Below are 288,358 nucleotides of genomic sequence, written 5' to 3' on the forward strand. Positions count from 1 at the left end.
AGAAAAGTTAGTTACCCTGGGATGTGATTTAGTGAGCTTGGTGGAAGGAAAACACAGTATGAGACTGTGGGCAAGTTTCACCTATGTGTCACAGGTAATAATTAGAATGACCCCCCCCCAATTCAGCAAGGGACAGCTTTCCACAGCCTGTGCCATTCAAGATGTTGTTGGGTTACAACTCTAAACATCCCTGACCACTGACCTTGTTTGGGAATTGGAGTCCAACCAGTTCGGGAGAGCACTGGTTGTGGGAGGCTGGCCTAGGACAAAGTACTGAGGGAAGGGTTAAGCTCACCAGCGCTTCTCATGCCCAGCAAGTTAGGTCAGTATTATTGTCTGCATCCCGTGCAATACTAAAAAATGAGGCACAGAGGTGTGTGTGTCATGGGCTGCTTTCAGACACAGCACTATCAGTCCAGGGCCCCTTCTGTGAAGGTTTTGCCAAGGATAGAAAGGTGTGTGGAAGGAGAGCACTGGGACTTGTGAGGAAGCACCTCAAGATCTAGCAAAATGGAAACAAGAAGGGCCCTTGGAACTGAGACCGGGGTGGGTGGGGGAATAAGTAAAGTTGCTTCTCTTCATAGTAATTTTTTAAAAAATATAAAGCGATCTATTTTGGCATCATGTTGCAGTGTTTACTGCCACACACACATATAACCGAACAGAGAAGAGGGAAAAAGCACCTGGGCAGTACAAGTTGAGCTGATATTACAGGATTGCAAATTCTTTACCTATCTGATGACATCACTAGAGCAGTTATCATAGGTTCAGAGCTGGGAGATGCAAGCACAAAAAGTGAATAATCAAATTTCATCTCCCATATAGCACAAAGGATACCTTGCTTACTGGCCATGCAAAGATGAGTGAGACCTATCTAACATAGAGATAACAAACATGGTATCTTAAAGACGTTGCCAGACTACAACTCCCATCAACCCTGATCATTGGTTTAACCGATTTATTAATTAATTCTGGAATACTGATAACTGCTGAATGTTACAAAATACTATAACAGTATACAACAACAAAACAAAAAATAAAATAAAAGTAAAAACACAGTTTTTAAAAAATAAAATACTGCAGTGAACATACAGGTACATAGAGGATACGGTGATGTCTCAGATACCCTGGAACCAGGTTGTTTAGGGCTTTATACGCTTAACAGTAAAATCTTAAATTTGGTCCCGTAAAGCATTTTGCCATCCAGTGCAGTTCCCTCCAGAAGGCAACCCTGGCCATAAGCTGTGACTCCACATTCTGCATCCGTTGCAGCTTCCCAACCAAACACAAGCTCTACACAGAGCACATTGCAGCAATTCCATTGCAAGGGGACCACTGGATGGGCCACTGAAGCTAAGCTATCCCTGTCCGGAAACAGCCATAGCTGGCACACCAGCCAAAACTACCAAGCATTCCAAGGTACTGGAGCCTCCAGTGGCAACAATGGATCAAGCAGCACTCCGACTACATACCTGTCCCTTCAGAGGAAGTGCAACCTCACCTACAGCAGGTAACTGACCTTTATCCTGGACAGTAGGTGCACACACGCACAGGGCCCTGAGTCTTACAAGGATTCAGCTTCAGTTTATCAACCCACCACTGAGTCCAGGCACTGGCTCTGGGCTTGCACACCATACCTGACTCAAATGCCAAAGAGAAAGAGTTGGGTGTCATCAGTTTATCAATGGCAGTTAGCTCCAAATATTCTAATGGCCTCACCCAAAGGCTTCATATAGACATTAAACAGAACTGGGGACAAGCTGGTACCCTTTGGGACCTCTTAACATAACTGCCAGGAAGCTAACAGGCAATCTTCCAGTGCTACTCTCTGAAACAGGCTCTCAAGGTAGGAACGGACCACTGAAGAACATGCCCCCAAGTTCCATCTGTCAGAGCCAGTCCAAGAACACCATAGCGGATGGTATCAAACATCACAGAGATCAAGAAAGGAGTAACATGGTCACACTCCCCCATCCTTCTCTAGACAATGGTATTTTATCAGGGCAACCAAGGCTGATCTGTCTCCAAACCAAGCCAGAATCCAGACTAGAACGGATCTAGATAATTTGCATCCTCAAAAGATGCTTGAAGTTGCTTGAAGCTGGTGATGGGAGTTGTAGCCCAACAACATTTAGGGTACCATGTTGGCTACCGCTGATCTAAGGGATAGACAGAAGAAACACTACAGCACTAAAAGGACAGTACCTGTATCTAAGCTGGGACCAAAGCAACATGCCTTTAGGGAAAATGACATGATGTGAACTTCAAGTGCTGATTTTCAGAAAGCAAAGTTAGGAGATGGACTCCTAAATCCTCCATTTTAAAAAATAACCATTATATAGGAAGATTTATGGCAGTATGCAGATTTAACAAGCCAGCCTTCCCCGAACTGGTACCCTCCAGGTGTCGAGCTGCATGTTCTCACCATCCCTAACCATTAGCCCTACTGGCTGGGGCTCATATGACGGGAATTGTGGTTCAACATCTGGAAGGCACTCAATTGGGGAAGGTTGGCTTAAGTTAAATCTGCATACTACCTGATTAAAGCAGGTAAGTGGGGTTCAGCCCATGGGAGGTCAAACTAGGGAGACTTACACCAATAATACACACATGGGAAGTCACTGACCCTCTCTTTGCCAATGCAAACATGATTATTTATTTTTTTACTGTTAGATCAGCAGTGAATCTATCCAGGTTTATATTTCTGAAAATAAAATCACTGATCCATTGCAGTGATGGTACGGTAAGTTTGAAACATCTAAGACTGAGAGCAGGAGGCTTTTTCACACCCTGGAGATGAATATACATACACATGTATTAAATGAAAGGGGGGCAAAGTACCTGAAGACATATATATTTCCAAATGCACATTTGGTATTTCCTTCTCTGATGCCTCATGACCACTGCTTCAAAATATACATGTGTCGTATTAAGCACAATGTGCTCTGAACCCAGCCCTCCTCTCATGAGAGCCATTTCCATGGCATCACAGAAAACTGCCATGGTCCGTAGTTAAAGAGGCCAGGATCAGACACATGCCTTCCCTCTCAGAGAAGTCAGAACAGCTCACACTGCCCCAATAACTATTGTTTTAGCCTCTCTGCATAACATCCACATTCCCCGCTCTCCACCCTACAAATCAACACATGGGCGAGAAACATGCTTTTTGAAAAGGCTCACACAGGCAAATGGGTAAGGAATAGATAAAATGGGGAGGGGTACAGCAAAACCTCCGTCCCTCGTGAAATCTAGATGTTACTTCCAGGTTGGAAAGCCTTGCAGTATAAATTATTAGCACCCACTGGAGGGCTACCATCCTGGCAGCTGTCATCTACCAGACCTGAGGAATCATGATAGGACAGCACTAGAGATCTACTGGCGTATAGGCGTGAATGCAGCTATGCAATCTGTCCCTGAAGAGGCAGCACTTTGTTCTGCTAGCAATCCTCCTGCCAGGAGGTCTTAGGAGTTATTTGAAACCTTACAGCGGAACAGTATGGATAACCTAATATAATATCTGCTTTATTTACTAAAAGGAGACTATAATACTGGGAGGGGAGCCTATACAAAGAGGTCAGCGCAAGAGACTTCAAAAGAGGCATTAATGTGGGACCTACAGTGGCAGAAGGATTGCTCAAATATGGGGCAAAAGATATACAAGGCTAGAAAGGATCTCTTAGCAGCTACTTGGACAGGCCTTTCCACCTAGGCATATCCCGGAACATCAATTTACTTATTCAGAGGCCTATTAGCATCTGAATAACAGCAAAATGTGGCACATGGAATTTAACAAGGGAACTCAGCACAAACAGCGGCTTTTCAATTTCTCAATTCCATTCATTGGTTAGTGGGACTCACTTCCATTTCCTTACCAAGCTGGAAAAAAAAATAATCTCCCAGGTTTTTACATTCTACCATGTGTGCGTGTGTGCGCAGGCGTTTGGTTTGCTACTGTGTGGTCCAGAACTTGAGAGACAATTTTAAAGAACACTTTTTTTATCAGCCAGCCCTGTGAGGGGCATGTGGACCTAAACCACATGGAGGCTGGGGAAGGGATCAATTGTGTGTGTCTCTCTGTGAATTAACCTATTAAAAAGTATTTAGGGAATGAGCTGCCAAGAGTAGCAACAGTAGCAAAACTACACTAATATGAAGGCCTGTTTCTCTTGCTATTCTTTCTTGGAAATGACACAAGTTGGAATGTATGGTATCCCAGATACTTAAAAAAATAATAATAATAGAGCCAGCCTTATGAAAAACTATAAATAAACTAATTAAATATTTTGATACTAATATGGGGAATGTTGAGCTGCTGCTTAATCTGAAGACAAATGGAGGGGTTTATGGCTTTTTTCTGAGATAATTGGAAGGAATCCAGCCTTCCCAACATGGTGCGCCAGCAAGGACCTTGCAGAACCACCAGCCGCTGCTGTTCTTCTCTCGGACTTCAAACAAGGTCCCTTCTTTAAAGCTGCTGGTTTCTTCATCGCCATCAAAATCTGCCACAGCCACATAGAGGGCTTCTCTGGAGACGTCTGAACTGGTGATGGGGACGGATCCTCTCTCCCTCTCCGCAGGCTTGGGAATTCCCTTTGGGCCTAGGCCGCTTTTCACTTTGGCATCATCTTGGCACGGAGCTGGCAGGAAACCTTTGGCTTTTGGTGGAACCATCATCGGCCTGCCAGGCACAGAGGCAGCTCTCAGTTCAGGCACTTCCCTCTGTGGACCTTTATTTTCTGGAGAGGGGGCAAATGAAGATGCAGGCGATGGTGCGGAGGCTTTCTTGGGAGGAGGCGGCCTCCTGGGTGGTACTATGGGCCGCTGAGGTGGTTCCCTGGAAGCTGGAAAGCTACCCTTGGAATCGGAGCCAAGAGGTACTTTGGATGAAGCAGCCTCCTTGAAGACCTGGCTGTCTGGTCTGGATGGAGGCCTCATCTCCACAGTTGGCCTTTCCTGAGACCGGACGGAAGATTCCACAGGAAGTGCATTGTTACTGAAGGCACTCTCGCTAGCCATGGGGTCCTGATCAGAAGGCTTCTCTTGCGCTTTGGCAGGTCTGAGTTTGCTCCTCAGGTTGCAAATGTCTAGTTTGTCATCTCCCTGAGGGGGATCTGTCCTAGGGGCTGCTGCTGGCTTGGGTCTGACCTGAGGCTTTGATTTCAGGAAAGGGTTGGGGGTCCCGAGGTCAGGCTTGTCCTCCGGGGGCTCAACTTTTGGCTTGGCAGGCTTAACAGTGGGCCGAAGGTTCAGCTTCTTCACCTCTTTGGGAGACACCTTGTGCCCACACTCTAGCCCCATTTCGTTTTTCAGCTGGAACAGTTTCCCCTTCTCTGTTTTGAGCTCCGGCTTCCTGTTGTCCCTTGGAGGGGGGACAGCCTGCTTGGGGGGAATCGCAGGCAAAATCATGCCAGGAGGCTTTGGAGGTGGCCTCTGTTCCAACCGCTGCCTCTCTATCAACTCCTCTTCGGATTTAATTATGGATTCCTTCCTTGGAGGGAGGCTTGGCTTCTCTTCGGCATCCCGGTCACAAATCTCCTCGTACCCCACAGAGAGAGATGCATCACTGATCTCTGGCTGGGAGCCCTTGGAAACCTCCTTCACTTTCCATTTCCCTGCACTGTCTATGTCATTGGGTGGTGCTTCAGGCAGAGGCCTGGACGGCCCAAAGGCTTCTCCATTAGAGCTGCTCTCTGCCATAAGGTCGCCAAGCCGGAGCTGCGCCATTTCATTCGGCAGTGGTGCCAAGAAGTTAGGTCTAGATGCGTTGCTAGTTTTCTTGTACTTGTCAATGAAAGTAGCTGGAGCCCAGCCTTCCTTCTCCTCTATCTGGATGTACCACCAACCACTCAGGTTCTTCTCAATGACCTGCGGAAGGAAAGAGAAACACCATGCCTTAGATCTCTTACCGCACCAGTTGCTTCAACTGCTCACATCAAAGCTGAGGGGGTGACTTAAGAACAGAGGTGGCTAACCCCCAGCCCAAGGATGAAGCCATGCCCCAGCAATTTCTTTTCTGCCTCCCTCCCAATTCTAGGAGCAAAGGTGGTGGTGGAGATTAAGGAAGAGCCTCCACTTTCAAAACCATTTTTTAAAATTGCCATGGAGTCTTTTTTCAGCCTTGAATCTTTTGGCATTTCCTCTTGAAGCTGCAGAAAGCTGTAGCTTCCTTATACAGTGGTACCTCAGGTTACGAACTTAATTCATTCCGGAGGTCCGTTCTTAACCTGAAACTGTTTTTAACCTGAGGTGAGGTACCACTTTAGCTAATGGGGCCTCTTGCTGCCACCGCCATGTGATTTCTGTTCTCATCCTGAAGCAAAGTTCTTAACCCGAGGTACTATTTCTGGGTTAGCGGAGTCTGTAACCTGAAGCATCTGTAACCTGAAGCGTCTGTAACCCGAGGTTCCACTGTATTGCTCTTTAAACTTCTTATATTGTCCTAACCGTGGCCCTTCACTCTGCTTAACAGAATCTTCTGCTATTGAATTTATCTAACTGTCTGAAGGCGAGAATCATTTTTAAGGTCCACAAATAATAACAATAGTTTGGGGATCCCGAGCCATAAGGTGGCTAGATTGGCCTCAGCTAGGCTCAGGGTCTTTTCAGTATTGGCCCCAACTTGGTGGAACGCTCTCTCACAGGATACCAGGGCCCTGCGGGATTTGACATCTTTCCGCAGGGCCTGCAAGACGGAGCTGTTTCGCCTGGCCTTTGGGCTAGACTCAGCCTGACCACTATGTTTTTCCTCCCTTATGGTTTTGATTTGGGGCTGCATTAATTTTTTTTTAAAAAAAATCTGGATTGTATTTTAATCCGCATTTTAATCAATTGTTTTTCTTTCTTTTACGTTTTGTTGTGATCTTGATGTCAGCCGCCCTGAGCCCAGCTCTCGCTGGGGAGGGCGGGGTATAAATAAAATATTGTTGTTGTTGTTGTTATTTATTATTATTATTATTATTATTATTATTATTATTATTATTATCATCATTATTATCTGTTGCAACAGGAGCCACAGAATGGCTGCAACTCCTTGTTGAGTTAACACTCAGTAACACAACTGGGCTTGTCTCAGTATAATGTATGAAATGGCTGAGGCCCTTGTGCAATACAAAATATAATCATGTACTATTAAACAGGAATAACTCTCTTGCACTGGAACATCCACACATGCATATGTATACAGAGAATCAAAAGTAGAAGACCATCTTCCGAGTCAGCTCTCTTCTCCAAGCAAACGTGCACACAGCACAATAATCCAATTGGCCAAGAAAACTACTTGGCCACTAGGTGTCAGCAATGAGCCATAGATGAGGTACCACCAGCAGAAAACTAAACTCCAAATTTTTAAAAGCTGATACAGCTGATTAGTTAGAACTGGATATGGAACAACTGACTGGTTCAAAATTGGGAAAGGAGTACGACAAGGTTGTATATTGTCTCCCTGATTATTTAACTTATATGCAGAATTCATCATGCGAAAGGCTGGACTAGATGAATCCCAAATCGGAATTAAGATTGCCGGAAGAAATATCAACAACCTCAGATATGCAGATGACACAACCTTGATGGCAGAAAGTGAGGAGGAATTAAAGAACCTTTTAATGAGGGTGAAAGAGGAGAGTGCAAAATATGGTCTGAAGCTCAACATCAAAAAAACCAAGATCATGGCTACTGGTTCCATCACCTCCTGGCAAATAGAATGGGAAGAAATGGAGGCAGTGAGAGATTTTACTTTCTTGGACTCCTTGATCACTGCAGATGGTGACAGCAGTCATGAAATTAAAAGACGCCTGCTTCTTGGGAGAAAAGCAATGACAAACCTAGACAGCATCTTAAAAAGCAGAGACATCACCTTGCCAACAAAGGTCCGTATAGTTAAAGCTATGGTTTTCCCAGTAGTGATGTATGGAAGTGAGAGCTGGACCATAAAGAAGGCTGATCGCCGAAGAATTGATGCTTTTGAATTATGGTGCTGGAGGAGACTCTTGAGAGTCTGTTTCAAGTGTATCTGACGAAGTGTGCATGCACACGAAAGCTCATACCAAAATAAAAACTTAGTTGGTCTTTAAGGTGCTACTGAAGGAATTTTTTTATTTTGCTTCGACTCAGACCTACACGGCTACCTACCTGTAACTAGAAGTAGAGTTGTGTATTTGTTTTTATGGTGTGAATCACTTCAAGATTCTTGATTATAGGTTGCATATATAAAATAAATAAAAAATATTTTTAAAATGTGATTTTAATTGGGGATGAGGAAAGAAAAGGTGGGAGAGAAATGCAATAAATAAATAGTAAGTGGCATGCAAATATTTTAAGCAGATAAGGCAAAAATCTGACAAAGAAAAGCGTGAATGTTTGGGGTGAGCAGGCAGCAGGAGGAGATCACTGCCTGCATTACCAGAAGTTGAAAGATGGTTGCAGTTTCAGCACACATTCCATTCATGGTGGAGAAACAGAGAATACCTCCTTTTTATACTTCTACCTTCTCCCAGTGAAATGGGCTGCTATGCATGTGTGGAGGGAGGAGGGAAAGGTGAGCTCTTCTACACACCTTTTAAAATGGAGCATTATTTCCTTACTCACCGATATAAGGACAGAAATTTGACTCTCATCCCCAGTGCTTTTTTCTGGGGGCAAATGCAGGAGTACGCATACCCTTAAACGTGTTGTGAATCTTTGTACTTTTGTCTATTTACTGTAGGCCTTTTTATTTCCCCCGATTTGAACTGTAAAATGGTGATTTTCTTGAGTCAGAATGAGAGTATGCCTAAACATTTTTTAAAGAAAAAAAAGCACTGCTCATCCCTGTCAATCATCAGCATAAAGCAATTGTATCGGACAACTACTGCAAACACAAAGGATTTAGCATGCGGACCCGTGGAAAGCCCCAAAGGGCATGGAGAAGCGCAGGGCGGGATCCAGCCTCACCTCTACTTTCATTCCTGCTTGGAAACTGATGCCGTCCGGGATGGTAGTCTGGAAGTCAGCAATAGTGTAATACTCCTCTTCCACTTGCGGGGGCACAGGAGGCTTAGGCAGGTTAAGGCCACGGGGCTGTTGCAGAAACAACACACATCAGCCTACTTCTGTCCAAAGACGACAAGGGACAATATACCCCACTGCCCTCCAAGATAGCCCACAAGGAAGGTAGTGTTTGGCAGGCAGGTTCATGTGGCTTCACTGATTTTATAGCTACTGCTGAAAAGCTCATCTTTCAAGAGAGGCCACACAGGATTAAAGATGCTGGAGATGTTTAGCAGGTCTGGGCCTAGAAATGAACTTCCAGACGTCATACTGCTTGCTTCAAAGGGGAGGAGAGACTTAGAAGCTCATGAATTCTTGTGCAGCAGCTCAAATTAAAATTCAGATCTGTAGAGAAGTATTCCCAGCTTCAGCCCTGCTTTGTATGGCTGCTCCTGGGAAAACTATTGCTGAAGAAGCAAAAAAAGAAAAACCCTCACTTTTCCCCAAGGGATCTTCTTACCCTAAGAGGTTTTATTTTAAACTCTCTGTAGACTCTTTAATCAGTGAATATAGTCACTTTCTAATACTAGGATATAAAAGGAATGACTTGGAAAATGGGCCAAGTTTGCTTTAAAAAACGAAATCTATTTCAGGAACATCTATACAGAACATATTTCAACTGCTGACCCTACTAGCTGTCTGTGCTCCAGGGCCTCATGGGGAAGGCAATGTTTCCTTGGTCAATCTCTGAACTTGAGGGGAAAGTTGTATGCACAGAGAAACATATGCATGAGGCTTATAAGCAAAGCTTCCCTTAGTCCATGCTCCTACTCTATATGCACGCAGTGTACATTGTCACATATGGGAGGTAAGTAGGCTGATTTCCAGAGCACCTGTGCTATGGAGACTGCCACACCTGAAGTATATTTTGTGGGTGGCTGCAGCTATTTGCTGGTCAAAAACACAATGGAAGAGGCCTGTGCAGCTACTTCAAAACAGAATACAGCGGTACCTCGACATCTGAACGACTCGACTTCTGAAGGTTTCAACTTCTGAAGTCGACAACCCCGGAAGTCTTTTCACCCCGCGCGCGGTCGTCGCATGTGCAGAAGCACAAAATCGCGCTTCGACAACCGAAGACTTCGACTTATGAAGACGGCCGCAGAACGGATCGTCTTCGTAAGTCGAGGTACCACTGTAAGGTAAAGGTAAAGGGACCCCTGACCATTAGGTCCAGTCGTGACCGACTCTGGGGTTGCGCGCTCATCTCACATTATTGGCCGAGGGAGCCGGCGTATAGCTCCCAGGTCATGTGGCCAGCATGACAAAGCCGCTTCTGGCAAACCAGAGCAGCACATGGAAATGCCGTTTACCTTCCCGCTGTAGCGGTTCCTATTTATCTACTTGCATTTTGACGTGCTTTCGAAGGTTGGCAGGAGCTGGGACCAAGCAACGGGAGCTCACCCCGTCACAGGGATTCGAACCGCCGACCTTCTGATCAGCAAGCCCTAGGCTCAGTGGTTTAACCCACAGTGCCACCTGGGTCCCTACCACTGTAGTATATACTAATTCATAAGGCTAGAGTCCCTTGACAAAAGAAAGCATATCCTGGGGGTTTTAAGCCTCACTCCTGCATCAGCTATCTAAGGTAGAGCCACTGCAAATGTGGATCACAAGGAGGAATATTAGGGAGACTTCTCATGGAATGAATTCTGTGCACGGGTTCCGTTGTACAGGGCATGAATGTAGAAAGGACTATTCCCCCTTTAAATAATGGGGCAATGGCCTGATCCTTGCCAGAGCATTATTCTATCACTTCCATATTCATTCATTCTTTTCTTTTCTTTTTTTTAAGAAGCCAGTTACATATACATACGTGTTTGCACATGTCACATCAATGCCAAAATGCAAAATGCGGCAAGTCAAGCCGTGTCCCTTTCTACCGCCGCTGGTCTATCTTTGTTCTATGTATTTAATAATGCACCAGAAATCCCCAGCTTAAAGCAACTGGGGCCAATACTTACTATTGTGAGATCTCGACGAGGAGGGGGTCTCTGTCTCATCTTTGGTGACTCTGCCAAGAAAATATTTCATTGTGATTAAAGGATATAAAAACATGTTTCAAAATGTGATACTTAAGAAGAACTAACAAGACCCCACCAGTCCAGTCTGAGGGGGAAAAGAGCAAGAGGGAAAGAGAGACTGTGTGAGTAGATATATTATAGAGAGGGAGGGGTGGAAGGGTCTTCACACACAAACCTACACTAAAATCCTGAACAGCACGCCCCACTGGATGCATAATGCCCAAACAACTGCCACCAAGTCTGAGAAATGCTTCATTTGGGTAGCAGCGGAAGTAGGATGCAATACAAACATACACTAGAAAGGATTCCAAAATGTAATGGTGTTGTTGCAGCTACTCTTGAGTAAGGACGCCCAAGTCTGTGCTTGTCTTTAAGAGTTTTATTGTGCATAGTATTTACAGTGCAGAGATAGCAGAAAACATGACCTCCCAGTCACTTGCAGAATCCGGGAGTGGACGTTTCCTGTTGCGTGACCAGCATAAGAGTTTGGGCACCCCGAAACGCCTCCTCCCGACCTTACGTTTAGTGGTGTGCCTTAATTCGGGCGCCAGAAGGGGCTGCCTGTTCCCCTCCACCTGTTGGTCAGAGCAGGGGCTCTCCAACATCACTGAGCCTTGCCACCTCCATACCGCTAACTTCCTCATTTCCCCCACCTGACCCACTGCTGCTGCTCTCACTGGGCGAAGATCTGGTCAACAGGATGGGGGGAGGGTCCCTGTAGGAAGGTCCCCTGACACAAAATTTACTGTCAGCTTTCCTGACCCGACCCAAATAACCCCAATTCTTCCCATTATAATTTTCAAGAAGCCACAAAACTCAAGAGCCATGAAGACCTTCCTGCACCGCACCAGGCTAGAACTGCCTACAAAGAACCCCAAACTTTTGTTCATTGCACACAACTTACTTCGCCTAAAGTCCACATTTGGCAATGGGCGACCCTCAAACCTTCCATCTCTTTGGTTGTTCGGCCCATCCTTGTCTCGGCCTGTCGAGTTCTGCTGCCGGGAGATTCCGTCCAGGTCTAGTGCATAGGAGTGGGCAGAAGTGGCAGATCCCAGTTTTGGAGCAAGCATGTCACCGCTCCCCTTTTTCAGGTATGATGCTGGGGCCCAGCCCTCCTGACCCTGATACCTGCAGCAATATGAACAGTCAAATTATTTAGACTTCTGTCTTGTTCTTATCACAGCTACAAATTCTCAGGCACAGCCAGCCTGATTCATAGCAGTTCTTGAGAGGCACAGAAAGGGTTCTAAATCAACATTCTGAGAAAGCAGACTGATCAATACAGATCCTCCCCCCCCCCATTTCATTCTTCCATTATCTGAGAGATACACTCTTGAGTATCTTTCAAGACCCCATACCTTCACAATTATGAATGTTTGCTTATTGTTGATTAAGCTGGTTTATCTCCCATCTTTCCATACAGATGCCCAAGGTGGCTGTACCTCATGGGGGGGGGAGGGTTATATACTGGCAGTATGCTGTGTTGTAATAACCAGTCTCCAGATGTGGAATAGATTATGGCATACAGGGACAGCAAGACTAATCTGGAACACAGGAGTCTCCAACCCATTATGGGGTACATCACGGGCACAGAGGAAGACCCTCTGATCATTTGTTACCTGTGAATTACCTGCCTTCTAGAAATGCATTGGAGTATTCCAATGTAGCGAGTCCAGAATCCTTTCTGCTTACTTTGAAGCAGCATGACAAATGTCACAGAGTCTAGTGGGCCTGCCTAAGGGCCACATCACATATTGCAAAATCGACAGGTACATATTTGTAGACCATAACGTATCAGCTGTGTCCCTCAAATGCAAGGATGAGGGAACCTGTGGCCCTCCAGATGTTGCTAGCCTACAATTCCCATAATCCTTGACCACTGGCCATGAGGCTGGTGGGAGATGGATGTTAAGAGCATCTGGAGGGACCAAGGCTGCCCCACTTCTGCTATATTGTGTAGAGGCAAACTGTGTACTCTCACCACCCGGGGGTGGGTGGAATTTTTTCAGCCTACACCCCCCTTCTGGGAAACCACAGGCAAAAGCAGCCAGAGCAGCAAATGCAAAATTTGCTGTTTGTACATTAGATTAGTTTTTACACACTCACACATCCCTTTCCATCCAGGCACATTCTAGCCAGGCAAAAAACACTCAAGGAGGGTGCAAAGCAGGACTGCTGAGGGCTGTGTGACCTTGGGAAAACCCTGAGGGCCAGATAGGCCTAGAGGCGAGGGCCTCATTTGGCCCCTGGACCTGAGGTTCCTCATCCCTAATGCATACACTGTATATACATAGAGATCTAGGGCCAATCACATCTCTCTGTGGCACATAAGCACAATGTAAAAAAGAAGGTATAACAGGAAACAACACCGGGGCATGGGGTAATAACAGGTGCATCTACTTTTCTGTCACATGCAAAGCAATTCAACTCTTGGTGTTTTCAGTTCTTATACAAAGGTCACCACTTTTCCAGTGTGCCGTTTGTCTTTTTTTTCTTACATCAAAACCATTAAAAGAAAAAGAAAAACCCAAAACAAAACAATAGTCCTAAACTTTAACCGTGACTCAGAAACCACATCCACCAAGGACATCTGCCAGAGAGGAGGGACTGGTGCCAGCCACAGGGAAATGCCACCTTAGTGGCCAGAGGCAAAGATGCTAGGATCAGATGACGCCAGCTGCTGCGCCTTTAATAGACTCGAGATTCTTTGAAGCAAATTTCCTCAGTTTAAAATGTCAACACACATTCTTTTTTCCTGGTGTAGTGGTTGCCAATGCTGCAGGTTCATTGGAAGGTTACGAAAATCAAAGCCTGTTTTCTGCTTTACCTCGACACACACTTTGTCAGTGTCAGCCCAGCCTCAAGACTTACAACTAATGTAGTCAGAAGAGATCTCTAGCTGACCAACCAAGGGTTAGATCATAGTCATCAAGGCATCCTTTTTTTGTGCTTAGTTTGCCCATTATTTCTGCTTGAGTTGTGTTATGGCCCTGATCAATATGGCTGTAGCTGCCTTGTAAACAGGATGTTGTATTTTTGCCCCATCTGAAGAACACATACATTTTCAATTGCAAATGTGAACCATATTTTAGCTGTCCCGTTACAAGGCTGGTGGATACAGTTGATTCTCAAGTGGTGAACAAAGCTGTACTAAATACTTCAAAAATCTATAGCCAGAAATGTTTATTATTAGAGAAAAACAAACCAAAACCAAACAGCAGCCTCTTTAGGCAACACAGATGCAAAAATCTGATGGATGGTTGACTTGTTCAACAGCAGAGTGGACAATTGAGAGAGATGCTTTGATTTAGGAGCAAGAAATATACCAGGCAAAAGGGAGAGAAAGATGGGAGACCTTCCCCCTTAATTTAGGGGTAGCTGGAGGATTTCACTCATCACTGCAGTTTCATTATGTTGGAGTCAGAAGTGTAGAAATGAGTCTCTTACGAAAAGTAGGCACTAAAATAATGCACATTTTTTTGCATCTAATGAACCAACCTGTGCACCATCCAGCACTTTCAACTGCAGTCATTGTGTCAGTGCTGTGTGTGTTGGTTTGGTTTAAAGCAGAGACTGTGTGATAAACACATTTTACCACTAAAAGGAAGTAAGTGCCCTTAACTGCAAAGACAACTGCAGCAGCATGCAGTTTAAGACAAAAAAGGAGCATGATTCAGGGCATTCTCTACAACCCCTTCCCCCAACTCAACCGTTCGAGTACCTTTTCCCCCTATGCATTACAGCATCTTTTAAGGTGAGGTTTTTTTTAAATAGCCAAAGAACCCACCTCTTTGCACCCACCATTTTGTGATATGAAAATGTAGCTTCAGTGGCACATCATGCCTTGTTACTTTTTGGATGGTTTCCTTCACATGTTTCCGAAACCCTCAAATATGTTAGCGGGACCACCTTATGTACCAGAATGTGTCAATGAGATTCTCAGGGCATCTCATTGTCCCATTTGCCGAGGCAACATGCCATCTGTTCATAAGTTAAAGTATTGCCCCTGTGTGTCCACTCCTCTTCCTCAAAGAGCTTGTGTTACCGAATTTTTATCTCCCAGAAACAGAGCAAAATGCCACAAAATGCGTTCCTCTACATCAGTCATTGTTGGCGCTTTGTGTGTCTTAACCTGATCTTTCCTTCTGTCCCTTCCTGGATGGAAGCTACCCTCTCCTAAGGGTACTTTGCAAGAGACAGAGATAAACATCATTGGGTTTTAGTACACAAGACTGCAGTAATTTAAAAAAAGTAGCTTGCCCCTTATATTTGGGCACGCCTGCCTTCCATTGATTCTTCTTCATTAACCCTGAATGAAAGGTACCTGATCTTCCACCATCCTTCCAGATTTTTCTGGATCACCTCCACAATAGCCCCTTTGTCCAGGTTCATTTCATCTTGGTCCCGAGCAGTGTAGGGGTAAATGACCATATACTTCTCCTCTGTTGGGAGCAAAAGAGAAGAGAAGAAAACAAAACTTGTTAGGAGTCCCTGTTTTGAAAACTCTTCAAACTTTATTTAAGTCTAGCACTCTGAACTGGATTGCATGGCATAGGAAGGTCGGTGATCGGGTTTATCACACACCGGGGTCGAGAGCCTATCCACCTGACACAAGCTTCCAAAAATCTAGTCACATCACTTGTAATACCCTCCCCGCAAGTCTAATGAACCCTATCTGCCCTTGCCTGGTGCTTGACAACCTCTCTGTTTTTCCAATCGAAGACAGGCAGCCGTCATAGGTAGTCAGTGGAAATGAGGTGGGCTGCGTATGCCAGGCTTGTCAGGGGTGGGGTGTGGGGTGTTGCACAGTCCTGTTCTAAAAAGAATCTGCTTTTCCATTAGCCCTAAGTGTCCAATACCAAACACCTTAAGCATCAGTTCCGATGTTGTTTCAGCAGCTTTGTCTGGGTGCACAAGTGTTCATTTGAGTGCTCCACTCACATGAGCACTGTAACATCAGAGACTCACAGGTAGCTTCTCCTGTGCAATTAAAGAGACCATGCTCCTCCCATGTTATAGCACTCAAGGAACCACGCCACTCCAATAAGCAGCTATTTCACAGCTCCTGCAAAAACTCCACTGGTTCCAAGATTGCATCCCATTCGCATCCTCTGTTTCTCCTCGCCTGGGGCCATGCTGCCACTGTCAAGTTCTCTTGTAAAAACAATGGGCTTACTTGATTTCTGCCCCTGTTACCATGACAACCATTCCCTATCTCTTATATCAGAGATAACCAAGGTGGTAGCTTCCAAAGGTTGTCAGACTGCAGCAACTCTCATATTCTCTAACCATTGGTCATGCTGGCTAAGCCCAAGGCTACAGGTTAGCTGCCACTGCCTTACATCCTCCCTAATACCAGACTGTGGGTAAAGTTACAGGGGTGTGTGCATTATGCCAACACCAGAGCCATAAGACTGTTAATCAATTTCCAGTGAAATCAATTTCCAGGGAAAGGAAGCAGCAGCTAGCTAAGACTAGGCAGAAGAACCTGATATAACTAAAATCATAACTGTGACAACTCTACAGAAAGCAAGAAATCCAAACACACACACACAGCCTGCATTACCGACAGATAACAACAATGCTTTTGTTGCTTGCTTTCCCTATGCCCAAGTGATGTCCGCTAGTCTGCCTCAGCAAGACTGCCATTGGCATTCAATACTCATCTGCAGCCTATACTGTGTCTCCATTTCTAGAAATGCCTCGTGCAGAGCCAGGAATCAGTTTCACAGCTAGTTTAATGATATCTCTGGCAAGAAGAGCTGATACAACATGCACAGTCCTTTCGACTTACAGAACTGCAGTATATGAGCTCATCCACACTTCAGTTTGCGCTGCCACTTTCTCCAGGAAAAGCCACTCTTTACTGCTGATTCAGAGCAGGTTTTTCATGGACTGATGTTTCCTCCGAATCAGTTGCGAAGTGCAGCTTTCCCAGGGGAAGTGGTGGGGCAAGCGGTAAACCACTCAGACCCATGCTTTCTGGGCATGGGACAAGCAAAGTGCAGACAAGCACTTGGTTAGACTAACATAACCTTGAACTGCCAACTTCACGATGAGGTACATCAGTGGATGTATGTGTCCACTTGAAATGCCTGAGCACACAACCAACATGCTCCACACTGTAAAGGTAAAGGTACCCCTGACCATTAGGTCCAGTCGCGAACAACTCTGGGGTTGCAGCACTCGTCTCGTTCTATAGGCTGAGGGAACGAGCGTTTGTCCGTAGAAGTTTCCGGGTCATGTGGCCAGCATGACTAAGCCACTTCTGGTGAAACCAGAGCAACGCAAGGAAACACCATTTACTTTCCCGCCGGAGCGGTACCTATTTATCTACTTGCACTTTGACGTGCTTTCGAACTGCTAGGTTGGCAGGAGCTGGAACCGAACAACGGGAGCTCACCCCGTCGCGGGGATTCGAACTGCCGACCTTCTGATCGGCAAGCGCTGTGGTCTAAACCACAGATCACCCGTGTCCCTGCTCCACACTGTACTTCCTGACAAATCAGAAGCACATCAGCAGAGCATCAAACAGATGTCATGGCATCAGGATGCAACAGGAATTATAAGGAACACAGCCAAAGCACAAAAACTCTCTGAGATGTGGCCGATTACATCCAGCAGGTCTGTGCCAGTCTTTGTTTTCCTCCTAGATCAGGGGGAGGCAACCTAAGGGCCGTGGGCCGAATGTGGCCCAATCGCCTTCTCAATCCGGCCCGTGGACGGTCCGGGAATCTGCATGTTTTTACATGAGTAGAATGTGTCCTTTTATTTAAAATGCATCTCTGGGTTATCTGTGGGGCATAGGAATCCGTTCATCCCCCCAAAAAATAATAGTTTGGCCCACCACGTGGTCTGAGGGATGGTAGCCCGGCCCATGGCTGAAAAAGGTTGCTGACCCCTGTTCTAGATTTAAGATAAGCTAGAAACACAGTGCAAGAAGCAAATGTCTGAATCAACTAAGGGCAACCAGACAAGACATAAAATGTATCTTCATATTTAACATGCTAGTGTGTGTTTATTAATTGCATCAGCCGGACGTGTGTGTGTGTGTGTGTGTGTGTGTGTGTGTGTGTGTGTGTGAGAGAGAGAGAGAGAGAGAGAGAGAGAGAGAGAGAGAGAGAGAGAGAGAATTTATAGGCTCACAGCATGGAGGAAGAATTTAGACCTTGCATACACATACCCTTGCAGTCTTGAGGAAAATCCTCTTTTGAAAGGTGGTATTTGCTTTGGGAGAGAAATGTCTCCGAGAACAAATACTGACTTCTGAGGTTTTCCTCAAGACCATAACAGGGGGAACAAAGAGAAAAATTCTCTCACCATGCCAGCTGTGAGCCCAGTAATTATCATCCCACCCAATGCAATTTGCATTTTTTAGCACTTGCAAGTTGAATGTAAAGGAGCATTTAACATCCTCTCTAGTCTGGCTGCGAGCAATGCACAGAAGAGTAGAACTTCTAAATCATGAGGCATTGACACATTAAGTATCAGAAGCAGGAGAAAGAGGGGCGGGTGGGGGGTTAACATATATGACCAGCAAAGCACACAAGGAAATATGAAGGGTGGATTCCCAGTGAATAAGTAATATATTACATGCAACAAGGCATGCAAACACCACAATGGGTAGCACATGCAGAAACGGGGAGGAGACAAATGTCCAAAGCACAAATGGAGGTCAATAAAAGCAATCTCCACAGCATCCACCTTGACCCCATCCACTGGTGTACAAGTCCCCAAGAGTCCGACGGCGGCCCACGTGCCTGGGAAGAGACCAGTATCTCCATGGGACTGGGAGGAGCATGTTGGGGAAGCAGGAGAGGGACAAAACAGGGTGTAAGGAGGCAGCTCTTCACTCCTTGGAAGTATCAGCCTTGTTTAATAGAGCAGACAATTCCACAACCAGACAATGCACCTTGATCCCTCCACAGCTCATATGAAAGACTTTGATGCTTTGCTTAACAAAGGCGTCATATTAAAAATGAGAAGTATCTGCACCTTCTAAAAAAGAAAGGAACGAAGAAATTACAACAAACTCAAGAAGTTCCTCAAAAAAGTGTGGTGCACTTTTGACACTTAAGACCCGTTTTGTTGATGTCTGTCTCTGTATTTCTCATTCCATCACAAGAAGCCACGACGGGGAGGACCAAGCAAGTGTCACAGGAGCACCTGCTGTGATAGCATTGCTGAAAATAAGTGGATGTGAACTTGAGCAGTAATGGGAAGAGAAACCACCGTGGGGTCCATGTAAACCACTTGGGACTTTCCAGTGTGGACAGCCGTATCAAATATTACTCAGGTGCAATGCAATAGGATAACAGCAGCTGTCATTAAAAAAATATTTCCCAACAAAGCACCCATTTAGGGGTCTTAATTCAGAATGTGTGCTCTTCATATCAAAGGCTGGTGTGGCTTGTGGCTCAAAGATGGAGGAAAAACTGGATACTGAAGGCTGGGAAAGGCTCAAGCGAGCTCATTAGCACCACCTTCTCTGTCAGTGATATCCAGCTCAGCCTTCATGGGAGCTTGATAAAGATGGGAGAAACTAGGACTCTTTAAAATGCAAACCCAGCTGGAGTTTTTGCTCCCTGGACAGCAGCCTGAAAACTTTAGTTGGACTAGAGCAGTCCAAATAATAAACCCAGGAATTATTGGGAAGCTTCTCTCAAGCCATTTTCTCACCTTCTTCAGGTTGCATTGAAAATTCATCCTGGGCTCCATCCTGAACTTCTAAGCATGTAGCTGGGACCCATCCTTGTTCATCTGATGTGCTCACAAACCACCAGCCTAAAGGGAAAGAAAAATAGCATTAGCTGAAAAGCCACATTGAGTTCTCGCTTTGGAGCTGAAGCCATTCCATCCGTTCCAGCTGTGGAGAAACAGCTGGGTGGGAAAAGAGAAGGTGAACACCTTCTCAGTGGCTGGACCAAGATAATGTATTACCTTATACTGTGAAGTGCAATTGTCTCCCTCCTTCACTGCTTTCCACTAGTTACTGAATATCTTTTTATTCTGTGTTTTATTTCACAAAGCAATGATTTTTTTATTTTTTAAGAACTTGCTATTTTGGAAATGTTTTCCTAAAATTGAACCTTCATTTGTTGTAAGGCCCTGGAATGCTGTATTTATACTAAAATACATGTTCTAACCCACAAATAAATAAAACCAACCTCCAAGGAATTGACTCTTCTTTTATTTTAGGCTATGGGAGAAAACGTCCTCAGAGTTATCACATCTCAGCTGCTCCCACACTACAGACACATAATTTTTTAGAAGCTCACACAGTGTTTGATTTTTTAAAAAATTAAAATTATCTCTTTTTTAAAAAGGCAATTGACATAATCATAGCTATACCCTATACTGCTTCCCAATTTCAAATGTTACACCAAATTGTCAGGTTGTCCTTAAATGCTAAATCACTTGGTCTATATATTTTTCAGAATTCTATAAAAAGAGCTCAGTTCTTCTGCAAAGTCTCCAATAAGCTTATAAAGTTTCATGTCACCTGCTAGAAAGTTGCAGTAGATCAGCACTGGAAGTGCCTTCAGAAAGGGGAGAAGGGATATTCTTTAGCCTGTCAGGAGCAGAGGAGATTGGCATTATTTTGCCTCCTCCACAACATTGTCTTCAGGTAGTAGTTTTTGTCATATGAAAATGGAAGCCATTTGTTTTCAGGGGTGAAGAGACGCCAGCTAAACCTGCTGCTGATTCTGGAGTGTAAAACAGTCAACAACCCTCTCAACTAGGTCCTAGACAGCAGCCCATAACGTTCCACAGAACCCAAGGGAAGCTGCAGAGAAACGAGCAAGACTGTGTTTGCATAGCTCTGCCTTAAGACTTTCTTAGTCACACTAGGCATAACACAATGTTTGGGCAGAATGACAACGTTGGGAGCTGACTTTTACACATAGATAATTTTATTTCTTTATCATTCTCTTTATGTTGTTGAGCTCAGACAATAAACCCAGCTTAATTAATACAGTAATTCAATTTATTGTGCACTTGTCTTTTTATGCGAATTCAGAATTCATTAAAAAAACCTGTACTGAATGGTAACACAAGGTACTCAGGGAATAACTATGAAATGATTTGACCTATATATGACATCGAAGCAAATCAAGATGGTAATTTATAGAAAGCTATTCAATAAGAGAATAATGTGAAGTTTAAAATTATCCATAAAAATTCAGCACAGTGTGCTTTGAAACAGCAACAACATTGGTGTCACTGCTTCACAATGGATGGCTGGTAGATAGAAATTGAGGAGCATTGTGCTGAAAAAAATTAATCGCCTACTAGTATAATCCTGTAGTGGAAGTTCCTCTGTTGTCAAAATGCATGCCCAAAGCTATTTTTCAAGGCTACTTCTTATATTACTTAAATAAGAAGGCAAATATATTGTATATATTATTTCCTTGGGTGGGGAAAGAAAGATTAATTTAATTCTAAGCATAGTTCCTTCTACAATGGGTCAAGTTACTAAATAAATTAGGATAATTGTAAGAAGGTGGGCACATTACATTCCCATCAAAAAAGCTGGACTGACAACTAAGAATGGCAGGGTCCTTTTATTAATGTAATATGGTGACTCTGAAATGGGAGATTTGTGCCTGTGTAACTTGTTGCCAAGGACAATACCACCTAAAGCATATAGCTGAGTGATTTGTATATTAGAGGCTAAAATAGAAGCCCTTAAACCTTGGCATTTATTGCATGCAGATGTTAGTCATCACAAGCTGATACTTGCATGACCCTCCTATATAGATAGATGCCTGCCTGCTTAAATGTCCCCTCCACCTCCACAAAACAGGCACTAGGCTTCAGATCTCATTTGAAACCTACAAGGAACAGGAGATCCTGTTTACAAGCTCTTTTCACAGAATCATAGAATTGTAGATTTGGGACCCCGAAAGTCACCTAGTCCAACCCCTTGCAAAGCAGGGATCTCAACTAGATTGTATATGATGGGTAAGGGTAAAAGGAAGGATGCGGATGGCGCTGTGGTCTAAACCACTGAACCTCTTGGTCTTGCTGATCGGAAGGTCGGCAGTTCAAATCCACGTGACGGGGTGAGCTCCCGTTGCTCTGTCCCAGCTTCTGCCAACCTAGCAGTTCGAAAGCACACCAGTGCAAGTAGATAAATAGGTACTGCTGCAGCGGGAAGGTAAACTGTGTTTCCATGCACTCTGGCTTCCGTCACGGTGTCCTGTTGTGCCAGAAGTGGTTTAATTATGCTGGCCATATGACCCGGAAAGCTGACTGTGGACAAATGCCAGCTCCCTCAGCCTGAAAGCGGAGATGAGTGCCACACCCCACAGTCAAATTCAACTGGACTTAACCGTTTAGGGGTCCTTTACCTTTTTACCTTTACATGACAGATGGCCACCCAACCTCTGCTTAAAAACCTCCAATGAAGAAGAGTCCTCCACCTCCCGAGGAGTCAGTGAACCAGCTACAATTCCACCTAACAATTATCTTGTCCAGTACACATTTTACCAGTTTCTCCGCATTGAAATCTCAAGGCATGTATCTAATTTAAAGCTTCCAGTGAGTTCTCCTTACCAGATTCGTTCTTCTCAATTATGTCCACCACTTGGCCAGCACACAAGCTAATCTCAGAGCTCTCTTGCTTCTGGTAATCTGCCACCACCACATACTGCTCCAGGAACATGGGATCCGCAGATGCCAAATCTCCACCTGTGTCATAGGGAACAAGACAAACACTTGGTCTCCACATGTGCCACAAACTATAATGTGCTTTTCTCGTGATCATGGCAACATTTTAAGAGCCCAATGTGAGCTTTAAGAGGCTACGTGATGGAGAGATGGAAACAGGTGACAATTGAGATTGGTGCAGATAGGTCCTTCTTGATACTTACTTGATACCATTGCTGCATGCTCTGAGCTATAAAGCAATTACTTTACCAAATATACCCCCCCTCCCCACCGTATGAATGTCTAGTAAACTTAAAATGTGACGGCACCAGGCATACCCTCTGGGGAAAGTGTTCCATAAATAGGGAGCCGCCACTGAGAAGACTCATTCTCATGCCACCACCCTCCACATCCTCCCTCAGAGGAGAGCATAGAGATGGGTATCAGATGCTCATGTTGATTCATATGAGGAGAAGTGGTCCTTGTGCTATTTGGGTACAAACCTCACAATACTTTATAGACCAAAACCAGCACTTTGAATTGGAAACTAATTGGTAACCAGTGCAGTCACACCAGGGCATGCAGGGAAAGTGACTGTATTTATTTTGACTGTAGTCAAAATAAGATGTAGGAAGAATTACTTTGAGAGCAGAGTCCTGAGCAAAGTCTTCAGCAAAAAGTCCACAAAATCAAAACTTTGCAGGATTAGGCTACAGTATATGGTTGTTGGGGCAAAAATCTGATTAAGCTCATAAACTTGCAAAACCTCACTCTTAACTTGGTTGTTAAAAAAAGATGAAATGTTTAAGGAGGAGGGTGATAATTCAAAAGCCTTTTTCAAATCTATGTTACAATTAAGATATTTCCAATTAAGCCATAGCTGCCAAGTTATCCCTTTTTTACAGGGATTTTCCCTTATGCTGAATAGGCTTCCTCGCGAGAAAAGCAAAAACTTGGCAGCTATGAATTAAGCACAGCTAGCCTATCTAGAGAGCTTAATTTCAACAGGTGGTGGTGGTGGGGAAATCTACATTTATTGCAAGGGAGAGTAATCTCCCCTTACATTAGGGTATTGCATGGCTCTTTGCCAAAGATGACTATCTGGAGTCATTTCCTGTGGTCACTCCATCTGGCCCAGCAAGAACTCAAGCTTTGTACTTCCGGAGGATGTGGTTTTGGGCTACAAGGACCACAGACCTCAAGAATTCAGCTGCTCTTTGCAGTTTAACACATGGCTCTTCCTTTGTATTCCAGATCATCATCCTGGCTGGTGTTTGTAGGGCAGATGCAGAGGAGATAAAGGAAAGGAAAAGAAATGAAAAAAGGAAAACCTGTAAGGCCCAGAAAATGTTTTCAGCTTATCCATGCAAAGAAAGAAGCTACAGGAAAATAAACTCTTTAAGAAATCTGTGGTTTGCTTAAAAATAAAAAATAAAATAAATTCAGAGCCACTAAGGGGCAGTAGTTTACTCACAAAGATATATGCACCCGAAACTGAATGTTAAGAGGGAGCAGAGAGAGAGAGGGAGGGAGAGAGGGAGAGAGTGCAACGAAACATGCTCCCTTAGAGGACCATTTCTTATGGCCATCAAACCCCTTCTGTTTCTGTGCAACGTCACATGCACCAAGGCAGAACTTTAATCCCATACACTCTACGTAACAGCCCAATTTTATGCATGTTTCTTTAGAAGTAAATCCCACTGAGTTCAAGGGGACTTGCTGTCTCATAAAAGTACCCAAGACTGCAGTCTCAGGGGCAGTGCTATTCTTGGCTGCAAAGACCACAAGTCACTTTTGCTTTTAACATGTTCCAGCACCATTCCTTTCACCTATGAAATACTTCTGTTTGGAAGACACAAAGTAAACTGATCAAACACTGATTCTTGTTCTTATGTGTTTTATTTTACACCACATTTACTATCTGGTTAACCTACATGCACTCAAATTCTTTTTTAAGTTTGACCCCCATCTTAACAGAAAAGGGAAGGGAGGAAAACATTTAATTAGATGGTGCTTGAGGGTGGGAGAATTAGAAATCACCTTTTCTTCTAAACCTTTGATCTCTTTTCATAGTTTGGGTGCATTTCCTATATAACTTGTCCACCTCTTAACAGATGTTTTGCTGTTAAAGGTGAGCTGCAAAAGTTTCTTCCCCCCTCTATACTTTAGGCCAGTGATGGCCAAACTTGGCCCTCCAGCTGTTTTGGGACTACAACTCCCACCATCCCTAGCTAACAGGACCAGTGGTCAGGGATGATGGGAATTGTAGTCCCAAAACAGCTGGAGGGCCATGTTTGGCCATTACTGCTTTAGGCAAAAGAAAGGTATGATCAGTACCAGAACCAAGCTCACATGTCCTTTCACACAAAAATCCATTCTCGATTCCCCCCCTTTCCTTTAGCAACCTAATCTAGGTGAAAGATTCTTAGTTGTTGCTACTGTAAAGCAACTGGGAGTCTGAAACTTTGCAGTTCTACAGTAAGTCACTCAGAGACCTGCATGCAAATCCCAATCAAGCTCTGGACTTATGACCCAGAACCCTGATACTGTACTTCTTTGGCTTGTAGACCAAAGATTTAAAGGCAACACTTAAAAGCTATCATTTAGAAAACCAAGACTTCCATAATTAGTTCCGACTTGCACCTTCATCACAGAGGAAATTTGAGGTGAGTATTTAAAAACCCATGTTGATTGAAGCAGAGCTTTCGCATGGAACACTTTTTCTTGGTTCTCTGCGCTCCTGAAGATCGCAAAGCACTCTCATGTAATAAAAGCCGGACAACCAGGAAAACCAGAGAGCCCAAAGCCCTCAGAAGTTTCTGAAATGACCTAAAGGGGGCCTCAACCATTTCTAGGGTTAAAGAAAACTGAGCAACAGGGATCCTGTAGGGCAGTGAAAATAGTCAAGGTTCCTCAAATGAGGGCAACAAAGCAAGTTTTAGCAAAATGGACTGGTTTGACTGGAGAAAACAGACGGGAAACTCCACAGTGAAAACTGCAGCAGAGAAAGACATGGCAGCCTTGCAGAAAGAACAGCACTGTGTGGCACAGCCAAAGGATCAAAGGATTTTGGCAAGGTTGTAGCAGCTTTTAGTTTATTGGATTCTAAGCTTGCCAAACAATTCAATTTCTAGGAAAGTCAGTTTTGTATGAGACTTTTAAAAAAGAAGAAAAAAATAACAGGCCCACTGTAAGGAATAAAAGGGCATTTTCTACTATGTTATATCCAAACCAACTTCCCTCAGCATTCCAGGTGAGCAATGCAAAGCCCTACTTACTACTAATTAGAGCTCCCAATACAGTGATGTGTATTGGAATATGTTGCCTAGGATGAAACAAATATAAGTCTGAGAAAATAATGCCTGCACTGTAGGACTGTAGGTCCCATCTCCTGTCTGAGGCCAACTACCACTCTGACTAGACCAGAGCATGGAGCAACTTGGCCATAGTAGAAAAACAACCACAGGATGAAGAGAAAGGAACCCTTTTCCGAACCCCAACCCCCCTATATAATTACTCATAGTGTTCCTGGGCTATTTGCAGCTTCAACAGGCAGCTCTGGCACCTCCAAACTACCTATTAAAACAGCAACACAATGCAGTAAACAGCACTGAGCGGAAAAGGTGAGGATTATTTTCAGCAGTTCCCTCTCAGGACAATTATTCTCAACCACTAAGCTGTGAGGCTGCGTTAACAGGAAAAAGTGGCCCTCCTTGGGACAAACATGAGCTCTTAAAAGTAGCACTGCTTTTTTTAACCTCCTGAGAGAAGGTAACAGGAGCCAGGATTGCCGTTTGATCACAATTCACAACAGATGGGACTTTCATATCACCCAACAACCTCTGTAATGACAGATCACACTTATGGTTGGAAATCACCAAAGGATTACCGTAGATACCAAGCAATGAACATGCCTGTGTGAAGTAGACTCAACGTGACCAAGAAACAAATGGATTCTGTGAACGAATACTGTACTGGACTTGAGACTGCTATATGGATCTGTGAATTGGAGACCTTTTACCAGAAGAGACATAAATACAGCATATTTTGCTCTGCAAGAGCCTCACGACTAAGGCATGGTTACAGCTAGAGAATGGACCTACTTAAAATCACAAATCTAGGTTCTGATTTTCCTCACATTAGCCTTGTTTGTAAGATTGCCTACTAAGTCATGGATCCAGACCAATTTCTCATCTACTCCAAAGACAACAACAAAGTTATAGGTCACTTAAGATTCCTTAATATGCTCAGTTATTTGATCTCATGCTCTGCAGAAGGCTGAGCTGTAGGCTGGGCAAAAATTTATGCCCTCTTTTGAATTCTGAAACCGGCTTTGATCTCCCCTCACACAAACACTCACACATCCTTTCATACCCAAAGAACAAGACAAGTTATGAATGATCATAGAATCCTATGAGACTTCCACTGCAGCTCACATTTATTGATAAGCTTGGTCAGACTGTGGAGATGTACTTTAACTCTTGTTGATCAATACATAATCACCTGGCATGTCCATTTAGGCCAAGTGCGCTGCCAAGAACAATTACCCAGCAGAACAAGATTTAAAAAACAGCCTTCCAATTATTCACAAAGAGCTTAAAAAAATAATAATAAATTAATAGCCACCCCAGAACATGCATACTAGCGAAATTAAGGACAAGTATATATGCACAATGAGCTGGATGGGTGAGTGTGGAATTGTCACTTAAAATTTAGATGCCAACACAACCTTTCACAACTAAGCACCTAAACTTTCCCTTCAAAGCGGCAAATCTAGATACTGTAGAGTTTTGGAAGATTCCAGATCCCATTAAAAAGAGGACAAAGGGTAGGATTGACACATCTTTTAAGTATCAGTATTTGCATCTAAATGTCGATCAATGGCAATTTGCATATATTTAAATGAACATGCAAATGTGCAAAAGCTGTTCATTTATGTCAGATGTGGCAATGCTCCAAATCACTCAGCAACTCCAGTTTTTCCCCATTAAGACCACAGTGTAATTTAGTCCCATCTATCACCCAAACCTTGAAACCACCACCAGCAAAGCAGTAGAGTTGCCATGTAGCAGGCTGCAAACCATCCTAGTTGGGTTTCATTTGCTTATCCTCAGTGCTATTCAATGGATATTTTTAAATGAACATCCCCTACCCACCCCAGCACTTCCCTACCCAATGGGAAGCAGCAACCTGAGAAAGCAGTGGCAAGAGAGAGGAACCTAGACTGCCCAAGAGGAACAGCATGTGTTGCCCAGCAGGGAGGAAACGTGAAAGCAAGGCCCAAGCAACAAGTTGCTGTTACTACCTCTCAGAAGGAAAGAAGCCGTTCTCTGGATAAGTCCTGATGGAGGAACAAAAATGGTGGAGAAAGGCAATGAGGACACAAAAAAGAATATAAACACACAGATGTAAAGGTAATGAAAGATTAACAACCATGTGTTGTCTCCATTCGTCAAGATGAGGCAAGATAATCATAATACTAATAATGAACTCCTACTGCAAGTGTAGATCTTCATGTAGTCAAAAGGCACCACACAGATACACACACACACACACACACACACACACACACACACACACACACAGAGCAGTTTGGGGAGAACTCGAGGTTTGCAGAAGTAAAAACCAAGAACAAACTTGAGCAAGCAGTAGTCCCTCGGCAGATCACAGCAACATAGAATATGTGCCTAATCTTCTTGAGCAACATGTGACTACCTGAATAGGCTCCAATATCTCTACCTTCCTTTAATGTTGTATGTGGGTGTATTTATAAACTACATATGTTCCGTGGGATTAAGTTACTCAGGTTTGCAGAAACAAAGCTGACTGGTATTTCTGCACTGGGAATTTCATGCTGGCAAAAATTTCATGCTGTGTTTTCAGAATTTCATGCTGTGTTTTCATGCTGGCAAAATTCAGAAGTTAACATAGTACTCCACTAAGGAAGCTGAAGGAAGCAGGCAGGTGTTTAGTTGCCCTGCAGGGTGGGGTTCCTTGTTTGCTGGTGTTTGGGAGTGCAATCAGCTAGCACTGAGTTGCAGAGCCAATGCAGAAGCATTTGCATGTTCAAGCACAAGCTGCTACAGGCAAGCAGGTATGTATGTATGTGACTGTTATGCTCCTTTGACTAAAACGGAAGGATGAATCCATTGTAAATTATTGTTGGGGATGTTGAAGGTCCTCTGTTTGCAGCAATCAGCTCCAGGCACCAAACAGTAAGCAGGAAAGGAAATTGGTCTTCTTTGACAAATGCAATAAAGAATACAAGAGAAAACAGAACAGCTCAGAACAAAGCCTTCCACTGATGTTTACAACGATGCATGCCCAAGTTTCTGCTCAAAGCATTTTCTGAACTCAAAGGAAGAGCCCTCTAAGAACACGTTTCACACATCTTGCTTCTAAACAGGTTACTATTTTCCCCTTTCTTTCATTTCTACTGTGTAAACTCTGCAGCCTCTCCTATTATTTACTGCCTACCTCAACTATCATTCAGCATACTGTACAGGCAAACTATACGTAGTGTAAACTGCAACTAGACTAGGTGTTGCAGTGAAAGATGGCAGACATGCACGGACAGGAGTAATAATCAGCTGTGCTGGGGAACAAGATGGGAGTGATGCAGCAGCATAGAATATAGCTGCTCCAAATGCCAACTTAGTAAACAAGACTACTGATCACTCCTACTGGTAGCTATTAGTATATAATTGTACATAACCACTACACTTCATGTGCCATGTTTAACCTGCCTTCATTGACCAAAGCCAACTTCAAAAATGGACAATGACATTTTGGCTAAACAACAATCCTAGCCACAAACAGAACAGAGGGCTATGGTGCCAATTTGCTCTCATACACTGCTACCCTATAGCACAGGGTGGGGAACCTTTTAGGATTCCTGGACCAGATCTGTAATGGGATCACCCTCACAGAAGTAGAAACAAAAGAGAGGATGACAGAAGGGCAAAAGTCAAAGAGAAACAGCACTTCTGTGACAGATTCGACCAATCTCTTCCACCTCATCAAAGAGAAGTACTGTAGTATAATACAAGTGGCACGTGGAAGTACGTGGTTCAGTCCAGCTGTCAATTGGTCACTGGCTGTGGTCAAATTCCATTAGCTTTATAAAAGATCAAGAACGGGAATAAAACATATAATTGCCTTACCAGATCTCTTCTTTCCAATCGGTTCCCTGAGAAAGAGAAAAGAAACTTGATTAACAAGACAACGTAACAAGCCCCGTCTATATGGCTCTATATAAATTATTAGCATGAAGAAGAGTCCAAACGTTGGATACTTCTTGGTCCAGAATCTGCAACTATATTTATCTTTGTTTTATACCACTTTATATTTTGAGAAATCCCTAAGCAGTTTACACATCTCAACAAAAATAACTATAATATGATATAAATTCCACATTCAAGTTGCTGCTAATGGTTTGTTTATTTTTTATAATTTGTTTCCTAAAATTTACACACCACTTGATTGTAAATAAAAACCTCAAAACAGTTCCTGCAAATACAGTGTCTGTCCCTGAATCACCCCATTGTTCCAAGAAATGAAAGCTGTGACAAAGATACCAGCCTTTCACCCAGCCAACATGTGCTTTTAATTTGAAAAACGTGCAGCATTGACCTGATGCATGTGTACACACACAAACTGACATAGGAGCTCTCGATATTCTACTTTGACCCAGGGTTTGAAGGCACACTCACAACACCAGCTAAAATGATAGCTGTCACAACTAAGATCCCCACCCCCCACCCCTTTTAACAAACTTCTCAGTAAAAGCCTAACTGCATTCACTTGATAGAGAGGCCTCATATTGATGTGGCTGATCTAGCCATGACAGCTACCGTATTTCACACAAGCTGCTCTGTAGTGGTTGCAATTTCCACACAAGATATTGGGACCACAAAAACAGCTCTAAGAACATGTAGTGCACTAAGATCAATCTTTTATTTTGTTACTATAGGGAGATTTACCTCCCAGTAAAAACCACCTGAAAACAAGCCATGTAAGATGGTTTATTATATACCTGGTTGTCACAGTGGCCGGAGGGGACTACTTCAGAGTAACGACGCTACGCAGCTCTGCATTTTATTCTTTTATTGGTGCTGCGTATTTACAGTGCTGAAGTCATTGCTATTTACACGGAGTGATGTGGTCAGTCGGTTTCAGAACCTCCTAATGGCTTCTGGCGCGTCTTTCTCCAACACAAAAGCTTTGGCAGACCCATCCTCTTTCCCCTCCTCTTTCTGCGTAATTCCGGAGTTGGGGGGATGGGTCTCCCCCCCCTTATTCGCCCCTTCCTGTCCCACCTGGGACCCTGGCTCCTCTACCTTGCCTGAGCCTCGGCCCCGACTTCCTGCTTCCCCACTGGCATCGGAACTCTCTCTGCTTTCCCCTGTGCTCGGGGATGGGCTTGAACTCAGGAGGGGAGGGACTTCGCGATATCCCCTGTCCCTCACATCCACCCCCCTCCCAAGCTCTCCTTCACCCCTCCCCAGGTCCCCCCCAGGTGTCGGTGACGACTGGAAGCCTAAGAACTCAGTACCTTCCGAGCCCGTTGGTGTGAACACCTCCCCCCAGTCCTGCGAGCCCCCCCCTTCCGCCTGGGAGGACGGGAATCCCAAAAAGTCCGTGGCGTCAGAGCTGGTAGGGGTAAAAATGTTCTGCCAATCTGCTCCTTCCTCTGACTGGGTGGATCTCGGTGACACCCATACCTCATCCTCTGGTTCCTCAAACTCCGCTTCCCAGCGCCATGGTGAACTGCTCTCCCGTGCTTCCTCCCCCTCCCCCTCCCTTTCCATGTGCCAGGGCTTGGGTCTATGGGGAAAGAGGGCGTGAAATTCTTCTACCAGGAATTCCTCCTGTATCTGAGTGGCTGGGACCCATTCATTCTGCGACGGTGGAGCATCCTCCCATGCCATGAGGTACTCCAGGCCCCCCACCCCCCACCTTGAGTCCAGGATGGCCGTGGCCTCATTGAGTTGCTCCCTGCCTTCCCTCTCCCCCCCTCCCTCAGGGGTTTGTTCGCTGCCTCGGAGCCTGCTGCTTTCCCTGTACGGCGACAGCAGCGATCTATGAAACACTGGGTGCACCCTCATGTCCTCTGGCAGTGCCAGCCTGTATGCCACCGGGTTGACCTGTTGCGTGACCGTGAAGGGGCCCAACCTTCTGGGCGCCAGCTTTTTGCACCTCCCTCTGATGGGAAGGCCCTCCGAGGATAACCAAACTTTGTCCCCCACCCTAATGACCTCCCCCGGTCGCCTGTGGCGATCTGCCCCCTTCTTGTACGCTTCCTTGGCTCTCTCCAAGTGTTCTCTGAGCTGCTGGTGCACCGTCTCCAGTTCCTCTGCCCAATCCTCAGCCTGTGGGCCCTCCTCCTCCTCCTCCCCCTCCCTCTCTGGGAAAGATCTGAGGTCGCGCCCGTAATTGGCCTTAAAGGGCGACACCCCTGTGGAGACGTGCACCGCATTGTTGTAGGCAAATTCTGCCAGTGGCAGGCGATCCACCCAGTCCGTTTGCCGCTGGCTGACGTAGCATCTCAGGTACTGCTGCAGAATGGCGTTGACCCTCTCCGCCTGTCCATTGGTCTGCGGGTGCCGAGCCGTAGACAAGCTGACCTCCACCTGCAGGAGGTTCATGAGCCGCCGCCAGAACCTGGAAACAAATTGGCGGCCACGATCCGAAATAACCCTTAAAGGTAATCCATGCAGTCGGAATACGTGGTCAACAAACAGTTTGGCTGTCTCTTCTGCAGAGACCGCCCTGGCACACGGTATAAAGTGGCACATTTTGGACATGAGGTCCACCACCACCAACACTGCGGTCTTGCCCCTGGAAGAAGGCAGATCTGTGATGAAGTCCATGGACACCACTTCCCACGGCCTGTGTGGTGTGGCTAAGGGCTCCAGCAATCCTGCTGGCGCTGCTCTGACCACCTTTGCCCGCTGGCAGGTGTCACAGCCCCGTACATAGTCTCGAACATCTTCCCGCACCCCTGGCCACCAGAAGTGTCTCATGACTAGGTGAGCGGTTTTGTCCCTCCCAAAATGACCCGCCGTTGGGTTGTCGTGCATCTGCTTGAGGACCGTACGTCTAAGCTGGGTGGTGGGCAGGTACAGTGCACCCTTGTAGAAAAGCAGCCCCCTGCGTTCTGCAAAGTCCTTTGCCTGCTCCCCCCCCCTCTCAGTTCTCTGAAGATGCGGTTGGCAAATTCATCCGCTGCCGTCAGTGCTGTGAGTTCTGCCTCGCTCACCACTGCTGCTCCGCAGGACCATGCTGACGGGGGGGAAATGTGCCTGGGTGCCGGTGGCGCCTCCTCCTCCATGTACTCTGGCTTGCGGGAGAGGGCATCCGCCCTGACATTCTGCTCTCCCGGGATGTAGTGTATGGAGAAGTTGAAGTTCGCGAAGAACTCTGCCCACCGTATCTGCCGCTGGTTGAGCACCCTGGCAGTTCTCCAGAACTCCAGGTTTTTGTGGTCCGTGCACACCTGGATGGGGTGCTTGGCGCCCACCAGGAAGTGTCTCCAGTGCTGGAACGCAGCGTGGATCGCAAGAAGTTCCCGATCAAACACCGTGTAGTTTCGCTCTGGCTGGGTCAACTTCCTGGAGAAGAAGGCACAGGGTCTCCACTCTCTGTTGGCGTCCAGTTGCAACAAAATGGCGCCCACAGCTTTATCAGAAGCATCTGTCTCCACGCGTAGGGGCGCGTCCTGAACCACGTGGAACAGGTTCTGGTCTGAGGCGAACACCCTCTTGAGGCTTTCGAACGCTGCTTGCGCCTCTGGTGTCCACCTGAACTTCTGCTTGCCTCTCAGGCAGTCAGTGATGGGAGCCGTAACGCGAGAGAAGTTCTTGATGAACTTCCTGTAGAAGTTGGCGAAGCCTAGTAGGCGTTGGGCATCTTTGCGCGTCCTGGGGCTGTGCCAGTCCAGGATGGCCTGCACCTTGTCCTTGTCCATCGCCAGCCCCTTGTCTGACAGCTTGTAGCCCAGGAAGTCCACCTCCTTGGTGTGAAACTTGCACTTCTCCAGCTTCACATACAGGTGGTTCTCCTTCAGGCGCTGCAACACCTCCCTGACATCTTTCACATGCTGCACTGGGTCATCGGAATAGATAAGGATGTCATCCAGGAAGACCAAGCATTTCCTGAAGAGGAGGGACCCCAGGACGTGGTGCATGAAGGCCTGGAAGCACGCTGAGCCCCCTTGCAACCCGAAGGGCATCACCAGATATTCAAAAGAGCCCAGAGGCGTGAACATCGTGGTTTTCCATTCATCGCCTTCCCGGATCCTGATCAAGTTGTACGCCCCCCTCAGGTCTAGCTTGGTGAAAATCTTGCCCCTGCGTGCCGCTGTCAGGAGATCATCCACTCTGGGCATGGGGAAAGCCACTGGCTCTGTCACTGAATTCAGCCGTCTAAAATCCACCACAAGACGGCGCTGTTGCGTGTCTTTCTTGTCCACCCAGAAGACCGGGCTGCCCCCTGCTGCCTTGCTTTCTCTGATGAACCCCCGCTTGAGGTTCTTGTCGATGAAAGCGCGCAGATCCTCCAGTTCCTGGTCCGACATGGCGTACAGCTTGGCTGGGGGTATAGTTGCCCCTGGCACCAGGTTGATCTGGCAGTCAAAAGGCCTGTGCGGGGGTAGGTGGTCGGACTCCGCTTCGCTGAAGACCTCCTGCAGGTCCCAGTACGGCTTGGGTATCGCCTCACCCCCTTTGACGTGCATGGTGGCCACCGTGGCTACTGGAGGCCCCTCCCCTGGTTGGTGCTGCATGCAATGTTCCAGACAAAAGTCCGACCCAAACGTGATGCATCTCTGGTGCCAACTGATGGAGGGGTCGTGGCGCGCCAGCCAGCTCATGCCCAAGACGATGGGGGGGTCTGAGATGGTGGTGACGTTGAATGCCAGTGTCTCTGAGTGCCTTCCCACCGTCATTCTCATGGGGGGGGGTTGATGAGTGATGGCCCCTCCCAGCAGCTCTCTGCCGTCAATGGTTGCCACGTGCAGAGGAAAATCCAGCTGCAGAAGCTGGATCTGGTGCTCTTCTGCAAAGTTTCTCGAGAAGAAGTTGGCTGAGGCACCACTGTCAATTAGGGCGAGGACCGTCAGGGGATAGCCATTTGGGAGCGTGAGCGTCACTTCTAGAACCACTCCTGCTCTGGGAGGGGTGGGCTGGCTCTGCTCCTCTCTGTGCGGGTGGGTGGGCTGGGGCTGTTGTCTGCTGACTGTGCCTGGCTGCTGCCCCTTGTCTCCTGCAGCCAGGCTTTCCCGTTTCCCTGCTGTGGTGCTGCGTCAGTGGGGGAGGGCACAACCGTTCCCGCCTTTCCTTGCCACTCCCTGCGATGTGGGCAGTCTCTGACGAGATGCTGGGGGGAGTTGCAGAGAAAGCAATTCCCACCCCTTCCCTCCTTGCGTCTTGGCGCCGCTGGGGTTTGAAAAGCCCGCGCGCGCGCGCGCTATCAATCTGCATGGGTTCCTGGTCCTGGCTGGCCCCAGGCGTGGCTTGAAAGGGTTGTTGGGGGAGTGGCTTCTCCTGCGACCGTGGGAACCAAGCCCGCTTTGCGCGCGTTGCTTGCTTGTCGCTCCACCGGGATTCCTGTCTCACCCCCACCGCCAGAGCCGCTTTGCTCAGCTGATCCATATTACTGGGCTTTGGACCTCTCGAGAGCTCATCCTTCACCTCCTCATGCAACCCCAAGTAGAACGCCGCTTGCATTGGGGGTGACTCTAGTTCCCACCCCAATCTGTGCACCAGCATGGTGAATTTCGCCCAATACGCGCGAACTGTCATATTTCCTTGGCGTAAATTATGAAGTTCCTCCTTAGTCTGGTCCATATGACTATCGGACGAATACATCGTTTTCAAACCTTCTAGAAAAAGTTTGACATTCTTCATGCAAGGATTCTTTGTTGCGATTAACGGTCTTAGCCACTCCCTGGCTGCCCCGGTAAGGTGCTCCACAATAAACGCTACCCGGTGCTCATCATCAGGGAACTCATCGTGGTGCAGCTCAAGAGCATACACAATCTCAGTCTCAAAGCCCTGATATTCCCTCGGGTCTCCATTGAACTTGCTTACTAGGGTCCCGGCTCTCCTTCCTGGCAGCACTTGGACTTGGGGTGCCCCTCCCGCCTTGTTTTTCTCTGCATCCAGCTTGTTTTGGAGGTCTACCGCCACCGCCCTTAATTCCTGCTCTCTTTCCTGTAGCGCTCTCACCTGTTCCGCAAGTTGTAGCCGGTCGTCCTGGACCTTCTTAGTCTCTTCTTTAGCTGCCTTCAATTCCCCCTGCGCCTGCAGCGACAGCTGCTGCAGTTCTTGCTGGGCTTGCTCCGAGATCTGCCGCCATCTCTCCGCCTCTGACACGCTCATCCCGGCAACTCCAAAGTAGCCCAAAAAAGGATTAGGAGGTTGCTGTCACAGTGGCCGGAGGGGACTACTTCAGAGTAACGACGCTACGCAGCTCTGCATTTTATTCTTTTATTGGTGCTGCGTATTTACAGTGCTGAAGTCATTGCTATTTACACGGAGTGATGTGGTCAGTCGGTTTCAGAACCTCCTAATGGCTTTTGGCGCGTCTTTCTCCAACACAAAAGCTTTGGCAGACCCATCCTCTTTCCCCTCCTCTTTCTGCGTAATTCCGGAGTTGGGGGGATGGGTCTCCCCCCCTTATTCGCCCCTTCCTGTCCCACCTGGGACCCTGGCTCCTCTACCTTGCCTGAGCCTCGGCCCCGACTTCCTGCTTCCCCACTGGCATCGGAACTCTCTCTGCTTTCCCCTGTGCTCGGGGATGGGCTTGAACTCAGGAGGGGAGGGACTTCGCGATATCCCCTGTCCCTCACACTGGTATCAACAGAAGTGTGTCTAATGAAAAGTTTCCTTTCATTAGACTCATTTCATCATCCTTGACCACTGGTCCTGTTAGCTAGGGATCATGAGAATTAGGCCAAAACATCTGGAGGGCTGCCTGTCATAGACTTGTAGAGGTGGAAGGGACGCAACACATCATCTAGTCCAACCACATGCAATGCAGGAATCACATTTGTGTAATCCTAAACCAGGTTTAGCATTAAATTTGAACACGGGCAATGCATCTGCACCAAATCACAGAAAGCATTTTTCTTATGCAAAATTATGTTAAGACCACTGAAAACTGTGACCGTTCACAGGATGTGCTGCAGACTGCATTCCTCTTTCCAGGGATGCCAGCAACAGACGCTGGCGAGAAACAGCTGCCGCTCTCATAGCCTTAGAAACCAGACATAGGGGCCAAAGAGCAACTCAATAAAACATATGGATTCAAGTAAATGTTCTGGGTCTGAGGATTCTCCAATACAGACAGCAGCTCAGACAAGATGTAATAATGCTCAACCACAGCTTGATCAGCAAACATGATATGAAAGGCAGAAGCCTAAAGGATAGCCAATCATATGGAATCCACAGTATTACATACACAAGCAGGCATGAGCCTGGTTCCTAAGCATGTGAGCAAACTAAGGTTTACACAGTTTGTCATTTTGCCAGAATCTGGCCATGTACGTTTGCTAAGAACCAAAAGAAAGGGGGGGGGTTGGACTCATGGTATGGGTTGTAGACATTAGAGGCTCAGGCTTGTTTGTACATATAACACCAAATTAGTTTGGCCTTACATCTAAACCCCATCAGAATCTCATGAAACAGACAATCAGCAGAGTGGCAATAATAATCAAGACAGTATCAGCCTTAAGCATTTTCTTTGCTTGTTGGGCACCAGGGGAGACAGAGATTCCAATGGGGACCCAACTGAGTTCTTCCTGTCTAGCGTACAACTGCAGTGCCTTGAAAATTGTTGCTTTTTATTCTTGTCTGCTAAATGTATTAAGTGTAACACATCACTTTCCATCTCTATTCTGCTATCCCTCCTGTCTGGATGAGGAGGGGGAAGGGAGCCTGCACTTTTATTTTCTTGCCAGGACCTTCTCGGGCTGATCAGATACACCTCTGAGAGCAGTCACTCAAGACAAGTCAGGAAATAGCAGTAAGCTTGCAGCAACCTGCAGCTTCCTCCCTGAGAGCCAGTGTGGTGTACTGGTTAAAAGTAGTGGACTCGTAATCTGGTAAACCAGGTTCGATTCCCTGCTCCTCCACATGCAGCTGCTGGGTGACCTGGGGCTAGTCACACTTATCTGAAGTCTCTCAGCCTTGCTCACCTCACAGAGTGTTTGTTGTGGGGGAGGAAGGGAAAGGAGAATGTTAGCTGCTTTGAGACTCCTTAGGGTAGCGATAAAGCGGGATATCAAATCCAAACTCTAATGCCTTCCTCTTGTGCATAAATGGTGTCATTTTGGCTAAGTATGCTATACAATAGCAAATTCATTCTATGAAATGTGGCTCTTTTTATAGCCAAAATGACACCATTTATGCACAAGAGGAAGGCATTAGACTCAGCAGACTTTTCGTTGGGGAGGGAGGGGGTTAACAAAAAATCTGAAGGGGTGGGGGGACCTGCAAAACAGCCACCAATAAGGACTGAGCCTGGTTCAGCAGGCAAATAAGGTCAGCTGACTCTGTATGTGTTTGTGTGTTTATTATTTATTTTAAAAATCAATACTCCCACTTTTCACCATCCAGGGCTCAAAATGTCTTGTAACTATAAAAATAAACAAGCACTGGTGTACGGTGTGAACATTGGTGTTCCATAGAATCAGGGAAGGGAAGCACAAAAGCCACCCTGGAGTGACTCAAACATAAACATAGAGGCAGCCTTGAAGAAAGATGGCAGAAAGAGGATTTTTAAAATGTATTGCTTACTTGCAAGCAATAGCCAAAAGGATTAAGACAAAGGAATCTGAGAGTTTTAGATTGCTACCTTAATTAAAGCGTGCTACTACAACAACCAGTTCTTCTAGGGCAGAAACTAAATAAAGATTAGGTCAAGGAAGGTGGTTAAAGAACAAGCTATGGTTTAAACCAGGTATGAAGGAGAATAACTCAATCCTTTGAAGAGAGTTCAAGAAAGATGTTGACTTTGTGAAGCAGCTGTGAAAAAGGCGAATTCCATGTTGGAACACTGTGTCCCGTTCTGGTCGCCTCGCCTCCAAAAGGATATTGTACAGCTGGAGAGGTTGAGAAAAGGGCAACCAAAAATGCTCAAGGAGATGGATCAACTCCCCTATGTAGAAAGACTAGTTAACTATGGAATTCACCCTTCCTGCAAGACTTAGTGATGACCACCAGCTTGAATAGCTTTATCAAAGGGACTAGACAAATTAGTTCACTGTGTATCTTTTGAGTTTAAATGCTGTGGATGTTTGAAATTCTGAACATCCATTCCAGAGGCAAGGCTCTGATGGTGTGTAATCAAAGTGCAGGCTTTATGTACAACCCCCAGAGGCCTCCTATTCAGCAATCCTGCAGATCTATAGATAAGGCACCAAAAATTAGATAAGCCACTAGAAATGTCTGTCAAGCACATTCCACCACAGATCTGTAGCTGCAGACAAAGACCTCACATCTCCTTCTCCCTGCCATGGTGTAACTCACAGTGTATTATATTTATAGTGTTCCTTTTAAGAGGAATGGGTCAGCCCTTGTTAACAATACTGGAACACAGATGACAAGGATGTAAGCAGGTCTCCAAGACAAGTTACTGGGAAGAACAAGAAGCCAAAAAAGAGACTAATCTGTCCTGTCTGTTGCTTCTCTCTGGTAGAGCACAGCAGATTGTTCTTAATAGCCACTTAGGAGTCTGTGCGTGGAAGGCTCAAGGCTCTCAGCATGAGGACTGTTAGCAGCTGAATCCCTTGACTCAGCAATGGCTTTTTTGTCGCACACATCAGACTTTCACAGCTTCACTGTTGGGCTCCTTTTTGCCACTAGTGGGGAAAGAGGGAAGCCTATTTCAACATGAGAAATGGAAAGAATACAAAGAGGCTTTCAGTTCCTGCGTGTCCTGGGACTTTCACAGATCCATCCAAGCAGCCTTACTTCTTTGTCCATGCAACCTTGGACCCAATCAGATGAGACCAATCTTAACCAACATGGCTAATGGCAAAGGATGATGATGAGAGCTGGAGTCTATCGTCATCATCAGGAGTCCTATGGGTTCCCCATCCCTGCTCTAGCCCACAAAGGCTTACACAACTATAAATGTTTGCCTAAAGCACTAACTGGAATCTTCTTTTACTTTTCTTTTTTTGAACAACAGTCTCTGACTAGGTTCACAAGTTATACCAAGCCAAACCATGGTTTGGCACTAATGCACAAGCATGTAAGTTCTTGGAGAGAAGAGGTATGTTCTTGATTTACAGCCCATGGTTTGTATAGAGAAGACAAACCATGGTTTAGTTCCAAGTAGGACAGAAGCAGCACACACAATGCAGAACTGCAGCGCCAGCTATGAGAATCTGTTCAGGAACATGTGCATTCCTGGTAAGCAATGGTTTTGACTTAGTGTTATGTGAACACTGAGCCTGTACAAGTAATCCTCTGGATCTAATGTAATTGGAAACTAGCCAAAAAGTTGAATGAAATCAGGCTACGATCCTAAATGCATAAATGAAGCAGGAAGAATAATCTGTTAGGTGGAGGAGTTTTTAATATGAACAAACCATTATCAGAAAAATTGCTATATTTGGCTTTCAACATGATAATGTGTGCTTCACCTCACCACATATTTGCTACTTTATGATAAGGCATATTCGTTTTATTGCAAGACCTGGCTCCAATTCAAGGTCCCAAAGAAAGTGTTTGTTTATCTCGTGGTGCAGCACTGGGAGAACTGTTCATACCAGTCCCTCCAGAGGAGACAGTCAAGGACTTTTATTAATTAACTTTTTGAATTGTAGCTAATAAATATCCATCGAGTATTCCAGCTGGGCCATGAAACACAACAGAGATGTCCTTGAGACACAACAGCAGCTTGCTGTTGGCAGCCGAGCGGAATCTATTAAGCCACTCAGAACGGCAATTCCTCTTTCTTATTATCCTTCTAGCAAAAGGCCAAAGGAAACAGCAAAAGGCTCACTCCATTCAGAGAATCACTACACAAGGATGCATAAATTAAGCTTCACTCTAATGTAATTATCAGGCACAAGAACAGAAATATTGTTGTTTATTATATTTATCCATCCTAGCTTCTCAGATGTATAAAAGATTTATCTGTGAATGTGTGACAAGTTTTCTGTGAGTACCAATTAGCTTATCTTAAATTTAATATTATTACAGCAAAAGGATAAGACAAAGAAGGAGGTACAATTACCTCTCCCCCCCAAAAATAAATAAATTGTGCCTAAGTTTGTAATTCAGGCAACATTTTCCATTCCATCTATAAAGGTGAACACCTTTCCCCCAAATAAGCAAAAGGGATATTTTCTTTTAAAAATCTACTCATTCCAACCACCTCAAGCCCCACCCCCAAACTTTTGCAAAAGAACTATTTGATTTCTACTTCATTGTAGTTCAGCTTCCTGGTCAATTTCAGAAGAAATTCCACATAGGAGAATTGAATGGGCTTTGAAGTGTTTCAATAAGGAGGACTACTTGGAGGGTTTTCTGCTGAAGGGAGAGGTGGTCTTGGTTTTCCCCACACAAGGACATTCCAAGTTGCAGCAACACCTCTGAATATTGGACTTGTAGATTTTTTGCATATTGTTAGTATTACAATGGAATGAATAAGACAGCATATAGTAAGGCAGGTCATATGGAATCAAAGAGTAGGTTAATGAAGGAAGGTTCAAAGATCCAGTCCCCAAATATGAGTAGGTAGACAGATGTCAGAAAACTGTGAAGGAAGGAACAACTTGGGCTAGTGCAAGTATTTATCTGCATGTGGGATCTAAAAGAAATTCCACATACAGTAGAGAGAAATCTAGCACATACAAACTCCAGGAGCAAGATACTTGAGGCTTGGTCTTGTTCGTGCAGTAAAAATGAAGTCTGGGCAGGCTCTGAACAAACGCCTCTTCAAAATCTAACCCCTCCTGTCTACAGTATAGAGCACTGGGGTTCGATAAAGGTCTTAACAAAAGCCCATAGCATACAGCCACTTCCAGAATGATGCAGAAGCTATGCATGATGCAGGCCTGTCTTCAACTTATGTCGTTCATTGCATTAGTTGATGAATTAGCAAAGGGACATAGGGTTAATGGGCAAAGACATCTTAAATGCAGGATGGATGGAAACACAGGCTGACAGCATGTTATTAGATAATGGGTAGTAAGCCCTTGCACCAATCTAATCAACTAACTGGGAGTCATAAAAGAAACTATGACAAGCCAAGACGTCAAGAGAAATCAAAGAGGAAAAGCAATAACAATATGCACTCAAAGGCATATGGAAACATAAAGCCTGCCTGTATTGAAAGAGAACAACCCTTTGCAGCCAACTTGAGTGTTGAAAGACTCCATGTTCTAACGCAGATAATGACAGAACTCTTTCTTCTCATTCCTCTGAAATACACATTTCTCCATGTCAACTTGCACAATATCTTTGCATAAATACGTGCTCCACTGACATACAAAGACAGAAATGAGATAGTGGTTGGTGTCTTATACTTATGCTCTGAATCCTCAACAAGAGAGCTTCTGGCCTCAAGCAGCTCATAGTCACAAGACCGTGTTGCATCATGCAAGGAAAAAAAGAGACAGATTGCCGATGTTCCTTGTTTTGGGTGGAAAACAAACATGTGGTTACTGTTTGTCAGAATAAATTGCTCAAGAAACTGGAAACAGGAAAACAGATTTTGCTTGGGGTTGCTCCTAATTTTTTTAAAAAAAACCACTACAGGCTGTTAGGCAACCTCCATTGCTCTGGGTGGAAAAAGGCATCTCTGACAGTTTGCTGTGCATTTCTGTAAAGTTATGTGGTTGTGTGTAATTAAGTCCTATCAGGTGAAATAAGTCACATCAGTCATATGGCTCTACTCTGAGAATGACTCAGATAGATATATCCTATGATGTTTACTATCCTACTATGAAAGATCAAAGGCCAGTGATACTGAACAGAACAGCTACAGATAATCCTTTGTATGCCCGTAAAAATCAGTTTTCTTTATTCTTAGCAGCTAAAATTATCTAGGCAAGTGGCCAGCATGTATTCTATTCTGCATTTTATTTTGTTGTAAACCTGTTGAATCTAGGATTATAGGTGATTCACAAATATTTTACATAAATAATAAATAATAAGGATGTTGAAACTGACACAAATGATTACGGTGAGGGAAGGTAGGCAGCAAGATAATCAGATTATTGAATAAGGGAATCTGCCCTTTATTGGGCTGAAGTGCAGGACTCAATTAAATTCATTTTGGTACGGGGGAATATAGAAGGAATGCATCTTGGCTCACACAACTTTGTTAATAATTATAACAGAATTTGGTTTCTAGCACACAGCAGTTTCACTATCATATTATGTGTCAAAAGTTTCCAGTTGCACTTAAAAAATTTCTAGGCAAGCTCTTAAAAGTTCCAGCTATGCTTTAAATTGCATTTAATCATGATAGTTACAATCCATATACATTGGTTGTGTGCACATAACCACATCTTATGACTTTGTATTCATATTTCATAGTAAAAGTTCATTTTTAAAAAATGTGGCAAGTAAATGAAGGGAGCACACCTCCCCCATGTATTGCAGAAATTGACCTCACAGATATAAAAGATCAGATTTCAAAGTGGCAGTGACTTCTCTCTTTAATGAAGCTGCCTTTATTTTGATCGGCGGTGGGGAACTGGATCTCGCCAGCAGGTCAGATTTTTACCTCCCCCACCCCTCACAGGCCAAGTATTGACAGGGGGCTGGAGCTACATGTCAATCACCTGATCTCACCATTATGCCAGGTGGCACTTTTGCTTGCATGGATCTTGTGGATCACTTCTCAATGGGCTCAGCAGGATTGGGCAATCAGCTGACCATTGGGTCTTGCAAAGCCTTACGCACAGTGTTTTGCATACAGCTTTGCAAGTGACCCTGATTGGCAGATTGCCAGTGCCAATAAACCCCTCAGCTCAGCCAGGTCTTAACCTGCTCTATACATGACACCATATATTATGTCAGGTGTAGTTCAGGTTTCCATGGCTTGGCTGAAACAGCCTGGAAGGCCAAATGGGGAGTGCTGGCAAGTCTAGGCTCACGTGTTGGAGGTTCCCCACCCCTGAATTTGGTAACTTAAACACTGGATAGCTCACTTGGTTAGAGTTGGATGCTGATAATGCCAAGGTTGCAAGTTTGATACCCATATGGTATCTGCATATTGCTGTATTGCAGGGGCTGGACTAGAGGATTCTCAAGGTCTCTTCCCACTATGATTCTATAAGTTTTGTTTTCTTAAACTTCAGTATACAACATAGGCTGCATGTTTCTTTGATCTTCTAGTTTTCCCATTTTTTCATTATTAACTTATCTTTGAGCTGTTTCATTCATTCTTTAATAGTGTTTTTTAATCTGATATCTGTACTACCAGTATATGTTCATTGATGTTATGTGACCGCATACCTGATGTGTGAGGTTTTTGTACTCTGGGAAATATGAAACACAAATACTGCTGTCTTTTTTTTAAAGGAACAGGGTTGTTCATTGGCTACATATGTCTCTCTCTCTCTCTCTCTCTCTCTCTCTCTCTCTCTCTCTCTCTCTCTCAACATTTCTGAAATGCAGCTGTGTAAGCTACTTATAACAAACTTACTCTTTGGGGGGATTTAAGTCTTCTGGTCTTGTCTCAAAGAACTGAAGAACTTCATCGCACTGAGAGATATATGGTGGCAGCTGAATCAGAGCCTGAAAAACAAAACAAGACACACATTTGGAAAATGAAGAGCTGGTCTGCCAATTGTTAAGTGTGTGAACATGAGACAATCTGTGCCTAGTTCAGCTAGAAAATCCAGGCACATTCTCTATCCACTGTGATACTCCATAGCAAAAGTTTTCCTGGAACTTTAATTTCCAAGTACAGATTCTGATTTTATTATTATTATTAAATAAGTAAATCACTACAATCCCTGTTTACAGCCATTCAACAGATGTAAAAAAAGAAAAGAAAAGCCAGCAGCAGTGTCCTAGCACTTTTTGCAACTAAAGCACTGGATTTCATGTGTAATTTTTTTTGAGCACAATAAATCTACATTTCTCATGCATTGCTTAGAGCCTGCACTTCTATTTATATAGAGTTACTGCATTTACCAAGCAAAGTTCTTTGTGATCACAATTACTATTGCACATACTGTGAAGAGCCTTGTGGTGTAAGTTTTATGGACCACTGCTGGATATTTTAGTGATGGGATGAAGGAGAAGTGGCATAACTCTAATATTTCCCAATCCTGAACTATGAAAAATTATTTAGAGATTGCATGCTTTTTAATACCACAACTGATACTCATGTAACTGATGTACAGGGCTTAAGAATGTTTAAGGCATTTTGCAACCATGATCTTGTAGCCCATCCTTACTGACCTGCTTTACAGGATTCTTGTGTTGTGTCCCTGTTTCTGAGATGAGGGGCAGGGGCCGAGGATGGCCCACCTAAGGCCCCAGCAGAGGCGAGATTCAAACTTTCTCAGTTTGATCCAGAGCTCAGTCAATTCCTGAACTAAGCTGCTTAATTTATTTTAACACTGTTTGGAGATTGTGGCCTTTCTACCATCCCACTGTTCTTGAGTGCAAAGCCAACCAGTTAGATGGGGAACTGATCACACTGTTGTTTACCCTACCTTAAACACCACCACCTATCACTTGGCATCTTGATGGCATGAAGAGACCTTGAGTGGCCCATAATGCTACAGAAACTGATCAGTTTCTATCAGCCTTCCCACATCTGGTGCCCTCCAGATGCTGTTGGACTGCAAGCTCCATCCTCCTTGACCACTAGTCATGCTGGTTGGGACTGATGGGAGTTGGGGGACCCACCATTTCTGGAGAGCTACAGGTTGCAGAAGGCTGGTTTATATTGTCTGCAATGCCATTAACTGCTTGCTAAAAATCAGAGGGCCATTTACAGAGCATCAAACAAACAAACAAACAAACAGTGTATCAGTGCCTCAAAATTAATTTCAATGCTTTGGAAGGAAGCTAGTGTGTCATCTTAATGTTCCTAAATATCCCAAGGGTCCACCACCAAGCCTCTGTCACATCCAACTGAAATCCAGACCTCTTCAGAGCTTCCACAAACAGCATGTCAATCCTGTTGAATGACATTGGCCTCTCACTCTCTGCCATTTCCCCATCTTCCAAGAAGTAGGTCTGGTTTTCAAAACTGGATGTTAGCAGCATAATTCCAGGGTTTATATGGTCACTTTTTTCCTAAGCCAAATTTTGAAAATCTAGGTAAGGGGGAGTGGCTTTAATAAAACACACTATGGGAATAATATGATTCTTGTTAGAGACACATGCCAGTCACAGCAGAAGTGCCCCTGTTCATTTACTACTCACAACAGCACATTGCTTTCGTAACAGAAGAGGGGCTTCACACTCAGAAAAACCTTTCCCAATTTTTGTGTGGCATAAGACACAATTTGGAAAGCAGTTGTTACCTAGATTAATGTAACCAGGTTTTTGTTTTTTTTCAATGACTCCGGGGACACTTTTCAACTTCCTACTAAATAGATGGATTTTGTCAGGGGACTGATTCGTAAATCCGGGGACTGTCCCCGGGCAATGGGGAAGTCTGGTAACCTTAACCTAGATGCACCTTTTATTTTCCCCTACACTCAGAAAAGGTTCCTGCAGCCTAACTGATTCTGGAGGTGAGATTTCAGCTAAAAACCAATAACCTAATTGTCTCTGCAGTAACTTGAGGGGACAGTACTTGGAATATCAGTGTTTCTTTTGGACCAGAGCCCAGAACACTTACTTTCCCCCTTCTGTCTACAGGTGTTGGATAAATCAGGGAAATGATGCAGAGCAAGATCTGCAAAATGTTTAAGGACGGCATTCAACCTAAGAGTTTGCTGACTGAAATTAGAGAACTGAAGGTTTTACTATAATCAACATTATCTCTGTGGGTTTTTTTCAAAATGAAGTTCCTCAGCATTTCACCATTCTTCATCAGCAGCAGGTGACAAAATAACCCTCTGCTTATTATTCACCACAAGTTGAGTTATTTCTGCTTTGACACAAATTATTCCCATGTCTGGCAGTCTATCAACAAACTGATCCATTTTTTGTGTCTTGATATACTATCCTCCTCAATACTTCATCTCTCATTCCTCAATCTATGCTCCCCAAGAAAAAGTGACCTACTAAGTACCAAGGGTTCATAAGAATCCTGACAAACAGCAACTACTTTTTATATTGTGATCATTTGGGCTGCACAGTATTTTCATTCACATAATATTGTATTCTCTTCCTCTAATGGCGCAAGAGAGGAGTCAGAGAATTGCCTGATATTCACATTTAAAGTGTTTCACATCTAACATGCTTACATAACCACGCTGCAAACCATTGTTAAAATTACCGTACTTTTTACAAATCCAACCTGCCTCTCTTATCAATAAATGTGATGTGAAGCAGTAAGATAATTTAGAATAAAACATTTTGCTTAATCTTCACCAGACTCCACAAATACTTGTGATTTTAAAACTCTGAAATCAGTTCTTTGATCTCAAGAAATATCTGCTCTCCCAAATTTATCAACAACTCCTCATGTAAGGAAGGGCTCAGTTCAAGTAAAGCTTTGGGAAATGTGAAATGGCTACTCTCTTCTTGCTTTGCAAGGTTATAGATCAAGAGTCCAAGCCAAGATGGTTACCTCATAAGGAGCAGGCTAATTAAACGTCTTCCCAAAGTTGTGACGTATCTAAAACTGCTGTGGCCTTTTGGGGGTGGCATGCACCCCTCCTTGGGCTTCAACATTTACCACTTAAGAAATACTGATGAAACTGGGGCTGGTTTGTAAAAATATCCATAATTTATTGTTTGGGCAGGACTCCAAAACCACAGTATCTAATGTGATCAGTATTATAGCAACAGGTAGGTAGCCGTGTTGGTCTGTCGTAGTTGAACAAAATAAAAAAAATCCTTCCAGTAGCACCTTAGAGACCAACTAAGTTTGTTATTGGTATGAGCTTTCGTGTGCATGCACACTTCTTCAGATACCAGTACTGTATTATAGCAGTTTATTATGTCAGTTTGTAGTAGCTTCTGTTCACTGCAGAATGTAATGCACAGTTTGCATTCATATCATAGCTACTATGACTATTTGTACTTTTTTGTTAGCTTAAACCAAAAGGTTAGCATGGATCAGTACCCCTTAGTTATGGGGCTAACAAATTTAGGCAGGGCTATTATGGTGTCTATTTCCTTTTCTCCTATGAGATCATACAATATCTGGCAAAGTAAAGGAAGGGGCATACAATGCTGGGAAAGAAGAAGAACAGGCAGGAGTTGGGATACATGTCTATTCCTCTTCTATGTTTGACTAAAGCCTTCCAAGGCATGAATTTTGTACAATGAACAGAAACGACAGTAGATGTTCATGTCACTGATGTGGGAGTTCGGCTGCCGCTCCCTAAATTCCTCAGAACCTACTCAGAAGATTGATGATTTGGGAAGTGTCACGACTTTTGTGATGTGTGTGGTAAGAGACCCAAACATTTTGTTCCTTATGAGGTAATTACTTCAGCAAAGAATCCTGGACTATGATCCTGTGGCCCAACTGGAAGAAAGTCTTTTACTGGCCTTCCTGCCCCACACTTGCCTTTTTAAGGATTTTATTGGGTTGGTGTATATCACCAACACTTTATCTGTATGCCACTATACTGCAGTTAAAACCATGCTCCAGGCAGCTTACAATATTAAAAGGTTTACAAAATTACAAATGTAACAAAAGTAGTCATGAATAATAAGTAAAAGGTACACAACCAAACTGAACAATTGCCACATGAATCATGAATCATAATAAGATCTAAAAATGAAGATACAAAACAGCAGCAGCAGCAACAACAAAATCCCACCAACAAAAATATGCAGCTGCATTAGTTTTAGTCACCGGATTTCATTCTTATTGGAACAAATGTTGTTTGCAGTTTTGATACTGCTAGTTCTCTTTGTTTAGTGAAGTTATTTTTGTGTGTTTTATGTATTTCAATTTAGTACTCATTATATATTGTGGATCCACATGTTAGAAATCATCGTGAGAGCATGGAAGTGCAGTGGACTAGTGTCTTAACAGGTGGGAATTGCTTCCTATAAAACAGGCTGGTGTACCAGGAAAAAGGACTGAGGAATGAGCTTCCATTTTTCTGCAGCCAGCATGCAAAACAAACAGGCTGGTGGAGGAGAAAGAAAGAGAAAGCCATCCATTCTCAACCAGCCCACTCACACATACCTCCATAGAACTCCTGGTCATAGCTGACCTGTTAAGAGGTGTGTGCCCGCCCGCCCCACCCACGAGACGATTTTGTGTGTGAGTGTACCGGTATTTAAAAAACAAAGCAAGTGTCCTGATCACCTGAACCCATGTTTTGCTCCGGAGGCTAGGACACAAACCAATGGATTCAAGTTACAAGAAAGGAGATTCTAACTAAACACCAGGAATAACTTTTTGAAAATAAGAGTTGTTCAACGGACTCCCAAGAGAGGTGCTGAACTCTTCTCCCTTGGAGGTTTGTAAGCAGAGATTGAATAGCTATCTGTCATGTATAATCTAACTGAGATTCCTGCACTGCAGGGGTTGGACTTGATGACCCTCAGGGTCCTGCGCAACTCTACATTTCTATGATTCTGAAAGGTTGTACTGGGAAATGATGCTTTCCCCTCCTTTCCCAAGCAAGCAAAGAAGAGAAGTGGAATGATTGTTGCTTATGCAGCTTCTGAAAAGGATGTGGTCGCAATTAATTCTTGTAACGCTCAGCATTTGCTGTATATCCACAAACCACAGTCATCTCTGTGATTTATTTATCTGTGCTCAGTTGGAATACAATTTTCCTCCCCGTGGTGGTTTCCCTTATGAAAAGCATGGAAAAACAGCAGCAGATAAGTTGTACTGCTAGAGTGGTGTCCATATCATGGCAAGCCAGGCTTCCTTGTGTGAGCCTACTCCACACCCACCCTTCCCTATTAGCAAATACAAAGTTAAGTGTCAGCTGTTGGAAGGCTAAGAGTGCAGTCTTTGTTACCTGGTTATCATTAACTAAAAGAAAGAAATACTAAGGCGTTTAGATCACATCTACAACATTATAGATGATATAAAGTCAAATGGATTTGTTAAATTTAATGTGATCAATAGCATTGTTTTGTAGGAGCCAGCTGCTGCCTCATCACCTATGGACTTCCTCTTTAAAATCAAATGTGTGTGTACACAGGTGTCCCTATTTGGGTATATTTTAACCTATTCCGTGACAAGAGGAACAAGCCTATCAGAAGCTGAATGAATGAAAAGTGTATATACACATACATGTATTTCACACACATTTTACTACAAAGAGCAACCTCAACACAAAAAAAACACATATGATAAAACAAAACAAGCATACACACACACACACAATGTCAAAGAGACATCCCCAGATTTTAGAAGCGAAAAAGGGAAGATAATGATATCCTAATTACTTAATGCATTTCTAACTTCAAAAGGTTAAAAACCTAGAGAATTCAATATAAGAAACAGTTGTAATATAATTTTTATTAGTGATATTATATAAATTGAACGACCACTGGGGTATATTCCCCAGAAATATGGGGCAATGCACACTGTGCTTTTTTCTGGCATAAGCATCCCTATGACCACTTCCCTTCTGCAGAATCCAATGCAGACTTTTGACTTTTCCATCCCATCAGCCCCTAGTATCAAAAACAAATTGCTTTTTATACATGGCAAGCCCTACCAATTCCATCCCTGCAGAACTGTGCCATTTCTTTGTGTTTTAATTTAAAACATTTATATGTGTTCCTGCACTAGCCACACGTGCACACCCCTGTCCCATAGGTGCTTCTTATTTCCTTCTGACACAAAGAGGTAGCTATACTAAACTGAGAAGCATCTCTTTTCTAATGGCTAGTATAATGGGATTGAAGGAGGCAGTCTGAATAATTTTCAAGTGAGATTCCATTTGAACTAAGCTATTTCTAAAGGAGAGTAGGCCAATCCAGCGTTTCTCAACCGCTGTTCCACGGCACACTAGTGTGCCGCGAGACGCTGGCTGGTGTGCCGCGACGTGCCGCGACGAGAAGGGCGATTTGCATTGTCACGTGCCTGGCGGCCGCCAATTAACAACACTTACCCGCCAGAAAGGAAGCCGGCCGGGTCACGGCGCGGGGCGAGCGCAGTTCTCAACAGCCACCACCACGGGAGGGTGGTTTTAGACAAACTTAAAGAAGCTGGCTGGATGAGCTCAACCTGAAACTTGCTGAGCAAAGGATTGTGCTGGCAGAGAAATCAGCGGCTTGTGAAGCCTTATTACAGGAGATTGCAACCAACACAGCAATTGGCAAGTGTTTCTTACAGTCATAATTATATAGTCAATATAGGGCGGCACAGAGTTAAATTTTTTAACTTTTTTAATGGTGGTGTGCCTCGTGATTTTTTTCATGGAACAAGTGTGCCTTGGCCCAAAAAAGGTTGAGAAACACTGGGCTAATCTAACACACCAATTTTCACTTTGAAACCATTAAAGGCGGTTGCTTTCATTTGACGGAGGGAGGCTGTTTACTAACAAAGCCATCATCTTCAAGCAACAACGAGAGCAGTTGACACTTGGCATGAAAAGGAATTTTTCCAAATAACAAAAAATGGCAACATTTATTAATCTTAGTAAGCGCTACTTTTTTTCTGATGGGACTCAATGGTACGCAGGAGGGCAGGAAGCTGGGTGGATTTGAAGAGCAGACAGGGCAAGGTGGGGGGGGAGGTTAAAGAAGTGAGAGGGGGGCACAAAGTGGGGCTTCAATTAATTGAGGGGGGACAGGAGAGTGTGAGGGAGAGAAAAAGGGGGGATCATGGTGAGTACCAGCATATTCTTTTCCTAGAAAAGAGCACTGTTATTAAGCATTTGTGTAGTGCACTGTAAATGTCCAAAGTGCTTCATTATGTCAGCAAAGCTACTCTGTGGGTAAGTCTGCAGAGTAAGAGACATTTAAGGTCATCGTTGCTGAGTTCTTACTCAAGTGAAAATGCATTAACACAAGCTATGGTAGCATATAATAAGACAAAACAGAAAAGGTGACTTACTGTGTAGCCTGGTGCCCTCCAGATGTTTGGGACTACAGCACCCCAACAGCCCCAGCCAGCATGACCACGAGTATGATGGAAATTGTAGTCCAAAACACCTGGAGGTTACTAGAGCAGGGAAGGCTGCTGCACTGGAACCAGCTGCAAACAATGTACGGTAACTCAACAATCAGCACAAAACTTGGAAGAAAACGCCACTCACCTTGCAGTACTCATCAATGGGTATAAGACGCTTGATGGCAACGTCACGGATGTGGCTTCGGCGGAAGAGGATCTTGCCTACGGAAGGAGAGACAAGAACAATGCCAGTCACTGCTTGTTTGGGTAATCCTCTAGCTCATTAGAACCTCACTTCTCAAAGAACTCCTTGATTGCTATCTTTATTCAGCGGCTCAAGCACAGACATATCCCATAAGGGCATTCAGACACATGGCAATGCAAATGTTACACTGGGAGACGCAAATCACGTTAACATAATCCCATGAAAATAATTTCATTCACAGCTGTGATTTTAGATTGCTGGCCATTCATTCTATCAGGGATTGTGGATACAGTATTCTAAAATATAAATCACAGTAGTCCTTTTTTCAAGTTCACAGTGTTCTTTGTTGAATGCTTCTTCCCTGTTGGAACATTGCCCTGTTGATTTCAACAGAAATTAGTTACGACCAAGGTGGAACAGGGTGTGTGTGTGTGCATTATCAGATAGGATAGAAATGCAAACCGATGAATTATTATTTTTTGACAAAACCTTTTCAACCACACATTTTAAAAATAATAATAATACTATTAATGCTCAAAAACTAGCAATTAAAACAAACACAATAATAAACAAAACAGCAGTTAGCAGCAATTAAGATAAACAAACGAAAAAAAAGAGAAGGGAAGGAAGCCTAATCTGTTGACTCATACTACAGAGCAATCCTGTTTGCAGCAGGTACACCAGAGTTATATTGGAGTTTCCTGCAGCAAACCCAAGGTGAAAACCACAGCTATGTACCCTTAAAATACCCCTGTAGATATGTGTGGAAGCCTTGATTGTAAGTAAGTGTGTCAGTGATTTACACTTTTTGCCACAGATAAACCAAGATGCTCCCTGCAACATGTGCACCTGTCCCTCATAATGAGTAAAACTGCTTTGTCTGGAAGTTCCTGCTGGAACAAAAAGGCAATGGTGATTCCAGTCCATAAATGCTTGTTCCATTTTCTTTTTTGCCTTTTTGGATAGGTGACCACAAAACAGTCATGTTTGTAAGGTGATAATGCATACACTTTAAGATGGAAGCAAGATGGGAGCTGTTCCTCCAGTTTGAGTGAAATTGAACCAAGAAACGAACACTCCCTTTCATGTACATATGCACTGTATGTTCTCCAAAGGAGAGGAACAACAGAAACATTTAAAGATGCTTACTATAGACAGGTCTGGCCCTAAAATGAGGCAGAGTGAGGCAGCTGTCTCAGGAGGACAGAGCTAGGAGTGCCATGTGGCCTGCTGTGTACCCCTACACTAGCCTGCTGTCTTCAGCTGCAGTAGAAGAAACTGTCCTTTCATCAGTATTGGAATTCCACCAGTCCAGCTGGCTTCTGTATGTGCCTTGGGGAAGGGTGCCATATTGTCCTTCACCTCAGGCAGCAAAGTATCTTAAGCCAGCCCTGGCTGAAATAACTCTGTCCTTCCATTTGAGCTCATGTTTATGTCAAACTCTTGACTAGTGGAGGGGCAGGCGGCTAGCCTAGAATCTATTTGCCCAATGAGCTAGTTTTGCAAATTCAAAGAAGAAATTATGATAGTCAAGTGTTTTCAAATTAATGATCATCTGTTTGCATGGCACCATGCAGAACTGCACCCCAATTGGATTTTATGACTCCTGAATGTTTGAACCACCCCAGGGAGGGAAGAATCTTTGTACAGAGCATGAATGACCAACTGCACAGGAGTTCAGCAAAGGAGTAACTTTTCAAAGAATATGATGTAGTAGAAAAGGCGTTCACAACTTTTTCTTCCAAGTTCAACAGCCCATATGAAGTTTCCCACCATCGTAGCTGCAGTTCTCAAGCAAGGAACATGGAAATTTGAATCAATCTGTCAGCAAGTCAAGCAAGATTGTGAAGAAGTCCTTTATGGAAAAGTTTAAGGTGTTGGCTCCTTTCTTATATCCACAATGGAACAAATTTCATTATCGTGGCCCTTGTTTTATTGACAAAATTTTTGGTCCAAATTCTCTGTGGCCACGAATTATAAAATGTAATGTGCCACTACATCAACTAAAATCATCATGGAATTTTCATTATATTTTCCCAGTTGGTAGAAACTGGATATTCCAGTAACTAGGGTCAGCAGTGCTTCTTTCTATATTTAGAACTCAGACAGAAATTGGGTTGGCGTCTCTCCAAGATTCACTCAGTCACCAGAGTTGAAAGAAAATTTATAACTCACATTTTCTTATTGATGTGCACATAAAGCATGCAAGCAATCAGAGTAAATGGCCAGTTAATCTGTCTAGCCATTTGCACAAGCAATCACAGTAATGCATGTTCATTTCTTCAACACATCCATGAACATTACAGCTTTTCTATTTGATCCAGAGATATTGCATTCTTTTAAACTTTTGTGGGGTTTTTTAAAGCAGCGGACAATAGAGTAGGAAAAGCACAAGTGCTCTATGAGGACTCGTAGAAAGCAGAACACAGCTCTCACATTTTCAGCTGGTGAAAGACACACCGCTATGCTTCCTGTACCAATTAATCTGGGCTGATACAGTTTAAACAACATTAGTGCCACATTTTTATTACTGTATCTGGGGCTAATTAATGAGAACAGATCCTGACAAGACAAAGATCTTGTGGTTGAGTGGTCCCCAGGTACAGGACCTGGGCTAGTCATCTGTTCTGGATGGAGTTCCACTCTCTCTGGAGAAAGAGGCATGCACTTTGGGTGTGCTCCTGGAACCATCTCAGTCATTAAGAGGCCCAGATGATGATATCTGTGGCTCATAACGCCTACTACCAGCTTCAGCTGCCACAACAAATATTCCCTTTCCCGTATAGTACCAGGTGCACAACCTGCAGCCCTCCAGATATTTCTGGACTACAACTTCCATCAGGCCCAGCCAGCATAGCTAGTGATCAGGGATAATGGGAGGTGTGGTCCAACATCATCTGGAGGCCGCAGGTTGTGCACCCCTGCTGTATAGGAATAGTTTGCCTATTGTGGCCTGTGCACTGGCAACCTCACAATTAGGCTACGGCAATGCATTACATGTGGGGCATTCATTGCACCTGCTCCAGAGGTTGCAGCCAGTGCAAAATTCAGCACTAGAGTGCTGAGTGAGGCAACTTACTGTACACATGTGTCATTTGCGTTAAAAAAAAGAGAGAAAAGCACCAGCTGCCAGTTAGCTACCAAATCATTTTCAAGGTATTGTTACTGGCGTTTAAAGCCAAAACAATTTAGGACTACCTTCCCTTGTGTACAGATCCAGACAAACTGTACACCCTTTAGAGAAGGCTCTGATGGCCAGACCATTATAGTGTCACAATGTGATAGAACAAAAGCAGGTTATTTCAGAATCTAGAACACTATTTGGGAAGCTTCCACTGTGGTAGGCTTTAAATGCCTATGAAAAACATGCTCATTTCTTCAGGCTTTCTGTGTCTCTATTTTCTAATCACACGGCTGGAATATTTCTGTAGTAATTTTTCACAAAATATTTTACCGAGTTACTAATGCATTTTAATATTATGTATTTATTTATTTATTAATTGCTCATAATACCGTACTTTATGCAAACAGTTTAGAGATTGTGTTGTATTAAGTGGCATACAAGTCAAATAAACAAGGGATTTCCAGCAACGTCAAGATTTGTTTATAGTTTAGTTACAAGCAAGCCTTTAATATAGCCTTGCAAATATGAATATTACTAATTTCCTAGAAATAGTTAAAAGCATTCTAATCAATTTATCCCCTTCGTGGATCACTGCAATATGCAGATGACACAACCTTGATGGCAGAAAGTGAGGAGGAATTAAAGAACCTTTTAATGAGGGTGAAAGAGGAGAGCGCAAAATATGGTCTGAAGATCAACATAAAAAAAACCAAGATCATGGCCACTGGTCCCATCACCTCCTGGCAAATAGAAGGGGAAGAAATGGAGACAGTGAAAGATTTTACTTTCCTGGGCTCCTTGATCACTGCAGATGGTGACAGCAGTCACGAAATTAAAAGACGCCTGCTTCTTGGGAGAAAAGCAATGACAAACCTAGACAACATCTTTAAAAGCAGAGACACCACCTTGCCAACAAAGGTCCGGATAGTTAAAGCTATGGTTTTCCCAGTAGTGATGTATGGAAGTGAGAGCTGGACCATAAAGAAGGCTGATCGCCGAAGAATTGATGCTTTTGAATTTTGGTGCTGGAGGAGACTCTTGAGAGTCCCATGGACTGCAAGATCAAACCTATCCATTCTGAAGGAAATCATCCCCGAGTGCTCACTGGAAGGACAGATCCTGAAGCTGAAGCTCCAATACTTTGGCCACCTCATGAGAAGAGAAGACTCCCTGGAAAAGACCCTGATATTGGGAAAGATGGAGGGCACTAGGAGAAGGGGACGACAGAGGACGAGATGGCTGGACAATGTTCTTGAAGCTACAAACATGAGCTTGACCAAACTGCAGGAGGCAGTGGAAGACAGGAGTGCCTGGCGTGCTCTGGTCCATGGGGTCACGAAGAGTCAGACACGACTAAACGACGACAACAACCACAACTATCAATTTATGTATATGGAGAGCAGTTGCTATATAAAGGTATATAGCAGAGTTAGTAAGAAGCCAGCTAGTCATAAATATGTAGAAAATTTCTCCTTTCCTTGACTGCCAGAGGAAGTGACAGATACAGGAACTCTGCCAGCATCTTAAGATGTAGAAATGCTACTGCTCCTTCTCCCTCCATTCCAAGGAGCAGACATTTTATTTATATACAATGCCCTGCCCTGTTCTGAAATCTCAGGGCAGTTGCACTTTAAAAAAATCACCACAGTAGCCTTCTTCCCTTTGCAGCGGTTTCCTTTGCAAAGGCAACCATTAATGTCCCACACACAAAACCTTCCAAGAGACATAAATATTAAAGGAGCAATCTTGAAAGAGGCAGGCACCCTCCAATTATTCAGGCCACATTTTTATAACATGAACTGACCCCATGCTTTTTTTAAAAAAAAGAATGTATTTCTGCACAATTTAGCCATTTACTTTCAGCACAACTCTGCAAAAAAGAAAACCATGAAACAGAAACATCAGCACTGTGTTTAGGAAAGAGTTCAAAGCCAAGTCCTTTAAAAGATACTCATCCTTCCTTATTCCTAATGAGATTTGACTTGTTCTCAATTTTACATTAGACATCTGCAACTTCAAGTACTGTATAACAGCTTCAGGTATAAAATGTTGTCTTTTCTTTATTTCTAAAGTGGGCAATGCCAATGTGTGGAAACGTTGCTATTTAGGTTTGTGCTGTTCTGAAAATGGATTATAAGCACTTGCATTCCCACAACAGAAGATTTCCAAGACAGCAATCCTGGTCAGTTGAAAAGAGCTGGACTAAGCATCCAAGCTTTGAGTGAAGGATAGCACAGCAATGGTGAGGTTTGTAAATCTACCACAAATTGCATCATATGCCATATGTGAAGAACTTCTACATTAGAACAAACAACTTCAGTTTCTAGAGACAGACAAACCAGATTGCACTCACAACTCCTTTAATCATTTAGCCATTTATATTCACTTCCTTGGATGGTTCCATGTACCAAAATGCCTGCTCAAAAGAGGCTTCTTATCTGAGCATTCAAAGGGCAGGGATAGAAAACTCTCTCTCAATCACAAAATAACATATAGCTGTTTTAAAAGTCCGCTCCTTACAAAGTCAAGTCTTAAAAGATTTAAAGTTTGGCACCTTAAGATACTGCAAGTTAGCCGCTTCCCAAAAGGCAATCATTTCAATTAGCTAAGGTGATTCAGTAGCCAATATGGGAAAGTTTGCTTCAGGTTAAATATGCTTCAGGTTAAGTACTTCCGGAACCAATTGTGTTTGTAAACCGAGGTACCACTGTAATGGGAAATAGAATCCAACAATATCTGGAAGGTCCCCCATCAGTACTGTGATTTAAAGGGTAGCCAAAGTACCAACACTCACATTTTTTTTTTAGTATTTAAAGCTCAAAGTATACATGGGTCTGACTGCAAAACTATTTCTGACAATTATAACCAAAATATCTGGGGTCACTTTAGACATTAAATAGGTTGCATGCTACATGAAGGAAACCAGCAAAGCTATGTATGTACAGTATGGGTACAATTCCCAATGAAGAGGTAAGGCTTCACATCCCAAGTGGGGAATGTCAAAGACACCACAAAAATCTGCACAGGAATATCCAATTACATTAATCTCCTTGCTTACATCAATTCATTTGGTTCTTGTTTTTTTAACATCTGAGAGTATTAGAGAAAATCCTACAAGGCAACAATATAAGGTTAAACTCTAGAACAGGCATCCCCAAACTCGGCCCTCCAGGTGTTTTGGGAGTACAGTTCCCACCATCCTTGACCACTGGTCCTGGTAGCTAGGGATGATGGGAGTTTAGTCCCAAACCATCTGGAGGGCCGAGTTTGGGGATGCCCGCTCTAGAACCAGAGAAAGAAGCTCAGCTGAAAAGAGTAAAGACAGCCTTTCTGCAAGGTGATTATCGAGCTGTTTTCAAACTCATGTGACTGGCAAAATTGCTAAATCAGTTCTTGTCCCGTCACAGAGGAGTGAAGGCTGCTAACCTACTAACATACAGAAAGAGCTATGTACATAAATATATATTCACCTTAGAGATAGTTGCCTGATAAAAATTAACTGTAACAAGCATTGTACTAAGTCATACTGGCCGGCCTGAAATTTTTATTTTGCTGTATATCAAGCAATTTTATGAAACAACTCATTTTCAAGGATAAAGGGAAAACTTTCTACCCCACATCACTGGGGTTACTGTCAAATGTTGGATGGTGAGTCCCATCCCTCTTTGTTCCTGTAGCACTCAGGGTGGGAAGTGATTCAGTTGGCTACATCTTTTTTAGGACACAAGGTTATCTTTTGGCGGAAGCGTGACCCACGTCCAGGCAGTGGCTGCATTCTATGCAGAAAATGCACCCGCCATACCTTTGAAGGTAATTGCCTACTGTGACTGTATTTCCTCACCATTCTCTCCCCCCAACCCACTTTTACTCTTTTGAAAGAAATACACTTTTCATCACCTCTCAAATTACACCCTGTCTGGCTTGGCCTCCAGTTCACTTTTAAACATATGGACATCATCTCTCTCCAGGAGGAAAAATTAGTTGCCTGGAATGGGCAGATATTCAATGCGGCTACAGCTTCAAAGAGTGCTTGCCACAAGAGTGGCACAGCAGCCTACTGTCAACATCAAATTAAATGGCCTTGTGAGCGCTGGTTACAGAGACACATCCTTCCAAGAGAATGTAATACAATTTTAAATGTATGCCAGGGGCTGCATGGTTGTGACACAGCATAAGGTGGAAAGGCAAACAAAATCAAAGTTAATTGGGTCCAGACTGTCCAAGCAGCAAACGAAAGGCTGTACTAATAATTCTACTCACTATACTATTATGCTGAGGTGGTGTATTGCAGTGGCTAAGAGACAGCACTATGTACCAAAAAGTCCAAAGATTGAAACTCGTGTCATGCACACACAAGGTGGCTTTAGGCAAGCCGCTCTCTCTGTTTCAGGTCCCCATCTGCAATATGGGGGCGATACCCAACATAGGAATTTAGGATACAGAGTCAGACCACTAGTCCATTTAGCTCAGTATTATCTACATTGTCAGGGAGCAGCTCTCTAGGAAATGAGACTGGGTAGAATGGATAGCAACAGAAAAGGGTCATTCCACACCAAAGCACCTGGTGCTATGTGCTCTCACGATTCACATTTTCATTAAAAAATATGTGTGTATAAAACACTTCTGCAATGATATGGTCAAAGCTATTTTGTTTCCCATACATACAATGTGGTCAATGGTGCTGTTTTGGCCACTGTATGCAATATGACATTTCTGAATCAGCAAGGGGAAAAAATTGTATTGTGTTATTTATTTATTTATTTATTCTCTTTCTTTCTTTCTTTCTTTCGGATAAAAAACATCTAACAAGTTTCTTGTAAATGAAACGAAAGGACTTAGGAAATAAGTCTACATGAGTGTACCCGTCTTTAACAGGAAAACAACAGCAACTTGCATTGGAATCCTGTAGTAGCCTCCCACCTTATTCCTTTGACCAAACAGAAGTGTTTTACACAATAAAATGAACAAGGGTTCCGAGACGTATTTTGTTTTTATTAAATAATAAAACTATTTTTTAAAAAAATATTTTTATTACCACCAAAAACACCCTTCTAATTTTTAAAACATAACAAGTTCAAGGTTAGCCCATTCTACAAAAAAGTATGATACATGTGTTAGTTGTGGTTTGCGTGCTATGGCTTATTGAACCTACCAAGGTACAAAGTGACTAAAATTCACTTTGAATGGTCGGTGACCCTTTTCTGTGGCACTTAATACCATTTTTATACCTTATTTTGAAAGAGACCAAAATTAGCTTTATTTTGATCCCAAAATAAGTGAAAAATAAGTGAAACAGGAGGGGTTTTTTTCTAAACTGACACAGAAATTGCATTCGCCTAAATCATGCCAAATCATGCCAAATTCAAAATTTCTCCTGCACCCAATTTTGGACCAAAAAACCTTTAAAAATTATTTTGAGGTTATCTCATAGGTATCTACACATAAAAAACTTTTTGAAGAAAATCTGAGTCATGAGAGCACGGTCGAGTATTAAAATCAGGTGATTTGGCGTGGAATGACCCCCAAACAACCTTAATATGAGGGTTAAGTGCCTCTCTCTGACAGCAATGGTTCAGATTCAACTTTTCACTGGTCTTGGGAGGGGGGGTGCATCTAAACTCTACTTGAAGCTTTGCCTGAGCAAAATAAGAATGCAAGCACCACGTTGCCATGATTCTACAGGGAGTGTTCAAGAAATCTGACCGGGGGGGGGGGAGCTAACAGGATCTCAAGCAGCGCAGCATGGGAGGGAGGCAGAAGGCAGATAACAATCTAACTTCAACATTTTTATCCTGTTAAATCTTCTTCTTTGGAAGTCCGCCATGGTCTTCAGCTTAAGCTTCCACAAAAGCAATTTCACAGCCAAAGTTAAAAACTTTGGCTTTGGGCAAAGTTTTGTTTCCATACAGTTCTATCCAGCCCCTTCAGGGAAACACTGGTGGGAACAGCCTCTAGATCACCATGGATATAGGGAGTTTGGAAAACTTAGTTCTGCTTATAAAAGCTGCTTCCTGAAAGATTTGGCAGCCACTACACATAGCTAATCTAGAGGAGCTCATTTCTTGTTTCAGCTCTTTTTCTTTCTTGGGGTCTCCGTCTTTCAATTTCCCCGCCAACCCACCTTTCATCTGTGGAGCACAGTTGCTTGGACATTCAGAAGAGGGCATAGCCTCTTATTCTACCACAGCTTGTGAGCAGAGTTATGTATTTTGCAAGTTCATGATGTAAAAATGAACTATACCTACCTACGGCCATTTTAGGCTGAAGTAGGTTTGAGAGGTCCTGGTTAGGAAACAAATGTTGAACTAAAAAAAATTCCTTCAGTAGCACCTTAAAGACCAACTAAGTTATTATTTTGGTATGAGCTTTCGTGTGCATGCACACTTCTTCAGATACAGTGAAACAGTTTTCACTGTATCTGAAGAAGTGTGCATGCACACGAAAGCTCATACCAAAATAAAAACTTTGTTGTTGTTGTTTAGTCGTTTAGTCGTGTCCGACTCTTCGTGACCCCATGGACCATAGCACGCCAGGCACTCCTGTCTTGCACTGCCTCCCGCAGTTTGGTCAAACTCATGTTCGTAGCTTCGAGAACACTGTCCAACCATCTTGTCCTCTGTCGTCCCCTTCTCCTAGTGCCCTCAATCTTTCCCAACATCAGGGTCTTTTCCAAGGATTCTTCTCTTCTCATGAGGTGGCCAAAGTATTGGAGCCTCAGCTTCACGATCCGTCCTTCCAGGGAGCACTCAGGGCTGATTTCCTTAAGAATGGATAGGTTTGATCTTCTTGCAGTCCATGGGACTCTCAAGAGTCTCCTCCAGCACCATAATTCAAAAGCATCAATTCTTCGGCGATCAGCCTTCTTTATGGTCCAACTCTCACTTCCATACATCACTACTGGGAAAACCATAGCTTTAACTATACGGACCTTTGTCGGCAAGGTGATGTCTCTGCTTTTTAAGATGCTGTCTAGGTTTGTCATTGCTTTTCTCCCAAGAAGCAGGCGTCTTTTAATTTCGTGACTGCTGTCACCATCTGCAGTGATCAAGGAGCCCAAGAAAGTAAAATCTCTCACTGCCTCCATTTCTTCCCCTTCTATTTGCCAGGAGGTGATGGGACCAGTGGCCATGATCTTGGTTTTTTTGATGTTGAGCTTCAGACCATATTTTGCGCTCTCCTCTTTCACCCTCATTAAAAGGTTCTTTAATTCCTCCTCGCTTTCTGCCATCAAGGTTGTGTCATCTGCATATCTGAGGTTGTTGATATTTCTTCCAGCAATCTTAATTCCGGCTTGGGATTCATCTAGTCCAGCCTTTCGCATGATGAATTCTGCATATAAGTTAAATAAGCAGGGAGACAATATACAACCTTGTCGTACTCCTTTCCCAATTTTGAACCACTCAGTTGTTCCATATCCAGTTCTAACTGTAGCTTCTTGTCCCACATAGAGATTTCTCAGGAGACAGATGAGGTGATCAGGCACTCCCATTTCTTTAAGAACTTGCCATAGTTTGCTGTGGTCGACACAGTCAAAGGCTTTTGCATAGTCAATGAAGCAGAAGTAGACGTTTTTCTGGAACTCTCTAGCTTTCTCCATAATCCAGCGCATGTTTGCTATTTGGTCTCTGGTTCCTCTGCCCTTTCGAAATCCAGCTTGCACTTCTGGGAGTTCTCGGTCCACATACTGCCTAAGCCTGCCTTGTAGAATTTTAAGCATAACCTTGCTAGCGTGTGAAATGAGCGCAATTGTGCGGTAGTTGGAGCATTCTTTGGCACTGCCCTTCTTTGGAATTGGGATGTAGACTGATCTTCTCCAATCCTCTGGCCATTGCTGAGTTTTCCAAACTTGCTGGCATATTGGGTGTAGCACCTTAAATAAAAACTTAGTTGGTCTTTAAGGTGCTACTGAAGGAATTTTTTTTTATTTTACTTCGATCCAGACCAACACGGCTACCTACCTGTAACCAGAAATGTTAAACTACAACTGTTGTTTAATTAAACCAGGATGTAAGTACCAAGAATGGGAAGAATCACAGGGAAAGGCAAGGAGGGAGTACATGGTCTCGTCCCTCATCCCCAGAAAGCCAGAAAATGAGCATCTGAATCAGGACAAATGCTAATTAAAAATAAATCTACAGCTTGATATAATTTGTCCTTCCTGTGTGGGCACCTTGCAAAGCCCTTTAGGAGCCACTTCAAACCTCTGAAATCAGGGCACCTTAGCAAGTCTGCTCACTTTGGTTGCATGTGCCTTCCAGGGAGAGAGAAATAAGCCTTTTTCAAACCCCTGAACGGAGCTTCGCAAAACACCACACAAGGGATTTTGACAAATGCATGAGACAACCTACCTGTCAATCATGTGATACCATGAAAGTATCATGAGATTGATGAGGTCAAACCTGATAAAGGTTGCCACCCCTGCCTTACATGAGCAATATCCTATCACATCATCATAATGTATTGGTCTGTGAAGTTTCCTGGTACTGTTAGGATGGATGTTAGCTCATTTTGTGACCTCCAGGTCTGCTGGAAATGTCAAATGATACTCACCATCATTTCAAAAGGCTTGTCTACTATTTAATTGAACTTTGCTTAGCCCTAAAGCAGAGTGTAAATGGAGTGAGAATAATGATGCAAAAACTTCAGGGTATTTTACCTTGATTCATGTTTCCATGGATTTTTCAAGTAGTTTGCATTCTGGGCATCTAAGAGCTCCGGGCAATAAATGGCATTAGATTGGTCAAAGGCTTGAAATACTACCTTCTGCATTTCCAAACAATGCCAGAGCCATCTGGGTATTAAAAACAAACACCTGTGGCATTAGAAAACATAACCCTCCAATTCCAATATTCCTAAAGAACTAAATCTTGTTGAATGCCAACTGCGCAAGATACAATCTTTCATACCAAGTATTTCCAACTTTCCTCCAATCAGAGGAGGCTGCCTTGGATCTACAGACTACAGAGCCACCTCTGGAAGTAGCTAGAGGAAAACTCTATACAGTGGTACCTCGGTTTACAAACTTAATCCATTCCGGAAGTCCATTCTTAAACAGAAACCGTTCTTAAACTGGGGGCCGCTTTCCCTAATGAGGCCTCCCACCCCCGGTGCCCTTCCACTGTTCGGATTCCGTTCTTAGACCGAGGTAAAGTTCACAAACCAAGACACTACTTCCGGTTTTGCAGAGTTCGTAAACTGAATCGTTCATAACCAGGACTGTTCTTAAACCAAAGTACCACTGTACTCTTGCAACTTCAAGAAGATTTTGTAGCGCACTTCTGAACAAGGTCAAGCCCACTCTCTGATAAACTCCATTATTATAGAAATGGTGAAACACCACACAAGAGAAGTCCCTGTTTATATCAATGTTTATGGCACAGACCCCTGCTATGCGCTGCTGGCTAAATAATAGTAGTGTCCTCATTCTCATAATGGTTGCTGAATCTTTTAAAAAATGCACATCTATAACATGAGCAATGAGGAAAGGAACAGGGAATGATTTCCATTACAGAAACAGTTTTCTGGTAGCATTTAGAGAACTTTTTTCAAATCTGAATACCAAAGTATTTCCTAATGGTTTCAGAGGTAATCCCACACAAAAACCTAAAACTTCACTTTAAAAAAAGGGGGGAGTAGAACTGATTGGGTGTTGCTATAAGAAACAAAACTTTGTTCCCCACAAAAAAATATTTTGCGTGCTGAATCAAAAATGCTTCTTTGGTTCCTATCAAAGGCCTCAAGTCTGAATGTGTTATAGTTTTGTGAAGAATGCTAGAGGCAGCTGGATGGGGAGGATCACTGGAAACATTTTTTTTTCAGGCGACAGAAACCACAATGTATAATGTTACCAATCAGGGCTTCCCAGAAAGCAGCATATTTGAAACAGAAAGCAGGAGCCAAATACCCACACTGGTAATGAAATTCAAGCGCTAGTATGCTATTGTGTGTGGGGTGCAGAAAAAGGAATTATAAGAGTGTGGGCATGTGGGTGTGACCATTTTAAAAAAGGTGGAACACAGATAGGACTAATTTCTCCGTAATATTAACCATTGGGCTACATGCTTAATATGCTACTCCTCTGAGCCAGATGTCGCCCACCCAGCTCCCAAGCTTCTTATTTGGGGAGAGTTGGAAGGGCATCCAACACAAACATTTCTGCTGTACATAAGCAATTCTGTTTCTCCCTCCTCTCTTGAATTTCCAATCCATTTGGTCTTGGAAACACAGGAGGGTTGCTCCAATGGCTTGCATAAGGAGAGATTTAGAATGCTGCAGGGACATGGCCATTGACGGTGGCTGGGATTTTGCTCCACCTCAGGGTTTGCTCCTGCCAGAGCAGCCAGGACAATCTTGGAGAGTTGTGCAGAGTCTGCAAGCCTGAGTTGGGCTTACTGATTTGGTAGGCACAGATTGGGGTGCCTGATCTTCCCATGCCAAAGGCTGTGCCTGGCCAGGAAATATGTCCAACTCGGTGGCGCAAAGCATTTGTGAGCCCGGGAAGCTGGTAAAACTTATCCAGCTCGGATTAAAATCCAAGCTAGAGAATGATTCAGGGTCTTGTACAGCTTCCATTCCCTTTGGAACAGACTTTTAAAAGCTCCTCTGAGTTCAGCTTCAGATAACTTTGCCATCATCCCTGCTTTCCAGTGTAAAAATATTTCATAAAAAGAAAGAAACGGGAAGGCATTTACCGTAGCAGGCAAAACACACCAGTCAGGGCAACTTTTCTGGAAGTGAGCCTTCCTCTGCTTTTCAAAAATAGGTTGCAATGCTTCAGAAACAGAATGAAGCAGAAATGTAATTCCTGTTTTTCCAAGTCTTGGATGCTGTAAGTTGGGCCTGATGCTGTGCTCCCCCCACCCCCAATCCCATTCTGCTGGCATGAAACATTGCACAGCAAACTTTTTTTCTTTGCATCCAAGCCAGAGTTAGGCTTGTTTTGCTGATACCACAACTTATGGAACAGCTGGAACCAGAATGCACCTCCTGGAAGTAGCCATGATGGTTGCTAAATTGCAATTACACCCACATATACAAAAGGCACTCAGGTGCAAAATCGAATCTTTTAGAGGCCTTGTGGCGTTCACACAGAGCCCCCAGTCGTTCCACGGACTATTGACCCTGTGCCACATCTAATCTCTTCCACTGCGACCAACCAGGTTTCCCCAGTAATATATTCAGGCTTAGTAGGTTGTAACGTATTAACAAATTTCCAGTTTATTGTGAATGCAAACAAGTTTTAAATACATTGAAACACTGTAATCCAATTCACTCTCTCTGTCTCTAACCCACTCTGACTCCTATGCCTCCCACCCACAAGAAACCAACCGAACTGTCTCTCTATTTCCAACTGTCTTCCCAACTGTCTAAACCTCTGGCTAGGCAGGTAGGCTCTGCCTCTGGGATTTTCTATTGGTCTACCTATTAACCCTTTATCTTCCCCCTGTACAGACATTTCCAAAGGAACGGGCAAACGCCACATTTCTCCCCCCTTAAAGAAGTTTGATTCAGGAGGGATAACTAAACAGAGTTACACTCCTGATCAAACTGCACACAAAGGAACCTAATAAGATTTACACAACACATTATTGTTAACCCATTGCCTATTACAGACTTCTTGTTGTTTAGTCGTTTAGTTGTGTCCGACTCTTCGTGTCCCCATGGACCAGAGCACGCCAGGCACTCCTGTCTTCCACTGCCTCCCGCAGTTTGGTCAGACTCATGTTGGTGGCTTCGATAACACTGTCCAACCATCTTGTCCTCTGTCGTCCCCTTCTCCTTGTGCCCTCAATCTTTCCCAGCATGAGGGTCTTTTCCAGGGAGTCTTCTCTTCTCATGAGGTGGCCAAATTATTGGAATTACAGACTTACCGTATGCCTATTTAAACAACTCTTTCACCTGCTAAAAAAATGTTATCATAACCAGTCTGGTTTATTTGTCTCCTCAAGCAGTTCTTGTCCACGGTTATCCATCCTTTTTCCTCTGGTCTTCGTGAAAGAGCATCTGCTACAATGTTTAGTTTGCTATTGGTTCTCATTGTCCTTAACCAAAGCAAGGGTGAATGATCGGTGCACAGTATAAATTTTCGGTCCCAGATGTATGGCCTCAACTTCTGTAGGACCAGACGATAGCAAAACATTCCTTTTCTATCGTGGAAAAGTGTTTTTCTCTGGGTAGCAATTTCTTGCTGATCAGATGCAGGTTGTCTTCCTCTCCCGGTTGACACAGCACAGTTCCAATCCTGGCATTCAATGCATCTGTTACTTTCTCAGTTTCGATATTTCTTAATGGGGTCGCTTCTGGATATTGGGTTGCAAAATCTATGATGGTCAGGATATATTTATTTCCCTGCTTGATGGCTCTGGGCAATGGCCCTACTAGATCAAGCCCCAACCTTTGAAATGGGGTAGAAATCACAGGTAAAGGACACAGTTTGGCCTTGGTCTTGTCCTGCCCTGTACCTCGTCTTTGGCAAATATCACATGCCTGGCAATATAGCTTGATTCACACACACCCCAAGCCTGACCAGTAGAAGTTCTGTGCAATCCTTCATTTAGTCAACTCATAGCCGCGGACATGCCTTGGACTTGGTGTTTACCTCTATGGATGTTGGTGATCTGACATTAAGTAAAAGCGAAACAAAAGAAGTGCCATGGTCAGATCACTTTCTGGTGCAACTGGACTTCTCCGCAACCCTTCCCCTCTGCAGGGAGGTGGGACCGATTCGGATGGTCCGCCCCCGCTACTTAATGGATCCAATTGGCTTCCAGAGAGTGGTAGGGGATGTTTTATCCCATGTCGATGGCCTTTCAGCTGATTCCCTGGTGGCCCGCTGGAATGCAGAGTTAACCAGCGCTATTGACTGTCTGGCTTCGAAGCGCCCTCTCAGACTGCATGGAGCCCGGACAGCCCCGTGGTTTTCCCCGGCGCTGAGGGCAATGAAACAGTCGTTGAGACGGCTAGAGCGCCGGTGGCGGAAAACTCATTTTGAATCAGACCGGACACGGGCTAGAGCTCAACTTCGAGCCTACCAAGTGGCAATGGCGACGGCGAAGAGGACCTTCTTCACCGTCTCCATCGCATCTGCAGAAAACAGCAGCAGGAGACTCTTCCAGGTGGTTCGCAATTTAGCGGAACCACCTGCTCCATCCGGGCCCAGTACGGGCCACATGATCTCCTGCAATGATTTTGCAAAGTTTTTTGCAGATAAAGTCGCTCAGATTCGGGAAGAGGTAGACTCCACCGTGGGAGCAGGGCCGGGGCAGGGGAGTGCTAGAGTCCTGTCTAGTCAAGTTTTGTGGGATCAATTTCAATCTGTCCGAGGATGTGGACAGGCTGCTTAGACGAATGAAACCAACCACCTGTCTCCTTGATCCTTGCCCATCCTGGCTTATAAAAGCTAGCCAGGAAGGGCTGGGCAATGGGCTTCGCGGGTTGGTAAATGCTTCTCTCCATGAGGGAGCCTTCCCAGACCCGCTGAAAGAGGCGGTTATTAAACCGCTTCTCAAAAAACCATCTTTAGATCCGGCCAATATGGCCAACTATCGCCCAGTCTCAAATCTTCCATTCTTGGGCAAGGTGATTGAGCGAGTGGTTGCGGAACAACTCCAGGCACGCCTGGAAGAAGCGGACCATTTGGATCCCTTCCAGTCAGTATTCAGGCCTCATCATGGGACTGAAACTGCCTTGGTCGCACTGGTCGATGATCTCCGGCGGGCTAGGGACAAAGGTAAGAGCTGTTTCCTTGTTCTGCTGGATCTCTCAGCGGCTTTTGACACCATCGACCATAACATCCTTCTGGACCGTCTAGAGGGCTTGGGAGCTGGGGGCACTGTCATGCAGTGGTTCCGCTCCTTCCTCCTGGGCCATGTTCAGAAAGTGGTGGTGGGGGATGAGTGTTCAGACCCCTGGGCTCTCACTTGTGGGGTGCCTCAGGGTTCTGTCCTCTCCCCCATGCTTTTTAACATCTATATGCAGCCGCTGGGAGAGATCATCAGGGGGTTTGGGCTGGGTGTCCATCAGTATGCTGATGATACCCAGCTCTACCTCTCTTTTAAATCAGAACCAGTGAAGGCGGTGAAGGTCCTGTGTGAGTGCTTGGAGGCGGTTGGAGGATGGATGGCGGCTAACAGATTGAGATTGAATCCTGACAAGACAGAAGTACTGTTTGTGGGGGACAGGAGGCGGGCGGCTGTGGAGGACTCTCTGGTCCTGAATGGGGTAACTGTGCCCCTGAAAGACCAGGTGCGCAGCCTGGGAGTCATTTTAGACTCACAGCTGTCCATGGAGGCACAGGTCAACTCCGTGTCCAGGGCAGCTGTTTATCAGCTCCATCTGGTACGCAGGCTGAGTCCCTACCTGCCCACTGACTGTCTCTCCAGAGTGGTGCATGCTCTAGTTATCTCTCGCTTGGACTACTGCAATGCGCTCTACGTGGGGCTACCTTTGAAGGTGACCCGGAAACTACAACTAATCCAGAATGCAGCAGCTAGACTGGTGACTGGGAGCGGCCGCCGAGATCACATAACACCGGTCCTAAAAGACCTACATTGGCTCCCAGTACGTTTCCGAGCACAATTCAAAGTGTTGGTGTTGACCTTTAAAGCCCTAAACGGCTTCGGTCCGGTATACCTGAAGGAGCGTCTCCACCCCCATTGTTCTGCCCGGACACTGAGGTCCAGCTCCGAGTGCCTTCTGGCGGTTCCCTCATTACGAGAAGCCAAGTTACAGGGAACCAGGCAGAGGGCCTTCTCGGTAGTGGCACCCTCCCTGTGGAATGCCCTCCCACTAGAGGTCAAAGAGAACAATTACCAGACCTTTAGAAGGCATCTCAAGGCAGCCCTGATTAGGGAAGCTTTTAATGTTTGATGGATTTCTGTATTTTAGAATTTCTGTTTTTTTGGAAGCCGCCCAGAGTGGCTGGGGGAACCCGGCCAGATGGGCGGGGTATAAATAATAAATTATTATTATTATTATTATTAGTGCATGTTATTCCCATGTGTGCGCCAAAAATGCTATTATGGGCTTGTTGCAAAATCTTTTCTCTATATGTATGAGGGAGTACCAGTTGTTTATGGGTTCCCTCCCATAGGGTGTGGCAAGGACTTCCCTATACAAAAGCCCGTTGTCGACGCAGAATCTTTCTGGGCAGTCAGAGGTTAAAGGAACGGCAGATTTTGTTGCCTCAAAACAACTGCTTAACCTAACATCGTCTTTTTGCTCCTGAGCAAACTAGCCTTATGTGTGTTTTTAAAAGGAACTATAACGGCTTTGGTTTCTGCCTCACTCAAACTCTCTGATGGAGGTTCTTTCGCACTGCCTTCACTGACAACTGTTTCATTTCCCCCAGTATCGGGTGATTGTTGGCCCCCCTTTGAGCCACAAATGCACTCTTGACATGCTCTAAAGCAGGTAGGCTCCATCTCTGAGCTTTTCTATTGGCCTACCAATTAACCCTTTCTCTCCCCCTGTACAGACATTTCCAAAAGAATGGGCAAACGCCACAGGTCTTTACCAGACATAACAGCCGAAAAGACTTCCTCTGCCTTAAGCAGCAGAAAAATGGTTGAAATTTGTGGTGCTGTAATGAAATCAGGAAGTGGCAATTTTGGGGTTCCCATTCACTTGCTCTCTCCTAAACCTAAACCCCTCACTGTGACCAACTCTTAAAAAGCTTCTGTGTTTTCAGCGCCAGATGTAGCAAAATTTCCTTTGCTGACCTTCTGGCTAAATCCTCTCCAGTGTCAGCAAGGAAGAGGACAGGTAAGGGGAATCAGAGGATATGGGTATTGCAAGAAATGAGTTAGGAAACTGCGATTGGGAATGCAGAAAACTGTAACTTATGTATGTATTTAAGGAATTTTTTACACTGCTTTTCAGAGCAAAGTTTTGCAAAAGCAACTTACAAAGGTGACTGTGAGCATAATGAAATTTAAACACATAAGTAAGAATACTCCAGTGTCAAACTCAGAACAGCTATTTTAAAAACCCAGCATCAACATCTCAGTAACAGGTGAACTAAAACATCCATTTTAAAAAAACACAGAGCTATTCATACCATTTCCAGGGGAAAGCTCCAAATATGTGGGGCCACTACTCAGAAGACCCTCACCATGACAATGAACCTGAGAGCAGGTCCTCTGGCACTGATGTAATGTGCCAAACAATTAGGATTTCAAAAGGTCAGTGCTTTAAGCCGAGTCCATAAATGAATAGGCTATTGTTGCTAATATTGCATCAGCATAAGCAGATGCATTCTGAAGCATCTTTGAAGACAGCCCTTTGTGAAGCAGTCTAGTATGGCTAACTGAAGCCTGTACAACTCAGGCAAGATCTGCTTTTCCAAGATCTAGTCGGCCAGATGCAAAACTCCAGCTAGCAAAAGGCTAGCCACCAGTAGCACCTGTGCTTTCATATATGGTCTGGGTCAAGACCTTTCAAGAGCATGAAGCCGTCTAAATTATTGCATACCTCCATGCAGAACAGCATGCTTCCTAACCCACATAATTTCTTCCGAATCTGGATTTAGCTTCTGCCTTCAGACACCTATATGTTCAGCATTTCCACAGCTTCCCTTGGGATGAGCAGGTGGAAAGAGTAGCATGCCATTTGCAAACCAACAGCACTGCAGCCCAACTCCTTGGATTATTATTATTATCATTATTTGAATTTATATACCACTGTATACCCTGGAGCTCTCAGGGCGGTTCACAGAACAAAACCAAAACCATCATCTCCCAACATCTGATGCACAGATTTTATATAGATAGATAGATAGATAGATAGATAGGGAGGATGAATCCTTTCAGCCCCTTGGTGTAGTAGTCTGAAGTTGTACAGCCCAGCCATAGGCTTATTTTTTTATAATGCTCCCAATACATAATTTCAAGGCAACGTCACAATTTCAGCAATGCAACATTAAAAGCAATGAAACATGCAACATTTAAAATCTTTTACTATCCGTGAGAACTAGGCTTAAGATGTGCATCAGAAAAAAGGCTGTGAAGCAAAGAGGGGTTTACACCAAAACAGCCTCCCTTCGCTGAGCCTATCAGCAGTCACTTAAACACACACACATCCTCTCTGCATTAATGGGAAGGCTCCATTTTGCATGACAGATGCAGAACAGCACCCACCAGCCTGCTAAAATGTGCACTTTTTCTGGGTAAAAAAAAGTGTGTTACTCTTCTACATCTTTTAGGAGTGGGGAAAAATGAGGCGGCAGCTTTGCTACTGGGTGCAGCCATGCCCGGCTTTGGGATGACTTTTTATCCTGTAGGTTAAACACATGGCTGTGTGATTCTTGTGCTAGCTACTTCAGATTTATGCTCCTGCTGCCCATCCACAAGCCTTGGGTGACATTCTAGTGGTTACACACAGATGTTAAAAGCATATGGGGAATAAGATGGTACCTCTGCAGCATTCTAAAGGCCATGAGATGGAAGTCCCACAACACCACCTTCTGAACTTGTCCCTCAAGAAAGAATCAAAGCCACCATAACACTGAATCTCCAAGTCTCAACTGAGAGAGATGGACCAAAATGATATAATGGTAATGAAAATTGCTGAGAACTCCAGGAGAACCAACAAGGGTCAACTCCCCATCTACTATTCCCTGATTCAAGTCACCCAACAGTATGACCAAAGTTGTTTCAACCCCAAGACCACACCAGAGACTGAAGCAGATGCAAGCGATCAGTATCATCCAAGACTTTTAAAGATCTGTAAGGCACAAGTGCTGCACTGGAAAAGAGCTGTTAATCTCCAAAGGGGAAATGCCAGAGCTAATTTTCTTCTCCCCCACCCCCAAGCATACATATTAAAAATAGCTAGTCAAAGTGATTCCACTGAATGAAATACAGTGTGAAGCCTTTAGCTAAAGGAGTAGAATGGAGGAGCTATTGCTGTTTTTAAAAATAAAAAAGGTATGGACATGAGAAGTGTGTATCTCTCAAACGTTGAGCTAGTAGCAGGCACTAGGCAAATATGTCCTTTGCACACTCACAATTACATTGCAGGCTGAACTTAGAACAATTGGCTAAATTGGCAGGGGCAGGAGGGGTAAGCAACAGCAAACTGCAATTTGGATTGAGGGGAAAGAAACAGATCCACAACAGAAGTGACATATTCATAAAATATCTGAATCCACAGCAAAAAGTCCTAATGATACAAAAAACACTGTGTATAACCTACACACAAAATGAAACAAATAAATTGCAGGAGAGGTCCAAAAGGAAAGGCTATCCTCCCAACAGTAATCACCTCGGGTGATTTTAAAACTGCAGCAATCAGCTACTCTAACTTATCCTCAGTTCCTTTGCCAGCAATTGGCTATAGCATTTGACATGTCAGCTCTAGGGCTCCCCTCCGTACTTCTCCAGGCATTTTCAGAGACCACATTAGCGTTCAGATTCCAAAAAGCCGTAGAACAAGGTATTAAAGAAAAGCCCACATGTGTGCCACTATTCCTTTAAGATGATTATGGTGATGACAACGATGATGATGATCATCGTCCGATACCCATCTGAGTGGATTGCCCAGCCACTCTGGACAGCTTCCAACAAAATATTAAAAACACAATAAAATACCAACCATTAAAAACTTCCCTGAACTGTGGGTGCTGAACACATAGTACCATATTTTCCGGCGTATAAGACTGGGTGTATAAGACGACCCCCAACTTTTCCAGTTAAAATATAGAGTTTGGGATATACTCACCGTATAAATAAGATGACCCCTGACTTTTGAGAAGATTTTCCTGGGTTAAAAAGTAGTCTTATACGCAGGAAAATACAGTATATGTTTGAACTATATTGTTAGTGTCTTGAGGTTTCCTGTTATACAAAGGGTAGAAGGGGCAGCAAAGAAGAGGCAACATCCCAACGGATAGATCTGTATTGTTCACCTTACAAACCTGGCAGAAAGGGTATGATTCTTTGCTTAGGGTCCTTCTGTCCTCCTTCCATTGGGAATTTGTCCAACATTTGCATCTTTAAAAAAAGGGGGGAGAGAGAAAATTAAAAGAACAGTAACAAATGCAAAAAAATTAAAAATCCCACTTTTTTAAAAAGAGAGAGAGAGAGAGCGCGCAATTAGGGAAAGTACACGCAATATAATTTAACATTGACTATCATTATTTGACAATGACAGCCAGGGAAGAAAGCCAAGCATGAGATTGGGGAGGGAGGAGATTCCACAAGAGGGCAGAATAATGTTGCTGTTTTGGTAAAGTTTTGGAGTTGATAACAAGCTCCCCCATGATGTCGGTAATGTGGGTTACTTTTCTTTGATTTCACAAAGGGTTCAACAAACATGCTCCCTTGAGTAGCCATAATGACTAGTTTGCTGGCTTCAGAGAGTAAGACTAGCCCAAGGCTTCCTCATCACAGTAACACTAGAAAGTGGGAGGGATGGTTCTCCTACCACTGCTTTAAAGATGACCAGAAGCCTGCTATTTGTTAAGCTCTGCACGATGGGTGCCAGAAGAGCATCAAAACAAACCTTCACCTGTCCTCTTCAGCTCCAAGGTGAAGAAAGAAGGCAGATAACTATTTGACATGCCTGCTGGGTGGCAGCTGTGGGGTTCAGGCTGCTCAAGAGGGGGCAGAGACACAGCAAGGTGGGCATGCCTCTACTTCTGACTGTTTCAGCAGTACTTCAGTTTGTCTCTTGACTTCAGTGTTTAATGGGTATGACACAAGGTTTGAGACCCCACCCACTGCGTTGAGGGCATGTCCTGGAGACCACACATTTCTGGCTTGCCACCAAGATTACCCAGAATTTCTCAACCCCTGATCTCACACAACAATCAATTCAAATTTGCAAGATTCTTATCTGCATCTCCTGATGTGTATGTCAACGGAATCAAATCCTTCAAAACTTTTCAGAGTTATACATCCCAGGAGATTCAAGTTTTCAACATGAGGGTGGGGTGGGGGTGGGCATGGCTCAATGGCAAAGCACATGTTCTGTATGCAAAAGGTCCCAGGCTCCGTCCCCAGTATTTCTGCATAACAGAACTGGGAGAGGCAGAAATGCTGGATAGTCTGTGTCAGCCAGTGGACAACACTTAGCTAGACAGACTGGTGATCTGATTCAATTATTAAGCAAGTTTTATTTCCAAACTGTTATGAGATGGCACCACAGTGAATCATCAAGCAAACTTGTAGTACAGTCAATACATCATGTTCTGAGAGGAGTAGAAGCAGAACACTAAACAAAGATAATAAGAATATGGCTCGTCAGGAGTTCACTTTGAACCTTTGGGAGACAGGCAGACACATCCAAAGAACTCTGACCAAGACAAGACTCTTCTCATCTCAGACTCTGCCCTCCAATATAACTTCACATACTTGGCAGGGTCTATGTTTGACAGATGCCAAATTTTCAGGGTCTCTATTCACACACATCATTACTGAAATGTCTACTGTCTATGTGTATTCATACTGCCCACAGGATAGGTTTCTAAGCATTTCACAAAAACAAGTTCTCAACAACAGAACTTCATATATCAATAAAATCATGATGCATCACATGAAAGGCAAGAGTTGGGGTGGGGGTGGGGGGACACACACCTCAAATTAAGAAAGTTTCCAGTTTCAGCCAAATCCATGAAACAACGATCACTACTTGCTTTCTAGAGCTCATTGGGGAAGATACTAGGTCAATCTTCCAGGGCACGGAGTCCACAAGAAGCACATCATCATTGTTCTTTAAGTCCCTGCAATTTTCAGCATGGCACCACTTCGTTTACAATGCATATTCACATATGTGCGTCAAAAATACGGTGAACAATAGGCCACAGGTATGTTTTGTATGTAAAATATGTAATGTAATATTAAGTATATATTGTTTTGTGATATATTGATATTTATAATAAAATGATAAAAAAAGAACACAGGTAGCCAAGAAGCTGGATTCCAATGGCCATCATGCCCAGCCACTATGGGCAATGGTCAGGGATGTTCCAGTTGTGGTCCAGCAATATCTGGGGGGGTGGCATTTTTACTATCCTTGCACAAGAGCCATTGCTCAAATTGTCAAATCTGGTCACGCTCCTCTCATAGAATCATAGAATTAGAGTTGGAAGAGACCACAAGGGCCATTCAGTCCAACCCCCTGCCAAGCAGGAAACACCATCAAAGCATTCCTGGCATATGGCTGTCAAGCCTCCGCTTAAAGACCTCCAAAGAAGGAGCCTCCACCACACTCCTTGGCAGCAAATTCCACTACCAAACAGCTCTTACTGTCAGGAAGTTCTTCCTAATGTTTAGGTGGGATCTTCTTTCCTTTCCTTCCTCCAGTGCTGGGGCGGTAAACAAATCTTTCAACGGGTTAATCCAAAAGCTTTAATTCGTTGCAGAACTGTAGCTTTCTTTCATCCACAGTACACTGAAGCAAGCAGTGATTACCTCATTAATATCATTCACTTCCTGGAAATCACCCAGACTGGTGACTTAACAGATGCTTGCCTCTGTCAATAATAAAATATGAATCACTGGCTGGACACTGAGGGAACTGCTGCCACCAGAAAGTGGCAGTGCCACAAGTCCACCCTTGCAACTTCAAATATTTGCTGACCCTCCATTCACTGTTACAACAGTATGAACACTTTACAAAAAGCAAATTCCACCAAATCAATTCCCCTTAAAGTCATTCCTGCACCCAGTATTCCTCTGCTTCCCCTTCCTAAAGAAAGAAACCCTCTTTTCCAACTCTTTACACTTGGTAAACAACCCAGGCAGGTCAGCTCCTTCTGCCTCTGCCCCTTCAGCCCCGTTCTCATTAAAGTTGCCTTGGGATGAATCAAGAAGACTGAAGTTGGGTTTCCAGAAGAGGTAGAAGCTTTGCCTGTTTTTAAACTACCATCGAGGGGGCAGCAGCAAAGTGCTGGTGCTTCAGAAGGAACATGCAGGGAATAAGCCAGCATCTCATAGCCTTAAATTACAGCTGCCATCTTGAGGGCAAATATCCAAAAAACAGAATCCACACTTATTTTTAGTATGTTTTCCCTCCTGCTCTCAAGATGGCAGTGCAACGTGCCATGTAAACTGATGCATCTAACAGGTTACACTGGCCATGCCTGGATTATTCTGAAGCACTGCAAGACAGCGTGCATGAAATGCTGGATAAGACATTCAGTTTTAATTTTAAGACACCATAGGGCTCCAAACAAAGACACCAATAGCATAACAAAAGTGGAAGGGCTCTAGTGCATTCTCCACAGGAATATATTTGAAACAGACATACAAAGTATTTGTTTGCTTGCTTTTCTGATTAAAGAAGCTACCACCTAAACATTAAACATGCCATTTTCTAAAGACAATATACTCTCCCTGCTAGCTGTAGTTACTGCACTAGGGTTTTGGTGCTTGTAGCAATCCCCTGTTGCTCAATTTTCCTGTAGAATTAAAGGATTATGCAACATTATCATCTGCTTACATTAAAATTGTGCTGTGCCATTTTATGGAGAAAGGATGTAAATGACTAACACACTTCCTGTATGGAAAGGACATTAACATTTACAGCAGACACTGGGTGAGTGATGAACTATCACTCATCGCCACACTGCTCCCTTTGCGTAGGGCAGAAAGGAGACATTAACATATCTCTTGAAGTGAAGGGGCGACAAGTCAATTCTGTTCATGATTACATAACCACCACCGAGCTTTTCACCATATATGACAATTTTCCTTCTTTTTGAACTGTGTTCCTTGCAACAGAAGATGGATAACAGACATTGGCTGCTGTGAATGACAGACCATCAACATGTAGCGGCACGGAGCTGGCTTTCTAAATTGGTGGTCCTGGCAGCTGCATTTGGTCCTTACAAGGGACTTTTGGCCATTTTGATTCATCAGCACTTAGGAATTCCAATGCAGAAACAATCACATACTTGGTGATGGGTTGCACTGACTCTTTGCCTATGTAGACCATGACCACATGCCCATCACATGAAACGGGTAACCGTTAACAACAAGCAACAGCCATAAAAACATAGTGATAAGACAACTCAGGTTCATATATGCTGAAGAATAAGATCAGGGATCTTAAAAACTGGAGAACATTTCGGGCCCTTTGCAGCAAAACAAAATGTCCCTACATTTCCACAAGAAGCTAAGAAATAGTTTTGACTCAAGAGGCGTTTTCCATTTTCTAGTCTTCTAACATCTGACCTAGTAACCGAGGGAAAAGCAAAATCCGCTCTTGCCAGCCGTTCATTTAGTTGTTTCTTTTCCCTTAACATAATTTCAAATCCTCCATTTCATTTTCAGAACTGCAAGACTGTGTCATCAAGGACAACCAAACAATATGTGACCAAATGCCTGGAAACCTCCAGACATCCAGCCTTGTGTCTTTATAACACAAAACACCTGTGGCGGCTATAGACAGCTGAGATACTGTTTTGCTTGGAGTGGATTATTAGCTTTTCTTCAGCCACAAGCTTATGTTTTAAATTGCTGAATGGGAAGAATGCTGCTCTCCCTACCCCCACCCACCTACCCGGTCCTGTGTGATGTGGCAGCCCACTGCCGGGACGCAGGCAGAGTTGACTCCATGTGGTCTGTCTGATTTACTCACATGCTCACTCATTCTTCAAATAGCAGGGCAGGGGGAGGTCAGGGACCTTTTAAAGTTCTCTGCTGATTATTCTTATGTCCTTGGGTTACTTAATGCAAATAAGATTATTCACTAAATAAAAGTCCTCAAGCTTGTTATAATGATACTTTAAGGTGTAAGGTGATGTACTTGCTATCAAAGTGGCAGCTCTTTAGTTGGCAATGATCACGCCCAAGGTTTTGCAACAGTTTGCCCCCTGATGGTGCATTCACATGGCAAAATTTGCCTGAGTTTGAGCACTGAGAGCATGTGTGGACGTAGGAAATTTAAGAAATTATTTTAAAATTGGGGCTTCAGGTGTCAGTTAGCGACAAGTTGCGAATAAGCATTGAGGAAGAAGGGTGTGCTGGGACGAGACTGAATTTTATGAAAGCATACTTTCAATGTTCGTCTTCTATCAAAACTTTAGGACAAAGAAAGCTTAGAGCCAGCATTATACAGCTTTAGAAATTTACAGTAGTTCCATCAGCAGACCAAGTGCAACTATGGAGCCAAGATCAAAGATAAAAGAAAGTCCTCCTACCCACTAGTCATAACGCAACAGGGAATGTGCCAGAGTCATAAATCAGAGTGATCACTATTTGAAAGGGTGCGTGGTCCGGCTTTGCAAGTAGCAGTAAAATGACAGGAAACCCTTTGTACAACAATCTATACCTTTCAGAGAGTAAGAAAGCAGAAATCTGGTGTTAAGTATGAGTGTGGGATGCAAGCAGGTTCTCTTCAACCTTTCCCAAAATTAGTTGCTTAGATCCCTCAAAGGAGGAATGATAGGAGTTAGAGATCAACATCAGCTGCAGGGCAAAGTGTTCCCTGATCCTGCTTTATAGATGCTGGTCACACACAAGCCTGTTTATTGAACTTTCATCTCTATTTGCTTGCAGTAAGGTTATTTGACATTGAATAAAGCAACTGCTATCCCACACTTTTCTGTGCAAAGCCAAATCACTTTCCTAAAAAAATAATAAAAACAAAACATAAAAATCAACAACTTTTGGAAGTCGAAGGTCCTGCAGTCAATCAGAAGCCGTGCTTTGGAAGTTGAACGGACTTCCGGAACGGATTCTGTTCGACTTCCAAAGTATGACTATATAGGAAAGCCTTTGTAGACCTAAAAGGCAACATAGAGGAAAGGTATAAGAATATACTGGACGGGCAATTTTCCAACTAACTACATGTTCCATGTTTTTGAAATTATATGTCTGTTATATTCTATGTATTTGTCTATATACAGTTATTATTTATTTATTTATTGTAGCAAAAAGTACTCAGAATTTTCCAAAACTGCTGCTGAAGGGTAAGAAGTATGATTTAAAAAACCAAAACAGAACCAGAAATCAAATGCTAGCTGGAATCTTAAAGAATAGCAAACCAATTCACTAGTTCAAATAAAATGTAGGGGTTTTTTTCTCCCCAGATTCATTTTTATACATAAACAATACACATAAAAGGATTGTTAAAACCATGCACAAGGATATTGCTAATTGCTTCAGCCACCTAAAAGGCAATTGATAACCCTATGCACTTACCTGGGAGTAAGCACTACTTAACCAGTAGGATTTACATTTAAGTAAATATGCATAGGATTGCACTGTCAATGACTATACTGGTAGGAGCCTATAGGAGAACACGGAGCATCTCGTACATAGATGAACAGTAGGTAAAACAAGTCAAAAATAGAAGCTATAAAGGATGGCAACAGCATGAACACCGTAAGGAATTTCCTATGAAGTCACTGGAAACCTTATACATATAGCTATAAACTGCTCTAACTAGCTTAAGCATAAGAAAAATGTACACAGACTGCAGCTGGAAACAGCAAAAAATAAATAGCATAAAGGCTGCCCCCAGAAACGCACTGGCAACACATTAAAGCTAACTTCAACTACTATACTGCACTGACCTCAGCTCTGACACCCACCCAATTAAATCTAATGAAAAGAGAAGTAAATCAGCCTGAAGCTGTTACAGTCCACAGTGGGGGTGGATGAGCAGTTGTGGTACAGCTCGGGTGAGGCTGCCTATTCCAACATGCAGAAAGCAAATGGCCTTGCAATGTCTCCTCTTCAGCACTCTCCTGCTCAAAAAAAGGCCTTTTGTCTTTTGCCATTGCTTGCCATTACTCCCCTTGTCATGCCTACCATGGATTCACCAACAGCAAGAAGTTGGGGCTCATCCACAACTTTGCTCCGAGCTTTGGTCCAAGCACCATGTCCAAGCACTTTTTCTTTCTTACTTTCTTTTTGCCCCGGCACTTGCCCTGCAAAACCCCCGCACTTTAGCATTGAATCGGAACAAAAGGCAATTCTGGTTTTCCGCGAGTTCCCCAACCATGCCACTAGTTGAAGCCATGCAAATACAATGAGGCCTGTCTGGTGGCACAGTAAAGGAGCAGCCACCATTGCAAACTTTAGTTTGAAAGTATATGTATATCAAATTTATATTGTAAACCCACGCTACAAAGTTCTAACAGAAATGGAAGAAAATAAGCTGGGAAGAGAGTTTCATCCTAATGAATGAAACCTCTAGTGTGCTGAGAAAAACAGTTCTGCTTTCTGTCACCTTTACTATTCTAACAAGTCCTTGGGAATTCATTTGAAACCCAGTTTATAGTTGCTTTGTGCTCTGAATAGGCTTATGATCCTTCTGCAGACTGCTATGGATGCCTCTCTCCCCTGGCTCTTACCATTCCCTGCCTTTGTTACCTGGGCAGAGAATGAGAATGTCAGGTGGGGGACTGCATAAAGTAGGCCACAGGCACTACTCCCAGGAATGCTTAAGTCACTGGCTTGGGAAGCCTTGCTGGTTTAAAGAAAAAGGGTGGTGGGGTGGGTGGGGAGGAAGCTGTTCCCTTTGCCAACTATGAATGTGCAAAAAGAATGAAGTAAGGGCTTGTTTTCAGGGGGCAGAGAGTAGATTGTTAACACATCTCACCTACTCCTACCCCTACCATGAAGAGAATTCATGACTATTAATTAAGCTGCCCTGGGTTTTTTTTAAAATACTATATTAATTAGTAAAATAAACTCCCCAGTTAAGCTAACGGGAAAAGAGAAAAAAGAAGATTCAGGATGTAATCCTATAAACATCTTCCTACAATGAAGTCCCCCTGAGTTCAGTGGGGCAGACAGATTATAAACCATGGGTAAGCAAACTAAAGCCCAGGGGCTGGATCCGGCCCAATCGTCTTCTAAATCTGGCCTGCGGACAGTCCGGGAATCAGCGTGTTTTTACATGAGTAGAATGTGCCCTTTTATTTAAAATGCATCTCTGGGTTATTTGTGGGGCATATGAATTTGTTCATCCCCCCCAAAAAAAAATAGTCAGGCCCCCCACAAGGTCTGAGGGATAGTGGACCAGCCCCCTGCCGAAAATGTTTGCTGACCCCTGTATAAATGTTTCAATCTGTCTGCCCAAAATTCCAATACTGGATTTTTTAGACATATGTAATGTATAGTAAATAATTTCTAGAATATAGGATTGTATCCAATTAAGTTGTCTTGCTAGTGCAAAGATGCCTGTACAATGGGGCATCTTCTCCCTGAACCTTCCCAAATTCATTCTGGGGGCTTCCCAACCCTCCATAGCAGATGGGGGGGGGTTTCATAAGAAGAGGAAGTCCCATTGAGCTGATGGAAGTCCTTGTGCTAATGCGGTGACTTCATTGGCCACAGCCCCCTGTATATAGTTCTCACCACGTAGAATTACAATTAAGTGGTGTACAAATCTGTAACATAAAAGAAAGAAGTTACTAAAAAAATTAGAAGTTTTAGAATATTAATTGTCATTTATTTATCAGCAATAACAAATGTTGGCTTATAAGTATAATTTAAATTTTATCGGTTTTTAAATGAGTGGCTTTGTCACATCAACTGAAATTCTGTAGGCCTGTTAAGTACTAGCTTCATACAGTACTTGAAATGCTAAAGCTGAAACAGGAAAAAAGTTAGACATGCCCCTCTCCCCATCCCCCTCAGCAAATCGAGACTTTTTTCTTTACAGCCAAGAGCAGACATGCAGTTAGTTTCTGTTTTATGGAACTGGAGAGGAGACAGACAGGTTTTTTTGTTTTTAAAGACAATTTCTTTAGCAGAATCATCAAAAATGTCTGACTCCTTCAACTATACACCAGTATATAAAAGCCAGAGATAAAAGAGCAGCATTGTACAGATGGCAATTGCCAGAAGTATCCCAGACTTGCCACAAAAGGATATTAGGAGCAGTTCGACTGAGGCAAGATGCCATTATTAGCAGACTGAAGTCTTGTAAGAAGGCAGGAATACCTCAAGTTATTTCTCAATGGGGACCCAAACTGCCAGATGCACACAAAGAATCATTGCAACCATTTTTATGTTGACCAACTAAACTCAAAACAGGGATGGGCCAACAAAAAAAAGGCAATATGTAACCATTCTTTATAACAAAACAAAAGCTCCCATACATTTTAGGCAGACCCAGGTGGCGCTGTGGTTAAATCACTGAGCCTAGGGCTTGCTGATCAGAAGGTCGGCGGTTCGAATCCCTGTGACGGGGTGAGCTCCCGTTGCTTGGTCCCAGCTCCTGCCAACCTAGCAGTTCGAAAGCACGTCAAAATGCAAGTAGATAAATAGGAACCGCTATAGCGGGAAGGTAAACGGCGTTTCCATGTGCTGCTCTAGTTTGCCAGAAGCGGCTTTGTCATGCTGGCCACATGACCTGGAAGCTATACGCCGGCTCCCTTGGCCAATAATGCGAGATGAGCGCGCAACCCCAGAGTCGGTCACGACTGGACCTAATGGTCAGGGGTCCCTTTACCTTTACCTTTACATAGCTGATAATGAGTGTTGCCTTTCCCTGTAGCTCGACAGTAAGAGACACAGCTGGGGACCAATTTAATGTAAGTAATAATTATATCTGAAAACACAAAATAACATGCTACTTGTTTCTAATAAACTGGTACCTACCTGTGTGTGTGTGTGTGTGTGTGTGTGTGTGTGTGTGTGTATACACTACCCCAATATAGTACTCTACTTCCTCAAAAAAAAAAAGCCCCTGAACCCAGGGAGAGAGCACATGGACTGTGTTAGGGTCCAAGCAAATGAAATAAAAAGGCATGTACCTCCAATTATAACCCCTGGTACTCACATCATATTCTACCTGTTGCAGTTCATAACTCACTCATGTTATCCAACTCTGAGCAGGCTCATGAAAAGCAGCTAAAACCGCCAGAAAACGCTCCTGTGCAGTTCCTACTTGTAGAGCTATCTAACACGGTTAGAACAATTCCTATGTGAGTGCAGGGATCATGGAAGTGACCAACAAGGTAAGAGGAGCCCTGCTGGATCAGATCAAAGTCCACCGGTGACCAGCCAGATGCCACTGGAAAGCCCACAAGTAGGACATGAAAGCAGATCCAAGGTGGATCCTGTTCCCAGATTGGTCTGCTGACTAGACTAGACCTACGCACCTGAAGCTACCATTCCACAAATACCATTCGTTCTACAAATTCCCAACTGGCAACTGATGTTATCCAGATAGTATGACAAAATTTGAAGGGAGTTTGAAGGATATTATGCTATACCAATATTGCCTAAATCAGTCCCTCTGTGGGCCGGAGCAGTGTGCAGGGACTCACCAAGTGAGCGGCTTGGTTCAGGGGCGGCTCATGGGCCGGTTAAACGACCCCCATGGGCCGCTTGTGGCCCATGGGCCTTGGGTTGCTGACCCTTGATATAGAGATCTGATTTCAGGTGTGTACGACATGTCCCCTTCTATACCTGCAAAAAGTGATGCTCTTCTAATCAACATGCAGTGTCTGGAACACCTTCCAGATGCAAATGAGCATGCGAGTTGAAGTCTATAGAATGGGTAACAAATGCAAACACAAAGCGGGGCAGTTACCAGGCACTTAAAACATCATACACAGGAAAAATAATCAATATGCCCTGCATAATTAATCACAGCAGACTAACAGGGGTAAATTACTCTCTCTGGAAGAAAAACTGACAGAACGACAAATGAAACAAAGAAGATAAATAATCTTCCAGTCTCACATGCTTCCTTTCCACAATCCGACTATAATCAATGAACCTTTTCTCACAAGGCTGAGCCCTATAGTCACGAATACCTAAACTAGAAAACTCTGCACTTCTTCAACTGTGTCCCTGTTCAGTTGAGCAGAACCCAAAAGAATGAGGTTTCCAGAACTAGTCAACTTCTTAGGCATGTAGACTGCTTTTATCCTGGAAGTTTCTTTCTCAACACTAGTTGCTCCCCCAAAATTTTTTTGGGCCGCTTCATACATGCACAATTCACACAATTATTTGATTGTTCAATAACATATGACTCACAGCTGAATGTGTAAACAGACCCCAATATAAAACACTGTGTGACTACTGTGGTATTTGATCTGTGATATATCTGTGAATAAGCCAAGTTCTCATTGCAGTCCTCAACGTGATAAAACATGCACGAGTGAACCAACTTTTTATCGTCTCACCACCCCACCTCTGTCAAATTACCATTCCTTCCTCATTTTCTAATTATTACACTGATTCTTAGAGGCTCAGTTACAACAGGGATAGAGGACCTCTGGTGTTCAGATGTTTGACTTCCAACTCCCTTCCTCCCCGGCCAGTACTACCAATTGTCAGAGATTAGGAAAGCTGTAATCTGGCAAATCTGGAGGTCTGCATATTTCCCACCCGTTCTAGGCTCTTATCTCCCAAAGGTCTAAGTAAGTGAAGAACTACCATGTTGGCCTGAATATAAGCCTCACCCTTTTTCTTTTTCTTTCAAATTCTGACCGTGAAAAGTTGAAGTGCGTCTTAAATTCGCGACCTTACAAAAATTGGCTATTATGATATCGCTGCTGAAACAGACATACGGTAAAACAGAACGGGTGTGAGTGCCTGCAGAATTTTAAGGGAGCAGCTTATATTAGGGTATCGTCTCTCTCCCCCCCCCCCGAATTTTAGAGGTGCGACTTATATTCGGGTGCGGCTTATATTCGGGCCAATACGGTGATCCTCTTTGGTAGATTTTCTAGCAGCAGTGCTTCATGAGCAAGTTTATAAGGAAGCTTTCAGATGTTTTGTCAGTTGGACCAAACCAGTGGTGTTTGTGCCCATGGGAAGTGCCACTTCAAACACACTCATATAGAATAGGATGCCACTTATTTTACCTCACAATTCTTTTTTCCAGAAAGTCCCCCTTGGTTACTCTTTCCACACATTAAACACCCTGCCTCTGTGGCAACAACAGAAGCGTGCGAGTGTGCGTGGCAAAACCAACTTTAAAGCAGCATCCTTATTCATTTGTTCCAAAAAGGGAACTTGCCCCATTCCTGGACTGATTGAACCCATCAGGAAGAATCTTGGGTGTTGCTTATTTTCAATATTTTGCTCAATGGGTATTTGAGCTTTGTCAGTTAAATCAGTCATCCAGGAAGAGACAGAGAACATGATCTCTAGAGCAAATTGTTACTTCCCACTTTTTCCCCCAGCAAAAGATATTAAGTACTTTTTCATCAGTCTAGCACCCGCCTGGGTGGGTGGTCAGAACTGCCACAATTTGAACTTTGTTTTGCCGAAAAGGTGGGTTAAGGAAAAAGAAAAAGTGCCTGGCTAAGCAGGCCAACAGTTCAGCCATTCTCTGCTTAAACCACAAAGACTCAGCTCTGTCACACGTCTTTGGTTCCTCATGGAGGCTCTCTGCCAAAATCCTTAACTAGCCAAGCAGACAGATGCTGGATTGAAAATTACTCCATGCAGCAGCAAATCTTTTGAACATGCAAGGGTCATGGGAAACAAATCACGGTATGAATCCAAAAATTGTAGGAAAGCTATTAAAAAAAGGGGGGATGGTTGAAAAACAGGAGAATATCAGTAAACCGTCTGTTCCTAACTGATAATGGCCATGGATTCAGCTAGCACACTTAAGCATGTATTTTTTTTAATTTATATACCATTCTACCATTTACATGCTCAAGATGTCCAACAAAATTACACATACCACGAAAAGTTATTCCATCATATGAAAAACAAAAAGGATCACATTGTGACATGCCATATTAACCCAACATAAAAACTGATCATGGGTGTTCTGCTAAGGCCAAAAGTAGCTTTGCCCCTCACATCATAGCCCCCACCTTGCAACCTTCATTTTATCATCAGGTCAGGAAACTTGACAACTTTCGAGTACAACAGCAAGGAGAAGATAAATGTGTTGAAGTTTAGGAACAAACAGGGGAGAGTTAGTGTGTGTATTGTAGTCAGTAGCACCCTTTGCATTCATCAGTGCTACCTTCTCATTTCATGGAGCCTAGTGTCCTAAGCAAACTCCACATTTTACCCAGGAATTGGGGTCATGAAGTGGAATTAGATGCTGAATCTGGGCCCTTTAAACCATTGCTGCCACTGCTTCATTTCAACTAACTCCTGAAGAAGCAGAAGGTACCTGGCAACCAAGTGTTTACTCTGGGACAAAAGAGGACCATTTCTCCCTTTGGCAGCCATCTCTCCCCATTCCTCTTTAATTATCTTCACTCTACAGTAGTTTAAATAAAGTGGAATGGCAACTACAGGGTCAGCAACGTATTTGAAAATGATCCAGAGCAGATACCTATGAAAACATTTCAAAGTGTGTAATAAGCCACAGGAATTCAAACTGAGCCTGTGGAGAGGAACAAAGCTCTATGTTTTCTCTAATTTATTTCCCATTGATCTATGGCCTCAATAAAAGACGGTTATTACCTTTGGCATCACCAGGTAGCACAAAGAGTATCATGCTCTGTTACTAACGGTAGAATACAAACACTATTAGTTGTCAAATAAGCATCCCATATATCACAGTATTACAGCCACTGCCATTTACTGTTAGTGATGAAAAGGAGTTTTAAAAATGTTGTGCGCATATAAATCTTCTAATTCAAGCCTAGTAAATTAGTAGCATTTAACTTGTATATATTTAAAGCAATTCCAATATGCAGATTATTAATATGCTCTCGTGCATCTTCCTAAGAACCACAGCATTCTTGTGCCTGAGAATTAAATTTGTACACTTAAGCAATGCTGTAAAAGACTTGATGCAGTTCTAGAAATGGGAAGGGCAGCTTGCTGGAACCAATTTGATGGAAACTCATCATGTTTTCCTTTCTCCAACATGTTTATTTAGCTGCCCCCATACTACCAAGTCACTGGAACGCATGAATCAGAAGCATCATGCACAATACGGTGTCCCCATATTTCTTAAAAGATTCACAGTCAATGCAAGGCTGTATTTCAGAAGAGGCCATCATTTGCACGAACTTGAATAAACCAAAGAAAAGCAGGCAAGCCACATTGATGGAGGTTCGAAGTACCCGAAGAAGACATATGATTAAGCATGTGCACTAACCAGATTCTGCAACCTAAGGCTCATCAGTGCTAAGCCCATGAGAAGGATGCAAAAGGAAGGCTACTAGAATATAGTGGTACAGTGGTACCTCGGGTTAAGAACTTAATTCGTTCTGGAGGTCCGTTCTTAACCTGAGGTACCACTTTAGCTAATGGGGCCTCCCGCTGCCGCGTGATTTCTGTTCTCATCCTGAGGTAAAGTTCTTAACCAAGGTACTATTTCTGGGTTAGCAGAGTCTGTAACCTGAAGTGTTTGTAACCCGAGGTACCATGGTAATACACAACTCCCCAGATAAGACGAAACGGGATCTAGTTTCCAGTTTTAAACAGACTGGGTTTCCCTGGAATCAAGGTGAAGACCAAATGTTAAAAGTTCTGTTTTAGATTTAGCACAGGCTTAGCAAGCATTGTATATTACAGTACAGTGGTACCTCGGTTTATGAACACAATTGGTTCCGGAAGTCTGTTCATAAACTGAAGCGTTCATAAACTGAAGCGAACTTTCCCATTGAAAGTAATGGAAAGTGAATTAATCCGTTCCAGACGGTCCGCGGAGTAAGCGTTCATAAACTGAAGCAAACTTTCCCATTGAAAGTAATGGAAAGTGGATTAATCCGTTCCAGACGGGTCCACGGAGTACTTAAACTGAAGCGTTCATAAACTGAAGCATGGGTGTAATTGGTTCCGGAAGTCTGTTCATAAACTGAAGCGTTCATAAACTGAAGCAAACTTTCCCATTGAAAGTAATGGAAAATGAATTAATCCGTTCCAGATGGGTCCGCGGCGTTCATAAACCGAAAATTCATAAACCGAGGTGTTCATAAACCGAGGTTCCACTGTATTGCATGCTACTTGGAAAACAGTGATACAACTGTGCATGTGTGTGTTTGTTTATCACATCAAACTTGAAGTACAATTTCAAGTTTTCTGTTCTGCCACAGGAACGGGGGGGGGGGTACCCCTCTGCATCCCCTTCATGAGCTTAGTGGAGATAAATCTACAACATTATAGGAGCTTGTTAGCAAAAGGTATTCTCTGTTACAATCTACCGTATTTCTTTTAGATTATCCGCTTTGTAAACTCTATTCAGAAAAAAACCACCTTTCTGTGTAAGGTCTCACAACATCGCCAGGTTCTCCCAACAATCTCGGGCCATAGCAGTTACTCACACTTCACAGAGAAAAGACAGAAGCTTTGTTTTGTTGCCCTAGCATTCAGTCAACCACAGGTTCTTTTCACCTCCAAACACCATGTGCACAAACATACCCCTTCACAGGGAAGTCTTAGTTTGATTTTACACCTCCAATGTTCTGCCATGCTAAGAAAAAATACAGGGAGAATATTGCTCATCTCAAATATTCTGTAATATTTGTGTAAATATAACAGTATTATCTTCCACTGTGCACAGGTCACACATTTCTAGTGATCTTCACGCATTCAGAGTAATTCCCTTAGGTGCACCAGACAACTTTAAACTTTTTACAAAAAGGCCCATTAATTGGTTAAATATTCCCGTTTGGGTATGTTATAACGGATTTCACTAACAGTAAGTCCTTGGCTAACAAAAGCCGTGTCTTTTTCCTTCTTTCAAGTTCCTGGCACAGCGCTGAACCCACACGACACACCACACAAAACTTCAATTCTGGCATCAGTGCACAGAATAAATGGGTTGCTAGAATCAGCAAAAAATGAGCACTGCAGAGTGCATGAGGCAATTAATAATTTCCCTGAAAGCCTCACATTTTTCAATCCATATAGATCCAGTCGTAAGACATGTCATGGGAGCTAAGAGAGATATTCATATTCCTTTTATTTAGACACTGAATCATAGAATTGTAGAGTTGGAAGGGAGCCTTCGGGTCATCTAGTCCAACTCCTTGCAATGCAGTAATCTCAACTAGATTGTACATGACAGATGGCCATCCAACCTCTGCTTAAAAGCCTCCAAAAAAATATATGTTTTTTAATGAAGCCACACTGATTCTTTAGAGTCCTCCCATTTTCTTTCTTGTTGGAATAGTCTGCATTTTGCCTTCAATGTGTCACCTTTAAGAAACTACCATCCACCTTGGATTCCCTTCTCTTTGAGTATTTCTGACCATGTGATCTCATCCAGCACCTACTTAAGCTTTTTGAAATCAGCCTTCTTAAAGTCCAGAGTGCATGTCCAACTACACTCAGATTTCCCTTGCCTCTCAATCATTAAACCAAGGAGGACACAATCACCTGCTTCCAATATTCCCATGGTTAATATACCTACTGAGATCATTTAAAAAGTTTTTTATTGCACATTCCCTTGAAACAACTGTAACTCTGTAAGTATTTATGTGCTATTTACTCTCACAGAACAGGTGAGCTAAGAAAATGAAATGCAGCAGCTATTTCTATTGTCCTTCCATCACTGTGCACACAAAAGAATTGAGCTTGCTACTAAAATAGGTGCTGTAGAGATTTTAGTACTTAATATTTAATGGTACTTGTTTCAACAGGTCACAATTCACACATGTGCACAGGGCCTAAAACAAATTAAACTTTTCATTTGATAGCTGATAAGGATAAAGCCTGTCTTTGTCCATGGAGTTTTCTTGGCAAAATACTGGAGTGGTTTGCCAGTTCCTTCTCCAGGTGGATCACATTTAGTTGAAACTCTCAGCTATGACCTGTCCGTCTTGGGTGGCCCTGCACAGCAGAGCTCATAGCTTCTCTGAGTTATTCAAGGCACTGATCCATGAAGGAGTGATCCATCCAATACTTTGGCCACCTCATGAGAAGAGAAGACTCCCTGGAAAAGACCCTGATGCTGGGAAAGATGGAGGGCACTAGGAGAAGGGGACGACAGAGGACGAGATGGTTGGACAGTGTTCTCGAAGCTACCAACATGAGTCTGACCAAACTGCAGGAGGCAGTGGAAGACAGGAGTGGCTGATCGTGCTCTGGTCCATGGGGTCACGAAGAGTCGGACACGACTAAATGACTAAACAACAACAAAGATAAAGCATGAAAGAAGAAAAAAATAATTCCCAATAATGTTAATGTTTAATGTAACTAACTGTGTTTTGGAACTGAACAAAATTGACAAAGATAAAAGACCATTACAGTATATCAAACAAAACAATAAACATGGCTGGTGCTACATTTAAAGAAGGATGTGCTTAACTTGGCACCTTTCAAAAACTTAAGCAAATCTTTTTAGAATCCAGTGTTAAACAAGGAAGTGTGTGTGTGTGTTTCTGTCTCTCTCTCTGTGTGTGTGTGTGTCTATCATGTTAGCTTGCCATTGCTATTTCTGTAATTTGTGTTTAAAATTATTGACCATTCTCTTCTTTGACACAATATTCTGAAAATATTTGATTAAGACAATGCAAAATTATATATAACAAAAAGTAGTTTCAATTGTGTGTACTATTTTGTTTATGTGCTCTGTTATGTTTGATAAATAGTTTCTTTTCCTTGCATTTTGTTTTTGTTTCAGTACCTCTAGCCTGTTTTGTTTGCTCTGCTTAGTTTTTGAGAAGGATAATTGGTCTGATTAGTCAATAAAGTCAGCAAAGAATCTCAGATTTACTTTTAAAACCCCAGTCCCTTTTGCAAGTGGCATTTAGAATACAACCAGGTAGCCACCCTCAAGCACAAATTGTAGCATAACAGCATATGGTTCAGCCACAAGTTTTGAACCAGACTGTGGTGAGAAGAGAGACAGACTCTTTGGGAAATTATGGTAAGTCAAATAAACCAAGCTACACCTCCAGACCCAGCCAATCCCTGCCCATGGTTAATGAACCTGCAGTAGGTAAGGGATGATGTGACATTGGGGTCTCTTATCTTGGTCTGAGACAGCAACTATAGAACATGAGACAGGATTTTGCTGTCATACTCCACTAGCAGTAGACTAGCTGGACTTCTTTGCTGTAGCTTTTAATTAAGTGGCTGTGGGGGTTTAGAACATTAGCTCACACTTCAAGCTTCTTCAACTTAGAACCAGGGAGGGACAATTATATTTTACTGTAGCAGTGTAGTTCAGAGAGTGAGGGAGGTGAGGAAATACTATCTCACTCTTGAAAGCCAAAAGCCTACTGTATTTTTTAAAAGTTCTCCTATCTTCAGGTTCACAGCACATGTGTTTCAAAATAAGTATTTTTTTCAGTGCACACCCACCTTAGGTGATGGTGAGCTTCCACCACATCACTCTCAGAAATGGGAAACAAACAAACAGGCAGGCAGGCAGACACCACCTCCCCTTGGATATGTTCACAAAAGACTACTTAGTCAATGAAGTCACACACATAGAGAGACATTATGGTGCATTTTCTTTTAAAGGACAATTGGAAACCAAAACTACATATTCAGAATTGTCATGAATATGAGCTTCCTGGCACTCGGAAATTGCACTTTTTGACTTCTGTCCACATAAAAATAAATAAATCTACATACAAAAACAAGGGAGGAACCTTCTAACCAAGACTTCTCCCTGACATGTTAGCATTAAAAAGATGCAGAGACTTGTTTTTGTATGGGATTGTCCAAACAGGCAGTCCACACCAGCATTTGGAAGATGCTGCTGCAGATGTTAAGGCTCTGGAGTCCTGCCCGCATGCTAAGTGTTTTGCTACTGATTATCTCCAACCAAGGCAATAAACATGTTCATTTTGAGCCTACCCCTCCAAATGGTTTGGGCTCAAGGTTTGGGAACCCCTAGGGTTCAGCTGTCTTTTGCACAAATAATACACACCCATGCCCACTGAACTGCTCTCCCTCTTTCAAATGTTTGCCCTATAAATGCTGGTGCAATTATACAACAACGTGTTCCCGTTTTCTGAACAGGAACTTACGTTATGATGAATGCAAAAAGGGTACCAGTGACTAAGACTACAGGTTGTAGACATTCAGTGGGCCTACTCTGAGTAAGACTTGGTTGGCTACAACTCTATATTCCCACCATTAGGTCCGCCACCAGTGCTTTTTTCTGAGATAATAGGTGCCAGTACGCACCATGAAATTGTTACAGAAGTGTGGCACTTACTGTAACAACAACAAAGAGGTGCCAATACTGTGTACCCTTGAGTACCCCCTGGGGGGGGAAGCACTGCCCACCACACATTTTACACAAACACAGACAATCCATGCCCAGCAATGTGTTGAAAGCTGGATCACTGCTTCCTTTAAATCTTCAGTTTAGGTAGTAGTAAATTGTGTAGTAGTAATTGAGCTGTTATGATCTTGGATTTTAAAAGAAGTTCCCCAAAGCTATGTACTTCTGATGTGTTTCTCTTATGTGCAAATTGCTTAGTGCTGCTTTAGCAGCCTGGCAAAGTTTTCTTATGGAGGTATTTCTCAAATAATTTCCAAAAGTAAGAATCAGATGGGATACCATTCACAGCAGTATATACAAGCAGCAGATATAGTTAGTGTGTCTGTATGTTTAAGCCAATTCCAAACCTGGCTGGCCTACTTTGGCACTAGAGCATTTGGTAGAATAAGCTTTCTGCTAGCTGCCAATGCAGGAAAGCTATTAATGGATCAAGACCAAGGAGCCAGCTTTCACGTAGAGTGTAATACATCATTATTATGTATTAGGGAGAATTCAGGGGAAAGATTTTTAAGATACTGCAGCTCCAAAGTGACTGGAATAAGCATATTTATGACTATTCCCCCTGCCCCTTTAAGATTTCTTATTTAGAAGATTACCTGCTTTATACGGTAGAACTTGCATTGCTACCATACTGGGAAGTAAATTACTAATATTGGGGTTCATCTACTTCACTACTGCCTTTAAGCATCATGCATCCTCTTAAAATCTGAATAAATAAGTAACAAAACAGCATTTATAAATGAGGCACAGATACTGCTAGCAATACCACAACAAGATAATATCCCTACTGCAAATGGATTTTTTTAATGACTTCTTAAATAATTAGTATTACATACTATCAAGCATTTGAGCGACTTATCAAAATGATAACAGTAAACTCTTAGGCTAGAATAGCAAGTGTCGAGTCTACAAGAGACCCAATGTGAAAGGTTTTTTATTGTTTTGTGTGTGTGGGGGGGGGGTGCTATATTATTTTGTTTATATGCTGAAAACAATGAGGTCACAGGGGCCTCATAGCCAAACTATGGTTACCATAAACAAGCAAGAATGCTGGTTCCCAGAAAGACATTCGTGACTATTTTACTGCTCCCCTAGTCCCGCTGCTGCTGTGTTGGGAGGTAAGCTTAGTGTTTTGACCCCCACATCTGCTCTGGAGGGTTCACCCAACTCTCAAGAGCAGGTTTTTGGTATGTGAGGGCACTGCGGGGGCAGGTGAGAGGATAAAAAGGGGACAGTGTGGGGTAAATCTGTTCCACAAGCAGGCAGACTCTGCTGGAAATCATCCCTGGCATTTATACTGAGGGGCAGTATAAACAGATGAGAAAAAGGTGAATTGTGCTCATAAACCTTCCCAATGGGTGGAGGCAAACTGAGAGCGTCTCCCAACCAGAATCAAATGGGAGTTTATACTGAGCAGTGGGAAGTTAGAGAGATAAGGAGGGGCAGAGACATCTCACTGCATCCCACCCCAGTGTCAATACTATGGTCATTGGAAGGGACGCATGCCTACAGTCAAAGAGAGAAGGATCAATTATGGGGCCTTCCTCTAGTTATTTCAGGTGGTATACCAACAGCAATGGCTGTAGTGAATATTATACAAGTAAATTTAAACTGTTAGGGCATGTCTATATAGTCTCACATGAAATAAGGCTTACTTGTCAGGATGTAACTCAAGGTGTGGACAAGGAGGTAAGAGCACGAATAATCTAGACCTACGTCCATTATGGTTTTCCTTTTCCAAAATAAAAAAATAAAAATAAAAATACCACCCACAACAAAGCAGTGAACTAATTCAACTTGTGGGTGCATGACCAAAGGAAACCTTCGGCATAATGGGAGGCAGGCAGCCTCTTCGTGCACATTACAATTTACTCTCATGCCATGTATAAAGTTTCCACCATATCTGCCAAATAGATCAGTGGCCAAAATAACTTTGGCACATTGCATGCCCAACCCCATTTTGATGGCAAAAGCACTTTGCTTCCAGGGTGGTGACACCTACATCGTATCGCCTGGCACAGCACAACATGAGCTAATAGGAAAAAGGTCTGTTCTATGAGAACCATTCCACCATCTGAAACAACCTAGGAGAGAATACCAAGTCCAGGATTTACACCATGTTGATCCAGATTTTTTCCCCTAAAACAAGAAATTATGGCTCACTAATATAAGGCAGTATGAAATTGGGGGGGGGGTGTGAAAAGAAGAAAGAGGCCAGAAACCAAAAGAGCAAATACAGAGCAAACAGGACTCAAGAAAGTACAAGTATAATAAAAATATGATTTTTATTTTCATTGGAATTAGATTACAATTCAGCAAGTTTGTTCCATTCAGGCCACTGATTACAATCTCAGCTACTTATCAAGTCTTCAGTGACCACAAGGCAGCATTCATTGTCCCACCCCATTTTATTTTAACAAGAACAAAAGTGTGAGGTAAGTTAGGCTGAGAGATAGTGACTAGATCAGGCATCCCCAAACTGCGGCCCTCCAGATGTTTTGGCCTACAACTCCCATGATCCCTAGCTAACAGGACCAGTGGTCAGGGATGATGGGAATTGTAGTCCAAAACATCTGGAGGGCCGAAGTTTGGGGGTGCCTGGACTAGATCAAAGTCACTCAGTGAGCATGATAATTGACACCAGGAATCACAAGACAGAGAAACCAGTAGGAGAACACTTCAGTCTCCCAGGAGATCATTCTATACAAGATCTCAAAGTAGCTGTCTTATTACAAAATAATTTCAGAAATAGACTGGAAAGTGAAATTGCTGAATTGCGACTTATTACCAAACTTAAAACCATGGAGAGACCTGGTCTGAATAGAGACATTGGATTCTTATCACATTATACATGATAAAGCTATTTTTAGCCACCTCACCCCTTGCTTTTTCCTGTGAGACCAATTGCAGTAGTTAACAGTCATCAACAGGTTTACCACACCTATCAGCCAATCACCCATTCCCACCACCCTTCTGAGTAATACCCCTCCACACCCTCTCACTATATATAAGCATCTGGTGACTTCTGTTTCAGTGTATCTGAAGAAGTGTGCATGCACACGAAAGCTCATACCAATAACAAACTTAGTTGGTCTCTAAGGTGCTACTGGGAGGATTTTTTTAATTTTGTTTCGACTATGGCAGACCAACATGGCTACCTACCTGCAACATGATAATTGAGGATTTGAACGTGGTCTCCTGACGCCTAGTCTAACACACTAGCCACTATACCTCTCTAATGCCTATGAGTCAAGTGCTTTGAAACTTAATTGTGTTTAAGAGATCTGAAAGTGCTCTCTGTGGTGTAATTGCTGGTGGTCTATTCATATTACTGTACATCAAACAATGAAGAAACCACAGATAACAATTGCAGCACCTATCTGTTCTATTATTATAGGTAAACAAAATTAAATGGCTGATGATGATCTCGCAAGTACACCTTCTCTCCTCCACCCAGTCCCAAAGGATCTTGAGTCATCCAATAGATTTTTAGCCTCTGAACAGTTGTATTTCATCAGTTTTTTGAACCACCTTTGCAGACTCCAGGTGAAAAAAAAAGTTGTTGCAAGGCACTCAAATCAAGAAACCAGTCCTTAGGTTTGGGACTTGCTGTAATGCCCAGATTCAGATCATGAGTGTATGGAAGCAATTGTAACAGGTGCTCACTTTCTGAATTTTCCTCTCCTCTAGGCAGCCGAGTGTGTGTTCTGGCTCATAAAGCACAGCTAGTGCCCTTGGCTCATCTCCCTTTGGAAAACACACTTTTCATCTTATGTCCAGAACTAGATAGGAATATTCTGTATGGCTTTTGCCACCAACTTTCAGATCAAATCAGACCTTCCATTAGGCCTAGGTGATATATCCATACTAGCTGTACCCGGCCACGCGTTGCTGTGGCTCAGTCTGTTAAATGGAAAAGAAAGAAAAGAGAAAGCGCACATTTCTAATATGTTTAATTTCACAAAGCTTGTGGGTATACAATATTTTTTGTTGTTCCATTGTCTGTGTAGATATAGAGAATGTCTGGTTGCCGACTCTAGAACACGCAACATATAATTGTCCATGTAAGAAGCAGTCCATGTCTAGATCTAAACCGCATAATTCTAAAGATTGGCCCTGAGCTTTGTTGATAGATAAGACACACATGCCAGGCTTCCATTGAAAGCAGAGCGCCCCCTCCCCCCCAAAAAAAGACTCTCCCACCCACGCATATTCTGGAAAATCCCCCCACCCCACCCACCCCCAAAATAAACCATGGGCAAACCCCACCCCGCCCCATTCATTCTCCACAAAGCCACACCCCTCCTCCACTCAGCTCCCCCGTTCCCCACCCCAGCCGCATGATGTCACGACACCCCTTTCTCTGGTCTCCCTGTCGTGTGATGTCATCTTCCTCCCGCCTGACACCAGCTGCCACCCCAACCCCTCTCTCTCCACCCCTTGTATAACCCATGGTCATCTTGGGGAGGGCCTGGCCGCTTCCCCTGGCAGGTCCCGGCAGACGAGGGGGCAGGTGACCCAGCTGCAGTTGTTTCTCCAAGGCGGACATGGCGAGGGCGGTGGGGAGAGGCAAGGCGGCGGTGTAGGGGCAGGATCCGGCACCCATCCTCCCAGAAGGAGCCGCCGGCCAGCCACTCCCAGCAGCCTCTGCGCGCTCGCGCTGGAAGGACACCGCCCCAAGGCGTCCTGAGAGTAAAATATTAAGTATAGCGTGTGTTGCTTTGATGTCCAACAGATGGTGGTGTTTTTCAAGAAAACATGTTTTTACCTGTCACAGGTGTGACATCTATATAATATTGGTATATAAAAACACGCTCTTATTCAAATGCAACGTCAAATCAATCAGTGAAGAACTTTCAGAGATTTAAGATTTTGAACAAACGAACATTTACATTTTTATTTATACAGAGAAGATATCGCCCAGGACCAGTATGAGGAGTAGACCGCGATGTTGGCTTCACTCAGAGGTATATTGCTGGTGAAACCGCCACAGCTCCTGAGTCCCTCTGCCAGTGACTTCCCCCAGCGAGCATTACTAGCAGAGCTACTCAGGAGCAATGGCGGTTTCACCAGCGATATATCGCTAAGTGAAGCCGCCATCCCACTCTGCCCTCATACTGCGGAGAGGGTCAAAAAATCTGCATCAGTGAGGCCCCAATACAGCTTGTTCCTTCCTCTTCATTTTTAAACTACTCGGGTGAGGAGTGTGCAGTTGCCATTCCCCTCAGCTGAGCAGTTAAAGGATCCCCCAGCCTGGCACTGGCTCCCACGCAAGCAGGGGGAGCACTGGGGATGGCTTGGCTAAGGATCAGGAGCCCTCCCATGCCCCAGCTGAGCCATACAAACAAGCTGTGTTGTCCCAGCCTGCTAGGCACTGAGGTGAAACCGCCTCAGCTCCCGCAGTGAGACCTGTGGCAATTTCACCTGGTGCCTCGCAGGCTGATGCCAATGCAGCTTGTTTTTTCAACATTGTGGTATATCGCCAGACCGCGATGTTTGGCTGGTGATATACCGCAATGCTGAAATGCTGATATCGCCCAGCCCTAACTTCCATTGTGGTTTTGTCTACCCTTAGCAGCATCCGATCCACCCTTCTCGAAAATTAACTTACTACATATGAAAATAACAAAACCACTGGGCAAAAGTATGAGAGAGAGAAAGTTATACATTAAAATTGGAACTGGGTATCACATTTGTGCTGCAGAAAAAACAAGCAAACTCTGTAATATAATGTATTCTCTTTCCAGAAACCTGCAATGCATTATGCTGCCAATAATGCTGTGCAATGAATTAATTCTCTCTCTACATTCCATGGTGTGCATTACTGGCAAAATAATTCATTAGGGTCATTGTTCACAGAGAAACTGGAGAAAGGAGCTGAATGAAGGGGCTTGTATCAAAATAGGAATCCTAACCGCTGGATACTAAACCCACCAGACTCACAAAAACTTTGTGACCACCAGATTACCAGAAACGGATTCCATTCACAATGAGGAGCTAAATGAAATGTCACTTAAAAAGATGGACCCAAACACACAGACTGCATGTTCCAAGTAACCACATCAGACTACGGGCCTGAAACATTTGGTAGCAACAAACTCCCTAATTCAGCACGTTAAGCATTTAGACACTATTAAGCTAATATCCAAACTCTGAAGCACCAGAAATAAAGCATCACCGATTCAACATGATTTTGGGAAAAATAAATTCCTCATCCTACAATCATTCAAGGCAGCAAAGCAACATCTGAAGCAGTAGTGGGTATGAAAACATGGCAAGTGGGGCAAAGTCTACTAGCCACCTTCCTTGTTTATCAAACACAGCTCCATCCCTGTCTTAACTGTTAGAGGCAAGTAACTTCACTGGACACAGAAGGCCCATGGAATGCATGAAGGAGAGACTGAGGGAATCCAGACTACATCTACCGGTAGGTTTCCTTAGGAGCAGGACAAATTGCACCAGTTGTGACCCTGCACGTGAATCTTATGCCCAACCCATGTAATTAAGCACTTGGGCTTAATTTAGGGTTTATACGAAGCTTTAGAGAAAGCAAGTTCTCCTCCGCAATGAAGCAGTTGGTGTTTTAAAGGCCACATTCACATGCTGAGCATGGAAGACCCAGAGCAACTCTGGCAAAGTTGTGAAGTAGCTTCTTTGCTGCTGCTTCTCTCATTTATTTCCTACACGTCTAATCTCCTTTTTAGACAAATTGACTTTCAAAGCAGCTGGCAACATTAAAATCAATCCATAATACCAAGTAAAATATCCAATAAAGGCAGCAGTCAAAAATAAAACTCAAACACACAAAAAGGAAACAGGAGCAATAAAACATAACCCGGTTCCAGTAAAACTTTGAAGTCAAATATCTGCAGTGAACATCAAAACATGTCCTTAAAAAGAATTTCTGAAGAGGACGATCTTAACTTTAGTTATCTGGCAGTCTCCATGCATTAGGGAACATTCCCCCCCACCCCCAAGCTCGCCCTCTTCTGTACTCAGGAGGTGTAGACTCTCCTTTCATCATGGATGCTTTAACTGAGATTCCTGAGTTGCAGGGGGTTGAACAATTCTATACTACTATCCTGCTCCAGCATGTCTGGAACCAAGAGGATGGTCCTCAGAAAGAAGGAAAGGTGTTAAATGGATCATCATTAATGCTGGCACTTCCAATAAGCATGGAAAACCATAGGAGACGAACCAGCCGCAGGACTTCACAATCCATTCAGGGCAGCTGTCATGTAAAAGTATAAAACTGTCACCTGACCAAAATACTCTGTGCCATCCCAAATGTAGGTCAGATAATAGGTTATAGCCCTCCAGAACAGGAACCCCAGAATAAGGCAAAAACACAGCAGTAATCTTACCTGCAGGTCAAAGAACTTGCTGTACCGTCGATAAATTGATTCAGTGGCGCCATTGGACCAGGTGACTTTGATAATGTATACCTGTGGGGAAGAATGAAGACACTTTAGGGAACTCAGATCACATCAAAATGCTGTTTCGATGCTTCCATAGTTCATTAAAGAGATACTTTAATTAATCCTTAGAAGATTATCATTGTCTGGGCAGCTATTCAGAAAGGGCAGTAGCTGTGGGTGGTTTCTTTGTATCATTTACATGCTAACTTTTTTTGTATTGAAAGGGGCCGCTTTAATGAAAATCCTTTTTATTCACCTTTCTTGCCCTTTTTAAAGATTTATCTGTAATCCCCATAGCTGTGATTTTCAAAAGAAAATCACAAGAAGCCCAAGTGAGGTCAAAAGCATTAACTGTCATTCACACATTCCTCACATGTAGAGCTGCTGTGTTTTAACTGAGGACCAGGACCACACTTTTAACTTTGCTTCCTAAAACAACCATGCATTGTCTACAATAGTCTGTAAGTGAAAACTCAGTGCATGAGCTGCTCCATGCATGAAGCTGCTCGGCACAATCAGGCCACGCAGCTGCGCAGGTGTCCCAGCTGCAGGGAGCCCCTCTAAAAGCAAGCAGAACCTTGCAGGTTTCTTGTTTCTTTCCAGACAACTGCACACAATGCAATTTTGTTCCAGGAAAATAGATGTGCTCTCAGGGACAGGGCTAAAAGACACAGCCCCACTTTATAGTCAATGCACAATTGGCGCACAATTGTGTGAACAGGGCTTCCAGCTTGGCTGTATAATGATGCAATAGAACAAATAAGAGCCAGCTATGTGATAACATCTGTAACAGCTAGGGAAACACTTCCTGGCTTCACTGGGGACTGAGTTTTTTTTTTAAAAAAAATGTTGCTCAGCAGCAACTGCAGGGAGTACAATCATTGCTATAGGGTGGAGTGGGGCAAACGCTTCATCCACGCTCCCCTGGAACCTTCAGGGTTGTACTGCTGGGAAACATTTTGGTTTGATCTTCTGAATGGCTGCTCAAGGTAAATGAAACCCCACAATGAAGAACCCTCATGCAGGCAAAATTAATGTATCTTACGTTATTTTGTTTGTTTGCCTGTTTAACACATTTCTATACCGCTTTGGCCACCTCATGAGAAGAGAAAACTCCCTGGAAAAGACCCTGATGTTGGGAAAGATTGAGGGCACAAGGAGAAGGGGACGACAGAGGACGAGATGGTTGGACAGTGTTCTCGAAGCCACCAACGTGAGTCTGACCAAACTGCGGGAGGCAGTGCAAGAAAGGAGTGCCTGGTGTGCTCTGGTCCATGGGGTCACGAAGAGTCGGACACGACTAAACAACAACAAATACCGCTTAATCATTCCCATTTCAGAGCAGTTGCTTTCATCAATATCTATGACTAGCAGTTTGATATCCTTCATACAGATTGTCTGTAGCCACAAATTTGAGTCTTGGAAAGGGACAAGAGTGTGCCTCGCTTCATTAGCATCTAAATTTGGCTTCCAGTCCCTCAACACACTTGAGTAAATTTATCACCAACACTACAATCCCAAAGGCCTGAGTGCAATGGCGGCACAGAGCAGACATGGATTAAAAGCATCAGGAATACGCTCCCTGTGAATGTTCTTCAGAGTTAGGTAATTTCCCACCCACTTGCAGAATTTACTGCCCTGAGAAAACTGGTAAATATTTAGAGATCGCAGGCTGTTAGTCTTGGCTGTTGGCCATGCCACACAACAGCCATATCTCCTCCTGGGGTTCTGCTGCTGTCATTGCTTTCCTCTGTTTGCTCAGCTCTTGGGAAAAAGAGCATCTTGCATCCAATATTTGTTGTGTCTAAGAATCTGAAACCACTTTACCCAGCCTTGCTAGCTATTTAGGGGTGGACTGACTTGGGGCAACAAAGTTTTCCCCACAGTACAATGAATTCACATCCCTGAGAAATAAAAAGTTCCAGTGCCACAAGGCTTGGTTTCCCAGGCATGAGAGCGCCTTAAAACAAACACTATAAAAGGCACCTTATTTTATATATAGAAGCAGAATATAAGTTGAGAGTAAGCAAGGGCCTCAGCAATACAGACTCATAAGACAGTAATGGGGAGCCTCAAACCCTCCAGAATATGTTGTTGCACTACAACTCCCATAAGCCCTAATCATTGGCCATGCTGGCTGGGACTGATGGGAACTGTAGTCTAATCTTTAGGGCCACAGGTTCCCCAGCCCTGATCTGAAGAGAAACATGGACAGCCCATCCTCAAGGCTATCCCCACTTTCTGCTAGCTCCTGCCAGAAACTTTCCTTTCTCCATCTCTTCCAAACCACAAACAGCAGCTTCTCCTCCTCTCCAAACACACACACACAGCTGTCATCCACTCCCTTCAGTTAACAAGAACTCACTCTCTCCAAGCCCTGATGGGCACAGGGAAGTTCCTGATGATCAGGAAGCCATCTCCTAACTATTAGCCCCCATGGCAACAAAGAAACATCAACAGTTCATCCTGGACAGTTCATCCTGGACCAGCATTCTGACCAACAGAAGCATGTACCAATATGTTTCTCTCTGATAAAGCTTCTCTGTATATTTTGTGAAAATACATTATTAAATGTTAACTTTATTCTGTTTCAAAGCTTTCGTCACTGGTTGAGCTTACCTATGCAGGTCACTCCCACCTCAGGCAAGGTCACAAAAATGGAACCTCTACTGGGAGCCTGTGGTTTATTTCATTCTTTCCTTTTGCTCTCCTCCCCCTGAAGCTGCAATAACAATTCTGGAGTGACTCCCTTGTGCAGAAGGACCTCCATCTCCTTGGAAGTGGGACCTATAAACACTTGGTTACATACTTCTCTATGGCTGGTATTCCAGTTCAGTTATAGCTCAACCACTTTTGCTAACTTCTCCACAAATCCCTGAAACATCTCCCCCCCCCCCCAAATGTACACACAACCTTCTGTTTCTGGAGAGCATCTATTCTATCTCCCAGGCTACCCCCATCTCCTCCACTCCTTTCTCTGTTGCACTTCCACATTTGATATTTGTCCTGTTGTAATCAAGTCCCTCTCTATAACTTTCTTCTCCTGCTCTCCATTCTTTGCCTTCAATGGCCAGAATCACATACAAAGCACCCCTTAGCAACAGGTACCAGATGCTTCATGATGTATATTGCTGAATTCCATGTCTGTGTGTACGCAACATAAAGAGACTAGGGATGCATCAATTCCCATTTGAAGGAAAAGAACACCCCTGAAGAATTGGTCCACCTTAGCCCCAGTCCTTTACAACCCTAGCAAAGATACCATTTCAAAAACCTCAAGTAGGAAGTCAAAATTATCGCTTTTGCAAGATGGATGTGGATTTCTCTCTCACACACACACTTTCCTCTCCCCCACCCCCGAGTATTGTATTGCAATCTCTTACTTTCCCAGGTTTTGCTTAACTACTCTGAGCTTTAAATAAAATCAGTCCCTTGTAAGTAGTTTCCACAAATCTGATTAAAGTCTCATGAGAATAGGCTTGAAATACAGGCAGCATAAAGGGAAAGTAACAAAGATATACAGGCTTTTCCAGCCCCAGTAGAAGGCTCTCCCCCCCTCTCTCCCTCTCTAGGCAGGCTGCCAAAAGTGATCCATTACTGAAATGCTATAGAATGCTTAGCGAGCCAGAACTTCTGGGGGCCAAAGACCTAAATGATGTCATGCTGGCTGCTTTGCGGCAAGCCCTTTTGGTGAACCAAGTGCATCTTGGGAGTCCTCTAGAGGAAATGGAATACTTTATTAGGTGGAGATAGCCTCTGCATGCTTGATCATACTGCAGAAGGGGACTGTGTGTCTGATTTCCACATCCCAGGAAGACGTTAAGAAGGGGAGCTTTCCCAGCAACCTTTGAACCAACCATTCTGTGATCAGTATGACTCACGCACACTGAAATCATGGATTGGCCCACACACTCACCATTCTGATAATTTCATATGCATAGTGGGACACTGGAGCCGAGTGAGGTAACTAGCCACCTGCTCAAAGCAGCATCCACTGCACAACAAGAACACACATACTGCACACCACAAATTTCACCATATTCATGTCCTGCTTACGGGCTTCCCATAAGCATTTCACTGGTTAATGTGGAAGCAGAAGGCTGAACTAGACAGGGTCTTCTTACATCTAAACGAAGGCTCCCCTGTTGAAAACCCAATGTCCTAACTTCAGATCACTGTACTAGCTAATGTGTGGACTGGCCCTATGACTTCTAGGTAGAAGGAAAAATCAACTGGCTAATTTGTAGGGCTTGCTTATCAGTAAGAATTGGAAATTTGGTAAAAACTACTTTTTTCCTGCTTTTTGGGTCAAGTATCCACTATAGAGATGAGTATTCTCGTCACAAAACATTCTCCTTTCTAACCACACCCATTTATATGGATGGGAAAATGCTGAGGAAGTGACCATAGCAAAAGATCAAAATAAAACAAAGAACTGTCAACCTAGCAGTTCGAAAGCATGTCAAAGTGCAAGTAGATAAATAGGTACCACTCCGGCGGGAAGGTAAATGGTGTTTCCGTGCGCTGCTTTGGTTTCGCCAGAAGCGGCTTAGTCATGCTGGCCACATGACCTGGGAAAACTGTCTGCGGACAAACGTCGGCTCCCTTGGCCAGTAAAGCAAGATTAGCGCCGCAACCCCAGAGTCATTCACAACTGGACTTAACTGTCAGGGGTCCTTTACCTTTACCCCAAAAGGTTTTCTTCAAATGGACAACTTAAGTCTGAGCTTTACCAAATACTGACCTGTGATCCAAAGAACTGGGCAACAAGTTCTGCAGGCCTAAGGGAGCTTCAGGGCCCCATTTCCTTAAGGGCAGTCTCCTGTCCCATGTTGCATGGCAGTTGGCTTTTTTAAATGGAGGGGAGCATTAAGGTATGGATTAAACAAGTGCATTTTACTGGGTACAGGTGATCCCTGGGAGACACTCTGAAGTAGCCCGTCAGATCCCAGTCACCACCTATTCTTAAACAGCTTTATATAGAGCTTGGGTTGGTGTAGTAGTAGTAATAATAATAATAATAATTTATTTCATACCCTGTGGACAAATGTTTCTGACTCCCAAATGTTGACCAATGCTAAGAACAAAATAATTTACCACCACCACCAATTATGCCACTGAAAAAATTGGGGAGAAAATAAACAGGGCTGGATTTTGTGCATGGAAGTTCTAGACTTCAAAAGAAAGTCCTGGGCTCATCATTCTTTATCTCTTGAACCTAGTTGGTGGATACTGATATTGTAGTAGAAAGCAAAGTAGATCCTACAAACCTGAACTCTACCCACCTGTGCCCTAAATGGCTTGGGAACACATTACCTCATAAACTGCTCCTATGATAATCTGCCTGGAACTTGGAGGCCCTGCTCTTACACTGGTGCCTCATGTGAATAATATGAAAATTCTCCATGTAAGTTCTCCATGTATATTTAAAGGGGGGGAATCACTTTCATCAACATAAAATGCTACCGGTACTAGGACTGATCTCCAACATAGATGGGAGGTGCTGTCTCTTGCTAATTATGTGTTTGATTTGTGGTTTTATATATAAAATATGCCTGTGTGTTATGTTACAAACTTTAAGAACACGATGGGCATTTAACCAAGTTGGATTTTAAAAAGTCTTTGTATGGTCAAACTTAACCCCTGACTAATTAAAACCTTGCTGCATATGGAGAAGGAAAATATCCTTCTGGGTGATAAGTCCTGGCTCAAAAGAATATTGTTCCTCACAGATACCTCCTTGCATGATCTCATCTATATAATACAATTCCCTCCCAATCCTCCATGTCCCTTCACAAACTGTAGCAACCACATATTGAAGGAAACGGGACTGGGGAAAAATAGCCAAAAGGAAAACTGCCAAGAGTGACAAGCTGCTAGAGAAATGCAAATGGTATCTGTCCAACTGTAACAGAGCTGTCAGAGAGGGGGGGGGAACCCTCAAAGCAACTGAATAGGGAGAAATAAAACCCAGCGAGTCACAACCCCCATCTCCACACTTGAATCCACAGGATTCTTTCAATATGAACTTACACCAGAAGTCAGGGGGAAATTACCAAGTTCATCAGATGTGGCATCACTTAGCATTATCACCAGGGGAACCAAGTGCCAGAACCTTTTAGCAAGAGCAGAGCCGGTGGTAAATTTGACTTTATCAGTGACTGCGGGATAAATGCAGGGCAAGCCATGCAAATCGTGGATCAGGGATCCCATGTTTCATTTGGAAGACAACACCTCCATTTCCTGCCTATTTAGAGATTGGAAAGCCAGAAGAGAAATGTTGCATATGTACTTGCATTTCTGAATTTTCATGGTAGCAGCTTTGCGGCATGTTCCAGGACCAGATGCAAGTTTACACAGTGCCAGTACTGTTAGATAAGGCACCAGGCCACATCTCATACCTTCCTATACTTCCAAATGATAATCCGATGCTTGGCACAGCTCAGCACTGTGAACAACTGCCTAAATCACCCAAAGTCAACATTACAAAGCACTTACGGGGGGGGGGGGGTGTCTTCAACTCACCTTATAGTCATCGACCTAAACAAAAGAGGATATCATATCAGCAATTTCTGCACATGCACCAATTCATGAGCCAATATGCCTTCAGATGAGTGCTAACACACAAGTCCAGCCACTTGTAATTCATATAGTGCAGTGGCTTAGTTGTACGTTGCAGGAAATACCAATGTATTTCACTGTAATAGAATCAGCAATGTTGTGCTGGACCAGTCACTGCCCCCAACTAAAAAGCTGCAGCTTGGAGTAGTGCATGCATAATCTTACAAAAGGAGGGCTTTATCTGTCCTCATATTTTAAAAACAAAGATTTCAATCACTTAGTTTTCTCATCCATCATTCATTACTGGTCTGGCATCACTAGCAAACTCCATTACTAAGACATCCATCAAGACCTTATTTCCGATGCATTCATCTACTTGCTAGCATTATTAGAAGAAAAACTGTTAACAGCTACAAAAAGATGTAACCCCTTGTCAGCTGTAGAAGACAAAAAGGTTCTCAAAAATTCTCAATAACACTGGAAGTCTAGCACTGCCAATCTTCTAGTCCAACCACACCAACATATGTCATTTCACACGGGCTCCTACCGGTAGCTCATCTTTAAATTCAGAGCCATATTAGCATCTCCATTTTGTAAGTTGTGGAGCAGTATGTTGTGCTATCTATACTTCTTTTAATTGTATTCCTGAACCCTGGCCCCATGTAAGGGTTCCTATAGAAAAGGAACCAGCTTAATGATATTTTTGTAAAGAAGAAAGTGTCTTGTGCTTTGATTTACTGTGTTTGAGAGGATTAAGGGCACAGGCATAGGACAACAGGCCTTGTACTCTGAACACACACCCTTTTCCATTCAAGTCTCAGCAGTTGCATGCACAGTGCAAACAAGTGCAACAGTCCTCTTTTTGAGGTTGCCACTGAGAAATCCAGGGATTAATCTAGATCAGTTGGAGCCATGATACTAATTGAGGAGTGGGGAACATTTGGCTCTCCAGATGTTTCTAAACTGCAACTGTCATCAGTGCTGGCAAGCATGGCCAATGGCCAGGGATTATAAGAGTTGTCATTCGGCAACATCTAGAGGACCAAATGTTCCCCACACCTGTACTAAATAGTTCATTTTTGCTGCCCTCCTCCTCCACACTTACACTCCTCCCAGACTCAATCAATATCTGTCTTCAGACTGTTTAGGCCAGTGTTTCTCAACCAGTGTGCCTCCAGATGTTTTGGGACTACAACTCCCATCATTCCTGGCCACTGGTCTTGCTAGCTAGGGATGATGGGAGTTGTAGTCCAAAAACAGCTGGAGGCACACTGGTTGAGAAACACTGGTTTAGGCAACCCAAGGCAAAAGTTCAGATCCCTGAACACAAAGCTGACCCATTGCCCAAACAGGTGTTGACACATTCATCAACCATGAGATGAGAGAAAAGGTCAAGTTCATTATGAAACACAGATGTGATACCACGACTCCACTAACTATAGGCAACAAGTTCATCTGAAGCAGGTTTCTCCAAAGCTGAGGAGATGTGGCGAGGAGGAAGAAACAAAAGTTATATGCAAGTTTAACTCTGCACTCTGTTACAGCCACCACAGAATAAATGAGGACAGAAGCAGATCCTCAAACATCAGATCTTCCGAGCACTCAGTACAGTGGTACCTCTACTTACAAATAACTCTACTTATGAATTTTTCTACTTACAAATGGAGCTCCGTCCGCTATCTTGGATGCGGTTTAGATAGGATTTTTTCTACTTACGAATTTTTAGATAGGGTTGCTTCGACTTACGAATTTTTTCTCCCAATGCATTCCTATGGGATTCGACTTACAAATTTTTTCGACTTACAAATGTGTGTTCGGAACACATTAAATTCGTAAGTAGAGGTACCACTGTAAATGAGTAGCAAAAGTTACTCAAGGCCACATCTTCCTCAGTCTTTTCTCAGAGAACCAGTCTCCCCATTACTGCCCCACAGCTGAAAACACAACTTTCCATAGAATTAAGTTAAGGGCAACTGTCTGTCTGTCCGGGGGTGGGGGAAATGCACAGGTCATTTCTAGGTCAGACTATGACACTCTGAAAGTTGGGAGTTTCCCAAACTCATGAATGCTAAGAAACTGCCTTCAGGGGAGAGAAAGGCAGGTCCGTGCTCAAAGTAGTTGAGAAAGCCTAACAGGCCTATTTACGGTTGGATCCAACCTCACAGAAAGAGCCTTGTAGGTAGCCAACAGCAAGATGACTCAGCCTCTCCACTTATTGTGTAAAAATAGGTTTGGAGTGTATATAATTAACTGTCTTTGGGAATCTGTCTTGTTCTTATATATAGGGGCAAACACTGTTCTCTTTCACTTTAACGTTAATCTAGTTCACAGGGTTTCAGAAATAAAAAACATGGTTTTCTTTAAAATGTGTTTATTCCTCCAACGAATTGAAGGCAGCAGCTTACACCATATGTCCTCCTACCACTTTTTAGCCAAGCAACTCCCCAGTGTGGTAGTTTAGGCTGAGAGACAGTGTGCCTGGCAATGGCCACACAGTGAGCTTCATGGCCAAAAGGTAGTGCAACTACATTGTCCAACTGTACTTTTTTTACACCTGGGCTATCTATGTGAATAAACTGGTCTACCATTCTCCATGTGGTCGCTGCATGTATGTACTGTACAACTGTCCATTATCAAAAGGGGTGGGGGAGATAGAATGGCCTTGTGATTCTTTCCCATTCCAAGCTTTCTCTGGACAATTCTAATTATTTTTCCACAACTAATGTTGGAGTGGGGTACTTGTGCTCTGGAATCACTGGAATGTCACCAGTGAAGAAACAGTGCATGTACCAAAGTAGGAAGATCTCATTGCAGGTGACCTCTTAATTTACAGACAAAGCCTCTTAGATAAGAATATGTTTGGAGATGTCTTCTATCTGCAGGTAGATGGTATAATCACATCAATTTAAATGTGTGTGGTGTGTGTGTGTGAGAAGGCTTCAAAGTCTCAGAAACAAAACACCATAGGATTCCAGAGACAAAAGAAGACTCCTAAATTGCCCTTTATTTTCACACCTGCCCTTCAAAAGATGGAAATACATGGCAAGCTGAACTATGGATTCAAAGGAAATCTCATCCTGTATTTTCACCCACTGGGATGAGTGGAAAGCATATGTGAACATTTAAAAATAGGGTGAAAGACCCCCTAGCTCAGGTAGAAGATAAAGAACAAAGGTCTATTATTGGTGTGTAAAGGTCAGCAGCAGCCAATTTCAAATCAACCACAACACAGATATTCCTGCAAAGGATGTCACAGCTGAATTACAGAATCATAAGTTCATTCTCTTTTCAAGAGCTAAAGCCTTTTAACTGTTAAAGAATCATAAGGAATCAAATGAGACCAAACATATTTGTGGTGGATATTTTCATTGCTGGAAGAAGAGGAAGGCTCACAGTTGCCAAGAGGGAAGGCAGCCTTTAATCCTTCACTTAGAGCAGTACTGTAATTTGAAGAGGAATTATGACATCACCAACCATTTTCATGCTACTCCAAAAGGGAGAAGTCAGTATTTTTTCCATCATAAATAACTGGAGGAAGGGCAAGACAAAAAAAGAAAAAGAAAAAGATCTGTTTAAATAACAATGAGCCTCAGGCCTAGTTCACACAATATATTCTTGCTCCGTGCAAACAGTCCCAGGTATGCAGTCAAAGAGCTGAATTTGTCTGAAGGAACTCATTGGATACGGTATATATATGGCCAGCAGAAATCTTTGGAGAGATCTACATGCTATAAAATAAATATGGGCTCTAGAGCCACCGTATCATTATTATCCTTATTTGCCTTGTAATACTATTTTTTTGGGGGGGGGGTATCTGTAGGTGAGAACCAGCACAGAAAGATGCTTAACCCTTTCTAACCCTTTCCCTGTTCATCAGTTCTCCCCCGCAAATGGTTCTCTCTCTCTCTCCACACACTCTCTCTCTCTCTCTCTCTCTCTCTCACACACACACACACACTTTTAGTACATTGCCCCTCCCCCCAAGCAGGGCTGTCCAATTGGAATCAACACATATATATATATATATATATATATATATATATATATATATATATATATATATATATATAAAACTGAGGATAAATTTACAGGGAAGAATTCCTATTCCCACCCCAATTTTCCCATCGCAAGTGCTGTTTGAGAACACACATTGGCTAGCATGAAGTGTAGTTCCCATCTTAACGTTTGCTTCTAAAATCCAAAATCACCATTAACCACGCTGAGGCATCTGGTGAGCAGCTGGAAACCAAATGCTTGACTAGATGGATATTTTGGTCTGATCCAAGAGGGCAGTTTGGGTGCAAGCTGATTTTTCATAACACACGATCCCAGTATGAAGGTTGCACACAGTAAGATGTATGCAAATGCACTCAGTGGAGACCCACAAATTTGATTTGGCCTTGGTAGTCAAGCGATGACTGGTTGTCAGGACCTTCCCCTTAAGAACAATCCGGTGCATTTTCGCACAGTCCTATTGTGCTCACTGGTGCTTACTCCCAGGTAAGCGTGCATAGGGGATTGCAACACAAGTTCCTGACCTCACAGAGCATCTCACTTGGAGGTTGGGTACAAGCCCCTTTTCCTCCTCCACCTCCAAAACTTTCAGAGCTGGAAAAGGGGACCGAGAAACTAATCTACTCAAAGGAAGGAGGGAGTGCAAATTACAGAGCTGGTTTCTGCAGTAACCACCATGGCATTTGAATTGACCAAGATGCAAACAACTGCCCAACCCTACAGTCAGCTAGAAAGCAGGACTGCCTCATCTAAACAGCAACAGGTCATTAGGGTATGACAGTGTTTTTCAACCAGTGTGCTGTGGCACCCTGGGGTGCCTTGAATGATGGTCAGGGGTGCCGTGGGCAACACTGGCCTCCACGCCCTTTCCTTCCCTCCCTGCTCCGATGCCCTCTCTTGTCTCTGCCTCCCAAAGGCTTGCACAGCTGTTTGTTGCGGCAGCCCTAGCTAGAAGCTACACAGGCGAATGGTGCCTCTGGGAGGCACCTCTCTTTGGGGCGGGGCAGCTGCCCCAGAACTCCCAAGGAAAGGGGAAAGAAGAGGCTGAGGGAACTCTCCACAAGGGAGGGTGTTCAAAAAAGGGTGAGAGGCTGCCAGCTCTGCAGGCAAGGGGTGACATAACTGGGCTCCTGAGCCCCACAGGGGTGCCGCAGATAGAATGTAATTGGTTAAAGGAGCCGTGGACTCAAAAAGGTTGAAAACCTCTGGGGTATGATAATCAAATCTTATGTCTATCTGAACTGAAGAGCTATACCAAACTGATTCACTTCGCCTATCCATTACAGTGGTGCCTCGCTTAACGAATGCCCTGCTTAACGAAATTTCCGCTTAACGAAAGGTTTTTTCTAGCGGAGGTTGCCTCGCTAGACGAATTCATTTTATGAAAAATTCGTCTAGCGAATCGTGGTTTCCCATAGGAATGCATTGAAATTCAATTAATGCATTCCTATGGGCAAAAAAAAAAATTCAATGCATTCCTATGGGATTCGCTAGACGAATTTTTCGTTATAAGAAAAGACCTGTGGAATGAATTAAATTCGTCTAGCGAGGCACCACTGTACAGGCAACAATATCTTGTTGATTTTCCTTCTCATTTAAAGGATTGTCTTTTCCCAAATGACTCACTTTTTCTCTTATGTGTAAGAGCCTACCATCTTTCTCCCCCCTTGATTATGCATTTTCTCCATACTATGATGTCCCAGACAGAACTATAACACAGTTAAGAACATCTCTATCTGTAGTCACTGGCAAATCCTTCCAAAGATAAAGAAAACCCTACTCCAGTCAACTCAGGAGTGTATTTCAAAGGATGAATGTGGCCAGCACTATAGCATCATTTGGTGCAAAGGCAGCATTCAGTTTTGAGAAACCAAAGGAATTATCCATAGTGAAGAGTAAAAGCAAGACCTAACTCTGCCCCAGTCTAATAAGATACATAAGGAAATGTCATGTTATAAGCAAGGTATTTTAAAAAGCAAGCATTATAAAAAAGCAGCAGCAATCTAGTAGAAGAGGCTTTTAAATGTGTTTGTGGAAGGGGGTATTGCTTTGTTGTTTTTATTTACTGGTGTTTATACCTTGTATTTTTATCCTGTGAACCACCTTGAGATCTTGTGAGGAAGGGTGGTATATAAATCTAATTAATCATAACCATAATAATCAATATTTGTAAGTAAGTAGAACCTCATCTCCAACTGCAGCCAGTTCTAAAGCACATGTCTGCAACTGAATTTTGGCTGAAATCATAAACATACTGTATTTAACAAGAAGCTCTACTGGACACAATAGAGTTTATTGGCATAGGGTTGTACTGTAGATCATCCCCACTATTTGTTTCCTTTATCTTCCTCTCCCCACCCGCTTCCCTGTGTTGCCTTCTCCACTATCAAAATTTGGCAGATCGTCGCCGTGGTGCAGTGGTTAGAGCAGCCCTCCCCAACCCGGTGCCCTCCAAAGGTTTTTGGACTGCAAATCCCCATCACTCCTGACTACTGGCTATGCTGGCTAGCACTAATGGGAGTTGGGAGTCAAACAACATCTGGCGAGAACCAAGTTGGAGCACAGAGACCAGGTCCAAATTCTTTCTCAGTAGCTGATTGAATGGCCTCTGCCAAGTCCATCTCTCTCTCTCTCTCTCTCTGTGTGTGTGTGTGTGTGTGTGTGTGTGTGTGTAGCCTAACTCACAGTTATATTGTTGTGATAAAAATGGGGAACCCTGTACGCCACTTTATGCTCCATTGGAGAAAAGTGGGATATAAATGCAATAAAATAAAAGGTCAGATTGTTATGACATTCTAAAGCAAAGCCTATACTGGTGACAATTGTTGCTTAGAACAGTATAAATATATGAAAAGAAAACTATCACAGTCTCATAGCTTTTTATCTCAAAATAGCAGGGGAGGTATCATTACACCATTAGAAGTACCGTAGGTATAGTGAAAGATTGCTGCACCAATTTGTACAGTATGAGAGGATATAGAATTAAAAGACCGGCATAATCTACTCGTGTTTCATCCTATGCTACCATTCACTCCTTGTTCTCCTCTGCATCCTCCTGGCTGCCTCTTACGGTACTTAACTCCCTTTTTCATTATTCTCAGAAACAATCAGGTTCCCATACATGAAGCACAACCTTCCATCTCTGATGTATCTATTTGCACAGTCTCACCCCTCCAGCTCCTTGGTTGTGTGTGTGTGTGTATTGTGAATGAATTAAACATTGCCATGGATTCTTTAACAGAGTTAAAGTTGCCAGTCAACTCTTTGGATAGAGACTGTGTTCCCTCGCAATCTATAATGCATGAAATATTTGTGTTAAGGATTCAGCCCAGAACAGGCAGGATATTAAAAGTGGGATAACATATCCTGAAAGAAGGGGAGGTGTGTGCTATTCAGCAGGCATACCCCAGTGTAGTGGAAATGACAAGCTGCAGCACCCAACCTGCCAGTCACCAGCCCCAACGGATACACACTCCAAACAGAATCTGACAGTTCTGACACATTGCAGCCAGGTTCTCACAGCCTTACAATGCCTGAAAAGCACAGCAAGCACAAAAGCAGGGAGTACCAGAGGTCTTCTTGCCTGGGGTAGATCGAAATCTGAGCAAACTTCTCACACACCCTACAGATGCACTTCTAGGCTGTTGAACACAAATCTGGAAGGAAAGCCACTACTTTCCTTTCTGAGAAAGAAGAAACCCATGTAGATTTCTCTGCCAGGAGAGCAGCTGCTCTCCAGATCCCCTCCAGCAGTTTAAATTTCCAAGCAACCATTAAAAGCAAACGCCAAGGGAGACATAAGCTTGCCCATCCCACGATGGGACCCGTCCAGAGCATTGGCCAGATATTTAAAGTGACGGGCTGGTCAACATGCACAATCCTGCCTTTGTAATGTCAACGCTGGTGAAAGAAAAGAAAGAGCCAGGCGGCAAGAACTTCCTGCCTGGCTTGCTAGGAAGTTGCAGTGTGTGCACAGACAATTCCAGCTACAACATGCACTCACAGTGGATACAGGAGGGAATGGAAGAGACCGCACAGAAGCGGCTGCGGGAAGGCGACCCCATCGCCTCTCAGCTAGCTAGGTAGCTGCAGCCAACGCGCCCCCCCCCAAGAAAAACACGCAGGGGGAAGACGCCCGTGCGAAATCCCAGCAAAGCAGCTGTATCAAGAGCAGCAGATATGTCCCAGCATGTGAGGAAAATGAACGGCTAGAGGATTTTTTTCAAAACGCTCTCAGCAATTCTCCCCACCCGACCGCGGGTTACACTTACACACACATGCCACGCTCACTCACATAGTGTTTGTTGGGAATTCGCCGCTTCTGCACGTCCAGCACCTTCACCTCCAAGATACTCTTCCGGGGCATAGCGCTGGTCCTCTGCAACCCGAACCCCAGAAGCAAGTAACAAAATAAAGCGGGAGGGGGGAGGGAAGGAGTGTAAATCTTGGAGAGGGGGTAGAGGGGAAGATAAGACTGAAAAACCCCTCCTCCGGGAGGGTCGTCGCAGACAACGCTCCTGACCCAAAGCGCAGAAAACTTTTAAACGCAGCGGTTGCAGAGATTGTGCTGCTAAGGAATAGGCGAGCCTGAGCCCCACAGCACCCTCGGCGCCTGCCTGTGTCCCCCCTTCCCCTTTCTTGCTTCTGCTTCCTCTTCCTCCTCCTCCTCCCCCCAGTTCTACCCCCTTCGCTTTTTCCCTGGCCAGAGTTTGTAGATGCAGGAGGGCTCCTCCCAGCCCATCCCTGCCAAAGCAGCCTATCCCACTCAGGCGCAGGCGGTGTGGTTATGGCGCTCTCTGATCCAGCCCCGCTCCCCGGGCTTCTTAAAGGGCCACGAGCACCGCGCGGCTCGCCAGCGCTTTCAGGCCAAACACGCAGAAGCGCCGAGCCAGCTCGGCTGCCCCCTCTCCGCGCCATGCGTTTGGCTTGTGCCGCTGAGGGGTGGGGGGGTGGGGGCGGATTGGGGGGGGGTTGGAAGCAAAGGCGCAACTTTTCAGCTGTGGCCGGAACACGGGTGGGATTCGGAAGTTGGAGTTGGTTGGCAAATCCACACGTTCCTGCCCACTGCGAGCAACACAACCAACCAGCGCACGATCCTTGCCTTTCTTTCACGTCACCCATAAGCAAGATCAGCAAGGGGGAAATAGAGTGACTAGATTAATATGAGAAGCGAGTCTTTTCCACACACTCCCAAGTACTGTAGCATTTTAACCTCCATTTGACCCCCCCAACTCGCCCGCCTCTCTCTCTCTCTCTCTAGTGAAGGAAGAGAGCTCGAAAGCAGCCGAGGTTAAATGCAGGCGTCGCCTTTCTCTCAGAAGAGGAAAGGGCACCAATTAATCCTCGTCTGAACCTGGAATTACCACACTTTGAAACGTTCCTTGTCGCGGCAGGAGGCGGCGCAATTGGTTTCCGAGGGAGGCCGAAGCGAAGGTCGCCTTTCCAGCCGTCGTCGCATAAAGCGCTCCTTTTCCACAACTCTCCCTCCTGTCCCTCCTATGGAGTAAATAGCCCCTTGCAAAACGTCGCCCCCTCTCCTGTTCCCCGCGGCGTCAACTTTACACGCTTGTCCTGCCCCAATAAAGGGAGCGGGTGGGTCTTGAGGGGTGGATTCAGCAATCCCACCCGCCATTGTATCGTGTTGGGATCTGTAGGGAGAGGGTGCGTGAGGCCACCTTGGAGATTAAAAAACATGGCCCCGAAACATAAGCCAGCTCCCTCAGCTGCTGTGCAATACAAGAGGACAACGACTGGTTCCAACGCTGGATCTAGACACATTTTTTTTTTAAAAAAGCGTTTCAGTTTAAAGCGGCATAAATGTAAACGGGAAAACGGGTAGAGAAAAACGGGACTTTGCGTCGCCATCTGGTGGCACAATGTTATATCACACATACAACGCATATAACTGAAGGTAATGAGCCAGGAGCCTGACAAGATTTTGGTGAAGACCGATAAGGCAATAAACTTACTGCTTGAAGATATGAACTGTAAATGCATGCCTATTGATGGCTTCACTTTGTGACAGAAGGCTCTTGGCCTCTAGAAATTCTCCCAGCCTTTAGCTGAGGATGGGCAGCCTGGGAAGGCATTCAAAGCCAGCCCCACTTGGCTTCAAAGCTTTAAGATCCACTTCGACCTGGAAAATGTGCACACAACTGATGCTGCTGCACTTGCAAAGAGGAACAGTGTACAGAAGACAAAGATGAGGATGATGACAGGATATGCCAGCAAGTTGGAATCTGCATCAGTTTGCTTTCCCAAGCACATGAAAACACATGAATTGATTGCTGACTTTCATCCTTCTATTGAACAAAGCCTCAAAATTGCACGTGACTTTACAGACACTTTGAGACCTTATCCAGAAATGCTCCAGCTGTGAGACAACAATGGCAGTTGCCAATCACCATGTTTCTCACAACAAAAACCACCAGCAGCAAATCAGTTCACACAATCAACTTCTGAAGCTTAACTAAGGCCAACCATGTCATCTGCAAATCAGTTTTTGTGTGGCGTTTTCTGTTTTTCAGAGGTTTGTTTTGACTACACACAATTTTGGCTTTATGCACTATCCCTGGAACATCATCCCCAAATAAATTGCAGGTTGCCTGTACCCTCCACTGAGGGACACAGCTGGGAACTAAAAATTCCCCTCATCCCCACCCCTTGAAGCCTGCAACAAATAATAGGAGTCTGTATCTACACAGTTCCTTCATATACAGTATTATAGATTAAGAGTATAAAAAAAATTCCTTCAGTAGCACCTTAAAGACCAACTAAGTTTTTATTTTGGTATGAGCTTTCGTGTGCATGCACACTTCATCAGATACACTGAAAAAGATTAACAGTGTTCACCACATAGTGTATGAGGCAGCTGCTTGTATCTTTCATGCAAGTTGTAAACTCACTAGGGACCACAGTGCTTCTTCACCACAGGCCAAATGAAGTAATATACAGGGCCATGGAGGGGTGACTGGCCGCCCCCAGAATATTCCAGGACCTCCGTCTGAACAGTCTGTTTCCATTAAAAGGTCTGTGGGCCTGTGACTTTAAAAATTCAGTATTAAGCACAGCTGAAACCAAATAGGGTGGGTCCTGAAAAAAATGCACCTCAGGTGTCAAAAGGCTGGGGTAAAGAAGTGCATCTTTAGCATTCCCTAAAAGCTATCCAATGAAGGTCCCAGACACACCCCTGTAGGGAGGAGTGTTGTGGGAATGCTTAGTTACATTTTAAAGTGAATTCAGATTTAGTGCTGGCACATCACTGACTTTCAGATTAATTGTATTCTCTTATAAACATCTCATCTGTGTCCTTGGCAGCAACTGAAATACATCCCACTTTCTTCAGCAGCAACAGCACAGTGCAAAACAGTATAATTTAATATACAGCAAGGCATATCTCTATAACTTCTTTAGTTGCAGAGACTTAGTTCTGTTAGCATCCATTGGCACCAAGTAGTGTAATTGCTACTACCTCTTTGAAACAAAATAAAAATATTCCTTCCAGCAGCACCTTAGAGACCAACTAAGTTTGTTAATGGTATGAGCTTTGGTGTCCAGGCACACTTCGTCAGATACACGAAAGCTCATACCATTAACAAACTTAGTTGGTCTCTAAGGTGCTACTGGAAGGAATATTTTTATTTTGTTATGACTATGGCAGACCAACACGGCTACCTACCTGTAACTACTAGCTCTATGAGTTGCTTTTGTACCAGTTGGGGCCCTTAGAAGGACTTGTGATTCAAGTGGTTTTTTTAAGAGCATTTGCAAATTACATTCCTCCAAAGGGTCTGGTACTACTTGTATGGCATGACAGTGTTAGGAAAGCCTTTGGTCATAACTTTGCACAGCCTCCAATAACACATGAACAAAAATGGAGGAAGCAGCAATTGCATTGTTTGGGGGACCAAGTAAAGACCACTGCACATCTGCATTGTAACAGGTTGGAAAGGAGGGTGGGAAAAGAGCCGTGTGGTGTGGTGTAGTATGAGGCACCGTGGCTGCATCATCTCTTAATGCCCTAGATCAGGCATCCCCAAACTGCGCCCCTCCAGATTTTTTGGCCTACAACTCCCATGATCCCTAGCTAACAAGACCAGTGGTTGGGGAAGATGGGAACTGTAGTCCAAAACATCTGGAGGGCCGAAGTTTGTGGGTGCCTGCCCTAGATGATTTTACAAAGTATGAGCAATGCAATAAACTTGACTTGACATGTCCTTGAACTGTAACATTTGCACACACACACACACACACACACACACACACACACACACCTTATCAAGGTGGGGCTCTGGGGATTTACAAAAAAACTAGGCCTCGGTTTTTGTGTTCAGACTACCTGATGGCTGAATAGGAGACAAATAGCCTACTCTTGAGACCTGGAGAGGTGAGAGAAGCTAATCAGAGCACCTTGTACTTTCTGAAATGGCCTCAGCTGGGCATAGAGAACCTGGTGCCCCTCCACAGGCTGTTGGGCCGCAGCTCCCATCAGCTCCAGTCCACATGGGCAATTGTACCGGGGATTATGGAAATTTAGTCCAGCAATATCTGGAAGCCCAGAGTCCTCACCCTGGCCTAAAACAACACTGCAATCAGTACAGTACTTTTATTCCAATGCAAATGCAAGGGAATTTAACAGCAGGCCCCCTGAGCATGTTTACTCAGAGGTAAAACCCATGGATTTCAATGAGATTTACTTCTTAGTAAGTGTGCATAAGATTGCAGCATAAATGAAGCAAAAAGGAAGAGAATCTATTCTACAGTCATCATCATCTCCAGATGAGAACCTGGCAATTCTATCAGCCGATAATGCTGTACCATAAATTCCTGTGTCCTACACAACTCTTTCTGCAGGACACGGGAGACCTAACAAAGGAAAAATATGGTTTCACTAAAATCTGGAAGACAACCATTTGGACTTTCATTCTCACCGGCTTAGCTAAGAATTAAGGGTGTTAACAGTATGCAGTACTTTGTTCTTATGAAACAAAATATTTTGTTCAATGCATTTTTAATTAATTTTCCCAACTTTCATACCACCTGCACACTCATCCATAACTATATCCTTTCAACGCAGGGTATTCATTAATTAATTAAACGAACATGTTAATTGCACCTAGATAAAAGCTTCTGAAGTGTAAAATAACTGATTATAGACACTGGGTTTTTAGTCGTGTTTCTGCCATTATGAAGAAATCACTGTTTTTAACATTTGTTTCTATGAAACCTGACCAGTTTTGCAACAGCTTTTGGAGAATCCACAACACCTTTAGGCAGCTTATTCCAGTAGGGAATAAGCATTAAGAACAAAAGCGTAAGATCACTCTACCTCTCTCTCTATAGACACAAACTCACTCACACACCCCTCTAGCCTTCTTTTGGTGACCAACATGTAGTCAGCAGTCCCTTGGTTTATTTTAATATTAATTGAGATTAATAATGTTTATCCTCGCAGCAGCTTGTTAAAATAAATTCCCCTTGCATATCTCCGTCCTCCATCACAAAGCCACTCCAGTGCACCACTTACAAGAAAACTGGCGTGAGGCCAAGATAAAGCCAAAGATCAATGGGAAAGCACTTAAGCATCAGAATGCCTCACAGTGCTGATTAATCTGGATGAGATTTTATTTGTTAGGAGGACTGTCTTCCAACAGGGGTGGAAAGCATCCATGTGTATCAGTACCATCATATGCCTCCAGTATTTATGTTAACAAGCACCTAGACTCCAGGGTATATGGTACAGGAATTAGGATGTTCCCACTGCCTGTCAAAATTCATGTGCATTTATTTTTTGTTTTGCACGAAATTGCTTAATACTAATGTACTGTTGTTGTATGGGCAGGGGAGGGGGCATAAACATAGCTCTTTCAAAAAGGTTTTTGGTATAATCTTTTGTTTTATGGCTTGCTCAATGCTGCTCCAGTTTTGATTGCTGCTGTCGCTATTCTTATATAGTAATCTTGGGCGTTTTATGACTGTTAGCAAAAGTAGGTGAGATACGTTGCTTTTAAATATAGTATGTTTTCAGCTTTGTTTGCTGCCCTGGAAAATAAGGTGGGAGATAAGCAAATAAATAAAAAATCCACTTTATTGCCTATTACTGTATTGATAATCAATAATTTCTCAAGATGCTTCTACAGTCATCCCTCGGTTTAAGTATGCCTATTTTCAGTTTAAGTACTCCGCGGACCCATCTGGAACAGATTAATCCACTTTCCATTACTTTCAATGGGAAAGTTCGCTTCAGGTTAAGTACGCTTCAGGTTAAGTACAGACTTCCATAACCAATTGTTTGTAAACCGGTGTACCACTGTATCACTGTTGAAAGAAAAGTGCTCAAGGATGACTGTAATTTCATAAAGAACAAGGCCACAGGGGCCACAGAATGATGACCCTTTGCAGTAAGCAAGGTACTGTGCCCAACCATAACCCCAACCCAGGATTTTATACCTGAGAAAAAGCTAGTTTAAGATAACAACTTGTGAGACTGGCTTCAACATACGGTAGTACTCAAGTTGTCATAAAATCTCAGCTTATGTTATCTAGTCAGAGGCTTCCAAGACACTTGAAAACAAAAACAAACATTTGATGCTTTTCCATTAAAGTGCCCTCAAAGGCAAGTGATTGTAAAAGCCTGTCACAGGGACTACTCTTCAGCTACACGTGTACCTTGTACTTTTCTGGTAACATCAGTTGGTCTCTCTCTTTAGCATTATTCCGCATCCTACCCCCTCAAAGACAGAAAAAACTCTGGCCCTCCTGTTCTTGTTGGGCTGCTGTTGCCAACTGTCCCAACCACCATGGGGACTGGCTAAGCATGATGGGAGCTTTTGTCGAATGAAATCCAGTGGGTCACAGGTTCCCCAGCTCTGCCCCACCGAGCAAAACAGGCCGATGGAGATAGTTCTTTTCCACCAGCCCTCAAGGAGAGAATAGTATGAGAAATGGGGAAAGGGCATCAATTATCATTTCTGAAGGGAAGCAAAGCTGAGTTTTGAATCACCTCATATCACCTCATAGTTATCATTCAGGAAATTCTCACATTAGGAGCTAAATTCTAAAGTCAGAATATACATTCCAGTTTCTTAGGAAGACAAACCTAGTCATTTCTGCCATCTGCTGTTTTTTTACACACACAAACTCCTGTATAGGGTTGCTGGTGTTTTTTCTCTCTTCATAACCGGGTTAACAACAAAGTAAAGCTTAAACTTACTTAAGTCTCAATGGGCTTGCTTGAATTCTTTTCTTCACCAAGTCCTTTGGAATAATCCTCATTTCTATTTCCCCTCACCTTTATTTTTCCCTTGTTCCTTTTGGGTGTCCACTGTCGGCTTAAATACCAGCTCTGTATGGCTGCTACTCCACCACTGGGCTGGTATTCCACCACTGGGAATCTTTCCAAAATCTTTAAACTGGAAAGCTGCAATGCCCTTGCTGCTGACTTCATAATGCTGGCCTTTGAGGGAATGGGGTGATGTCATAGTTAAAGCGCTAGGATACCAACATTTAACATTCCTGCAGCAGCACAACTGGTCAGTCCTTTTGCCAGTCCGTACTCATATCTTCACATCAAACTGCCCTATCTCAACAACTTCCTCAAAAGATTAAAAAACAACAAACCCTAATAACACACCATTTATTGATGACGTTTAAGTATGTCAGATTATGCAGGAACATCTCTCAAAACTTTAAGACCAATGTTTTAATGTGGTGCCCTCTAATGGACACATTGAAGAAATGCGTATTATATGGCCGCAGGAATTTAAATAATTCGGTAAAGGCGAACACTGAAGGGGGTAGAACTGGTCTATTAGAATCATAGAATTTTAGTCAGAAGCAACCCTGAGGCTAATCTACTGCAACCCCCTGCAATGCAGGAATCTAGACACTTATTCCTGCATTCTTATTAACAATGCCATAAACGGATGCACAGTTAGAAAGCGCTTTTACATCTTATTTCCAATAGCAGTTAGCAGAGGGCTCAAGGCATTTAAAAATGCAACTTTATACAAAAGGATGAAGAGTGCTCACAACAGCAGAAAATTTAATTTGCATCTCCTATGATGTCTGAAGTCACTGTTATTCTTACACTGTGGATGAAAGTTGGACTGCTTTCAGTGGGGTAGTGGAATGAAGTGCTGCTACTTACTTCACAGCAGAAACAATGGTATTTCCTTGGTGCTATTTACCCATCCCTCCACACGGCGCCCAATAAATAAGCTTTCACCGGAGAGAAACCACCCCATATGCTAAGCAAAGGAAGAGGCAAGCCACCTTAGCATGCATGGCTACGGGTTTAACTGCCTCTTCAATTCTGAGCAATTCCAAAATTATTATCACCACCCAAAATGTCACAAAATAGGGAGCAAGCTTTTGAGTCCAGGGAGTATAGTTATAGGACTAGTCACAAAGGGTGCCTGAACTTCAGCATCGACCATTGCACAAAGGATGGCAACAGAGGGTAATGGAGTGAAAGCTCTTACCGTTTGTTTAATGGTGCATCTCATATTCAGCAAGCCACCAAAGTATGCTTTAATTTCAGAGGCAAAGAGAAGCCACCTCTACCAGCTGATTTGAAAATGGATGCAGGTGTGCTCAGGTTATTTTCCTCAGTGAGATTCTCCATCAGCTGCTCTCACACAGCCCTGGTAATTAAATCAGGTGCTTAACATTCCATTTTGGGGAAACTGGTTTTTTTCGGGGGGGGGGGCACAATATGTGAATCTGTGTCGAACTTCTACACCATGTATTATGTAATGGAAGAAACTGTAATTTACCATTTCCATGTCTTTCAGTACAAGCGTGCATTTTAAGTACCATTTTCTTAAATGTAAGGTCTCCTAGAACAACTGGTTCCTATTTATAATAAATGATGTTTACTAAACTTCAGGGCTAGGCATGACATCTGTGCTTGCCGATCAATTGCAATCTACTTGAGGGCCATGACAACAGCATCTATTGGTTTCTTTGACCTCAAAAGCACGATATTCAACACAATATTCCCTCTGCATGTGCTGTATTTTGTGACATGCAGAATTTGGAAAACAATGTCATGTAATTCCCAGCAACTCCATTGCATTGAGGGAATTGCGGAACCCGTACTCAGCAAAGATGACTGATCCATCAATGGCAATTTCCACATGAAAACATTATCTAGCACATGTATCCTATATAATAATGTCCAAGATGTCCCTGCGTCCAAGCTGTCCCGTGTGTCCCTGGGGTACTGCGCATGTGCCCCAGGGATACAGGGATTGGACAGCAGAGACTGCGCGCGCGCACTCTCCCCCCCCCTCTGCCTCCTCCAACCGCCGCTCCCGCCGGACACTGCCTCACTGCAGGGCACGTCAGGGAAGCGAGGGTGGAGGCCGGCGAAGGCCTCCTCACAACCCTCCCTGGCCCGTGAGAGGAGCGGCGGTTGGAGGTGGGGGGGGGGGAGAGAGTGCACGCGTCCTTCCTGTCGGCGGCTGGGGGAGAGGAAGGAAGGAGGAGAAAGCGCTCCTCCGTTCCTGTCCCCCTGCCGCCGACAGCAAGGACAGGTCCCAGGGTTCGGAGAAGCGCTGCGCAAGCGCTTCTCCGAACCCTGGGAGGTCTCCTTGCTGTCGGCGGCTGCGGGAGAGGAACGGAGGAGGAGAAAGCAGCGCTTTCTCCTCCTCCGTTCCTGTCCCCCTGCCGCCGACAGCAATGACAGGTCCCAGGGTTCGGAGAAGCGCTGCGCAAGCGCTTCTCCGAACCCTGGGAGGTCTCCTTGCTGTCGGCGGCTGCGGGAGAGGAACGGAGGAGGAGAAAGCAGCGCTTTCTCCTCCTCCGTTCCTGTCCCCCTGCCGCCAACAGCAATGACAGGTCCCAGGGTTCGGAGAAGCGCTGCGCAAGCGCATCTCCGAACCCCAGAATTTTCTAGAGCCCGTTATTGAACGGGCTGAAATACACTAGTTATATAATAAATGGCTAGGCGACTATACGGGGCTCTCCATTCCAAGACTTTGCACATGCTTTTACCGGAACTGTAGGTGCTCAATAATTGCTAATATCAAAATAGAAGGGCAGCAGATTCAAAATGGGAGATGATGTGGCGGCTGATAGTGGGTGCAGGTCTCCCTCTTCACCAAACAGTGTCACCCTTTAGCTATTCTTGGAGGTTTAGCAGCAGAAAATTAAAAACAGCTCCCAGCTGGTCACAGCTAGCTTTGAGAATTAATAGCTTTATTACCAACACATTTCAATGCACACATTCTCAAAATGAGACAATACATATTTTAAGAAAAGTTTGGTTCAGAGCCCGAAAGCTGCTGATTGTGGGGTGTTTTGAATCTCAGTAAGCAGGAATCAAATTCCATTATGCTCAAGCCAAGTTTATGTACAAATGCAAGTCAGCACTGCTGACCAAAACCCACAGGCAACAAATACAACAAAGTGTTCAGGACGCAAATGCAGGCGCTCACCGTGGTAATGTTTTTATTAGATTATTTACATCATAGTGGTTTCCCAAAAAAAGAGAAAACCCTTTTGGGTAGAAGAATCAGCCCCCCCCCAATGTAAAAAATATTGTAGTTTTGTGCCAAGGGAGAGAAAGAAAAGGTTGGCTTTGATTGGGTTAGGGAAAGAGAAAAACAAAGAAAAGTGACACTTTCTTGCCGCAAAAGGAGCAGGACATCCTTGCAACACTGCACGAGGTAAATATTGCACTTTTGTAAAAATTACAGCAGCGCTGGGTAGCAGTCAAGACCACACTGGCACACAAAGAAAGATAAGCACACACAAACTTGCAGCAGTATTAAAATTAGCAACTTTTGTTTGATTTCTTGGCCAAGGATGAAGACAATTAGATGACTCTGGCTGACTTATAAGGAGATTGAGCTGCATGTGGGTGTATCCACAACATACATAAGCCTGTGCACAATGCAAACTATCAAAAATTTGCAACATAAAGTTAGAACAGAAATTGGCTGTCAGGTTTGGAGAAAATTAGGATATCTGAATTTTCAGAACACAACCCACTTACAGGCTCTGTTCAAGTTTCTCTCAGTCTCACCCGACAGTATCTCAAAACACAATTATTTAGAACAGGACAGTAACCCCATGGTTTCTGGGTGCACATTTTCTAGCCTCTAAAATATCCAGAATCAGGAGTCTCTTAAACAAGACAGTGAAACTGCAGCCTGGCAGCAGCCAATGACTTTGCTAGACCTCCATTTCCATTCCAGCAAGTTAACTCTGAGAACAGAAATCACATCAACAGCAACATGGCTTTATAGGAAGACAGGGAAAGAAAAGCATTATTTCTTATACAGATCAAGTGCTGGAAAGGTCCTGAGTGATACACAAAACGCCACACTGGAGCATTTTGCCAACTTAAGTGCTTTGAGATGGCACAACGAACTGTGAAGACTTTGTTTGAATGAAGTACCAATGAACTGTGAAGACTTTGTTTGAACGAAGTACCAAATTTAAGCATTTACCACAAACAGCTGACCCAGATGGAGGATTATGTGAATTGCACTGTGCAAAGCATCAAGACTTCAATATAGATTTAATGTCTAGGGAAATGCAAATTGGCCAAACTGATAAAGCCCTGACATTTCCTGAAATATGTATTTTAAAAGTGAAATGGGGAGTGGGCAAGGTGTGAGGGGGGAATAACATATCTTTGGTTTAAAAACAGCCTTTGGAAGACTTAATGATATGCTGATTATATATTCAGCATTTCAAATGTATCACATTCTATTCTGCTATATGGGGCTCCTCTTACCTGGATCATTCTGGCTTGCTACAAACTCAAAAGTAGCAGCAAAGGGATACACAATGGCCAAAATGCTGGTTTTTGCCAACATCATGTTCTCAAATCACAGCACACCCAATAGTTTATACAGTGGACCTTAAAAAACAAAAATGAAAAGCTAGCAATTGATGTCCTATGAAACTCACATGAGTTGATGCAAAACAAGATGCCTTTAACCTTAGGCCAGTTGTAAACTTGCTGCTACAAGGCATTTGCACTGTTCTTCTATTTAATATATTGGAAAGGGCAGCCACTAGCTCTTGCCATAACCTGAGCACAAGCTTTGCCTTCTGGACCAACTGGGCTCGCGAAAGAAATGGAGACAAGAGAGATAGAACTCCCTGCTGATGAACACAGGGAAAAGAAACCCATTGCCTCACAATGGAAGAGGAGGGGAAAGTGAAGAGCAAAGACCAGACCTTTATGTTACCCACCATTTTAGGATCTGAACTGTGTGGGCCTCTGCACAACTTATTAATAGGGGCAGGTGTGCGAAGTTAAACATCCCCAAGCTGGGCAGCAATTTCCACAGGTGCCCATGTATATGCAGCCTTCGCAAGTGTTGAATTGCACTCTAAGTTGGATCATAAGCTTCTCATTGCCTTTTTGGTCAGGCTTTGACTCGGGACTGATTTGATTTAAACACTCCACTTGTATGTTTCAGGCTGTGGTAACTCTTTGAGAAAGGGCAGAAATTGTGTCACACGTTACCAGGGTGGTGTGCTGGGTCACTTCAAAACAAGCTGAGGAATTGATGAGTTTCAATGGGAAGGCCTAGATTCTAGGCCCTAGTAGGAGAGGAGAAGGAGCCCTTTGTTTAACTGACAAAGATGGAGGCCACAATAAAAGCTGACAATTTCTCGTTGTCTTTTGTAAGCTGTGAAGCTGAACTCCTAGTGCTTCAAGGCAGTAAATGGTTAGACCATTAAGACTAAAAGGTTAAGTGAGATCCACTGACAGACATAGAAAGTTGGGCCTAACAGGAAACTAGTTAGAAAATTAAACAGGCAAGTTTATCAGCAGCACTTAACAGCCATCAACAATCTTTTAGGTCACCACATTCATCCCTTCAACAGATGGTTAAGAGATAAAACTGCCCAAGGTCTGGGCAATGGGATCAGCAAGCGATGTGAACTCTGCACATGACCCCATTAGCTCTACTCTCTGAAGCTCACCCACAACTCTCCAAGTGCAACTGGTCAGCACCAGCCAGGGCCACATGAATGGGAAGCTGTCTCATCTCTAGGGGAACAGACCTCAGGCCACATTGGTTGTCTCAGACACAAGAGGAAATCAGAGTTGGCGCAGGAGAAAAGGGAGCCCTGACAGTCCTTTGGGTCAACTTCTCTGTGGACAAAGGCAGGAATTGCCTTTCTGTCCACTAATCCAAGGGTTATGAAGCCTCTGCAGAACTGAATGGGACAAATTTGGCAGGCTTGTTTGGCGACCTTGAGGGCTGACCATCGGTCTCATCACTGAGTTTGAAGAACATTTCTTGCTCTCGCTTCTTCTGATTCAGTTCATCTTCCAAAGCCTGAAATGCGAAGAGAAATGAACTCAGTTGGAGAAATGCTTTAAGCTGTGATCACTTCACTGCTCTCTGCCACCTGGATTCCTGTCAGCTTACATCAGGGGTGGGAAAAAATTTCTGGCCAGGAGGGCTCAGATCTTAATCTCCCAAGACCTGGCAGACGTCATAGTGATGTCACGTGATGTTGCACTTTGACGCCCCTGTTTAATAGCCATTTGCAAACATCCCCATGCTGCTCCTTACATCTCTGAAAATCTGAGGTTTAAAGTACAGGACTGTTTACAAATGGCAATTCAAAAGCCCTTGTCCTCATTATTCCTTAGCCCTCATTACTCCTTAACCTTCTGAAAATAGAGGCTGCCCCATGCTACTCTTTGAATCTCCAATTTGGGGGGGGAGGTTCAAAGAGCAGCATTAGAAGGGAAGAGTTTCCATGGAATGGAAGCCACTTCCCCCTTCTTAAGCAAGGCATGCAGCCATGCACCTATCAGGTATGATGTCAGGTGGAGGGTGGGTGCAGCTTCCCAAAAATGACCTGGCACGCCAAGTTTGGCCCATGGGGTGGAGGTTCCCCAACCCTGGCTTATGTACATGAGTTGTCAAAAATGAAACAAAATTAGATGAAATTAGAGGAGAGAACCAATTCCCCAAACCTAAACTTGCAACATTTCAGAAATAGGTTGTCCTAATTCAACCCTCCTCCAAATCCAAATTGTTTATTTATTTCATTGCTGTTCTGAATAGCTTCTTAGGAAGCTTCTCAGACAATAACAACATATAAAACACTTTCAATTATAAAAACAATTTTAAATCCAATAGAAATACAGACTGGAATAAAAATTACTGCTAGCATTTTAATGAGCACGAAGTATTCCTCCCCCCCCCTGGAGTATTTGATTTGGCAAATTGATCTGAAAGTCAAAAGTTCAATACTGAAACTTTGATTCCCCGCCCGCCCCCCCCCCCAAAAAATTCTAATGGTCTTTGAAGTTTTATTCCAACTTTCTTTAGCTGTCACCTTTTTCCGTGGCCTCAGCTTATCCCGCCAGTCCTTCAAGTTCTGATTGTGGTTTTCATCCAGAGCTTTCAGTTTCTGGGTCTCATGTTCAACCAAGAGATGGCACTTCTCATTCTATACAGATTTAAAACATCAGAAGAAAAACAAATGAGGGAAGCTCTGCAGAGCAAAAAGGTCAGTATCAAATCCAGCATCTCTGCTGACTTGATTTATAAACCCAACATGACTTTCCAAGACCAGGAAAGAACAAGATTAACTTCAAAAGCAACAAAATCCCAACTCATTCTATGCTCATTCCAGAAACCTTTTGCGTCCACTCAATTTGGAGTTAATGAATGTCATGGTTAGAGGCTGCTCAGCCACGAACCCCATTGAGAGGCTTTGGAAAATTCACCCTCTCCATGTCTATCATACCTCACAGGGTTGCTGTGAGGATTATATATACACCATCTTTATGGAGAGATAGGATGTAAAATGTCACGACATGCCAAAAGCAAAAACAAGAAATATTGAAGCACCTTTTCCATTTCTGGGAGGGTTTTGTTGTCAGGTAGGATGAACCAACTTTTCAGAATGGATGGCAGACTTTTCTCTATGAGCCAAACTAGTGGGATGCCACACCCCTCCCAAGCATACCTAAAGCTGAGCCAAAAGATGGTTTTGAGTTACCTGTAACTGTTGGAGTTCATTCACGTTGCTCTCACACTGGGCACTCATATCCTTCGTCTGTATCTCATGTTTCTGCTGCTGCTGCAGTCGCTCAGCTTTCTGCCTTTTTTCCTCCTGCTGTGCAAACTGAAACAGAAGGGAGCAACCCAACATCACCATCATTAACTGTGGTTTTAAATTACCAGGCTATGTTCGCAGGAATTTTAAACATGTCTCCCTACATTTTATATATATATACCAGGAGCTAGAATGCTGCACGTTGAAGACATGGAGGGTCACCAATGTGAGAACAATTTATTTTCAGGGGGAAATGCCCCCTCTCAGCTTCTGCACTAGGAATAAGACCCTCAAATACATGTACTCCTTTGATATCTGTTGGTGTGAGGACAATATGATCTGATTCCATGGCACCTTGTATTAGTTGCACCACAGGTGCCAGAGCAATGCAGGGGGCATAGCTATGACATTCCCACCCTTCCATGAAACCATGTGTTGCAGGAAGGTTTCTTGAGCTACCCACTGTCTGAAACCTTCTAGCAGTATTAACTTGTGCTTTATATAGCACTGGAGCTTAAAATGTCAGTGATATCAGATGGAACTGAGCAAATATCTGTCAACAGCCTGGACCAGTGGCTTCTGGAAGTACGTGCTGTTGAGCAAGGGACCCTCCATGTATAGTCTACAATCCTGCTTTCCAGCCTCACATTGGGCGAAAGATTCCTGAATTGCGGGAAGTTGGACTAGATGATCCTCATCATCCCTTCCAACTCTACAATTTTATGATTAACAGTCCTCGCTTGCAGGAATCCGAATGCAATGTCACTGCCTCTCAGCCTAACCTACCTCACAGGTTTGTTGTGGGGGTTAATGAATGAGTGGGGGGGGGGAATTGTGTGTGCTACCCCATTGGAGAAAAAGGTGTGATATAGATGAATGAATAGATGGATGAATGAGTGAATGCAAGCGCCACAAATCGAATCCTTCCGTCAAGGGTCCTAGTGCTACCCTTCACCTGTTTTATCTTCTCCCTCTGTTCTGAGGCGCTTCCACTGGAGCTGATATGGAGGCTCTTCTTATACATGGCCATGCGGGTCTTCCCTTCGCTCCTCTGAATTTTGGGGAGACGGCCTTTCTCTTGCTGCTGCCGGATTTTCAGCTGCTCCATCATTCGCTGGTTATACCGTTGCATTTGCTCACGCTCCTGGAATAGCAACGGCAGCCCAGGGTTGGGGTGCGGGGTGAGGAGAGGTGAGTCAGTACAATAAATGTTGCAAGTTTACAGTCAAAGCAAATGGTGACATTGGATATTTGACCAGGGTAATATTCAACAGACCACAAAGGGGACAGACAAGTTTAGTTTAAGGAAAACAAAACCACTTCTATGAAGATTCACCATGGCTTACTCCAGGCGCCCAGTCAGATAAAAGCTAATGGAAATGCAACAGGCACTACTATGGCAAGAATACTTTGACATCAGTCCTATTGAAGCACACTTACTCACTCACACAAACTAACCACCTGCATGGGAAAGAGGTTTTGTGCTGGCCTAGGTTGATGAGAGCTGTAGTCAAAAACATTTGGGGGCACCAGAATGGTGAAGGCTGGTGTAAAGTAAGTGGTAGAATCTTGTTCATTGGAGGTTTGTAAGCAGAGGTTGGATTGTCATCTGTCAGGGATTTTTCAGCTGCGATTCCTGCATTGCTGGGAATTGGTCCAGATCAGTGTTTCCCAACCTTGGGTCTTCAGCTGTTTTTGGACTACAACTCCCATCATTCCTAGCTAGCAAGACCAGTGGTCAGGGATTATGGGAACTGTAGTCAGAAAACAGCTGGAGACCCAAGATTGGGCAACACTGATCTAGATGATCCTTTGGGTTCTATCCAACTCTACAATTCTATGAGTCTATGAATCTATAAGCACAAAACTGTACTCCTATAACTGACCATAGTTATTCCCTCTCCGGGCTTACTATGTTTGACTGCACTGACTATGGTTAAATATATGCAGTACTCTCTTACTTGGGCTCTTACCATTACAGTTTCATGTCTTCACCATGTTGCAGCCACACACCCAATGCAAGCAAGCAAGCAACAGGGAGGCCATTTTCTGTAAATCTGCTGAGGTCAATTCTTTTACAGCAACTCCACACCTTGCTCATCCGTAGGAAGCATTAGAGTCATTAAAGAAAATAAAGCAGACTGAAACCCTGCTACCTTCTCGTGTTTCCGGAGCAGTTCATGCCTCTGGAGGAAATACTGGTCTTTCAGCTGTTGCTTAATAAGCTGGTGTTTCTCCTGTAGGTGGTGCTCTTCCAGATCCCAGATTGTAGCTTCCCGATCTGAGAAAAAGGTATAAAATGTCCTATGGCAGGCATAGCCAAACTTGGCCCTCCAGATGTTTTGGGGCTACAACTCCCTAGCTCACAGGACCAGTGGTCAGGGATGATGGGAATTGTAGTTCCAAAACATCTGGAGGGACAAGTTTGCCTTGTCACATGGGGGAGGCCAGCATTTGGTGTGTCCCCCCCCTCCTCAAAGCTGGGAAAGTGCTAGCCAGGTTTTGGGAAGGAGGTGGGAGGATTCCAAGACCCTGCCGGAGCCCTCACATCTCTTTCTCAAAGCCCAGCGCTTCGCTTACCTAGCTTTGGGAAGGCAACGTGAAGGCAGCACGAGGGCTGCCCAAAAAGGCATCGAGGGCAGCATGAGGCCCTTGTTGGACCACCCTGGACTAAATGAAGTCTGACCCCAGGCTCAGTTATTGTCCCTTTACGTCTTTTATACTCCTGCAACCGCTGGTGCTCCCAGGTCCATACTTAAGGGGTGAGATGATAAGAAGGGCAGGAATTTATTTGGGCAGAGGTGCAGAAGGCATGAAAGAAGGATGCGGAAGGGGCAGAAAGGCAGCTAGAGAATCCTTGCAGTTAAGAGAAAAGTGCTATACCCCCTTCCCCCCTTCCAAGGCTGTATTGTGTCTATAAGCTATTGGGGAAAACTGCAACTTGAGACTGCTTGGCTACTCTTTCCAAATTACATTGCTCGTTAATATTACTACTATTGAACGCTTTGACAGGATGTGGCATGCTTTTTGCTATTGTCTTTGGCGCTATCTCACCTGTTCACTTATAGTTATGTCAATAACTCTCTTGAAGGAAACTCACCCCGCCTGGTGTCTTAGATGCTTTGAATCCCATTCCCATCAGCCCTAGCATGCCTGACTAATGGGAGCTGTAGTCCATCAACATCTGGAGGGCACCAAGTTAAGAGAAATACCCTCCCCACTTTTTTGGGGGGGGGGAAGAGACACCCTCTCACCTCTCATAAGCTGTTGTTTTTTGTTGAGGCACTCTCGCTCCTTGTCACAGATCTCCTTCCGATTTTGGGTGGTGATATTCTTCATGGCCTGTTCCAGATCCTCAGCCTGTTTGGCTTCAAACTCTTGCTCCTGGAAGAAAGGAGACAGTAGCAAAAGAGATGCTCTTATTGGTATGATGCCTAAAGCTTTTTTATGAGTGAGAGCAGGATGGGTGGTATGATTCTGCTGCCTTCCTCATCCTGATAACTGGGAGGCAGGGAATCAAATGTGTCCATATGGGTCTTGGCCTCACCATGGACTTAATATCTCTAGAGCTTACCATGACTTGCTTTCTCTGTGCAAACTCCTCCATCTTTGTTTTCATGGTCCCCTTGCGCTGTTGTCGTGGAAGCTTCTCAATGTCACTCTTGAGCTTGAAACGAAAGACACAAGCAAAAGTTCTTACTGGTCCAATTTCCTAATAAGTCTGAGCAAAAGTGATTTATCACATTGGCTGTGTTGCCTGATGGCTGGGCTTTAAATCCACCAGCTTTATGCTGACATTATGCTATCACTTTGATCTGCTTTCATTTCACCCTCACCTATTTTTCTGTTAGTGTTTCTTAAGTCTCTTGTTTCTGGGTGGTGGTGGTGGTGATTACTTTTACATTCTTGCCTGGCAGCATAATTACAGACAAGTGAATTTAGAAAAAAGGTAGGGAACCCTCAGGGCCCAGGGACAGAATGTGACCCTTTGGCTCTACCTGGCCCTCAGGAATCTCTAGGTCACGCCCTGGCTGCACCCCTACCCAGCTCCTCAAGTGCTTTTGCCTGGATGGAATGTGCCCCTGAGCTGTGACAATGGAGGATGGGCAGGTGTCTGTCTGTCTGTGTGCATTTGCATAGCTTGTTTTGCTGCTCCCTGTTCTCTCTCCTACCTTTCTTCAGCACCCCTAAATCTTGGCACTCTGCCCTCAGCTTCCCTTCCCTTGCACAGCTTGTCTGTGACATGAGAACACCTCAGCCAATGACAGCAGGAGGACTGAGAGGGCTTTCGGATAGGCCAGTGCCAACAACTAAACCTAAGATTTCCCTGTGCAAGATTTTGGCCCAGTATTGACTTTCACCTCCTTCTTTTTTTGCTTCAGCTGCTCCTGAAATTTAACAAGATCTCGTTCCTGCTCAGCACGGATACGCTTGGACTCTTCACGGCGGCGCAGCGTGTGGTCCTGCTCCATCTTTTCAATTTGCTGCTTCTGCTGACGTTCCAGATTTTCCAGTTCGGTGTCATAGAATTTCTTCTTTGTCTATACGAGACCAAAGAGGACATTCAGACTTCCTTATACTTAGCTGAGAGTTTTGATTACGTTAGTATTTTTCATTATTTAGTTAATAAAGCAAAGTGCAAAGGCACAACTTAAAATGAATCCACCTTAAAACTTTTTTTGAACATATCCAAATCTTGTTGCATCTCTGAGCATTAGCAGTTCTAAATATTGAAGGCACATTGCCTGGGGATACCGTAGTACATCCTTGGGAGTCTCTCTTCCCATACAAGCACCTCACACATCAACAGGGGGCTTTCCCAGACCTACCTGGAGATGTTGTAGATTGGACATTCTGCATGCAAAGCAAATCCTCTACCACTTGGCTACAGTCTTATTCCCTATATGGGGAGAGACCATGACAGGGCCCTTTCAGTAGTGGCCTCTGTCCTATGGAACTCATAAGCCTAGGGAAGCTTGCCTCACTATTCTGAAACCAGAATAAGAAACCAGAGTTTCTAAACTACTGGTCTACATCTTGTGGGTCGGGTCCCAATAGTGGTTCGTGACCTGACCCAAGGAGGGTTGCAACAGGAACACTGCCACCGTGAAAATATATGGGAAAAGATTAAGAAATGAGTCCCCAAATGCATCTTTGGGGGTTAAATGGTAGGTATGAAAAAGGCTGAAGATACCTGTTCTAAACAATAAGAAAAGGATTAAAAATATGTTTTATGAGGTGGTATTGCGATTTTTAAAAAAAATTAAGCTCATACCCTGAAGGTTTTGTGAATATTACAGTATTCGTAAAAAGGTTAATTTGTGAGAAATGTGAGTTGCTTTAATTGCTTCCATAGTTGATATTGTTTCTTTGCATGCCATGTTTTCAATACATACATACACACACACACACACACACACACTGTATATTCCGGCGTATAAGACGACCCCTAACTTTTCCAGTTAAAATATAGAGTTTGGGATATACTCGCCGTATAAGAAATACGACCCGGCGTATAAGATGACCCCCGACTGTTGAGAAGGTTTTCCTGGTTTAAAAATAGTCTTATACGCAGGAATATACAGTATATATTACTCTGTGTAAGCTACCTCTGACTATCAGAGTGACACAGAAATGGAAGAGAACAGTAAACAAGCTGCAGTAGTCTTCTAGTTCACACACACACACATATGGCAGGGAGCAGACTAGGAGCTTGAAGTGTGTGACAACATTCTCTCCTGCCACACACATGGATCACCTGAGCAGCACTGCCTTCTGACACATTTAGCAGCAGAGATGCCTGGAGGGCATGAGCTGGAGCACTGCAAGCAGATGAGATGGCTGCATCTGCTTACAGGCTGTGGCTGAAGCAGAACAGGAAAGAATGCTCACCCGCCTTTTCCTCATGGGAAGGAGAAAATATCTGCCAGCAGCATGACTGAAACCAGCGCACAGGATTTCGGCAGAGTTTTACAAGAATATCTGGGCTAAACCAACCCAGTGAGAGGAGAGGCTGGCTGAAGAAACACCCAATAATGGAACAGTCTGCATGTGCAAAGAACACTTCCCCACCCCACTTTCCATACTACAGTGCCTGTGTAGCTATTGCACCTCCTCCAAAACCATTCACACCTTCAGAAAGCCTTCTTCCCAAGAGAGATCTTAACTTACATAAGGGTGAGAAATGGAAACATTTTCCAAACATACTGAGGCTTAAGCACAGCAGAGGCCTAATGAAAATGCATTGTGTGGGTCACACATTTAACTGCTGCAGACAGAGCTACTGACATACTGAGCTCCACTTTAAAGGAAGGCTGGGAAGGAACCAAGTCACCCCACTTGTCACTCTAGCTCAGTATTGGCTACATTGACTAGCAGGGTCTCTCTGGGATTTGACAGGGGCCACTGTCTGACGTTCCCTTAAGTGGAGCACAGTGCATGACATTGCTAGAGGCACCTTGTGTGTGGGATTTTGGCAGGGACCCAGCTCAGCCCTGTAAAACATTTACCTGTGGTTTCCTAAGGTCAGTCTCAGTCAATCTACTGCAGGCATCCCCAAGCTTTGGCCCTGCAGATGTTTCGGACTACAATTCCCATCATCCCTGACCGCTAGTCCTGTTAGCTAGGGATCATGGGAGTTGGTAGGCCAAAACATCTGGAGGGCCGCAGGTTGGGGATGCCTGATCTACTGGCACAGATCTTTGAAAGCCTAATAACCTTTTGCAACCCCCGTTGTACACCCCTTGCCATTCTTTTAACTGTATGCTGTGGGGCTGGGAAGGGAAAGGAGGGAGGAGCTAGCTTTAGCAAGACTTAAAATATGGAACAAGCACACATGCTGCAGAAAACTGGGGACTCCAGCCCCCAAATATGTGCTCTCGCTTTTAAGCAGAAATGAAAATGTGGAATAACTTCATGAGAGAGTTCAGAAAATTGTTAGGCATATGAGGATATGGGGAGTGCCACAATAGCTGTGAATGTGTTGTGTTGCAGTTTCAGCAAATGTCTCGTTATTTTTGATTCCGCAAGATTTCCGTAAAATTTGAAGGCATACAGGAACAAGCTGAAACCGTTCCTCAATTAAAAATATGACATTGTCTCCTTATCCTGTCAGGTTTAACACACAGGAAGAAACACACACTTTGAAGCTTCCAGCCTATGCTAAGCTATTCTTTGCAGGAATGCCATAACGTGGCTTCAGAGATGTCACTTTTCTTCTTGGCCAGATTTAAAAACCAACACTGACAGAAAGAAAAAGAACATCACATCAAGAAGTTCTGCTGAAAGGCTCCAGAGGGCTCCAGAATATGTAAAAGTACACATGTATTTATTGGGGGGAGGAATAGCCTGAAAAAAATGTCACAATTTTTATATATATATTTTTTAAAGAGGGGGGTGGAATATATTTGAAACTGAGAAAGATTCACATAGGGTTTTAAGGCCTCTTGTTTTGATTCCACAACATTTCTTTTTGACCCCCTCAAAAGCTGCGCCATTGCAGCAGACCTCTCCAGCATCCTCTTAAGCAGAGGCTTGACAGGCATATGTCAAGAATGCTTTGATGGTGTTTCCTGCTTGGCAGGGGGTTGGACTGGATGGCCCTTGTGGTCTCTTCCAACTCTATGATTCTATGATCCAAGGTGACCACCTTGTCAAACTGCCGCAAAGAAATGGTCTTGTGCCACAAGAGCAGCACCAGAGCACAGCTAATGCCAGACCGGATGGAAATGTCCACTTACAATGGCCCTTCCCCTCGCCACATAGCCCCAGCAAATGGAGGGGAAAGCTAATGATTCCATCAACATGCCTCCAGTTTCATTCCTGGTGGCTAGCGTTCTGCCTAGTCTGGCTAACAGGCTATACAATATATGCCTCGTGAATAGCATGCTTCTCCTCTCCTCTCCGCTTCCCACCAGCATGTGGCCTGATATCTTTGAATAAGAGAGAGGGAAGAGGAATTTGGCTTCTCTTTGCCGCGTACGTGCATTTCCTGCTCAAAGCGCTTCAGCATTTGCTCCAACTGCAGGTGATGCTTGCTGGTCAGCTGGGTCTGGTTCCGGTGCTCCTCTTTCTGAAGCAGACGCAGCTCTCGCAGCTCCTGGCGCCTGTAGGATTAAAGTGGAGAAGAAGTTCAGGAACGGAGGACCAGTTCTCCCTGTACTGCCAGGGCAGGCGGTCTCTGGAAGCTAAAAAAAGGGAGGGGGAGACAAGGAGCACAATCCATACTAAAATAACAAGAGTGGTGTCTGACTGAGTGTTCCTAGTGTCAGAAACGTTGCTTCAAGGAGTTGCTGCCTCCTTGTGTCATAGCTACACTTCTCACCACTTGTCCCTTTCAGGCAGGATATTGAGAAGGGGCTGCTTCCCTGTCCGCTGGCCTTGAATTATTCACCTTCCTTGTACTGACACTTTGAATAAATAGACGTACAATATGACCCCCCACTGAACTATGAGGAAGCATACCTCACTGAATGAAGCCCAGTGGGCTCAGACAAATGCTACAAGCTATAGTCGTGGGTCTCCCCTGATTCTTTTTAAATCGAGGTTTAGAAAGTTGGTGTCACCTGTCAGATTTTGTTTAGGTTGTAGACCTATCAACAAGGTAAGGTTTTCGAAAAGTATGCTTTTGGAGCTCTGTGAAGAGAAGTACCTGAATTTGCTGTTAGACCAGGGGTCCCCCAAACTAAGGCCCGGGGGCCGGATGCGGCCCAACTGCCTTCTAAATCTGGCCCGTGGATGGTCCATGAATCAGCATGTTTTTATATGAGTAGAATGTGTCCTTTTATTTAAAATGCATCTCTGGGTTATTTGTGGAGCATAGGAATTCATTCACATTTTTTTTTTCAAAATATAGTCCGGCCCCCCACAAGGTCTGAGGGACAGTGGACCAGCCCCCTGCTGAAAAAGTTTGCTGACCCCTGTGTTAGACACTTATCAGAAACTGCTGTACTTCTACAGTGAAGTCCCTATTGATCCCCTAGTTCAGTAAAGAGGATGGGAAGGAAGGGAGGGAGGGAGGGAGAGAGAGAGAGAGAGAGAGAGAGAGAGAGAGAGAGAGAGAGAGAGAGAGAGAGAGAGAGAGAGAAAGAAAGAAAGAAAGAAAGAAAGAAAGAAAGAAAGAAAGAAAGAAAGAAAGAATCCTAAACTCATAGGTCAGTATTTATATTGATTTTATGCAAAAAAACAAACAAACCAAGACTAAGTTATGGGCTCTGGACCACAGACCAGAGCAGTTTAAAGGCTGTTCACTGTCTGGCACCAGGCTATATGGCAGTGCTACTGCCAGGTTTTTGGTCCACACCATCCTTGATGAGCACCTTGACTGCTCATGTCCACCATTTGTCATGTCAGAGAGGAAACCTATGAATTTGAAGACAGTCATTTCACTAAGCAGGAGAACCACCAGAAGTGGCACTTAAAAGTAACAGAACAAAAACCGGTCGGGCTTTACAAACACTCCTAACAAGCTGCTATATACACCATATAGCAAAAACCTTGATTTGTGCACTCACAATAGGCTCTGGAAATGGCCATAACTCCCTGTTACTCATAAGGAAATAATGTTTTCACAGATCTGCCGCTTCCTGCCATATTTTTAATTGCTCAAAGTATATAGCTTGATGAATCCCTTGGTTCCATACCACTTCATACAACTCTATGGAGAAAGTGAAAAGCACAGAGAAAACTATATTCTGAGAAAGCCTGGTGTGTCCATATCTCCACCCCACCCAAAAAAATCTCCCTGATTTTCAGCTTGCCTGAGGAATCTCATCTCTTCATCTTTCTTCTCATCCTCACTGATGATTTTTGAGGTAGTGACGCTCACTTCTACTCCATCCACAACAAATCTCCTGGTCCGTTTCAGTGTCATCTTCTGCATTTTTGCATCCTATGTAATCAATCAAATGTTTATTATGGTGAACCAACCATTAAAGAAAATTTTGTTTATATATATATATATATCAGTCTAACAAGAACAAAGGTGACTAAAGTTGGGAACTAACAATCACAGGGGGTCTAGGATATATTACAACATTCAGATTTATTACCACCTGCCCAATAATGGTTTTATCAGACTCTTCAAGGAAGATAACTCAGGAGAGACTTTAAAAAACAGCTATCTCATGTAGGGATAAATTTTGTGTCCTGACACCTTGATAGAATCAACCATTAAAACAAATAAACACACACACAGTTTCAAGCTCTACATGACTGCAAGGACAGCAACAATCTTTGAAGTGAAATTTAGCAAATCTGTGTAGGATCTTGGAGGGTTAAATGCTAACATGTGCTGACAAATGTGCTTTGCTGTATTTAGGTATCACATGCTATTAATTCAGCAAAAGAAACAGAGATAAAGAACAAAAAAGAAAAAATGTTGGATTGGGGAGATTAAGACATAATTTCAGGGCCATCTTAAGCATGCCCGGTGCCGTGGTGCGACAGACCCCTCCGGCACCTCCCCTCCCCGTTTCCCAGCGCGGCGGGCGGGTGCTGCCTGTAGTGCGGCTGCCGCAGGCGCAGCTGCACTGTGCCACCCAGCCTGCGGTAGGGGCAGCCCTGGGCCAGGGGGCGCTGCCCACCCCCTGTTGCGACGCCCCTGCATGCGGCGGAGGCGGCCCCAGGCCCGCACACCTCCGGAGAGCGGCCTGAAGCCGCTGAACAGTGGAGGCACGCCTGGGGCAGCCTCAGCCGCGCCTCTCAGTGGGCGCAGCGATGCCCCGGTGGACTGGCGCCCTGGCACCCCGCGCCGCCGGGGGCAGGCCTGGAGCTGGCCCTGCATAATTTAATGCACACCTGACTATCCTACAGTTATTTTAAAGAAGAGCATCACTATTGTCAGGAGCAGTGGGTTGGTGTGAGAAGAGAACAGAAAGAAGCAAACATTTCTTCCAAAGAGACTCAAATTCTGAGAGGGAACCAAAAGTGCAAATCAGGCTTTCCACAAGTATGCTTCACTTGCATAATCAGAAATATTTACAGCATATTTAAATTTCTGCTAATCTGAAGTAATTTCAGGAATGAGTAGGGGGAGAGTAAAGTTCAGAAAAGAACAGTCTACTGCCAAGTAAGGATGAGATGTTGGCAAGGGACAGGCAAAATGTAGCAGTGGCTAATGGCTAGCCAGTTCTCTAAGCATTCAAACAGAGCTTGAAAACACTCCTGAAATCATGAGTGCTAGAATGCCAACCTCCTCCCCACACCCTCCCAGAAGAAGTAGTAGTCAGGTTCTCACAACATCAGACATGCCTCTGGAGGCCAGAAGTTGTCATGGGCCTTGTGATGCCAGCTGGGATGGGGATGGCAGGATCTGTCAGAGAACTCTGGGATTGAAGGTGGGGAGAGTTCAGGCAGTGATGGGGAAGAAGGCTCCATTCCCAACACCACTGGACATCCCAGCAAGAGAGGAGGGGTTGATTGAGTTAGTACCTTTCTACAAATCAAGGAACAGTATTCACTAACACCCTCCCCCTTAAGTTGCAAAAGATGAATAAGGGAGGAAGTTCGTTGGAGAATGAGTTAAAGAGACATCTTGCTCAAAGTTTTGCTGAGTGAAGCCTGCATGATACACAAATCCCACTTGCTGAGCCCAAATTCTTACCTTAAGAGAGAGGGACCCGCTGCCTCTGTTCAGGGACAGGTCGGTAGACAAGGAGATATTGAGGTCCATGGTCTCTGAGGCACAGGTGCTACCTGAATCAGAGTCCTGCTTTGAGCTGCCATCCTCAAACTGAGAGGAAGAACTCAAACTCCCATTGGGGAGCTTTTCTTCTACCGGCGTCTCAAGGAGGCTGCTCTCTGACCGGCTATCCACATTTGAATCATCTTTGCTTACTGGTTCAGTGTCCTTATTGTTGTAGACAAGACTCCTGTTCTCTGCTGGCTTAACGTTCTTGTTGAGTTGCAGCAACTGGGGGCTGGTGTCTGGCTTTTCTTTGGCACTGGCTTCATCTGTGTAATCCTGAATTCCAGGCAAGTTTGTACTGCTGTTGTTTTTGCCTGGCTTTTCGTCGCTAGCCACTTCCTTTGAAACCTTGTTGCCCTGTCCATTTATAGCTTCAGTGACTTGCTGTAGAGGCAACTTGGGTCCATTGGCCACAAGTGACAAGCCGTTTTCTGGAGACTTCTCTTTTTGCAAACTTAGCTGGCTTGCCACAGAAGAGTCCCTCTTATTAGCATCAAGGGGCTGAGTAAAGAAAAGGGAAAGAGAAAGGTCATAAATTTTGACTTCGTTCTCATTAAAAAACTTAACTGAGAAGTCAAATACAGAACATATGCATTGAGAAATGTACTTTTTTTGTTAAAAAGAAAAAAGAAACAAGACCAAAATGTCCTCTGCCTCCGAATATTTGTAGTGTAAAGAGACCATTGAAACCTTGAACTAGCAGATCTTGTGTCTTCTACTTTTTGTTTCATTTCAAATAATTGATTAAATATATATATATATTCTATACTACCCTTCACCAGAGCAGAACTGATTTCAGAGCAGTTTACATAATTAAAAAGCTAGAAGATAAAAACACACGAATGAAACTGGCAGATAAAACAAGTACCATTAACAAGCTCGAAAAATTTGTCATGGCTGTGTTCTCTTAGGAAACTCTTTCCCACTGGATTCTCTGGGAGCTCTTTAAGCAATGACTGAAGACTCTACTCTCCCCTTTACATCTTGGGGGTTGAGTGGAAGGAGGAGTGAAGAAGATCTGCCCGCAATTCCTGACACAGATGAGGACCCCCTCAGGGACAGCAATTGCGTTGCTCTTCCCACTTTCAAATGTAGTTCCAGAGTTGGGAGGGAGAAGGAAACACACAACCACTCGTCCTCAACGCCCCCACCTCCCTTGAGGAGCCAGGCTTGCATTTCCTAATTGCAGCTTCAGTCAGAGAGAAAGCACTCCTTAACATCTTTCCCAGGACTGGCAGCATGTGCTTGAGTTTAAGGGAACAATAGGTTGGGGTACAGGTGTAGGACACAGAGCAGTGACTCTGCTCCGACAACTAGAGCCTCCATGAGAAGAGTTTTTGGTTTGTTTTCATGAATGTTGGAAAAGCACCTCTCCTGGCGATTTCAACTACCCCCTTGAAATTTTGTCTATTTTCTGTCCAAGTCTTAGACAATCAAAGGAAGTCTGCAAAAACTCCATTGTCAGGCTCCAGGGAATGGCGTTGTGCCTGAAGCAGTTTCATCATTTTCTCCACAGAGAAGTTCCATGTAGGATAAGGAACATGCCCCCTGCATCCCTTGCCCTGGGTCAGAACAGACCTCTTTTAGATTGGAACCCTGGCAGCAGCCATCAGCAACATATTTAATCTTGCCAGTTGTTTCTGAACTGCTTCCATGAATGCGTGCGCACACACACACACACACACACACACACACACACACACACAAATACAATTTCTTCTATAGCTTCCTATCTGCGCAAGCCAAGCCCAATACCAGCCAGCAAGATCCAGGGTGCAGAATACATTTTTAGTCCCAAATGGCACAGGGACATTTTCCTTGGGGCAAAGGAAGCAGCAGACAACATCTTCCCATGTGGCCATTTTAGCCATAGAGCGAGCGCTGCACATGAAGAGACACATTCAGCATTAACTTAGGAGACGTCTCTCACGAGAGGAAAGCGAAGGGGCTGGCTTTCTGCCCATCACATTGTTTCCAGGGCTTGTTGGCTGCTGCATGAAGAGGAATCGCTCCCCAACCAAGGAGGCATTTTTCCTGTCCACCTGCATGGGAAACAACAAAGTGGCTCCTCACCCCCCCTCCCCTGAGCAAAACACAGCCAATGCAGGGGTCAAAGGTGGGCCTCAGTTTACTTTTCTGTATCTAGCTAGCTTTCATTGCGAAAGCTTTTTGAAAAATATAAGCATTTTGTGTATTCCCGCAGGTGTTGGGGTTTGCCTTCCTTCATGCAGCAGGATAGAAAGAATGAAAGACGACAGAAAGAACGAAACTTACAGATGCACATTCTGGTGAGTCATCCTCTTCTCCTTCCTCTCTATTGTCTTCAATTTCCTCCATCACTTCAGCCTTTGCCTCAGCCACAAGCTCACGTAGGGCTCTGTTAGTAGTGACTTTGCTGACAAAAGGATGCTGAAAACCAAAAACATGTTACCGTATTGGAATGAATAATCCTGCAGCCAAAGTCATGATGACTCAAAGTGGACTTCAGGGGCCACTTTCAGCTGCTCCCCCCACCCCTGCCTGAATTCATTCATGCAAGTAGACTCATAAGCAATGTAATCTCTCATACAAGTGCTATGCATAGTGCTATGCATTACATTCATAGTGCAGAGATGTGTGCGCACATCTACTTCCTAGCACTACAGGAGGAGGGTCATCCAACCGAGTAAGCATGCGAACTGGCCCCAAACGTCATTAAGAAATCGTCCCCTGGTTGACAATACAGTACAGTGGTACCTCGGGTTGAGTACCCAATCCGTTCTGGGGTGCCATTCGCACCCCAAAAAGTACTCAACCCGAGTGGCGCTTTAGCACATGCACACAGCATAAACACTTCCTGGTCCGCCGAGTACTTAACTCGAAAATACGCAACCCGCAGCGAACACAACCCGAGGTATGACTGTACTGCTAATTAGAGGACATCTGAAGGCAGCCCTGTTTAGGAAAGCTTTTAATGTTTAATAGATGATTGTATTTTAATATCCTTCTGGAAGCTGCCCAGAGTGGCTGGGGAAACCCAGCCAGATGGGTGGTGTAGAAATAATAATAATAATAATAATAATAATAATAATATATTATTATTATTATTATTATTATTATTATTATTATTATTATCATCATCATCATGCCTCTCTGTTTCATAGAGTCAATACACTCTGAACTCTTCCAACAAGCCACATTAGATGGAGACTCCCTCTCCTCCATCTATTGATTAGACGACTTTTTCCTTTTTAAACAAAGGCTCATAGTAAGGTTAAACCACTGAGCCTAGAGCTTGCTGATCAGAAGGTCGGCGGTTCGAATCCCTGTGACGGGGCGAGCTCCCGTTGCTTGGTCCCAGCTCCTGCCAACCTAGCAGTTCGAAAGCAAGTCAAAATGCAAGTAGATAAATAGGAACCGCTACAGCGGGAAGGTAAACGGCGTTTCCGTGCGCTGCTCTGGTTTGCCAGAAGCGGCTTTGTCATGCTGGCCACATGACCAGGAAGCTATACGCCGGCTCCCTCGGCCAATAATGCGAGATGAGCGCGCAACCCCAGAGTCGGTCACGACTGGACCTAATGGTCAGGAGTCCCTTTACCTTTACCATAGTAAGGCACAACTATTTGGAAAGAAACTGAAAAAATACACACAAATGCTATGCATGGTTCTAAAGTGGCCAAGGAGAATTTTCAAAATTGGGGACGTATCTAGGAATGGCAGCTGCTGTATGAGTGTTGCTAGAAAATTACAGCCACCTTTTTAACACTGGAGTCAAGTAAGAAGAGACAGGTGGGTAGGTGGAAGCAACTGGAAGGCCCAGTAAAAGTGAGGGGAGGCTGGGCAGTCAGCACCGGCAGTCAAATTTGCATTGCTACGCCTCCTAACAGTGGTATAGTTTGTGTCCAGTTCGGAGGCACAATTACAGCAGACAGGCTCAACTTTTCTATGCATCAGCACACCAAAAACAAGTTTGCACTACGTGGGCTACCAACCTGCAAGCAGTTGCTCATGTATGTATCTCTTTCATGCATTTATTGACTGAGGATCCTGCACTTACCTCCAGCAATTGTGCTGCAGTCGGACGTGTCTCGGGGTTCTTATCAAGTGCAGTCTTCAGGAAGTCATTAAATTCTGGAGACCTTTATGCACAAAGAAACAAACAGAATTGGCTAGAACTTCAGAAGGGAGGAAACGGCCCCAAGCACCCCACAGCCCACACCAATTATATTCCCAGTATTATCGCCACAAATTATATTGTTCAGTTAGCTCTAATGGGTTGAAAGGAAGAGCTATTGCGACAAAGCAACATAAACATTATTAAAAACAATGACATTTTCTGAATGCGCAGAAATGTTGCCTGGTTAATTACAGATTTAGCACTTCCCTTTAAAGCTCCGGAGCAACAGCTGTTCAGAAGCAAGTTACATGCTGTCACTCTATTTCTCAATTCATGCCCCAAAGCCCAAATGTTAGCAAGCTCACATGAGGACAATTGTACGCTTGAGCTCGTGTTAATACAAAGCCTTCTGTCAGGCAAGCGATTATAACATCATCCTGCCCCCCCCGCCCCACTTTCCCATCCAATGTTGTCTTCTGTGTAAAGCCAGGACAAAGAACTTGTTGGCAGTTTTACACACAACTGCAGAAACTGTGTCACAAGCAAGTTTATCCATGGAAGCTACCACCCAGTGATTTTCATTGAATGTGATCCTGTATGATTTGAGATGGGGAGCATAGGGGGGGGGAAGCTTTAGGGCTCTTCACTCCTCTCTTTAACAACCAGAAGGTCTGGCTAGATATTTACTCTAATGCAGCATCTACGGTATATGGAGAACGCACAGAAAATACTCTTAAAGGAGTGAAAGGGCAAAGATGTATAGGCTAGATGTGTGTAGAGAATTGAAAGTTGGCCTGTAAGGGGTGGGAGATCGGCCAGATCCAGTTTCACACTGTTGGCCGACTCACGAGTGGTGGCTCCAGGTTGCAACCCAAAACATCAAGGAGGCACCAGGTTGGGGAAGGCTGGTGCTATTATATGCTAAGTTTGTATTGCACCCTTCCTTTGAAGAGTTCAGAGTGGCATACATTGGGTTATCTCCCCACATCCTCATGAAAGCGCTTCATGGAAATAGGGTAGACTGAAAAATTGGTCTTGCCTAAGGTTATTCAGTGAGCACATGGACAAGTGGGGGTTTGTACAGAAGAAATTATTCCTTGTTATTATATTGATCTAGACCAGGCATCCCCAAACTGCGGCCCTCCAGATGTTTTGGCCTACAACTCCCATTATCCCTAGGTAACAGGACCAGTGGTCGGGGAAGATGGGAATTGTAGTCCAAAACATCTGGAGGGCCGAAGTTTGGGGATGCCTGGTCTAGACAAAGGTGACCCACAGTTGTTTGGGTAAACAAACAGAGACTGACCGACCAACAGACAGACTCCGTCTCACAGACCCACAAGTGCAAATGTGCTTTAAAAAAAAGGTCTTCTCACCACTTTGAAGGATAGTTAAGAGTGGGAGGATCAGATTTGGCTATTTTCAGCAGGACCCTCATGGGATTGAGTTCATGATGAGGAGGCTCTATCTGCGCCATTTCTATCAGAGTTATGCCCAAGGACCAGATGTCAGCCTTGTAGTCGTAGGGGGTGTCTTTCATGGTCTCGCACATCACCACTTCAGGAGCCATCCTAAAAAGAAAGTAACAAAGAATAGGGTGTTCTGCTACCAACATATTACCATTGATCAGTGGTTTTGAAGAACACATCCCCCCACCCCAGCTAATCTATATATTTAATCAGTCATTAGCCTAGAGTCAGTTGTAAGCATCATAAACATGACTCTGCAGCTAGTTCTTGAATAAACTGGGGAGAAGCCTCTTCTGCTGCCCTTGGCATGATCTATCCAGAGTTAAGCACTTATAGGCCACACTGATTTTTACTGGAGAGTTGAGCACACACGTAATTCTCCCACTGCAATAAATGGGACGTGGAAATGGTTAAATCTATCAGCTAAAGACAGTATCCAGTTCACCGCGCGCCCCCTCCTGCAACCACCATTCATCTCTCCATTCTCAACAGGCTGCAGGGACAGAAAACCAGCAGGCCAATGACATCTGGCCTGGATGTTGCTTTAGATGGCAAATTAATGCTCACTGATTGCATCCCCTTAGCAACATAGCTGATTTAGAGATTAAATTCCTAGAGTGAATTGCTGCTCTCATACACTTGGAACTGCTTCAAAAAGGACATTCCGCCAAATGGTAGGGAGTAAAAGAGAGGGGCAGGGAAAGAGAATGGCCTAGATTCATCAACATCTCATTCCAGTTACGGGACTTGTAGCATTTTCACTGATGTTACTTAAAAACAATAATTAAAAGCTGCCTTTCATCTAGGTTTGCAGCCTCTTGCATATTTGCATAGACACATAGAATTGGAGAGTTGGAAGGGACCCGAAGAATCATCTAGTCCAACCCCCTGCAATGCAGGACTCTCAACATAGTTTTCCCCCTGTGCAAGTTTGTTGATGTACTCTTTGTGTTCCCCTATGCTTGAAGCACTTTGTAGTGAAGAGGGTCCAGGGAGGAGGCAGGCAGGGCTCAACTCAACAGGAGGGAATCTTGGTGGGCAAAGCTGGGCATGTGCCCCTAGCCAGCCAGCCAGCTGGCCGGTTCCTGCCTTCTGAGCCCAAATGTGGCAGCCACTGGCTCAGCTTGTCTCCCACCAACCTCCAGGGCCAGCAGACACGTGCACTCTTGGACTCACAGTTGTCCATGGAGGCGCAGGTCAATTCTGTGTCCAAGGCAGCTGTTTATTAGCTTCATCTGGTACGCAGGCTGAGACCCTACCTGCCTGCAGACTGTCTTGCCAGAGTGGTGCATGCTCTGGTCATCTCTTGCTTGGACTACTGCAATGCGCTCTACGTGGGGCTACCTTTGAAGGTGACCCGGAAACTACAACTAATCCAGAATGCAGCTAGACTGGTGACTGGGAGCAGCCGCCGAGACCACATAACAAGATATACATTGGCTCCCAGTAAGTTTCTGAGCACAATTCAAAGTGTTGGTGCTCACCTTTAAAGCCCTAAACGGCCTCAGTCCAGTATACCTGAAGGAGCATCTCCACCCCCATAGTTCTGCCCGGACACTGAGGTCCAGCGCCGAGGGCCTTCTGGCGGTTCTCTCGCTGTGAGAAGCCAAGTTACAGGGGACCAGGCAGAGGGCCTTCTCAGTAGTGGCACCCGCCCTGTGGAACGCCCTCCCACCAGATGTCAAAGAGAAAAACATCTGCCAGACTTTTAGAAGACATTTGAAGGCAGCCCTGTTTAGGGAAGCTTTTAATGTTTAACAGACCACATGGGGGGTACAAATAATTTATTATTATTATTATTATTATTATTATTATTATTACTACTACTACTACTATTACTAATACCCGTGTTTCTCATAAAATAAGACACCGTCTTATATTTATTTTACTCAAGAAAATGAGCCTATGGCTTATTTTTGGGGGTGTCTTATTTTTTTAAAATTACCTCCTCTTCCTGCTGTGGCTCGGTGCCCAGAACTGGCTGCTGCTGCTGCTGCGCTGCTGGGCGCTTTGTTGGCGCTTCAGCAGGGTACGCTGCTGGGTCCCGCCGGGTCGGGGTTCCAAGCGGTGTGCGCTGCGGCTCTTGCCGGGTCCCGCTGCTGGGTCATGGCTCGGCAAAGCGTGTGCTGCAGCTCTTGCCGCATCCCGCCGCTGGGTTGGAGCTGGGCAAAGCGCGCGCTGCTGCCTTTGCCGGCTCCCGCTCCGTCGGGGTTCAGCAAAGCGTGCGCTGCTGCCCTTGCCGGGTCCTGCTGGGTCGGGACTTGGCGCGGCGCGCGCTGCGGGTCACGCAGGGTCCTGCTGGGTCGGGGCTCAGCGCGGGGCGTGCTACAGCTTCTGCTGGCTCCCGCTCCATCTAAGCTCCACGTGGCGCACATTGTGCATCCGCTTCCGGCAAGGACAGACATCTTCCTTTTCCTGTTCCTTACGGAAGTGCCATCCGGACCTGCTCCCAGCACGGTATAGTACCGGTACCCCAGCATGTCTTATTTTTGGGGGATGCCTTATATTTTATTGCCTTGAGAAAATCGTGCCATGGCTTATTTTGTAGGCACGTCTTATTTTGTGAGAAACACGGTATTTTATCCAATTCATTAAAATACACACAAAGATGTAATTGAACAGCACTGAGAGTAAAACAGAGATCCTCAACCTTCTTGAGCCCAGGGGCACCTTTGGAAACCTAAGCAACCATTACGAGCACCATAAAATATCCATTTTGCAGAAGAAAGACACGTTATACTCAGACACACACCATTGAAGAGAGGCAGAACACCTACAACGCCCCCACCACCATCAAGTGAAATGCAGGCAAGAAAACAGGCAACAGCCCGCTATGGCAAAAAACATTTCAACTTTTAAAAAAGGTTAGGAGGGGTTGGGGACCTTGGAAAGTGTCTGATGGTGCTGGGGTGCCCACAGGTGCCATTTGGGGGACCCCAGGAGTAAAACATCAAGCACACAACATATACACATGGCCACACATACTCTTACACACACTTCCACTCATGTGGATAGTTTACAATTCAGCCAAGAGGCAGGAAGCACCTTCATTCTTGAGCTGGAATATATATGCCCTTATTTGGTGGTGGCCTCTTCAAGCATCTTGCAAATCTGAATTCATTTACTCACCAGTACGGTGTCCCAATGAAGGAATCCCGTCTTTGCAATGTCTTCATGTTTTTGGCAGAAACTCCAAAATCCGCTGAAAAGAGTTTGATCATGTTAAATCCTCTGATACCGGCTGCAAGGTGCTTGTGTGCCTTAAGCAGCTCAAGCAAAGAGCTACCTTCTGTCACCAAGAGACTCCCTAAAAACAATCAAGATGATCCAAGTGGCCAGGACAAAGCCTAGGCTAAGGTTCTGACACAGTGCAAGGGTTTATCCACACTTCCTCTTGTCTCCCCTGGGAAAGGAGTGGGGCAAGAGGGAAACTGCTCAGACCTGTGCTTCCTAGGCAAGGGAGAAGCAGAAGTGTGGACAAGCTCTAGGACTACTTGTAACTGGACACATTTTTCATCAGCAGATGCAAACTGGAACGTGATTTCAACAAATAGAGGAGTTCTAGGTAACCATGACACATGCATAATAATCACATGGAACAAAATCCATCTCACATCAACAAAAGAGACTGTCCCAATGAGGGTCAGAAGTTTAAATACTGTACCAGATTTTTGCTAACTGTGCCCCACCAAAGCCAAGGTAATAGTATTTATTTATTTTATTCTGCCACAATAACAGGGGATGCTTTCATTTTCCCATCAGGTTAGGGGAGCATTTTGCTTTATCTTAACAGTTAAGTAGTTGGATACCTCAGCAAAATCCTAACAAACCATCAATTGTTTTCTCCTGCTTCCTGCTGTTGTCTGCAGTTCTATTTTGTGTTAAGGGTTATTCTTCCTCCTCTTTCTAGAAAATTTCCACTGAAAAGGTGATGCAGTTCAGGAAACGTCACCCTGTCCTCGCTAATAAACTACACCCTCTCCAGCTTGCACAGAAAACATGCCAATTCCTGTGGCAGACATCAATTTATACACAATCCCATATAAAATGAAAAAAGTTGCACGTATCAGTCTCCCCTTTAAATTCTGCAAATGATGACCCCAGATTTCTTGTTGGTTTTTTGTTTTGTTTTAAGTCTTTCTGGACCCAATACAACCTGTCCCCATTCTGAAGAACATCCATTCTGGTGAGTACTATCATTCAAAGAGGTGGAACCGGCATAATTTTAGCTCAGCAACTCTGAGCAGGAGCCAAACGGAAGGCCAAAGTTCAAAGTATGCTAACATCCCTGTGTAGCTCAGTCAGTAGAGCATGAGTTTCAGCCCCAAGTTGGGTGAAATATTCCTGCATTGCAGGACTCGATGATCCTTGTGGTGGTCACTTCCTACTCCACGATTCTGTGATTCTAATGAAAACCTTCTCAAAAGGGGATCATCACAGCTAGCATCAGCAAAAGAGGCCAACTTCTGATACAGAAACTGAACTTTGCTCCTATGCCAGGAAGATCACTTCAGGCTTCTTGCAGCACCTTAACCAGAGCAAGCAATTGCTTTCTCGATGTCCCTCTGCCTGCCTGCATTAAACTGATTTTGCATGCAGAGGATTTATGTCCACATCCAGAGTTAATCAGCACAATCCTGTTTATAAAAGAGGGCCTTTGAAAAGTGTACCATACAAAGTAACTTCATGACAGTTTCTAGAACCCTACAAATTCTAGGGTGAAGAGAGAAAATATTCTAATTAAGCTTCAAAAAATAACCCTCAGCACCTCTCCATTCACAGATTTAGCTGATGTCAACACTGACCAATTATAGGTTTTAAGTACTGGTACATTTCTGGAAACTCAAAGTTTGCAAAAGTACAAAAATAATAGGAAAACCATCTCTAAGGGGCATCCCTCAAGACAGAAAGAGGAATATGAACAGATATCAAATCCTAACTGGTTATTCTGAGGGTGGGATAAATTGAATGTACTGTAATCGAGTATTTTGAAAGACCACATTGCTAACTGACTGTAGTATAGAATTTGCAGCACGCCACACTGCAAAAATTTTGTTTGAGGCCCCACTGGTATTTCCAGTTAACATTGTTTCTGCTTTTCGTCCTGTCTAATTCTATGCACAGTTACCTGGGAGTAAGTCTCAGTGAATGTAGTGAGACTTACTTCTAAGTAAATATACTGTCTGAAATCTTCTTGAGAGAGGGTTGAAAATCCCTGCTTGGCCAGGAAGCTTACTGGGTAGCTTTCAGTAGGTCTCTGTCTCTCTGCTCAAATGACCCCTCAGGGATGTTGCAAGGCTACAACGTGGCTCCCAGCTGCTCAGAGGAAAAGGGTGGAGAGACAACAAACCTAACAAATGATTATTCTACAGCAGCCAAGCATGCATAATTTTCTCATGTGGTCACACAACAGCTCTTACAGTTGCTGTGTTTAAAATAATAATAATAACAACAACAACAACTCTGCAGCCACTGTTTTCAGCCACTCATCTCACTGTGTGCAGGAAGCAGCTTTGCACCCATCTTACACAAGGGCTAACTAGTTTGCCTCACCAAGCTTGATGTCTCCATCCAGGGTCAGCAGCACGTTGCCTGCCTTCAGGTCTCGATGGATTATCTTCTTGCTGTGGAGGTAATCTAGTGCTTCTAGCATCTGGCGGCAAACCACTTGGATCTGGGGTTCGGTCAAGCCTCGATCCAGTTCTATAAAACAGAGGCAGTCGGAAAAGGCTCCTAAATTTAGCTTCAAGGAACATAGCCACTAGGTTAAGAGTAAAATACAACATACAGTACATATGATATCTCATCTTGCTCTACTAGAACACAGTGAACGTAGATGAGGCGTTTCAAGACAATTGTTTCTGTTCATGAGCAATAAGCCTTTGCTTTGGACATTGGGAGAGCCGTATTTGTTTCAGTTGGTGGTTTCTCTTTCACCTACACTTTTATTAGGGAAATAGTGATTTTAGGCCAGGTAGACCCTGTGACCCTCCAGATTTTGCTGGACCATATGCTAGATGGGGGTGATGAGAGTTTGAGCCCCAAAACACCTGGAGGGCCACTGGTTCCCCATCCCAGATGTAGGGAGACCCTGAGGGAAAAAGAAAATGGGGCTGGCATTCCCTCAGATATATGGGTAGAATTCAATGTACAGTAGTGGTAAGGAGATCATTTTTTCAGGGTAAGCGTTTCTGCTCCTATGCTTCTTCTGAAGGGTGAAATTCAATTAAGTTTTTTTTTAAAAAAATTTTTTTTAAATCTTTATTGGAATTTCAAACAAAACCATACAATTAAAATACATACAAACAATAATTTTAAGCAATAAAATATATAAACAAACCAAACAAATCTTACATACCTCTTTTTACATAGATCTACTAACAGATATCAAAATCGAATATTTAAATCACCTATACTATCTAATGTTAATGGCTTTTATTAATTTATATAAATTCATATTCAGATTGGCTTCCACTCGTCATCCTCCCGGGCTAATAAATTCACTTCTTTTTCGACTGCTTCCTTTTAATTATCCCTTGGGATCTTTACAGAATATTTGATATAAATCCAAGTCTTTTCAAATAATCTCCAAATTTTTCCCAATTATATCTAAGCTTTTGAATGCTACCCCCTCTGATGGAATTTGTTAATTTGGCCAATTCTATATAACTAATCACCTTTTCTTGCCATTCCCTAATACTGGGAATTTGTTTTTTTCCAATACTTGGCGACTAATATTCTTGCCGCTGCTGTTGCGTAGAGGAATGGCAAATTCAATTAAGTTTTACTCAGGGTAGGCCCTTAATTTCAATAGGAGTACTCCATGTAAGACTGCTCTGAGTAAGACAGAGTTGAATACCACTAAATACAGTAGGTTTCCCAAAGATACCAAAAGCTGTCTAAGAGAATTTGCAGGATGCCAATCCTCTGCATCCCAACTGTCTGTGTGGTTAGCTGTGATGGAGGGAAAATCATAACAAATACAAAATGCACACTTTGAATTCATTCACCTCCCCCCCCCCCCAATGACTGGTCATGAATTTAATGTCCCCGCCCTTCTTTCCTGAAAACCACAGGCTGGGAGTTTAGACTTGTGACCTCTGCACCTTGCCTCCTGTAAGAGTACGTAGCTTCATCACCTGCTGCCTGGAGCATAGATGCCAGACATGATCTAGGCCTTTGAAATATAGCTCAGTTCCCCCTCCTGCTCCCCCATTTTCCTCTAAAAGCAAATCCCCAAACCTGGAGGGTACCTGTGAAATGAGATATGATTTGCCTGATCAAATAGGAGACTCAGATCCTGAGAAACTGAAAGGTCCCTTTCTCCCCCGTCCAGGAAGATTGGCAAACTCACACAACCCCCTGCCATAGCTACTGTTCTTGAAAACTCAGCCAGAGCAAATCTAAGCTATGTCCCATCGCTACAAGACAGCCTTCGTGTGGCCTTGCTCTTTTAAAAGCAGTAGCTGCTGTGACCCCTTCTCCTCACCTTCACCCCCAAATACCATAACATGGTCTGGGAAAGCACAGCAGCCACATGCTTGCTTCTTGTGTTGGGTCTGAGTCAAGCCGTGGAAAATAATACATTCCTTGATGGCAGATGTCTTCCCCCTCCCTAATTCCTCATGTGTGCACATGATCAGTTTCAGCCTGTTCACATGCATGTTTTGGACAGAAACCTAATGCTCTGCTTTTCTGCAGGGATGGGAGTGGAGGAATGACCAGAACACATTCAATGTGCTGAAAGACCTCAAAAGGGGCTTCATTGTTAAGATGCGTCATGTTACTTACCCAGCATAGTAGCATCTACTGCTCCACCAGGGCAAAACTCAATCATGATCTGTCAAAAAAAGAAATATTTAAATGGGCAGCTGGAAATTATATTGCAGAGTACAGCTCGTTTGCTATCGGACAGAACAACAACAACAACAAAACCCTCTTCTTGGAACAAACCAGCTTCTTCTTCCTCAAAACTAAGTCACACTCCCAACTATTTTTTTTATTGCTATTGTTATTTTTGGCACAGCAGAGCAACTTGCTGTTGGGCACAGGTCCCTACTTCAAAAATGTTATTGTAAGGTGTTTTAAGTCAAACTCGGAAGCTTGCTGCTTAAGAACAGCATAATAAACAGCACATGAGATCTCACACCAAATCAGGACTGTCTAACTTACAGCTCTTCCAAACAGAAATATTGCTACTGCCACACAATTATAAAGCTCTTTATTCAAATAGTTGTTGCAATAATCATGCAGGGTTGTTCAATATTATTATCCTCACGCTGTAGATGCAGCGAGGTTGAGGCTGAGAAGGGACTACCAAGAAAGTTTTCACCGCAGAGGTGAGGATGGGAACAAGAGACTTCCTGGTTTGCAGCTGATTCTCTTAGCTATTACGTTACTCTGACATCTGCCTAACCCCGAAGAAGAACGCCCATCCGATCATGTCCCTCAAGACCTCCCACAGAGTAAATGGGAGAAAACAAAGCCTTGACTTCAGCCCACAGGAAAGTTTCTTTCATATCACTGCCCTCTTACACAAAATGAAAACAGCCCCCATATGCTCCCTGTACCTGCAGGCCCATCTGAAGCAGCTTCAGTGCTCACGACTCCACTTATGCATTTGTTTACAGGTTTCGATTGCAGCTTGAACAGAGAGGGCTGCTCCAGATACAGGAACTTGCCAACAGGATGAAATAGTTGTCATAGTTGAGAGCTGACGTGGAAACAACAGCTCAGAAGCATCCTAAAACTCAAAATGCTCCTTTTTCTGCTTTAATTTGAAGATGAAGCTTGCAGCTGGTTCTCAGGGGTTTGCCTGTTGTTTTGTAACTGTGCTAAAAATAATGTTTTTTGCCCATCACAACATTCCCTTGAAGCCCCTAAAAGTCACCCCTTGACATCACAACCAATCAGTCTTGAATTTCAATAATTTGTCTTGAACATGTCTATGAAGTAAAAGGGTTAGCTACACTGGAGTCTGAACTAAGGGATCGGGTATTTATACATCACATGCACATACCCCATCATATTTTGCAAGTGGTGATCTATGTTTCTGGCTGCAGCTAAAAGTGCCCCCTATCCCAAATCTCAGTCCAGGGAAGGAGCCAACTCCAAAAACTTCAACACTCTGTTCTATGTGCAGACTGGCTTGCTCTGTGCTGGATTACAAGGAATATATTCAGGAGTACACTTCATGCCCCCTCCTTTGTGACATTGCCCTGTTTCGAGACGTATCTTGTACTTGGAATGACTTAAGATTACATATGTGCCAAATTTCAGCTTTTGAGTGGCCTGGAAGTACCACTGTCTTTTGGGGGAAGGGCTATCCGTTTGGGAACTGAGGCAGCACTGAAGTCGGGGTATCATTTTGGTGACACTAGTATCGAGTTTCAGGGCCCGAACTAAGCAAATTGGTAACCCGTGTAAAGGTAAAGATAAAGGGACCCCTGACCGTTAGGTCCAGTTGCGGACGACTCTGGGGTTGTGGTGCTCATCTCGCTTTACTGGCCGAGGAAGCCGGTGTACAGCTTCCGGGTCATGTGGCCAGCATGACTAAGCTGCTTCTGGTGAACCAGAGCAGTGCAGAGAAACACCATTTACCTTCCTGCCGGAGTGGTAGCTATTTATCTACTTGCACTTCGTGCCTTCGAACTGCTAGGTTGGCAGTAGCAGGGACTGAACAACGGGAGCTCACCCCGTGGCGGGGATTTGAACCGCCGACCTTCTGATCGGCAAGCCCTAGGCTCTGTGGTTTAGGGCATAGGCTGAGGGCAAATGATGCAGCTACCTTGCTAAAACTAAGCCAGTCTCTCTGGTCCATGCTGGGAACCCCAGCATGTTGCCTTGAATATAAATGAACTAAAATGAAATTAAAACCATATATACACACAGAAACACACCCATTCCTTATCCATCAAGTGACTATTCACCTGATTTGAATGATTCCCCACCCCCCATTGGTTTCTCCTACTCTGGAGTGAGAAGTGCATATATTCTGCATATGCATGCTTTTAGCAGCACTCACAGCAACAAATATTTAGTGATCTGCAAATTCTATTATCATCATTGTTATTCTATTATCACTCAGGAATGGCTAATTTTTCTGCGACAGGAGAACCCCAATGGAGTGACCTTTGTTCACTGTCATGTGCCATGGATCTTTGCTTTGTTGCAGTAAACATTTCAACTGTGTCAAGTATTTCCTGACTCATGCACTAATAAATTCCCATGCACTGATCATTCCTGTTAATCTATCTATACAGCATGTTCTGGCACAATCTATAAAGCAGCTTGAGCCAGGTTCTTGTCACAACACCATCAGGATATATATCACCTTGTTAGTGCTGAAGGGCTGACTGTACAGTGAGACCGAAACCACTCTCAGTAATCAGTAACTAAACCCGTGAAAAGTAATTTTACTGTTTGCTGCCCATGTACTTGGAAACACCCCCCCCCAATAAAAACACAGTTATTATAGCATGACAGAAGGTGTTTATTACAGGTAAGTACTTGAAAACGTAATGGGGAAAGTCCTGTTAGCATTATTTAAATGTCATTTCTGACATAGATCATAAGTTTACATCTGTAAAAAAGAAAGAAAAAAAGGAATGCTTTGAAAACTAAGTGCACAGAAAATTCTGGAGTAGCCACTGACTCTTTGATAGCTTATGGCAGAGTCTTGGAGCATCTCAAAGTCTAACAGATTTATTATTGCATGAAGCTGAATGGGTTAGAGTTCACTTCAACAGATACAGAAATCCAGGAGCATTCTTGGGTGAACAGTTTGTTCATATGGGGTGGATGCAAACCATTTGCTCAGAACAAGGGATGAACGAGTGCTTGGGAAGACAACATGACTTCAACGAGACACCTTTGACTCTTGAGAGAGACAAAGAAGAAAAGAGTAATGCCAAAAGCACATTCTTTGCATTTCTGCTTCCTTGTTTAAAAAGCAAGCAATGCTGGTACCTGGCTGTTCTCTGGTCTCCTCCCCCTTCTCCCATGTAATCTCCATCATCTTAAAAAGAATCAAACTGCCCATACCTCAATCTGATTAGTAATTGCTCTCCTAGATTTCAAAACTTCTTGAATGCTGCCTGCCACTTTAGTCTGCAAATCCTGCCCTTTGTCTCACACGGCTCCAAATAATATAAATCGAAGGCAAGTCAAATGTTTGCCAACTAGGTGTGCCGCTTCCTTTGGTGACAGAGGCCCCAGTGCCTTTAGCAACTGCATGACAGGCATTCCAACATTCCTCCCAGAGAAGAAAGCCAAAAGGCATAGCTAAGCCTTGTCCACTTCCGCTTCAGGCTCAGGTCCTGCTCCAGTAGAGGCCTTTGTGGAATGAGCGACACTCAGACTCATTTTGCTGGCTGCTACCAATTGAGCAGTGTGCTCCTTGCATTGTGGCAGCAGGCCCTGTGATCCTAGGAAACTGCCTTAGTCAGACCACTAGGCCCATCTAGTCCAGCACTGTTGACCCTGGTTGACAGCAGCCCGCCAGGCTTCAGGCAGGGTGCAATGCCAGCCTCACTGAACACAGGACCTTCTGCATGCAGAGTATGTGCTCTAACACTGAGCTGTGGTCCTAACTAGCTCAGGATAAGACAGGCGAGCTATATTATAAAATTTGACAGGTTATGTCTTATGCCACCCTCAGGGTTGGTGAAAACAACTAATAAGCCTAGGGCTTTGCTCCCCTTGTAATCCAAGAGGGATCTTCATGGAGAGAAGCAAGTTTCTTTCACCCAGGGAGGGTCAAGGAAACTGGATACTATTGTGGAGTCCAGGTTTAACTGTGTGCCAACATAAACCTATTTCCAACTTGGAGCTTTCAAAAAGTCTCTCTCTCCTCCCTACCTACGCAATTAAGACCAATGTACACTGGAAATCTTGTCCTCAGATATGTAATATATTAATGCCACTGAAATATTTCAAACAAGCCAGTGGGCTTGCTCTGAAATAATCACCCTACTAACCCTAGTTTCCCTCACTGAGACATTTCGCTTCCTTGCGGTTACTTTCTGCTGCCCTAGAATTGCTGAGATGAGAAACTGTAGAGTCAAAACAGTCGCATCAGTTTGGAATGAGTCAACTCAAATAACTTTGAATCTTGCTAATCTGATTACGGTGGCTGCATTCTCTCTCTTTTAGTCTTGTGCTGCATGCATGAAGGTATATTTGTGACTGTAGTTTTCATACTGGGAGAAGTTCATATTTCAGTTACAGATTTCTACTTGCTAGGCACAGCCTTTGTTATTCTCTGTGCTGTGATTTGCTATCTCATCTTTAAATTCGTTTAAATTCAGCTGCCTTCCTTCAGTATTGAGTGGATATAGAATTTTAGGTGGAGCCAGTTTGAGACCAGTTTGTAGAAGATTGGAGAGGACTAACCCCAGCTTAGCTTGGATCAATATTAGCCATGTTACGATATTTACCTAGCCTTATTTGGGTTTGGGACGGGATGGGGAGAAAGGAGTGTGCCAGTCAATTTAGTACAATGAAGTAAGGCATAAAGAGGGTAGAAAAGTCAGTGTATACAGGATGCAGGGGAGGAAGACAGAGAACCTTACATATTAAAAAAAAATCACACAAAACAATTTGCAATTAAGAATAAATATGGGCGGGGACTGTTTGTTTCAAGCTACACAGTCTCCCTACAGCTCAGAAATCCAGTTTAAGTTGCAGTACAAGCTCTAATAGTTCCAAATGTATGAAGTTCTAATAGTTCTTATGTCAAAGTTTGCCTTCTAGCACTAAACAGGATGTTATGTACATTCCACTCTGCAGAACACATAATTAAGCAGTACTTTTCTTTAAAGGTTGTGCCTATCAGCAAAACCTACATGATCAAATTTAACTGGGGAAAGAAACAAGGTCTGGATGGTTTCTGTGCTTCTTCCAAAATGGCACCCAGCTGCATTTTGTGCTGGAGGGCAGACATGGGCGTAGTTAGGATTTATTGGGGGACAGGCTTTATGTTAAGGGGAGCAGAACTGAGTTATCTGTGATGCAATTGGTCAGTTACTTCATTTTTTTATTTACTAGATTTTTTGGGGGGGGCAGCTGCCCCTGCCCCCTCCTGGCTACGCCCTGGCTGCAATAAGGAAAGGGGAGTCAACAGGCTCTAACCAGCCACACTTGGAACAATTGTCATGCTCTCTATTCTAACTCCAGCCTAGAACTGTAGAGTTGGAAGAGAACCCAACAGACTAACTCCCTGCAATGTAGGAATCACAGCTAAAGAATCGCTGATAGATGGCCATCCAACCTCCAAAGTAGGAGAGGCCACCACTTCCCCTGTTGAACGGCTCTTACTGTCAGAAAGTTCTTCCTAATGTTTAGTCAGAATCTCATTTCTTTCTGGTATCAACCATGGTTGATTTCTGGTTCAGGCATGGTAGCGGTAAGTGGAAGGTCACCCCTAAATACCTGTACATCATAATCCATCCCACCATGGAATTCTGAATAAGTTTTCCTTTATTGTTGGGTGGGGCTTTTAAACTGGTCATTATTATATTAGAAGTTAAAATACATGACCTTAAAGAAGAGACTCTCATGGCTCAGCAATCCAAATAATGCCTTTTAAATGGATGCTTGAATTAGCATCTTTTTGAGACAGCCTTGCAACTTCTAACAGGGGAGATAAATTCCACCCATTCAAACCTTTTAACACAACCTCCACTCCTTTCACCAAAGGGGATTTAAACTCTTTGGCATGGCAATTTAACTGCTGAGAAAGCAAAGATTAGTGTTGCAAGCTTGGCACCACCCTTCCTATGTGAAGAATTCATGACCTTTGGTCCCTCCTCTTACAAACTGGCAATTCACTCAACTATTAATCCTGCAGGGGGGAAAACACTGAACAGTAGGCTGTGCGACAGATACCGGTACACACACATATTATTGGGTGTGCTCCCTCTGCTTCTCTGAAACTCTCAGAATTTACAGCCAAATTCTCTGTGAAAACTATTCCAGCCTTCTGAAAGCACTACCCTATATGCAATTCATCTCCGTATAAGAAAGGAATTAAAATTACTGTTTTAAAAGAAATAAATAAAGGTTTTTTAAAAGAAAGAAAGAAAGAAAGAAAGAAAGAAAGAAAGAAATTAAATGCCCTAGTGCAAGAACCGTCTGTAAAATTGACATCTGTTACAGCTAAAATAATGCAGAATCCTACCTCTTTTTGTGGCAAGTGTAAATAAACAGAATTGCTTGTATTTGAACAGCAGCAATCAGTTCTGAGAGGACTGGCCCTAAAGTGGACCTTACTAGATCAGTGATAAAGCACAGATGGGAGAGTCAGTCAACTCCTTTTCTGATCTCTGTAATTTTTAAAATATTGCACAGCAAATACAATTGATCAGTGCAAGTCCCTAGAAATCTTAACTGTGAATAAGGTCTTATATCCTGCTGTACATAATCCCGTTGAATAGCTTCCGCAATATAAACCTCACCTAATCACAAGCAACAGAGGGAGCTCAGGGTTAATAGGTCATATAATGGCCAACACAGGAAGGGCTTGGCCAAAGAACTTGGCCAAACAGCAGCACCTCTTGAACAAGTGGTGGCGCAAGGATTCTGCTCTGGCCAGGAGGAGGAAACCATACACATACTAGGCAAAAGGAGTATTCATGCACCAAGAAGCCAGTATGCTGCATGCGCCAGTAGATAGCACAATAGATAGCACTCCCTGATCCTTATAAAAAAAAGGTCCCAGGTCAAACTTGTTTGCTGATATAAGTATTTAGGAGACCTGCTCTTTATGACTACAGACCAGCTTCACAGCACTACAATCTCTCTCTCTCTCTCTCTCTCTCTCTCTCTCTCTCTCTCTCTCTCTCTCTCTCCAGACCAAAAGCTCCACACAGACTTTCTAGGCACTCACGTGATCTCACAAAGCCATAGCAGATTTCTGGTGATTTCACAGAATACCACAAAACAAACCTCGTTTGGAGGGGGGGGGGAGAGAATTCAAATGTCAACAGCTTGTCTGGCACACAAGTATTCAGTAGGTGGAATTTAAATAACCAGCTCTCTGTAAAACAGATTGCTTCCATTTTGCCATTATTCTCTAACAATACAAGGGTGCTATTCACTAGGGAGCTCAGGCATAATGCTTTATTTTTTCCCCTGAACAAAATAGCCTACAAGGAGAAATATGTGGGAAATTTAGTACTGGGGACGTATTATTGCCCCTCTGACCAGAAGGAAGTGTTGTAGCAACACATGACTCCTTCAATTAGCCCACATCAGAGGGGGAAATGCATGTTCTGGTCATCTATATATTGTTCTTCCCTAGGTAAGAAGCTGCACCACTTACAAAGTGGCCATGGATTTCTTGTGGCTGTCTCCTGCTTCCTGCTCCATGCATAAACCAAAAGCAGCAGCAGCTGCTTGGTCCCCTGGGATTGGAGGAAGAGAAACTATGTCATTCCCATTCATCTTCCTTACACCTGCCTAGCCAGCCCCAACAGCTGCAATCTGGTGCAAGGTGCTCCAAGCACCTTGAGGAGCAGACAGGGCAAACACACTACAGTAGTGACAATGTGGTTGGCATCCCCTGAGAGGATGTACAGTGGATGTCCTCTGCCATCTCACAAATGGTGCTGGTGACTGGACAGCCCAGTTCCATACTGTGGCATTGCACCAATTCTCTCTCCCACCCTCCATGTTCACATTTAACTATTTCTTCCTGTATACGTAATTTCTTGTTAGCAGTAAGGGGGAAGGCTTATAGGGAACAGCCCCCCCCCATCAGGTCGAGTTCCTCGCAGAGCAGTAAGTCCAGCAGCGGATCAGGTTACAGGAGTCAGGAAACAGAAAGGGAGACCCAAGGCTCTGGCAGCCTCAGTCAGCCCCTGCTCCGAGGGGAGGGGGAGAGAGCTGGGGAGGAAGAGACCGGCAAGCAATCAGAAGGAAGACCCTTCCCCCCAATGCCTGAATTGAGACAAACAGCTCCCCGTAGGACCAAGGGGAGGTGCTTTGGGGTTCCCAGGCTGTTATGTTGGGCGCGAAACAGAAAGCAGCCATTGCGAGGTTCTGACTCAAGACTGAGCAGACATGATTTACGGACACTTTGCACTGTAAATAATATGCACAAATAAAAACATATTAAAGACAAGCAGATGTGGAGAGTCGTTACTCAAGAGTAGCCACAACAACCCCTGACATTAGTATTTGTGAAAAGTTATAGGGTAGGGTGGGTGAGATGGTGTGCTGTTTATATAAATGCATGATAATACAAAGCAATACAATTTGCAAATGAATAAAAGAAAAATGCCTACTTTGCCAATAAAACCTACATCTGATAAGGGATGGTCTTGTTTGAGTGATCTCTCTGCAAAACGGATGCCTGGTTAAAATGCAGATATGCTTGCATTTTAATCAACAAAGAGAGCTAAGTCATAATTTTCAAAAGGATACAAGCAAGCCTGTACCAAAACCCAACACTCTAATTTAATCAACTTCCTTTAAAGCACTGCTCTGTATTAATAAAACAACAAGATAAGAGCTTTGCTGATTCATGAACATCTACATGCTGATGCTTGAACTGCAGGCCTGATGCTTCAATTTGACCTTAAAAACATGTTTTTATTGAAGACGTGACAGCTTCCAAAGACCTGCTAAATGCCTTCTTCCTCAGGACATGCCCACACTGGAGTTCCTTGCCTTTCCAACATTATTTCTGCAGGCCACAACCTGAAGTGTTGGGGGAGTTGAATCAGGAAGCACTGCACAGGGTGCAGAGTGTTGTTCTACCCTGGGAGCTCCTGCTAACCACAATGGTGCTACACATCACCCCAAATCTGCCATTTGGAGGATAAGAGACAATTAGCCAGTGTGTGTGTGTGTGTGTGTCACAGCACAGGTGCAGCGCTGCTTGCAAGGACAAGATAAGTGAAAATAGCCTCATGCAGACATGTCTTTATAGACGAGAGCTTAGCTCCAGGCAAATAAACTTCTGCAGGAGATAATGGCACGGCCCTGCTTCACACATTGGGGCAGGGAGGGGAGTGTGATCACAGCTGCTGGCTCTGCTGCCAACCTGTGTGTGATCTTGCATGAAGCCAATCCGTTCAATGAGGAGCTATGCCATGACGACTCCCAACTACGCACCTGAGTAGGACTTGCCCTTATCTTCCACTGAACACACACAGTTTGGGAGTGGGACTCTTAGCAACGCACAGGTTGGCAGCGGGGTCACCTGCCACAATCCTGCTACTTTTCACATGTTGATTGAATGAGCCCCATTGGTATGACACATAAGCCAATCATTGGCTTTGCAAGATCATGCTCATTGCCACTTTGTTCCTCTCTAGTAATTTTTACTGCTGCACCATTCTGAGCTAAGCTTTGGCTTAGGTTTGGCTTACCATGTCGGCCCAACACACTCTGAAGCATTCTCTTAACTTATCATAAGCCAGGGGTCAGCAAACTTTTTCAGCAGGGGGCCGGTCCACTGTCCCTCAGACCTTATGGGGGCCGGACTATATTTTGAAAAAAAATATGAATGAATTCCTATACCCCACAAACAACCCAGAGATGCATTTTAAATAAAAGGACACATTCTACTCATGTAAAAACATGCTGATTCCCGGACCATCCGCGGGCCGGATTTAGAAGGCAATTGGGCCACATCCGGCCCCCGGGCCTTAGTTTGGGGACCCCTGTCATAAGCTGTAACCATGGTTTGTTCTTGGCTCAGCTCAGCACAGCAGTCAAAAGAAACAGAGGAGCGAAAGTGGATATGAGCTGTTACCTGTAAACCAGAACATTCAGGTGGCTTTGCGAAGGCATATTTTGTATTACCGTATCTTGCAAACCAGCTCAGTGTGTGGAGGGGGAACAAGAGGACAGGAATTCAGACACCAGCAGGGAATTGAATCTACCGTTGTGAATGGCAGAAACCTGGGCATGATCTGGTTAAGAGAATCAAACTAAATCATGTACATATTTTAAAAGAAAATTGGACATTAGCTTTTTTTTTAAATGACCTTGAAAAGAAAGCACACCTCACTTGACAAATATACATTCTACTCTCACCGTTACAAATCCGTAGGAACGAGTGAAGGAAACTCTCTTTGGTTTGTAAACATGACCATAAAATCTGTGTGGTCTAGAATATTCACTAAAATGGTTCCTTCCTGATTTGCATCTCATTATAAATAGCACCCACATGCACAGACAAATGGTAGAGAGGCTGAAAAGCATTTTAGGGTTGTGCATGAAAAAGCCATCATGCAAGAGAAAAGGGTCTGAAGAATAAATATAAGAGCCAAAAACTGTAACAGCTTGCAAGTGGGAGTCAGACGCATTTTCTATTGCAAAACTGAGCAAAGCCCTCCAACTGCTAACGTCTTATTTGAAACGTGGAAGCCATTGTTCATAGCTGTTCCTGTATCAGGAGCGATAGGCCACCACAATGAATAAAGCAGGAGCAGGCAAGAGGCTACCTATTCCACCTACATCATCTCCTTTGAGCCATTTTTTTATGCAACTTATCAGTTCAGCATGCCAATCACTTAAAAAAAAAATCTAGATCTTTTACGGCTTTCTAGAAAAGGCTGAATACAGCGATTACATATCTTTAAGCAAGAGTGTCTCCTTCCAAGAAAATGTGATTAGAATCAATGTTCTAGGCAGCTGGGGAGAGGGGCTACCCTGTGAGTCATTCCCCTCCTTGTCCCTGTAGCCTACTCCAATCGCATTGCTTAAATACTTCCTTCCAAAAAGCCCCAATGTGCAACCTCCTGCCCAAACCCAACCACCATCTCTTCACTAATAATTAGGTGAACTTGGGTAATTTCTTCCAATTACATATATTCTGACTGGACAAGGTCCATTTTCTTTATGTAGCTCTTTTGATTTCCACATCGTAAAGCCAGGAATGTTTTGGAAAAGGTTCTCTCCAGGTTTTAGAGCCAATATTTAAAACAATCATCGTTATGCTTTTAATACACACACCCTCTAAAGAAAAGCTCTGAATACTTTCTGCTGTCTTTGCAAGAGGAAATGCATAACATATTGTCCTTTCATAGTGGCTCTAGAAAATGGTCGTATACCTGAAGACAAATTCCTTCCCACCGAATTTTGAAAGCTTTTCCTCACATGAACTTACCTGGACCCTGCAATTGCCATCTAAGGCCTTTCTCCACTTTCCCCCTCCACAGGTTATCTGGAGGGTGGTAACATGAGAACGAGCCTTTTTAGTGATGGCTCCTTACTTTGGGAATGTTCTCCCCAGGAAGGCTCACCTGATAACCTCTTTGTCTAGTTTTATGCACCAGGCAAACCTTTTCCATTTTATCTGGGCTTTTGGCCCTTAGTTTGAGGGATTAAGGATTTGTGCCCTCTGCAAACCTGTGCTCCATCACAGAAAGTTGGAGCAACAGTGTAGCCACAGACGCGGGACACACAATCACCTGATGACTTCTCCTGACAGGCAGATCCAGCTGCTCCTATCGCTTCAAGTCCCTCCTTGAGTGTGGAGGGGATTCCAAGGGCTCTTCAACTTCAGAGACCCACCCCACTCCGCCAGCTCTTTTCCAGCCGCCTCCCTGTTAAGATGGAACGGGTTACTTCTGGGTTCGGTGATTCGCGCATGCGCAGATGCACCGAATGACGTCACGTGCATGTGCAGAAGCACCAAATCGCGCGAGGAGCATGCACAGATTTGGCACTTCAGGTTAAGTACTGCTCTGGATGCATACGGGGCTCCAGAATGGATCCTGTTCGCATCCAGAGGTACCACTGTACTTAGAGCCAACCTATGTTCATTTTCAGGCAATGTCTTATTCTCAAGCTCACAACTTCCTAGCAGCGTTCGGAGGCTATTTTGACGTGAAAGAGAAGAGAGCAATGGAATTTGCTGCCAAGGAGTGTGGTGGAATCTCCGTCTTTGGAGGTCTTTAAGCGGAGGCTTGATGGCCATATGTCAGGAATGCTTTGATGGTGTTTCCTGCTTGGCCCTTGTGGTCTCTTCCAACTCTATGATTCTACGAGTGTATTAATCTTACCCATAGTTTGCCGTCATGATAAAAGGCTCCTAGCAGCTTTACAATGTAAGGGTGGTCACAAGTCGCAAGGATCTCAATCTCCACCGTGTAATCCTCCAGCTCATCTTCACTCTTGGTCTCAATGACTTTGGCAGCAGCTAAGGCACCCGTCTCTCTGTTTTTGGCCTGTATCATAAAAGTAGAGGAAACAGTGTAAGAAAGTATTGCCAACAGCAAAAAGATAGTGACCATGTTCACACCTGACACCAAACCATGGTTTTCAACCAAGTGCATGAGCAAAGCAATGGGCTTATACACACAGAACCTCTCCTCCCGTGAGCCAGAAGGACTTGTGCAGAAGCTACTTTTGCTCTCCCTTAATCTCAGTTTCTTGTGTAACATGAAGCAGAGATCATGGTTTTTACGAGATATACCGATGGATAGCTCAGTCGGTAGAGCAGGAGACTCTTAATTGCAGGGTTGTGGGTTCAAGTCCCACATTGGGCAAAAGATTCCTGCATTGCAGGGGGTTGGACTAGATGACCCTGATGGTCCCTTCCAACTCTGCAATTCCAACTCTGCAATGATTCTATGATGTTTGGTTGAGTAGAAATCAGGCGGTGTTTGTTTCACACAACAAGAAAAGCCAAAATTAAAGCAAAGCAAAACACAGCTCCGCAGAAGTCTTCCTCCTGGCTATGTGGAAAGAGAAGACGAGAACACATACAAACATGAATCTTCACTCATGTTAACTCCAACTCATGCACACAGCACTAAAACATGGTGTAGTGTTACATGAGAACCAGGCTACTGGAACAGCAGTTGCACAACTGTGAACCCTGTACAGAGTGCTATTTCCTTACAGCTGGTAGTATAATTTGTGCTATTGGGTGTTAAGAGTTATGTGCCAAGTAAAATGATGTACTAATAGTCTAATCAAAATGTTAAAATGAAATCATGAATATGGATTGCTACCCAAGATAAGGTGAAGTATTAAGACAATAAATTTCTAAACCATCCCCACTCAAATATGCACAACTGCAGACAAAATGATGAAGGAAAGGCAACTAGAAATGGGGGCAGGTGGGCTCAAACCCAGGCCCCCAACAGGTAGATCTTTAGTGCCTAACCCTCCTGAACTACTAGCACCCTGGTTTGACAGCAATCTAAGCAGATTAAATCTGTGGGTCAAGGGTGCCCCTCTAGACTTCACTTATGGCCTGAATACAGTCATCTGATGCCATAAACCAGTCAAGATCCACCAAGTCCTTTAAAGCCTTAGCACCAGAGTCAGCTCCGCAGTTCAAGGTAAACTGCTCGATGGCATCATCTCACCACCAGCAGCCCAGTCACCTGCTTCTGGCCCCTTTGAACCTTTGGTCCATGTGCACCAGTACCACACCCCCGTTGTAACCTGCCTTCTGAGCTTGGCCAAGACCTAAGAGGCCCCCAAGGAACAAACAATGCAGCTCTTCATCCACTGAGGAATGGCAATGCATATATCGCAGCCCCAGGTGGTGGCATTTCAGAAACCTGCTGGTGGAAATCTCTGAACTCCCAGCTCATCGTATGTTGGGTCAGCGGTCTTTGCCCACCTGCCAACTCTTCTTTACACAATGCAGAGGTGACCACAGGCAAGAGAATGACTATAAGCAGGGTTTGCCAGACCCGGAATATTTAGCACAAGGTGTCCTAAGGAAAATAAAGGCATATTATCTCTCTCGCTCTCTCCCCACCCCAGATCAACAGCTAAAATTAGTAGTAGCCTTATTAGGTAACCTTGACCAATCTGTGTAAATACAGGGCAGTACTAGATCATTATCTAGTACTCGGTACACAATAAATTCTCCAGATGGAGGAGCATATAAAACTTTGTCTCTCCATAGTCAGGATCTTCCAGGCAGAATCTTGCACAACGCACTCATCAGATGGCATGTGTGTGTGTGTTATGTTTCTACTAGAGGAACACTGAGGCCAGTTTTTATCTACATTATTGCTTTCTCTTTTTAGGTCTCTGTTTAGAAAGTCTGTGGAGAGTTTACAAAGGGATTAGTTCCCAGCATAAACACTCAAGGTGTGCTTGAGTCAGGAACATGCTATTGATGGTGGTAACACAGCTGCGATTCTGAGGAAAAAGCCAGCACCGTCTGGATGATGACATTTTGGAGACGGGTGCTGAGAGAGTGCCTTTGCTGGGTGTTGCATGCACATTATTTGCACAGCCCTGTTTCTTTCCAGGAGAAAGAGATATGGCCTATTCCCCTCTCCCTCTTCTTCCATCATTCTTATATGGCTCTTTACAGGAGTGTCATGAACACCAGAAAAAAAGCAGGATGAAAAGTACTTGTAAGTGTGCCCACTTTTCCGTTTAGAACTTAAAACAGAAGGGTCACTGCTTAGCCGCTGCAGGAAAAACTGCAGTCTATTGCTGGGGTCCTTTCTTATTGGGCTTTATTAAAAATCAGAGGACCTCAGACTTCTACATCGCTGCCAGTGACTGACACTCAGTCATCCAAAAAAACCACACAATCCAGAAGCATCTATATTTGAAGATGTGAGACCTGTGTGATGAACCCCTAGAATTTGATGTAGACCAATCAGCATCACCTACAGGACCTGTGACTTGGAGCCCCTGTGGAAAAGTTCTGAAGAGGCCAATATTCTGAGTTTTACAGTGGTACCTCGGTTTAAGTACACAATTGGTTCCAGAAGTCTGTACTTAACCTGAAGCGTACTTAACCTGAAGCGAACTTTCCCATTGAGAGTAATGGAAAGTGGATTAATCCAGACCAGACAGGTCCGCGAAGTACTTAAACTGAAAGTACTCAAACCGAAGCGTACTTAAACTGAAGCCTCCGCTTGCGACCGCTTCGGTTTCCGACCACTGTGGAACCGGAAGTGTTTACATCCGGGTTCCGCGGCGCTCGGATGCGCAGAAGCGCTCTATTGGCGCTTCACGCACGCGCAGAAGCGTGCCTTCAGCAAGCGACCGATTCGGGGAGCGACCGGCTCCGCGGAACGGATTGTGGTCGCAAACCGAGGTACCACTGTACACTTCCCCAATTTAACCCCTTATTAACAGTTGCCAGTGTTGGCTAGTTCTTCTGCAATGGGAGTTCAGAAGCACAGGAAGGTGGAACTGAGCTCTAAGTGAATTCCTGACTGGCTACTTAGACCACTTGCGTCAAGAGGCAGATTTTCCTTTGTCACTGCTACACATGATACTTCGTCTAATGAAAGAGCTCAGCTTTCACTGGTCTCAAATTCCCCTCCAAAATGTGAGACAGTTCCCTGTCTCCTTCAGAATTATGCTGATCAGGAGACCTACTACAATAAATGGATGCTTTCTCAGGCAATCTTGTCCGGAACTCTGCACAATCTCTGGAACCCAAGACCCTACTCAAGCACGCAAAAAGTAACAAGCTAAGTGAAAACAATTTTGCCTTCCTTTCCCCTTCCTAGTCCCCCTCCCCTCCAAATAAGCTTTCTTCATAAATGTTAACATTTGGTCTAATTGATTAAAAAGTTCTCTCTCTGGAAGTTCTTTCTGGAATCTCATGTGCTAAGACCTAATCGTTCTTAAGCTAGCCCTTGTCTTTCCAAGGAGAGTTCACAAGGTTCAGTACAATTTGGAGCCCTCTGGTACAGTAAAATTAAATAACTTTTCTTCTTTATCCTCACGGGAATTGGGCTGGACAGAAGAAGTTTATAGGACTTAGAAACCCCACAAGCTGCTCGACAGTCTAGGGGGCTACCTTTCTGTATAAGGGTAACATTTTATGATTGTTGCTCCGCCCACTTTTGCCTCTGGTCCCACCCACAGCTGGGCCTTGGTCCTCGGAAGGTAGCACAGAAGAAAATATGGGCCTTGTACTGGTCTAGGGTTTGTCAGCAGGCTCAGTCTGAGCAGTCAAATTTTTTCCTTGGAGGGGGGGGGGGAGAACCCTTATGAAAAAGGAAACTGCAACTGGAGAAAGCCCTCCCACCCCAAGTTCTTCATACCTGCAACAAAATGTTGTCGTGTGGAGTGCTCCTGTACAGGATTCCAGCTAGCCAGCCACACCACAACACTCCATTTCATTTCCCCCGCCTCCCAGTTTCTACCCCATCCATCCCCTGCAAACAAGCCCCCTAATTTCCCCTTCTACCCACCCAAAGATTTGAGTTTATTTGCCAAACATGGAATTCCCCTTCCAGTTGAGCCTGCTGATACTTCCCTCTGCTGTGTGGGTGGTGCCATCTTGGATCCATAAGGATCTACACACTTGGAGAATGAGTTCTCTGCAAGAGTCATGGATAAAAATGATGAAGATGATGATGATCAGATAGTGGATGCAAACAGTTATGAGGCGGGGCATTAGGCCTGCTTGTCAGGGTGGGGCATTTCGCCACAAACCGCTTAAGAGAAATGCAGCTGATATCCAGCCACCGCCCACTCCTCTCAGGACCGCTGCTAGAATTCAAGAGCTGACTGTTATTAACAGAGGTTTCACTTGTGAGGAACTGCAAGCCCCTTGCAAGAGCCCTGCCTTTCCTTCCGTGGTTTACACAGCTTGTTTTTAGAGGAGAGCTGCTCGAAGAAGCTTCCTTTTCAATTAAGCTTTTTGGAAGGCGTCCGCAGCATAGCAAATTCCTTCATTTCTGGACTCACACTTGAGGTGTGTGGGAAAGGAAGCCTATGCTGTGGGATAGCTGCACTGGACAGAACAAAAAGAGGCAGTTTGTGTCTGTTTCCTTATAAGAACATAGTAAGAGCCTTGCTAGATCAGGCCTTTGGCCCATCTAGTCCAGCATCCTGCTCTCACAGTGTCCAGCCAGGTGGCTGTGGGAAGCCTGCAAGCAGGACATGAGCCTCTTGCGGTTTCCAGCAACTGGTATTCAGAAGCATTCCTGCCTCTGACTGCAGAGGCAGAGCAGAGCCATTGCAGCTAGTAGCCATTGATAGCCGCCAAAAATTTGTCTAACTCTCTTTTCAAGCCATCCAAGCTGGTGGTCATCTAATGGCACTGCTGCCTACACACACACACACACACACACACACACACACACACACACACACACAATTAGGGATGAGGGAGAAATTTGGTTTGGTTTGGGTTTTGAATATGAATCCACTTAATTACCACTTCTGGAAACAAAACGCAAACCAAAAGGCAAGCTATCCTTCGAAATGCACACCTCTTTGAATTCTGCAATGCAGTTCTGCAGCCTAAAAAAGGTGCACAGAAATGTACCTATCAGGGGAAGTGTGCATGATGAAGCCAATTTTAATGAAAACACGCAGAAATGCATTACAGTTAAAAGCATTATGAAAAGCAGCATTTTGGCACCTGTGCAGAAGAGCATAAAGGTCTGGATTCCACATGGACTGGGGAAGGGGGTGAGAAATAAACTCCAAGCACTATCAAAAAGAGAAGGGGGGAAAAAACCACCCCACCCCCTGCTGCAAAACAAACGGGGCAGAGGAGATGATGAAGCACTGCCTGCTACTAGAGGAACTTGCAAAATCACAGTTCACCGGAAGCCAGCCTGGAGCCAGAGAAACCTTTTGAGCCAGCAGCAGCCAGAGCCAGCCTAGCTGTTTTCATTTCAGAGGAAGCGAAACAATGACTGGGGAGAACAAGCCTGTATTTAGAACACTGCTGCCTTGTAGGACGACAGTGATGCTGCTCTTATGACCACCCAGCACCCCACACACCACACTTGGGGCCTCAAGCACATTCTTCACCTAGGAAGGCTGATATCATGAAACAAGAGAAAAGGTAGGACGGTGAATAGGGAGGTCACTTGGATTGTCCTCTGGTAGAATTGAACTCCTGGGTGTGCCACATACGTGATCTTTGGTTGGGGTGGGTTGGGGGAATCACTCTAGAACTTATTTTCTCATTTGGGACATCCATAACTTGGATCCCCACCTACCATAAACAAACAAAAGCATCTAAGCCACTCACATAACTAAGTTTAGAGTGGTCACGTATTCAAGTCACCCACAGCATTCCAACCTGCAAAATTCTTCCAAGCAATTTTTTTTGGGCTCAGTGCTAAACTTTCATTGGTTCCAATCCAGAGCCAGCAGCACAGTATCTTTATTTCCTAATGAAGGGAAGAGGGGAGATTTGAAGATAGCATTGCTGGAGGGAGATAGCTGCAATAAATATAAAATGCAAGATGCAAGCGGCACACATAAAAGTGGTAGAGGTGAATGGTGAGAGAAGTTGGGTAATTTATCAATGACCTCTTGCATATGATCCAATAAAGCCACATTCCAAACAGGACTCACACACCATGGATGACAGAGTGGGAGGGAACAGAAAATATGGTCAAGAGAGTGGGGCAGAACCCAAGGCCTTTGATGTAGAAAGGGTCAATATGGACTCCTGCCCCAGGTGTTAACATGGAGATACACACACAAAGTGCAGTACCTGCATATTATACTGATACACTATTAAGTGGATCCAATTTGTTGTGGGGGATTTTTTTTGTTTCTAGTTTGAAATGATTCAGAGATGATTTAAATATAAAATATTGTAATGAAAAGCTTCCTCAGAGGCTTAGTAGGGGCAGAAGACCAGGCAGAGTATCACCCTTGCAGCTCTTCACTGGTCCTGTGCTGGCAGCCTAATCCAAAGCACACCTGACCTTAAAGCACAGCTAGGAAAGGGAAAGGGCAAAAAACCACCCCAAACTGGTGAAATCTTTGGATAGTCCTGTATCACTTCCCAAACGGATCAGTCCAGGAATAATTTATTAGCGGGTGGGTAAAAAGCAGGTAAAGTAATTTATCAGCGGGTGGGTATGGAAATGAGTTGTGCCAGTACCAGGGAAATGTCTGTTGTTTTTTTGGGTTTTGTGACACCATTAAATGATTTATTAAATAGCATTTTGTTGTGAAGTGGAGACATGAGTTGCCTGAAGAGCTTTAAATGGGCAGAGAAGAAAAAAGTGGCCTTTGTCACTAAACCGGTTATCCAGTGGTATTTTGGACGACTTAAAATCTCTCTTACTAGTTTTAAAAAGGATAGCTTTGCCTGACAGACACCAAAAAATGCCTCCATAGTGTTCCCCCACTGTTAAAAATAAAGGAGTGATTTATACAGAAGCCCTTTCTTTGCTTCATGCCTTTTGTGAACAACCAGCCAGGAAAAATGCTGACATTCAGATTGGAAGATTAAGCACCATCCCTTTCTCCCTCCCCTTCAGACAGCAAAACTCCCTTCAAAAGATATATTTTTTTAAAAAAATCAGCAATGTTCAAAGACCTAAAATCATACTGAGAACTCAGCAGGTGAGTGCCCGTGTGCCAGAAATATAAGCTGCCCAAAGCCAGCTGGATTATGAACCACAGCAGTTCCATTTTAAGAAAACAGTGCAGCAGTCCAACATACGGTCAGCTTTCAAATGAATGAATATTTAAATCTGAACTGATCTTCTAGAAACCAGTGTGTGTGCACGCTAGCAGCACAGGACTGTAAAAGCAAGAGTGGCATCCCTTCCATGGTCCAAGCAGCACCTACCACACTGAAGCAGCACTTATTGGGACAGTGGTGCTTGTTCTCCACTTATGTTGCTACAAGGTAATGTTGATAACTTTAGGTGATCCTGAGCACCTAAAGCAGTGTGTGTGTGTGTGTGTGTGTGGTGTGTGTGTGTGTGTGTGTGTTTTCTAAGTACCAGAGATGGAAAGCACACAACCTTCTGTGTACAAGGATAAAAATAGAAGTAAATAAGCAAAATGTTCAGGATTAACAAGGCACTTCAGGGTGCACAAATAAGACTTACTTAGTGATTCCTCCCCACAAGTATGTAAATATCTCTTTGTCCTGGTAGAACCAGGGAGCACTCTGTATCAAAGGAGAAATAAAACATCACAGAATGGCACAGGCTCGTGGAACTGCATTGCCTCATTAAGATTACACATCACAGACTGTCGGCGAATCAGAGTTGGAAGGGATCTCAAGAGGCATGTTGTCACTGCAGAAAGGCCACTGCTATAGCATCCCTAGATGGATGGCTGATGGAACAATCGGAAGACTGCAATGTTGCATTCTTTCCTTTGCTTCTGTTGATGCCAACGAGAATCACATTAGTCTTTTTAGGCTATGGCCCCACGCAGTCACTATTGTACTAGGAATACTATCTTTAGTTCAGTTCGGAATTTGGTTGTTAGTTATGAGAGCCATCTGCAAGTATTTGCTGGGAGGAGACACCAGAATCTGGTCCCAAGAGATCTTTATTGGTTGATAATTATTTGTGGCTGCATTCTCCCTTGCTTAGGAATTATTGTAGAGTGGCAAGGAGTGGCTCTACATTATCTAGACAAGTGTATGATGCCTCCTTTCCTTTTATGGACATGATGCACAATGACATTGTGGCTCACAATTGGTTGATTCATGACTGCAAACATTGTGCATGTATTAGTAACAGTGGTGATAGTAACTTCACTTCTTAGATGGGCATGGTTCTCTTTTGTTTTTAATCACCATGGGTCTAAAATGACCATTTCCTTCTAATTGCCATGAATTTGGTTGTTCTAGGTCACACAGCATGTGTTGATTAATGTGTGGCAATCAGAATGCTGCTTTTCTGAGCTTTATAAAGCGTTACTTTGTTATTCCTGAGGCAATGGCGGGTGGTTGTTTATCAATGGTCAGATTTGTGAATTGTTTTATAGGTCACATTTACATGCTGCATTCCTTTGGGGTGCAGCTGACTTTTTTAAAACCTGGAAATTCCCAGCCAAATTGATTGCTCTGAACACAACACTTGCCTTTCTGTAAATTACATTCCCATTTGGAAAAAAAAGGGTTCGGTCAAGTTCAGCAGCCAGCCACTGTGTTTCATTGAGAGTAAAGGAATGAAATGATGATCTCCTTCGGAGTTTGGGCCAACAGCAACTGCTGCCTTTCAGATCATCTCGTCTGATTATTCAAGGGAAATCCACACACACTCCTGAAAATTTCAATTTACATTTTAAGCAGGGGGAATGATTTCAGGGCAAGGGAGCTCTTCTTGGAGTACATTCAGACACGCTCTACAACAAGTGTACATTTATCAGGTTAAAAGGATTATTGGGTGAAAAGGTGCATACGGTAGCATTAGATAACATAGTCATGACTACAGCGTGGCAGCCAAGCTGTTTTGCTTGTAGGGGACCACTTTTCAGACTTTAAAGATTCAAAACCCTGAAGCACAGCTCTCTGTGGTACAAAGCAACACACTCACTGAGCAGAATTTGGAAGACTAATGACAAAAAAACAGAGCTGGAGTGAAAAATAATATTTAGAAATCATTCACCGAACTGCAAACAATGCTTCTGAATCTAAACATCAAGTTCTGATTAAGAGGACACTGTTTCGGGTTCAGTCCTGGAGAGAAATGGCAGCTATTATCCTGTTATTCTCCTAGCACATGAGAGGATACTGTGCTCATGAAATGATATTTTGGTGGTAGAGCATATGCTACTGTTCAGCATACAAATAAGGAATAGAAACTGTCCATTCTTTTCCTTTTTTTGCCGTGTGTGTGTGTGTGTGTGTGTGAAGATGAAGAAACTGCAATCCACCACTATGCCTCCGCCTCAAAATTGCCCAAGGTGAAAGCTTCTCTGGGTTCCAGTAAAGCAAGAAAGCATTTTGAAGAATGCAGAAGTACTGATACTAAATTGCACAAGGTTCCAGGTCAAAGATCAAAATAGATTCCCCCACTTCGCCCCTGCAATTCAGAATCACCACAGAACATATTGTGGGGTCCAGAGGGTAGCAAATCCACTCAAAAGGTTTGTTTCTAAGATGGATTCCATGCCTCATGCCACTCCAGAAATGCTCATGTTCCAAGCAACGCTCCCACAGAGGCTTTGCAAGACCTTCTGTTAACACATACAAGCAAAACAAGACTGGCCCGAGAAGTAACTGTTAAATTGGAGTGCCTATTGAACCAGAGACTCTGCAATGAGGGAGGAATCTGAAACTAGGGGTGCTAACCAAAGCAAGCTGTCAATATGAAGCACCAAACCAAAGCGGTTTTCTTTGGAACAAACAAATCTTTGCACGCTACATGCCCCTGCTCATAATGCATCAAGTAATTGATCCTTCAGATTACCACAGGAGGACACCAAGATGGCTAATTGCTTTCTGATTACCTCAGTGTGACCCTACAGCCAGATCATAAGAGAGCTTGAAATTGGTGCCATGTTAGAGTATCCCAACAATGGGGGTCGCCATGTTTACCTTGCAGTACATTACATTACAGTACAGCAACCAGTAACCAAGAAACATCAACATTCAACTGAATATCTAGAGGGAAACACTTAAATTAGGTGATAACTTAAGAGGTAGCTATTTATTTAAAATGCATACCCCCATTTTTCACCACATTCTGGAATACATACCATTACTTTCCAAGGGATGGCTGTGCTAAAAAAATACCACTGTACGTAAACAAGGCAGGAGAGGTGACTGACTTTGCCAGTACAGTATATACATAAAGAGATAAAGGCACACATGCATACAAAGCAAGACAGAAGAGTTCAAAGCAAGGCTGCACATTCTTAATCATAACTCATGAAGGAGGTTTTAGAGAAGTGGTTTGGGAAAAGGTCACTAAATGAGGACAGGGAGTGGCATTTCCTCAGAGCATCCACAAAACTGAAGCTAAGCTGTGATCAGCATGACACACTGATCTACTCTTGTTTCACAAGAATTTCATCTTCAAAAAGAAAAAGAAAGGTGGGAGAATAAAGTGTCATCTCTCAAACTTTTACTCCTATGCCATGTTGATAAATTCGTTGGAAGTAATGGGTTCTAGCACATTTTATCTGCGTGGTCCAAATAATGGAGTGAGATCTTTAAAAATGCTAGTAACAATTACAGCACCACATAATGAAGTCAACCGCTGACAGCTCTGAAATGAATCATACTTACACATGAGCCAAAGAATGTTCAGAGCCTGGAAAGGAGTTCAGAACTATAGGTAATAATTTACCTGGTGCCAAGAGGGGCAGTGAAGAACTTCAAAGGCATTCTAGTGAATCTGTACCTTTGAGGGGTGAGGGAACCCACAGCACAGCCCTTCTGTGCCTTTCACTTCAGAATGCAGGGGAGAATCCTATCACTGCATGCTCTGCAATGTCTGGGAGTGTTCAATGATTGGCTCCTCCACAGCATTCTAAGGTCAAAGTCACAGAAGAGATGTAACAAACTCCCTTATTGCAAAAAAAAAAAAAATTACTGCTGGAGGCAGCAATGCTTCCCAAATGCCAGTTGCTGGAGACCCCAGGAGGCAAAGAGTGCTCTTGTGCTCAGATGCTGCTTGAGGGTTTCCCACAAGCATCAAGTAGGCACCTGTGAGATCAGGATGCTGGACCAGATGGACCATTGGTCTGATCCAGTATGCTCTTCTAATTGTGGATAAGGGTTGTAGTCTAGCCCTCTCTCCAATGCATTGTCTGAAGGGAGTTTTGTAGCATGAGGAACATTCAAGCTGCACTCCTCTGTACATTAGCCTTGTACATTACAACTGGCAAGTTTGGCCTTGGAGTTCAAAATGAAGCAGGGCATAGGCTAATAGAGTTCTGTCAAGAGAACAAGCTGGTCATCACAAACACTCTCTTCCAACAACACAAGAGACGACTCTACACATGGATATCACCAAATGGGCAGCATCGAAATCAGATTGATTATATTCTCTGCAGCCAAAGATGGAGAAGCTCTATACAATCAGCAAAAACAAGACCTGGAGCTGACTGTAACTCAGATCATCAGCTTCTTATAGCAAAATTCCAGCTTAAACTGAAGAAAGTAGGAAAAACCACTGGGCCAGTAAGATACAATCTGAATCAAATCCCTTATGAATACACAGTGGAAGTGAGGAACAGGTTTAAGGATTTAGATTTGGTGGACAGAGTGCCTGAAGAACTATGGATGGAGGCTCGTAACATTATACAGGAGGCAGCAACGAAAACCATCCCAAGGAAAAGGAAATGCAAGAAAGCAAAATGGCTGTCCAACGAGGCCTTACAAATAGCGGAGGAGAGGAGGCAAGCAAAATGCAAGGGAGAAAGGGAAAGATACAGGAAACTGAATGCAGATTTCCAAAAAACAGCAAGGAGAGACAAGAGGGTCTTCTTAAATGAGCAATGCAAAGAAATAGAGGAAAACAATAGAATGGGGAAAACCAGAGATCTGTTCAAGAAAATTGGAGATGTGAAAGGAACATTTCGTACAAAGATTACCATAATCAAGGACAAAAGTGGTAAGGACCTAACAGAAGCAGAAGACATCAAGAAGAGGTGGCAAGAATACACAGAGGAATTATACCAGAAAGATATGGAGGTCTCGTACACCCCAGGTAGTGTGGTTGCTGACCTTGAGCCAGACATCTTGGAGAGTGAAGTCAAATGGGCCTTAGAAAGCACTGCTAATAACAAGGCCAGTGGAAGTGATGATATTCCAGCTGAACTATTTAAAATTTTAAAAGATGATGCTGTTAAGGTGCTACACCCAATATGCCAGCAAGTTTGGAAAACTCAGCAATGGCCAGAGGATTGGAGAAGATCAGTCTACATCCCAATTCCAAAGAAGGGCAGTGCCAAAGAATGCTCCAACTACCGCACAATTGCGCTCATTTCACACGCTAGCAAAGTTATGCTTAAAATTCTACAAGGCAGGCTTAGGCAGTATGTGGACCAAGAACTCCCAGAAGTGCAAGCTGGATTTCGAAAGGGCAGAGGAACCAGAGACCAAATAGCAAACATGCGCTGGATTATGGAGAAAGCTAGAGAGTTCCAGAAAAACGTCTACTTCTGCTTCATTGACTATGCAAAAGCCTTTGACTGTGTCGACCACAGCAAACTATGGCAAGTTCTTAAAGAAATGGGAGTGCCTGATCACCTCATCTGTCTCCTGAGAAATCTCTATGTGGGACAAGAAGCTACAGTTAGAACTGGATATGGAACAACTGAGTGGTTCAAAATTGGGAAAGGAGTACGACAAGGTTGTATATTGTCTCCCTGCTTATTTAACTTATATGCAGAATTCATCATGCGAAAGGCTGGACTAGATGAATCCCAAGCGGGAATTAAGATTGCCGGAAGAAATATCAACAACCTCAGATATGCAGATGACACAACCTTGATGGCAGAAAGCGAGGAGGAATTAAAGAACCTTTTAATGAGGGTGAAAGAGGAGAGCGCAAAATATGGTCTGAAGCTCAACATCAAAAAAACCAAGATCATGGCCACTGGTCCCATCACCTCCTGGCAAATAGAAGGGGAAGAAATGGAGGCAGTGAGAGATTTTACCTTCTTGGGCTCCTTGATCACTGCAGATGGTGACAGCAGTCACGAAATTAAAAGACGCCTGCTTCTTGGGAGAAAAGCAATGACAAACCTAGACAGCATCTTAAAAAGCAGAGACATCACCTTGCCGACAAAGGTCCGTATAGTTAAAGCTATGGTTTTCCCAGTAGTGATGTATGGAAGTGAGAGCTGGACCATAAAGAAGGCTGATCGCCAAAGAATTGATGCTTTTGAATTATGGTGCTGGAGGAGACTCTTGAGAGTCCCATGGACTGCAAGAAGATCAAACCTATCCATTCTTAAGGAAATCAGCCCTGAGTGCTCCCTGGAAGGACAGATCGTGAAGCTGAGGCTCCAATACTTTGGCCACCTCATGAGAAGAGAAGACTCCCTGGAAAAGACCCTGATGTTGGGAAAGATTGAGGGCACTAGGAGAAGGGGACGTCAGAGGACAAGATGGTTGGACAGTGTTCTCGAGGCTACGAACGTGAGTTTGACCAAACTGCGGGAGGCGGTGCAGGACGGGAGTGCCTGGCGTGCTGTGGTCCATGGGGTCACGAAGAGTCGGACACGACTAAACGACTAAACAACAACAACAACAACAAATATGCTCGTGGGTAGTGAGCAAAGAGCCTATTGACGTCTCAGCTTGGATGAATCGCTAAGCCATAGTTTGGGCTCACCATGTTGTGTTTACCGGCTTGGAGAAGTAGCACAAGGCTGTATGGTGACAGGTAGCGAGCATGCTTAGTTTGTTTTTAATGCATTCCATTCTAGAACAGAGAAAGGGAAAGAAGGAATTGTGTACAAGAGTGAACTGCCATGTAAACGCTCAGTGACCTGCACTTCAACATGCATCCTTCAGCATGCAAACATGTGCTCTACTACTGAGCTGTGTCCCACTACTCTTAGGAGGAAACGTGGCCTGTAGCAGGGTGTGGGGATTAGGAAGAATACTTGATCATAAAGAGGACAATTTCCCATACTTGCTAGATGTTTCCTAGCAACTCATTGCAATTGACTTCTTTGGAACCACATTGCTGAGCAGAGGGTTGCATGGCCAGCATGAGTCAGTATAAGGGAATGGGGTTTAGGCAGCCAATGCTACAGTGAGGTTATGTTTTTGTTTACTCTTTGTCTAACATGCCAGAAATGTGTCAGATTAAGTAGGTCCTTGCGGCAAGATTAGTTCTTCCACTTCTCTTCCTCCAATTATGAGAAATCTTCTCCACCACAGTTCTGATGTGAACTGGTAGTGCCCCCTCCCAAAAGCAGGCCTTCTTCAATGGGTCCCAGGGTGGGAACCACAGCAGTGGAAAGTGGTCATATTTACAAACACAATTCCAAATCAAATTTGGACAACAGTTCAGAGCTTCAGACACACTGCTATATGGGAACTTTCCGCCAGAAACCCTGACCTCATCCCCACTTGTTACCTGTTTCGTCTCTGACTGCTGACCTAACATTTCCCTGCTATTTGCCACTCCAAAAAGTTGGTTATATGCTCAGCTAAGCGGAAGTTCATTTTCCCAATTTCAGTAATCCACCGACCACAGAGGTGAAGTGATGGGTATGCTTGCTGGCTGAAAGTGCATTTGAACAAATATTTAATATTCAGCTGCATACAGGAAAGGAGAATTATCTAGGGGTTGTATGAAAGCAGTCACAATTTTACTGCCTCGAATAGAGAGTGAAAGAAGATACTATACTGTTGCTCTGTAATCATGTAGCTTAAAAACCTGCTTTTATTTATACTGAGTTACAGGGCCGTCTTAAGCATACCTGGCTGCCCGCCCCCTGTTGCAATGCCCCTGCGCGCGGCGGAGGTGGATGCGGCCCCAGGCCCGCGCGCCTCTGGAGAGCGGCTTGAAGCCACTGAACAGCTGAGAGGTGCGCCTGGGGCGGCCTCCGCCGCACCTCTCAGCAGGCGCAGCGGCGCCCCTGGTGGCCTGGCACCCCGCGCCACTGGACCCGGGCCTAGAGACGGCCCTGCTGAGTTAGGTAGGTTTTTGTCACTCAGGTGGGAAGACAGTAAAAGAGGTCTGGAAGAATTGGAGAAGACAACAGAGTGGAGAGATGGATGTTGTTTGAATAAAAGTGGTAACGGGTACATTAAAAAAACCATCAGGTGAAAATGATTTTCATTCCAGCAGGTTTTTGCCAGCTATGCTTACCTTTACCTATTATTTCTGTCATTGTTACTGTATTGTGATTTTGTTGTGTTGCCCTGAGAAGTACAGGCTATCAATTGGTCTCAATTTATGGAATGTCTGGGAAAACCTACTATGTGATGGAAGAACAAAGTTAATGACAGAAACTAAATGGAAAAAAGCAAGATAAGACTTCTTTGAAGAAGGCATTGTAGCATAAAAACCAATATAAAAGAGAAAGGTTAAGAGGTTAAGAGTGTGGATTAACATTGGTACTGAAAGCTGCAGATAACTCAATGAGTCTTCAGTTTTAAGCAGGATGCTTTTAGGAAAACTTCTGGTTGCTGTGCTGGCAGTAGTTTGGATGGGATAGAAATGTCTCTTCACCCTGTCCTGTCTAGTTCTGCTGGAGGGAAGCTCCACCAGCAAGGGATGCCCTAATGTGCCTCCCCAACAGGGGGTGGGCAGCAGCTATTGCTGATGGCATGCCCAAAGGTGGTAGCAAGCAGGAACTGCTGAAATGGGGCGTTTTGAGACTGATCTGCCCCTGCTGGAAGTTGGAATAGAGAAGGGTTGTTGTTTATTTGCCCAGTCCCGTCCCGCCCCCCACCATCTGCCCTCGCTCTATTATGAATGAATGGGATGAAAACCAAATTGAAGAGGGTTGAGGTGGGTGGGGGAAGGATATTGGAAGGTTAAAAAGTACAGTGCATTTTCAGATATAGGTACCCCCCCCCCAAAAAAAAGTGTCAATGGCTTTGTGGAAGGAGATGGCATTTTAGATAGAATGTCTGAAGCAGATTAGAAAGTCAATAGGGGCCACACAGGATTGCTACAAACATGAAGCTACATGAATAAAGCAAAAATTGGAAAGGCTGTGTGGAGTGGCACTATTATTTCTCTAGTCATTGTACCGTAGCTGGATGTTTCAGAAGCAGAGAATGCTAGCCATGGAACAAAGCACCTGTTATATGACACCATTTGTGCAAGAGCTTATCAGAATTGCTTTAAAGCTAACTGGGGCAAGTCAAAACACAGGAGATGCAAATACCTATCGCCTTGCCTGGAGCAGACAGGGAGAACAGCCCATGAATTGAAGACAATAAGTATTTCATCCACATTAGCCTTACATAGCTATTCAGAAAGCCCCAGGGTTTCTGTGTCTTACTGTGAAGGCCAGAAGGCCTCAAGTGGGTAAAAGAATGGGAATGAAGTTCAAGACTGAGAGCTATGCCATGCAAGAAAGACTCTGATTAATTCAGTCAAACATTGCCCTCTAAGAGTTTCAGGTCTCACATAATGCACGCAGGAATCCCTGTAATATTTGAAGCATCTCATTGCCACCAGTGCTATGCTGGCATTTTCCTCTTAGAGAAGTTTGCTGAAGCTTTACCACAAATGTCAGAAATCTCAATTTCTGCTCACTTTCAAACGCAAGCCACTGCATTAAAAGGCCGATATGTCCAGCAGTTACAGCAGAAGTCTGCAGTGTGAAAATTAATGTCAAGGAACTACCACAAACAGCCCTCTCTGTGAACTGGTCCAGATCTCAGATAAGGCATGGAGGCAAGAATCCCCACCTGGGGAGATATTTGGACCACCTCACAATAGAGGTGGCTCTGATCCAAAATGAAGCAGGCTGGCTCATGGGCTTTGGACCTATGAGGAAGCCTGTAGAGCTCATTCACGTAATCAGGAAGAAAGTAACTTATTTCAAAACATAAAAATATATTCACTAGCGGAAAATAACACCGAACTGTAATTGGCACATGCAGAATTTGCCAGAGATATATTTGTACTCGAAATCCAGGAAATGCAGCACTAGGGTAGGGTCAAAATAAATTTCACTCAGCTAGGAAATGACAACATTGCATCTGACAAAATGATTGGGGTGGGGGAGGGAGGGGAGGGGAGAAGGGGATTTGCGGTGTTCAGATCATTCAAGGAGGTGTAGGGGATTCCCCAGCCATTAGATTCTAAAAATAATCACGTCAAATGTTTGAATTACAGCACAATCCTAATCAACATGTGCAGAGAGGGCAACCAAGATAGCAAAGGTCTGAAATCCAAGCCTTATGAGGAACACTTGAGGGAGTTGGGTATGTTTAGCCTGGAGAAGACTGAATATTCGAAGGGCTGTCATAGGGAAGATGGAGCAAGCTTGTTTTCTCCTGCTCCAGAGGATAAGGCCCAAACAAATAGATTCAAGTTAATGAAAGGAGATTCCAGTGAAACATTAGGAAGAACTTGCTGTTTGTAAGAGCTGTTCAACATTGCAAGGTGGTGGACTCTCCTTCATTGGAGGTTTTTAATCACAGGTTGGATGGCCATCTATCAGAGATTCTTCAGGTGGGATTCCTGCACTGCAGGGGGTTGGACTAGATGACCCTTGGGGTACCTTCCGACTCTAGAATTCTATGATTCTATATTTACTCAGAAGTCAGTCCTATTGAATTCACTGGGACTTACTCCTTGGTTAGCACGGTTAGTATTGCAGCCTTTAAAAAAAGGACGATTTTGCACTGAATGGAGGATAAGGAGACAGACGTTTTCGGTGTACTTAAGCAAATGGCTATTTGAAATGGAAAGTGGAGGATTGCTATAGTTAGGGTATATTACAACACCAATAGAACAGAGAACTTCACAAAAACAAAAAACCCAGACCACATTTTCAGCAGGAAGTTACTTCAGTACATTGTTTGCTGTAGAAAAAGGCAGTGTCAAGAGGCCACACTAGCAAAACACATCCTGCCATAGACCAGTTATCAGGGGCGTAGGTGTTCTCATCAGTAGCCTCTGGAACACAGCGATAGCATTTCACAAGAGGCACAGATGCATCCCTGCTATTTTAGCAAGGCGGGCAGCCCTGGTTTGGGACACGCTAAAAAATGCAGATAAACTTTCCTGCTCCAGTATTTGCAGTTGTACAACAACATTCTAGGAAGCTGACCTTCAGCCTGCACGTGTAAAAAGTTTTGGGTTATATTGCTTTGAGCACCCACCACTGTGGAATAGGTCTGTGCATCATACAAGCTGGTCAAGCATTTCAAACAGCCCATTTCAATAACACAACATACCTTTCCTTTGCCTGGTTTACTGCTAACAAAGCCCCACCCACATGACGCTGAGAGTCACGCTCAGCTTCTTGATGCTTCAGGGCATCTGTTTTTACTGTTTGAGGAAAGGAAGTACAAAATGTTGGCAGCAGCAAGGAGCGTCAATCCCTTCTGCTGTAGATTGGCGACTGATATAAATATATACCAATGAGGGATGGGGCCACTGCCAAAAAATGGCATCCCCCATGTCAGGTTCAACTCTTGTCTCTTGATGGGAAGTTCTTTGCACTCAGGAGTGGCAGCCGTTTATGGGGAATTGGGGAGGCGCGGGGTGGTGGTGGTGGTGGTACAGGAAGGCAGAGCAGAATGGAGTCCTGGCAGAGCAAGATGTTAGAGGAACAGGAAGGAACTTGGCCATGGGCTGCCATTTTTAGTAGACAGAGATGGAAAGGATGTACAAGGCATCCCACAGTCTTCAGGGACTCTCTAAATTACAAGGGATTACCTTCTCATACCTAGCAAGCTCAGCTTTCCACTAAGTGTTGCACCTGCCAGTTACATGCCTTGTGCAAAATCTCTCCCAGTGTATCTGCTTCAACCTGTAACACCAATACTTCATTTGATCCCCATGCATATATGCAAGTTAACCAAAAGGTCTGCTTTATTCTGTACTAAAAAGCTTCAATGGTGTAGAAATAAAATTATTTTAAATGTTTTTTTTTTCTTTTTAAGGGCAATGTGCTGACACGATAACATCTGTTGCAGAAAACCAATCAAATTAGTTTTGTTTTGCTGAGAGAGAGACCCATTAAAATGCATCTACACTGCAATGGTGCTGAGCAATGAACCACCACACCACTGACTCCCCCTTACTTCACTTCCCATTTTTTAAACAACAACAAGCATTTCTTTTGAGATGGGAGGTGTGAATTCTTATCCCCTCAACATATGCATGGGTTGGGGAAGATGATGAAAGACAAAGTGAGAGACACTTGTTCTAATCTAAACAAGTTATACATTTTAAAGGCAGCTGATAAGCCTCATTTAAAAAAAGACAGGGCAATATATTTTTCCCATAAACTCATTGCATGCAACCCAAATTCCTCAACGTAAAACATTCAGAGTGCTTATTTGTCAGGTTGTTATTCACCCAACAATTATTTTCTGTGCATTGCTGGCAGACACAGGACATGATGACGAGGGCATGATGAGGAATGCCTTGGGGACAGCCAAACTTACCCTGGTTAAATTGGTAATTAAACTGGGAAAACTGCAGTAATTACAGAGTCATTTGTTGGATGTCATGACATTATTCCAGATTTACTGGGATAATTGTTGCTCAAGACACTGGCTCAGAGCTGTCTATGGCTTGGTACAATGGGTTGTCAGGGGGAACCAGAGCCTAGAGGCACCTAAGCCTCCTGCAACCTGCCTGGAAAGGATTGGACCCTCCTTGCTGCTCCTACTGAATCATCTGGAGGCAGTGCAAGAAGGTCCAATAGGACACAGAGCAAGGGTGGCAACCTTTGACCCTGCATACGTTGTTGGGACTCCCATCAGCCCTAGGCAGAACAGTCACTAGGTCAAGGTTGGTGAGAGTTGCAGCAACCCAGCAATGCCTGGAGAACCATCGGTTTCCCCTGAGGTTCTCAAGCCCACTTTACCCTCCTCTCTCAGCATGGATCAGGCCATCTCAACCATAGTGTGTGGCATCCTATCCCTGTTGAGGAACTGACTTACACAATACACCCATCCCTTCCCCTCCTGAGTTCAGATAAGTTTGTATTGTTCTTTTGCTCCATGGGTAATGGAGAAAGATGTCCACTTGAAAGAAGGGAGACATGGATGGCAGCTCCTTTGTCCTCTTGTCCACTGCTCTCTGGAGAGCAGGAAAGTTACCCACCTGCATGCAGCCTGTGTTTTATTATTATTATTTCACAGGAGCTGCATCAACAAGCGACCTCAACAAAGCGCGAGGCTTGCTAAATACCACTTTCTGAACTACAGTGGTACCTCTACTTACGAAGTTAATGCGTTCCGAACACACATTTGTAAGTCGGAAAAATTTGTAAGTCGAATCCCATAGGAATGCATTGGGAGAAAAAATTCGTAAGTCGAAGCAACCCTATCTAAAAATTCGTAAGTAGAAAAAATCCTATCTAAACCACATCCAAGATGGCGGACGGAGCTCCATTCGTAAGTAGAAACATTTGTAAGTAGAGGTACCACTGTACTGAGTGACCTTGGCCCAATCTCTGCCTTCCACTTGGTGTTTTAAAATGAACGAGGAAGTCCCTGTTCTGGCTGAGAGGAGGTCTCATGGAAAGGTATATAAACTGCATGTGTAGGAAACATATGTATTGATAGGCACTTCTCAAAAGACTTTCCATTCCCCCTCCCTCAAGCTTTTCATTTTCATTTCATAACACAAGGCAAGGCAAAAGTATCCTTAACATGCCAACAAGATGTGAATAAATCACCCAGAGTGGATGGCCAAGAAGCCTCAAATTGTTTGACACAATCATGATTCACCTATGACACCACCGCCAATCATGCAGTCTTTGGTTACCAAAGTTATACACCTCAAATTTATTGAAAAACAAGTGCTATATGATTATTGCTGCGTGTGCGAATTACAGTCCAATCCTAAGCCCCACTGAAGCCAGCAGGATTCACTCCTATGACTGTATGCTATGCATGTTCGTAATAACAACTCTGTAAAAATAGGGAGGATTATCTCTAAATTTGCAGGTGAGCCTGAGCAAAGAACCGTTTGCCCAATTCTTGGCTGAGGTGACATCTGAAGCAGAGGCTTCTCAATACAGGCTGGTTATTAATTCATAGAAAGCCAGTTCAGAGGACCTGAATGATACCTGAAGCTCTCTCTGCCACAGTTCAGTTTAGGGGACCGGTGCTGCTGCAGCTATCCACCACCCAGGCTGCATGAGTCCCATTATATATGGTTTATATTACACAGCATTTAAACAAAATGGATGTTCTTATGCAGCATGTTGCTTATATGCTATGTAGTTCAGATTTCTTAGATTTAAACATCACTCTGTTGGAGTGTTTTACGTACTCCTCACCCCGTCTCCCAATCAACTACTAAGAGAACTGTATGTACAAGAAGTTTGAGGTTCTGGACAAAGGATTCCAAGCTGATAATCTGACAACAAAGCTGCCACCCACGCCATGGCATTTGGAGGGCAGGGAAGGCCCAATCTGCCCTGTTTGTGCAGGCTCAAAGGTTTCTGGGCTGTGGCTCAGCACCAGTGACATCACCGGGCAAACTCTGGAGCCTATGGGCACCCAAGCTTGCCATGCCCTCTTCCCATTCAGTTATACAAGAAGTGAGGTAGGGAAGTCTTCCATCTTACGTTACTTACAGCACAGTCCCATGCACGCTTACTCACAGAAGCCCAACTGTGTTCAGTGAGGCGTACCTATTTCCAAGCAAGTCTGCATAGGATTACACCTTAAAATTGTTCATCTTTGCACAATTAAATTCCCTTCCAACCCAATATTTTTATAAGAAGCTACACATACATCAAGACTGCCCATGACAGCAAGGGGGCATAATCTGGCCCTCCAAAACGCTTAAATTCCACTATTTCAATGGGAAAAACCAAGCACAGGCCTAAAGCCACACTTTCCTGAGAGTTAAGCCCTGCTGAAAGAAGTGGGACAACTTCTGAGTAAGCTTGCAGTGGCAATTGTGCTGCATCTCTCGCACACCGGAGCTCTGCTTGACTTTGTCTGGATTTTTAAAAAGCAAACAGGAAAGGGGGTATAAAGAAGGAGAGAAAGGAGGTGGAGGAAATGGAAAAGTCTGATCAAGTACAAAGAAAGGAGTGGAAGCTGAGCTCATTCCCTGGGTTTTTGTTTGAACAATGAAGCCCTTGCCCAAAGAAAAAGTCATGTTTAAAAGACCATGAAGAGAAATCATGCTTAAACGATTATGAAGTAAGGAGAAGGAATTCATACTGGGTATGAATGGTACAAACAGGAGTTTGACCAAACTGCGGGAGGCAGTGGAAGTTAGGAGTGCCTGGCGTGCTATGGTCCATGGGGTCTCGAAGAGTCGGACATGACTAAACGACCAAACAACAACAATATGAATGGTACAATGATGGGGTTGAGGAGTGGTACACTCAATCAGAATTATTCCAGGGAGGCAACCATATCTGTTAGTTTAGCTGCAATCTTATGCCAATTTATAAGAAGCAAGCCCCACTGAACCAAATGTACAAGATTGTGGTGTCTTAAAAGTTAAGCTTTTGTGGGCCAGAACCCAAAACTACTGGGGAGATGGACAGTCTTGGCAGCAGACATATATGGAACAAAGGGAAGGGGTCAGGAAGGCTGTTCGGGGGTTAGTAGTGATAATTAAGGTAGTGAAATAACCAGAGCATGGCCTTTAGACACACTTGAAAAGATCCATTTAAATAGATGTTAATTTCCAAATAAATGCTTTTTAACAGTGAGTTATAGTATTCCCAGAGTGACACATTCCTCCAGCTGGTATCACAGACTGGGTACTTCTCCCATTCCCTGTTTCTTTCTCTTTTAAAAACAAAACAGAACAGAACAGGGACAACTAGCTGAAAATAAAATTATCCACACCATAATGCCACCATCCAAATTTATGATACGACTGCTTTGGAATACTGTGTACTGTCCTGACCATATCACATCAAAAAAGATATTATGGAGTTCAGAAATGTTCAGAAAAGGGTGCCTGACATGGAGCAACAGGATGGAGCAAATCCCCTATGATAGGTAGGCATTTGCTCCCACAGGAGACAGTGGTGGCCACCAACTTGGGTGGTTTTAAAGGAGGATTAGACAATTTACCTTTTTAGACAAATTCATGGAGGATATGGCTACCCAATGGCTACTAACCCCGAAAACTATGTTCTACCTTCACTGTTGAAGGCAATATGCTTTTGAGCAGGCATCCCCAAACTGCGACCCTCCAGATGTTTTGGCCTACAACTCCCATGATCCCTGACTATGCTTTAAATAGTTTACCACAATGGATTCTTGACAGCCATTATTGTGTGTAGTCAACAGACTTGTCAAAGAACCTACTGTAGACTGAAGTGCAGTCAGATGAGCCATTATCAGCCCTCTTCAAGCCTAGTACCCTTGCATATTGCTTAAGCCAGCTTTAGCCAACCTTCTGCCCTACAGGTGTTTTGGACTACAACTCACCTCAGCCCCAATTAGCATGCTGGGTATCAGGTTGGCCAAGTGTGCCTTGTGCAATTTTGGCAGTGTTATCTGTTGCAACCACTGAAAAACAGGTCATTTTTTTATTCTTACTGCCACAGAAAGGGAGCTGCAGTCCCTGCACTATACAAGCCATTTCAGTAATGCAGTCATCAACCTTGTACTGTACTTACCAAGGGCAGGGATCCAAGCCAGTTCCCTTCATCTCTAAAGTCTAATGTATGGCCAGACTCCATCACTAACTCACCTTACAGTACCACCTCTATTTGCCCAAGCCCCAGTCAGACTCTTGCTAACCTTGTTTCCCAGAAATTGGCTTCAATCTAGCAGCATTCATACCCGCCCTGCAAATGAGCCCAGCTGGCCTCTCATTAGCTTCTAGTCACTATTACTAACAAGATTTGCCAAGTCAATCCAGGCTTCCCAAAAGGATTTGTCTGGTAAAGTTGAAGACAGCTCTAGATTCAACACCTGAAGACACTCAAATGGGGGAAGTGGGGGCGGGGGAGGAAAGCGGTCTGAACAAGAAGCTATATATTTTTATATATGTATATATAAAGCACTAAGACCAACATCTGGAACAGCAAGTGATCTGTAGAGCATCTCCCTGACATTTTATAAATAAAGCTGCCCATTATCATGAATTGGACCCAATTAGTTGACTCAGCTGAGAGAATCTATGTGGCAGAGAGCAACCTTCCCCAACCTGAAGTTCTTCAGATGTTTTTGACTATAACTCGGTCTCCCATCATCCCCAACCTGCTGCCCTCTAGTTGTTATGAACTACAGCTGTTCTCAACATGCTGACAACAGCTGTAGATCATAACACCTAGGGTGCCAGGTTGGGGAAGACTGTTGAACAGTATTGTCAAAGCATCCATCTAGAAATACCTACTAACAGTACTGTATGTGCCTTGCTGAAACATACTGGGGCTGAGCTTCTAGGGTTCCTGCTCAGAGGAGCTTACAATCTAAAAGAGATAGGTGTTAGATCAGGGGCAGGGAAAATAGGACAACGAAATGCAGGGCATCCCTAAATCTGCACTACCTCTTTAATCCAAGATTACTCCACACCTCTCCTGAAGGAACAGTGTCTATATGATTTACAGACTTCTGGCAAGACATGTGCTCCTGCAGGGGGGGAAACCCCCACTACATGGACATACAGAAAGAGGACACTTGATCCCCAACTCCATCCCCACCTGTTGCCATGAATGTCACTCTCATAAGAAGCAAGGATAAATTAAAAATTCTCTCGCAGAATATTTTCTTTCATCCCCCATTGCCCAACACCATTCCTACATGAAACAAAACCCAGTAAGAATTTGCTATTAACCAAATGGAAGAAGGATTTAACCTCCTCTCAAGGCTTTGCAGGCTACATGAATGTGATAGCAGCTATGGGAAGGCTACTAGCTGTGATCACTTTCCAGGGTCAGAGGCAGCATGCCTATGAAGACCACTTGGTGGGGGAAATCAGCAGAAGAGGGCAACTGCACTCATATCCTGCTCAGGCACAGGCCCTACCATTGGCCAGCTGTGTTTGGGTGCCATGGTGGGGAATCAAATTATTAAGTTATTTAGTTTAATATTTATTGTACTTTTACTGTTGGGGAAGAGGAAAATTGTTGCGGAGCTTTCTTCCTTAAGTGCCAGAATAACTTGGCTGTACTTTAGAACTTTAATTGATTCAAGCAGCAAAGGATTTAGGGCCGGCCCTTGGAGCTTCTGGTTGGCCACTGGCCTGGCCTATGCTGGACCAGAGAGGCCTATGGTTGGATCTAGCAGGTCTCTGGCTATTTCTCCTTGCAATACTTAATGCCTTTCAATCGCTGAACTGTATTATTCACACTGGTAGGAACAACATTTCTTTATCCAGGATGGTTTGCATGGACTTGCCATGTGTACAAGGAGTAAAGTTATCCAAACAAAATCTGTATGCACACAGCTCTGGGGTTTGCAGGATTCCCCAACCCACTAAAAAGCCGGGGGGGGGGGTAATTGGGAAAAGCAGTTATCATTCTGATCTATCCACGTGTGTTCCCCATGCAAAAGTTACCTCACGCCGCAGGATACAGATAAGTTTCACATTTATAAATGCCCAAATCCAGCTTCACTGAGGAGTTGAAGCAGAGAAGGAGAGAACGAAAGGCACTTCTTCAAAGAGGACGAGTTATTTGTTAAAGTGACATGCTACAAGATAATTCCCCCCCCCCTTCCCGGAGTACAGCAACAGAAGTATAACAACTTATCCTGTAGGTATGAAACGAAACCCCGAAGTGTTTGGGGAGAACTCCACGTGACTTTTGTGAAAATGAACTCTCAGCTCCTCTGAAGAAATAAGTCTTGTGTCACGGCTCGCCACCCTACGAACTGCATACTGTGCATTGCTACCTAACGCGGTTTGCAATGTGTTCTTGCGAACGCGAGAGAGACTCGAGAGATCCCATGCGCCAGCCTTTCCTCCTTCGTTTCGTGAAATTGCCGGTTCGTTTACCTTTTTACCTTATCCCACCAAGCAAACCCCACACGCCGACAAGGCGGTGCGAACTCGAACTCGCTCCCGCCACCGCATCTTCTTGCTCACCTTGTACACTTTGCCGAAGGCGCCGTCGCCCAGCTCTCCGACGATCTCCCACACCTCGTTGGGATCCAGGTCCCGGCAAACGTGCTCATACTCCTTGGATCGGCGCTTCTCGAAGGCAGAGAGGCGCAGGATGCGGCGGAAATTGGCGAACGCCATGGCACTGCCCCGGGCTGGCCCTCGATGGTCCGACCATAAACCGAGAGGGCAGAAGGGAAACGCGTCCGGCGAGCCCCGGGAAGCAAGCAGGCGCTGCGGTCGGCTACTCCGCGAGAGGCAAGTGGCAGCAGGCACCGGCTGGTTGGGCGGCAGCTCTCGAACCCAGAGCCGCTCTGGAGAAGAGCGCACAGCGGGCAAGGACTCCTGCCCGGCAGACGCACCGTTTCGGTGCCTCGGCTGGGAAAGCGAAAGGATCGGCTCTGCCTGCTCGGCTGTCTCTCTGCGCTCCCGCGGCCACGCGTGGCGCGCCTCCTCGCAGGAGAGCGTAGGAGCCGGCGCTCCGCAGCGACCACCCCGGGGCCGCTCCGGCCCGGCCGGGGAAGAGAGCGCGTGGAGTGGCCACGCAGCGTCGCTTCACCTGCTCGGACTTGGGCGCGTACGGTATCTCTGTCCCCGCCCAGTCCTGGCCACACCGGGAGCCCTCAGGGTCCCGCTCGCCCCGCCTCCTCCTCTTTGAGCCGCCACTTGCGTGTATTTCCTGGCCCCGCCCCGGAGCCGTGGGTCGTGTGAGCCCGCCCCCTGCTCGGCCAAGCAGCCCTCCGCCGCTTTCACAGCGTCCCTCCTTCGCAAACACCCCTCGCAAGGGGACAAGGGAATTGTAGTTTCCGTTTCCGATTCCTTTGCCCCTGTTGGGGATCGGGAAGAAGAGGAGTCTCTCCAGGAAGGGAAGCCACCTGGCGAGCAAGGGAGCGGTCCCGGCTGGCGCTCATGTGGCTTCGTGGCTAAAACGTGCAACGGAGCTCCAGTCTGCCCCGCGAGGAGGCTTAAGCTGAAAGCGGGATGTTATCTCGTGCGCCGCCGGCACACACTTTCTAACTCTGGGAAACCGGCGAGGATTAAATCACTTCTCTGGAAATGGTCGGGAGCTAAGAATGTGGGTGTCCGGGAAAGTGTCCTTAGGGAACTACGGTACGAGAAGAGATCTAGCAATCCCGCTTACCTGAGTGGAACAGGAGTTTCCTTTGAGCAGACATGGCTCAGATGGTGGAGCTGTAAATGTCGATTCTTGAGCAGCGAGTCTTTTATTCAGATAACGATTTGTAAATTGTACCGTAGCTCTGCATTGATTAGCAACACTAGCTTCTCCTGAAGGGTAGAAGCGGAATTTGAATGGGTGTCTTTGTAAACAACCAATATTTGTATGGAATTAATAATACTACCACCAGTACCCATGGTTTGGTGGCTGTGGCTTACAGTCACCTAACTCAGAATACTGTAATTGAAGCCGCTCCACCCATGAGGCTGGGTGAAGCGCTCGCCTCAGGCGGCGGAAGTGCAAGAGGTGGCACTCTGCTCACTCCACTACTCCGTCACCACCAGAATGCCACCCTCTTGCTGGCCACATGGAGGCGTTATGGTGCGCGGTGCTGCTAATCATCTTACTCACCCCAAGGCAGAGGAGCCAAGCAGAAAAACTTTGTGGAACCCCCTGGCTTTTGCTGAACTTGGTGGAAGCTGGGGTGTTGAAGTTGTGGCGGCGTAGCATGGCAGGAGCAGTGGGGGGAGAGCACAAGGTGGCAATTCCCTTTTTGCCTCAGGTGGCAGAACAAGCCAGGGTGGGCCACCCCTGATTGTAATATAAAATTATTCAGAATAGCATGTCTTTAGTGGGCTTCGTACAACATAACACACACACACACACACACCTATAAGTCATGCCAAATTTATCTTGCAAAAATATCAAGGAGTAAGTTAGACAGGGTTGCAGCAAGCAAATATGAGCCAATTACAGCTGTAATCAATGGCTGTTTGCTGAACCTGTCTTCTGAGGGCCCTGCTATCTCCTTTGGCTTCTTCTAAGCTCATTTCTGTAGTTTCCGAGGCCTCTGTACGATCTTTCCAGCTTCAGGATTGCCTGATTTGCTCTGATGACCTTTGTTACTCTGGCACGTAGCTTGCAACTCCACTATGACCTCACAAAGACTTAGAGTACAGTATCACATCCCTTTAGCTGCCATTGGCTTAGTACCTCTCATCTCACAATGGGGTTTTGCAAGGATATTATCCGGTAGCTGAACTGATAGGATGTTAGAGAAACCTGTTTTGAGATCCATAAACCAGTTTTACTAAATGAAACATATACTTTGACTTAATTAGATCTTGAACAATTCTACTAGATTGGTACGGTAGTCTTGGCAGAAACAGACCACTTCTGCTGCTCATACCAATACATACAGTACAGTACAGTACAGTACTAACAAATGTAAATGAATAGGGACATCTAGAGGAACTGCTTGGAATTACAGAATTTGGAAATGACAGGACTTGCTATGTGGTAAATCTTCACTAGCGTTGCCAGTTGTCATTTTGGCTGTGCATCTTGTGACCCACCAAACTGAATCATCTCCAGCTAGGGTGGGAAAAGCTTCTTGTCTGAAACCCCAGCATCGCTGCCAAGTTATCCCTTTTTAAGGGAAATTCCCTTATGCTGAATAGGCTTACTCGCGAGAAAAGGGAAAACTTGGCAGTTATGAACCCCAGAGTTCTGCTTTTCCACCCAGGGGCCACATTCCCTCCTGACCACCCTTCCAAGGGCCATTTTCTACACACGTTCATACATCCTCTTCTATTCTCCATCCATGTAAGCAAGAGGCATTGTTAAAGGACACATTCGTGTCTGGCAAAAAAACACCCAATGAGGTGTGAAGCCAGGCCACGGCCTGGGGAGAGAACCGAAGACAAGAAAGAGAGGCCTAGATAGCAGCATTTGACCCCCAGGCCTGAGGTTCCTCCTTAGATGATATGGTCTAAATCAGGCTTCCTCAAACTCAGCCCTCCAGATGTTTTTGGCCTACAATTCCCATGATCCCTAGCTAACATGACCAGTGGTCAGGGATGATGGGAATTGTAGTCTCAAAACATCTGGAGGGCCGAGAATGAGGAAGCCTGGTCTAAATGGACCGAAGGTCTGACTCTGTTTCAGATTTCTAAGCACATTAGAATTAGATAGCAACTCACAGTCTCTCAATCCCTCCTACCTATCTGGATCATTGTGGGCTAACAGACCACTCCAGAGGGCCCTGGGTGAAGGATGATGTTACCCGGAAACGTAAGATGTTCTCATGACATTTCCTTAGACAAGAAGACCCTTCCAAGTACACAATACTAGAGGGCAGTCCATGCAAAGTTTACATCAGGATTGTGGAAAAGACTCAGAATTTATAGTTTAATGTCTGGTAGTAAGGTGGTGGTAGTAAGGTGGTCAGGTGAAAAAAAAATAAGATGAGGCTCCTGCACCTTTAAGAGCTGTGTAGAGGGAGGAATAGGTGCAGGTGTTGCTTGCATTGCTAGTTACACATGCTGAAATTGTCCCTTCTTCACAATTATTAAAGGTGCAGGATCCCTGCCTGCTGTTTTCAACTGACTGGGCACACAAGCTATGGAGTCCAAACCTGTGCAGTGCACTTTCTGCCCCTATCCCTTTTCTGTTTCTACCTTCACCTTGAAGATTGCAATTTGAGGGAAAGTAAAATGCACAGATCAATGCTTAATCCAAGGAGCAGGAACATGTTCAGCCAGTGGACTCCAAATCATCCCGCCATCACCAATGGCCAACGATTATGGGAGTTGTAGCCTGGATACACCCAGTTTCCCCCTCCCAGCCTTAATCCAACTGATTTCAATGTGAAGCCCTGCCCCCCCCCCATTTTCTGTGGACTGCTCCAAAAGTATTAATATTTGATCATTTCCTATTTCGGTCATGCATTGCCCCTGAGTCCCTTATGGCAGAGAGCATCCATTTTGAACATGGTAGAAGTGGGGGGAGGGTTGTTCTTTTCACCCTCTTGTTCTGGTTCCAAGGTGGAATTCTTTGATTGTGATGCAGGAGTCTCCATGAATACCTGCCAGCGTTCTGCAGGTGTACGGTTTTCATTGTCGGCAAAATGAAGCTGAAACCCAAATGCTTCCTGCATTTTTTGTGTTTGGATAAAATCTACTGTTTGTTATCTGTCAGAAATGCAAGGGCACTGGCGTCCTACTTTCAACTGCTCGATGTTCACAAAAATAATTCTCTGAATGGTAAGTTTCGCACAGCACCTAAAGTTAGGCCACAAAGGTGTGAACTGAAACTCCCAGCATCATCTCACTTTGCCTTCAAGCAGTTGCTGCCCATCAGATCAGCTAGAAAGAGGGACTTCACGCGCTAAATGATTGGAAGAGGGAGGTGGGGATCAGAGCAGAGTGTTGGAAGAGGGAGGTGGGGATCAGAGCAGAGTGCAGGAACTCTGAAGGATGTCTTCAGAAACGAAGCCTGTGGTCTTTCATTCTTAAGGGGTTTGGCCACAAGCCAGATTATAAAAAGAACCATGCCAGACTGGACCAAATATCTGGGAGGGTACACTGTTTGCACTGCTGTGTGGGCAAGGTACCCTTGGGACGTTTACACACAAAGTGTGGAGGCATAAACTTTCCCTTTGTTGTCCCTAGTATCTGGAATTCAGAGGGCAAAACTAGGTTTAACAGCAGCAGCCCAACATGCAGAACTGGGTCTGACAATAAATTCCTATAACTCAACAGGGTGTGGTTTGGAGATTTAAGTGTAGGGTGGCTGTGGAGAGCAGAACTCTTTCCTTTGCCTTGCACCTACTGAAAATATATAATTTTTTTTTAAAAAAAACCTACATACCGGTAGTTTTTTTTAAAAAAAAATGTAAGAAACCCACACTGGAAGGAAAAATGGCTTATTAAAAAGCTATTTTGAGTGACAAAGCATGGCTGCAGGAGGGTTCAGCCTCCTGCTGGCATACTGTGATTTGAAGGGTCATTGTTGCATCTAGTTGCTCCTCAATGTTGTAGCTCAGAATTCATCTGCTCATAATCCATTCCTGGGGCAAACGTAGGAGTGGGTGTTTTCTGAATATCGCTTCTCCTAACTTATGCTTTGAATATAAGCACATTTTGATGAGTATGTGTTTTCAAGTAAAACCATCTTCAACTGATAGCTGTTTAATGGGCACCAGTGCTAGTTCTGCGACCACTTTTAGACCTCAGATTGCATTGCCCATACACTTTGAGGATTACGTGAGGCCAATGAAATGGTACGTCTCTTTCCAACTAATGCATGCCAAACATTTTGTGCCAATCAACCCAAAGAGGGAAGGTGATTTTCATGTTGTGGGATCATTTATTGCTAGGGGAGTGTGTTACCAAGATGCTCAGTATAACTGGAATTTTGCACATGCCTCAAGACCGTGTGCATTTTGACTTTGCTCTTGAGCAATGTGATATGGCCTAAATTGCCCCTGCCCCTCGGCCATATCTATTGCAAGCAGGTGCTCTCACTGAGTCTTAAAGTAATGGAGGCAACCTGCACCAGTCACCTTCTCCTGTAGTCCGATGGCGTAAACTGACATTTCCTGGGAAAGTGCTTACTCCTTTCTTGTAGATAAAGTTGAATATTAAGAGCATCCTCTGATTGACAAGACAGTAATAAGAGGTCTCCTGGTCACTCTGTTGTGGGGAAACCACATTGTATTCTGAGATGAGTATGTAATTAAAGATGTATTTAAGGACATATTTAAAACACACATTTTTATGTGGATTTCCCCCAGATATTCAGTTTTACAACTTTCTCCACTATGTAACTGACCTGAGCAAGGCTCAGATCATGCTGGTGTTTGACCTACTGGACTGGGATGGCAAAGGGGAGGTCAACTTTGATGAATTCTACATGTTGGTGTGCATCATAATGTCCCATGAGGTAAAGTTAATTTAGCAATTCCAGGCTGGGCTGGGGTAAGGGAGATGCTTCTGGCAGCAGAATAGGTAGTAATGTTCAGTACAGTATATTCTGAATTCTATTTAGCTGAATAGGTGGCATTAAATGTAATATGGAGCTAGAGAGAATACACGCCCACCAAGCACTAAGAAACAAACAATCAAACCTTAGTTCTGGTATCACTAATGTGGTATTCATTGGTTTCACTACACTCCCAGACACCTGCCATGGTGCTTGTCAATGCCCCCTGCAGCTCCTACCCCCCTTTTAAAAGTGCATTTGCTTGCCTTGGGGAGGGGTAGCTTGTTCCCACATTTTATTTATTCTTCTGTAAAATGGGTATTTTGTAGTGTCTATGACGGTTTTAGATTTCCAGATGTGTGCCTGGGCCACAAAAGATTGTGAGCTCATGCCTTTGTTCATCCTAATGCAGTGTCGGCCAAACTTGGGTCTCCAGCTATTTTGGGACTAAAAGGTAAAGGTAAAGGGGCCCGTGACCATCAGGTCCAGTCGTGTCCGACTCTGGGGTTGCAGCGCTCATCTTGCTCTATAGGCCAAGGGAGCCGGCGTTTGTCCGCAGACAGCTTCTGGGTCATGTGGCCAGCATGACAAAGCTGCTTCTGGCGTATCAGAGCAGCACACAGAAACGCCGTTTACCTTCCCGCCAGAGCGGTCCCTATTTATCTACTTGCACTTTGATGTGCTTTCGAACTGTTAGGTGGGCAGGAGCTGGGACCGAGCAACGGGAGCTCACCCCGTTGCAGGGATTCGAACCACCGACCTTCTGATCAGCCAGCCCTAGACTCTGTGGTTTAACCCACAGCGCCACCTGGGACTACAATTCCCATAATCCCTAACCACCGGTCCTGTTAGCTAGGGATGATTGGAGTTGTAGTCCAAAAACAGCTGGAGACACAAGTTTGGCCAACACCGTTCTAATGAGTTGGTTCAGGCATGATCGTGGTTGAGGAAGCTGGGAATTGTCAGGCCTGCACACTGTTCCCCTTCTCTTTCCCTCGCACCCACCCACTTACCCCACCCTGCCCATCTGATTTAATGGTGGCTTACTAAGCTGGATCAGATTGTGGTTTAAGATCCCAGTTAGTAAACCACTATTTAAATCAGATCTCTACCTTGAAGCTGGCATCTGAAGAAGGATTAGGATCTCTGCACTGAAGCCAACACATGAGGAAGTGGGGGGAGGGACACACACCACCAAGAGGAGGCAACATACTGTGCAGGATTCTCAATGCATTGCCAGTTCCAAAGTTCTTGGACATTGCAACCTCAATTTCATCTTTCATTAAATTGATCTGGACAAAACTAGTGCTTCAGTTCCTACAGGAACCACTGCACTTTGGAGACTACAAATTCTGTTCTCGTCAGCGAGGTTTACACTAGTTTCACCATTTGAGACAATGGTCCCATTGCTCTTAATAGCAACCTCAAAACAAAACACAAAGATTGGAATGTGCAGATGAGGAATGTTAAAGTCATATCCCCCCCCCCCATAACATCAGAGTAACATACATGCCAATGCTTGGGTTTTATACTGCTGGAATATTTTTTTTAAAAATAAAAAAACCTTAATTTCTACTCTAACCTCTCTTTCTGAGATCAGAACCACCTTGAAAAGCAGTTCATGTATCGTCATTGTCAGCCAGTTTTTGAGCTGCTGGACATCGATGGAGGGCACACAGTTGGCCCAGCAGAGTTCCAATCCACTCGCTTCCTCTTTAATATTAAAAAGACCGAGCTGAGTCAGATATTCAAAGACTTTGACATCTCTGGTGATGAGGTAACATTGTGTGTGCCTGTTGGTAGGTGAGGGTGAGAGAACAAATGCATGGGGATATGTGGGTTCAGGGGCATAGCCAAGGGGGGCAGGGAGGGGCAGCAAAACAATAAAAATGCTTAACTGCCCAATCATGTTGGTTCTGCCCCCCTAACAAAAGTCCTGCCCCCCAACAAAGCCCTGCCACCCCCCAAAATCCTGTCTATGCCCATGTGTGGGCCCCTCCTCTCCCCACCTATATTGTCCCATCTTAATAAGTCTTCAACTTTCATTAGGCTGAAGAAGCCTCATCTAAGACTGCCACACGCACTATTGTTCTCTGTGATGTCATGTGATTGACAGGTGGGTGGCAGTCCTGCCCACCCATCAAAATTGGCATGATGGGATGGTTGTTGTTGTTTTTTAAAAAAAATAAAAATAAAAAATCCAGTCGCCAGCCACATCCAGTTCCACACCCCCATTTTATAACCCCATTCAGAAGTCCATGGTAGGATTAGCTTATGTTCACAAGAATACCGTGCACAATCCTGAGCTCCCTTGAGCCTACCATTTTATCAACTTGACAGCATCTCATGAAGCTGCTAGTTCCTCTGTGTGCAGGATCCATAACACACACATGCTAGCCTTAGACTTGCTTACCCATCTAAGGTTCAGAGGTAATTATAGCAGATGTTACAGAAACACATGTAAGAAATTCCACTTGTCCATTTGATAATGCAAGCCATAATGCCTACAAAAAGTTCTTGACTAGAGAGATCTGAGGTTTACCTTCAAGAAGACCACCTCAGAAGGGCAGAGGGAAGACTTAAAGGGAAGGATGGAAGAAGCCACGTTCCTCCCATAGAATACTTGCTTATGAACTAGCCATTGATATTTCACTAAACTGCAATATTACCTTTTCCTTTCCATCACCAGCAACTGAACTACAAGGAGTTCAGGATGTTCACTATCTTCTGCATTGACAGACAACAGAGGAAGGCAAGAGAGAAACTGAGGAAACAGATGGCTAAGGCTGCAGCTGCAGCGGCAGAAGCAGAATCATTATCTGAATTTTCTTTCAGTGACCTTTAATTACATATGGAATAAAAGAGTGTTGTTTCCCCAGCAGCCAGAAATTTTGAAAACGAAACAACCCGTCTCCACACCACATGAAGCAGAACACACGATAAACACTCATTAAAAACAATTTGCAGGCTGTTTACAAAGATCAGAAGAGAACAGTGAGAATAAAATGTGTTGCGCTATATAAACACAATAACTTTCTAAATAAATAAATAAAGGTTAGTTTTTCAAAAAAGAGCCATCCATGATAGAATGTTTACTCTTACTGCAAGAAGACCCACACTGACTCCCCCCCCCCTCTTTCTGCCCCCTACCCCCAATAGCCTGCTCTGGAGGATAGAGAGGGAACTCTCCAAAACACGGCATGGGGGGTGGGGCTGGCAGCAGGGGAAGAGAAGAAATCTCATTGTGTAGTCAGACGTCCTTGCGCTAATGGGACAATTCCATTGACAAAACCCCAAGTGAGAATCTGTAGCCACGTCTCTCTCCCCCCCTCTCCTGCCACAAATGCACATCCTGTTTTTCTCAATGCAGCACTAGGAGGAATGTTGTATCAGTGCAGGGATTTATCTGGGCACAAAAGAACATTTCCCTCCTCTCCTCTCCTCCCCCCAAACTGCTCTGTGGAGTTTCCCAACCTTCTAGAACAAATTTGGAGAAGGTGCAGGATATGCATGGGGAGTGGACAAGTCCCACTGAGCTAGCACAAACATTTAGCACAAACATTTAGCTGAATATCGTCTATTATTCTATTGTAATACATTGGTATGCTGCAAGAGTTTAAAGTGTCACCTAAAGACAAAGTGGTAAACCCAAGAGCTCTTAAGAGAGTTTAAAAACAGCAGCAGAATATAACCAAGGAGGCTTTTGCAGACAGCAGTGGGACCCAAAGGAGAGCACTCGATGCAGAACAAAGGTTGGACCATGGATTGTATGACAGCATCATGATTATCAGCAGTTTTTATTTTCAATTCCTTTCCTAATGATCCCCAGCATGGGATTTCCCTTTTTCACAGTAGTCACACACTTATGTTCACATCTTCATCGAGCTATCCACTACGACCTCAAGGACTTGTTCAGTCATGGCCAGTTCAGACCCTCAACGCTTGCCAAATACCTGGGGAAACAAAAATATCCTTGCCTGGTGCTGAAGCAATTGCAGGCAGCCCTTCCTGGGTAAAATGGGCAGGCCTTCCTGGGTAAAATGAGAAAAGGCCTTGTCTCGAGTTGCCATTCTTTGGAACTCCCTTGAACATAGAATGACAGGAAGAGCTTCAGATGTTGATCTCAAGGGATGGGCAAGTTTTAGGTCTTTTAGGTATAGTGGTGATCAAAAACAATCAGATATCTGGGCACCACAAGAACATAATTTCAGAGGACAACTATGCCATCCCCCAGACCATGAGAATGCAGGGAGGGACTAGGAAATGTTTTAACTTACAAGATGTTCATTTAGATCAACAGAAATAACAACTTTTTATTAAGGTTAGCCAAGTGGAAACCCCCCCCCCTTACATTCAGATAACTCACAGTTTGAAAGAAAGCATAACCTGTGTGGCAAAAAATTAAAAGGAAATAGAGAAGAACCAAATTCTGAAGGGGTCACTGCAATGTTAGGTGTCCTACCAAAGGTTACTTAGTGAATGAACTGCTGCAGCAAGGGGTAAACCAGGATCTTCCAATCCTGTACTCTCAGTTGTCGTGCTATACCTGCTTAAATTCTACTCTTACCAGAGATGAAGCGATATTAGCAAAATAATCACCATCTCTGGTTGGCAAGAATTAACCTCTGGGTTTTTCTCCAAGGCAGTTGGTGTCTGTTTGCTTACTCTCTCCCCACCTCCCTAAGGGGTCCTGCATTTAAGGCAATTATCTAGGTATTAACATGGCTATAATTTAAATATATTCAGCAGCTCATTTGAACTTCCTAACAAGGATGATTCAAATCAGATTGCATGGTTTGGATCAAATTTATACTAAGCCATGTTTAGTTTATGCTCACATGCATGGCTAGCTGTTTTAGAAATTAAAAACTAAACCCAGAATGATATAAAGGGTTAATTGCTGGCCTGTGATTGGATTGCCAGTGACTGTCATTACTAAGATCTTTTTAGAAAGCCTTATATTTTTCCAGCTGGGTATACCAAAGCATTTCTGTAATGATACAGACCCTTCACTGACCTAAGGACTCCAATAAGACAGAAGAGACACAAGAGGCATTTTGCAGCTATGTTGCGTTAAGAGAAAAAGGACACAAAGTTTGTATTTTAAGGCAAGGCATCTCCAGTACCAATTTTATTTTTAAAAGCCAAAAAAAAAAATATAACCAGGTTTTCTTGTTGTTTTTCCTTTCTGTTTAATACAGAGTACTATACAGCATATTCCTGACTTTTAGGAAATCATGGGGCTACACTGATTTACTTCATTTAATTGGTCAAAAAAGAACCTATTTGTGCTTTGCTATAGAACTTTAAAGGTGTGCACATACTACTGCAATGTAAGCACAACATAGGTACAGTATAAATATATAGTGCACCTTGAAAAGGCTAACCCAAATGTTAACTGCATTTCCAGACATTTCACCTTTGGGCTGAAGGAGACTGTAAGAAACGTTTTGCACATCCTGCCATGTACAAAGCTAACAGATTTAGTTTTATAAAAGTTGCATGGAGGAGGGGTGGGGAAGTGCCACATCATAGGAATTCCCCTAATCAGACTTCCCCTTTTAGCTACTGAAAACTGTGTTTCTCTGTATTGGTACCCAATTGCCAACCACCTATGTAACACAAATGCTTCTTTTGATACATGGCACACAACAAACACTGTACAAAAAAAGATTTACCAGAAAAGAGAAGATTTTTATTCAAGAAATACAAATTGATGGTACCAGCCATCTTTGGAAGCCACTACCAAGAGGCAAATAGGACATAATCCAAGTAATTTGCTTGTAACACATTAGAGAAGAATGTCTTTACACACCTCCAGCTGCCTAGTACACAATTTCGGGCATTGCTCAAAAGGCGATCTCCAGTTTCTAGACGTTCCCAGGACATGGAGAGGAGAGGCACTGGTAAGATCCTTGACAGAAGACCATTTCACTGTTTTTGAGTTTAAGACCCAGCAATTTTTTTATTTAAAAAAAAAAACCTTTCCTATCTTTGGCTAGACTCAATTGCCAGAAAAAGAGGGATTAAAAGTGTCAGGTGAATTTTATATATCCCTAATGAAAATGACCATGCTTGCATTTTTTTTTAATTGACAACATGGTTCTGATCCAGAGATAATGTGCACTGTATTAAGCAGTATCTAATACATAGTGTCCTCGGCCAAAGGACATGAATCTATTTCATCACAGACTGCCATTCTGAGCAATGGGGTTCCAACCTCCTTAGGAAAGCAACCGTGTTTAAACAAACAAAAACCAAACCATTAAGCCACCTTCATACTCTTAGTACTGTACTTAAATAAGCTGCTTGCTGGCATGCAGCACAGTACACTCCTCTTTCAAAAGGGGAGTCACAGCCCTGGAGTTAAGGCTTCCTATAAATGGGACCAGAGTCTACATAGAAAGAAAAGCGAAGAGACAGGAAGGAAATAAAAATAAACAGCTGAATTAAATTAAGAATACTTCTTGGACACAGAGATATTTTAAAACCAGCTACACTAGTCTTGGATACATGGCTATTAGGCATAAGAATCAGTAATGTCACAAGTGTTGCATTTTCATATTTTCCTGCTTTAGAATGCAGGATGTTGAAAAGGGAGGTTTGCCTCTAAATTCAGTTCTATAACTCCCATATAGGCTATTGTATTTCTTTACACCATTTACATACTGTTAGGTACAAAATGTGTGTGTGTTGTTTTTTTTTTTAAAAAAACCAACACTCAGGAAAAAGGTTGTCAGTGAAGTAAACTGAAAGTGGAATAATATTGCAGATAGCTGAAGAAATGCACCCCCCAAAAGCTCCATATAATCTTAAGCAAACACAACCTAGCCAGGGACAATCATGTAAAGAAGACCAAAGTAACTGCTCAGGGGCGTCTTAGCCATAGAGGCTACTGGCGCAAGGCACCACGGCGCCAAGTTCTGGAGGCGCTTTGGAGGGCGCCTCTGCCGCGCTGTGCCCGGAGCCTCCTCCCTGCCGGAGGAGCAGCTCTCAAGCCCCGCCGGCAGCGCCGCCCTCGCCCGCCTCTTCTCGGGCTGCGGGCGCCGTTGCAGGGAAGCCGGCCGCGAGCCTCCTGTCGGCGCTGCAGCCAGGGCTGCCTGGACGGCAGCACTGCACAGCCGCTTTGGCCGAGGCGGATCACAGCTGGCAGCGCCCCCGCCCATTAGGCTGCCCCCTCAGGTGGCCTGCCATGCCTGGCCCTGCCTGGCGGAGCGTGAGTCTGGTGTCGCCGTTGCTGGTCCTGCTCGCGATGGGCGAAAAGCAGAAGCCATGGCATGGCAGTGTCGGTGCGGGGGGAGTGGCGCCTCAGAGGTTTTCTGGCTGGGAAAGGGGGGGCAAGGATCCGGAGGGATCTCTGAACCACGGCGCTGGATAGGCTTAAGACGGCCCTGTAACGGCTGTTAGAAAACCATATAGTTTCAGACATCCGATATGCATAACTAACACACTGAGACAAATCAAGAGATATGTCAATGACTGCAATCCTAAAATGATTTTCAAAAACAGCACAAAATTGTATTAACCTACCAGATATGGTTTTGTTTTATTTTCTCCCTAAGGATCAATGCACTAAACATGAAGGCCCATTTCCCCATCTTGCAAGCAACACTTAAAATCTTGTTTTATCAAAATGCATTGTGCCACAGCTGAATATATTGCTCTCATCACATCAATCTGAATCCCGATTATGTTTGTAAAATGAATAATGAAACTACAGTATTGAAAAAAGAGATATTATTTCTGTCCATCAAAATCCTCTCAAAACCCAGTTTATTATACTGTAATTTCACACTACACCGTTTCCCAAATACCTCCTTAGTCTCTCTAAAGTTTAGAGATCAAGGGAATTACAATCATGGCTTTTAATGTGATCATTTTCTTAATCTCATCTCGTGGTAGAATTTTGTGTAATGCCAATGCAACTAATGTACTAAGCCAAAGCTCTAGTCACATGTTTTGTTTTCAGAATAGGATGGAGCACAGTAAGCAGTATGTGTCTCCTATGCATTCATCCTCCTCGCAACCCGCTTTTTTACATAATGCAGTATCAACAGCGCTACTGTCCTTTTGCCTTTCAAGCTCATCCAAGACAGATTACAGAGAGTCCATTACTTCTGGGTCATGTACTAGTCACACATCTGCAATAACAAGCATGAAAACCAAAGCTCTGTGCTAAACAAACCTGCCACCACCATATGTCTGTAGATATAATTCACTAGCAGAGGGGAGAAGGTAAATCAGAAATGGCGTATAAATGTGTTAAACTGTAAAGAACAATATTGCAACTGTTTGCTTGTTTGCTTGCCCTTGGTAGCTCTATGCCAAGTGTTCTGTCTTTACAATGTATGTGAGTGTGTGCATGTATGTCTGCAGAAGAGGCAAAGCTTCGACTCCAAGGATGGGAATGAGCTGGCACAGGCCAGAATCCAATCTGCATGCTTATAAAACGTTAAATGCATGCAACAGTGCTTACTTGAATTAGTCTTCCGTTAAAAGTAATAAATGAAATTGCTCGGCCTTGGAGATGAAAAACAATGAAAATCCAGTTGCCTCGCTTATTCTAACTGCTGGGTGAAGATGAGCAACATTAGGTGAAAGGGATACTCATGACTTATAATCAAGTTTACCCTAAAAAACCAGTTCTTTCTAGAGCAGGAAAGAGTAAGAGTAAGCAAGAAACTAAGACTCCTACTTGGTTAACAGATGCATGCAATTTCCACTCCAAGTAAAAACTATTCACGATACCTGAGGAGTTACTTTTGTTTAGAGCGCGAGAGATGGCTAAGTCACCACTATGCTTATGAAAGGCAAGCAATCCTTGAGTGCCTGCTATCAATACAAAAGGGAGGTATATTGATTTATTGTGCACATATGTGGGTGCACAAGTTCCAATATGGTCCTTCATCACAGTTTGGAGGAATTTCACTACCATTCCAACTATAGGGATAATGACCTTTTCCTTTAAAGCTGTTCCATTCTAACTGCAGAAGTGGGAGTGCAGCTCCCATTTTTCAGTGCAGCATCTTCTGAAAATTTACATGTTATCAGCTTAAAAAGTGTCATGCACAGGTTTTATTTCTTCACACACATGCACACACACACCAAAGTGAAAATATTTGTCGGAGAAGGTGACTGCATTTTTAAAGAACTGTAGAGCTGCATTCATAGAAGCTAACTTGTGGCAGAGGTAAGTGGAGCTAACTTGTTCCCTAAGAAAAGTCTGACTACCACAGAGCATTCTACAGCTGGGAACTCATACATGCTGAATACCTGAATGCATGTTGGGAACCTATCGTCATCAAGCATGGCCGATGCCATGGGTCAGCATCCTTAAGCAGCTGCCATGGGCCCATCATTATCACCTGACCCACAACACTGGCCACTGAAGAACAGCAGAAACCATAACTGATGCCCGCCCCCTTTGTCAAAGATGATTGGCAAACCTCCACCCACTGCACAGATAAGTAAGTGGCAATAGTGGCTGAGAACAACAGTGACTGCTGCTTGCTCACTTGCTCTGTCAATGGCAGCAAGCAGCAGCTACTACTGCCTTCCTCCAGGCATCAGAAGTATGAGAAGTGACCCACTGGAAGGCATCTGGCCCACATCACAAACCTGGAGCTGGCCCAGCCATCAAGCAACGTGGTTTGAAAACATTTCAAGTAATCCTGAACACATTCCAAAAAGGGTAGAAGTAGTCACAGAAGTTATCAGCCTATTTTCAGCTTGATTCAATTTTAATATCTATAAATTATTTTTGTCCCTTTCTTTAACTTGGGAAAAATGAGACCACTAGACACATACTTTTATTTTGCAAGGTATACTTTTTCTGATATGTAATGGCTGTGGTGTGCACCAAATAAGTTTATTACTTGGAAATTACAAAGAAACTAACTGGTACCAACTAAATGGATCAACACCTAGGACATCTTTCCAAATATCAGCATTTTGAGTTTTTATGCAGCAGTTTAGCATTCCTTTTCACTTCAATATATGTGGAATGACTTCAGAAAGAATCACAACGAGATCAGATTTTGCCTTATGGTAAATATTTTAGCTTTTTAGTCAATTGTTTAGCATGCACCCTTAGTGACAAATGCAGGATCTGCATCCTTCTGAACTTCTAAAATAAAGTGTTTGCTCCTAATCACAAGTGAACAGGGTATCTGAGAAAGTGGGGGAACTTAATAAATCCCTAGAAGACAGATACCCTTTTGCTGTATGCTGCTGCCATCTGGCCAAAACTACATTGAAAGACCCTGCAGTATTCGACTATGCCCATAAGAATGCTGTGGTTGTGACACACAATGATACATTCATATGGCAAGTGGTTCCAAGTCTGAACTGATTTCCAAAAAAAAGAAACCTCATTTGAGAAACTCTGCAACCTACCCTACACTGAAAATGCTATATAATTTTAAATTTTTATGTTTCATTGTTCTAGTTTCTAGTTATCACAGCAAGATAACCCGAGTAAGGCTAGGTTAGTTATAGGACACTTGAGTATTGTAGCTCTCCTCACTCCCGAGAGGAAGAGGTCCACACTAGATTGTTCCATTGGTGGACCAACGAACATGCTTGTTCAGAGATAAAAATAACTGTAAAGTAGATTCAGTGCTTAGCAAGAAGAATATTAATGAGTTCTGTTTGAAAAATGATTAATAATAGTGGTGCTTACAGGGACATGACCACACCAAAAGAACAGAACCAATGATCAAGTATATATGTAATATTAAGCTGCACCATAGCTTAGTGCAAACAAGCAGCGCCCCCCCCCCCCGAGAAAATCACTGTCACTTTGCTCCCCTTCCAGTCCTGCTGCTGCTGCACTGCTGTGAGCTAAGCTATGGTTTGGCTGAGCATTCTGTCTGAACCCAAGTTCATGGTTTCTCTTGCTCCAGATAAACCACAAGCTGTAACCAAGGGGAGGAGGAGAAAAGCAGTCACAATCTTTTCTCTGGGAACCCATGTTTGCTCTTATTCCAACAAGCCCATGGTTTGGCTTCGTGTCATGTGTGAACCAGGTCAGGGACAACAAAAAGCACAGAGAATCTAAACAAAAGAGTTATGCATACTTATTTTCAAAAGATGCACATTGCTAGGACTGATTTGTTCAGTATTACTCAACAGAATTTAACTGGACTGCTATCAATCTTGCCCAAAGCCCTCTGAAAAGGGTATACCTCTTACTCTAAAAAATGGCTTGCTTTCACATTCTGAAGGGAAAATGCTGTCACTGTATGATATTGCTAAGGTTACTCTGATCGTTTCAGATAAATCTGCCAAGTAGAAAAACTGGCCCATCAATCTGACATACATGCACTGCATATACACTGTCATATGCATGAGTGTGAATAAGTGTAACTGAAGCCATGGCAGGGAAGATAAAGGATGCTTGAAATATGCACAGTGCTTTTCACAAACCAATAATCCACTTCCTTTTGTAAGCTACCCATCACCAGCAAGACACAAAAGTATTTAGGTCAAGAGCAACTAAGTGGTGGCCCTCCAGATGCTGCTGGACTCCAACTCCCATCATGCCTGATCGTTGGCCATGTTGACTGGGGCTGATTGGAACTGGGGTCCTACAATTTCTGGAGGCCCACTGGTAAGCCACCCCTGATATAAGGATTTGTGAAATAGTAATACAAATATTCTTGCAATATACTACTCCCCCCCAAATATTTAAAGATCTAATGGTGTAAAGGAAAAATTGGATGATTTAACAATCTACAATATCTTCCTAATTTTTGATCATTATTCCCATCTCTTCCCACAAGGTCAAGTGCCTGTGTAATCATTTAGCAGAATAAGATGATGCATCTGAGTCCCAGTTATGCCAAGCAACATAAAGATCAGTGGGGAGATATATGATACTGTCAAGCAAGTTGCACACCCTTACCTTACAGAAGTATATGACAGGGCTTCCTGTGCTTTTCTTCTGTAGTATGTTAATAGCTATTGCTGTGAATAAAGGGGGTTTAAAATCACTATATTGGGCCTAAACATTCTTTTGTTTTTGTTTCTCAAGCTGGTGAACCTCAAACAATAAGCTTTTTAATTAGATACAGAAGTATACGGTAACTGCAATTCAATGTAACAACATTATATATTTACTAAACGATAGCCTAATTTTTTAAAGAGCAATTTTTAGCACATACTGAAGCCAACAATGGCAAATCACTATTGCTTGCTATTTCAGTATATAGCAAAAAACTTGCCCCAGAATCCTTCACCATCCCATTTAAATATTAGCCTTGTTGAGCTAATGTGAAACTAGAATAGACACAATCCCTACAATTATCACAGCATACTAGATTTACCAGAGCAGCTACACTGATTGGCTAAACTGTAAGTGATGCTGATTTCACAAAATACTTCAGTTTGGTTTAATCCTTTTAAAAAATGCCTTTTCCCTTTCATGGATCAGTACTTCACTTATAGTTCAAACCACTTTTTAAGCATCATCCTCTGTAAATGTCAGGATCTCTTTCAAACACATGTTCCAGATTTACTTTGTTAAGAACGTCTTACTGTGGTGTCAATAATTCCTAAATTGGGCAAAGTCTCCAGGGGCAGTTTAGGAACATGTGTGTGCTTGCTTGTGTGTGTGTGTGTGTTTCCCCCCTAAAGCTCCATCACAGATGGAATTTTTGCTGGTCATTGTTTAGAACCAACCCACTAGTCGGAGAGAACAAAAATAGTGAAAAAGTTCCCACATGGTAAGAAGAGCAGAAAAGGAAAAGAGAAACATACAGGCAAAGTCAGTTCTCCACCGGGGTGGGGTTTGTTAAGGGCAGGCTCACAATGACTTGCACCACATAGTCCCTTGGTATTTTCAACTCCTCCAGTTTCATTTTGTCTGCCAGGGGCCTGCCTGAAAAAAACCACCGCTGGCTGCTGGGCTCCACACCCTCTGCTGTGTGCAGTCTTCTCTTCATGTGATAGACAGTGTCCATACTGCGGACCACAAGTTTGAGGTCTTTGCCTGTTGAGAGGCGTAAACGAAGCTGACATTCATGACCGGAGTTAGGTGGTGGATCGGGAATATCCAGAGTCTCTAAATCACCCTTCTCTTCTATCATGTTGATGGGCGGGGCCAGACAGTAGACAGGAAGCTGGTATCGGTTTCCCAGTTCGTCATAGCACTCGGTAAGAGCACCTTCAGAAGAGATGAAAAAGAAACAGGGTTAAGTGAAAAAGGTTTAAATAAAATCAACATTACACTCCTTGAGATGTTCTTTGATTCTAGTACTGTTTATGCTTAAACTCCTGAACAGTGTGTAATGACCACCTCCTTCCCCCAGCTCCAGAGGTTTAAGTATTATTACTGAGAAGCTAAACCACAGTGAGTGCTTTTTCTTCCTTGTGAATATTGATTTTCTTTTTTTTTAAAAAAAGGGTCAAAAATGAAACACAGAGTAGATGTAACTTACCAACCCAACAAGTTATGAGTGATCAATATAAAGGAAGTGCAACACATTTCACTTTCTTACCTATGGTACGTTTTTCTGCTTAAAGAATGCAAGCAAAATTTGGGCTTATGCTACAATTTCATCTTAGGCCCTGCATAGAAAATGGTAGTTTGGGATATTTGCATTTTCTTATTGAGTCATGTAAGAGAGTTTATGCCATTAAAAGAATGTTCAGAGGAGAGCTAAAAAAGCAGATAGCTATGGACAATAGTAAAAGCATGTAAAAACAGATTAAAAGCAAGCCTATAAATATCTAGATGGCTTCCCATATGCATTAGAACCTTGGAATGTTCACATTTCTAATTCTAATTCATGTCAACAAGCCAACATTTCCCATTCTATGATAGTCCACAGCACAGGCAAGTGCAGGAGGTGTGCTAGGTGTGTCCAGGCACATCCTAATGTTTTTAAAAAATGGGGAACAAGGGAAGCAGGGGGAGAGGGATACAAGTAGAATAAAAAGGCTGGAAAGGATCTGCAATGGATCTGCAATTTCTGCCTGCAACTGTTTCTGGAAACAGCAGTGGGGTGACTGGCTCCAGTGGTGGCAGCAAGGGAGGAAGAACTCCCTCCTCAGGCAGAAGCTGCAGATCCATTCCAGTCTTTTTCTTTTGTATACATGCATCTCTGTCCCATGGCCGTGCCTCCACCCAAGCTTTCCTGGCCACCTTTTGTGAAGATAAGATCTGTGGGGGTGAGGGGCTATTTTTGTGATACACAAGCAAAGAGGATGCCCTCAGCCATCCAGATCTGCCCAGAACCTGTCCAGCTTAGCACAGGTCTTTTTCTCCGCAGGAAAAATCTGTTTTGGTTTCTTGGCTACTTGTGTTGCACTTGTTAGATTTTTATTTCTGTATCTCCTCCTCGCCTTATCATTCCCTCCTCTTCTTCCTTCACTGAAATAATCGAATAATAATAATTGAATGCACACCCTAATGAATTGTGCTGTGGTTGCCTATGGCAAAGTCCACAGCAATCCAGAGTGGGCGGGGGAAGAGAGGACTGAAGGCAGAAGAACTATCAAACCCATGCCTTTGGCTGGACTTCTGTTGGCAGGCCAGAAGGGAGCATTTTTTCCTTTCTGGGCGTGTCTTTTGTTGGCTTTAAAAAAAGCTTTCCTTCCCATTGGCCACAATGGAAAGGAAATCAGCACACCAGCTGGCAGCTCTCGGTGGGTGGGGAGTGGGGTTTGAAGGAACAGGAGGATTTGGCACACAGCAGATTGTTTTTGCCATCTCTGTTTTGCCTCCTCTGCCATCAGAGCACTGATGATGAAGAACAACCGCAGATATTACCATAGCTGCAATGAGGAGGTCTCCATGGGTAGACCTGCTGCTCTTCCTATGTACCCTCCTCTCTGTGTTCTGATATGTAAAAATCCTCTGGCTCTGCCAGGAACCTAACACCTGTTTCAGCATTCACAAGGTCAGGGTTTGCGTCATGCCTTCCACTTACTGTGTGAGGAACAAGGAAGAGAGTGGACAGTTTCACCACAGGCAGAATAATGGCAGCCAAGTGAGGAAATGATGCAAATCTGCATATTCCAGTTTCTTGAACAAGTTAATTTCATGTCTTACAATTCTTTGCATGAGTATATGAAAAGGGATGCATACAGTACTCTGAGCTGCTGATACACAAGAATCTATAAACTAGAGACTAGCGTACTCATGCTTTAATCCTCCTAACCACATTACTGCATTAGTATCCACTCTCTGATTCACCAGGGCTGAGCTCTAATATGTATTAGCAGAGCAGCTTTCATGGGCAAAAAGCATTGCAGCTGGATACAAGACAATGATAACAAAGTATCATTGCACTATTCAGCTTTGCATTTCTCTAAAATTATCTGCCATACTTACACACATTTCTCAAAAGGCATTTCAATAATTTCCATGGAAGCAGTTTGCTATTTACATTTGGAGGTCAACATATTATTGCCCTTTAAAGCAAGTATCTAAGAATGCACATAATTTTCTGCGTGAGCTGCTTAGCCAAACAGCAATAGAATTTGATGAATTGTGGAAGCTGGGCACTTTAGTTTTAAAGAAAACAGAGACAGACATTATTAAGACTTGTGCTTGAAGGCACAAGAGCTAAAGTGACCAGCTGTAAAAACCAGTCAGGGACAGGATAGGAAAGAAAAATTGGATAGTTCTTACCAGTGAGGAGCAAGGAGCAGCATTGAAAGTGGAGACACACAAAAAACCCCACAGCTTTGTGAGCAATGCTCCATTTAAAAAGCCCCTACTAAGATAATGTGTGCCTCCTCCTTGCTTCTAATTCAATTCTGAAACACATTTTAAATGGGCTCAGCAGATAAGAGATGTTGTGGAAGTTGCAATGATGTTTAAAAATAATCCTTGAATACTGGGGAGCATCAATCACAAACTGAGGGTGGTACACTTCACATTTTGCCTGCTTCTTGTCTGAATGACAAAGCCATTAAAAAGAACTTTACTTTCTTCATAGCTATGGCCGAGAACATTCTTTGATGTTCCTGCTTTGGCAGCAGTCAAAAGAGAACTGAGCAGCAAGACATTCATCTGCATCTTGAGCAATGTTTGAAACTCCCATTGTTCTAAGTGCGTTTTGCAACGGGGAATTTCATTAAGGCGAGCAGCTTCTGAGCTCTGGGTGCAGTTACTGAGCCTAAGAATTCAGATTAAAACTGCCACTGCTGGAAGAAAAGGAGGACCTTTTTCTGCCTCCCCACTTCCAGCCACTCTGATGACTGGAGAAAGGACCCTCATAAGAATATTGGGGGGCGGGGCGGACAGGGGAAGTATGACTTTGTTTTTTGCAGTCTTCAGATGAAGACTAGACCATGTCAAAAATGAACATAAGATATTAGCTGTGATTCATTGATTTTCAGCTTTGTACTCTTGTTATAAAAAGCATGCCAAGACACTCCATTGTGGCGCCCATAACCTAGGTTTAAGGTGCTATTAGCTCCTAGCTTTCCTATCTCAGTTTCTAATACTGCTCTTGATACAAACATCTACTTTGGGGGCTTCTCCCTAAAGGGAAGCAGCTTGAATACCTACTTGTGCCAATTTAGCTCCAGACATTTCTAAGTTGTTACTCCACACAGTGTAAATCTTGTGTGTGGCTGCACAAGACCACAGAAAACTGCCTAATTTTACGTATTCAAATGAACATTAACTACTCTCAAGAGAATTTAAGAACAAACTTCAACATATTACAGGAAATATAGGGCAGTATTCAACACAACAGTTATGTTAGCACAATGGTTTTAAGCTACACAACTTAACTGGCCTCTCCTCTGCCCCAAATATGTGTCAACAGACGACGCATTACTCATAGAAAAAAAGCTCTTTGCCTATCTTCTGTTATGCATGGCATGGAAAATGTAGTTAGATAAAAAGCTTTTTCTTCCTCTTTCATAACAGTAGAACTCAACAAGAACCCTCTGACAGCATATGAATCAATATGGCTAACTTGACCCAACACCCCCCATCCCCATGCAAACAAAACTCACTGCAGTCAATTGCAGGCAACCAACCATGCCCTGGGCACCCCAACTTCTTTCAATGCCAATGAAAACTAATAAATGAGTAGAAAGAGAACCTATCCACGTGATGATGACACAATAACCTTGCACATATATTATGTAAAAGAATGAAAGTTTACTACTCTCCTTCTCTCCCGACTGTATACAACATTAAAGTCTCACATCAAAAATAACTGACCTGTAGAAAGGACTTTATGATCTGAAAATAGAGATGACGTATGTACTTTTGTAACCCCAGAAAATCTTTCACAAAAACAATAAAAATAACAGTAGAACTCATGGACATCCAATGAAGCTAAATGTTGGAAGCACGCCTTCAGTCCTGATATCCAATGAAATGTGGGCATATTTATGGGGACATGTTTCATATAGCAGAGGCTAAGCCAGTACAAATAGGAACTGAGTAGGAAGGGCAAGCAGCCTTTGTCTTGTGGATTTTTGAGAGTGGGTACACTGGCACTTGCAGACACCATGCTGGCAATCCCTGAGTTAAGAGCTAGTTCTTGGAAACAGCAAATCTGTTGAAGGTATACAATTTAACACTCATATATTACTGTTTGTGTGCAACAACAGTACAGAATGAAAGCTGCCCCCCATTCAATTAGTAGCAGTTGAAGGTGGATTTCTATAATGTTGGAGGGAGATAGGGGAGGAAAAGAGGTCTGCAGTATGCTAAATAGTTCTTGACCGTATTTTTCATTCTAGCTGTCATGCTCACAAACATGATTATATTGAATTCTAGCCACCATCCTCATTAAGGTTTGTTTGTGCAAATGTGGCACTCAGAATGAAGACCCTAGAGCACATTTTTAAAAGGACAAAACCAACAAGTAAACAAGCATAAATTCAAGAAAGCACTAGCAACATCCCTCATTAAGCTAGCTTCAAACAAAACCCATATGAATATCACTGACTGTTTCAGTAAACTGGGCATTCATACAATTTGTTTTATTCTCATAGTAACTTTCTTTAAAATTGTGACAGCTAAGGGAAACAGCAAGTACTAAATAGGAGCATTAACTAATCTCAAAGTATTGCAAAGATGCGTCATCTTTCTGTCTGAAGCCCATATTACTAGTTTTAAGCCAGCTAATGAGCTGCCAACCAGGAACACGTTCCTGCCTGATTCACACAGCTACTGTTATACTGCACTATGCTGCCAAAATTCTTCACCTATCTCAACCCACTGATTAATTCCTCCTTAAATTCTTATAGTGGTTTCCTGTTCACCCTCTTCATTTCAGCTTCAAAGCCCTACCTTGCCTTCACCCTCACTTTTCTCCCAATGTATCCCTGACCAAGACAGTCGGGTTTCCTGTGACATCTACTGTAATGACTTCATCCTGTCACCCTTCCTGCCTCTTATGCTTTGAACTGCCTCCCAAATCACCTGCATGGTCCCACTGCAGTTCCTTCAATTCCCATCTCAAAAGCTCTTTCCCGTGAAGTTATTGGCACAATCCCCTGGAAACCATACCCTATTGTATTTAAATCTAAGTACAGTACAAGAAACTGAAACTGATTGTTATTTCCTTCTTCAACCCTGCCTCCATTTCTCTCTCCTGTGTTGAGCCAGCTGAATGTAAGCCCTCTAGGCATGACCTGTCCTCTTGTACTCCATAAACCATTATTCATACCAATGGGAAAACAACAAATACTACTCTTGGGGCTAATTTTCAATCTGTGCCAATATACTTTTTGAAACTGCTGTTTTAAACTTGGTCACCAAAGCATTCCTTCATAGATCAGGATAATGATTCAGTGGGTCACTACAAAAAATTGTTCACTATTTTCGCTGAAAATGTAAATCTGGTTTTGGGCTCAGAGTGGCTACTTCAAGGGAGGCACAATGAACCTGCACCTATGAGAAGTCAATAGAGGTAATAACTGAACAGATGTTGTACAGCTGTGCGCACATGCTCTTTTTCTTTTGCTCATTCACATTTTCTCTACTCCCCCTCCAAATCTCCTTTGCCTTCTATCAGTTTAGGGTCACTTCATACATTACTTTGCATTTTTGTTCTCCAAGAATATCTTATTCACATAAGAAGTATACTATACAAGCTCGAAGTAGCAGGGCCATTGGAAGGCACTGCAACAAACTCAATGAGTTCCTCATTTATGCTGAACAGGTGTGGGAGGCAGCCCAGAAGAGAGAGGTCGACATTCAATATCTTGTGGAACTGAAGTTGTTGTGCAGAACCCCAACTTTTATGTAGCCCATAAGGCACAAAGAATAATCTTTGTGACAGGTACTTGGTTGGTGGCAACAAAGACTGTAGATTCTAGCTATCTTCCTGAAGTACCTCCCAGCATTTTGGGAAACCTTCCAGGAATGTATATGGTAAAAACAAGGAGAGTCCTGTTTTGTCAGTACTATTATTAAGCGTAATTTGACAATATCAATAGGGCTTGTTAGCTTTCATAATACCGTAGATGCTACACAGGGCCTAGGATTTGATAAATATAGCCTAGCTTTTCCTGTTTTGATGAATACAGCCCAGAAATAAAATAAATATAAACACTTTGAGATAAATACAGAGATATTAGAGATGCATTAAATATTAATGAACTGCCCAAAACGTTTCAGAACTTTGCTAAGGCCTAATAGTAAACCACCAAGTCAGTTTAGGAATGTCCCCTTCCTGAAATCCTGGACAGCCACGGGCAGTCAGTGTAGATGACACTGAGTTAGATGGACAAATGGTCAGGCTCAGTATAAGGCAGCTTCATATGTTCCTACATCTGCTCTGGGCAACAACTTGCCTAGTGAAGAGAACTTGAAAGTTTCCACAATCACAAGTAATTAAAACCTTAATATTAAATAACTTGTATGCATGCACCTATAAAACAGTGACTTTGGGCACTTAGTATGCTGAATACCAAGCACAAATGCAGAGAGGTTTGTTTTACATTTCAAGCTAGTGAACATTTGTTGAAAAATGCTATTCAATTTGTAATATAGTTGAATAGTATGAGCTGAAAAATGTGTGTTCTGAACCAGGTAATAACAAACTTTGGTGACACTGCCAAAAATAATTACTTTTGGTGCCATGTCATCTTGTATCCAGGGCACCATAAAATTATTTAAAAGCTGTATTGGTCCACAGGAAAAATAATCCACTGTTCATTCTCATAAAGGAGTTAAAAGCGAGGAAGGAACTGAAGGAAATATTCTTATTTAAGCAGGAGTAATAACTACTTGTTAAAGTGAAACACTGCTTGAATAAGCCTAGACTGGCCATTGACCTGACCCAGGAGGTCTCTTGTGTTTATGCAAGATGTAAAGTGGCATATATATCAAGTTGAGGCCAATATGAACTTACTTTGCAAGTGGTTTTGCTTGGACAGAGATGCTGACCCAGTATTCCTTGCTTCACTGGATGGTGACACTGGCCAGAGCATGCATAACAAATATATTATTGATCCTGGCTGTGGGTCCCTTTAAGTCAAGCACTGGAGAACCTCTAGCCCAGTGTTTCTCAACCAGTGTGCCTCCAGATGTTTTGGGACTACAACTCCCATCATTCCTGACCACTGGTCTTGCTAGCTAGGGATGATTGGAGTTGTAGTCCCAAAACATCTGGAGGCACACTGGTTGAGAAACACAGCTCTAGCCCATGAGCCAGCTCCAGCTCACCAAGGCCCCTCCCTGAAGTCCCACCCCTCAGCAAACACAACAGGAGCCCAACTAAGTGGCTCCTTCTTTGTCACTGCTCAGCTCTTTCCTGAACAGCTGAGCACTATCTTCTTTACAAACTCCCCCTCCCACTGTTCAACTGTTCAGAAAACAGCTGTGCATCAACAAAGAGAGGAGATGCTCCAGGGGTTCTCTAAAGGATTCCTCTTTTTGCACGGAGAAAAGTGTGTACAGAGAGAAGCTGCTAGGAGCTACTATCCTGCAAGAGCAGCTTGCAGCATTTCCTCTTTGTGCACTGAGAAACAGGAGTCGCTTTCTCTGTGCACAGGACTGGAGGATGGAGAAATAGACAGAGCATCTGTGTTAAGGGTCTGTGTGTGACTGCACTGTCAGGCCCAGGCTAATTTGGGGTTGGCCCCACCCATGTCTGGAATGCAGCCCCTAACAGCTTTCCACTGGGTAACGTAGCCGTCAGTCCAAAAAAGGTTTCTCACCCCTGCTTTAGATACTTCCCACCAGCTCTTAATTCCTTTTACCTCAAACAGAGTCCCCAAGCAGTTCATTCCTTGTAGGATGAAAAGCTGCTAGAATACACACATATAAATCTTAATTTAAACTATAATGGTGACTTTATTAAGATATAAGGGTGTGAAGAAATGCTATGTATATGCCCATTCATGGTTTGCACTTTGAAAACGATTTCTGTGATGTCAGAACTGTTGATGTCGGAGTTGCAGGCATTCTGTTGCAGGCATATTTCAAGGTACAGTCAAACCTCGGTTGTAATCCGTTCCGGAAGCCCGTTCGGCTTCCAAAATATGATCGAAAACCAGAGCAATTACTTCCCGGGTTTTCAGTGTTCGGGTAGCTGCTGGGTAACAGGTTCTGAAAGCTGGAGGGTGACACAAGCGCTTCTAATTTTTACAGACAAGGCCAGGATAAGGTAAATTCATCTTAATTGGGTCTGGGAAACAACAGATTCTGATTTCCTGGTGGTTCTAGTCCATGATGAATGGGCTTGTCAATTGTCAGTTGGAAGTTATCTTTCGGTAGGAAAAAATCAGCTGAGGTATGAGGCAAAGAACAGAGAAAGCAGAAGTGAAAGAGGACAGTTGAGACCTGACTAAGCAACTATTCATCCCCAGTGTGTTAACAGTACTTTGCTGGTGAAGATCACAAAAAGGGAGTTGGTGGCTGGGCTATGCTAAGAGGCTGCCTAGAAGGAGGTTATAAAAGCGGGCTTTTAGAAAGTGGAGTATAGATGTTCATATTGACCGATGGTTTCAAATAATTATATTTTCTTTAAGTATGAGACCAGCAGGCGGAAAATCGGAATACCCTCTTTTGTAATTTTTGCTAATGTTTCTCAGTTTTTGCTTTCTTTGTTTTTTCCCCTTTCTCTCTTTTCTCTATCTGCACTGTCCCTTTCTCTTTCTCTTCTTTTTCTTGTTTTATATCTTAGGTAGCTGTAATCTTAATGTATTACAGGGAAATCTCAATTAAAATCTTATTGGGGAAAAATAGGTTTTTAAAATCAGGTAATCTATCTAAGCAGTCAGAAGTATAGTGGGATAGTTTTGGAATCAGATTGCCCCCAGAATTGGACCAGGACGTGAGTGAATATAGCTGGGGGTGAAGGTTGATGGAATTTGGCCTGAGGTAAAGGGTGCTTAGAAGCTGGTGTCAGCAATAGTGTCTCTTGAGTCTTTAGAAACTGTCATCAGGCACATTTAAGACCCTAATGTAAGTATCAATACCCCCTTTAAGTACATATCTCTTTAGGATCATTCCACACAAAATCACCTGATTTTAATAGTCGACTCTGCTCTCATGACGCAGATTTTCTTAAAAAATATTTATGTGTAGATAACCTCAAATTAATTTTTAAAGGTTTTTTGGTCCAAATTGGGTGCAGGAGAATTTTTTTTTAAATTTCGATCTTTGCGCGATTTAGGCTAATGCAATTTTTACGTCAGTTTAGGGAAAAAAACCTCCTGTTTCACTTATTTTTCAACCAATTGGGCTTATTTTGGTATCAAAATAAAGCTAATTGTGGTCTCTTTCAAAATCAGGTATAAAAATGGTATAAATGCCACAGATAAGGGTCATCGACCATTCAAAGTGAATTTTTGTAATTTTATTCCTGGTGGGTTCGATAAGCCATAGTGCGCAAACCACAACTAACACATGTATCATACTTTTTTTTGTAGAATAGGCTAACCATGTACTTGTTATGTTTTAAAAATAAGGAGGGTGATTTTGGAGTAAAAATTTTTTACAAACTTTTTTTTTATTTTGTACAAGTTTAAGGTCTCTTTGTGCCTATTCAGCAGAGCCATGTTCTACCTGAGTACACCGCATGACAGTCGAGTGCAAGAAACTGTGAACTGTGGTGAATCTTTCCATGAGCTTACAAGACAGGGCAAAGGAAAGAGATGATAAAGCAAGAATGTGAACCAAACCCTGCTCTTTAGAGGAGCAGAACAAAAAACACACATGTCCATTTCTCCTTACAGCATAAAAGTTGGTAACAATCCAACAGTTACAAGCAAAAAAGGAACAATTGCTTAAATGACTGCTTTTAGAGGGTTACCAGGAACTTCTACTGTTGCCAAAAAGGATTTCTAGTGATCCGTCATGCCAGTTTCCCCCAGATCTTTCTCTTGCTTCAAAGAAAAGAGGTACTGTCTCTCAAACTGAGTACAGTCATATGTTGGTTTTCGAGCAGCCTAGTTCTGGAACGTTTTGGCTCCCGAATGCTGCAAACTCGGAAGTGACTGTTCCGTTTTGCGAACTATTTTTGGAAGCGAAACTTCCGACGGGGCTTCCAATTGGTTGCAGGAGCTTCCTGCAGCCAATCCAAAGCCATGCTTTGGTTTCCAAACATTTTGGAAGTCGAAAGGACTTCCGGAACGAATTCCGTTCAACTTCCAAAGTACAGTGGTACCTCAGGTTACAGATGCTTCAGGTTACAGGCGCTTCAGGTTACAGACTCCACTAACCCGGAAATAATACCTCGGGTTAAGAACTTTACTTCAGGATGAGGTACCTCAGGTTAAGAACAGTTTCAGGGTAAGAACGGACCTCCAGAACGAATTACGTTATTTACCCGAGGTACCACTGTACGATTGTATGACAATGGAGTAGTAGAACACAAATTGTTATTTGATACTAATCACTTTGTGCATTTGTGGAGCTGTGGTGTATATTGTACACACAATTTTAACCCTGGCTGATGAGGTCAGAGAGGAAACATACCCAACTCTAAAGAGGAAACTCACAATCTGTTCCTCATGGTTGTATCGGAAGATGGGGGATGTGTAAACTTGAAGGTTACTAAGGCGCCTTTGTCATAATGCTAAACTTTTCTATATAATTAACACCAAAAAGCAGTCATTATATTCATTTACATGTGGACCTAGTCATTTGGAAAGCATGACTTCAGGAAAGTTGTCTAAGTGAAATTATTTTCTACTCACTGCTGCTAAAGTCCATCCATTATGGGGATACTTACCATGAGGTAATGTTATGTTTGCACCATCAATGATTGCTTGTGCAAGTTCATGATCATTGTTCTCAAATGCATGTGCTGCAGCCTTCAAGGCATCCCAGATTTCCTTGCGGCCTTCAAAAGCAGGTGCGGTGTCCCAAAATTCATCTCTCTTGCTGCGCAGTTGTCCATCTGTCATCGGATAATCACTTTTCCATTTTGGTTTTTCCTTTTTCAAGGGCTGATTACGACCTAGTGCAACTGGGGGTGGGGGAGAAGAGAAGAAATCAGGCACTGTGTTGCTCCTTTTCTCTGGTTGAGAGCTGTTCAAACTGAGTAACAACTTTTGGTTATCCCCTCCCCAGCTCAAATGCCTTTTCAACAGTACTCCATTCTGATCTTCCACGGTGTTTTTTTTTGTTTCTTCACTTTTTGTGACATCTGTTACAGTCTGATTAATCATTTGTAACAAAAAAAGTTTCAGAATGCTATTGCCCCAAGTGCCAACTATTAAGTAAGACCATCTCGCCACAGAAGGCAAAAATACATTTCACTCTTCCATTTCTGAGTTACCAGATATGATCAAAATACGCTGAATTGTTCATCATTAAATGCAAGAGTTTTATATAAGGAGTGGATTTCCACTGGAGTCTGTCTCCCATTGCTGTATGCTTTGGGTCTTTTAAACTGGTGATCTTTGAAACATACTGTACATGAGTGTGAAAGGTAGATGCACATTCCAAAACACGTAGTGTTTCACACCCAGAATACATACACACATTTCCTCACTGTGTTCTTATCACCAAACACATTTCCTTCACATTTTACCCCTTTGCTGCATAGAACACTCATGTAGTTACTACAAGCAGGATAGTGAATAAAATGCAAAAATATCTGTCAATACTATAGTGGTCATTTCATAATTTTGAATGTTTGAGGATAAGATGACTCTTATTCACCAGCCGTGACTGAAAGAGGAGACAAATATTTGCCTAATCTTTTGCTGATCATGTTTGTGCAAACAGAAATATACAAATTGTCAGTAGTTCTTCAGTGTTGAGAAAGTTACAAGATTTCAATGTTTAGTAGTTGATTATTGAAGTTAGGAAAACTAAGCAACAATTATCTGACTCTTTTTGCTACAAATGCCAAATTCTCCAAAGAATATCTAAAATGAAACTTGCACTCAAGTGAGCTGTAGGAATCTTCGAAGAATATGTCTCACACAAATACTTTGTGTTTCTGAGTAGCCAGAGCTAGAAACAACAACATAAATGGGGGAAAATAAATAAAAATGGAAACTCTTCCAACACTGGTACTGTATAAGCAAGTCACATTGGCTCCATTTAAGCGGCTACCAAAAATCCAACAGGATATATTCTAGAAGACTAATATGTCTCCACAGGAGCTGCACAAACATCAATTATCTCTCTTTTTGAAAAGTGTAACAGACACCCCTAGTTTACAGCTAGCAGATTATATAGCCCTTGTGGATGGCCCTTGTGGTCTCTTCCAACTCTATGATTCTATGATATAGTTTAACTTCATTCATCCAATAAGATACGTTTTATGTTTACCAATTCAATACGGTATAGTGCTCAGCAGGTTGTGAAATCATTAAAATATATAAGAGAATAATGGTCCCAAAGCAAAGGAAAATCAAGGTGAACTATCTAAGGTTGAGAGTGCTGCCAGAAAATGCAAGTAATGAAGCATCTAAAAAGTAAAGTTGGTCCCATTCATATTTTGTGTGCCTTCTATGTTGTGGTGTAGTGGCTAGTTGGACGTAGGTCGGAGACCCAGGTTTAAATCCTTGCTCTGTCATAAAACACTTATTGTCTGACCTAGGGCCAATGACGGCATCTCAAAATAAGCTACAACCTGATTATGATGCTTAAAATGGGGGTAGTTGTGTATGTTGGTAGGATTGTAGGGTAATAATAGTCTTTTCTTTAGATACTTGACCATGCAAATCTGCTTCTTCTTTATGTTTTATGCAACTAGAACAAGTTGCCTTTTGTGCTGACCATCTATAAAATCCAGAACAGTAGATGTAACTGTTTCACAAAACAACCAGCTTGTTGGCAGGCCTCAAATATACAAGAACTGTAGTCACACACTGAATTTAGAGGAAATTTATAGGTTGGGTGCAAATCTGGCAGACTCCAAACTATTATGGACAAGTGTATGAAAGCTTTTCAAACTCCCTCCCTTTATACACTTTAAAGCAGCGTTTCTCAACCACTGTTCCGCGGCACACTAGTGTGCCGCGAGACGCTGGCTGGTGTGCCGTGACGTGTGGCGACGAGAAGGGCGATTTGCATTGTCACGTGCCTGGCGGCCGCCAATAATCAACACTGACCCACCGGAAAGCAATATTTCTCCTCCTCTTTCCCAAAGCTCAGTGCAAACGAGCCTGGTGGCCGCCAATACGCAACACTGACCCGCCGGACGGCTTGTGAAGCCTTCTTACAGGAGATTACAACCAACACAGCAATTGGCAAGTGTTTCTTACAGTCATAATTATAGTCAATATAGGGCAGCACAGAGTTAAATTTTTTAAACTTTTTTAATGGTGGTGTGCCTCGTGATTTTTTTCACGGAACAAGTGTGCCGTGGCCCAAAAAAGGTTGAGAAACACTGCTTTAAAGAACAATTAAATGGAACATTTTGAATCCCACTAGTATGTCATCAGATTCGAAAAAGCAAGTCCATCTACTTCAGTAAGTAAGTATTTTAGTAACAGCTAGCCTCATCTTTGAACACAAACACAATGAATGTAAACGTATACCAAATGATTTTTTATTTTTACTTTGCTTCCCCCAAACATTAATTATAGAAATGGCTTACAGGCAATTCCAACATTCTTGCTGTTTCTCAACACCTTTTTTCTTCTCCCCAGGTATCTATCTTGCTGAGAAGCTTACCCTGCATGCTGTCAGGATACTAATTTTTGTCATAAGTCCTCTTCTATTTACAGCTTGATTATGCTCTCTTCCTTCACTATAGTGAATGAGAGAATATATTGTTTTGGACTGGGTTAAGTGTAAGGTAGAACATCAAAAGTACAATCTCTGCAACAAACATATGTAATAGACAAATGACTAAGGATTAGATTGCTTAGAGTTCAGATCATCTAACAAAACAGCTGAAGCACTTTCAGAATAAAGGGGATTTTGCCTATTCACTATGAGTCACAACAAATCTCCAACTCCTTTCATATAGTTTAAAATGGGACTTCTGCTGGTGTACACTGAACCCTCTCTGATCTGACAGAAGTGATATCAGGATTGGTATCAAGAGCACATTTTATTATCGTACAAATAAGAATAACTGAAGGCAGCCCTGTTTAGGGAAGTTTTTAATGTTTGAAGTTTTAGTCTGTTTTTAATGTTCAGCTGAAAGAGGCCCAGTGTGGCTGGGGAAACCCAGCCAGATGGGTGGGGTAGAAATAATAAATTATTATCATTATTATTATATTACTAGTTTGGAAGATATGAGATGCAACCATTCTATCCAGGTTTGTTGGGCAAACACACAATGCTAGCAGGAAACCTGGTGAAAATCTATTGTAAGTCTACCACCATTAAGCCTAAATTGGAGATTGAGTGCCCAGCAGCCACAACTGAGACACAAATCTTCTCAGCTAGTAGCATCACTTAAGAGTCATGAAAGACTGAGAGATCATTAAGCATCATTCTTTTCTCTAGAAGGGATGATCCACAAGCTACTTCCCAGCTCAGCTAAGATCTACTGGTTTTAGTTAACAGTACATTAGCAGTTTGTCCCACTGTGACATTTATTGGTAGGATCACATTAGCCAATTAACTAAATGCCATTAATAGCTCTCTTCAGCTATTTGAGCTCATCACTTAATTAGAAGATTGACATAAGCTTGAAGCGGAAATGTTAGCTGACAAACTCACTAGCAATGATTAAGTTTATAGCTGCTCGGGAAACACACACACTCAAGTTGTCATGTTAAAGAGATCTATGGTACATTCCTATCAGCAAAGCACTGTCACTGTTTTGCCTTATTTCAAAAGCCACTATTTCCACAGGATTTTATTTCACGGTCAGTTAAACTGCCAACAGAATACTTCACATAACTTTCAACTCACTCCATTTTTAAAAATTCTAGTGACGTACAACATAGTGTTTCAATTTTGGTTAGAATCATGTCACTGTAATTTCTTAAAACACCTCTGTCATTGGAAGATCAGCACAGGAACTCTGCATGCCTGCAACCATGCTGACCACCTGCAGTTGCAAAAAGACTGCATACTGAATGTATAATGAGAGGATAACATTCTCTGGGCTCCTCAAATGTCAGGTTGCTTCTCTCACACTCAACTACAAACAGCTGGAGGTTCAGTTCTCAAATCATTCCCATCCCACCCCCATTCACCTCGGCACAGTAATTTAAGAGGCAAAATTCGCCATTCACAGGTCAATGGGCTACAGTAAAAGACTTGCTGTAGCACACGAGTGCCTGTCGTGCTCTGGTCCATGGGGTCACGAAGAGTCGGACACGATTAAATGACTAAACAACAGCAGCAGCAGCAGCAGCACAGAATTATCACTAAAACAAGGGCAGCTGAAGACCTACCATAAAGGAGAAGTATCCACCCCTGCAGGGCAAAATTTCACTAACATCAGATCCACACCATACATTTAAAGTGCATTCAACACACAGTTAAAGTACATTCCCAGTACCTGGGAGAATGCCGCTCAATGAAGATCTTAAGACCCAGGCTGGTATATACGGGAGGAGAATACGCTTCAGGTATCCTGTTCCAAAGCCATTTAGGGCTTTAAAAGGTAACAATTAGCACTCTGTATTGGGCTCAGAACCAAACTGAGAGCTGTGACTATCAAACTGTGCATATTTCCTTTACATTCTCTCATTTTTAATTATTTTATTTTTTACTACAAACTTTACTGGAAACCTTTAAAACAATTTCCAAGGATAAAGTGTCTTCCAGGACAAATACATATCCACATGCCATCAAAACAAACTTGGAAAATATCTTAATGCTTGAGATCAGGGGTTCCCAATTTGTGGTCCATGAACTCCAGGGGTCTGTGTAACCCACTCAGGGGGTCCGTGACACCATTCACATAACAAAAACTACACTAGAAAAATCAAAATTTTCCAAAGTAGGGGGTCCATGGCTTGGCTTTTTAAAAATGAGGGGTCCGCAGTAATTAGCTAATTGGAAACCACTCCTCTGGATTGAAGTATACCCTGAGCTTAATGTAAAATAATTTCTTTATAGTGACTGCTGTGACTGAGATGGAAGGGAGATTACTGTATTTATTACTGTACAGTAATAAACAATCGAAATTGAGACCATACAAAGTCAAATCCACCTTTTTTTGTTATTCCTCTTATCACCCTCCAATGTGAATTAAGTGCTCCGTAAGTGCTATATTCCACACATTTTGGGTCCAAGTTTGTTTGGTGGTGTGAAGGGGTGCTTTTATTTGTCTCGATGATGTTATAAGAAAGAAGACCAACTCTTTATGCTCAACATTTGGATGGGTATCTCATATACAGAGAAGTTAATTATGTATCAGAATTCTGTTCACTCCACATGTTAACTGACCCATTTCACACGTTTTGGAAGAATACACAGATTAGGATATAATCATGCTTCAGATATACTGGTAGTTTTTGGCTCATAAAAGTACCCAAGAACGTAAAAATACCGTATATTCTGGCGCATAAGACGACTGGGCGTATAAGACAACGCCCAACTTTTCCAGTTAAAATATAGAGTTTGGGATATACTCGCCGTATAAGAAATACGACCCAGCATATAAGACAAACCCCGACTTTTGAGAAGATTTTCCTGGGTTTAAAAGTAGTCTTATATGCAGGAATATACAGTACATGAACTAGAATAAAATACATTGTATTAGAAATGCATACAATATGCTTTATTCTAGTTCATGTATTAGAAATGCATACAATGAGATATAATATGTATGTACGTATTTTGTGATAAACATGCATTTAAATACAAACTTTTTAAAATTACAAAATATTTTTTTAATTACAGATCAAGGTGAAAATGAAAACACTTATCAATACATATAAAATTGACATGCACCAGGATCAATCCATTCCATATTACATACATACACACAGTTTTTTAAAAAGCCTATGTGTATTTACTGAAGCAATTTAATTACAACTTTGAACAGCCCAACTGTATTGCATCCATTCACTATTGTTACCCTTCAAAATTACTAATACATTTTATAATACAATACATTTTTAGAAATGGAAAATTATGCAGAAGCGTATAACACTGGAATTTTTCCACTCCATATTAGTGAAGCGCAACATGCTTAGGAAGATTAGTATTTGGCTTGAATCCCAAGAAATGCAGGAAGGAGGGACTTTCTGACCCACTCTTCTCCCTGAAGCCCTCCAGATATATGTGGTCAGAAATAACGTGCTTGCTATCAAATCCCAAATAACGGCTTGTGCTTATTAATTAATTTTGGCAGCAGTGAGAAGAACAAGATGAAGAAACAAGGGCATTTAGGAAATTTCCGACATTACACCTGTAAGTTTATAAAGAGCTGGAATAAACTTGCTTGGGGTGGGGATGCAAATGCAGTAATGAACACAAACAACAAAAATTTCACTATGTTCCAGTTCCCAGTATCTCTTCGGAATTCTGGGAGTGTGGGAGAACCGATCCAGGGAAAGGGAAAATATGGCTTGCCATGAAACGTTTTGGCAATATTTAGGGTTGCTGCTGTAGTATGGTGGATGAGCTGCAAATCCAGTGGCTGCAGCATAATTTTTAAAGTAAATCCAATTATGTTATAGACTCTAATGTGGGTAAGGCATATACCATAACAATATCAACCATTTACAGCTTCTCTCTGTGGGCCCATCTTCTTTCAAAGGAGGCATATATTACTTTATTCTGACTCTATTCTAATTATCTATTGTGCTGCTTTTGATTTTTGGCTTTTAATGGTCTTAATTGTTTTCATGTTCTACCGTGTTCTAAATTAGCATGGAGGGCTACTTTGGCAAGTGGAAAGGCAAAACATAAATACATGACATGGTAAAGAATTAAAGACTTGAAAAGTAGCCCCTTCAAAATGAAACAAGACAGATTGCCAGAACTCTTGTAGACAGCTTTATTCCAATTATTATTACAATGGGCAGAAAAGTCTGAAAAGTGGGTTGCAGAAACTGGAAAGAATAGCTGAGGGCAAAAATAATGATCACAGGTAACGTGTTGTGAGACAGGACTCTTCTTTTGCATTAAAAATGTTTTCCTCCTCAACATGTCATGGGATTTTGCATACAATTGACTACCCAGATTATGTGAGATATGGTATTTTGATATGAAATATCAAATATCATAGCACTGCTATGATAAAAAAAATTCTGTAACATGTTTTGATAATCCATCTGCCATATGAACCAGTGGAAAACAACCGACACTTCAATAGGTAGGTGCAACAATTTCTTTGTAGCTGAACCTAAAAAATATATTTAAAAAATCACTCCTGAATTTGTGCTGCACAGTCTTGAACAAGAGGAAAAGTTTTATTATTAGGTACAGAATGAACATCAGTTTAGACAGTCAAGCCAAGATATATCTTCCCAGACTTGGCAGATATGATAACCTCACTGGCAGGCTAGCAGAAGGGGATAAATTTCAAAGAGGGTATTGCTTAGGTTTTCAGCATACACAATTTACTCCCTGAGCCTTGTTTTTCTAAAGGGATTGCAGAGTTTAATAAGGCTTAAACGATAAAAAGCAGTAGTTATTATAATTAGTGCCAGAAACTCTAATTAATCCATCTCAGATTAGAAGGCCATACCACTTTACACTCACATTTGTGCATCATTACTGCCTTGTAATGTGATGACAAGAACTACTGGTACATTAAGGAAATGAGAGAAATCAGGATAGAACTTTCTTAGCAGGGAAATGTTGGGGCATGGTTTAATTGCTTGCTCTTGCTCGCCAGGTTAATTTGACTGCTTCGAAAGAGGGGTAAGGAAAAAAATGTGTTTAATTTACATTAATTAAAATAATATGTAACACTTTCAAAGAACAATCTAATAAAATTTGTTTGGGTCAAATTTTAATGGCTGGTTGTAGTTTGGGGTTTTTGTATTTGATATTTATTAATGGCTGGTTTAAAGCACAGGAATGTCAATTTAAATTTCTATATTTTACATATGATCTGAATGTTATATTTTTCTTAAACTAGAACAAAGTGCTAAATGCTGATGCCCATCAAGGAATATGACAGAGGTCACTCATTATGTCACCACTAAATCTTTAGCACCTCTCAAGATCTGAGATACAGAAATGATTGTACCAAGCACACAGTACCCCCTTTTAACCGGACGATAAGTTAAGTCTCAAGGAACAGCCTGTGTTTGATTCTGAATATTAATCTTTTTTTTACATAAACAGCAGAAAAAAACTTGCATAAATACATGAATATCATTTACCATGTTGCCTAGTCATTTTGCTGAAAAATACAGCTTTGAAATTTGAGTCCTAGGCCTCTTCAGCACTGAAGGAGACTGCTGATATTACTACTTCTTAGAAATCATATTTTGCTCTATTGAGCAGTTTACAGCATTGGTGACTTATATAATGAAAGGGGAGTAAAATCAAGGTTGGTTTTGTTTTTTTTGAAAATGCACCTTCAGAAGGACCATGGAATGCTCTTATGTGTGCCTTTAAGAGCTCTAGTGTTACTTTTTAAAGCCTCACCACATGATTTCTGCCACTTCAGAGAGTACTACAAAAGAACTGCATGCAAGTTGGATAATATATTTTCCTTATTAAAAAAAGGTATGGCCCAAATAACTGGGAAATATTGGATTATTATGTGGCAGGGAAACAAATACAGATTATTCTGTCACCACAGAAGCTATCATCGGAGAATGCACTGACAGTACGATGAAGTGTTTTGGTGATTTTTTTTAAAAGTCCACAGAATTTAGTGGCATCTCTTTAATCCTCTAAGCAGCCTAATAAAAAACACAATTATTCTAGGACTCTAGTCAAAAGATTAGGGAAAAAATCCAACAATATCATGTTTAGCTCAGATTTGACTGCTGCCAATATTAAGCATTAATTACTCTGCCCAGCCAAAGCAGTATTTAGCAATCGGCTAGTGATGAAATCATTTGAATGGGGAGAATGGATTCACTCCTTTCATCAAAGTACTGTAGTAAATGTTTTAAAGTTAGTAACATATTCACAAGCCAGGATTTTGAATGCCTTATCTTTTCTGCAAATAGAACTACAGCAGATAAGGTATCTCACAGAAAATGCAAGCAAATGTAAATTAAATTTACAACTTTCTTTAGGAAAATAACTTTATCAATTTCAGTAGCCTTGGATGATATTTAAAAATATTTAACAATATCACAAACACCTCAATTTTCAGTGGAGATGGGAAACAACTTCAGCTCCTTTTACAAGGCAGTCAGTTTGATTAATGAGAACTCTACATTGCCAAATTTCAAGACCTCATCATTAACACAAATAAAAGCCAATAGGTTACTCAAAAGATGCTGGCAGTGGCAATTAAATATAACAACACATCTTTGCATCAATGTTACTTTGTTAAAACCTTGATGGAAAAAGAATACATAGGAAGACTGCCAAAGAAATTCATGGTATGTAAGAGACATCTGGAATGGCGGAAGTTGATCCAAACAATTCAAGCTTCCAACTGAATTTGCATTGCAAGAAAAAAAATCTCTGTGCTGTAGTTGCAAAGTTTGTAAAAGCTAGTCAAAAGCTTTATCAGGCACAAAATGGTGTCCTATCATTGTGCATTCATTGCCGTAAACTAAAGCAGGGAATTGATAAAACCCTGAACTAAATCTGACCGAGTGGTACCATTCTGGCTCCCAAGTTGTCAACCCCTGACTTCCAGGCTCAGAACTACTGAGGGGGAGCATATGCTTATTTGCACACTCATCTCCCTGCTTCTCACAATACTTCCTAGTCAGGGCTGGCTCTGACATGTGACAGGCACTTCAGGTGGCAAATTCTGAGGGTATGTATGGAGTGGGCAGATATGTGTGACTTGTCCTGCAATGCAGGGCCGTCTTAAACGCCCCTGCCGCTGTGGTGCGCCGGATCTCTCCGGCGCCCTCCCGCCCCGTTTCCCAGCGCGGTGGGCGGGTGGGCGCAGTGGCGGGTGGGCAGGCAAGGCGCGATCTCTCCGGCGCCCTCCCGCCCCGTCCCCCAGCGCGGTGGGCGGGTGGGCGCAGCGCGGCTCCCACAGGCGCAGCTGTGCGGTGGACCGGCGGATTGGCTGGCGAGCGGGCAGGCACAGCCCGCGGCGCCTTTCTGGCGGGCCGGCGCCATGGTGCCCTGCGCCACCGGGGGTCTACCTAGAGCCGGGCCTGCTGCAATGCCTAAGATTGCATCCTTCACTGCACCTGAAGACAATCGGCTATCTCATAGCTGAGATTCAACTGCTGGTCTGGGCAGCTTTGGTACATGGGATGGGGAGAGGAGCTAAATATGCTCTGTAAGCAGGTTACATGCATACTGGCCCCCACCCACACTGGCCCCTACATGCCAGGCATAGTTAGAAGCCTCAGAGCAATACTGCAAGGTTCCTAGTACTGTCGAGACTTTTAACTGCATTCTGCTGAATATGGTTAGAAACGCCCTTCAGATTTTTGTGCTGAACACATGACAGTCAGAAGTGGTGTTGGGGTATCTAGTAACCACATGTTGGGATTGGTGAATACACACTTGGCTTCCTATACAAATTTAACCCGCATGTGATCAAGCAGAACAGAGCTACTATAGTAGAAACAATACTGCCATGGAGCTTGTCACTTGAAATAGCAAACTAGGATACCTACGAATTGATCAACTTGTGGAAAAGAAGTGTTTTAGCTTTGGATATTAAATATTTAACTGCTGATTTCATTAATTTCACTTTTTTAAAAAAATGTTTGCATTTACTGACCATCTAAATGTTTATCTTACATTCTTTGTAAACCACTTGGAGGTTCTATTTACAGTTAAGCAGTATATGAATTTTATGGGGGTGGGAATAAAAAATAAAAAATAGTAGAAGGTTATGACCCCCTTTCTTTGTTGTGGGAGTTCAACAGCAATCATTCTGATCTAGGCTGAAATTCTAAATATTCTACTGAAATGTGTTTTGCTTTGGTCTATGACCATGGACATGGTCACAATATGTCTTGCTGAGATGGATCGTAGGTACAGATCTAGGTATCCCATAAACAGCCTCAGAATACTTTGTTTACAGAAAATCAGAATGTACATATTTTCATAACACTGAACCTTTTCTCACATCCACATATAGAACAAGTCCAAACATATTTTATTCACCCAAAGCCTTACCTTAAACTTCAGTAAAATTAGGCCTTCCCTCCCATTTGTGTCTCATTAGAAGAGATCATGTTTCTTATGCCACTGCTCCAGGAAAGGAGCCAAGCATTCTTACACCAATCTTGATATATGCAGGAGGGAATGTATAATTGCCTTTTACATACGGGGTAAGAAAATTTAAAATTACAGTACTGAATACTGTTAAAATATTTGAAAGTTAATCCTTTATTTCACTTGATCAATATACCAGGTCAAAGGTCTTCAGGCTTCTTGTTGTTCTTAAAAAATAGATACTATCATACTAACTCTTGAGACAGTAAAACATTTTCACTTTTCATGGATGCCCTTCCAACAGCTCTGAGCAGGAATTACTTTAGCCTGTTGTTATTGGGAGGAAGGAAAGCTGACCTCAAGAGTATTAAAGTGGATCTTACAGCTCCCCAAGCTCCAACCAATTCCATGCAGAGATAATAATCACAGTCTTGCTTCAGAGCAGGAGGTTGGACTGGATTGATAAGATCTCTTCCAACCCCAAATCGTATGATTTCTAAAATATTCATTAATACAGAGAGACAATTAACTGTTAATCAATCTTTGTTAATCAATCATATACCTGCAAAAGTAAAGGTAAAGGACCCTGACAGTTAAGTCCAGTCGCAGACGACTCTGGGGTTGCGGCCCTCATCTCGCTCATCTCGAGGGAGCCAGCGTTTGTCCGCAGATGGTTTTTCCGGATCGTGTGGCTAGCATGACTAAGCCGCTTCTGGCGCAATGGAACACCGAAACCAGATCAGCGCACAGAAACGCCGTTTACCTTCCCGCTGGAGCAGTACCTATTTATCTACTTGCACTTTTGGGCGTGCTTTCGAACTGTTAGGTTGGCAGGGGCTGGGACTGAGTAACGGGAGCTCACCCCGTCGCAGGGATTTGAACCGCCGACCTTCCGTTCGGCAGTGGTTTAGACCACAGCACCACCCGCGTCCCTTAATCAATCATATAGCTCACTTTTTTAAAAAAGATATAAACCCACTACTGTATCTATTTATTAAAACACTTCAGCTATAACCTCATGTGTTCAAAGAGAAGACTGCATTAAAATTAGACACACAGCTGGAGTTGCATGAAGTTCAACTTTAGTGTTTCCACACACTCATATTTTGGTATACCTTTCCTGCTCCTTCAACAATGCATTAGTGATTCTACTGCTAAGGTGGCTGTCTGCATTCACTCTGTAGCTTGAAGGTGCTTTTTTGTCAGAGGGAGACAGACTTGCTTCCAGATACTATACCTGAGTTGACTGCATTATACATCAAATACATTTGATGGTGCTGCAAAGTCTCCCTACTTCTACTGGGCTTTTTAAAGTCTAGAAAATTTTCCATTTAGAGCACACTGTGGGCAACTGACCAACATAATAAAGGTTTAATATTTGGAATGTACTGAACAATGAAGCAGAAGAATTATAGTCAATTTTAAATTCAGGTAGGTAGCCGTGTTGGTCTGATGTAGTCGAAATAAATAAAAAAATAAGAAAATTGTCCAGTAACACCTTAGAGACCAACTAAGTTTGTTTTGGGTATAAGCTTTCGTGTGCATGCTTAGTTGGTCTCTAAGGTGCTACTGGACATTTTTTTTAGTCAATTTTAAATTTGTCTTTGAAAAATACATTGAAAATGGCAATAGCATTAGGTTTATTTTGAGGGATTCTCTTCAACTGCATGGCTGGCTTGAATATTCAACAAGCTGAATATACAGTAGATATGAATGACTCCTCTACTTTCTAAACAATCAGGATTTTTACAAAATACCTCTCTAAAAAGGAAAACAAAATCTTTCAGGCAAGCTCTGAGGCAAAATGCTCCTGGACTCAACAACAGATCCCATTTCTATTTTATATACACACAGTATTGGCATCCTTCATGCTACTCTCTATATGTCCATAGACAGCTTTTGTACAGGACACCCCTGAGTTGCCAGTGAATTAACAACAATCTCCTCACAGCCAGTTAATTTCACCAACATTTGCAATTCTGCAAAGGGAAAAACAGTTAAAAGCTTTTTCACCCTAAGCCTAGGAATTCCTGATCAGGCCCCTGAGAAGATAAACCAATCTGATAAAGATAAATTAGGCACAATATGTGTGTGATGCGTATGTACATAAAACTGCATCTTTGTTGCTACCTAGTAGTTAATGGGTTTGATTCTGGGACAACTGATAATAAAACTGCTCTGCTTCAGTAGGTTAAAAGTAGATACCAGTACGAGTGGCTGCGTAGCAGTTAATGTAAAATATAAACCTGTGATGAAACACTGTATGATACAATGCTGGGCCATACTAATGGTCCACTTAATTAAGACTGTCCCTTCGAAAAGTGGCTAGTCAGATAGCATTGGGACTGCTAACAGGCAGGATGCAGAACAGCTCAGAGTGTTTTGCACGGTTGGAGTACAGTTATGCAGGACATGGAGCCTGCGTGGTTTTGGGCTAAGACTGGGGAGACCAGGCTCTAATTCTCACTCTGCCACTCAAGTTCACTGGGTGACCTTAGTCCAATCACTTTCTCTCTGCCTTGCAGGTTGGTTGTGGGGATGCAGATAGGGAGATTTTGTATGCCATCTTGAGCTCCTTTGAGGAAAGATGGGATTTACCTTCAATGTAGTGTGTGTGTGTTTGTGAGAGAGAGGGGGGGCACACATGCATTTATTTTGGCAAGTCACCATGTATTTATATATATCAAAAATAGTACTGTATTGTATACCTATGAAGAAGTCTTGTACAGTATTGACAAACAAGTTCTGATGAATCAGACAAGTAGTTCGTGAAAGTTATCAAATGTATGGTTTAATCAATTCTCAATCTTAAAAGAAAGAGGTCAGTATTTAACCAACCATCTTCCCAATTATTTGTTATGTGTATGGTTACAGTCATGAGAAAAAGAAAGTGCACCCTCTTTGAATTATCTGGTTTCACATATCAGGACATACAGTGGTACCTCTGGATACGTACCTGATCCCCTTCTGTGCATGTGCGAAGCACCGAGCGCTTCTGTGCATGCGCGCATGGAGGAACCTGGAAGTAAACACTTCCGGGTCCGCCACATTCTTAACTTGAAAGTACGCAACCCACAGTGTACGCAACCCGAGGTATGACTGTAATAGCAACCATTTGTTCCTTAGCGGCAGTGGTGTAGTAATAGGGGGAGGCGGGGGTTGCGCTGCCCTGGGCAGCAGGCTGGGCGGGGCTGACCACCTCCAACAGCCACGGCCATGGAGAAGCCCCGAGTGCCTCACTCCGCAGCTTGCTCGGGGGGGGGGGGTTGCCGCGGTGCATGCCCCCTGTGTGCGCATGTGCCACAACGTATTCGTTCTGCGTCATGGCGCATGTGTTGTTGCGCGCAGCAGGGTGCCTTCGGATTTGCCGCCCCGAGCAGCCCGGCGGCTAGCTACACTGCTGCTTAGCGGGTCTTAAAATTAGGTAAACATAAACTCAGATGAACAAGAACACATGACATATTACACAATGTCATGATTTTTTTAACAGAAATAAAGCCAAAGTGCAGAAATCATGCAAGAAGAAGAAATCATGCAAGAAGCCTAGTTACAGGGAACCAGGCAGAGGGCCTTCTCGGTAGTGGCACCCGCCCTGTAGAACGCCCTCCAAGCATATGTCAAAGAGAACAGCAACTACCAGACTTTTAGAAGACATCTGAAGGCAGCTCTGCTAAGGGAAGCTTTTAATGTTTGATGGATTACTGTATTTTAATATTTTGTTGGAAGCCGCCCAGAGTGGCTGGGGAAGCCCAGCCAGATGGGCGGGGTATAAAGAATAAATTATTATTATTATTATTATTATTATTATTATTATTATTATTATTAACCTACATAAGATGCAAATGTTTTAACCTCTGGCAAGACTACCGTACCTCTCAATGAAAGGAAGTCCATTTTTAAAAAACCCTGTCATCTTATGTTTTCCTCATGTATATTTGATAAACTACTTTCCATTCTACATTTTAAGCTACAGGAAATCCATAATGTAGAAAGAAATCCAATAATTTGAGAACAAGGTAGACCAGAAAATATCAATGAGAATCATCTCATTGCCTAGACAGGCCATTTCCTGGTTCACGTTAAGAAGCCACTTTTAAATTTATCCCAGGGCAGCCCATAGGAATCAATGTGTGTGTGTGGAGGGGGGGAAACAACATGATTGTAATTGGCCAACAAAATGTCTATGCTAAACAAATGGTAACCACACAAGGGAGGAATAAGAATGGGTCTTATTTTGTGTAAACAAATGTATGTTATGTCTTTTAAGTTTTTTTAGTAATAAAACAGTAATCCTGGCAATGCAAATGCAAATCATATTGCAGATTGTGTTTTGAGTGCAAAAGTTATAATAAATTCAAAATGGTACATTCTTTACATGGTTTCCTGCATTTTTCTTCTTGCTATATCACCAGATGAAGACATTTCTTTGTCACAGTTTCAAAATGTGTTTCAAAAAATTTCGTCTGCTCATCTCCAAAGAATTTTCTTGTGTTGTTGCACTCATTTTTGTTTAACAGGCAATTTGTAATCTCTGCAAAATCTCTATTGTGCCAGGATTTTTCGGTCATATTACAGCAAATCACAGATGTTTCAAAGTATGTTGAATTAACTCTAAGAGACCTCACAACATCATTTCAGCAAAAATGAATGAGTTATAAAGTTTAACTGTCACAGTGAGGAAAAAGATGTATTGGAAAAGTGTTTTGCTATTTTAATATTTTTAATGTATTATTCTGCAGGGCATACCTCAGTAGTCAGGCGGTTACTTGTACACTAGATAGTTGCCTATAAATGCCATGTTGTAACTGTGACCATATGGAGAGCTGTCTGCCTACAGAATCCAGCAAGGTAAAATTTAGCACAACTCAAAAACCAGTCAGAAATGTCAGGTTGCAGATATAATGTATGTTCCGTATGGCTGGGATGTTATTGACAGCTACCAGCTCATGTTGCAAATTTAGGTGGTTACCACACCACAAAGCACTACTGAATCCAGTAGCAGAAGTAAACAAATAAATGCACACATTATCCCAAAAGGAATAACTAATAATGTTGCCACCTTCAGAATTTCCTGTATTGCAGGAAACTGAATAGCCATCCTACTAAATTATTTAGAATACTGAGGGATCCCTGTTCTTTAGGCATATATTCTGCCTTACCTGTAACAATTTAGAAACAAAAAATTACAAGCAAAGCTAAGGAAACTGACAGAAATATAAAATGCAAGATGCAGCTTCCACATTGTTGTAAGAAAGATATACTCAAGTCTGTATAGATCACCAACCTTTGTCAGAAGAAATGAGGAAAACAAAAAGCATTCAAACTGAAACTCTAAAAGAGTCAAATACAATTGCGGGTGAGTAGGAGAGATTAAAATCCAGAGGTGTTCAGTTGTGCAAACATACTCACTGTAGTTATTGACATTTTAAAGCAGATAACTAGACATTCTCAGCAGACTGGTGGTTATGCCCAGCAGCATGATAACTGATTTCAAGAAAATGGGGCAAAGAAGACTGTGGCGGGAATCTATACAGGAAAAGTAAGTTCCAAAGGCAGTCCAATTAATTCCATTCTAGCTGTCTCAGGGTACAGGCTAGAAAATTGGAGAGAGACCACCACATTTCTCAATGACTCCACCAAGTTCATGACAATACAGTGAAATAATAAAACAATGTGCTTTTTGCATAATATTACCATGGAAGTACAAGTTGCTTAACTCAGAATAGACCCATTAAATTAATATGCATGGTCTACTCTGAGTAAACCTAGGTTGAGTAAACCACCCAAAACTGTATAACGTTCAAAGTTAAAACACACATTTTTAACATTGGCAACTTTAAAGTTTTGGAATTTACAACAAACCGCAGTAATCATAGGAAGAGACAATGTGTAATTATTTTACTCTTCCACCACCTAAAATAAAATAAAAGGCTTGTTCACAATTCGTAATTAACTCAGAGAATCCTCAATTTCTCTACGGTGGTCAAATGCTACATTTATGGTAATTTATGGTTGAAATTAATTTAAGGAACAAGTCTGTGGTTATAATAGAATGAACTAAAACCATTAGCTCCTGTAAATTATGAATAATGTGAATGTTAGTTACGGTACCACTCAAAAAGCACCAAGAAATATGTAAGCATCAGTTAAAATTTAACATTTAAAACTTATTCTAAGATTCTTGCTTGCTTCATGTGATGGATTACTGAAAAACTTTTCACTTAAAAAGTGGGGTAAATATGAAGGCTGCTGGTACCTAAAGCTGAACTTTATGGAATGACAAACCTTTTTAATCTTACAAATTGTGCACCTGCAACCTTACTAATCAAACCAAGTGGAGTCATAATCTAGGCTTTGGAAAATGTTGGTCACAAATGTTCATAGTTTTGTACCAGTAATATATGCAAAATGGTTAGCATCAAGTTGGAAACTCATGACCTCAATATAAGACATACTACATTCAAAACACCAAGCTCTAAGAAAGAAGATGAAATCTTAACTGTCAATAACTTATGTCTATTAAATCAAAATATTTTCACCTCACTATTTGGAAAACATTTCCAAACTATCCATCCATAGTTTCAATGGGCTTATTTCCGCTTATTCAACACCACAGAATTTCTTCACTGCAAATACATACACAGTTCTTGAAATGTTTTACTTTTCTGTAAGGGGTCCACAACTACCTATTTTGCTAGGACAGTTACACAGATCTTGGGTCAGCAACGCTTTCTGATTATTTCTAAGAAACAACGGTGATTCTTGGGCTACAAACAAATGCACACCACCACCAACACAATATGGTTTCATTCTACAGTGGTGCCTCGCTTAACGAATGCCCTGCTTAACGAAATTTCCGCTTAACGAAAGGTTTTTTCTAGCGTTTTATGAAAAATTCGTCTAGCGAATCGCGTTTTCCCATAGGAATGCATTGAAATTCAATTAATGCGTTCCTATGGGCAAAAAAAAATAATCCAAAAAAAATATCAATGCATTCCTATGGGATTCACTAGAAGAATTTTTCTTTATAAGAAAAGACCCATGGAATGAATTTAATTCGTCTAGCGAGGCACCACTGTATATATTTTTGTGTTTGTTTTTGTTTGAATATTACTGCATTTTTCCGTGTATAACACGACCCCATTTATAAGACGACCCCTATTTTTGGGAGCCCCTCAACAGTTGTTGAGCTTCTTTTGTAAGTTTGCTGAGCTGTTGAGCAGCTTTTCGACGATCCCCAGCTCTGTCTGACGCAACTGGTGCAGTAATACACTGCATACTGACACTCACCAAATAAGCTCCTAAGCTGGGAAGAGCGGGTAAGCAGCCTCCTCCCTGTCGTTTCCCTACTACCACCGCAGCACCAGTCTTTGCTTACTCAGCATATTAACCCGTGTATAAGACGACCCTCAATTTATCACAAAAATTCTGAAAAAAGGTTGTCATGTGTGGAAAAATATGGTATTTTATTGAGTTTCAGAACAAACTAATGCACACCAACCAATGGGACTAGCCGTTGAACACTTGTGTTCTACTTCTGAGTAAGCATACATAGGATTGCTCTGTCAATGTTACAGTAATTTCTCTGATATACATTTATTCCCCCCCCCCCTTCAAATGAATGATCTTCAGGGTGGCTTATGGTTGTAATAATACCCCACCCCCAAACCTGCACAACTGAGTAGCCCTTAGAACCCCTAGTCAATGTATATGGCCAGAACATACCTCCCTTCAGTTCTGTGGTCTCACAGCAACTTGCCGCTGAAGTAATGTGGGGTCTTCTTTTTGGCAGGGAGGTTGGAATAAAGCTCCCTGAGGCAGTTCCTTTTCTGGCCAAGGTATGGGGCCACTTTAATCTCCTCTTTGCCATGTTGTTCCTGGGAAGGACCTCCTAATGGTCCCTGGCTGATGGCAAATAGCTTCCCAGTTCTGAGGCAAGAATATTGCTATTATACATATAGAAGGCTGACTTACACTAAGCCAGACCACTGCACTGGTTTTCCTAGGGTTTCAGAAAAGGAAATACTTCAAGCCCTACCTGGAGAGGCTCTCCTACTGAGCTAGTCTTTCATAGATATAAACACACATACACATCCTCTAACAGTCCAGTTCAAGAACAGAAGAGTTTTAAGCAATGACACTGCTTTTATAATCATCTTAAAACTTTAGATCACAGTGACAGCATTATATCTGCATAACAGTGAAGGGAAACCCCCACCAGAGCTTTAAAGCCCATTTGCTTCTCTTGTTCTAAAGAGAAAATGAAGACAGAATCTACGGGAGTTGCTGGAAACCTCGCTGGGGTGGAGTACACAGACAACAGAGAAATAGTACTTTTTAACCAGTTAAGTTTCCTTGCAATAGTATAAATGCATGGCCTACATTTACTGAAATAATAATACAGTGGTACCTCTGGTTAAGAACTTAATTCGTTCCGGAGGTCCGTTCTTAACCTGAAACTGTTCTTAACCTGAAGCATCACTTTAGCTAATGGGGCCTCCTACTGCCGCCGCACCACCGGAGCACAATTTCTGTTCGCATCGTGAAGCAAAGTTCTTAACCTGAGGTACTATTTCTGGGTTAGCGGAGTTTGTAACCTGAAGCGTTTGTAACCCGAGGTACCACTGTACTAGTTCATGAAAAGAGCAGTTTGAGAGAACGAGCAGAAACCATGTTATCGGACAATTAGCACCCAGAAGTTAAAATAATACTGGCATGTAATGTTAAACTATGGAAAGTTTATATTACAATAAATAATGCACAACTGTTATAATACATATATGTAGAAGGCCAGTCAAAAGATAGGCAATGCTAATTGTAAATGGAAACTTAGGAGAAATGAAGTTATTTAGACACTATCCAGTTGCAACATATTTTGTTAAGAGATTTCTAGTGCAACTGACCTGCATCCAGTCAGGCAATGGGGCAGTGATCACCAATTCTTCTCCACTTACATTAGCACACTACTCATTCATGCATACATTGTATTAAACCCCTTGCTACACAACCGCACCATCACTAAGGGTACAGTCCACTCCCATAGCCTTAGAATGCAACTTTAGAGGCCTTGGGAATATGACTGTCAGACTTCCATTACTCCATGTATAATCTTGCTCATTACAATTCCCAAAGCTAAATTCAAGTTGAGAGAGTTTGCCTGCACAGTTCCAAATTGCTTTGGCTCTATTTATACATGGGTATGACGGAATGCAGGTGGCGCTGTGGGTTAAACCACATAGCCTAGGGCTTGCCGATCAGAAGGTCGGCGGTTCGAATCCCTGCGATGGGGTGAGCTCCCGTTGTTCGGTCCCAGCTCCTGCCCACCTAGCAGTTCGAAAGCACGTCAAAGTGCAAGTAGATAAATAGGTACCGCTACAGCAGGAAGGTAAACGGTGTTTCCATGAGCTGCTCTGGTTCGCCAGAAGAGGCTTAAGTCATGCTGGCCACATGACCTGGAAGCTTTCTGTGGACGAACACCGGCTCCCTCGGCCTATAGAGTGAGATGAGCGCCGCAACCCCAGAGTCATCCGTCACTGGACCTAACGGTCAGGGTACCTTTACCTTTACCTTTATACATGGGTACATCTTAATAAAATCTCAAAAGAATTTCAAAGAGTGGCTGGGGCAACTCAGTCTGATGGGCAGCAAATAAATAAATAAATAAATAAATAAATAAATAAATAAATAAATAAATAAATAATGCATTTCTGATATTTATAGTGCATTTCTAACAATGTGTTGATACTGCACTGATCTCCCACTCCCTCATGGATTAAGTTCCCTAGAAAAGGAACTTAATCCAGGCTTAGCTTTGCTTGTCAAGTTTGTAGGACCAGTCCCCCACTAACAAAATGGTAAAAAAGGTATACATTTTGTATCTCTTCCACATTGGCGGCGGGGGGAGGGGGGAAGACTAGTTTCATCCCATGCAGTATCAGCATTTCCCTCAATCCATTATTTCAAGGGTGGGCCGCCTCTACCTTAACTGTGAAATGGCCCAATAAACCTTCTGGGAATAGGGGAGGGACAATTACTATGATAAATGAAAGAGAATGGGGCATCAGAATACAGCACAGTGGAGGCAGGGTTCCTTAAAAGAATTGTTGCTGTGGCAATCCCCTTTTCTATTCACTCCAGTTTCTGCAGGAGGGAGCACCAACCTCCCATCACAATCCCAAATTCTTATTAGCAGAGGTTCAAAAGCTCCTCACAAATGGATTAGAAAAACTAAGACATGAGGCTTTCATTAAACAAATAATTTGGCTTCTTTCTTTGATAGGAAGAAGAACCGCAAGCAATGAGCTAAAACTGGTCATGTCAAAAATTCAGAACTCACAAGCATTCTAATGCCACCCTCGAAAAAGTAGAATCGGCATTACCGAAATTTAATATATTGACACACACACAACAGTATACCACACTTGGAGCAAGGTTAGAAACAAGACTGATTTCACTCTTCTTTTTTAGCAGGAGGCAAAACCACCAAGGCTTCAAGTTTTTATGGAAGAGCAAGCAACCACACAACCAGTTTGGGAAAAAGTATTGGGGGTGGAATCATCACCCTAGGGCTTATCTATCCTGATTTTCAGAAAATAGACTTCCAAGGACAGATAGCAGCAAGACAATCATAGATCTGATACAGTGTGAAGAGACTGAAAATGAAAGCAGTCTTTAAATGCAAACTTGCCCTTCCAACTCATCAGACATTTCAAACATGCTCAGTACTACTGAATAAGTCTCCTACTTTTGCTCTGAATTTATGTAAGGATTTTCTTTTCAACAGTACAGTCCAAGGGCTATATTTGGCACTATAGTTAAGGCTTTACACATAGTGGTTTTTTTAAAACATGTCACCAGTGTGTGCAATTATGTGATTCTTACTGGTAGTCACTGGTCATCTTAGGATACTTCAGAAGACAGGATGGTAACAAATCAATGAAGCTGAACTGTTAGCGAGCTTCATACCGTGAACAGGCAAGGCATGTGTCAGAAAAAACAGCTGCAGACCACAGGTTTAAATCTGTAATGGTTTACAAGGCCCATATTTCAAATATGGATCTCTTCTCTTTGTTCTGTACAAGCAACAGAAGGCCTTGCCGAACTTTGAAAAAAGAAAACAAACATTCACAATTTCTAATGAGATATATCCTTAACAGAGTGAGTTGAATAATAAAGAGTTTATCAACAAAAACTCCAATGGGAAAAATTAAGCTGCAAAGCCTGTAACTGCCCATTTCAGTAGAGAGAATATATTTAATCAATGTGGGACTAAACTGAACCGATTCTGAATTAGGCACACAAATGAAATCTAAACCACTGCAGCACAAGATTAGTCCAAATGATGTTCAGTCAGGTTTGCCATTCGTCCAGGAAAACCTGAACATCTCCATTTGGGGGGGGGCCAACATGGCCATCTGGGCAGATGTTTACATTTTAAAGGAAGTGTTTGGGTTTGGGAGATTTTGGGGTTGGGTTGGGCACATCCATGCTTGGGACGGCGCTGTGCTGCGGAAGAGGAAGTGCCACAACGAAATGAGGCCATTGCAGCGAACATCAGGTAGGAGCTGGGGTCCTATATCTGCTTAGGCTGGCAGTGGCTTGGGCTGTTCTGCATGTCACAGAGGCGTGCTAATGCAGTGGGCCCCCACACCCATTTTTCCAGCTCAGGCTGGCAGTGGCTTGGGCTGTCCTTTATTTTGCTCTTCAATATATGGCAACCCTACTTCAGTAAAGCCGAGATAACTTCAAAATGTCATAGCAATCAGTTTGATCTGATGCAGCCTAGTGATCTGATCGCATGTATATATCAGCTTCATTAGGATGGGATGTAAATTTACGTATTTTTATGTTGCAAACTACCCTGTAACCCTCAGACGAGGAGTGATATAGAAATTTAATAAATACAGGTAATAATATCAAACACAGACTGCTTGCTAACAAACAGCAACCCAGCAGAGTACCTTCAGTTGAGGCTCCTCCTCATGCAGCCAAAGTGAGATAGAAAACCCCTTGAAAACAAAAATGATTCCTAAGAAGCAACTCATGAATGAAAAAATAAATAAAGAGCCACCCAATACTATTTTTTTGCCTCAATACCATATCTCATTTATATTGGACAAATTACTTCCCCATAAAGCAGGTAGGTGGGGACCTGTGGCTTTACTATAGTCCCCATCATCACTGAATGAACACTGACCATAGTGGTTTAGGCTGATGAGAGAAGGGAGTCTGCCAACATCTGGAAGGCACAGGTTTTCCCACCCCATTATAGAAGTCTAATTGCACTGATGTTTATTATGGAAAACTGCAAAGAGAGATCAAAATGATACCAAAGTGGTTGAAAAGATATATCCTGACATTTTATTTCACATGCAGACCCATGTACTTAACATACACATTACGACATCCAGCGAATTTTAATGTCTTTCAAAGTCTACAGTATATTGCGTATTTGATGGAAGTAATAAGAGAGAAAGGGGTTATTACAGGAACTTCATTGATCAGTGGTGACTTATGAACAGTAATAACTTCTTATTACCTCTGGACTCTGCGTAATTTCACAAGTTATATCTGCTTCTGGTTTGAGATTTGCCTCTAAAATGTTTTCCTACAGCACAAGATCTCATCGTAATAATTTGCAGGAGCCTGTAAATTGATATTCTGTGACCTAGCACTGCAAGTGAAATTAGAGACAGGAGTGACCTAGTGGGCTAGCAAGCCAAGCCTCAAACGCAGAAAGGCTGTTCCAAAACTTGTGCTCTAGTGTTCTCAGAAATCCACTTGAACTTCAAAACAGAATTTCCCTTGAGAGACTTTTAGTCAAATTGTACACTTACCACAATCACATATTTAAGAAAGGTTTTACCTTTTGAGAAGAGAAAGGTGTACTTTGACATCTTGATTGGTAGATTACAGCACATTAATTTTTAATAGAATGGCTCAATCATATATATTATTTTTAGGAAATAAAACCTTACATAGGTTACGCACATGCATACACAACACATAGACATTGTAGAAACTTTCGTGCATTTAAGAATCAGGCCTGGAAGCCACATAATTGAAGTGGAATCATACTAGATCTCGTTTTAGTGAAATAGCTTTAAATGTATTTATCCTTTGATCCTCAAGCTTGCACTCTAGTATATGATCACAGATGGACATCCTAGAAAATCCAGCTGGTGTAGCATGAATAGTAGGCTCTTTGCACCAAAATATAGCAATCTATAATGTGTATGTAAGATATTCACAAAACCTTATTAGGGAAATCTTGATAAGAAGCAGCCACAATTCCATTGAATCATTTATCTTATAAATTTATATTAAGATATATTATACCCTGCGTTGAAAAAAAAACTACCATACTTTGCTGATCAGAAGGATAACATAGAAAAGCCAGGAAGTTCATGGTTTACAGGTGTATCTTCTATGACCTTGCATTGCCTCATAATACTTAGCCAGTGTGGTAGTTTCTTAATAATGGGTGACATTACATAGGCACAGTGAATTATCTAGATCCAGTTCATGGTTTCAGCTACATCACAGCTTCCACTTTAAGCCTAGTTAATTTTACATTATACCCCATTGTCCTTGGTTTTGTTAACTTATTAAGCAGGTCTTTTCAATTTTTACAAGTTACTGAGGATATAGGTACCGGAATCCAATCTCCTCTAATGGGAGTTCTATAGCTAAATGCCATACAACCTAGACAATTCAGAAATTCATCCCATACAAACATTTCCCCTGAATGTCAATTGTAATATAAAGTAGGTTTGTGAACCATAACACTCTGGCATTTAAAAATGCATCTAACAGCACAAAGTCCCAAGATATTAACACAAATCCATAAGCAAGAATATGCTATAGAGAGCAATACTGTAATGATATGGTGACTGAAATAACCATCTGTTAAATAAAGGAGAATGGAAATATGGTGTTGCCGCACGATTTGCCCTTTTAAATACATGTGCAGTTAAGAAAAATTGGCAGATAGTATTTAAAGTTATTTAAATTGGGGGAGATGTATCAACATTTAACTAGAAGAAAAGTGGATACAGAACCCTAAAATGGCAGGTATGTGATCTTCAGGTGACAGAGTAGAACCATTTCAGAGAGAAAACTCCATCATCATCATCACCATCAGTTTGATCAACATATAAATCTTTGCTAAGCTGAATAACAGGCAGATATGAATTACACAAACCTACAACTTTTGAGTTCAGTCCACTTTAAGAAAGATGATTATTTCCAGTAAGAGTTCCATCCTCTGGTACAATACACGTTTATCTGCAAAGTATGTGCAAGGGAGGTTCAAGAAAAGCCATACTGACAAGAAGAAAGCCACTTTCTCAACATGTACATTTGAATAAGCAAAGTCAAGAGAAGGGAGGCGGTGGCCCACATAATTTATGAAGAGACTTCTATACCCCACTTTTCAACTTCTCAATACACACCCCAAAGGACAGGGTGTACCATAAAAACAAACAATATACTTTCAATAATAATAATAATAACGAAGCTTAAAACAGTTAAAAGTATTCAGAAGAGAAAGAGGATTGTTAAGTTGCCTTTCTCAAGGTGTGGGTGGTGGAGACTCTGGCAACTGGAGTACAGAAGGGAAACAATTCCTTTCCATACCTGGGCGACGGGAGATAAAAGAGGTGTGTGTGAGGGGGAACTATCCCACCTTGTCCACCTCGCCCCCTGCAGGTCAGGGCCCTGCCCCTCACGCCCACCCGGGCCCAGAAATACCCCTAGGCGAGCGCCTGGAGACCCTTTTTAGTTGAGGAAAGTTGAAAGGAAGACACTCCCCCCCTTCCGCTGGGAAGGGGCGAAGGGGGAAGCGAAGCGCTCCCTCTTGTGGGGTGGGGGGAAGAGAGAGAGCGAGGAAGGCGAAGGATGTCGACAGAGAAGCCGCGGGAGGGCGTGTGGGCCCCTCCCGGCTTCTCTCCCCATTGTGGAGGAGCAGCAGCTGCCTCTGCGCGCTCCCCTTCCCCGCCTCGGCCGAGCGAAGCCCCAGCCCCTTGGCTCCGCCGCCGCCGCCGCCTCCTCTCACCTCCGGTGCCGTCCGAGTTCTCGTTGAGGCTGCCCGAGGAGTCGTGGTGGGAGCCCACACACCCGCCCATGGGGCCCGGCCGCCCCGGCCCGGAGACCCGCCTCCTCCTCGCCCGAGCTCCTTCGTCCCCGTCGCTCTCGCCGCCGGTCGGGCAGGCGCGCTGGCTCCGGAGCCGCCGCCCCCTTCCTTCTCCTCGTTGCGCTCGCCCCGGCCCCGCCTCAGCGCCCGCCTCCCGCGCTCAGGCGCCCGCCCCGGCGCTGGCGAGCGGGGATCCCGCCGCCGCCGCCGCCGCTGCGGCCTCTATGAAGGCAGGCAGGCCCGCCACAATAGCGGCAGCAGAAGGAGCTCTGGCGGCGAGGAGGGGGCGGCGGCAGCAGCAGCAGCAAAGGCAGTCCTGGGGTCTTTCGTGGGGCTGCCCGGCCATGCCGCCGCCTCCGCCTCTCGGGGAGGAGCTCCTCTTTCTTTTCAGCGCTGAGGGAAATACGAGCCTTTCCACTTCCCGGAGCGCAGAGCCTGGCGGTGGGTTAGCACCCGAGCCCCGACTGCCTCGTCGAAGCTGGAGACCCGCAGGAGCCTCACTTTTCCTCCCCAGCAGGGCTTCACAGTCGCTTGGCTCCTTTACTGACACGGGAAAGAGTTCCAAGAGGGCCGAGGGGGCATTATTAAGGGGCTGAATTGTCAAGCCTTCCGCCCTCTTCCCAAGCCACCACTGGGGAAGGCCTGGGACTTGCCCTCTCCACAGTCACGTCGTTGCCTCAACTTGCCAACCACCCCGGAAAGAGGAATGGTCTCTGGAAGAAGACCCTGGCTCCACAACCTGAGCAGATAACCGGCCTTTATCCCTTCCATCTCTCCGCTCCTCCTCCTCCACACAATCTGGAGTTAATCTTTGCTGTCAGCATCAGAGCCCTTATGTCCCCAGCATCATGCATGAGCTGCTACTCTCTCTTCCTCCTGCCCACATCCAGTGGTTGGAAGGGAGAGAGTTTCTGAGCATAACTTGAGTGCCTTTCTCTCACCAGTGTGTAGTCCTTATACATGTAGACTAGATGCTTTGATCTGAGCCTCACCTCCATGATTTCAGTTAAGTGTTGTGTCCAGTGCTTTTCCCCTAAACATTTTGTGAATCTAAGTTTGGCTTCATTGAGGGGCAGTATTTCAATATGAGTAGGAAAATGAGAGTACTGTACCCCTAAACATTTTTTTAAAGAAAAAAACCACTGGTTGTGTAGCAATATACTAGAATGACATGGGGCATGCACTGGATTAATTCATCAATTAGGATGTTCCTCAAAATGCATTAGTTGAGTTTTCTTGGTTTCCTACCTAATAAATTCACTAAAACATTGATTTGTGTGCTGCTGCTTCTGCTGCTGCTGCTGGTTTTTAAAAAAATATCTTATATTTTCCTTATATGGCACTGGAACAGCATCAAAAATGCAAGCATACAAGATAGATCACCATGAACCCCTAGAGATGTGCACAAGATTGTAAACAACTGTAGCCATATGTGACAACAGCAATGCCCAATTTGCAGATTTTTATTTCACACTCCCACATGGCAAGGTTTTCCCCCTAAAATAGTACTATTTGTAGCACATTGATTCCCAAGGGGGTTCCCTGGAGACATAAAAGGTGTGTTGGCATGTCCTGAACAGCAACTGTCATCAAACCCATTCTGATGTTAAAGTGAATGCCCGTGAGTGAACTATGGTATTTGTTGGTGTTGATGTGCTCTTCTTTGTAGATATGAATCCAACACTTAAGTACAGTGGTACCTTAAGAGCCAGTGTGGTGTAGTGGTTAAGAGCGGTAGACTTGTAATCTGGGGAACCAGGTTCGCGTCTCCGCTCCTCGACATGCAGCTGCTGGGTAACCTTGGGCTAGTCACACTTCTCTGAAGTCTCTCAGCCCCACCCACCTCACAGGGTGTCTGTTGTGGGGGAGGAAGGGAAAGGAGAATGTTAGCTGCTTTGAGACTCCTTCGGGTAGTGATAAAGCAGCGGGATATCAAATCCAAACTCTTCTTCTTCTACCTTGGTTCTCGAATGGCTTAGTTGTTGAAAAAATCAGTTCCCAAACACCACAAACCTGGGAGTAAGTGTTCTGCTTTGTGAACGTTTTTCGGAAGCTGAACGTCCAACATACCGGTAGTTTCTGTCTTGGTTTTTAATGGTTTCGGGAGTCGAACGGATTCCCAGCATGGATTAAGTTTGAGAACCAAGGTACCGCTCTCCTGAAACCTGGACCTTTTGATATACTTTCCTCCCAAGTTTTCACTTTCCCCTGCAATTAGTCACATATCATTCTTGGACTGAGTGCAAAGAGAAACAGGAATGGTTTTTGAAAAGACACAAGATACTTGATTAGATCTGAGTAGACAGGGGATACCATCATAGACCAACAGCCATGAAAAAAGTTTTGATTGTGTACAGTAAGCAAGTGCTAAGCAACACACAAACCACATTGTGGGCACATTATTTTGTTAGCAGACCTTGCTTACAGATCCTCTAAAGTCAGGCATGTCCATGGTCCTTCAAATGATTGCAGCAATATTCATGTTTCAGTACTCATGTCAAAGAATTGCTTTCCTGACATTTGGAGAAGCAGTCCTCAGGTGATCTGGCCGCATCCAGAAGTATTCTGTGCTGAAAAAAGAAAGTTTTCAGATGCATGCCACTAAAGTGACAAATAAGGTGGTAAAATCAATCATTCTATTAGTTTCTGTCATTTGAAAATCTCTGAACATCAGCTTTTAAAACAAACCCTCCACAACCATCTTGACCTTACTACTTAAATCCTCAGAGCACTGGTAAATGCTGAAGAACAGAAAAAAACACAGTAATCCATTCAGAGGCATTTCCCATTTAATACAGTGTACAACTATGTGAATGACCATATAAACCCACTGACCACAAGGTATATCTATTATCCAGTGTATCCAGGTAGATACCGTAGGACTCATCAACCTGGGAAGGGAGCCCAACTAGGAGAAGGAAAAGTCTAATTCTAAACCTGTACTGCTTTGCAGGATATCTTCAGGAGAAGAAAAGGCTCAGGAGCAGACCCTACACATATCTGGAATGGAGTCCCTAAGATGATTGGATGATTGGTATGCCTCTTTCTGGCAACTCCTGCAGCCAATCTGGTGCCAAATGTATTGCTCTGCTTTCCTTTGGACCACAGCGAGGCCGAGAGAAAGGTCTTCTTGTCTGGACAGCCCAAGACCTCCATAATACTGCCCAGGCTTGCGCCCTAGGGAGGTCACTTCAATGCTGCTAATAGAGCGGTTTGACTTCACCCCCAGAAGTGCACTCCATTGTCTTTTGAGACAGATGGATGCCAACAACATCCTTCTCTCATTAGCCCCAGCCAGCATTACCGGTGGTCAAGGATGATGGGAGTTGGGGGTCTAGCAACATCAAAGGGCCACATGTTGCTGACTGCAATCTAGAACATTGCATAAAATGTCCTTAATTTGGTTTCTTGCTTACAACTGCAGGCCCACTCCATTCGTGTCATGCACAGAAACTTCTCCTCAAGTCATGGCTTGGTGATTCACCTGAAGCCCCAGATCAAATGATTGCCTCTATCATACAACTGGGCTACTTTCCTGGCTGTGGTGCCTCTCTGGTCCAGCTCTCTCCTTGTCCCCCCCCCCCCTCCTTTCTCCAGTAGTTAATGTCAGCACAAGCCCAGCTGCCTTCTGCTTCAGTTCTCCCCCTCCAGGTTTCCCCACTCCTGGGAGTTTGAGTCCGTTCTCTTGGCTTTCCCTTCTTCCGGTCTCTTTGTCCATGCACTCTCTTGCCCTCTCATCCCCCAGCTTTCCTTTCTCTCTGTACCTTGCTGGAGGGTTGATTCCACCCTAGTGTGGTGTGGCTGTTTCCCAAGTCCACAGCCTTATGGCCTTGCTGGCATTTGTCTCTTCCAGCAGATGCATCCTGTCACCTTGCTCCAACAGCTCTTGATTCCTATATTCAAGCTTTCCCATCCAATGCTTCCCGCCCAGGACAGGTGATCACCGTAGATCCTGCCAAGTCCCGCTCTCACAGCTCATTGCTTTTGGATTTTGACCTGCTTTTCCATAGGATGGCCCTATTTTCATTGGAGGAATGTTGGAGGGTACGAGAGCCTATCCCAGGGGTCAGCAGCCTTTTTCAGCCATGGGCCGGTCCACCGTCTCTCAGACCATGTGGGGGGGCCGGACTATATTTTGAAAAATAAATAAATGAATGAATGAATGAATTCCTATGCCCCACAAATAACCCAGAGACGCAGTTTAAATAAAAGCACACATTCTACTCATGTAGAAACACCAGGCAGGCCCCACAAATAACTGAGAGATGCATTTTAAATAAAAGGACACATTCTACTCATGTAAAAACATGCTGATTCCCAAACCGTCCGTGGGCCGGATTTAGAAGGCAATTGGGCCGCATCCAGCCCACGGGCCTTAGGTTGCCTGCCCCTGGCCTATCCCTTGCACTGCAAGATCCCAGGCTGTTCTGCAGATCACAATCTCCTTGAGGTGCTTATCCCACAGCTGGAAGAAAAAAAATTGATTCTCTGCTTCCCTCTAGTGGTGAATGTGTTGTCCTGTATACTGCACAGCAAATACAACACTTCTCTTTTGGTACTTGCAGTAATTTGATGCAATATGACTTGTTTTACAGTGTTTGGTGACCATTTAAAATGTCTGAAATTTTAAATCCAGGACCCTAAATAAATAAAGATATCACATTTTATATTACCCTGCAAGCAGGCCTCAATATTTTATTTCCTAAAACAGGAATCAATCCATTAAGTTTAATCAGAAAGGTGTGTCAGCTGGTATTAATTTCTGAAATAAAGCACTTAGTGCCATCATGGGGGCAGCATCTTCAGAGCACCAGCTGTAGGTCAGGAGATGGGAAAAACAGGAGAGAGTAGCCAGGGCTGAAGGCAGCTGTGAATGCCAACAGAACGCCAAACCATTGCAAGCAAAAAGTTCAGGGCTATATTTGACCTCACGCTGCTCTCAGCTTCCAGTTCAGCCTTCCTGTAGGTATTCAGCCCTGAGAAGCCTGATCTTGTAGTCCACCAGTGTTTTATAGCTACTTATTGGTGTAGTGCAGTGTTTCCCCCCCTAAAAATGTTTAGGGGTACTCTCATTTTCCTACTCATATTGAAATACTGCCCCTCAATGAGGCCAAACTTAGATTCACAAAATGTTTAGGGGTATGCGTACCCCTGCGTCCCCTCAGAAAAAAAGCACTGGTGTAGTATAACCATGATCATCTGCCCTCTCAGCAGCAAAGTTGATAGGAGAAAAAGGGGGGGGGGAATCAGTAGCACTCACAGATGACCCACATCATCCATAGCCGAAACAAAATAAAAAAATTCCTTCCAGCAGCGTCTTCTCAGGACTATTGCTCATCTTCTAACATTGTGTATGCCATCAAATGCCAACAGTGCCCTTCAGCTCTCTATATTGGACAAACAGGCCAAACCCTACGCCAAAGGATAAATGGACATAAATCTGACATCAGGAATCACAAGACAGAGAAACCAGTAGGAGAACACTTCAATCTCCCAGGACATTCTATACAAGATCTCAAAGTAGCTGTCTTATTACAAAAGAATTTCAGAAACAGACTGGAAAGAGAAGTTGCTGAACTGCAACTTATTACCAAGCTTAAAACCATGGAGAGACCTGGTCTGAATAAAGACATTGTATTCTTATCTCATTATACATGATAAAGCTTTCTTTAGCCACCTGACCCCTTGCTTTTCCTGTAAGACCAATTGCAGTTGTTAACAGTTGTCAATAGCTATCAGTCAGTTAATCAATCACCCATTCCCACCACCCTTCTGAGTAATACCCCTCCCCACCCTCTCACTATATATAAGTGTCTGGTGACTTCTGTTTCAGTGTATCTGAAGAAGTGTGCATGCACACGAAAGCTCGTACCAATGACAAACTTAGTTGGTCTCTAAGGTGCTGCTGGAAGGAATTTTTTTATTTTGTTTCGACTGCGTCAGACCAACACGGCTACCTACCTGTAACTAGAATCGTCCATAGCAACATTGCCCACACTCCCCAGCAATGGTGCAGTGCTCTGGTGACATCCCATCCACCCACAGTGATGATTCAACATCTCCATGACATCACTCAAACCCACATGTACACTGCAGAAACTGGCAGAAGCAAAGATGCCACAGAACCCTCACACAGGTGAACTCACTGTAATATTGCCAGCATGATTCCACAGTGATTCTGTAGCTGGGATGGGAGTTTGAATTCCTCGTATACCACAAACCATATCTTCAAACACTTTGAAGGCAAAATGTGATACTTATTTATACATTTCAGGTTTATACTTTTCATTAATTTTACAATCATTTTAACATTTCAAAGCTTGACTTCCTTCCCCCTCTTTCTGCGGTTCCTTAAATTTATTTGATAATATCTTCTGCATATCCAAATTCATTTAATTTGCTCATTTAATTATCTACTTTAAATATGTACTCTTATGAAATTGCAGGTTATTACAATAATCCTGCCAATGTCCTTATCTGCTTTCAATTTATTTGTACATATTCAATAAACCATTTCCATTCTTTTATAAAATGTTTATTATCTTGATTTCTTATTGTTCCGGTGTTGTTTCACCATTTCTGCACGTTCCATAAGTTTTTGTATCCGTTCTTCCTTTGCTGGGATTTCTGCCTCAAAGAGAAAAGCAGTTGACAAGCTGTTATTTATTATATGGAAAAGTCGGTTTAAAAAGAAGTTCCAGAAATAACAGATAGCCACTGTCACCCCTCAAAAACATGTACGTTTCCCCTAAGTATTCCAAGCACTTTGCAAATGTTAATTTCAATTATATTTGCAATAACTCTGTAAGGTTATTGCCTGTGTAGTAATGATTTATCTCTCTGTTATAGATAAGGAGGTCATGGCTGAAGTGCTCTTTGAATTTGGGATTTAACAGTTCTCAGTCTGTGGTGCAATGGGCTGTTAACATATGGTTACCAGATTTTTTTCAATGAATCCTGGGACACTTTTTTTTTTTATTAAGCTGAGTAGCAACAGGGAGTCAGTAGTGGGGATGGTGAGGCAAAAGATCCTGGGCCCAAGCACACATGCATATTGTATAAAGGTGCAAAGCCCTTCTTTCGCATCCTGTGAAACATAAATGTACAGAGTTGTTTAAAAACTGGGCAATGGTGTGCTGCCCGTCCGTGACTCCTGAGCCTTCCCCGATGATCTGCCCACTTCCTCCTTTGTTTTGACTGATCGGGGGAGGCTCGGGAGTCATTGGTGGACGGCGGTTGCCCCCCCCCTTTTTAAAACTCTACATTTATGTTTCACAGGGTGGGAAAGAAGGACTTTGCACCTTGCCTGGCAGAAAAACCACGTGTCTTGCACCCCTCCTGGGCAGCGCCCACCCGCCCGTGACTCCCGAGCCTCCCCCAATCTGACAAAACAAAGGGGGCAGGGAGCAGGAGATCTGTACCGCCAGACGTCCTTGGTTCCTCTTTGGCAGCGGCGGCAGCAGTGAGCAGCTCCTGAAGCCAGCCGGAGCCAACTGCGCTACCAGGCTGGCTCTGGGCTGCTGAGGCTGCCGCTGCCACGTTTCCCAGGGACAGATTTGCAAATCCGGGGACTGTCCCCGGGAACCAGGGATGTCTGGTAACCCTACATTAACCAGAAGCTTGGTGGTCTGAGCCAATGTTGTGTAGTGGTTCGCTTCCCTGCTCCTCCACATGCAGCTGCTGGGTGACCTTGGGCTAGTCACACTTCTCTGAAGTCTCTCAGCCACACTCACCTCACAGAGTGTTTGTTGTGGGGGAGGAAGGGAAAGGAGAATGTTAGCCACTTTGAAACTCCTCAGGGTAGTGATAAAGTGGGATATCAAATCCAAACTCCTCCTCCTCCTCCTCCTCCTCCTCCTCCTCCTCCTCCTCCTCCTCCTCCTCCTCGAGACCACCCAGGGATGTCTGTGGGCAGGATTCCTGCATTGTAGGAGGTTGGACTAAATGACCCTCCGGGGTCCTTCCTACTCTACAAATTCTGCCTTCTAATGCAGAGGTAGTGTCAGGGGACCTTCCTACAGGGAACCTCCCCCCATTCTGCTTACGAGCACTTCGCCCAGTGAGAGCAGCAGCAGTGGGTCAGGTGGGAGGAATGAGGAAGTTAGTGGGATGGAGGAGGCAAGGCTCAGTGATGTGGGCGAAGCGGTGGATGGGATCAGGCAGCCCCTTCCGGCGCCCGAATTAAGGCACATCACTAAACGTAAGGTCGAGAGGAGGCGTTTCGGGGTGCCCAAGCTCTTATGCTGGTCACACAACAGGAAACGTCCACTCCCGGATTCTGCAAGTGACTGGGAGGTCATGTTTTCTGCTATCTCTGTACTGTAAATATTATGCACAATAAAACCGTTAAAGACAAGCATGAACTCGGGCATCTTTACTCAAGACGTAATTACAGGTAGTCAACATGGTGCCCTCCAGAAGTTGTGACTCCATTTCCTATCAGCCCCAGACAGCATGGCCAATAGTCAGGGATAATGGGAGTTGTGGTCCAGCAGCATCTGGAGGGCATCATATTGAACCCCCGCTGCACTAGTTGTTAGTTAGGGAGCTATGCTTTGCCACCCGAAGCTAAAATGCTACCTTGTGTTAATTTATAAAAGGACCTGCCAGCAGGGCACATTATCTTTTTTTCAAAGCAGAATGTTGGTTAAAAAGGAAAGAGGCCATTCAAACCAATGGAGCAACAGCGTCTGTAGGCTGCTGATATCCTTGTTTAAAACTGATGTCGTGCAGATCTCTTGGGCTACTGGTCTGTAGGTGGCAGCAAACTTCTAAAAACCGACATTTTATGAAGCAGAGTTTGTCAGTGAAAAAAAAAAGTAGGAAGCTTCAGGCTTGCCAGTTTCCGTGTTTTATGTAGGGTTACTTATCCCACTGTCCCCAGCTTGATTTTGCTGTAGAACTATTTTAGCTCACCTGATCAAAGCAGCAGATTGGATTGGTTGTGTACACTAATAAATCTTTGTTATGGTTGAGAGAAGGAAGCTGATACATATTCCCAGTGGCGGATTTATGTATAAGCTAAACAAGTTATAGTTTAGGGCTCCACTCTCTTGGGGGTCCCCCAAAAATTTAAAGGAAAAAACAAATAAAATAAAATAAAACCTACATTCAGCAACAGTGTTTTGTGTGGTGTAGGCTCCTATGATGTAAGTAATGGGCCCCACTTATAGCATATATTCAGCACAAAAAACAGTGACAATTTGTTGTTGACAAAGAACAGCTGGACATATAAAGGGCCCCATTACCTTCAGTAGCTTAGGGCCTCATCAAACCTAAATCTGGCCCTGTATATCCACATTCCCACACAGCCATGAAGCTCATTGGGCGGACCTTGGACCACCTGCTTGCTGCCAACCCCACCTACCTTGCAGGGCTGTTGTAAGGATAAAATATAAGGGGAGTGTGTTGCCTTGAGCTGTTGGGAGTAAAGGTAGGATAAAAATGCAATAAATAGGTAAACAAATAATTAGATCATTTCCCTACACTACACAATCCTATACATGATTATTCTGAAGTAGGTTTGATGGAGTTCTGGGGCCCTTATTCCCTTGTAAATCTGCAGCCACAGTTGTTCAAATTCATTGCTGATAGCATGTGATAAAGCTTATCCAAGAGTCAAGATTTCCTGCTATATTTATGTTTGTTTTCTTGTAATTCATGGTGACAACAGAACTAGTCCGTGGTGGATATATACATGATGCATTTGATTTATTAAGAAAAAGAGAGCTGTAGCACCTTAATAGCTAACAAATTTATTATGGCATTTTGTTTTGCACCTTGTTAGTATTTTAAGGTGCCACCGGGCTATTGCAGCCACCCCTCTGGAATCTGATTGATGGAATCTGTACACTGGAGTGAGTAAAGCCACTGGCTATTTTAGGGTCATTTTAGAACAAATGACTTGAAGATCACAGCTATATATTATGTGAAGAGTACCCTTTAGCTCACTCACTCATTCATAGGAATAACTTAAAGCTCAAGGAATGTATTGTATTTTTCTATATTATACATTGGATGAGTCTATCACTTCTTTATACAGGCTATTTAAACAACACACAAATGTTTATTATTCCAATGTTATTTTTAGGACACTTCCACATGGAGCCTGTGTCGCAAACAAGCCCTTGCCATTTATATCCGGTTTCTCTGTGAACATGGTTGGCATGGAACCATACATGTGCTCTATTTTAATCGCATAGGTATTCAGCTGCTTCCTGTCGACACCAATGGGTGCTCCTTGATGGAATATTTGCATGCTGTGTTTCTCTCAATCACTACTCCCCCACCTACCTCCATTACCTTTTCCAATTTGGGGCATACACAAAGGGAAATTCTGCACCTGGGCAAAGACATGTTTTTTTCTCCTTCTCTCGGAATGATATGCAAATACTGGAAAGCGGCATTGGACAAGAGCTCTACTAACACACACACACACACACACACACGTCCCAACATGTATGCTGCTATTACAGTCTTGAAGGTAATCCCGCCTGAGATCTTGAGAGAAAAGCTTCTCTGAGCTGGGTTGTTGAATTTTTGGCTTGCCTTCAGAATGTGGCAATCAGCTGATGTACTGTAGGTATGCTTGTATCAAAGGAACACACCCTGTCCTCACTGGCCCCTTGAAGCAGAATGAATAGGTTGTGCTCAGGGCGATGGAAATTTGGGTGTGGCCATTAGGGACCAGCCACTGAAACATCACTACACATGTGACAACCCCCCCCCCAGCCGCCCAAAGCACTAATTAGCTTCCACATCGGTGGTGACTATGGGTGTATGGGCTATTTTTACTCGACAGATTTTCTGTGGTAAGAGGAAATCCGGATTCAATGTCATAAAAGTGCAGGATGGCATTTTGAAGACAGCAACATCATGTGGGCGGTGCAAAAAACTTGCATGTAGGAGCACACCGAATGCACAAAAAAGCGCCATCTAGAAGCACACCTTCTCAATTGTATGTTGACGCTTGTTGAGCGAAGAACAGTGTAAAAATTGTTAAGACAAATAAACACTTTTTTGTCTTGTTGAGTACATATTTATGATTCTATCATTGTGTTTTGCAAGTGCTTGACTTCAGCACCTTCATCCAAGGACAATAGGAAGAGTTAGTAATTCAGGATATAAGCAGCTAAAGGAAGAACAATCACATGGAAGTGTTGATGACTCATCCTTTTGGCAGAGGTGGGTGGGTCAGTTGCTCTTGAAGAATGCGCCAATTATTCCCTCTCCAAGTCAACAGCACTCTATAGCCCAGTTTGAAACATTTATATACTGTATGCCACCCCAGAAGAATAGAACAGTTAAGGGAATGTGTAATTTCATAAACAGAGTTCCGAAAATATTCTTCTTCAAACCAAGGCCAACTCTGTGCGGCTTTTATCGACCTTAAGGCTGCATTTGACAGCATCCTCAGAAGGTTACTCTGGGAAAAGTTGGTTCGATGGGGAATTGATAGAAGACTTCTGTGGCTAATAACTCAGCTGCATGAGGGGTCGGCTGCTAGGATGAGAATAACCCCAGCCGGCGATCTCACAAACTCTGTGTCCATCAACAGAGGAGTCCGTCAAGGTTGTATCCTAGCTCCTTTTCTTTTCAATTTATTTATTAGTGACATGAGGATACCATTGGCTGAATCTCAGACAACCATTCATGCCCCCCGTTTTGCAAACTATCGATGCCCATTACTACTTTATGCTGATGATGCAGTAATTTTGTCCTTTTCAAGAATTGGCCTTAGGAGAGCACTTAAAATCTTTGTTTCATTCTGTAAAACCAATTCCCTTACTATAAGTCAATCTAAATCAAAAGTACTAATTTTCTCAAAAAGTCGAAAATCCTATAAGTGGCAATTAGATGGAAAACCTATTGAACAGGTTTATAAATTTCAATATTTGGGAGTTTTTCTCCAATACAATCTGGGTTGGAAGGTGCATATTGCATATATTTCAAATAAGGCTAAAGCCCTTTCTTTTGCGCTTTTGCGCTTTTTCTTTTCCGATGGGGCTCTTCATGTGCCATCCGCCCTGAAGGTATTTAAAGCCAAAGTGATCGCGACACTGGCATATGCTGTCCCTTTATGGGGGACCGCAGTCAATTTGATGCCCTTGGAGGTAATTCAAAACCAATTCCTAAGACGGCTGTTAAAACTCCCTCAGTGTGTTAGCAACGCGGCTATTCGCTTAGAATTAAAAACTACATCTTTAGAAAATACTCTTTGGAGGCGCAGCCTTTGCTATTGGTTGTCCTTATGGCATAGGCTCCCGAATCTGTACCTGATTCAATGTCTTTGGAGGGATGATTTTCCCAGCCCATGGGCAAGAGAGATCCATTCTAAAGTAGTGACCTATGGATTGTCCCCATCAGAACTATTAGAACTGGACCTAGCCATGGCTAAAAGAACCCTCATTCAAAAACTTGAGGAGATTGACCTCCAACAAAACACCATTCTGGGTAGTGGCACTTGCTCACCACTAAATCTTGGCATAGTGCCTTCCCAGCAGATACCATCTTATTTGACTTCCTTGTCTGTAGCGGTCCACAGATACGCCTTTATTAAGGCAAGATTTAATGCCTTTCCTTCTAATGTTATGAACAATAGATTTTCCAAAGGTCAGATTTCAGCTGTGTGTGTATGTGATAATAGATCTATCGAATCCTTACAACATATACTATTTTGCTGTCCACTGCATTCAGTTTCTCGGACCAGATTTTTTGTCCCCTTTATTATTGGAAACCTCGGGTGACTCCTTGGAAACACAGTTAACACATTTACTGCAAGATTCTGATCCCAGTAGGTCCCTTTTTGTTGCCAGGTTTCTGATTACAGTCTTAGCTTATAAGAGGAAAAATGGATTACTTTATGATTATTGATCTCGCTTAAATAATACTGATTTATAGTGATAATCTGATATTTTAAGTGCTGTATTGCTCTTATTTCAATGGAATTTAGAAATTTATGATTTTAGATATGTATTTTAATTTTATTAATTTTATTTTGTCATATTTGCTTTGTTGTACAATGTATATTGGTATTGAATATGGGCCTATGGCCGTAATAAACTATCTATCTAAACGGAGTTCCGATTTTCCAAAAGATTCATCTTGCATTTGGTTTAACAGTACGTATTTAATATGGGGGAAACGGTGAACCTGTTCAGTGAAATTCTTTATGATCTTTCATTGTAGTGCCATATGGGGCAGGTTGACCCTGTGTATTTAAACTGTATTAAAAGTATTTACACAGACTTATCATGAAGCCTGCTGTGACGCCTTCTAGTTCCTCTACCTGCATTAATGCAAATACCCACCCCACAAAGTAAATCAACAACAGCAGCAGCAGCAGCAGCTCCTGTCACCTTGTCATTTTTGCCCTGGACAACTGTAGGTAACATGGCAGTAAAGAACTTGGCATGTTGCTAAAATGATAACTAGTATGTTATAGATTATTACCTTGCATTAGCTAGAGCAGGCATGGCCGAACTTGACCCTCCAGATGTTTTGGGACTACAACTCCCTTCATCCCTAGCTAACAGGACCAGTGGTAAGGGATGATGGGAATTGTGGTCCCAAACTATCTGGAGGGCCAAGTTTGGGCATGCCTGAGTGCTTAAAGAGTATTCTCATTGATGATCCAAACTGTGCTACCATATTTCAAAAAGTGAAAATCTGGACACAAAAGTTGTTGAGTTTTGACAATATAAATATATATATGAGAGAAGATCTGAGCTATTTCTAAGGAAATTCGCCAGAAATTCTACACTTCCAACATTGGTTGCCATATGTCCAGATTTCCCTGGACATTTCAGCACTGTTTATGTATGGCAGGCCTAAAAGGTAATAGTGCTTGTGGGGGTGGGGGGTGTCCTTTGGGGGAAGGGCCATGGTTAAGTGACAGAGTTTCTGCTTTGCATGAATTCCCAAGATCAGCACCCATTATTTCCAAGTAGGGCTGACAGAGACTGCATCCAGAGCCAGCCCACCCATGATGCAGGGTAAAATTCCAACCTCAGGTGGGGAAAGTGCAAGAGGCAGCACTCTGCCTCCTCCACAACTTCCACTGCTGAGAGGGAGCCATTCCAGAGTGTGGCATTACCACTCGTCTTCTCCACCCACAGGAGGAGAAACCAAGTGAGCAGCAATGCTTTGAGGAGCGCCCCAGCTCCTGCCAAGCCAGAGCATGGCAGGGTGGGCATGGCATGGGACCAGGAGGCAGCAATCCCCATTTTGCTTCAGGGGTGGCCCATCCTATTTTTGCCTCACCGGGATGGGCCTGTCCCTGTCTGAAATCTGAGAGAAATCCACACTGCCAGTCAGTGTCGACAATACTAAACTAGATGAACCACAAGAACATCAGAAGAGCCTGCTAGATCAGGACAATGGCCCATCTAGTTCAGCATCCAGTGGCCAAACAGGTGCTTGTGGGAAACCAGCAAGCAGGGTTCAAGCCCTAGTGCACTCTCCCCTCCGGTGGCTTCCAGCAACACCAGTTGAGGCAGAGCAATGAGGCAGACTAGTAGGCAATGTTCTGGCTCAGTATATGGCAGCTTCCTATGTTCCTAGCCAATCTTCTTGCCCATGCTGTGGAACTGCCAATGGTTTGCTGGTACGCAAATGGTACAGTCAGTACAGAGGGGATAGAATAAGTGGCAAAAAATTATCACCCTGCCAACTAGAAGTGGATGCGGGCTTCCTATGAAGCGGTGCCCTCTGAAAGGAAGCCTGGAGGAAAAACAAATGTGAATCCATAAAATACAGAACTGCTCTCATGATAAGAAAACTGCTCAGGAACACAGATGCTCATCTACTTATTCGTATCACTTTCTAAGGATGCAGGGGAAGATGGAGGCAATAAATTGCATCCTTCTACCTGGCTCAGGGCTGTTTTGTGTGATTTGCAATCCTTTTGTGGGCAGAGCCGTGAAGTCTGTTTATTTCAGTCCCACTGCAGAGTGACTCACCTTATGGCACGGGTTCTGTCAACAGTTTGACACAGGAGAATACTTTAGCATGTGTTTCTGGAGAGGGAGAGGCTGTTTTGTTATTGTTTTCTTTTAAATAAGTTAAGTCCTCTTGAAACAGCTTGGAACTGCCTGCCAATTTCTTGTGTGCAAGCGTTGCTGGCTAAACAAACACTCCTCCTCATGCGAAGAGCAGGGCACCATGGAAGAGCTCAATGAGCAGAAAAGGGCCATAGAATTCTTCCTTGAATTAGCTTGTATCATTACCAGTCGCGTAGCGACAAATTCAGAAGCACAGGGACCTTTCATGATAGTCACAAGAATGTCCCCTCACTACTGATGGTATTTAACTCCAACAAGACTTGCGAAAATGTATAAGAAAATGTCCAAGATGTGTTGGAAATGCAAGGATAATGATTTTATCGCATGTGGTGGACCTGTAAATTAGCAAAAGCCTTCTGGGAAATCATTTATGATGAGTTTTCAAAATGTTTAAAATAACTGTTGTTAAAAAACCCAGAGGCTTTTCTATTAGGTATAATAGGAGAAGAATTGCCAAAGGAGAAGAAGGTCTTATTTATGTATGTGACGACAGTGGTAAGAATGTTGTATGCCCAGGGATGGAAGGAAGAAAGAACCCCATCGAAAGAAGAATGGATTTTGAAATTGATGGATTATGCCAAAGTGGTGAAATTGACCAGGAAGATTAGACATCAAGAGGACAATAAAATTTTAAAAACAATGGATTAATTTTGTAGAATATATGAAGGAGCAATGCAAACACTTTAAAATGGTAGCAGGATTGGACTGGCACTTGTAATATAATCTGACAAAAGATATTAGCAAGAAAATTTAATAGTCTGGATAAACTCTTGGGGCCGAGGTCCCTTCCCCCCCCATAAAATATTTGAGGGTGTCAAGCCCCCCCCCCAAGTGTTGATGGGTATTGCCATTCAAATGGTTTGTGCATGCCACATCATGTGATTGATTATTCAGGGTGGGACTTGCCTCCCCCATATTTTATTTGTCAGCCCCCATGATGTATTGCTTTCAGCTGTTGTTGTTTAGTCGTTTAGTCGTGTCCAACTCTTCGTGACCCCATGGACCATAGCACGCCAGGCACTCCTGTCTTCCACTGCCTCCCGCAGTTTGGTCAGACTCGTGTTCGTAGCTTTGAGAACACTGTCCAACCATCTTGTCCTCTGTCGTCCCCTTCTCCTTGTGCCCTCCATCTTTCCCAACATCAGGGTCTTTTCCAGGGAGTCTTCTCTTCTCATGAGGTAGCCAAAGTACTGGAGCCTCAGCTTCACGATCTGTCCTTCCAGTGAGCACTCAGGGCTGATTTCCTTCAGAATGGATAGGTTTGATCTTCTTGCAATCCATGGGACTCTCAAGAGTCTCCTCCAGCACCAAAATTCAAAAGTATCAATTCTTCGGCGAATTTCAGCTAGACCTAATATTTTCTGTGCCCATACATGGGGAAATGATTTGGAGCATTACAATATCTCTATTTGGAATGACTTAAGTTGTGTTTTCTGAGAAGCTCCATTGTATGTAATGAAACTTGCACACCATTCACTTGAAGCTGTACTGAAAGTACTGAACTGTACTTTCTGTGTTCCTAAATGCTGAGCTCCCCTTTCATGCTGATGGGACAGCTCTAGGATGTGGGAAACAGGGACCCTGCAGAGACCCTGCTGCAGAAATAATAATGGATCTTCAACCCCCAGTGACCCTGGATACACCGCACCACTGATCACTAACCACAATGATTCATGAACACATGAACTTGAAGCCCTGAAGCTAGTGGCATTCTCTCAGTACAGGTTGAACCTCAGCAAGAGGTGTGAGAGCCACTGCCCCTGTCATTGGTCCCATCTCATGAAGGTGGCTTACAAAAATCCCACTCATGTGGTTTGAGTGGCTTGTGGGATGCGCCTACCCACAGAAACACTCAAATCTGGCTTAGACCAGGTCTGACTATATGTCCATCTAGCCCAGAAGTCTGCTACCTGCTGCTGTTTTTAGCTGAAGATGCTGGGGATTGTACCAGAGCCCCGAAGGGCAGGAGACTCACCAAATATTCTTATGAGTTTGCTAACACAGCTGTTGTAAATGTAGCTGTGGCTAGTAGCTCAAAACAGGTTTCAGAACCTGAGCTCTTGCAAGGGGTACAGGGTTTGTCCTCAAAGGCCGCGAAACCACGCCCAAAGGCCGCAAGGGCCAACACTGTTTCCTCAGACAGGAACAGAGCCTAAGGCTCTAGTCCCATGGAAGGCAGGTAACCAGAGGTGCAAGGAGGTCAAACACAAGACCAATCCAGTTGCAGGGAGTTCCAAAGGTGGAACAGGTGCTACAGGGGTATACTATGTGTATGACAACTGTATGTTTACTTCACTTACTGCTACGTTATCCTATGCAGCATTGGTTACCTGAAATGGGGGAGGGTGTTAGCAACTTCACTCCTCCGAGGCTGAATTTTGTGATTACAACTGGTGGGGCTCCACTGGCAGAGCCCTGGTGAGTTGCAGGGTCAATGGAAGCTTAAGCACTGCTTTCAGCTGCACATGCAATGCCATTCTTGGGAGGATGCTAGTCAACCATTGGGGAGAGATGAGCAGCTGGAAAAGAATATCCCCAGTGTTAAGCATTTATCACTACTGTACTTGAAGCTTAGATAGATAATTGAGCTTACCCTTTAAGAAACTAGGAGTAGGAGTTGTTAAAGGATTTGTAAAATCCAATACATTGTCAATGATTTAGCAACTAAAGCTGGAACCTGAAGCATCATGACTAAGAATGGTCTTAGCAATGGGTAGCCTATATCTGTTACAGACTCAAACAATGATATACAGTAGCATCTTGAAATATGCACCATGTCTTTATTATTGGCTTGATCCTGTCCACTGAATGGAAGATAGTAGGATCCCAGAGGATGTGCTCTACAGGCAGCAACAGGCCTATTGGCAGACCAACTCTGTGTTACAAAGATGTAGGCAGATGTGACATGAAGGCTGCCAAGCATTAACCCTGCTGTGTGGGAATCCCTTGCCTATGACCACAGTGCCTGTAGACAGTCAGTCAGGATGTACAGCAGTGACCAGAGGAGGAATGACCACTGGGAAGAGCATAGAAAGAAGAACGCCATGGTAAATTCGCATCGGCACAACCAGAAGCCTTTATCTGCCCCAGCTTCAACTAAACATGTCTCTTTCGTATCAGTTTCTACAGCCACAGCAGGCCCTGTAACTCTCTAATGGTTTGACTTCACCCATGAAGGCACACTCTTCCTTTGTTGAGTTGACAGATGAATGCAAACCAACTTTATTACTGCAATTTCAGGCTTGCTGCAAATTGTTTAGAGCCGAATTGCTGCAAAGAGTTTCAAACTAGTCACACTAGCGAAGCAGCAGCATCAACAAAACCAAACAAGTTCTTTTTGCTTACTTTCTGAGTTTCCATCTACAAAAGAAAATTTACAAATGAGATTTTGCCAACAATTATGGAAAAGACCAATTGTTTACAGCTAAAATAAACAGATCCCATTCTTGTGCTGCTTTAAAGGCTTCAGAATAGCTAATTTTACAGACATTTAATTGGGAATCTGTGACTTGTAAAATATGAGTAAAGGAACATGAAACCAGGCATTTAGAACAGGTGTTTATATATGACAAAAGGCTAATCTGCCCTGAAGGAGTAATCATAGCTGCCAAGTTATCCCTTTTTTAAAGGGATTTTCCCTTATGCTGAATAGGCTTCCTCGCGAGAAAAGGGAAAACTTGGCAGCTATGGAGTAATATATATACACAAATAAGTCGGATGTCAAGAAGGAATGTAGGGATTCCACTGAATCCTGCTGCTAGAGGTGGCACTTAGCAAAGTTTGTCTAAGAATCCGATGACTAATCCAACTCTTAGTTGCCTTTATGGTGTGCTTGGTTCCTAGGCTCGAACAAAATGCAGAACTTGCTACCCTGTTTTCCCGAAAATAAGACATACCCATAAAATAAGCCGTAGCAGGGGCTTCCGGGTTCAGCGCCAGCGTCGATCGGCGGGGTTTCGTCTCGTCTCCGAGACGGCCCGTCTCTGCTAGGAGTGGGGAGGGCAGCGAGAGCAACGCTGCGCCCCTTAGAACCTCGGGAAGGGCGTCCCGAGGGCAATTTGCTCGGCACAGACCCAATCCGGACTCCCCAACTCTTCGGTTAGCTCTAATAAGAGCTCCGGAGCGAGGAGGGTAGAAGTCGCGGGGGCCATTTTGAGCGGCAACGTTATTCTAGCAGGGAGAAGCTTCAAGCCGAAGGCGGAGAGCGCTGGATTCTTCCGAAAATAAAACGATTGGAAAAGACTGTAAGTAACCTCACGATTTGGATTATAAAACAATTTGGTCTGGGAGAGAGGGGAGAAAAGAGGAAGCCACCCCCCCCCACGGCAACAAAGAGACAGTAAATAGAAACCCGAAGCCATAAACAGAAGATTTGTAATTCAAAAGGATCCCTCAAAGGCATCAAAGAGAATATCCCCTTTGATGCAGGGTGAAAAGGGGAGAGAGACTGTGGTTTATGACTGCCCTGCAGCAATGAGGTAAAGCCTAAGAAAAACCTTTCTTTCCCTCGGGAGCCGGCAGCCCAGGCAATCCAGTGAGTTGATCAGGATTTATAAGTCAATTTTTTACTTCACTTTGTATTTCTGGACTTTGTGGAATTTCTTTTTTGGCTTAAGTGCTTGTGAAATGTGAGTTCGAACTTTATTGTTAACAAGACTTGAAGAATGCAGCCAGCTTGTTAAAATGGAGTCGAGAAAATAAACTGTGATCATATTCCACCCCACGTGATAAGTTTTGACCTTGGCAGGACTGAAATATGTCAACAAAAAAGTGTTCCCCTGAGTTCCAGCGGTCTGTTTTGACCTTAATGTGGGAAACAAGAATAGAGTTATGTCAAGAGGAGACACGACGACAGGAGTTACAGCAGAAATTTCAGGAGGTGATGGCGGAATATGATTTTCTAGGAGATGAAGCTTTTGACACTGAAAAAGAGCAATGTGAGAATGACAATGATGGGGAAGGAAAAGATGAAGATGAGGACTGTGATGATTCAACACAAAATGAAACACACCATGAAAAAAATGATGACTCTACTCTACAAAAAGTTGGATGGAGTGCCCTGCCTTTGAGGGGGGCACGATTGGTATTATTGGAACTCCAGAACGCCCACAGGGAAGAAGGAAAAAATATGCAGAGAAGAGAAGAAATTCAGGGGTCCTGTATGGTGACCTGGATGGCAAGAGACTGTAAACAGGGGGTGGGGTGAAGGGAAAGTGATGTTGTGATTATAAGGATGGATTAACAGGTTTATAACTGGTCTGCTGATTTTGGAATTTGCTGGATTGGGGGGGGTGGAGCCGGTAATCGGGGATGTAAGGTTAAATTGAGAATAGTTATAGTTTTAAAAGTGAATGGATTTTGGAAAATGTGAAAATATGGAGGCTTATAGAGGGAGAAAAAAAAATTAGGCACGGGAAGAGAAAATGGGAGTTTGAATTTTCAGTGATTTGAATATTAGATGAAAATGTTAACAATTGATTTATAAGTTGTATAAGATACAAAGGTGTATTTTTATAAAGTAAGAAACTGTTGCAGATGATAAAAAAGGGATGAAAACCGGGGAAGGGGGGGAGGGGAAGCCCATAAAATATGGTTTTTCAACTATGAATGCAAGAAAAATTTTTCTGTTTTGTATTGTTTTTTTCTTTTTCTTTTTTTTCTTCGCCCTTTCTTTTCCCCCTTTTTTTCCTATTTCTATTTTTCTCTTTTTTTGGTATAACAATAGATGGTTGGATGGATGTCCTCCTGCGTACTGCCCTGGTTTGCTGGAGCTCCCTGGTGGCAGGGGGGGGCTTTGGGGTCAGGGGAGGGGGAGGAGGACAGAAATCCAAGCATAAAATGGACCATTTCTGACTGTTCACAAACATGGGATACTTCTGTGGCAGGGGAGGACCCATGTGGGTGGGTAGGAAGGAGGTGGAAAAGGGGTTTAAGTATGTACCGTTTTTTTGTTTTTTTGTATTTTGTAAAATTAATAAAAAGTATGTTAAAAAAAAAAAAAGCCGTAGCAGGATTTCTATGGTGGCTTTGGTCAAATCCCAAATCCCAAACCAAACTGGGCAGATTCTGGTTCATCTAGGATTTGCCTGGGAGTGGGTCAAGGCAGACCCATTTAACCCTGGGTTGGATCCACTGGGAGCAATCCAGGGCTGTCAAAAAGAGTGGTTGCGATCAGGTGAATGCATATTTAACCAGGGTTTCAAACCCTAAATAAACATAGTCAGTGGAGAGGAGGGGAGAATAAGGAGATGCAGGCAGACACTCCCGCCTAGCCTTTACCCTCCCATCACCACTGACTGCATGTTTAATTAGGGTTTAAAACTCTGATTAAATATGCAGCTGGGTGGGGAGATGGAGACACAGGCAAGAGCCTCTGCCTGTATCTCCACACCCTCCACACCCCCGCAACAAACCCCTGTGTGTTTAATTACAGTTTACATTTAGGGCTGTGCAAGGTCCTCGGTTTGGTTTGGGACCATTTTGGAACTGGTCCATGTAATCCCAGGTCAGATCAACCCTGATCTCAGGTGCAAAAACCAACCCCCAAACTATATGTGTGTGTGGGGCGGGGAACTTGCCACAGGAATCCTAATAGACACTTATCCATCTGGCTATCATTGTCCTCCTCTTCACAAAGGTTTTATAAGTTGCTACATATGAAAAAATGCTTTGACTGAATAAGCCTCTGAATAAACCTTTAGAGTTAGTGGGACAGCCCTGCAGTGCATTCTTTCTCTGTCTGTCTGTCTGTCTGTCTGTCTGGAAAACCCTCTTTTAAAGAAGAGCAGGACAACCCCATTGGAGACCCTTAATATGCCAGCAAAATTAAAGGGGTGTGGGATATTGCAGTTACTTAGGTAAGGTCTATAAGCAGCCTAGCCATTACCACATGGGAACATATTTTCTTTCCCTCGGTGCAGCCACTCTAATGCTCAATTCATTGCTCGTTAAATGCATTGGACATTTTGTCCTAAAGCACCCAGTGTAGCCACAGTTTCAAGCTATAATGTGTCATCAGTGTATTTTTCGACAACAAAAAAGGACACCGTTTTAAAGGGTGCTTGAAGAAGCATTGCAGTGTTTAAATTTGTTCCCTGCTTGCTTGGCATTCATTAGGCAGAGCAGTTTTATTTAGCTAGGGAAATAAATGCCTACTTCCCATCCTGTCGGCAAATGCTCACAGTCCTGAAATGAAGAGCTTAATCACATTAGGAGTAATATATATATATATATATTCACTGAGCAAGGATGGGCTCAATTAGTCACCAGCACTGGCTTGCACCAAAGATGCTTTTGACCCACTAAACTATAACGAGACCTTATTTGCATGCAGATCAAGGAGTATGATTAGATCAGGACAACCAGTTTTCAAAGCACCGGCTGATCTACCAGATTTTCTCTCCAGTGGCTGGGAAATGTGGAGACTTCATCACTTCCTCATTGCAGGGTAGCAGAATGTACCAAGTACCCACCAAGATTGCAACAGGCATACAGTCTGCCAAAGCTAATAGGCAGTCCCCCTGGACGCATCCTCTGAGTAAACACAGAGTGCAACAAAATAAACAAGGCCGGCAGGGATAAAGGAATCCATTGACTCCAAACAAACCGCCGCTCTGCTGGAAGGGCAAGGAGATGAACTTGAATCAAAGTATTATTATCTTCCCCATGGATTAGACAAGCACTATGGATCAAACAGCAACCAGCAGGCTGCACATCAGGTCGCTTTCAGATTTTCATTTAAAAGTCTTAAAGGAGGGGCTGACTGCAGGATGAAAGGAAAACAACCCTAGTTCCAAAATGTATTAAGAAAGAAAGGAATACATTGAAAGCTGTACATGAGGAGGATACCATATTAACATTTAGCAAGAAAGAAATGGTTCCCCCATGCATTAAGCACTGTGTCCCATAAAGGTAAAGAGACCCCTGACCATTAGGTCCAGTCGTGACCGACTCTGGGGTTGCGGCGCTCATCTCGCTTTACTGGCCGGGGGAACCGGCGTACAGCTTCCAGGTCATGTGGCCAGCATGACAAAGCCGCTTCTGGCGAACCAGAGCAGCACACGGAAATGCCGTTTACCTTCCCGCTGTAGCGGTACCTATTTATCTACTTGCACTTTGACGTGCTTTCAAACTGCTAGGTTGCTCTGCTAATCAGTTATGGATGTAAACTCAGACTGGCTTTCCTATGGCCCTCCAGAGACTGCTGGACTGTGACTCTCATCACCCCTGACCATGCAGGCTAAGGTTGATGGGGATTTATTTTTTATTTATGATTTTCAGTTATATGCATTTCAATAGTTCTACAGTCATTTTAACATTTCAAAACTCAACTTCCTTCCTCCTCTTTCTGCTGTTCCTTAAATTTATTTTTCATCATTTCCTGCATATTCTAAATTACCGTAGCTTATTCTTTTATTCATCTACTTGAATTATTTACTCTTCTGAAGCTGCAGGTTATCAAAATAATCCTGAAATAAACGATAAATTGCAAGAATTCAGGCCAAAAGAAGATGGATTTCAAAAAAATCTTCACAAGGTTTTATTGATGTGATGCGGAGTTTAAATGGGAATCAATCCCAATGTTGAAGGCAAATAAAGATAAATTCCAGTAAAAATCAGGACAAGGCCCTGTTTCGACTATTCTTCGTCAGCAAAGATTCACAGGTCAAAGTGTACCAAGTATGTTTGCCTTGCTTATTCTTTTATTCATCTACTTGAATTATTTACTCTTCTGAAACTGCAGGTTATCAAAATAATCCTGCCAATATCCTTATCTGTTTACAGTTTATTTGTACATATTCAATAAACAATTTCCATTCTTTTATAAAAGGTTTATTGTCTTGATGTCTTATTTTTTTTCTGGTAAGTTTCACCATTTCTGCATAGTCCATGAGTTTTTGTATCCATTCTTCTTTCGTCAGGACTTCTTTTTTCCATTTTGGGGCAAATAACATTCTTTGCCACTGTAGTCACATACATGAATACATTTCTATACTGTTTAGGTAGTTCTACCCCATAATTCCCTTTTGTGGGTTGACAGGAATTTAGGCCTGCCATACGATTGGGATTTACCGGATGTTACCAGGATTTCAAAGGTGGAAGTGACGCCTAGGCGGAAATGACGTCTGAGGTTTGCCCTGGATCTTTGGCAAGTAAACTGAGAAATCACATTTTGGGGGGCATTTCTGTAAAGGAAAACTCAATAACTTTGGGGTTTGTCTAAAAAAAGCCCAACAATTTTGGGTGTGTCCGGATGGCAAGGCTGAGTGGCGCAGGGTGCCAGGGCGCCCGCGGCAGCCGAGTGGCGGGCGCTGGGAAACGGGGTGGTGGTGGTGGGGGTGCCGGAGGGATCTTCGCACCACGGCGCCAGGGCGCCAGATATGCTTAAGACGGTCCTGACCCTATATTGGAATCCAAGAACATCTGAAGGGCTGCAGGTTCCTCACCTCTGCATGATGAAATATGAGAGTTGCCTTGAGTCAAAACACTTCTTATCTAAGGTCCAATATGCATGCAAAAATCATCATCATTTATTTACAATTTTCATCTAACCATAGCTCATGGAAATGATTGTCTGGGAACATCCTGGCTGCATCTACTTAAGAAAGAGTCCTAGAAGGCATAATAAGAAAACACAATTCAGACTGCAGTCTGGTATCTATTTACGTACACATGATACAAGCAACATATAAACCACCAAATGGAATTCAGTGGGACTTACATGCTGAGTCGACAGATACAGGATTGTCCTGCAAGTTCTGTGTTCCGATTACTAATCTTGGAACAATGCTCTGTGTACAGCAAGGCAATCTAGTTAGTGTCTCACATAAAATGGGGTGCAAAAACTGATACACTTTCTTTATTGTCTGTTGTATGGAAGAATCAGTAAACATAGTGTAAACTGCTGCAAAATAAATGATTGCTAAGGCTTGTATTTTTTATTTAATGTTTGTATTAAATGATTTTCATAGTTAGCAAGGGTACATACTGTGGAATGTTTGTTTTCAATTAATGGAGTCCTTTCTACCCAGGTGGCGCTGTGGGTTAAAGCACTGAGCCTAGGGCTTGCTGATCAGAAGGTCGGCGGTTCGAATCCCTGTGACGGGGTGAGCTCCCGTTGCTTGGTCCCAGCTCCTGCCAACCTAGCAGTTCGAAAGCACGTCAAAATGCAAGTAGATAAATAGGAACCGCTACAGCGGGAAGGTAAACGCCGTTTCCATGTGCTGCTCTGGTTTGCCAGAAGCGGCTTTGTCATGCTGGCCACATGACCTGGAAGCTATACGCCGGCTCCATCGGCCAATAATGCGAGATGAGCGCGCAACCCCAGAGTCGGTCACGACTGGACCTAATGGTCAGGGGTCCCTTTACCTTACCTTTACCTTCTACAGGTCAGTTACATTCGGCGTGAGACACAGCTGTCATAGAAACTGTGAGGTTGGGGGCGGGGTGGAGAGAAGAATCAGGAAGAGGGGAAAAAAGAAGGGGGTGGTGATCTTTCATTCTTTTGTTTGGTGGATGTGCAGAGTTTTTGTGTCAGTGTTGTGAGGATAAGGTCTTTGGTATAGTTTGTTTTTGCATTTGGCTTATGTACCGTAATTGTTCACTGTTGGCCAATATAGAATGGCCAAGCATTGGCTGGACCAAAGGATTTCCAGGATGTGTATGTTTTAAAGTTACAGGTAGGCAGCCGTGTTGGTCTGACGTAGTCGAAACAAAATAAAAAAAATTCCTTCCAGTAGCACCTTAGAGACCAACTAATACCAATGACAAACTTAGTTAGTCTCTAAGGTGCTACTGGAAGGTATGTTTTAAAGGGCTGTGGGGTCCTTTGTTCAAGCTGTTCTGAAATGGCACTGATTGCATGATTAGAGTAACTGGGAAATTTCCCTGGAGCAGTTTAGGGTACTTTAGTTTGTATGAGCAGCACTTAGTGATTTGCTGCCTGCATCAATAAAAGAGGGGAGACAAAGCAATAAAGCTTAACAAGTAATTAAGTTTTCTGCCCTTCCAAAATGTGTTCTGAGCACAGTAAGGGACTGTAGCCTTGTCAGCTAAACACTTCGCCACCCAAAAGTAGCCTGCCAGAACCTGACATCAGAATTATTCAGAAAGAGGTTGTTGTTTTTTGGTTTTAAGAAGCTCCCCCCCGCCCCCCCAACTTATACTTGTGTAGATACATCTCCAAGCATTGCTTTCTGCATTGTTTGGTTTTGTAAGATTTTGTTGAATGGATTTATGCTTTTATATTCTTGATAGGTAAATCAAAGACTATAAAAAAGCAGTCTGTAACTTTTGTTATGACCAAGTACAGAATGTCAGAGCTGAAGTAACCTTGTAATTTTATCCAACCTCTTCATACGTTCCTTTTGGATGCCTTCGGTCTGCCATGAGGCCTTCCTTGGAAAACAACTGCCACCCATTTCCTTTGAAGTCTGCCATTAAGCTGCCACAGCGTTTCATTGCCTTTTTTATTATTATTATCGAACACAGATGCAATAGATAGAAAATGAGATGCACTTAGGCTCTAGGGAAACTGATGGATTGTATGTGCCTCATTCCTTCCAGTTTCAATGGGAGTACAGTAAACAGCTTCTACGATTGTGCCCTAACATCAGTTCCACCATGGGATTGACGCTTCTGTCACTTATAGTTGACTTATTGGAATATAAGGGGGCATTTCCTCTTTAGGCTGCAATCACCAGAGGGTGACTTAATTGCAAAAAATTGAACTTCTGTCATTCGATCTGTCGAGGGATGATAGAAGCTATTGTCACGCTCATTATGTTGTGTAAGATAAGGTGAAGTGGGGAGACGCACACCAACATGGCCCTGAAGCAACAGGAAGCTAAATGCAGCAGCCTAGATAAGGCCTCCAGCACCTTTGCTGTGAGCTGAGTGAATTAAGCCTCCTCAGATGCACTTAGCTTTTCTTTTTTTAATCAGCCTTTCCTTACTGTATTTGTTTAACTAATAGATTCCAGCAGCTCACCCTCTCTCTTACACACAGCCACATCTGCTGTGTTAATACCTGTGTGACCCTTTCCTTCCGGTGTCAGCAAATGGTACCTGGAGAGAAAGTGTCTCCTCTTGATGACATTGAAGTCCCAACTTCCTGGCATGGGAAGAGCGAACTCCCTGTAAAGCTTCTTTCCCCTTCCTAACTAGTAAGTTGATTGAAGTATTTGGAATGGGAGCAGGTTCTCGGCAAAAAAAAGAAAAAGAAAAAGGAAAGCTCTCTCCAAATGGGTTTCTGGCGATATCCATGAGGTAAGTTTACATCTGGCAATTCCCAAGATGTCTCATGATAGCATTGCTAAGGGAAAGGCTCCATTCCTAAACTGCACAGTTGTAGTTACAGGTGGTAGCCGTGTTGGTCTGAGTCGAAGCAAAATACAAAAATTCCTTCAGTAGCACCTTAAAGACCAACTAAGTTTTTATTTTGGTATGAGCTTTCGTGTGCATGCACACTTCTTCAGAAGAAGAAGTTGGTCTTTAAGGTGCTACTGAAGGAATTTTTGTATTCTACACAGTTGTGTTTTTCAAATTCACATCGTCAGGAGTGGCTGGTGCAGCCGCTCGCCACCTGTGTTGTCAGCTCAAAGGTCAGACCCATGGACGTGAGCGAAGCAGAACAAAAGAGGCTGGGCAAGGCAGGCCCATCAGAGGAGAGATGCACAACTAGCCAGAGGAGAAAGGCATGTTGGGTGGCACATTTAGAGGGGGAGGGAGCAGGGAAGGAGTAAAAAAAAAAGGAGAAGGAGCAGAGAAAGAAGAGAATAAAAAAAACGATAGGCTATGAGTAAGCTTTGACACAATGTTAGGGCTAGCCATCCTAGTAGTGAGCCAAAGAGCGAAAGGGTTAACTGAATAAAAGAAGGGGCTACTTGCACGCCTGATGGTAGAGGAATTAAAAAGCAAGCAAGGCTCCTTAAATAAGCAGATCTCAGAAGGGCTGTAAATTCCTTGAGGGAAGAGCTCACTAGATGTTTTCTGAAGACCAGAGAACCCTTGAGGGAAAACCCGACAAAGTTCTCACACATGTCTATACATTTATTACCGGTAGTACTTATTGCATGCAGCTCTATACTGCTTTATTTATGACAGAGATGGGGAAACAGTGGTTCTCCACATGTTGGATGCTAGGCTCCCATCAGCCCCAGCTACAGTGCCGGATTTATGTATAGGCTAAGTAGGCTGAAGCCTAGGGCCTCTAAATCTAGGGGGCCTTGCCAGCCTGCCTGCTCCCCAGCAGGCACCCCCCCTCTCCCAAAATTGCAAAACCAAGATTTCATGCAAGGGAGGGCAACTCAGGCCCAGCAACTATGAGACTCAGGGATAGCCAGTGGGGCCCAATTTGAAGACGTAGGGCCCAACTTTAGTTTTTGGTAAGGCCCTAGTTCACAGCCAAAGTCTACAAAATCTTATAGATATAAATAAAATCCATCTAGATTGCCCTGGTGCGGGAGCCCCCTTAGGAGCGGCCCATGGGGCCCAATTTGGCCAAATTGCTCCAATTGCCTAAAGGTCAGCCCTGATGAGACTGTGCAAGGGTTGGACTGACAAGCCCTGCACCTTCTAGGTCCCTGGTGTCACTATTCAGAGTACAGGCTCAAGGACTTGTTATGGAAATAAAGGGGGGCACTTATTGGAAATCAGTTTTGTCACCTTTCTCCCCGCCCCAAACCCCAGGATGATGAGCCCAGCCACCTTCTATTTACAGTCACATAAGCACTACACTACAGCATGGCCATAAACCTCTACGTTCAACCGCTGAAATACACACCCAATATGTAGCAATTGAGATATATGTTACTGCTTTATGAATGAACACTGTGTTTTCATATGCATACACACACACACACACCCCTATGTATATGTATATGTATATGTATATGTATATGTATATGTATATGTATATGTATATGTATATGTATATGTATATGTATGTACATCTTTAGAAAGAGATGGGGTTTCTGGATCTGTCTGGGTGTCCTCAGGCAACCTCCATGTACGTGTGTGTGTGTGTGTGTGGGGGGGGTACAGGCACTGCATGGAAAGTTTACCAGCTTTTAAAATGAGCAATGTATGTCATTGATAGCTGACAGCTGCACAACAGGCAAAAACAGGCAAATTCATGGAGATACAGTGATAGGCAAAGTGTCATCAGTTGATTTCTGACAGTTACGCAACTGTGAAAGTCATGAGGCATCTAATCAATTCACCAAAGTTTTAGTGGCAAAGCTAACAAAGGGGTGAGTAAGACCGAAGATGAGAGGAGAGGAACGTGCTCTGCACTGTATTTTACAGCCACATTTTGTTCCAAGGACAGTTCAAAAGAGTTGATACAGGAGGCAGAAATTATCGGTGTGCTAATTAGAAGTGCAGTATAGCCAACTGGAGCAGCATTAGATGAAAGTACGTAACCTAAAAAAACCATGGGCTTATTTTCAAGTACCAAATCAAGTATTGTCCTCGTGGTGTGAATTACAAAGACCTTAGAATTAATTCTACCACATTCAGTGCACCCTTCAGTTGGACATAACCAATAAACTGTGAAAGCAAACATTTTCCTACTTTCTTTTTCTTTATGTAGGTTGAAGACTGACTGGGAATTAGCTGTGGTAGCAATCAATACATCCTTAATCCACTGCTGCCTGAATTTATTTATCCTTGTGCCTACAAGGATAAATAATACATGCAGGGCAAATAATTCTCTCTTCAGTAAGTGGCTATTCAGTGGTCTTAGAGAATGGCACACAGCTAGGCTCATAGGTACAAATGGGGAAGGGGAATTTGCTTTGGTTTAATGTGAGCTACCTAATTGGTACTTCCTTAAACAATATGCAGACTGAAATTCCATATCTTTGGAAATTCAAACATCTCTGAATTTTGCTATCTTGCTTCAACAAAAAACCTGTCCAAATGTTTTGCATAAATTGCAAATGTTAATGAAACAAATACATCATATTAGGGAGACACAGTTTTTCTTTCTTTTAAAAATGTGTATATTAGGCAAAACTGTGTAAAATATTGTTTGGAGGAAGGGCAAGTTTGCAGGACAACAAAATGGCATTTCCCTTAAAGAGGGGAAGGGAAACCTCAGAATAGCCCAAAGGGGACCAAGCATGCGAAAATGGAAAATGGTGGAGAGGTGGGAGGGAGATGAGAGGCTGGAAATACTCCAAATGGCTGGTTTCACCAACTTCAATCTATCATTTCTAGCCCCATTAATCTTCCTCTGTCCAAATTCCCAAACTTACACATTTTCCCCTTCAGGCTCCTTAAAGAAACTTTTGGAGGGCCAGCCTATCTTCTGTATCATGTTTAGTCCTGAAGAGAACTCTGATGGGGAGAGGTTAGTTCTGTTAGCCACCCTGGAAATATATATGTTGAAGAGTGGATGTAACTGTGTTAAACTGTGTGTAACTCCCCAAAATTCCACACAAAATTAACAGTCAATTTCCTTTCCAGCTATGAACTATACAAAAACCCTGTATATTTCAACAGCACTGAAAAAGGTTTTTGGTGAAATGAGCCATAGTTAGGCCTGCTAGTCAAGCAAGGAAAGATGAGCAAAGGAACATTTGGGCCATCATGTAAAGGTTTAACCTCCATCATACTGCATTAATGCATATCAATGAGTTTGGCTTTCCATGGCTGTATCAAGCATTACTACTGCATGTGTAGATAAGGACATAACAAGAGCCAAAGGACATAACTAGAGGTGGCCAAAGACCCCCTCTAGTCTCTCAGTGGCCTCTCAGACACCCATAGGAAGCCCCTAAGCAGGACCTCAGTGCAACAAAGTTGTGTTATGTATTGTGGGTTGTAGCCAATTTTAGAGTAGACCCATTGAAACAGATGCATATAACTAACTTAAGTCCATTAATTTGAATGGGACTGCTGGGAGTAGGACTTAGTTGGATACCACCTTGTGCATGTTGATAAATCCAGTCACAGGAAAATATTTGTTACAGGTAGGTAGCCGTGTTGGTCTGACGTAGTCGAAACAAAAAATAAAAAAATTCCTTCCAGTAGCACCTTACAGTCCAACTAAGTTTGTCATGGGGACCCAGGTGGCGCTGTGGTTAAACCACTGAGCCTAGGGCTTGCTGATCAGAAGGTTGGCGATTCGAATCCCTGTGACGGGGTGAGCTCCCGTTGCTTGGTCCCAGCTCCTGCCAACCTAGCAGTTCGAAAGCACGTCAAAATGCAAGTAGATAAATAGGAACCGCTACAGCGGGAAGGTAAACGGCGTTTCCATGTGCTGCTCTGGTTTGCCAGAAGCGGCTTTGTCATGCTGGCCACATGACCGGGAAGCTATACGCCGGCTCCCTCGGCCAATAATGCGAGATGAGCGCGCAACCCCAGAGTCGGTCACACCTGGACCTAATGGTCAGGGGTCCCTTTACCTTTACCTCTTTAAGTTTGTCATAGGTATGAGCTTTCGTGTTGCATGCACACTTCTTCAGAAAATATTTGATTGAATTATACAAATTAGACATATCCCCCACCAGGTGCATTTTGAAATCATAAATACTGCAGCTGTTTGCAGATTTAAGCAGATAATGTTAATTTTTGGTGATCCTCATTTGTTCTGCTGTAGATAGGTAATACCCATCTTTAGTATCACTATTGACCTTAATAATTTTTGGAGACATAAAATCAAGGAGTTGTAGAGTTGGAAGGGACCCACACTTGGGGCTGAGTACATACCATCCCACAAGTAATGAACGGAAATTACCTGGCAGACAGCTACAAAGCAGACTGAGAGCTGCAGATGATGAAAGTCAGTGAAAAGCAGAAGCTGTTCTGAATAGCAATATTACTTTCCTTTGTGCTACCTAGCAGGTTCCTGTCATTTGTGTTTCCCAGAATCAAGAAGGTAGCTTTGTGGATTTAAATGCCTGGATAATAATGTCTGCACGTTTTCAAATAACCAAGTGACTTATCTTTCCGATACAGGAAGAGTAAGAGGCCCAGGTAGCACCCTCTGTTCTGTTCCCATCAGGGCTATTTTCTTGTCTTTTTCTTTTGAAAATTTCCAGATATCACAGTCATAGCATCTCCTCTGACTGCCCTGTCCTGCCTGCGTAGTTGCACGCAACTTGATATGAGCATCTAGAAAGAAACAGAACTCATGGCAAATGTGAGTCAAGGCCATTGGACAAAGGGAACAAATTGTTTAGCCTCTTGCTGGCTTTTGGTATCCACAGAACTGAGCAGGAAATGATTTTGACAGGAAAGCATGTTCTTCTCCAGCCACCTGCAGCCCATTGATTTCCTGAAGTACAAAGTTTAGAGAAGAAAAGAAAGCAAACAGCCATCTCTCCCCACCCCGCCTGCCCGCTGTCCCAGGACTAGCTCAGCATTTTTAGCTAGCACTTGCCCATTGCTGAACTCATCTCTTAAGGTTATCCTAGAACCAAACACACTATGTAAGGCAGACATCCTTTACTGGGTGATAGTAGCGCAGGAATGAGAGCAATTTGTACATAAGAACCTAGGAAGCTGCCTTATACTGAGCCAGACCCATTGCTCCATTGAGGTCAGTATTGCCTGCACTGACTGGCAGCAGCTCTCTGGGATGTCAGACAGGGGACATTTTCTACAAAATGAGCCTCAATTTACTGAGTTCAGTCCTCTATTTCAGTGGTTCCCAATCATTTTGCTAGGTTAACCCACAATTCCAAATGTCCTTGGTATGGACCCATCTTATCACATGAATTTTCAACTTTAGGTGCTTGTCAGTCAACAGTTTCCTGTATTTTAATGCAAGTTTGCCTCTTTTATAACCATTACTTGAGGCATCCAAGCAAAACTTTACTTAACCTGCATATTAATGGGGCATTTGTTAAAATATTTATAGTGCTTAGAAAGTTATTCACAGTTTTGTTTATGGGAACGGAAGATCACCAGCCATGTGATTGCAGGATATTGCCTCGTAAGCTATAAAAAGTTATTCTACAAACATGTGGTTACACAAAACAGCTTTACATGTAAGAAACTATGAATATTTTAAATAACTTATCCACTTTGGCAAGTACCAGTGGGATGGCTGAGCTTGCATTTTGCCAATGAGTAGGCTAATGAGGAATTTGATAGTCGTCAGACATGGTCTCAGATCATTTTTAATACATAAGGCAAATATTTCTTATTTCAACTCAGTAGACTTCAGATCACTCTTGTTTTAACTATTAACTAATCCTGGAGAGGGGTCCAGGGGAGGTTCCCCACAAGGCACCCATACAGGGAGTTGTTTCGAGTGCCTATTACAATTCACCTCTGATGGCAAGCACCTTGTGGCCAGAGAACAGTTCCCAAGTATTAAAATGCAAGACTTGAGCCTTTCTCATGTTCAATTACAAGTTCCAACACAGCATTATAATAGGCCAACAGAATAAAATGTTGTAGGTCATATTCATACCAGTTAAGGACTAAAAGCAATGATTAGGTTGATCCACTTGCAAGCTGTTACTCACAGATCAGGAAACACTGTTCTGTTGGAAGGGCTGTTGGGCCTAAGTCTGGTTTAAAGAAAAACAGTTGTTGGTTTTACAGATGGATTTAATATATTACTGCTGTTGTTGTTTTAATTAATGTTCCCCTTTTTTTGGTACACTGTCACAATATTTTTGAGTGGTGGGTGGTTTATAAGTTATTTGTGGAAATAACCTAGGGTTGCCAGACTCAATAGAGGACAGGACTTCTGTGCCTTTAATTGCCCTGCTCTCTTTTGAGTCTCAGATCATCAGCTTCTTATAGCAAAATTCCAGCTTAAACTGAAGAAAGTAGGAAAAACCACTGGGCCAGTAAGATACAATCTGAATCAAATCCCTTATGAATACACAGTGGAAGTGAGGAACAGGTTTAAGGATTTAGATTTGGTGGACAGAGTGCCTGAAGAACTATGGACGGAGGCTCGTAACATTATACAGGAGGCAGCAACGAAAACCATCCCAAGGAAAAGGAAATGCAAGAAAGCAAAATGGCTGTCCAACGAGGCCTTACAAATAGCGGAGGAGAGGAGGCAAGCAAAATGCAAGGGAGATAGGGAAAGATACAGGAAACTGAATGCAGATTTCCAAAAAACAGCAAGGAGAGACAAGAGGGTCTTCTTAAATGAGCAATGCAAAGAAATAGAGGAAAACAATAGAATGGGGAAAACCAGAGATCTGTTCAAGAAAATTGGAGATATGAAAGGAACATTTCGTACAAAGATTACCATAATCAAGGACAAAAGTGGTAAGGACCTAACAGAAGCAGAAGACATCAAGAAGAGGTGGCAAGAATACACAGAGGAATTATACCAGAAAGATATGGAGATCTCGTACACCCCAGGTAGTGTGGCTGCTGACCTTGAGCCAGACATCTTGGAGAGTGAAGTCAAATGGGCCTTAGAAAACACTGCTAATAACAAGGCCAGTGGAAGTCAGCCAGTGGAAGTCAGTCAGTGGAAGGATGATATTCCAGCTGAACTATTTAAAATTTTAAAAGATGATGCTGTTAAGGTGCTACACCCAATATGCCAGCAAGTTTGGAAAACTCAGCAATGGCCAGAGGATTGGAGAAGATCAGTCTACATCCCAATTCCAAAGAAGGGCAGTGCCAAAGAATGCTCCAACTACCGCACAATTGTGCTCATTTCACACGCTAGCAAGGTTATGCTTAAAATTCTACAAGGCAGGCTTAGGCAGTATGTGGACCGAGAACTCCCAGAAGTGCAAGCTGGATTTCGAAAGGGCAGAGGAACCAGAGACCAAATAGCAAACATGCGCTGGATTATGGAGAAAGCTAGAGAGTTCCAGAAAAACGTCTACTTCTGCTTCATTGACTATGCAAAAGCCTTTGACTGTGTCGACCACAGCAAACTATGGCAAGTTCTTAAAGAAATGGGAGTGCCTGATCACCTCATCTGTCTCCTGAGAAATCTCTATGTGGGACAAGAAGCTACAGTTAGAACTGGATATGGAACAACTGATTGGTTCAAAATTGGGAAAGGAGTACGACGAGGTTGTATATTGTCTCCCTGCTTATTTAACTTATATGCAGAATTCATCATGCGAAAGGCTGGACTAGATGAATCCCAAGCAGGAATTAAGATTGCCGGAAGAAATATCAACAACCTCAGATATGCAGATGACACAACCTTGATGGCAGAAAGTGAGGAGGAATAAAAGAACCTTTTAATGAGGGTGAAAGAGGAGAGCGCAAAATATGGTCTGAAGCTCAACATCAAAAAAACCAAGATCATGGCCACTGGTCCCATCACCTCCTGGCAAATAGAAGAGGAAGAAATGGAAGCAGTGAGAGATTTTACTTTCTTGGGCTCCTTGATCACTGCAGATGGTGACAGCAGTCACGAAATTAAAAGACGCCTGCTTCTTGGGAGAAAAGCAATGACAAACCTAGACAGCATCTTAAAAAGCAGAGACATCACCTTGCCGACAAAGGTCCGTATAGTTAAAGCTATGGTTTTCCCAGTAGTGATGTATGGAAGTGAGAGCTGGACCCTAAAGAAGGCTGATCGCCGAAGAATTGGTGCTTTTGAATTATGGTGCTGGAGGAGACTCTTGAGAGTCCCATGGACTGCTAGAAGATCAAACCTATCCATTCTGAAGGAAATCAGCCCTGAGTGCTCCCTGGAAGGACAGATCGTGAAGCTGAGGCTCCAATACTTTGGCCACCTCACGAGAAGAGAAGAATCCTTGGAAAAGACCCTGATGTTGGGAAAGATTGAGGGCACTAGGAGAAGGGGACGACAGAGGACGAGATGGTTGGACAGTGTTCTCGAAGCTACGAACATGAGTTTGACCAAACTGCGGGAGGCAGTGCAAGACAGGAGTGCCTGGCGTGCTATGGTCCATGGGGTCACGAAGAGTCGGACACAACTAAACGACTAAACAACTTTTGAGTCTGGAAACCTTAAAGAGAAACCAGCAGACCCTTTGTTTAATTTCAAAGCAAAGGGTCTGCTGGTTTCTCTTTAAGGTTTCCAGACTCAAAAGAGAGCAGGGCAATTAAAGGCACAGAAGTCCTGCCTCTATTGAGTCTGGCAACGCTAAAATAACCAGTCAACCAAACCTTAAGAGGGCAGACCAGGGCCCTTGGAATTACCTTTCAACATTTAGCAGGTAACATTGGTCACCTGGTAACAGTCCTTCCACTATGGGGAGATAATGTGTATTTCCATTTAAAATATAGTCACTTCTAGATTTGCATTTAATTCAGCACATGCAGATTTTATGTAAATATGTGTCTATTTATTGCTGACGCATTCTCTCTTTTTTGGCAGTGCATAGGTGTCCATCCTTCTGCTCATTCTCCCTCAGAAATGCTCCTACAATAGTGTTAGGTGCCCAACAGAGCTCTTAGGGCTATGTTCCCCATGTGTTCCCCAACATTTTTCAGAAATTTCAGTATTCTTCAAGTGTCACACAGGTGAAAACACATGCTGGCTAAATGCTGAGATAGCTTTTAAAGGGAAAAAAGCCAAATGTGGGGTTTGAAGGAGATGGAAATACCAGTCCATTTTTCATCAACATGTTTGCATAAGCCAATCAGACAAAAAATGGTTGACTAGTATGCAGAACGCGGCCCAGGCCAATGGCAGAGAATGAGCAGCTGATCTTGGAAAAGCCCAGATGGTAATGGCATTTGAGGTGGCAGGGTTTGTGCTTAGAGCAAACAATATCTGAGCTGCTTTCAAGAAAGCAAATGCTGTATAGACTGTCAACAGGCTGAGGCCGAGTGATTTGTTTATGGTCAGCTGGCCAATGGTTTTAAATGTTCTGTTGACTGATGTTTTGCAAGTATTTTATGATCTTCTTGCTGTCCCGCCGAGATAGCAAATCTCAGCAGCAATAAACAACTCACAAGGAAAGAAAGATGAGGAAGGAATTGCAAAGAGATGCACTATAACAGGGGTCAGCAAACTTTTTCAGCAGGGGGCCGGTCCACTGTCCCTCAGACCTTGTGGGGGGCCGGACTATATTTTTTGGGGGGGAAATGAACGAATTCCTATGCCCCACAAAAAAACCCAGATATGCATTTTAAATAAAAGGACACATTCTACTCATGTAAAAACACCAGACAGGCCCCACAAATAATCCAGAGGTGCATTTTAAATAAAAAGACACATTCTACTCATGTAAAAACATGCTGATTCCTGGATTGTCCGCGGGCCAGATTGAGAAGGTGATTGGGCCGCATCTGGCCCCCGGGCCTTCGTTTGGGGACCCCTGCACTATAGCTTCATAGTGTAGGGGCCTTTCTGCAGAGTGGGACGGAGGCATAATACCAAGCATCTGAGAACATGGGTATTCACAGGGTTGGGCAAATATGCCAAACTAAATTAAAAAAATAAAATATAACTAGCATCAGAGAACGGATCTGGTAAATGAATGGTGGCAAGACCTGGAACAGACCTGGGTGCTGATAAATTTGTAAAGGTAAAGGGACCCCTGACCATTAGGTCCAGTCGTGACCGACTCTGGGGTTGCGGCGCTCATCTCGCGTTATTGGCCGAGGGAGCCGGCGTACAGCTTCCAGGTCATGTGGCCAGCATGACAAAGCTGCTTCTGGCGAACCAGAGCAGCACACAGAAACGGTGTTTACCTTCCCGCTGTAGCGGTACCTATTTATCTACTTGCACTTTGATGTGCTTTCGAACTGCTAGGTGGACAGGAGCTGGAACC

The 288,358-nt window shown here is 43.5% G+C and overlaps 4 protein-coding genes across 6 annotated transcripts; 1 reads left to right on the top strand and 3 right to left on the bottom strand.

The window, feature by feature from the left end:
• Positions 1 to 944: 944 nt before the first annotated feature.
• On the bottom strand, positions 945 to 116,198 carry SH3PXD2B (SH3 and PX domains 2B). Of its 3 annotated transcripts, XM_035105293.2 has the most exons (14): positions 115,604 to 116,198; positions 100,681 to 100,761; positions 74,151 to 74,226; positions 52,054 to 52,130; positions 44,376 to 44,467; positions 29,867 to 29,892; positions 28,009 to 28,044; positions 22,611 to 22,745; positions 19,731 to 19,835; positions 15,376 to 15,493; positions 11,953 to 12,179; positions 10,989 to 11,038; positions 8,929 to 9,054; positions 945 to 5,865 (listed from the first exon to the last, which is right to left on the bottom strand). In XM_035105293.2, exons 1-14 carry the CDS (start codon positions 115,673 to 115,675, stop codon positions 4,342 to 4,344), a joined length of 2,745 nt encoding a protein of 914 aa, XP_034961184.2. In that variant the 5' UTR covers positions 115,676 to 116,198; the 3' UTR covers positions 945 to 4,341. The 3 variants fall into 3 exon arrangements, with proteins under 3 accessions (XP_034961184.2, XP_034961185.2, XP_034961186.2); XM_035105294.2 differs by lacking the exon at positions 28,009 to 28,044 and having other exon boundaries at positions 115,604 to 116,197; XM_035105295.2 differs by lacking the exons at positions 28,009 to 28,044; positions 100,681 to 100,761; positions 115,604 to 116,198 and having other exon boundaries at positions 74,142 to 74,226.
• A 9,292-nt stretch (positions 116,199 to 125,490) lies between these two features.
• Positions 125,491 to 194,511, bottom strand: STK10 (serine/threonine kinase 10). Its single transcript, XM_035105292.2, has 19 exons — positions 193,930 to 194,511; positions 167,632 to 167,796; positions 155,405 to 155,453; positions 153,167 to 153,316; positions 150,743 to 150,815; positions 147,521 to 147,715; positions 146,085 to 146,166; positions 144,323 to 144,457; positions 141,965 to 142,549; positions 140,121 to 140,251; positions 138,344 to 138,467; positions 134,724 to 134,903; positions 133,937 to 134,029; positions 133,617 to 133,746; positions 132,519 to 132,643; positions 131,318 to 131,506; positions 130,306 to 130,431; positions 129,637 to 129,750; positions 125,491 to 128,621 (listed from the first exon to the last, which is right to left on the bottom strand). Exons 1-19 carry the CDS (start codon positions 194,083 to 194,085, stop codon positions 128,481 to 128,483), a joined length of 2,943 nt encoding a protein of 980 aa, XP_034961183.1. The 5' UTR covers positions 194,086 to 194,511; the 3' UTR covers positions 125,491 to 128,480.
• A 3,518-nt stretch (positions 194,512 to 198,029) lies between these two features.
• Positions 198,030 to 202,730, top strand: EFCAB9 (EF-hand calcium binding domain 9). The gene is made up of 4 exons (XM_035105291.1): positions 198,030 to 198,165; positions 199,698 to 199,846; positions 201,486 to 201,662; positions 202,575 to 202,730. Exons 1-4 carry the CDS (start codon positions 198,030 to 198,032, stop codon positions 202,728 to 202,730), a joined length of 618 nt encoding a protein of 205 aa, XP_034961182.1.
• A 2,250-nt stretch (positions 202,731 to 204,980) lies between these two features.
• On the bottom strand, positions 204,981 to 250,707 carry UBTD2 (ubiquitin domain containing 2). Its single transcript, XM_035105290.2, has 3 exons — positions 250,522 to 250,707; positions 224,050 to 224,286; positions 204,981 to 213,050 (listed from the first exon to the last, which is right to left on the bottom strand). Exons 1-3 carry the CDS (start codon positions 250,589 to 250,591, stop codon positions 212,653 to 212,655), a joined length of 705 nt encoding a protein of 234 aa, XP_034961181.1. The 5' UTR covers positions 250,592 to 250,707; the 3' UTR covers positions 204,981 to 212,652.
• Positions 250,708 to 288,358: the final 37,651 nt, after the last annotated feature.

The sequence above is a fragment of the Zootoca vivipara genome, chromosome 2 (assembly GCF_963506605.1).
Source record: "Zootoca vivipara chromosome 2, rZooViv1.1, whole genome shotgun sequence".
NCBI classification, from domain to species: Eukaryota; Metazoa; Chordata; class Lepidosauria; order Squamata; family Lacertidae; genus Zootoca; species Zootoca vivipara.

Excerpts from the sequence above, each read along its gene's own strand:
- SH3PXD2B (XM_035105293.2), bottom strand. The coding sequence starts at position 115,675 with ATGCCCCGGAAGAGTATCTTGGAGGTGAAGGTGCTGGACGTGCAGAAG. Across the intron at positions 100,762-115,603 it reads GAATTCCCAACAAACACTAT|GTATACATTATCAAAGTCAC; the intron begins GTGAGTGAGCGT and ends TCTTCCCCACAG. Across the intron at positions 29,893-44,375 it reads GACTTAAATCCCCCCAAAGA|GGAACCGATTGGAAAGAAGA; the intron begins GTAAGTTTGTTA and ends TCTCTTTCTCAG.
- STK10 (XM_035105292.2), bottom strand. The coding sequence starts at position 194,085 with ATGGCGTTCGCCAATTTCCGCCGCATCCTGCGCCTCTCTGCCTTCGAG. Across the intron at positions 144,458-146,084 it reads CTGCAGCACAATTGCTGGAG|CATCCTTTTGTCAGCAAAGT; the intron begins GTAAGTGCAGGA and ends TTTGGTTTTCAG. Across the intron at positions 128,622-129,636 it reads AGCTGAGGCCACGGAAAAAG|GCTTTGGAAGATGAACTGAA; the intron begins GTGACAGCTAAA and ends TTCGCATTTCAG.
- EFCAB9 (XM_035105291.1), top strand. The coding sequence starts at position 198,030 with ATGAAGCTGAAACCCAAATGCTTCCTGCATTTTTTGTGTTTGGATAAA. Across the intron at positions 198,166-199,697 it reads CAAAAATAATTCTCTGAATG|ATATTCAGTTTTACAACTTT; the intron begins GTAAGTTTCGCA and ends GATTTCCCCCAG. Across the intron at positions 201,663-202,574 it reads TTGACATCTCTGGTGATGAG|CAACTGAACTACAAGGAGTT; the intron begins GTAACATTGTGT and ends TTCCATCACCAG.
- UBTD2 (XM_035105290.2), bottom strand. The coding sequence starts at position 250,591 with ATGGGCGGGTGTGTGGGCTCCCACCACGACTCCTCGGGCAGCCTCAAC. Across the intron at positions 224,287-250,521 it reads GAACTCGGACGGCACCGGAG|TTGCACTAGGTCGTAATCAG; the intron begins GTGAGAGGAGGC and ends CCCCACCCCCAG. Across the intron at positions 213,051-224,049 it reads AAACATAACATTACCTCATG|GTGCTCTTACCGAGTGCTAT; the intron begins GTAAGTATCCCC and ends TCTCTTCTGAAG.